Source organism: Pseudochaenichthys georgianus, chromosome 12, assembly GCF_902827115.2.
Source record: "Pseudochaenichthys georgianus chromosome 12, fPseGeo1.2, whole genome shotgun sequence".
Taxonomy (NCBI): domain Eukaryota; kingdom Metazoa; phylum Chordata; class Actinopteri; order Perciformes; family Channichthyidae; genus Pseudochaenichthys; species Pseudochaenichthys georgianus.
In genome coordinates, this window is record NC_047514.1 from 7,673,088 (window position 1) to 7,931,411 (window position 258,324).

The window sequence follows — 258,324 nt, forward strand, 5'->3', positions numbered from 1 at the left end:
ATGATCCTTCACTTCATTAGCCGCACACCATTTATCAAAGAGAATGCCCTTCTCTCGCGCAAACTCAACAAATGTCTGCGTAGCAGACTTTTTATGGTTTCTGAACTTTTGTCTGTAGGCCTCCGGCACAAGCTCATAAGCACGCAATATCGACTCTTTAAGCACTTCGTACTGCAAGCTTTCTTCCAAAGAAAGTGAAGATACCACTTCCTGAGCCTTACCTACTAATTTGCACTGAAGTAGGATTGGCCACATGTCTTTAGGCCAGACCAGTGCGGTAGCAATTCTCTCAAAAGCACAAAAATATGAGTCAACCTCTGACTCTCTAAAAGTTGGCACTAAAGCAATATTTTTACTAACATCAAAACTCTTTGTATGAGAGACTGTATGTGAAGGTCTTGACCTCTCAAATGTCTGCTCTGAAGAGATTCTCAGGGCATCAACTTCAAGCCGCTTTAACGTGATTTCTTTCTCAGCTTCTATCTCTAACTTGCGAATCTGCAGCCTGTGTTCATAGTCCGCTCTACGCTCCTTTTCCTGGCCCTCCATCTGAAGACGGACAAGACGAACTTTTAGTTTGGCATTACTACTTGCACCTAAGCTACCCGGAGAGAAAGCCTCAATCCTAGGAAGCGTTGCAGGAGGAGCTTGAGGACTAAACTTGTCAACTCTAGGTGTAGCTAATACTCTTTCCCTATCATCTTCAATAGACACCTCAGCCCTAGGCTGAGTTGACATGCTTGGGATTACAAGAATCTTTAACTCCTCTAGTTTTTGCAGGATTTTCTCTCTTATCTCTTTATACTTGTCTACTGAAATGTTAAAGTGAGCTGCGATACATAACATGTCATCTTTGCGACAGGAATACAACGTATCAACACTTGGACTTTCAATAAAGTCCTGTAAGTCAAAACCCATTTTTCAGCCAATGTACAACACCTACAATGACTTCTCAATTATTGGTTGTTTTTATTTCAGGAAAATAGATATCCCGGACGAGACCCCATTTGTTACGTCCCCACTAAGGTCTAGGGGACCTGGAGACAATAACGTACAACCAATAATTATGAGAGAGTCAGAGTAAAGGTTGACAAAAGGTTTATTCCTTGTAACCTATCATATAATACAATTAAACAGAAACTCTGTTTGTGAGGAGGAGGAGGAGTCAAAGGATTGTGCCAAACAAAAGAAACAAGCATAACAAAACCAGGCCTATCTCTACAACTATCATTTGAAACCAAACTCAAACAAAAACCCTCACTAACTAACTACAAAGAATTTGACAAAACAATATACAGGGGTGGCAACAATCCGCTTACCTAGTGTGTCTAAACAATAGTTAGCTCGGTGGTGAGAAATGTACAGGGTACCCCAGACTTACCTAACTCCTCCACCTCTCAACACACACACATTAACAAAGTTCAGATTATTCAAATAGCTTTAGTTGCTAAACACAGCCGTGTTCCTTCCTCAGCAACAGGCCCAGAGTGAGAGAGAGAAGACTTCCTGGGTGCCTCCTTTATGGTCGGCCCTGGTTGCTGATAGGCCAGCTGAGGGTGAGAGGATCCAATCAGCCATCAGACTCAGGTGCACAGGCAGATACCGATCAGCTGCTGATTAGCTGTGCAGAAGACAGGGAGAAGAGAGAAACACAGGAGGGAAGGAAAACCACACATGTACAGCCTGCCTGGCACGTAACAAACTTAATATGTTAGTATGTATTTCGCAAAAGCTGCTACAATAAAACAATATATATTAACCAAGTAATACTCACATCCAAAGCAAGGCACGTTTATTGACATTGCAGATTTCAACACAAGGGAATTCAAAGTGCTTTTAAAATAAACATATTTGACACAGTCTATAAAAAGCAATACAAAACAAATAGAAAAAGCTAAAATTGAATAAAATGAGCATAAAATACAGGAATTATTACAGTGCTGTGAAGGTTATAGTTTTTTTACATCAGGCAGAGACAAAAGAAAAATGTTTATCATTCTTTTGTACTCATTAAGAAATAACTAAAAGAATAACTAGAACACAAATATGCTGGACTAGGTATACACAGAATAAATGTTCTAAATGTATGTTCAATAAAAAAATGTCAAAACTGTACTTTAATAACCTCTGCTTTGTATGTGTTGCAAACAGGGGCGGACTGGGACTACAAATCAGCCCGGGACTCTCGACCAGCCCACTTCGGTACCGCCGGCCCACCGCGGTACCGCAAGTAAATACCGCTAGTAAATACCGCTAGTAAATTGTCGGGGGGACTGGGGGGGTAGACAATTTACTAGCGGTAGACATTAAGGGTAAATAATGTGGACTTGTATTATCATTGGCCCCACCATTGTAACCACTGGCCCGGAGCATTCGTCCAAAAAAAAAAAAATCGACTAATAATGAAGAAAATTAACACATTTGTTGCAATAGTAATGTATGCACTAACGACATTACTACTTGTACTACAACATTTTAATCATCAGTTCTTCCTCATTTTCCTCAATTGTTCATATTTGGTTTATTAAAATAATGATATTGTGGTCATTGTTAAAAAATGTCTGCTATTATTATTATTTGTATAATGCACTTTCTGCCTTCCTGTCATTAGGAGTTAGACATGTAATGGCTATGTAATAGATTAGATTAGAACCTTCATTATCCTAAACTGCTGGGACATTTCGCCAATACCTTTTTATATGGTCTACTCTTCACTTACTTGTCAGCATAGGTCGGCATTGATGTACAGAGCCGACAGAAGACCTTGTTTATATGGGCATCATATGGAGAGGTGCAGCAGTGACGCGTCCTGAAACCAGGAAGTAAGCTGCTGGTTCCCTCGACAAGGGTTTTGGAAAATAGCTGGAAATAAGGTCTGTGGAAAACAAACCTGTTTGATAAATGCACGTTTTGTTCAGCCGGATAATCTCCACATGTCTACCCTACTTTTATAATTTTCGAATCATAAATCTAATCGATAGATTATAAAAAGTTTTTAGGACGCGTCACTGCAGCCAACTCCATCGATCAAGCTGGCTGACACTTTCTCTCCCTCTTCTTCTCATGCTCCCTGTCACTCTCCTTTAATTCCTCCGGTGACTTTCTTTTATTTGAAGATTGTTTTTTGCCCGGCGCTTGGCCGGTTACCGCTGGTATTAAAAACATTTGGCGAATGGTTAGGTGGCGCGATAGTCTGTAGTGAAGCAGCGTGCTCCTGCTCCCGCTGCGCTCCGGAGCAAACAGCTGTTTGCTTTTCACCCAACAAAAACGACAACCGACTCACGGAACGCTATGTTGTAGCGTTGATAAACGAAACAATTTAACTAAATTGCTAGTCAAAATACCAATACCACAGGACCATTTTTATATTTTTAGTGGCCCGAGCGGGCAAGTGGAAAGTACGTTATGCTGGCCCGGGGTGTCTAAATAGTGCTTCCGGGCCAGCGGGCCATTTAATGTCGAGCCCTGCCGGTTACCGGCCGGCCCACATCGTCCGACCGGCCCACTTCAGTACCGGCCCATCGGGATTCGTCCCGAACGTCCCGATGGCCAGTCCGCCCCTGGTTGCAAAACACATTCTTCCTGCCTGGCATCAGTCCCTCATGAAATTGATTTACATAAAATGACATGTGTGTGCCAAAATGATAAATATTACTCCACAATGAGAATATACATCTGTGTCAGCATTTTTTTTTAATACAATAAGGCCATACAGGAAATTACGGAATAAATGTGTTTCTCCTTATAACATAATATATAAAAATCCGAGCATAGATGAAATATAAAAATGGTAGAAATGTAAAAATGGTGAATCGGTAGGTATTTGGTTAATGTATGAACAAATGGTTTTCACCATGTCCCACTGTGTTGTTCTAAGGCCTGCTGGTTCAAATGGAACGCCATGCATAATGGATGAAGGCGTAAGTGCACACGGACCTAATGGTCTTGAGGGAAGAGGAATAAATGGTACGGTATGGTATGTCACCTGCCTGCCTGTGACACTTTCCCCTGTAGTCACCTCTGCGTTTTGAAAAACTAATAGGATATGGATTTCCCTTCCATTCCACGTTGCATATATTGTGTTAGGCTACTATAGCTCCTTGAACAATGAGAGTAGCACATCAGAAGAAACTTGAAAGATACTTCAGGAATTTAACTCTTTACATTTTCATTGTTGGGAATGTATACCATTGGGCACTTTGGAATGTACATAAATTAGTCAAAGTGTTAAAAAGGCCCTATTGTGCATTTTGGGTTTTCATTTCCTCTAGTATGGGTTTTGTGTGCATGTAAATGGTCTGCAAAGGCTAAAATCCCAAAGTGCCCTAGTTTCTCTTCCACACACACAATGGGCATTGGACTCCTTTGTTTATTTTCGTAACTTAGTAACATCACTATGTAACACTGACGCTTCTATTGGCTAGCACTCCAACACATTGTACGTGATAGACTAAGGGGCGGAACATTTCCAACACATCTCTAAGCGGTTGACCAATCACAAAAGAGCCGGCCAGCTAACCAATCAGAGCGGACTTGGCTCTGGTTTCAGACATAGAGAAACAAAATAAAGCACTTTTTGAACATTGGAGCATGTAAACATGTCGCAGTAGAGGCACAACATAAATATGAACCTGAAAGAGAGAAAAAAAAGTATGATTCAAACTTTTATTTGTGTATAGATGGGAACTAAAGGAAGACAAGAGACTGAGGAAAAGCAAGCATGTTTTTTAAAGGCTGGGAAAGCAAATAGCAATGACCTCAGTTCCTCTTTCAGAACACTTGCATTGATCTCAGAGGGGCAGTCTGTCTCTATCAGCAGTCCATTCACAGTCCTGTTGCATTCTCACTGGAGTAGCATTCCCATGGATTTGGAGTTGGATTTTTGGAGCGGTGCAATCAAAGCCCTTTCAGCCCTGAATTACTCTCCCTGTGGAATGAGAACAATGAGCCAACTGGCACCTGATTGGTCCGTTTGGTCGAGCAGTAATTGCACCTTTCTCTGTATATTTCTGTCACATGCTCCCTTGGTGAAGGAGTTTTACCGCAAGAGTACCCATTCAAAAAAGGACCCCTCATTCAGAATCATGTTATTAATGTCCCTGCTTATCACATCTCTGTCCAATATAAGAAAGGGTGGAATTAAATGTTGATAGTGCCAATCAGGTTAGGCGGCAAAAAAAAATTAATGCCACTAATTATTTTAACGCGATTAACGCATGTGTATTTTTTTCCTCGGCCGCCCCGTAGTTTCCGGGCGCATCGAGTTTAAAATACCATCTACAAGCTGATGCTGACAGCCCCGCTCCTGCCGTCCGCTTGCGGCAGACCACACTTCCACGCTCACCGGCAGGCACCGACTGGCCATCGGGTGTGTGTATGTTGGCTCGAGAGAGAGACCTTACGTGCATTGTTGTTGTTAGCATCTGGTGCTAGCTAGCTGCGCTAACGGATATAAGGAGCTGTTTAAATGAAAACAGAGGAGCGACATTTCTCCGACAACTGAGCAGAGCACTTGACTTTATGCAGGTAGCAGACAGTGGGACATTGTACGAAGAGTCAGCACACTCAGCACGGATAGTGCGCAACATGATTGCAGTGCCCAGGCAGCTCCCGTTCGAGCATATGCCTTGAGTTGCACATAGCTCCAACGATCCATCCCACACACACACACACACACACACACACACTTTGTATTGTATTATTGAATGAGAGAGGTTCCAGGTTGAATTGAGGCGAATATTTGTAATGTTCAGAGGTTGTTGTGTTTAATATTCATGAGAATATTTGTCATTGTTCAAATGATAATACATTTTGCATAGAGCATATTTGTCCACTCATATGTTGATAAGAGTATTAAAAACTTGAAAAATATTTATATTTAGAACAGATCAAAAATGTGCGATTAATTCGCGATTAATCGCGATTAACTATGGACAATCATGCGATTAAATATTTTAATCGACTGACAGCCCTAATATATACATAACAAACTAATCTCTTCTCATCCTGCACCTGTCCGCCGTAACCTTCGTTCCCTCTCCCCCTCTACCTTTGCCTCATTGGTGCTCTCAGCCCTCCCTTCCTCTGACTCGTTCCAACTCCTGCCTCCAAACTCTGCTGCAGAAACTCTCCTCTCTACTCTCTCATCCTCTCTGGACTCTCTCTGTCCTCTCACATCTCGGCAGGCTCGTCAGTCCCCTCCTGCTCCCTGGCTAAATGACGCACTGCGTGCTAATAGAACCATCCTTCACGCAGCAGAGCGGAAATGGTGGAAATCCAAACACCATGACGACCTCCTAACCTATCAGGCTCTCCTCTCCTCTTTCTCTGCTTCGATCTCGCAGGCAAAAAGCACTTTCTTTCAAGATAAGATCCAATCTTCCTATTCCAATCCCAAAAAACGATTTCCCATCTTTTCCACCCTCTTGGACCCCCCAAAAGCCCCTTCCCCCTTCTGTCAAGCGACTTTAACTACTTTGAAAAAAAGGTTGATGATATTCGCTCTTCTTTTTCTGACTCACCTTACTCACAGCTGGGTCACCAGACCCTCCCTTCACGCACACCTCCTTCTCCCCTCTCTCTCCAAGTGAGGTTCTTACCCTCATTACTTCGGCCCGTCCTACCACCTGTCCTCTGGACCTATCCCTTCAAACCTCCTTCAGACTATCGCTCCTGATATTCTACCGTTTCTCACCCATTTCATCAATACTGCTCTAACTTCTGGCCACTTTCCAAACACTCTCAAGGAGGCAAGAGTAAACCCTCTCCTAAAGAAACCCACTCTCAACCCGTCTCATGTTATAAACTACAGGCCTGTCTCTCTCCTCCTGTTCCTGTCTAAAACACTTGAACGCGCTGTCTTTAAACAACTCTCCTGTTATCTCCATCAGAACAACCTTCTGGATCCGCACCAGTCTGGTTTCAAGGCAGGTCACTCCACAGAAACTGCTCTCCTTGCTGTCTCTGAGGAACTGCACACTGCTAAAGCAGCCTCCCTCTCCTCTGTCATCATCCTTTTGGACCTGTCTGCTGCATTCCACACGGTGAACCATCAGATCCTCCTTCGCACTCTCCAAAAACGTTCAGGCACTGCCAGGGTTCCCACGGTACCTGGAAAACATGGAATTAATTTTTTCATTTTCCAGGTATGGAGAAGTCATGGAAACTGAGCAAAAGTGAACACTTACATGTAAATAGAAACAGTTGTCCTGGAAATTGTTATTGGATGAGGTGTAAAATAGTAATAAAATGAAACTATTGAGCACAGAATTAAGATGAGTTTATAAAAACACTTTACATGTGAACAGCTTTTACTGTAGATAGAAATTGATGATCCCATGTTGTAGAGCATGCTCTTGGCATCCTATATGGTATATTGGATGTTGGAATTTGATGCAGGCAACTTGGTGATATGGACTTTAAAAGTATAGTTTCGGATTGGTGGACTTCAGGAATAATAACGTTACTCGCGATCTCAATAGAAGGGACAAATACATGCATTTCCCAGCCAACACGGGAGCCTTGACATCTACAGTGAAACTTCTTATGCAAGTTTATCCTCAAATGTAAGTAGCTGTGTTTAACTGTGGTAAACTTGGGTTTATCAACGTTAGTTAGTAAGCAGTGCAATCTTGCTAACTAGCTAACAACTTGAGTTTGAGTTTGTTTTGAATTTGGATTTGTTAATGATGGTTAGCAAGCACATGGAGTGCAATCTTGCTAGTGTGGTGACACGTTATTGGACATAATTCACCTCTCTTATTGTGTTGCCACACGGACCCTTTAGTGGGAACACCTGGAGAGTTAGCCCCCATTCCTGCTAGCTCGTTAAGCAGAGCAGACGATGTGTTGACCTCTCTATAATTAATGGATAATAAAGATTGGAACTGCGTTCTGAATACACCGCCTCCGACTCCCTTTTCCTGGCGCTACACTGGTGACCCTGACGTTTCCGAGAAAGTTTCCGGAAAATTAACGAGCATGGCTGAACGCGATGTGTTCGTAAAGCTGCCGGAATTCTGGGAGCACGCCGCGGAGGCATGGTTCGCACATGTGGAGGCGCACTTCGCCTGCCGACAGGTCCGTGACGGGGACCTGAAATACTACCATGTGGTAGCAGCGCTGGGCAGCTCTACGTCGTCCAGGTTGGTGGGATTCATCGCAGCCCCCCCACATCATGGCAAATATGAGGCGATTAAGGCCCTTCTCCTTAAGACATTTAGCTTATCTGCTAAGGAGAGGGCCCGCCAGTTACTTGACATTCAAGGCCTGGGAGACAGCAAGCCATCTCAGCTAATGGAGAAAATGCTAAATCTGCTAGGGGGGGAAGATCCCCGGATTTTATTCACGGAGATTTTCCTGCGTCACTTGCCTCCCCGGGTCCAGACGGCGCTGGCCAACACGCCTGTCACGGAGCCGCGTGCCTTGGCTGAGGAAGCGGATCGTTTTTTCCTGGCTACACAACAGCCCGGTGCAGAGACGTTAGCCGCGACGCGCAGCAGCCCATCTGCAGTCAAGACAGCATGGCGGGGGCCGGACACGGCTGTGGCGAGCCGGCGTGGAGACACCGGAGAGTGCTTTTACCACGCACGTTTCGGGACAATGGCGAAGAAGTGCATTGCTCCGTGCAGCTACAAAACGGAGGGGCCGGTGCTCGGTAGTGGCCCTGAGCGTCGGCGGCACGTGCAGGCTCCTCTTCGTCAGCGACAGCGTTTCGGGGAGCCTGTTTCTGTGTGACACGGGCGCTCAACGGAGCGTAGTTCCCGCGTCGAGTGAAGACGTCACCCGGGGAGGGCACGGACCGCGATTGACGACGGCTAACGGCGGTCCCATTCACACGTACGGCGTGAGGCCTATGTGTTTGTGCATCGGAGGACAGCGTTTCAGCTGGGATTTTGTGACAGCGGACATTTCTTTTCCCCTCCTCGGAGTGGATTTTTTGTGTGCTCATGGACTCTTAGTGGACGTTAAGAATAGGCGTTTGATTGATGCCTTGACGTTTTCTTCCCTCGTGTGCACACTTGGCAGCGCAGCGTACGACGGGCTGTCGGGCTCGCTGTCAGGGGCAGACACGTTTCTCAGACTGTTGGCCGAGTTTCCAGACCTGTCGCTGCCCACCTTCTCTGCGCTTACCACTAAGCATGGCGTGGAGCACCACGTCACTACCGAGGGGCCTCCTGTCTACGCCAGGGCCCGGCGGTTGAACCCTTCTAAGCTGGCTGTGGCGAGGGCGGAGTTTGCAACCATGGAGCGCCTGGGCATTGTCCGCCGCTCTGACAGTCCTTGGGCTTCCCCCCTGCACGTCGTCCCCAAACCGAACGGCGGGTTCCGCCCGTGCGGGGATTACCGCCGACTCAACGACGCCACTACGCCTGACCGCTATCCAGTGCCGCACATTCAGGACTTTTCGGCGCATCTGGCCGGTACAGGGGTGTTTTCCAAGGTGGACCTGGTGCGTGGATACCACCAGGTGCCCATGCACCCCCTGGACATTCCCAAGACGGCAGTGATAACACCTTTTGGACTTTTTGAGTTCCTGCGGATGCCTTTTGGACTCAAGAATGCCGCTCAGACGTTCCAGCGCCTGATGGATTCGGTACTGCGGGACCTGCCGTTTGTGTTTGTCTACATCGACGACATACTCGTCGCCAGCGCTTCAGTACAGGAGCACCTGTCCCACCTCCGAGCCCTTTTCACACGGCTCAACGAACACGGATTAATCATCAATCCAGCAAAGTGCCAGTTCGGGGTGTCTGACATTGATTTCCTGGGGCACCGCGTCACCAAGGGCGGTGCGACACCTCTGCCAGTGAAGGTGGAGGCTGTTGCGGCTTTTCCTCGCCCGCTCACAGCCCGGTCGCTCCGTGAGTTTCTGGGGATGGTGACCTTCTACCACCGTTTCATCGCCCGGGCCGCACACATCATGCGGCCGCTGTATGAAGCGTTGAAAGGCAAGACCGCCGTCCAGGCGATCGACTGGACAGCAGAGGCGGACGTCGCTTTTGCTGAGGTCAAGACCGCGTTGGCTCAGGCGGCTTTGCTGGCACACCCATCATCTACGGCTCCCATTTCCATCACCACGGACGCGTCGGACTACGCGGTCGGCGCAGTGCACGAGCAGTGGGTGGAGGGCGCTTGGCAGCCGCTCGCCTTTTTCAGCCGCCAGCTGACGCCCAGAGAACGCAGGTACAGCGCCTTTGACCGAGAGCTCCTTGGACTTTATTTGGCCGTGCGGCACTTCCGTTTCATGCTGGAAGGCCGTGAATTTACGGCGTTTGTCGACCACAAGCCGCTCACCTTCGCCATGTCAAAAGTGGCGGAGCCTTGGTCGGCACGTCAGCAGCGGCAGCTTTCCTACATATCAGAGTTCACTACGGACATTAAGCACGTGGCTGGCAAGTCGAACCTGGTTGCTGATTGCCTCTCCAGAGTCGTCATCGGTGCCGTCCAGTTGGGCCTGGACTATACTCGCATGGCGGCGGACCAGGTCACAGATCCCGGCGTCCAGGCTCTGAAGGTGGAGGGCGCGGGGCTGCGCTTGGAGGACGTAGTGTTCGGCGACGCGGGCATTACCCTCCTGTGTGACGTTTCCACGGGCCTGGTGCGGCCTGTCGTCCCTGCCAGCTGGAGGCGCTCTGTGTTCGAAGCGGTGCACGGCCTATCACACCCCGGCGTTAAACCTTCGGTGCGCTTGGTGGCCGCGAAGTTCGTCTGGCATGGGCTGAAAAAGGATGTGAGGACTTGGGCCAGGGAGTGCGTGGCTTGTCAACGCGCTAAGGTGCACCGCCACACGAAGGCCCCGTTGGAGCGTTTCCTGGTGCCTGAGAGGAGGTTTGATCATGTCAACATTGACCTGGTTGGTCCGTTGCCTTCCTCTCAGGGGTTTTCCTACCTCCTCACCATGGTGGACAGAACGACCCGTTGGCCGGAGGCAGTTCCGCTCGTTTCGACATCAGCCGCAGACGTTGCCCGGGCCTTCATTGCAACGTGGGTTTGTCGTTTTGGCACCCCGTCAGACATTTCCTCAGACAGGGGCTCTCAGTTCACGTCTGAGCTCTGGAACGCTGTGGCAAGCGGTTTGGGGGTCAAGCTGCACAGGACTACCGCTTACCACCCTCAGGCTAACGGCCTCTGCGAGCGCTTTCATCGCTCCATGAAGGCGTCCCTCAAGGCCGGCCTTACGGACAGTAACTGGGTCGACAAGCTGCCCTGGGTGATGCTGGGAAAAAGGCTCTGGAGCTCAGGGGAAAACAATTTTTTCAAGCCAAGCTGTATTTGAAGCAGAGATTCGCTGGGTCATGAAGATGGTCAGGTCACACTTCACAAGCTTCAGGGGCCTATAGATCATCACTTAATATGTTACCTGGAAAATCAGGAGGTAGCATGGAAACATTTTTCAAGGCAAGCGTGGGAACCCTGACTGCACTTTCCCTCCTCACTTCATACCTCAAAGACCGTACCTACAGGGTAATTTGGAGAGGGTCCGAGTCCGACCCATGTCAATTAACTACAGGGGTCCCTCAGGGCTCTGTTCTTGGTCCCCTCCTCTTCTCCCTGTACACAAACTCGCTTGGATCAGTCATTACCACTGCTACGCTGATGATACCCAACTAATTCTGTCCTTTCCCCGCTCAGAGACCCAGGTCGTCGCACGCATCTCTGCTTGTCTAGCTGACATCTCTCAGTGGATGTCTGCTCATCACCTCAAGCTCAACCTTGACAAGACTGAACTGCTTTTCCTTCCGGGAAAAGATTGCCCCACTCTTGACCTAACAATGAACATTGGCACCTGTGTTGTTTCCCCGACTCAGACTGCAAGGAATGGATCTGGGTGTGATCCTAGGTAACAAACTGTCCTTCACTGCAAACATCGCTGCTACAACCCGCTGCTGCAGATACACACTTTACAACATCAGGAGGATACGTCCCCAGCTGTCCCAGAAAGCAACGCAGGTTCTGGTCCAGGCTCTGGTCCGAGATCATCTCACGCATAGCCGTGGGAAGTAGGGGTGCTGGGGGTGCTGCAGCACCCCCTGTTGGCGAGTGGTGTACATTTGAAAAACTGAGTTACCACCTAAATAAAAATGATTAAACTACATAAAATAGTTATGATTTTACTTAAAATAAAATTAGCTGTATACAGTAGCATATAATAGTCATAGTATATATTTGTATATCAGGTGGCTTGAATTTAAATAAAATCCGAGTCATCTAGGTCGTAGGTCGTGGGAGAGTGACTTAATTGACGCGACACACACACTGCAGAGTGACAACTTTCTAGAATGGCGCAAAAAAGGATTTTGGATTTTTTTTCTCCAACAAACAATCCAATAAAAAGAGTGGACCACCAGCTACTTCTCAGCCCACCACCTCTACAACTAGAGTAATATGACACAGAAGAGACTGACACATCTGACTTTAATGCATGTCCATAGTAACATTTTGGACAATGTGGATGTATCTGCTCTAATGAGGGTCTTCATTAGTGCCACCCCAGGCTACATTTGGAGTTTTGTGAAGCCCCAACACAAGGTAAGACGATATGTTTCCTTTAATGCTGCTGCGGCTATGCAGTGTTTTACCTTGTCAATCAGTTAAAATTGAATTCATAGTTTTATTAATATTGTAAATAATATTTTCTGACTATTTGTAATGTTATGTAGGTTTGTAAGACCCATAGTTAGCATATGGGCATGCATGTGCAGCTGTTGCTAAGTGATGTAGGTCTATAATGGTTTATTAAGCCTAGTTAAGGCGAGACACCCCAGGTGAATAGGGTAATTTCTCCAGTTAATTACCTACAATAAGGCAATTGTTTCTTATATTACAAGTTTTCTGAATATGCAAATTATCCATTATCTCATTACATTTGCGCATATTTTAACACATTTCATGAACCGAAATCTGAACTTTGGATAAAGCCAGGTTCAAAATTCTCATTTCATTTTGTAGTCATATTAGCATCTAAGGCTTTTACAGAAGGGATTTTGGATATCTCTTTTTATCACTCCATAAATCAGAAAATACTGTCAACAGCCCTAAAATATCAATTTTCGCCATGTTTCTAGGTATAGAATCTTATATAATTCAGGCTATGAATGATATATGAACAAACCCTTCTGTAAAAACCTTCATAATATTGATAGGAATATAACTGGAAGGTTTGGTGTATGTACGTGCTACTGAAGTGGAAATGTCAGACTCAGAGTAGGAGAAAAAACTCATTTTGAGAAAATGACCTTTAAAGATTGCAGTGAGGCGCTAGCTAAACCCTCCTGTTCTTTGGATGACAGCTTGCGCCTCGACGCACTCCGTGAAGGTATTTCATGTTCAGGGTCATTTGTTTTTTGTATAACCTTGCTTCGTGCAAGTGACAATTGTTGTTGTCTTCTCTGTGAACGTTTTTTCGCCGTTCTTTTGCCATTTTGGGATTTAAATTTCTAGCGGAAAGCTAACCAGGAAGTGTTTTAGCACACCACGTGACGCATCTGAACGAATCACGTTGTCAGAAATTGACACCAGCCAATGAGATTTCGTTTCTTGGTTTAAGACCCTTTTGTGCTTTCACGATTGGTTGCTGATACAAAGGAAATGACTATATTTGGATCCGATGAGATTGTGCAGGAGAGACGGAGCTTTTCCAACGATGACATTGTGCAAACAGCGGTCGCGGTACTTTATGTTACGTTAGAATGCTAACTTTTGGTGAATTTAGGAGATATATACAGATGCAAATAGACAAACTATAGTCAAATGAACACTTAAATGTGTATTTTGTACATTTTCCTTCCAAAAGCCTGAAAGAAAACATGTTATGGAATCAAAATAGCACAACATCTCAAAATTGACCAGTGCATGAAAAACGATGTTTTTTTGCCTGCCATGTCTCGCCTTTAACAAACAATTTATGCAGCTCGTATCGCTGACAGCCGGGCCCGGCACCGTCTTTCTTTTTTTTTTAAGTGGCTCCCTCCCCACTTTTGGCAGCACCCCCTCAGCAAAATGACTTCCCGCAGCTATGATCTCATGCCTAGACTACTGCAGCTCCCTCCTGGCTGGTCTACCTGCATGTGCCATCCGACCTCTGCAGCTCATCCAGAATGCAGTGGCTCGTCTGGTCTTTAACTTTCCAACATTTTCCCACACCACGGCGCTCCTCCGCTCCCTCCACTGGCTTCCAGTAATTGCTAGAATCCACTTCAAAACAATGGTACTTGCATACCATGCTGCGAATGGATCTGGCCCTTCCTACATCCAGGACATGGTTAAACTGTACACCCCAGCATGTGCACTTCGCTCTGCATCAGCCAAACGACTCGCTGCACCCTCGCTGCGAGGGGGACCCAAGTTCCCAAAAGCAAAAACACGTGGGTTTGCTATCCTGGCTCCAAAATGGTGGAATGAGCTCCCCATTGACATCAGGACAGCAGAAAGCCTGCACATCTTCCGGCGCAGACTGAAAACTCATCTGTTTCGACTCCACTTCGAGCGATAGAATTACTAACAAAGAACTGCTAACAGAGCACTTATATACTAATAAAGGACTGGCTTATCTATAGCCAGTTCAGTAGCACTTGAAATGTTTGGCTCTATGAAACCTGATGTACTTTTATGATTCTGTTTTATTCAAGGTTGTATCTTCCTGGTCGAATGTACTTATTGTAAGTCGCTTTGGATAAAAGCGTCAGCTAAATGCAATGTAAAGTAATGATTTAAACTCCTTCATGGTTGAGGTAATTAGCATCCATCAGCATCAATGTATTGATGTAGACTGGGTTTAACTACATATTGAGGTGATACATGTTGTTTTTATTTTGCCTAAGGAAGCATTTAATGTTTAGCATTCACAAATATTAGGTAGGGTATACATTTCCTTTTTTTCTATGGAGTTTCATCCCATTCAGTGATTATAATGAGGAGGCATTGGTTGAAAATGTATTGCAAAAAAAGAATGTAGAAAAATGTATTTTAACTGCCATTGATCATAATAAAAGAAATGCTACATCATCTGTTGAAGATTTGTAATGAACCAAGTAAACATGTTAAAACCAGCAATTACAAATATATAAAAACAGAATCCAAGTAAGCACCAAAATGCCCAACGCTCAAAGTAACTTTACATAAAACATGTGCCCCTTCCCAACAACTCCACAGTGGCAAAGCCCCGGGGGTGGATGAGATCCGGCCGGAAATACTGAAGGTTCTGGGTGTTGAGGGACTGTCATGGTTGACACGTCTCATCAACGTTGCGTGGAAGTCGGAAACAGTACCGAAGGAGTGGCAGACCGGGGTGGTGGTTCCCCTTTTTAACACAGGATAGAATTTAAAATTCTTCTTCTCGCCTACAAAGCCCTTAATGGGCAGGCGCCATCTTACCTTAAAGAACTCATTATACCCTACTGTCCTACTAGGGCATTGCGTTCCAATAATGCAGGGTTGTTGGTTGTTCCTAGAATCTCTAAAAGTACAATGGGAGCCAGAGCCTTTCTTATCAAGCTCCACATTTGTGGAATCAGCTTCCCAGTTTGTGTTTGGGCGGCAGACACCCTATCCGTTTTTAAGAGTGCGCTTAAGACCTTCCTTTTTGATAAAGCTTATAGTTAGGGCTGATTAGATTCAGCCCCTAGTTTTGCTGATATAGGCTTAGTTTGTCGGGGGACATCTTACTTTCTTCCTTCTCTCTGTCTATACCCGTGTACACTCATGTTCCGATTAACCCAGCTTTCCCCAAATGTCTTTCTTTTGGTGTCTATATACCGCTGGGATCCGGAGTCATGGATGATCCTGCGGTCCTGTGTCCTGGATCGCGAGCGCTGGATCTTGAGTCGTGGCTGTGGTCCTGGATCATAGGTCCTGGATGGATATCCTCGTGGATTCATCTTCCTATTATATTACACACATGCATTTCCAAACATTTGGACTACTATGTTGCAAATGCATTATCTTTTCAATTTACACACGGCATCTATTGCACGTCTGTCCGTCCTGGGAGAGGGATCCCTCCTCTGTTGCTCTCCCTGAGGTTTTCTCCCATTTTTCCCTTTAAACTGGGTTTTCTTTGGAAGTTTTTCCTTGTACGATGTGAGGGTCTAAGGACAGAGGGTGTCGTATTGTCATACTGATATTCTGTACACACTGTGAAGACCACTGAGACAAATGTAACATTTGTGATATTGGGCTATATAAATAAACATTGATTGATTGATTGATTGATTGATTGATTGATTGATTGATTGATTGATTGATTGATTGATTGATTGATTTAAAAAGGGGGATCAGAGGGTTTGTGCCAATTACAGAGGCATCACACTACTCAGCCTCCCCGGGAAAGTTTACTCTAAGGTACTCGAAAGGAGGGTCAGGCCGATTGTCGAACCTCAGATTGAGGAGGAACAATGCGGATTCCGTCCTGGTCGTGGAACGACGGATCAGCTTTTTACTCTCGCAAGGATCCTGGAGGGGGCCTGGGAGTACGCTTATCCGGTCTAAATGTGTTTTGTAGACTTGGAAAAGGCGTATGACCGAGTTCCCAGGGAGTTACTGTGGGAGGTGCTGCGGGAGTATGGGGTGAGGGGGTCTCTACTCAGGGCCATCCAATCTCTGTACTCCCAAAGCGAGAGCTGTGTCCGGGTCCTCGGCAGTAAGTCGGACCCATTTCCGGTGAGGGTTGGCCTCCGCCAGGGCTGCGCTTTGTCACCCAATCCTGTTTTGTAATATACATGGATCGGATTTCGAGGCGTAGTCGTGGGGGAGGGGGTCTGCAGTTCGGTGGACTAAGGATTGCACCACTGCTTTTTGCAGATGATGTGGTTCTGATGGCTTCATCGGTCTGCGACCTTCAGCACTCACTGGATCGGTTCGCAACCGAGTGTGAAGCGGCTGGGATGAGGATCAGCACCTCCAAATCTGAGGCCATGGTTCTCAGCAGGAAACCGATGGACTGTCCACTCCAAGTAGCGAATGAGTCCTTACCCCAAGTGAAGGAGTTCAAGTATCTCGGGGTCTTGTTCTCGAGTGAGGGAACAATGGAGCGTGAGATGGGCCGGAGAATTGGAGCAGCGGGAGCGGTACTGCAGTCGCTTTACCGCACCGTTGTAACGAAAAGGGAGCTGAGCCAGAAGGCAAAGCTCTCTGTCTACCGGGCCATTTTCGTTCCTACCCTCACCTATGGTCATAAAGGATGGGTCATGACCGAAAGAACGAGATCGCGGATACAAGCGGCCGAGATGGGTTTTTCTCCGCAGGGTGGCTGGTGTCTCCCTTAGGGATAAGGTGAGAAGTTCGGTCATCAGGGAGGGACTCGGAGTTGAGCCGCTCCTCCTTCGCGTCGAAAGGAGCCAGTTGAGGTGGTTCGGGCACCTAGTTAGGATGCCACCTGGGCGCCTCCCTAGGGAGGTGTTCCAGCTGGGAAGAGACCAAGGGGTAGACCTAGGACCAGGTGGAGGGATTATATCTCTTCGCTGGCCTGGGAGCGCCTTGGAATCCCTCAGTCAGAGCTGGTTGATGTCGCCAGGGAAAAGAAAGTTTGGGGCTCTCTGCTGGAACTGCTACCCCCGCGACCCGACCACGGATAAGCGGGAGAAGATGGATGGATGGATGCATGTGCCCCTTCCCACTGTTACAACTGCACAGGATTGACTAATTCACTTAAAATCCCAATGGAGTAAGCCAAGGGGGTGATAAGCCCCCTGGAACAAAGCTGTGGTGTGCTTCAACTTTGTCTCATTTTGGATTCAATTTCATCATGCGACACACTTATGACTCCAAGCTACATCTTAACAAATATTTAATATATAAATTCAGATAATAAAAAATACACAATATGTTTTAGTAATATATCTTGAAGGACAACACTACCTACTGTATATTGATATTCCAATCCATCATTTAAAAGGCCGGAAAGTTGAACCAGTCGGGAAAAGTCTCAAACTTGTGGTGAAGTATAAATGCTTGAGTATGAATAGACAATGAATGGATTCACCAATCAGAGCAGACTTATTGACATCAAACATTTGAGTTTTAGCTGTAAACTCTAGTGTTCTGATATTGGAGAAAGTTGTTCATGTTAGGTCTGTATGCAATATCCTCTTTCTTTCCAAACACTAGTGAATTATTTATGAATTAGGGGTTTGTGTACACAGCATGTAGTTCCTATATTGTGGTGCTACTTCTTCGCAGCATAGCCAGTATCTTATTGCTGCATTCAGGAAGCTGCCTTTGTCTTTGATTCTCATGTCAGCATGACACTTGCCCCTGATCCATTCCAATTACATGTCCTACACAATGTGTTGCTTGGTGCTCACATGTCCACAACCTTGTGGTTCCAGGTGAAAGAGCCCGAATATGTTACCGAACACTGAAGGGACAAAGACTGTTTTTGTTGGACACTTGAAGAGAATAATGAAGGCTCTCCATTTTCTTTAATGTGGTGTGGACACATTGTTCTTGATCAGGGGATTGAGTTAACACTGCATGTGTTTGCATATATATCCCTGGATCAATAAGCATATTCAAAGGTTGTAAGGTCTTGCAAGTTAGAGTATGAATGTTACTGACAATTTTAAGACAGCTAGGAGACGCATTTACCATTTTAAACAAACCAAATAGGCAAAAACTGAATAAACTGAATCCATTAGCATTACAAGCCTATACGTTAGCTAAGCACTAACTTAGCATTAGTTTTTGAGACTGTGAAGGCTAGTATTTCTGTGAAGGCTAGTATTTCCCAAGCTGAATTACAAAATAAAACGTTATCCAGGGAAACTTTAATGGTTGAAATGGTCGTTCAATGCTCGAACAAAAGAAGTTGGCAACCAAGGGGACTTTTCTCTTCTCCCCTTTGTTTTAAACATCAGTCATTGTCAGACAGTGATGTGTATTCATGTCACAGTCTTATTTCAAGAAGTTCTTATCTCTTTTGCCAACTTTAAATTGTGGACTTCTTCCTTTATTCTGCCCACGTAACTGAACAAAAAGCAATAAACACAGGAAGACACAGATACAGAGTTCAAACATGCTCATTTGAACAAAGGCAGAAACAGATGTGAATGCAATGTAATTAATGGATGTTTCTTTGCTTTGGGAAATAATAAAGAATACTATCTGAACAATTCTTCAACACTACAGAAAGATTTTGACTGGAGGGAATTAAGGATCAGGCGTGAAGGCTGTGCTCGAAGCTTTGTTTGTTGATCCGGCATGATCAGATTAGCTCGATGATGGAAGGAAGATGGACGGAGTTTCAGAACTTCACTATAAACAGGAAACATAACTCAAAATGTAAAGACTTTTGTTTTATTTTTTGATGTATTGTGACTTTTAATAGCAAACGATATTGAGAAATATTTATTTTCCATTCAAAAATACCTTCTGTTTACATATTGTTTTCTCGTGTAGTCTGCCTAAGCATGTATTTAAAGACTGTAGGCTGGAAAAACCTGTTGATGCCAAAACCAACACAGTTGCCAGGCAACTGATCAACTGATTCATATTCACTACGATTCAGCCACTTTTTTCTAAATGTGTAAATCGTGAATATTCTTTTTCGAAGGTTATCATCAAAATAGAATGGAGTCTGCCTTTACATTTCGTCATAAATATTTAGTTTTATTTGAATAAACCTCCTTGTCCTGTCAAACATGTTGTTAACCCCCCACTTTAAATGTCCTTTTAGTCTTTATTATTTACCTACCTTTATATTGTTTTATTTATTTTATAGGTCTTAATCTTTTTCTTTCTGTTGTACCTATATGTTCACTTTGTTTTATGGGGTTTTATATTGTTACATCGACTCAATTGGCTTGTGTCTTATCTGTCAGAGAGAAACCATTATTTATTTATGTTATTTTGTATAACGTTATACCTCCTTGTGTCTATTAACCTGATAAAATGTTATATTTTGCTGCATGTACCTTTTACATTTCTTGTTTGTTTTTAACTTGTGATGTGTCATTTTGTAAAGCACTTTGAGCTGCATGTGTTGTATGAAAACTGCTATATAAATAAAGCTTTATTATTATTATAAATATAGTTAAGTATCACTCAAGAAACTACACTTTAGTTTCGGACAATTATATCCAGAAATGGTGGCACTTAGAGAGTGCAGGCCTCTGCCAAGGCAAATGGTGCATTTATGGACTTGGTTTTATTGCTGCTATTGAAATGTTTAGAAGTTGTTGTTCAGACTTGATGAATTCACATGATTTTTTTTCTAAACAAAACACATTTTTAAAATGATTCCAACACAACGTCAATGCAGCCCTATCTTGCAATGTTAACGAGAGTGAAACATAACTTTCACTTGTGTTTGCCCTGTGGTTTGGATCCCCTCCAAAATGTAATGGGCTCTCTCTCGGTCCGTGCTAATCCCTTCCACCAAGTTTCATGTAAATCTGGAAAGTAGTTTATCCGTAATCCTGCTCACAAAGACAGAAAATAAAAATAATGACTGCCGATAGTAATGGAAAATGTGGTGCTTGATAAATAGTCTCATTCCAAATATCAGTACTCCAAATATGCTAATTTGTATATCTCAAAGAAGACACATTACCAGCTCCTTATATAAGCAGAAGGTGTATAAATGATATACCTTCTGCTTTTGGCATGACATATTTGCATAGCTCATATCTTCAAGATCAAGGATATAGGTTATTATGATATTACAGATTAAAGGCTTAGTAGCTGTAGGCCTGAACACATTTGCTAATCCTTCCGATACATATGAGTAAAGCGTGAAATTGAATGACAGCTGAAATAAAATAAAAAAATCCTTGTGGCAAGCGTCATTGATTACCAGCTGGGAGCATTACAATACATTTGTAAAATTTAATATTTGGAGAAAGAAGGGGGAGTGACAGCTGAACAAACATCAATTTCTTTTGAGCATATCCTGTTTTTGTGCAGAGGATGTTGTCAAACCTTCCAGCCGGGACTTTTTGAGTCATGCCAGGTCAGTCACTTAATTTTGTACAATATATGGCAATTCTGAATCCGTGCTAGCACTAGTATTTATTCTGCCATCCGATGTGTTAAAAAAGCACACAGCAAAGCCAGTAGGTCTGCCATAAATAGCAGTAACAGTGATGTTGAACTATCTTTTGCAACATGGCTTTATTTACTGACCCATTTAGTGATGTTCTACTTTCTTTCAACCCCTCAGCTCTGCAAAGCATTTTATTGTTTTAAAGTTTTGGTATACCCATAGACTCTATATAAGAACTTGGCCCCACAACGTTTGGTGGACTACGGTATAGTGTAAGGCATGGAACACACTATGAAAGGATTAAAGTTCTAGGTTTGAAAACAGGGACAACACCAAAACTGGAAAACACAAGCAGCCCTGCTGTAAAGCATACGATGCTTAATCATCCATTTTACTGTTAATGACCAAGTTTATAAAATTGACCTCATGCTATATTGAAGAAAATGTCAAAGTAGCGATTGAGACCATAAAGTCATGAGGAAAAGTGTTACTGATGTAATAAATTAAGAAAATAAGTAGTTAATTTTCTCATAAACTTCTATACTGTACAATTAGAAATATTCTAATGGAGTCAACCCCTGCTGACCGTTACCCCCTAATCCCACCAGGAGCGTCTGCGCTGCGGCTGCGGCGTTTTCAGCGATCGCGGCCACTCTAGTCAATGGGTGCTATTCCACCAGACCCACTGCGCCGCGGCTCGAAGCGTCCCAGAAGCTCCTCGCCGCAAGGAATTTCGAAAATATAGGATGAATCCTATTTGATGCGGCGCAGCACAGGCAGGAAGTGGAACGTTCATCCAACAACTGCGAGGCTGCACACACGACGCTCCGCTTCCGCAACGTTTTGAAACGCGCCTGGTGGGTTATGACACAGGAGGAGGTCGCAGCGCAGACGCTTCCGGTGGGATCAGGGGGTCAGAGAGAATGCGTGTTAATATGGGCTCATAATACACACATGCAGGGGTTAAATTGGGCCGGGGCTGTCCGGGGCTAAGCCCCGGCACATAGGTGTTACGATCTCAGGCACTTAGGATGTTGGACCCAATTGCAGACAGGGAGACAGAGGTAAAGTATTGTAAGATACTTTATTTTTCCATGACTGGCAAAAATGAACAAAAAGGTAACCACCAAAACTCTAGTTGAGATGACAAAAAATGAAGGCACTCACGCAGTGAGGAATCAAAAACCTTTCATGAGTACCAGGAGCATAGACCTTACCATGACAATAGACCAGACGAACTGACACTGAACACTGGGAGACAAGGGAATTTAAACAGAGTAACTAGACACAGGTGGGAACAATCAGGGGTGTGCTCATGTGATTGGCTTAGAATGAAGGTGTCACGGATGAGTGAAGGAAGCAGGACCCAAATGCAGATAACTTTTGAGAAACCCTTTATTTCAAGGATAAATGACAAATACAGAACAGAACACTCTCCGGTGAACTCCGTCACCAACAAACAATGACCCAACACTGAACACAGACAGAGACAAGACTAAATACAAGAAGGGGTAATCATGACAACGAGAAACAGCCAGGCAGGGGAGGAGAAACACAAGGACAACAGGTGAACACAATCGGGTAATCAGGGAGGGAAACAGACAGAAAGCAGACAGGCAGGAAATGGGGGTGAACACTTAACACAATAAGACAGGAAACCCAAAGACAAGAAAAACCCCAACACAGACAAAACTACAAACGTGACCTAACATGTGAATTGTGACAGAACCCCCCCTCAAGGGACGGATTCCAGACGTCCCTAAAAAAAAAAAAAAAAAAAAGTCCAAAACCCCAAGCAGGGTGGGCGGAGGGGGTCCGGAGGACGGGTCTTGGGCTGACAGCCCAGGAACACAGCGGAGGGCCAGGAAGGGGTCTCGGGCGGACGGCCGGGGGGCAAGGTACAGTCCAAAAAGGGGAATTTGGGCGGACTGCCCGGGGACAAGGCAGAGAACCAGGAAGGGGTCTCGGGCGGACGGCCCGGGGTCAAAACAGAGTCCAAGGTGGGGACCATGGAGGACCGAAGGCAGAGGCAGGAAGAGTCAGGGACCCGGGTCCGAGGGCGAAGGCAACGGCAGGAAGAGTCAGGGGGTCGGGCCCGAGGGCGAAGACCGCGGCTCTCAGGGGGCCGGGCTCGAGGGCGAAGACCGCGGCTCTCAGGGGGCCGGGCTCGAGGGCGAAGACCGCGGCTCTCAGGGGGCCGGGCTCGAGGGCGAAGACCGCGGCTCTCAGGGGGCCGGGCTCGAGGGCGAAGACCGAGGCTCTCAGGGGGCCGGTCTCGAGCCGGTGTCGACCGGACAGGATCAGGAGGCCGGGCAGGAAAGCGCTGATGGGCCAGTTCCGGAGATCGGGCAGGACCCGGTGTCGGCCGGACAGAAACCGGAGCCGGTCGGACAGGCTTCGGCAGGATCCCCCACGGAAAAGGACCAGGAGTTGGCAGGAACCCCGGCGAGACCGGTGATGGACATGGGGCTGGCAGGGCCCCCGGTAGAACCTCCAACGGCATGGGATATAGGGTTGGCAGGACCCCCGGCAGAAGAGTCTTCTGCGGGACCTCCAACGGGACAGGAGAAAAGGTTGGCAGGACCCCCGGCAGGGGAGTATTCTGCAGGACCTCCAACGACACAGGACACAGGGTTGGCAGGACCCCCGGCAGGGGAGTAGACGGCGGGACCTCCAACGACACAGGACACAGGGCTGGGCAGGACCCCCGGCAGGGGAGTAGACGGCGGGACCGCCAACGGCACAGGACATAGGGTTGGCAGGACCCCCGGCAGGGGAGTAGACGGCGGGACCTCCAACGGCACAGGACACAGGGTTGGCAGGACCCCCGGCAGGGGAGTAGACGGCGGGACCTCCAACGACACAGGACACAGGGTTGGCAGGACCCCCGGCAGAAGAGTATTCTGCGGGACCTCCAACGGCACAGGACACAGGGTTGGCAGGACCCCCGGCAGGGGAGTAGACGGCGGGACCTCCAACGACACTTGCGTAGGGGCTTGAATAGGGAATGGAGAGGGAACTCGAGCGGAGACTTGAGAGGGGACTCGAGAGGAGACTGGAGAGGGGACTCCAGAGGGGACTAGAGAAGGGAACACGAGAGGGGATTTGAGAGGGGAACTAAAGAGGGGACTCGAGGAAGGACTAGAGGGCCTAAAGGAGGGACTAAAGGAGGGAACTCGAGAGGGGACTCGAGGGGGAACTGGAGAGGGAACTTGAGATGGAAACAGAGAGGGGACTCGAACAGAGACTAAAGAGGGGACTAGAGGAGAGACCAGAGGAGGGACTAGAAGAGTAACTAGAGAAGGGAACTCGAGAGGGAACTCGAGAGGGAAACTAGAGAGGGGACTCGAGGAGGACCCAGAGGAGGGAACCCGAGATGGGACCGTGGCAGCCGGGACCAGATCCGGGTCTGGAACCAAGGCAGCTGGGGTCGGGACCATGGCTGCTGGGACCAGAACTGGGGCCAAAACCCTGGCTGCAGGGACCGGAATTGAAGCCAGAAACATGGCTGCTGAAGCCAGAATCCTGTCTATAAGCTCCAGCTTCGACGCCGGAAACACGGCCGTATAGGGCGCTCCCGGAGCCGGGACCATAGCCGCTGGGGCCGGCCCTGGAGCCGGAAACATGGCTGTATGATCCAGCTCTGGAGCCCGGATCATGACTGTGTGGGGCGGACCCGGAGCTGGAAACATGGCTGCGGGAGCCTGCACTGGGGCAGGAACCATGGCTGCTGGGGCCGGGACTGGAACCGTGGCTGCTGGGGCCGAAACCGTGGCTGCTGGGGCCGAAACCGTGGCTGCTGGGGCCAGGACTGAGGCTGGAACCATGGCTGCTGGGGCCCGGGCTCCTTGTCTAGCCTTGCGACGACTCCTCTTAGCAGCCGCCTGAATGCTCCGTGGGCCTCCATAAGCCTGACGAGTTCCAGCATAAGACTCATGAATAGGAGCAGGAACTGGGACAGAAGCATGGGTTGACCCCAGACGGACCACTCCGAGACGTCTGTAGTCAGCAGGCTGGAAATCACACCTCCAGAGGAAGTCCAACATCCAGTCAGGTAAGAATTCCACCAAGTCGGGCTTCTCCATCGCCAACCAGTGCGCCTCTACCAGGGCGGCCTCCTTCAGCCGAACACTGGACGCTTCCTTCCACCAATCGTGGCAACATTCCAAAGGAAAAGAAAAATGTTGCAGCTCCACCTCAAAAGGATCGTCTGCTGGGTCCATTTCTGGTTGGGTCATTCTGTCACGGATGAGTGAAGGAAGCAGGACCCAAATGCAGATAACTTTTGAGAAACCCTTTATTTCAAGGATAAAGGATAAATGACAAATACAGAACAGAACACTCTCCGGTGAACTCCGTCACCAACAAACAATGACCCAACACTGAACACAGACAGAGACAAGACTAAATACAAGAAGGGGTAATCATGACAACGAGAAACAGCCGGGCAGGGGAGGAGAAACACAAGGACAACAGGTGAACACAATCGGGTAATCAGGGAGGGAAACAGACAGAAAGCAGACAGGCAGGAAATGGGGGTGAACACTTAACACAATAAGACAGGAAACCCAAAGACAAGAAAAACCCCAACACAGACAAAACTACAAACGTGACCTAACATGTGAATTGTGACAGAAGGAGACATCTGATTGGCTATAGATAGAAAAAATTAAAGTACGAATCGGGTGAGCATCAGGGGAGTCTCAAAAAACCCACACACAAATGCACAGCGATCCGTGCACAGAAAGCGGTTTGTGTTTGCAGGTGCAGAGGTTTTAAACGGAAAACAAATATGTGAGGATCAAAAATACATATGTAAAACATTTTTCTGTATTTGGATTGTGTTTACATGTATATGAAAGGGAACACATTTGTGTGTGCATTGAAAAATACAAGTGTGGATCCAGAAATACAAGTGTGAATCATTTTGCGGATCATGAAATACAAGTTTGAATCCTTCTGTGTGCATGTGTGTATTATGAGACTGTTCTGAGCCCATATATTAAAGGTATTTCACTTTTTAGATCTGTAGGTTACCGCCTGGTTTTACAGCCTAAAATATTCACTTTTGGCCTCTTAAAAAAGCTTTGATACAGACTGTACAGAACACCTTTTGTTCAAAACTAAACAGATGATAGATACAATTAACAAGCTGCTTAGAAACAGATATTTCCATCAGGAGTTGGTGGATATCAAAACAGCCAGAATGAGAGTAAAGTTAATTATCCTCATCGATATTTACCTTCCTGTTTTGTCTTGTTTTCTGGAGAAAAAATAATTCTGATGAGTCATGCTACAGTCGGGGGTGTAGATAAAAAGTAAATCCAATCAAATGTAATTCCGTGGAGTGACAATCCAAACAACTTTGGTCAATTCCCCCCTCAGGTGCTATTTTTTGTCCATGTCCAATACTCTTAACAAGCTCCAATCATGATGAAAAAAGATAACTACATCGCCTCATTGTTGTCCAAAAGTTGACCAACATAGCAACGGTAACAGCAAATGGACTTTGTCAAGGATAGAGAATGCCATCCAGCTCATTAATGGTCTAGGGACTTGCTACCAAGTGCTGCTTGTTACAATAGAAAAATAAATTGAAGGCTGAAAATGCTTTTATATGTTATATTTTCTTTGTAATTATTTAAATTCCAAAATGATTGAATATTGGAGCTTCAAAACTAGTTTGTGTCCCCCTTTAAGACTACTCTAAATGTCTCCCCACTGGAGTAGCATATCTCACACTCACCAGTGATTCCCACAGCATGTTAATACTTTGGGGGGCCCCCAAAGTATAATGGCTCCCCCCCAAAGTATAATTTGTGTGTTTTTTGTTTTTTTTTACTCAGTGAGTAAAAAAAACTTAAAAAACCATAAATTATACTGGTAAACAGCCTCTATGGGCACGAGTCCAGACCCACTTTTGGAATCAAATGATGATGTCAGTGGGATTATCTCCTTTATCAACTCCTAAGCATCCCCGGGACAACATCACTAGCCCCGCCCCTAAAAAGGTGTGAACTTGAGCCAATCAAGGACTACTACTACTAGGTCGTCCTGAGACGAGTTTGCCAACGGGTTCGCCTATCCTCACGGTCCTCCATACACCCGGCCACGCACCCCCCCCCCCGTGAAAAATGTTGAGATTTTTTGCGCCCCGAGTCGTTCCCCCAAAGTATATTTCATTTCTGCGGGAATCACTGCTCACATTTGATATGATAGAATGAAGTGGTAATTGGATTTCCATCACGGCATTGAAATCTGCTGCCAAATGCTAATCTCTTATCTACCTTTCAATCGCTGCGCAACAGCACGACAAAGCAGAGAAGATCAGCACAGACTTATCTGGCGGTGGTGTTACATCTGGAGCACAGCTGCTCTTTGTCACATCTTGAATCTACATGTGGATTACCTCGTGACGAGGCGCAGTTGGTGTGATTTTATCCAGATGCTACCTGCCAGCTGATGTGGCAGCCCAACGACTCGTCAAACCGGATCACAGGATTTTCCCCAACAGCTTGAGCATTGTTTACCTCTGGGTTCAGCAAATTGCCCCAAACATGGATTTATTTTTACATTCTGTTTCCTCAATCCTTTGGGTAGATAAATGATTTGGAGATGTGATCTTTTCCTCAGACAATTTGACGACTTTCTCCAACAATGTAGATTTATTAGCAATTCTGACAAAGCCCTATTATTCAGCATCACTCCCCAGAGCTGTCAGAGTGGTTCTGGCACCGAGGCATTACGGACCACAAGCATTCATTAGGACCAAATGGAGGGAGGGCCAAACACAATGTCGGACAGCTTGAGCTTTTGAGTTTAATTAAATGTGCCACAGGTTTCATCCTATTTATGGCCCGTAGGCAGTGATAGCGACAGGCTGTAACTCCTGCAAGAACAGCAACTCCATTTATCTCCGGCTGTGACCGGAGAGCTACATATTTTTCTAATTGTGAGCACTTGGAGCCTTAACAAGATGCCAGACTTGTGAGACGAATTGCTACAGAGCAGATAAGGTCGATATAAAAACAGATGGTACAATAGCCTGTCAGTTCCAAATTAAAATATTCAAATACTTAATCTATAGGGATGTATAGTCCTTTAAACTTAAACACCAGAACCAATAGTTAGGAATAGATTTATATTAGATTAGACTGAGCATTTCTTGTTAAATGAACTTCTCTTTCTGGCAGGACAATTACTTCACGATGAAAAAAGTATTTATCATCCAAGCTAATTCAGCTCGAGCTGACCAGCTTCTGTCTCTGATAGAAAAGTATCCGTCCTAAGGCATTCAGGCCAAATAATATATTGAAGGGGCGATAATCAGTCATGTCTCGTTTTTATATTATTCAATGCAATAAGTAAGTTGATTTGAGTGTGAAATATATTGCTCTTGATTGATTGTAATGTTATTCTTTTCATTTCCGGTGTTTTTCCCCGAGGCCTTGGTTGGTATTTATTAATCCTTCTTTCATCTCGCAAATCTAGCTCAGTATGGATATGTTTTGACAACCTAGATTTGAAGGCTGTATATTTGTCAATTTGTTTAAAGTTGTGTGATGACAAAATCTTGTTGATTCAATTTTGTCCCTAATCAGATATAAGAAAGAGGGCAGCTGTGAGAGGAAACAATGGGAAATCTTATTCTCATCACATATTCAGTATTATCTGTACATGAAGATGTATATATTTGTCTGATGTTAAAGGGGCCCTATTAGTCGCGTTCACACCGCAGTACTTTCCGATATAGTTCCGATGCAGTACTTTCCGATATAGTTCCGAAATGTCGCGTTCACACCAAAAAGAGCCGAAACTAAAATCAGTTAATCAGAACCTTTTTTACCCTTTTTCCGTCCCTGGTACTTTCGTGGGAGAAAAAGGTTCCTATTTCTGATTGGCTGGGCGGAATGCAAACCACGCTCTGTAAAACTCCCAAAAAGTTTTGTGATGGGCTAAAGGGCGGAACATCTCTAAGTGATAACCAGCTAACAGACAGAGGTTGAAAAGAGGTGCTGCAGCACAGGCAGTATGAGACAAATAAACACCTATTTGAACATAAAATGTAAGCAAGTAAACATATCATAATAGAGGCACAAAATACAATGAAACCTGAATTGAGCATAAAAGGGCCCCTTTAAGAAATGCGGAGTAACTTTCTTCTATGTTTGCCTGTTAGCAGCAATTGTAAGGTTGTAATGACGTTAACTCCTCAGTGAAGAAGTCTACTTAACCATCCTTTTTAAGTATTTCCTGCTCACATCAACACAAGTAGACATGTAGTGTGATCTGTCACCAGGGCCGGACTGGGACAATAAGTCAGGCCGGGAATTATACACCCAGCCAGGCCACTACCAGTTTTTTGTGCCATTTTGCTGGATTTATTTGTCAATATGTACAGCGCTGCTGCCCGTAGTGATAGCCCTCTAAATCTACTTCCAAAAAATAAACATGGAGATGGGTTACTATTTAAACAAATGTGCAAATCTATTTAGGAACCTATTCATGTGAACATATTTTAAGTGGGAGTGGACCTCAAATCTTATAGGGGGGTCCGGGGGCATTTTCCCCCGGTAAGATTTTTTTTTTTAAATGTTGGACTTAAAGTTCTGGTAGGTCATTTTGGAGAAACCAGCTGGAGTGCACTAGAATTTGAAAATACACAACCGGAACAAATCTGCCACTTCCTCACAGAGCCCCTCCTCCAACACACACGAACGCTCACATGACCAATGAGGGCATGAGATAAGTGTGTGCACAGATGGAAGGCTGACAGGCAGGTAGGCCATCCAGTTCATCCGGCTCAGATGATTGGTCGTGCTTTTTACAGCGCCACGGCTTCCACAGATGATATGTTTTAATGGATTTTTTGTCAAAGCACTTCAGATATTCATTGCTATCGAGATGTTAAGAGCATTCCATGGAATATAACAAAAAGTGTATCTTGAGCCGGTTTCTCAAACTTACCTACCCCACCTTTAAATGCATCAATCTGGTTTACTTTGAGGGGGAAATAAAGAGAGAGACTACACGCACATGAAACAGAACTGTATACATTTAAATAATCATAAAATCATAATAACATGGCCATAACCAATAACATACCATATCCAATATGATAAAACATTGAAACTTGTTTATTTATTTGTTTTTGGTTCATTATAGTTGTGAGTGTGTCTGTGCTCCTGAACCAGCCTCACCTGTCTCCCTCTCCTCCCCCTGCTCCTCTTTGAGGCCAACACACTCTCACTCCCTAAGCGTCCAATAGCGACGTTTGGTCAGTGTCCGTGGCGTCCAATTGTGACGCTCCTAGGCTCCTTCAGCGTCATAAAGGGACGCAAATAGCTTTCAACTGATTGCAATGTATTCCCATCTGCGTCGGGATGTGACGCTCATGGAAGCACGGCATTCGTTATGTCGGCTGCCCTTAAAGGTAATGTGAGCGTCCATTCCCAGGAGTAAAGGATGGCAGAAGACACTACACTACCCAGAATCCCCAGCTATCGTTTGGACTACACCATGTGCTCTGTTTGACAAACCCCGTGATAGTCCTCAAGCTCTGTGATTGGAGAGTGTGCTCCAAGGGTTAAGCCGATTCTCGAACAGCACTTGAAATGGGATGGAACCACGGCAGACTGTCCAAAACTGGATTTGAACGGGTCCACCTCGTCCCCCCCTCCCCCACCCCGTCCCCAGAACTACACATGCTGGCTATTCTGTTTCGCAACATGTTCTCTATGGCACGTCTCTACTGGGAGTTGTAGTTTTAAAAGACGTTTTCGTATTTCCCATAATAAGAAGTTGCCAGTATTAAACTGTGTACATCCCTGGAGGTTTAGGGGACAGGAAACACTCACATTTAAAACATATAATTAATAAATGGGGGAAAATTGCTTGTGCCCATTATGGGCAGTATTAATATATATACCCACATGCCAGCTAAGGTCAGAAGAGCTTTATTTAACAGCTGGTCTTATGTGTGTGACCCCTGTGATAACATTACATTACATTAATTGATAAGCCTGAAACATGCACTTGTCAAGGTTCAGAGGCACATTTTGAAAATATGGCAGTAGCCATCGATCAGCTTAAGATAAGATATACTTTATTGATCCCAAGTTGGAACATTTGCGTTACATCAGCATGTGTAACAGTTAAATATGCAGTTGTGTTTATTTGAAAATCATTTAGTATAATCACACAAATTCTGTATTTTATATTCAACAATTCTGTGTTCTTTATTTATTGATTGTTCAATACCTGACAAGGCCGGAGATGAAATATCTACATACATCATAAGAGTACAATCCATTATGTATAATATCAGTTAAAATAAGTGCTTCAACATAGTTAACATTGCTGGAGGTATGCACAAATATTGATAGATGTCTTGTAATGCACTATTGAGGAACCTGCAACCCAAGTTTTTCATTCAGTGCAGAACTACACCACAGTTGTGTAGGCCTATATGATATGTCAATAAACCTTAGAAAATCATGAAATCTTGAAAGGGATGTGCAAAATAGTCATTACATACAGTCTTTAATTAACTATTAGTAGAGAATAACGAGTAATAAATATACTTTATAGGGATCCTATTCATATCTAATAATAAAAATAATGAAATTCAATAACATGCTTTAACCACCAGGTGTCCCTTTATATCAGCTGTGCACCTTTATGGTGTAAATACAGCCTATCTACCAATTGGATCAAATATAAAAGTGAGCCGAATTAGTGTTGATACTGCAAGGAGACGTATTGTGTGAAAATAAATGTAAGATGTTGTTTAATGGCTGATATATTTATGATCCACGTCACGTTTTCAGTTCCTCATGTTTGTCTTCTCATCAGGGCTCTATAAATACAGAACTACGGCAGATATGTAATATGTAATGCAGCCGAACCATGTATTACAATGCCGTTATGTGATGACTTTCAAAGAGAAAAGCAAGCACACTCGGAATAAAGTATTATTATTATTATTTTTTTTAAATGTTTTCGGTCTGTTTCCGGTATTTGTTAATGACGATGTGCTGTGAGATGTGAGACTGGAATTGCACAGGGGGAAAATAACGTAGGCTATCTTTAGATGCGGATTTTGTTAAACTAATATGTTTAGGCTGTGGACCAACACTATACATTGACGGGGAAGGGGTTAGCAATAAAGATAACACCATTAAACAGTTACACAACATACTGTAACAGAAATAATATCGATAGCAGCGTCCCTAGCAACCACCTTGGTAACAATGAAAACGTCGCGATTTCCTGAAGTAATCTTCGTAATAACTAGCAAACTAAAGATTATGTACATCCACTGCACACATAATCTGAAATAACAACTCATATTTCTCGCATTAAATGACATCAAAACGCATTTTAATGGCCAAACTAACTTTAAAATAGGCATTTTCCACCCAGAATAAAACGAAGTTCGGCCATGTTTTCTTTTTCTGCAGGGAGAAATTTGAAGATCATGTGACATAGACATAGCTGGGGATTCTGGGTAGTGTAGTGTCTTCTGCCATCCTTTACTCAGAAAAAATATTTGTTTCTCCGAATCGAAGGGGAAAAATACAAAAGCATTGCACACAATTTAAACCAATCAATGTTGTGTAATTAACAAGGATAATCTGGTGTTTTTTAGTCGATGAGTAGTGCAGATATCACTGTAAAATCAATCGACAGTAAGAGGAATACTTACTTCCGGGTGTACAATTCTCCGTTATCCAATGGGAATGGACGCTCACATTGCCTTTAAGGGCAGCCTTCATAAACGAATGCCGTGCTTCCATGAGCGTCACATCCCGACGCAGATGGGAATACATTGCAATCAGTTGAAAGCTATTTGCGTCCCTTTATGACGCTGAAGGAGCCGAGGAGCGTCACAATTGGACGCCACGGACACTGACCAAACGTCGCTATTGGACGCTTAGGGAGTGAGAGTGTGTTGTTGAGGCAGCAGCAAAGACTAGTTTTAGCTCTCAACACGTTTTTAAAGTTTATCTTACATTTTTTCACCTAGTTAACGTTTTTTTATTATTATTCATGCATATTTTACTAATCACTCTCCCTTCAAATGGAAATATGTGTTTACATGAATGGTGACCAAACCGTGAGACCCATTGAGAACTAAGTTAACTATCTAAACACTCAGCAGAGTCCTTTACCTCACCTGAGCTGTAGTTATCAGCCTCCCAGTCTGACAGGAGAGGACTCTCCTCCACCCTGTTGTTGAAACAGCTCCTTATATCCGTTAGCGCAGCTAGCTAGCACCAGATGCTAACAACAACAATAGCCTACACGTAACCGATGCGCGCGCTTTCTCTCTCTTGCTCACTTGCGCCACACACACACACACACACCCTCCCGAGCTTGAATGACACACAGAGACCAATCGAGGGCATTAGTGTATGGTCTGTATGAAAGTGGCCATGTGGGCAGGCCACATCATGTATACAGCCAGTCACCGTCTGTGAGGCAGAGTCAGACCCACATTTGCGCAGCGTTGCGTTCACAATACATACATAGCAAAAATCCTCAGGCCAGCAGGCCACTTAGCAGGCCAGGCCATCGGGAAACCTCCCGGTGCTCCCGATGGCCAGTCCGGGCCTGTCTGTCACTACCTAGGTAACATGCTTCTGCTGCGGAGGGCTCTGAAAGGACCAAGCTGGGTTAATTAATTAGACATGAAGCGACAGAAAGGGACACAAGATCTGAGACCACCAGAGAGAACAGGCAGAGTCAGGTTCAACTAAGAATAGAGCGCTTGTGAAGTTTTCTTTCTTGTATTTGTTTAGAGAAACTATCCCAATAACTTCCAATCATGACATCTCCATCTTTGTAATATATGCCGGCTAATTTCTGTGCACTCCAAGGAAGGCAGTAGTGAGGAAAAGCCATTAGTTTGGCATAGAACCACCTCCCTGCCTTGTTTGTGAGCAGACAATGATCCAGAAATTAGAAGTAGATAATGTTGAGAGTACAAATGACAGTCCATATTTCCATGGCAGCAGCCCAGCAGAGCATTTTAGCACAATTTAATATTTGATGGGATCCATTCCTGTAATGGAAACACGTGTTTCAGATGCACCTGATGGGGGAAGATCACAATGGGCCGGATGGGTTCAGTATTGAAAGAGACTTAACCCTAACGGCTTTAGTTCGTATGTGACCTAATGAGATGTCCAATTAAACCCATTTCCGTGAAGCTAGTAAGCGAGGTAACCATAGAAACTAAACGTAACTAGCTGTTTTCAATGCTCGGAGACCTACCTATAGTGGTGAGCAAATAGCAGATTGCGTATTATGTGAATGCAGCTTAACTGGGGCGACAACAAGATATGGGAACTACTTCTGGTGACGCCAAATCCTCGACAATTTCAACAAACGGCAGGAGACGTAAAAAAACGGCTCACATGACATGCCCCCTGTGGCATTGCCTAAAAATCCATTGGCACATCTAATGCATATTAAACTGCCATCATTCCATTCTCGGTAAATTATCATAAATAAATACACAAATAGAAAAAGATAATTGGACTTCTGTATGGACAAAGAAGGAGAGATCTGAAAAACCCATTTGGAAAAACTGATAAAAAACAGACAGCTGCAGGCAAAACACAGCCTTGCAATGATCTAATTACTTTCTTCCGCAGATCCTTCACAATTACAGTGCAGCTGCCTCCCCAAATAACTGGCTATGTTAATAAGTAAAATATCTCATGCTACAACTCTATTAGCCTCGCTGGCTGGCTAATTGGAGATCCGTGTGAAGTATCCTCAGGTGTTTATACAGATTGTCAGGTATTTGGTTTTGAAATAGTTTGTATTCCAAGTGGACTCTTTCAAATGTTGATTAACAAAAACTAATTTAATTTTAAAACACTCAAACATGACCTTTTTTTTTCCAGATCCAAGCTTCACGAATACCATTTAGCGACACTATCTCTGATCTGCAGCTACTCCGGAATTTATTATGAATCTTGGAAGTCCTTGAGCTTCAGGATTAAAGTGTCATGGTGACGGTATTTTTATTCAATCTCTTCTCTTGGCTTAACACGACTGTGATGTCTCAGACGACAGCAGAGCGAAGGCTGTTCCGTGTTGTTTCAGCAGAGAAAGCTCCTGTCAAGAAATGTGGTGTCTGCTCTGAAGAGTCACAAAGCATGTCTTTTGGTAACAATGACGCTGGGGGCTGAAAAGTATCTTAAAGCCAAAGGTTTGAACGAGATAAAGGTTTCGGAAACATTCATATTTAAACGGTTAACGCCAGGAAAAGGTAAGGTTTAGGCACAAACGGATTGTTAAAGGTTATGTGTTTATTTGACCCGTCCTCCAATTATCCCTCCTGCCTGCCCTAAACATATTTCCCACTCAATACAAATCTTCCATAATTAAACCCTAACCCTAGAAACAACCTTCATCAAAACATCTTTTGTATGTGAATGAATGGTTTCGACACCACCTTTTTCCAACTGAACTCCACCCACTTTAAACTAATTGAAGGAGCAAGGACAACAACTCACATGTCTTTTGAGCCATAATGAGCATTGCTCATACAGGATCATCACTCAATTCTAGTTATGGACGAAATTGCAAGTGGTACAAAATTACTGAATAAACCTTCAAGGAAAAAAATAAATAGATTCATTTTTTGACAATTGTAAAGAAAGTTAAAGGTCGGACAAGAGGCATAGCGACGACACCCTGTCATTATACAGCAACACCCTGGCGCCTCACGATGAGCCGTGATGCTCTCATGTACTTGAGTAAGAAAGGCGTGCTTAGCGTGCATGCATAATTGATTGAGTCACTGGGTTAGATGAAAGACGGATATGCAGTTGTGCACAATGAGAGTTTGGCCAGGGCCCTAATGTGAAAGGAAATGGACTGCCACTTAACGCAGATGCACTGTTATGGATGTCTTGTTTCTCGAGGCTGCTCCGACTGTTGCCAACATGGATACACAATGGTCATGAGGGTATGAAGAAGGATATATAAATAGGACTGCATATCAAGTCGTACGAAGAAGAGTTGTGCACTTATTTGATTTAGAAGAGTGCTCGCTGGGTAAGGCGCCCACCATGTTGCTGGGTCTTGGATGTTAAAGTGGTTCATTCTTCATTCTGAATCGCAAAACTGTAGAAATGTCAAATGAAAGCAACACAAAAAAACATTTGTTCTAAATTATACCTGCCAGACTCATACAAAAGCATCCAAATAAAAGTTGACAGTGATGTCCTTGTATTCCTTCCAGAGACATTACTGTCACTTACATCCATAAATGTACATTACTTTTGATGGATGAATGACTCAAAAGAGCCTTTCATAATGGTGTGTTTCATAGACAAATGTGTCCATGGTTGAAATATTCCGCAGGTTTAAGATGCCAGCAGGCACAGACAGGTCTATCCTTCCACCTGTAGCATTTTGATTTTGTGATATCTTGCTCATCTGAGTTCATAAATGCTCCTCCTGAATGTTTCATTTGATGCTTTATTGAAGCTGCTTTATTGCTACTCTGTGTAATCTGTCATCTTCTGTGCCCACCAGCTACGAGCATCGCTGCAAAATGGATTGTGGTGGCAAGTGACATCGACAACTACTTGAATAAAACTCTCAGTACCCGCCAAAGGTTAGACCGATAGACTTCTCTTCCTTTTTATCTAGTTTTTAGTTTTGCTTATATGAACAAGGCTTGAGAGATGTGGATAAGAAAACAAATAAAGCTGCTGTATGTTTTTGTTTTTGGAGTCATCAATTGGAGTACAGATTGAAAATTAGGTTAAGAAAAAAGTCATCAGTTCCCTGAAAAAAGTGACGGCTTGTCTCACGAAATGAAATAAAATTGTTACAACTACAGGCAATGACAATTTTAGTATTTCTTCATTGCTCAGTGCTTCTAACTTTTGACATTCAGGTGGCAAACCCACTGCAAAATAGATGCACTTGCTGCTGACGCCACTTTTTTTTTTAGCACAGAAATGTCTTTAGGTATTTCGTTCGGGGTAGAGCCATAAAATATTAAACCCATAAACTGGAGCAGCTTGTAAAAAAGGTGAAAAATCCAGCGCATAAAAAGTCCACAAAAGTTTGTTGTGCATTAATAATTTTGGTGGAATTTGAGTATGAATGTTCCCTGTGCAAGACAATATATGTAGAACAATTTTAAATTGTCTCAAGATATATGCTAGAAATGAAAATTAAGAGATGCACTCGCTTTGGATTTCATTGAACGTTTGTATTCTAAGCTTGTTTGGTACCATTAGTGAATACCATGACATAGTTAGCTCTCTGATCTCTAACATGCAAGTGAGTGACTACATTGTTTCCGATGTGATTTGCACCATAGCAAGCCTCCAATAAAGCAGTTGAGCAACATTTTCAGTGGGAGTCAAATTTCTTCCCCCCCCCCCCCCCTTCTCAGTGATAGGATTTTCACAACAAAGCCAAAGGCCATCTGTCAGTGGGAATGGGGAATCGATTCTCCGGTGCCACCCACAACTTTTCTTCTACACCCCTATAGCATTGGAGCTTCCTTGTTTAAATAACCAATTGTTTTACTTCAGTAGCATATCCACACTTTTGAGCTAATGCTTTTCTTTTCTTAAGAGCATTAGTTCCCAACAATTGTGTACAAATAAATTGTATTAAAAGGAGCCACAGTGTGCACACCTTGTTTTATATTTCCAATGCTGCTTTTGGATGTGCGCGTGACTATGTTTTGTTCATCGAATAGAACATTACAATTTTAAAGCTGTAGCAACTCTACATGTAATGTTTACATTTAAAAGTATAATGTAGGCTACTTTAATTTTTAAAGAACATAATGCTGAATGCATCAAGACTATCTCTGTGTCAAACCATTAGCCAAAGAGTGTTATGGCTCACTTTGTGGCCCCATTTATGCACCTTGGTTTACTTTATTGTAACCACAAGGCACTTAACCAAAAGGTGTAAATGCACTTTAGACACACTGAGAGTGGAGACTAATTTGACTTCCGGAGATTAGTACATATTCAACCATGCATTTAAAAGCACTGTTGTATTAGCCCAAGGGTCAGGATGATGCTGAATGGAACACATAAGATACATTTAAAACAAATATAAGAGAGGACATGATGTTCATGACAAACTGTTGAGGAAAAGCCATGGTATGGCAAAATATGGCATTACACAATTATTACAATTTGCAAAAAAAGTAGACTTATCTTTTGGTGAGATTGGGGTACTTGACCTGTGACACTAGTAGTATCTTAAATGTTTTTAAATGCAGTAGATACAAAATGTACGCTATAATTATTACTATCAAGAGCTGTTGATTTTTGCTTTAACTTTCATGTTTACTCTTTTGGTAGCAATGAGAACAAGATTAATGGTTGTCAACCAATTCAATATATTTCAATATGTTCACTGTAACAGATTAGCTTGTTGCTAATCCTTAAGCTATATATTTTTGACAAAAAGCTAGCTGTAATTAGCTATAAACTAGTTCAATATTGACGCTAGCAACAGGAGCTAGCAACAGAAGCTAAAAACAGAAGCTAGCAACAGAAGCTAAAAACAGAAGCTAGCAACAGAAGTCCAAATGGTGTTTGTCTGTCTGTATGTTTGTGTTTAGAAACTAAAGTACTTTCTGTTATTTCCCTCTAGTTTCTTATGTTTCCCATACATTTGTGAGGCGCATTTGTAAAACCCCAGAATAAAAATGTTCATAATGGTTGATGTAGAAAAGTATATTGATAAATGCCTACTAATAAAAAGTAATTTCCCAAATCAGGACTTTTGATACATGACTTCAGCTTGTTTTAAAATATCAAAAAAATCAATCTTATTTTGTTAAATCTAGTATTTAATAACTTTTGATCCTGTCTTTCAATACTTTCAGTTTGACTTTGGTAACAGAAAGTTATCTGGGTCCCGAAACATTTCTAGATTATAAGTTATATTAGTAAAAACTACTATGCTGCAAAAATATCAATACCAAAAATACTGTAGGCCTACTGCAGCAGTAGTAATTGTCATCATCAGATGAAATAAAGGAGATAATAGCTTTCTCTGGCTTAGAAGCATTTTCGGCCGAGTAGCTACTGACTGAAAGTAGAAAAAAAAAACACTGTCCTGCTCTCAGTGTAAATGATCTTTCTTCTCCTCGCTGCAGTAAATCTCACTAACTGTATTGATCTTCCTTCTATTTGGAAATAAGTGGCTGAGGTGAAAGAGGCTCCACAATGTTGTTTTGCTCTCACATCCGTCCGTGTTGTCCTGGCTGCTTACAACTGCAGTGATAATACGAATGTGATGGAGCGCTCTCGGACATGTCGGCCCCATTCCCCGATGCCTGGACTTTATTATGATTAGACTCTCCCAAGGGCCTATGACAGTAGCATCTGCACTGCTTGTATGGAAGTAGCCTATATTGACAACAAAAAGTAATTGAAATAAAACAGATTGAGAAGGCTGAAAACAAGCACTACTGAGTCTACACTCTAAAAATGAATTCAGGCGACCTTTCACCTCCATTTAATTAAATGCATGGTTGCAAGATAAAAATGTGAGTTAATTGATTTAGATAAACATTTGAAGTTGCAAACATTAATTTATAAGTTGTGTTGACGTAATAATGTTGGTAATTACATCAACTTAATATTGTGTGTAATTTGAACTCTGATTTCTGCATTAATTTACTTAAAACAAAATTCAAGTTGTAGTAAGTAATGCAATTGGCTTGATAACTTCATTGTTCTACACGTTGAGTTAAGGATTTCAAGTCCACTCCCACTTAACATGCCTGGAAAGTTCCCACAGTTAAGACAAATATAAATACTATACAAAGGACATTTTAAGGTGAGTGTCATCTTTTGTCATTCAAATGCAGTGCCTTGTAGTTGCACTGTATGGGCAAATTGCTGTTTGACCAAAATTAGCATTCTTTGAACTGTGAATAGTTATGTGAGAGGATACAAAGTAGTAGAGGCTACTGTGAGAGTAAAAATACTTTTGTGATATCGCTTTTTATTAAAAATGAATCTCGTGAAGCAGATCAAGGATGCTTCTTGAGGTAGGATCGTTATTTAGAGTTATCATTGAAATGCAAGTTGTTGGCAGTCACCCATTCAGAATATATTCATTTCTCTTTTTTTCCTTTTTCAAAGATAGCACAATACAATTGAAGTACGCAGAGAACTATAGCCATCCGCTGCCTAGTCGTGTACCTCGGAGAAAAGGAAGAGGACTTTTTCAAGGAGTTTAGCGACGTAATTAAAAATCTTGAAATAAAATAAAATCCACGGGCACAGTGTAAAAACACAGGACAAAAGCACTGCTCTCTGTCAGCTACATTTTGAAGCATATTGCACTTTTGGCCACACCCCAATCAATAATATCTTAGCAGCGTTCAGCATGGATAGGTGTTGACAGCAATGGCATGGGAAAAGGATTGTGTAACATTTGAAAAGTGGCTTCTGCTCTTCACTTAACCAGTTCACATATTGTATGGAACCTGCAAAAAAGATGAGAAGGTACACTAAAACTTGCACGGTTGTGATTGACCAAATCTGTCCATATGCATTTAAACACTAGGCAAAGTACTCAAAAGCACCTCTGTGTGTCTTCAGGACCTCATTGCCATGACGACACACACATGCAGACTCAAAACAATACCAGCGTTGCTTTAGCAGCTGGTAATAATGGCTCTGAATTCGCTAAGAGTGACAGTTTAAAAAGTATGCATTTACCTAATTAATTATCTCTTATGCGCTAACCTATTATTTAATGTGCTTCAAAAGGACATGAATATCGCCTTCATCAGTGACCGGTCCACCCCAGGATCTGACCACACGATGGCAACCCTCGTGGTCGAGGGAAACAAACAAATGAATGAGCATTTTGCGTTAAATGTGTTCATACTGTTTGAAATAATGACTGTCGGCAGTGCAAACATCTTTGTTAGATCTTTTGTATAATGTATGTGTGTGATCTGCAGATTGGTGGCCATTGGGAGTTTGTTACTGTAGTTTTACAAAAACTTTACAGATTTGACATATTTGGCACTGGTTTTAAATATGCAAAGGCCTCTAACTTCGTTGTGATGGCAGCATGTATTTACTGTGTCCCCATTTCCCATGGTAATATGGCTAATGTGTTTATTTATTATTTGTGGGGCAATTTAAATTGGTGTTATTTATCTTTTTTTTCAAGATTGAAATGAAGCTCAGCGCAAGTTCTTTCAGGAAGACTGGGTGTATATACATTCACTCCGCAGATGCATATAATCAGCTCATCACAGGCGTTCTCTTTAACCTATTACATTTCACCTCATTCTCCAGCAGCCAATCACCGCGCTGCAGCCAAACTATAAAATGGTTCTCCTCTCTCTTGCAGTCAGCTGTGATTTCAGGTGTTCGTGCACCTTATCATATGGCATGTGTCAATAAATGTTCAAACAAAATGAATTCTCTCCTCATTGAAACATCATGTGTTGAAATAAACAACTGCAGTTCAAAATAAAAAGTGAATTGCCTAATATTTTTGTTGTGGAATCAATTAATTAATTTATTTCTTTAAAAGGCAAAAACATGAAAAAGCTAAGAAAAAAAACTATTGAATACAATATATTTGGAGCAACTTAATTTATAAATGGTTGTCAACTTAAAAATGTGTGTTCACAATGATGGTAATTAAGTACATACAACTTAAAATTCCTTTTAAATCATGCGGTAAAACTAGTCGGAACAACTTAATCTTTTGAGTAATCAACTTCAAAACTTGTGTTTATGCTACCAATTATTAAGTAAGTGGTAATTAAAAACACCACTGATTGTAGAGGAAAAGCTTTCTCCCCTAACTCAAATAACTTTGTTGCTTTAAGACAATTTCATTAGAAGTTGTCTTAACTCAATAAACATCGATGCAAACTGTTGCGTTGATTTTCTTTGTTGAGCCAAGGCATTTGTTTTTAGAGTGTCCAAGTCAACAGAATTAGGTTTGACTGCAATCCAGATCATGTGAACACTTGATTCTGAGTCTGCTCTTTAGATTTCCTCAAGTATTTTTGGGCAAAACATTTGTTTCCAGCAATGTATGACTTGCAACTGCTTGGAAGGCCTATAGTCTGTTTACCACTGTTTAGCCCAGTGGTTTTCAAACTGTGGGCATGACCCCTGGTGGGTCGCGGAGGTACTGCAGGAGGGTCGCTGGAAGATTTTTCTATTTTATTATTTTCTCCTTTTAGCTTTGTGAAGCACCTTGAGATTACGTTGTTTTTAAAGTGCACCTATATAAATCAAATGTATTGTTATTATTCAATTGTAAACAAACACCGCAAACATTGGTCAGAGAGCTGTGGGCATAATGCTGCCTTTTGCAACATTACTTGTGTGAGATAGGCTTTTTCTGCTGTTGCTGCCATCAAAACGAAATACAGATCAAAGCTGAACATTGAGAATGAACTGAGAGGGGCAGTCTCAAAACAACAGCCCCGGTTTGAGAAGATCTGCAAGGGAAAGCAAGCACACACAAGTAATTGATAAGCTAGTGTGGAATAGGAATGGTAAAGTGATGTGATCGTTTGCAACCTGCAGTAGAAATAGTAGTTAATTAATATATTTTCCTTAAAGAAATTTGTATTTAAAAATCTACTACTCAGGGAAGAAGGCCAACCAGTTTTAATTAGGCCAAATTAATTCACAGTATCTATTACAAGCACTTTTGTTCATGTGTAATCCATATTAAAATATAAAATTGTAGTTGGATCTTTGTATCTCCTTATTATTAGCAGATAAAATGTAATGTTTTTACAACAATATACAATTAATCCTACCAATATAGATGGGAACCGGGTTGGGGGTCCCGAAAATATTTCCAATACCCAAGGGGGTCCCGACTGAAAAAGTTTGGGAACCACTGGTTTAGTCTATGATGTCACTTATTATGGGCATTTTGATCCGCACTTAATATTGAAGATCAGCCAAAATCTAGTGATCCAAATGATCCCCTTAATGTAACCTATCCATGTTGGCATGTCAGATTCGAGCCATGACTTCCATTCTTAATTGCCACATCCCAAGATAATATCTGAAAAACGTAAAAAGACGACACAAGAAACCTTTGCATCTAGTTTAAAAATCAATTTTCGACAACTTTTAAGAATAAAAACGACAAAATTAACTTTGAATTTGAACAGGTAATTATTTTAAGTGTTACGTAGTTTTTTACAGACCACAAATACTGCTCTTTGTCTTCATTTGGAGGTTAAAAAACTATACTGTCCTACTTTGTATTTTGAAAGTACCGGTAGAGGATGACTCTTTTCTTCCCGGTAAAATGTACAAACAGTTTGAGTTTGCATTTAGAGGATACAAACCATCAACATTTCTGTGCACGCACCTTTGATCATTGTCAGCTCAAATTCCACGTTCCTCTTGCTACTCAAATCAATGCTACGCTAACTATTCTGTTATCCTACGCATACAAATCTGCCTTTGTGGTCTCGAAGGTTGACATGCAGACTGATGAGTAGCGCTCACATTTGCTTCATGCTCTCTTTAATCATTTGCGGTCAAAATACACAAGTCATGACTTCTCGAGAGCACTTAGGAGGGGTTAAGTGACTGACTAAGTCCCCATTTCTTTCTGTAACTCACTAGCCAGAACAAATATGGCTTAAAGACTTTCCTGTGGTTCTCTGCCCTCATAACCTTTGACTCTTATGTGTAAGGCATTCAGTTGTTCATAGGCATGCATTACTCTAAAAAGCCAAAGCCTGACTGCTAACAACATGCCAGCTGGATGAGGAATGTGCTCTTGGGAATTTGGCAAAAGAGAGCCCTTCATTTTACCAGGTAACAATAGCCCAGTATAATTGTTTTCTCTAATTGTGACTTTGCTAATTAATCACCTCAGACCGTGGGACATGTTTCAAGAAAAGCTGACAGGCATTATCAATCGATTCAGAAACCTGTTTCACAATGCCAGTCTGTACCCGCCGACCAAATGTCTGGGCATTGTTACAGGAAGGGTTATAATTAAACTCAACGCAGAACTCACATTAAGTCACATGCTATTTGCCTTCCGTAAACCCACAATTCACTGTCATGTTAAAAAGCTTTTGAGAGAAACTGCAACAGGAGCACATCCCACCTTGAATGAAGGTGAATCTACCTTCCCTGTGAGTACGTCGATAAAACTAGCCACGTATCAATGGTTCTACTCGTCTCATAAATCCCATGAGGCCTCTGCTGTCACAATCTCAAATAATGTGATGTGTCATGATGCTGTCTTTGTCCTTGTCTGTTCTCTTTGAGTACCTCCAGTTTTTAATCTAATACCCCTTAACATGAAAAACAAAAAATATTTCCTGTTGTCAAATGTATCCATAATCTTTGAACACCCCATCTGCAGGCTCTGAAAGCTTAATGGATGGATCCCTCACAGAGGACAGCAGATGTCCTCTTGGATTCAAAACAGTTGCGATGGGATTTCAACCGGGCCCAAAAGTACAACACAAATAGAAACCCCAATATAAACTTCTAAAGCCATTCGTAATTCCACGTTCCTTGTGGATCCTTAGCCAGACAATCTTGTTTCCACAACAGAGTTCAATGGTCTCATCATAACTTAATATACTATATTAAAGTTATGATACTATACTTAGAGATGTAAAAGCCTAAAGGAAACATAATTAAAAGTACAGATCAATAGCTTTAATGTGTTCCTCTCATGTAATGCTATTACTGTACATCGGATCACAGAGCTAAGCATCAATTTGCCTGGAAAATGCTGCTCTTCAATTAATGAAAACACATAGGCTATAAACATATATTCCAGAATAACTCAACATGTATGACTGATTCATGTTGTACAAACTAAGCACAGAGAGTTGTCCTTTGAAGCAAAATGTCCAGAAAAAGATGGGCTCCTTTGAGAATGGGTTAAAAAAAATCGACCTTCTTGGATTCTTTTTTAGATGCCCTGTAATCCTTTTTTGGAAAACTAGAGGACACGTTAGAGCCACACACTGGCGGATTTATCAAACAACATGATGCCGCAGAACGGTTTTGAGAAGTTTTTTCTGCATGCGTTGCTATGTACTGACACTTAATTTGCGTATGGACGTACTGACTTTTAGGACTGTAATTTACTGTTTTCCCCCTAATGCCTCAGTTTGCATATGCCTTTTAAATGTCAGACATGAAGTATTCCTTCCAAACTGCATGTATCCATACAAAAGCATCCCATACAGTCTCTTAGGGAGGATAGCCATTGTCCAGCTCGCCTTGGATGTATAATACATTAGTGCGCAGAGGTTGTAGATCGTGTTTGGAGGCTGATTGAAGAGCAGTCCATTGGCTTCATCCATTAGCTTAATGTGTTCTTTTCCATTCAATAGCCAATCCCTTCAATGCCCCAATGACTACTTGTTCATGCACGCTTCTCTTTCCACCTCTTTCTTGTGTTGGGGCTGAGGAGACGGACAATAATGCAATATATTGCATCTTATTATTGCAATAATGAGTCGTATCCCTTTATATCATACCTTTCTTAATGCCATGTACTTAGAATAAGAAGATGAAAGATTACATGACTCAATAAGATGCTAAATCTACATAGCACCTGAAAGTATCTAGAAGCCTCTACATTCTTTAGAGGTTTATAACTTTAAAGATGCCCTATTGTGCTATTTGGGGGTTTTTTGCCTTAACTATAGTGACATTATATAGTGTGTGTGTGTGGTCGTGTGTGTGTGTGTGTGTGTCGTGTGGTGGTGTGGTGGTGTGTGTGTGTGTGTGTGTGTGTGTGGTGTGGTTTGTGTGTGTGTGTGTGTGTGTGTGTGTGTGGTGTGTGTGTGTGTGTGGTGTGTGTGTTGTGTGTGTGTGTGTGTGTGTGTGTGTGTGTGTGTGGTGTGTGTGTGTGTTGTGTGTGTGTGTGTGTGTGGTGTGTGTGTGTGTGTGTGTGTGGTCTGCAAAGGCTCAAATCCAGAAGTTCCCCCCAGAGGGAGTTTCTCTCCCACACATTCCCTCCCTGCTTGAAACGCCTCAATTGGACTCCTTCAGTAATGTAATGACACTGTGTAACACTTGTGGTGTTTTGGCTAGTGATTCAACACATTGTACGTGACAGGCTAAGGGACAGGACATACAGTATACAAGTGGTTGACCAATCACAACAGAGCTGGATAGCTAACCAATCAGAGTGGACTGGGCTCTGGTTTCAGACGGAGGGTGAAAAGAGGTGCTGCAGCACAGGCAGGTATGAGAAAAATAAAGACCTTTTGAACATTAAAGCCTGGAAACAAACATCACGAACTGGACAGCATACAGTCAATGATATAGCCAAGCCTTTTTAATTATAACATTTAAGCAAAGTAATCACACAGGTAAAAAAAAAAAAGGTACAGATGTAAGCAGTTTCAAATCATTAATTAAAAAAAACCTCTGAATAGAAAATGTTAGATGCTGGTAGAATCCAAAATGAGACTGCACCCCCAAATCAATCGAAAAGAGAAAATGGAAAAAGATAAACGGACTGCAAAATGTGCAATCATGTCCTCCGATGTGCAAGACAAAAACAGCTAAAAACACTTACAAAAACAGTTGATATTACTGCCCACATGATAGGTATTAGAGGGAAATGTAGGCTACTATCTCTGCGTCCAAAATATACTGAACACAAAGTAATGGCCCTGATTCTGGGTTTGTTTGTACGCCAGTTGAAGTGTCTTTGCCATCTAACAGAATCCAGTGGATGCATTAACAGCATATGTCTCTTCCAGAGCAGCATATGCCTCACAGCTGTCAGTGCTGCTGGAAAGGTCCCGGAGGTCAGCGCTCCAGGTGTCAATATGGTACATACATGTGATGATTAGCCAATCAAAGGAGGAAACTCACACGTTTAATGATGTAAGGAAGGGCATGTTCTAAAAATCTCACTTAAAAATATGCATTTGTAACACACACGTAATGTCAAGCCATATACTGTGCTTTGGAAATAGTTTTAACATATAAAAACAAGGCATGAGAGACAGCTGGAAATAATCTGTCATTTATAGATTTTTTTAAACCTTCCAATAAAACTAATGAGGCGTAATTGTTACATTTTTAAACATCTTACGTTCAAACTTTACAGTAATTGGAAGGATTATTATATGCCAATTGGGATCTGTTATCTAACACCGCAGGGTATTGTACGTTAAAAAATTGAAGTGTTTCTATCCAAAACCTCCTTATGTTCGAGAGGGGTGTGGCTTAAGGAATGTTGGTGTGTTGCAATCCTTTATTTATAATTGGGTACTTGTTGTCATTTGCCTTTTCCCAATTCATTTAAGATGAAATCCCAATCATCCTGAGTTGATTAGAGGTTATTCAGATCACCTGTTTCCTTATCAGAATTGAGAGCAGCTGGTTGCATTCCTCTATCAGCCAATCAGAGTCTGACTTCGTCCTTTCTTCAGGTTTTAAGAGAGGTGGAAAACTGTACACTTGTTGCACTTTGATCCTTCCTCCCCCTGGAGCACACGTCCACAGCTGTTGTTAGCCAGAAACGCTGCTCTTAAGGACCTTTCAAGGCACCTGTTGTCTATCATTTCTGGTAGTGATGGCGAAGATGAAGCCTTATGAAGCTTTGAAGCTTTCCAGCCAATTGGTTCGCAAAAGGGTTCATCTCATGAGGCTTCATCATGGGCTTCATTTGAACACAAACCCCCCTGTTGGTCAAAGTGTGTAAAACAGGCAGATTGGACATCTCAAAAGTGTGCTCTATCTCATACCGAGTTCCCAATGAGTAAAGCCTTAGAATAACTCTAAACAACGAACATAAAATCCTATTTTCATGTTAACAATATTGTATTTATTCCAGTTGAATGATTGTGATTGAAAAGCCTAAGGAGGCGGGTAAACATTGCAAAGAGGGATTTGTATTCCTTAATAATATTCATAAACGTAACCATGTTGTAGCCGGAGAAAGGCTAAACCATATCAAAGAATACATTTATTAACTACATTATCTCATTTAGCTGTAGCCTTTATAAACAACAACAAATACGTATTGGGCAGTCATTGAACTAGGGACCCTGCCGTCGTGAGTCAACTGCTTTCCAGCTGAGCCACAGCACACACATTAAATCTTCCTGAAAACATTGACACATATGTATTCCTGTATTTATTCATTTATTTGTTTGTTTTTATTCCTACATTTATTTATGCTTGCATCCATTTATAGGCTACTTATTGACATGTTCCAACCTATGTAAGTGAGGGTCTCTCTTGATTCCATCGTGTCACCGGGCCCGGGACAGGAAGGATAATGTGATTCTTATTATACATCCATGGGTATTATGAGTGTTGTGGTTCAACGGTTCAACCGATCTGAATCGCTTCCTGAAGCAGTCACGTGGTATCGACAGGCAGCGAGGCTTCGTTTGTCATCGATGACATCACTGGCCCAAAACGATACAAGCCTCGATACAGGCTTCACAAAAAAGCTTCGGGGATTACTCGACACACGCTCCAAAGCCTCGGCGCAATACGTAACATCACTACTTTCAAGGCACCTGTTGTCTATCATATTCTGGGTTAGGGTGACTTTCAACTTTCTGAAACGTAGTTGGATTTAATGTTAAAAAAACAGCTTTCCACTAAGTTGACTGCATCAGGGCGGGGTTAAGGGGAACACCTCACACTTTATTCAGTTTGTCTTTTTCATTGAAACACTTTTTACGTATTTATTTATTGTCTAAGCGGGGTGTGCATTTATTTTGAAGAGACAATTTTTTTATTAAGAAGCAATTATATATGATTATTAAGAAGGCTTTTTTTCCCAAATGAAGGACCTTGGGGGTTTTATTAAATATTGTTGTTTTTTTTATTCTTCTTGTGGTTCGGAACTGGTTCTCAGGCTTATTCCCATCACCTTAAAGTACCGCCTCAAATCAATACGCTTTCTCACAGGAGACACTTTGATCTGTCGGAGGAGGGCAGGTGTTGCTAACAATGGCTCCAATCTAGAAATGGTTCCAGTGACAGTGAGAGGCATGTTACAATACCAGGAAGCTGTCACCAAAGCAACTAAATTGAATTCAATACACTTCTTTACTTGTCTTCCTGAAAAAGCCCCTAGAGGTTGTCAACTCGGCTCTAATAAGCTAAGGTTAGAATGCTGACAAGCTAGGTATATGTTTTATCAACAGCCATGACATTGTCTCTGTTAGCATGCTTAAGTTAGCATTTAGCTGTTTGTCCAGGTTGTCAAAACAAGGGCTCCAAATATTGAGAATATTAAGGATTTAAACCTTTCCTTTTTCTGGTTGTCTGATTGAGACCTTTTCATCAAACAACCTTCGAAGCATTGAGGTGAAAAATGATTTTCTTGGCTGAACATCAAAGACTGTTGTTCAGCTGCAGGCACTTGTGTGGTGTAGTCAGGACAACCCTCCTGTTATGATGGAACATAACACCAGCTAAGAAGCTTTTTGAACATTTGGCCATTAATCACTGTTTTCTTGGTATGTCACATCAAAATCAATTATATTTTTTTGTTCTGGAAAACAAGAGATGTCTTAGGGTTTTGCAGAGACATCTTATGTGCTCCAGTGGAGAAGAATCTGACATATGCTTATGTATGTACGTATGTATGTCTAAGTTTGTGCCGGGGATAGCCACGGAAAAGAAAAACATTCCCCCAGAGAAGAAGGAGGAACAGCTGAGAATTATGTGTTGGATTATTACCTGGCATCGGGGAAAAGTAATATGCCACATTCCACAAGAATGTTGCTATGTTAGTGCCCTCATTTGCAATGTATATATGTTTTGTGTGTTGTATGGTTGTTGGTTGCAAAGACAAGCTTACTTTTCTTTCAGGGCACGTTTCTTTACTTTGCAAGTTTTCTGCCTGCCAGCACGATAGACGGAAAGTCAAATCGAGTGGCAACTTCAACATGCACCTGAATGAGGCAAATGGTTCTTTTTTTCCAGAAGAAGAAAAGCATTATCAGGGTTATCTGTTGCTGTACTAACTTGCAAGGTGAAATTCTCTTCATAGTCAACCAAGGACCGAGATAAAAATACATTTTCAAAGACATGATAACTTTTTTCTTGAGGTATTAAGTAAGGGATAATGTGCTGCGACGCGGTCATTATGGGGAAAAGAACACCGACAGGCTGATCAGGAGCCCGACGCGAAGCGGAGGGATCTAGATCGGCATGAAGGTGTTCTTTTCCCCATAATGACCAAGTCGCTGCACATTATCCCGCTTATTACATGGCCACATTCTCAACAAAGTAACGTTATGACTCCCAATATTAATTGAAATGCTTTTATGGATTTAGAAAATGATTTTATTGATTTAAAAAATAGTTGTATGTATTGATTTAAATTGACATGCATCCGCGAAGAAAAATAGTCCGTTGTTACTGTTTGAACTAACGTAGCAACGGCAGGCTTCGATAGCGTTTTTGAGGAGCTTTTTGATTACAGATTTGAAAACATCGCTCCTTGCTTTAAAAGTAGCACAATTCATGATGTCAACCTTGGAAAGTATCTAGATATCCCTGCCCTAATGACAAAGTAACTGGCAAGTGAATATGTGTCGCCGTTTGATGTCTATGTCTGGAGCCGCTGCGTAAAAAGGAGGGTTTCTGCCCGTTACTTCTCCGCAGTTTTTCTTGTCCCAGTTCCAAAAGCAAACTGCATGCAGTTTGCTTTTCGGCCCAACTGTATACAGTTCAATCGACCGGACTTCTTTCTGAAGATGTGAGCGTCCTTAACAACGGTCAATAAGTCCTTGACAGCGGTCTGTCTGTTCGGTATTAACAACGTGTCACGTGTTCTGAATTGACCAATCAGAATCGAGTATTCAACTAAGCCATGTAATAAGTAAGGGATAATGTGCTGCGACGCGGTCATTATGGGGAAAAGAACACCGACAGGCTGATCAGGAGCCCGACGCGAAGCGGAGGGATCTAGATCGGCATGAAGGTGTTCTTTTCCCCATAATGACCAAGTCGCTGCACATTATCCCGCTTATTACATGGCCACATTCTCAACAAAGTAACGTTATGACTCCCAATATTAATTGAAATGCTTTTATGGATTTAGAAAATGATTTTATTGATTTAAAAAATAGTTGTATGTATTGATTTAAATTGACATGCATCCGCGAAGAAAAATAGTCCGTTGTTACTGTTTGAACTAACGTAGCAACGGCAGGCTTCGATAGCGTTTTGAGGAGCTTTTTGATTACAGATTTGAAAACATCGCTCCTTGCTTTAAAAGTAGCACAATTCATGATGTCAAACCTTGGAAAGTATCTAGATATCCCTGCCCTAATGACAAAGTAACTGGCAAGTGAATATGTGTCGCCGTTTGATGTCTATGTCTGGACCGCTGCGTAAAAAGGAGGGTTTCTGCCCGTACTTACTTCTCCGCAGTTTTTCTTGTCCCAGTTCCAAAAGCAAACTGCATGCAGTTTGCTTTTCGGCCCAACTGTATACAGTTAAATCGACCGGACTTCTTTCTGAAGATGTGAGCGTCCTTACAACGGTCAATAAGTCCTTGACAGCGGTCTGTCTGTTCGGTATTAACAACGTGTCACGTGTTCTGAATTGACCAATCAGAATCGAGTATTCAACTAAGCCATGTAATAAGAGGGAGTTATTGGGCATAATCAAGAGCTTCTTCTATTCTTCTTCTTATACTTCTATTTTATTATTAGATATGAGTGTGCAGATCAGTTTCTTAAACTATTTTGCAGTGAAAATAAAGTAAAAGCGTTAAGCTGTCTATTTATCCCAACATAAATATTTCATAATGCATACAGAAAAAGAATTAACAACAGACCTCCACCAAAGTCTTAGCTTCTGTATAATCAATTCCAAAAATCTTAGGATATGTTTGGTCCAATAAAAGCCTTGAATCCTTGAATCTATGCTATACCAAGTTAAATACAAATCAAGCCAGTAGTTTTTCTGTAATGTTAACCAAAAGTGACCCGACTATAATCAGAATTAGTAAATAATGATAGCTCATCTTAAATATATTTTTATGTAAAGTCACTAAGTGGTTTACAGATAGTTGCAGGATTTGGAGATTATGATAAGCACTTACAAATATTTGAAAAAGTAGCCTCCCTTTTTAAATTGGGAAAGTTTAATCATGATATCAGCAAATCTCAATGTGAAGCTGGTGTCTGGTTGCTCCTTCCTCAGAGAGCTTGTTGTGGTTTGTCTCTTCTCTAACTGCAGGAAATATTGGTTGTTGATTATCTGAGCTGTTCTGGGGTGATTGGATGATGTATTAATAGAACTGTGTGTGCTCAGTGGAGTGCTCTCAGAAATTACTTAAACTGTGCAATTGTCTCTTAATGTGCAATCAAACCGAAGTTAGCAAAACTAAGTAATAAGTGAAAATCAGCTCCAACTTCTTTGATTTATTTAGAAAGCTTGTCGGCATCAACATCCATTGTGAAACAACACGGCCTACTATTTTTATTTTCACTGCTACAATATTGAATATATCTTTATCTTCAGGTGTATCATGAGTTTCAATTTGTATGAGTACACATCAGGTTGCTTTTGCTTTACATTTTAAAGGATTTAACATGGAATCAACCCCTCTGGCACAAGGATTTTTCAAATTCCCATACTCCTAATGGAAAGCCTACATACACAGCAACATAGGGAGACTGTAAAAATACACTTTTCTCAACCCCCACATCAAACAGTAAGGGCAATGAAGCCTTCAGTCTGCTGCACGCCTCCATCTCACGCATGAACATTTCCACAGTGTGAAGTCAGTGTGTCAGTGAGGGATAAATAGTCTGATCATCCCACTCAGTGGTCTGCTAAATAAGGGCACTTACAGTATATAAGCAGGATGAGGACGGCTGTAATAGTCAATCTGACTCCAGCTCTGTAATCTAATCGGAATTCTTTCAAGGTAACCTTGGTATAATTCAATGCTAGCATAGGCTAGTATTACAAATGTCATTTTATCACTGACAGTAAGCCTGTCTATCTCATTTCAAACTATAATGAGATGTTTTTTACGCGTGTAAAATAATACTAAGACAGGTGAGGTGGGATATTCCTAAGGAAAAGATAACATGGGTTTCTGTAATGTTTGTTGACAAAAGAAAATTGGAAATGGTCAAATATAATCTCATACATTTGCAGGATCTAGGATTATTATTACAGGATCGTAAAATCAGAAAATATTCAAGTTTTTTCTACATTTGCATGTTTTTTCTTATGAGTTTGCCACTTTCATTTTATTGAAAAACAAACCAATCTTGAAATTCTAGGTTATTTAATCACAATTATTTTTTTAGCCTACAATGTCACTGCCTACAATATTTTGTTGTACTAGTCTGTCAAAAGCTGTTATATCTCTCACAGGCTCCGCCCTCTATTGTACTCTATGGGTACTACCTTATCATGCAAGCATTCACCTACTGAGATTTCTATGGACGTAGCCGGCCCCGGGGCGGGCCTACCTGAATGCGTGCGCATCTCACTTCCGTATAAAAGGAGGCCTCGCCTCCTGACCATCATCCTTTACTCTTCAGCGAGCGGAGGTGATAGCCTAGCACTGAGTCCGAGACGTACTATTTTGAGGAGAAAGGAAGAAAGCGAGAGTATTTTGAAAATGGAGCCTCTCCTGGAGCATCGTAATTGCCCGTCGTGCCCTGGCCTAATTGCGGGAGTAGATCTGCATCGTCAGTGTTTCCAGTGCCTGGGACAGGATCATGCCGAGCAGGGAATAGGCCAGACACCGGCCTGCGTTGCCTGCCTTTCGATCCCGATGCTGAACCGCCGGCATCGTGCGGAGCACTTCGTGAGAAGTTCAGCCCGCAGGTGCACGTAGAGGAAGAGGAGGACCTCGAGGTGGTGGACATGGACGATCTGGAGGACGTGCCGTTCGAGTTCGTCTTTCCGAGGGACCGAGTGGTCGACTTCGTGGAGGAGGATGACGACATCTCCTTGTCCGACACCCCCGGTTCCGACGTCCAGGAGGGCCCAGCACTCAGGTCTGCGCGTCTGGACTTTCCAGCGGTGATGACCCAGGCAGCGGAGCGTGTAGGATTATCGCTCCCCCCACTGCTGCCACAGAGGCCTATAAACCGCCTTAGGCAGGGGTTTTACGGCCCGGTGGTTCCGGCGCAGCCGGCCTTCGTCTCGTCCCCGTTGCCAGACATCTGGCAGTGTGTGGAGGCGACATGGCGGCGTCCATTAAAGACGAAGGCCTCCATAGCATCTATGTCGGGCATTATCAGGGTGCAGGGCCAAGACACGGTGTGTTCTGGCGTGCCCCCCCTCGATGAGAGCCTGGCGCGATCAGCTGGTTGGGTGGAGGGGAAGAAACCTCTGCCCCCGCTGCCGCGGGACCGGGAGGCTTTGGAATATTTGGATAAAATGTTCAAGCTCGGTTCACAGGTGGCGGCTGCGGCCAATAATCTGGGTGTGTTGGGCATCTCCTTGATTACTCCTCGAACAGACGCCCCCGCTCTCCCGTCTCAGGACAGGGAAGATTATCCGGACCGCTGCATAGGTCAGATGAATAATCTGATCCATGGAGAGGCCACCGCACCCGGAGCGGGTGATGTCCTTAGCCACAGTGGCGTCTCGTCATGTGTGGCTGGGACTCACCGCACTGCCCAAAAAAGATCGAGCGGATCTCCTTGGAGCCCCCGTTTCCACGGAAGGGCTCTTTGGGTCTATTCTTTCACACACACATACGGGTATTGAGCCGAGGGCGACACCGTACTTCCGGTATCCGCCGTTTTACGCGAGGTGCAAGCAGGCCAAGGGTTTAGCCGTACACCGTCTAGGTGTTGCTAAGCTTCCTGTACTGAATATCATAGTCTATTGCCTTAATCAATATCTAGTCAACTCTAAAATACCACATGCAATGGCATTATAATATTATTGTGACAAGTGGGGTATTCACCTGGTGTTTCCAGAAATTAGACGTAGATGCAGCCAAAATCGACGAAGGCCACTTTCGACAACCCACACAGCTCTAGTTTACGCTGGTAACGACCTAGAGCACACCCCTCAAGTCCAGAGATGTAATCTGAAGACATGTAGCGATTTCTTCGGTCGTTAATTCAGAAAAAAAAACTAGTGCCCTCTGCCTGGCTACGTTAGCTAGCTGTTTATATTTGCACTTCCAGAATATTTGCACCTCCATGAAAATGGCGTATTTATATGTATTTATATATATATATATATATATGGCGCGTGTTGCATTGTGGGTAGCTCGTGACGTCACTGTGTGTGAAAGAATAGCCTTGGTCAGAGCCATATAATAGAAGAGTTACGACATCTCCGTTCACTCCAATGGACCACTTTTTTACAGCAATGGCGGATCGTACTACTGTTTTATATAAGTAAGCATACTAAACATGTATTATATCACTGTATTATATAAGTAATCTTGTTAGTAACCTACTGTATGGCAGGTGGAGGGGCAGTGATGTTACAGGTGGAGGAGCAAAACTACAAGACTGCAAACTCACAAGACAGAGAAATCAAAGTTTGTTCTCCAGAGAAGAGGTTGATTTCACTTCAATTTTGTATTTCATATTTTCTAAGATGTGGAAATGGCACAAAAAAAAACTTGTAACCAAGACAACTGTAACAACATGAGTAGAGAGCCACCAAGGTTTTTCAAGTCCTTCTCTTACTCCATTTTACCAGATGTGGGACATCGGGCATGAAATAAAGCTGCTTGTCTGGTGTTGCTGGATGTGGCACCGATGTTTTATTTTGGTCCACCCCACAGGATTTCCACATGGCTCGGTTAGGGCTACCCATGTCGGTGGTGACATCAAGCACATGTAGCCATATGGATGCTGCCCTCTGTATTATATCAATAATGATTGGCCTGTACTCTGCTCCATTGGTAGAATTGCCAGGGTAATGATATGCCACTACTTGCTTCCACCGTGCTGTGTTTCCAGCCAACATAAACACACAAGCATGTGTTGCCACCCCTGTGTGACCTGGTAAAGTCACATCACCGTACAGTTTGCCTGTAATCATGTCTAACTCCACACTTGGTGTGATTGCCATTTCATCCAAGGTCAACACACACTCCCTTTCAAGGTCTGTCAATCAATCTGCCTTCAATTTTAGGAAATCAAAGACCTCTGTCAACACACCAGGCTCAAACTTAGTGTCCTTATTCCTGGAAGGGGAATCTTCAATTCCTGCAGAGTTTTGTAACCCGTTGGTCCGCACCCAAGCGAATTTTTAAAGCCTTCTTAATTGTCTCATTGCTCCATTTCATCCCCTTTGTGGTGAGTCTGCCTAATGCCTTAAGTTGGTCTTTTGAAAACGTTTCCTTATATTTCTTGTCCCTAATTTTCATTGTTGTCTTGAGTGTTCTTATTATACATCCATGGGCCAGAGCCATATAATAGAAGAGTTACGACAACGGAAGTCCAAAAACAGTTATCGTCACGTGGTTCATGTAGACGAGGATCGTTCCCCGGAAGTTCATGGCGGGCAATGTGAATGCATTGATAACAGGAGATAGAACTACGATTTTTGGTATATGTGTTTGTATTTACATCAATATGTTTTAAAAGATCAAATAGAATTTGCTAATATTAAGTGATAATATTAGGATTAGTGTGAACAACTAGTTTACATGTTAGGCTAACAGTGCCTTGGTTAAAGAGCCTGTTGCTGTTTATTTATAGCTTTGAATTCTTTAAAACCAATATTATCTTCTTAAACGTGTATGGTAGTCAGGAGCATCACTTTCTAATGTTTATTGATATATTTAGAGGGAGGGGATCTAAAGTAATGCTTTAAAATTAAGATTAGATTCATTTCTACCATTTTCTTAAATTCATGGTAGTTTCAGTAATCCCATGGTAATTAAGGACACAAGTTATCTAAATGACCAATGTCATCTTTTGAATGTTCTCTCAGGAGTGCATGGCGGTGCGTTCAGGGACCTCAATACATAATCGGCCCTTTCTGTGTCGACCCTCCATGGGCAAATCTTCCCTTCACGGGGGTTTTTGCAGCGGAACGGGTCACCAGAGAGTATCACAGCTTTGTAGCTGCGGCCCCACAGCTGAGGGCTTTCCATTAACTCAATATTATGGGGAATGGAAACTCAGCTGTGAACTATCAGAGTGGATGGACAGGACGCTGAAACGGGGTTATTCACTCCAGTTTTGCAGCATCCCACCTCCATTCAGAGGCATGCGAGAGGTCCTCCCAGGAGGAGATGAGTTTCCTCTCAGCAGAGATTCAGGCCCTGGTGCAGAAACGGGCAGTGTTTCCTCAGCACAGAGAAAGGGGGTTTTATTCCATGTACTTCCTGGTTCCCAAGAAGACAGGGGAATTCAGACCTATTCTCGATTTGCGCAGCCTGAATCTTCACATTTGCCACAGGAAATTTCGCATGTTAACCATAAAACAGTTAATGAGGCTGGTGCAACCGGGCGATTGGTTGACCACCATCAACCTGAAAGATGCATACTTTCATGTGGAGATTGTGCCAGAGCACAGGAAGTATCTGCGTTTTGCCTTTCAAGGGATAGCCTACGAGTACAACAGACTCCCGTTCGGCTACTCCCTATCCCCAAGCACATTCAGCAAATGTGTGGCCACAGCGCTTCAACCGCTGCGCGCCCATGGCATGAGAGTTTTCTTTTACATAGACAACCTCATAGTCATGGCTGGGTCCCGGGAACAGGCAATGTTTTGCACAGCACAGTTGATCACACCTAACCAAATTAGGCTTTGCAATCAACTGGAAAAAGAGCACCCCCATACCTCACCAACAGGCGTTGTATTTGGGTGTGGTGCTCGATGCAGGTGCGCTACGCGCCACCCTGTCAGAGAGCAGACGTGCGTCCCTTCTTCGGGCGGTTCACAGGCTGGGGCGACAGTGACAGCTTTAACTGTCATGCAGACTCTGGGTCTCATGGCGGCTGCTCACGTTGTGGTCCCGTTGGGGTTACTGCATTTGCGCCGCCTGCAGAGGTGGTTCTCCAGCCTGGATCCCAAGAGGCACAAACGGCGGCTGGTGACCATCCCCCCCTCAGTGTAGGGCAACCTCCGGTTCTGGGGTCTCCCGGGCGCCTCCGAAGGGGGTCTCCACTGGGGCGGGTAACCTCCTACATCACAGTGTTCACGGACGCATCCAGAACAGGATGGTGGGCGCTGGTCTCTAACGGAAACACGACACAGCAACCTAGAGCTACGGGCGGTAGTGTTAGTCCTCCAGAATTTCATGCTCCTAATTCAAGGGAGGCATGTATTGGTCAGGAGCGACAACAGCACCACAGTGGCTTATATCAACAGGCAGGGCGGAGTCCGCTCCGCCGCCTTGTTGGCCACAGCGGAGAGGCTGTGGTTATGGGCATCAGATGTGGTGTTATCTCTGAGAGCCCTCCATATCCCGAGACTGGAGAATAGGGGAGCCGACCTCATGTCGAGGGGCAGCCCCCTGCCAGGCGAATGGACGCTTCACCCGGAGGTGGTGAAGCAGATCTGGGCCCAGTTCGGGAGAGCGGAAGTGGATCTGTTCGCCAGCCAGCGCAACAACCACTGTGCCCTGTGGTTCTCTATGGCCCTGGGCGACGACCCGCCCTTGGGGGTGGACGCGTTTGCACACGAGCCATGGGCCGTCCTCTCCAGGCTTGGCTCCTGAGAGGGACAGGCTGAGACAGGGTGGATTGTCTGATAGTGTTATTCAGTCTATCCAGGCAGCTAGAGCGGGATCCACCACAGCCTGTTACAGGCCAAAGTGGCTGGGATTCCAGCGATGGTGTGAGGAGCGGAAAATAGAGCCCCTATTTTGTGAGTTAGGCTCTATTTTGTCCTTCTTACAGTTATTGGTGGACAGAGGACTTGCTCATTCTACTATAAAAGTGTATGCAGCAGCCATCTCGTCCTGTCATGAGGGATTCAACGGCAGGTCAGCCTTTTCTCATCCACTGATGTTGCGGTTTTTACAGGGGGTCAGGAGGCTGCGCCCAGTAGTGCGCGCCTCTACCCCGCAGTGGGACCTGCCGCTGGTGCTCGAGGCTTTGGTCACAGAACCATTTGAGCCTCTGGAGCTCTCCTCCCTGAAAGCACTGTCGTGGAAGACAGCATTGCTACTTGCCTTAACGTCAGCCAAAAGAGTGTCCGAGTTAACCGCTCTGTCGGTGCACCCGAGCTGTTTACTGATTCGGGGTGACCGGAGCGGTGCGACACTCAGACCGAACCCCTCCTTTGTGCCCAAGAACCTAAGGAGTGCGTTCAGGTCGAGGGTTATTCAGTTGGGGGGATTTAGTCTTCCACCCCATGGTGGGGCCAGGGAAGCTAAATTACACCTCCTCTGCCCGGTGCGCGCGTTAGCATGTTATGTAGAGCGCACAGCTACCCTGAGACGCACTGAACAGCTGTTTGTGTGCTTCGGGGGCGGGGTGACTGGAAAAGCTCTGTCCAAGAAACGCCTGACAGGCTGGCTTTGCGAAGGCATTGCACACGCCTACGAGCAGGTAGGGAGAGCCTGTCCCACGGGGGTCCGTGCGCACTCCACACGAGCTGTGGCTGCATCAACAGCCTTATTCAACGGTGCGAGTGTGGAGGATATATGCACGGCGGCGTCTTGGTCAACGCCAGGCCCCTTCATAAAGTATTATCTCTTGGATATGTCTGGCTCTTTCTCAACGTCTGTGCTTGCTGGGGAAACAAAGGACTGGTGAGGAGGGGGGGGGCTGTTGGTCAGTGGGCATCTGACCCTCTCCCCGGGTGTAAAATGCCCTTACGTTTCTCCGGACCCCTGGAGGGTCGCGGGGGACGTGGGGTGCTCTGGGCTCTTTTCAGGGCTGGAGGGCTCCCCTCGCCTGCCTGGGGGCAGGAGGGGGAGAGCCCTCCATACTATAGTCCCTACACACTCTGCACGGGGTCAGTGTTTGAGTGTGGGGACATCGGGGGCACTTGCATTCTCCCCGTGCTCTTTAGGGACTCAGGAGGGAGAGTGCATAGTGAACCCATACAGGGCTGGGGGTTTTTCCCCTGTCTGCCTATAGGTGGATGCAGGGGAGCCCTCAGCACTGTTTTTTTCGAGCACACGTTTTTTCGCGAGGCAAGCGCGTCAGGGTGTGCTCTATCGGCCGCAGCCCAGACTTCTCCACGGTTACAACCGAGGGAGAGGTGAGTGAGGCGCAGTGGCTGCTAAAGCCGGTCAGGGACAGTGAGGTGGAACGGTGTGCTGGACGACAGTGCGTGCATACATCGGGGCTCCGCCCACTGTACCCATAGAGTCCAGTAGAGGGCGGAGCCTGTGAGAGATATAACGTCGGGTTACGTATTGTAACCCTTGTCATATTAGCACAGGCGGAGCCCTCTACCTTGGAGGCACTGTCTGTCCTATACCGCTCGCTGAAGAGTGGTGTAGGATGATGGTCAGGAGGCGAGGCCTCCTTTTATACGGAAGTGAGATGCGCACACATTCAGGTAGGCCCGCCCCGGGGCCGGCTACGTCCATAGAAATCTCAGTAGGTGAATGCTTGCATGATAAGGTAGTACCCATAGAGTCCAGTAGAGGGCTCCGCCTGTACTAATATAACAAGGGTTACAATACGTAACCCGACGTTTTCCCCTCAGAAAACATTTAGCCTTGTCACAGCAGTAAAAAGCAAACCAATAACAATTGTGAAAGCAGGACAAAGCCACGCAGGACAAAGCCACGCACAAAGCTACAACCTTGGAACTGAAGCGGCTAATAAAATACACCCATCAATAGTTGTTTTCCCACTGTGACATTTCAAAATGTCTTAATTGAAAAGGCCCAATTCAAAACCTGCCACAGCCTCTGGGTGTTTCTCAATGTCGAGGAAGGCTCCTCCAGAGCCACTATTTCAAGGATGCTACGTCACTGAATCCCGTCGAAGGACTGTTCCAATGTCCAGGATCCTTGGAATTCTACCGAGGACTGAATCCTTCGTTGCGGGAAATTTCGAGGATGCACCAGTGTATCCTCTGTGGTCTTAAAATCCCCACAATGCTTTGCACACGAACCAATTTCCCAAATCTTTTGCAGAAAATGTAAGGCGGGGCCTCTCATATGACGCACACCTGCACACTTGCTAGCCTGTCCCATTCTTCGTTCTCCGAATGAAAGGAAGGATTCTGCCATAGCCTCTGAAAGACCTGACTCGGAGGGACATGTCCTACCAAGGAAGCGTCCTCGACATTGAGAAACACCCCCTATGTCCTGGAACTATTCATAGCTGTCATACTCACCTGATCCCATCACTCACCGGCAGACCTGCTCCCAATCAGCCAATCAGCTCCCAGTATAAATGCATCTCTCACATTTAGCTCTGTTTTGCCATTCAAGCTGCAGTCCATTGTTCTGTCCTGGTCTCCTGCTGCTCTTGTGTTTTTGACCCTTGCCTGTCATGTTGTCATTTTGTCTAAATGCCCTTTTCTTCTTGCCCTGTGGCTGACCTCTCCCTTGTTTGTATTTAAGTAAATGTCTTCTTATCTTAACTGTGAGTCATCACTCTTTGTTGCTGAGTCATTATCAAGAAGAGTTCAGGAAAGACTGGAACCTAAACTGTGGTGTTGATATGTGAACTAAAAACAGCAGAGCAGAACCATGACACTGACTTACTGTTGGAAATGTAGATTACATTGATTTATTCAATAATAATAATGTTCTCTTAAACAAGACATTAGGTTTGCCTTCAAGGGAATTGCATCATGATTTCAAATGCGTCATTGTGACATCAGATAAGCGGTTTGATTTATTGGACAGAAGTCCTTGTAATCTATCTTCCTAAAACCACAGCTAGCTTTCTAATTTCCTTTTAATCCTAGCTGTAGCCCAACACTACATGTCCACATTTAGAAACTTCAGTCTGCATCAAAGGAAGTAAGACGGCAGCTCAATACTTCCATTTAAGGTGCAAGAAACCAGGGATTACCTCAAAGCATTTGAATCATCCAGGTCAAATACGGGACTCTTTTGAGGTGTTAGCGCTTTGATATCATTCGAGGACTATTGACTGACCAGCATGTCTGTTTGTGGGGTAAATAAGGCCCTTAAAACACATTGCTTACCAACATATTTAAAATGAACCGAGGTAGTAAACAATACCACACTTAGTAGATGACAGGACAGTGGCAGTATTCCAATCCATCATACACTATATACGTCTAATGCCACTGCTGATGAGCTAAATGTAATTGGGGGGGAAATATGGGATGACAATAATGCAAAAAAAAACAGTTTTTCGTTATTGGCTAGATCTGTGCATGATTCTTCTCGGTTGTGTATCATCTTGGTAGTGTGATTCATATTGGATAAAAGTGTCAGCTAAATGAAATGTGATATAAAAGGGAGGATCAATAAAAACGAGGTCACTGGAATGCAAGAATATGAGAAAACAAATAATCTTGTGAATGGAAACCTCCACCAAGGCCATGCCGTTCATAATGTTAATGAAATTGAACATAATAAGCAATGCTTATTAAGCCTAATGCAAAAGTTCCAGTGCGTACATCATGCTAATACTAAGAGACCATGTTATATCTGATCTTTAAGCTTCAGAAACCTGACCTTTATGCTCATGAAGTTCAATAGAAAATCACTCGGTCATTGTATTGCCAGAATATAAATAAAAATAAAAATAAAATATGATCTATATGTTCTTTGTTCTACTTCAGAGAATCAATGGTGAAATAAAATGATCTTCAGCTGTTCTGAAATTCTTTACAGGATCTTCTAAGCTCTGTGACCTTTAAAAAAATAGGGCACAGACATAGGTTTCCCACAAGCATGGTGACCTTTACCAGCTTTCAAAAGCAGCACTGAAGCCCTCTTTCAAAAAAACATTTATAAAAAAAAGTTGGATGAGATTGCTGTCTTATCTCTGCAATCACTTCAATTTCACACTTCGAACGCCTACAAGCAACTTCTGCTCCAAAAACTGAAAAATAGCTGCTCACTCAATTTGAAACCTTTTGTCCATTGTGTGTCTGTTTTGTTTTGCTCTTTTCTACCAGTTTAACACAATGTCTGTTACGAATGGGTGAAGCAGGTAGGACTCAAATGCAGAATAACGAAAAGCGAGCTTTATTAAATAATAAAGCTGTGGCAAAAACAAGGCAGAATCCAAAATATCCAATAAAGCTGCACAAGGAACACAGACCGTGAAATAACATGGAGGGGAAACAGACATAAAGCAGACAGGCAGGAAACGGGGGTGAACACTTTACACAATAAAACCCAAGGACAAGAAAAACACCAACACAGACAAAACTACAAACGTGACAAAACATGAGAATCGTGACAGAACCCCCCCCTCAAGGGACGGATCCCAGACGTCCCAAAAAAAAAAAGGTTCAGCAGGGTGGGTGGAGGGGGACCGGAGGGAGGACACATAACTAGGGCCAAGAAAGGGTGGGTGGAGGGGGTCTGGAGGACGGGTCTCGGGCGGACGGCCCGGGGGAAAGGCAGAGACCAAGGAGGGGGTCTCGGGCGGAAGGCCCGGGAGCAAGGCAGAGACCATGACTCGAGAGGGGAACTAGAGACGGAACTCCAGAGGGGACTAGAGGAGGAACAAGAGGAGGGACTAGAGGAGGAACTAGAGGAGGGAACTCGAGAGGGGACTTGAGAGGGGAACTAGAGAGGGGACTCGAGGAGGGACTAGAGCAGGGACTAAAGGAGGGACTAGAGGAGGGACCTCGAGAGGGAACTCGAGAGGGGACTGGATAAGTGACTAGAAGAGGGACTAGAGATGGGACTAGGGAATTGACTAGAGGCGGGACTTGAGTAGGAACTAGAGATGGAACTCGAGAGGTGACTGGAGAGGGGACTCGAGAGGGAACTGGAGATGGGACTAGAGAAGGGACTAGAGAAGGGACTAGAGAAGGGACTAGATAAGGGACTTGGGAAGGGACTAGAGAAGGGACTTGGGAAGGGACTAGAGAGGTGACTAAAAGGGGGACTGGAGAAGGGACTAGGGAAGTGACTAGAGGTGGGACTGGAGAAGGGACTAGGAAAGTGACCTGAGGAGGGACTAGGGAAGGGACTAGAGAAGGGACTAGAGGAGGGACTATGGCAGCTGGGACCAGAACTGGGGCCGGAACCATGGCTGCTGGGGCCAGAACTGGGGCTGTAACCATGGTTGCCGAGGCCGGAACCAGGGCCGGAACCATGGCCGCTGGGGCCAGAACCATGGCTGCTGGGTCCATTTTTGGTCGGTTCATTCTGTTACGAATGGGTGAAGCAGGTAGGACTCAAATGCAGAATAACGAAAAGCGAGCTTTATTAAATAATAAAGCTGTGGCAAAAACAAGGCAGAATCCAAAATATCCAATAAAGCTGCACAAGGAACACAGACCGTGAAATAACATGGAGGGGAAACAGACATAAAGCAGACAGGCAGGAAACGGGGGTGAACACTTTACACAATAAAACCCAAGGACAAGAAAAACACCAACACAGACAAAACTACAAACGTGACAAAACATGAGAATCGTGACAATGTCATCCTATTGGGAAAATCAATGTATAGTGAGAACCATAGAGAACAATGCATCATCTGGATTAGTGATCCCAAAGAAAGAAACACACTAAAATACATTGAAAGACTGGCTAGAGAGGTAGTGATATGTCAAATTGCACACACAAGATGCTTTATCTCGCAGTGGGAGTGTCCTCTTTATACTTGAATGCCAGGAAGTCACCACTTTGAAGAAGAGCATCTATTTTTTTTTAGCAACAGTCAGGGGCCTTGTGTGAACTTGGGCAAAAGAGTATTATTATATTATTATTTCTGCCCATCTGTTTTTGCCATCTGGACTGTACCATCACATGTACTGCATTAGTGCCGTCCTGTTGTCCCTGCTTTTGCTTTCTATTGTAGCCTTGGGCTTTTACACAGAAACCATTAGCACAACACTTGAAATGGTCAATTATTAATTGTAACATTAGGAACATGATGCTAAAACCAGTATTGTGTATGAAATATCTTAAAGACAGTGTTCATTGAAGGTGTTCATGTAATTGCTGCATATATCCTGGTGCAATTCAATTCAATTCAAACCTTTATTTATCCAGGTAAAATCCCATTGAGATCAATGATCTCTTTTTCAAGGGAGACCTGCAGACCTGCAAATTATTTTACAAACACGCCGAAGCTGCTTTTTGTTTTTATGCTCCCCACAAATTGAATAAACTTCCAGAAAACCTGAGGTCTTCACCAACGCTGAGTTATTTTAAGTCGAGGCTAAAAACACTACTTTTTACAGCTGCTTACCCAGAAGACTTTTAACTTGTTTTAGCACCTACCGTATACACAATGTTGTTTTTAAACTATTCTGTATCTCTTTTATGCATGGTTTTTATGAATCTGCTATTCCATTATGTGTATGTATTGTATTCCTTTCTGTTGTCTTATTATTAAGTGTTAATGGCGATGTAAAGCACTTTGAATTGCCTGAAAATGTGCTATATAAATAAACGTACCGTACCTTAGCTTACAGCAGGGGTCGATCGCGAAGGTAGTGTGGGTAGATCGCATGGCATTTGAATTATTTAGCCTATCATCCATCCTTACCTTGGAATTTGCCACTTGATTGACGTACAGGTAAGCCAGTCTGAGTTGTATTGTGCCATACGGGTTCATGAGGCTATGAGGGGACCTCACCTCCTCATCTGAAGCGCAAATGCGGCACACTATTATGCGCTTATGCGGCGCAATTAGTGGAAGCGCGCCGTTTATCCGCCGTTTAGTCCACTAGCCCCCCCCCCCCCCCCCCCCACGCACTCGCGACACAGATTGGGCAGGGGCGGCTCTGTAGGTAGATCTTTTGGGCTTGGACATTTTAAAAGTAGCTCCCAAGCTGAAAAAGTGTGGGCACCCCTGGCTTACAGGAAGCTATTTTCTTGTGGCCAACAGCGATATTACACTTGAGTGTACCTTTATTTAACCAGGTCCCATTGAGATCATTGATCTCTTTTTCAAGGGAGACCTGCAGCAAGTAGCCTAGGTTACACATGAAACATAAATCAACATAAAACGAAAATGCTGGCCCAACATACTTTTTCCCATTGACTTACATTAACTTACATTCAGAGTTATTGTCTGTTTATCTATTTGACTGAGCCGAGACCGCACAAGATGCTATTGTGACGAAGATGATTGGAGGCGGGGTTTAACCCTTGTGTTATGTTCACATTTCGCACCCTTTGGTAATGTTCGGGTCAAATTGACCCGGGACATATTTCAGGGTTTAAAAAAAATACAGAACTAAATTCAACATGCACGATTCCTTATATATATTGTCTTTAACTCATTCCCCAACAATATAAATGAAATATATGATTAGTTTTTGAAAATACTCTTTGCTAGATCAAATTTAACAATGGAAGTGTCCATCGTTTTTTGTGATAAAAATGTAATTTATGTTAAAAAAAAATACACTGTAATAAAAACTAAGTTTACATTTTGCTCATGCTTTTCTAGGACTAATGTAAATGAAAAAAAATGTCATTAATGTTTATTATTTTTAATCTGTCATATAATAATCAAAGCCCTGAAGGAAATAAAGCAATTTAGCAGCAATTGGAACACAAGAACCACACATCCAAAAGTATTTGGCTGTGAAATATAGAGGGAATGAAACATCCATATAAATGACATAGAACAGATATAAACACAAAGCAAATAAAAACAATTAACAGTCACTATTCATAAAATACAGTATATCCGAAAAATATATTGATGAAGTGACGCTGCAGAACATCATGTGAGTCAATGGGCAAGTCCGTTTAGGAAACACATGATGTACAGAACTTCTTCGTGTGTATAGCACAGATGTACTTGTTGCAGTTGCTGCATGTAGTCTGTGTCTTGGAGTCCTTTGAGGGTCCACAGACCTCACAGCTGGCTGTGGAGGTCTTCCAGAAGCTGGCTGTGGGGGTCTTCCAGAAGCTGACTGTGGGGGTCTTCCAGCAGCTGACTGTGGGGGTCTTCCAGCAGCTGGCTATGAGTCAAGTTAATCTTCCAATTTGCTGTCAAATTCTGAGTTTACCTCCACATTATCCTCATCTTCAGAAATGTCTTCCTGTTCCACTTCACCGTGTTCTTCTAATGCATTCCACTCACTCTCATCCATCATTAGCTCCAAGGCTCTCTGAGCAGAATATCTTTTGGCCATTTTGTTGGTAGATAATTGTAGTTCTGCACTACACTGTTACTACACTGAGGTTATGTCTCTGTTTAGTCCCTCCTCCGGCGTGCAGGTGCGAGGGGGGACAGTGCGAGAAAATGTAAAATGTTTATACATTTCTGGAAGATCTAAAATGTTTATAATGTTCTAGGATAGTTTTGTGTACGCACTACAAGGGAAAACAGGATCAAACAGCTTCTCTATGCATACAATTGTGTGTGTGTGTGTGTGTGTGTGTGTGTGTGTGTGTGTGTGTGTGTGTGTGTGTGTGTGTGTGTGTGTGTGTGTGTGTGTGTGTGTGTGTGTGTGTTGTACATTCCTGCTTTAATTACCTATTCCACCACAATTCTTTCTCAATGTTCTTCCAATGAAACCGTCCCCCTGTCAGGTGTGTGACTTCCACAGAACTGATGAAAACACTCACGCCCATAAACACACTTGATGCGTGGACTCATTTGGCTTTGGGGATTGTGTTGGCATGAATTCAGCATCATTTTCCTTGGAAATATTGCGTGTGTGTGTGTGTGTGTGTGTGTGTGTGTGTGTGTGTGTGTGTGTGTGTGTGTGTGTGTGTGTGTGTGTGTGTGTGTGTGTGTGTGTGTGTGTGTGTGTGTGTGTGTGTGTGTGTGTGTGTGTGTGTGTGTGTGTGTGTCTTTAGTTTCTGTGTTTCTGTGTGTTTTTCTCTGTCTGTCTGTCTGTCTGTCCTGGTATTGTATCCGGGTCAGATTGACCCGAACCTCTTATGAATTACATAAATGCGGGTGGGCATTTTTTCATAAGTGGAAAAAAATAAAAACAATTCCAAATGTCCTTCACAATAAATAAGCCCCGGCCATTGAGTTTCAGGTTGAACGAAAATATCCTTAAATATTTTTTTATTCATTGAAAATGGAAATCGGGTCAATTTGACCCGAACACCACACAAGGAAAATATAATCGCTATCTTACCAATGAATGGGCAAGATCGCCAGAAGATCTAGGGAAGATCCGGGTATCAATAGACGCGTTCACACCAAGTACTTTTCCCACAATAGTTCATGAGAACTCAGTTCATGAGAACTCTTTTAGTTCTGATGAACTAAAGCAGATCGCGTTCACACTGCAATGAGTTCCTGGGGGTGGATTAGGCAAATGAAGCCGCTGACATCACTTCTTCTTATTCTGCTTTGGGTTTACTGGCAGGCCGCAAACCACTTCACGGCGTATACTGCCACCCGGAGTCCCCGGCCGGAAGTCCCCGGAGTTGGGGACTGGCTTCAGTAGAAGCTGCTGGAGTCCCAGCAGCTTCTACTGAAGCCTTCCGAGTAAATCGCCAGAACGCCGAAACCTCCTCATCTCCACCGCTCCCATGTTTTATTTTGTGTTGCCAGAAGTTAGTCTCTCTGCGTTTGTGCACTGGGCTAATGCTAATGCTAATGCGAGGATAATAAAATGGCGGCTTCACAAAACTTTTTGGGAGTTTTACGGGGCGTGGTTTGCAATCCGCCCAGCCAATCAGACATAGGAACCTTTTTCTCCCATGAAAGACTGAAAACGGGGTAAAAATTGTTCTGATGAACTCATTTAGTTCCTGGGGCTTTTTGGTGTGAACGCAAATATATCGTAGTTCTGATGAACTATTGTGGGAAAAGTATTTTATATTTTTCTGTTTGCTATCGCAGTGTTTTTATTGCATGTACAGCACTTTGGCTCGACCAAAAATCGTTTTTAAAATGTGTAAATAAAACTTGATTTGATATCTGCCATTTTGTTTCCATGATTGCACCCTTTTTTTCTTTCGTTTTCGTTGGACATATTCCACCCTGGTTATAAAGAACAATTAGTTATGATTAAAATGCTACTTTTGAGTTGAGGCAGAATTCCCACAAATGTTGTTTTTTTTATGACATAGTTTCCCCTTAGCCATTTTCTAAAGGATATTTAAATGAAAATTTAGGAAACAAATTCCAAAACCAAGATATGAAAATGAGTCGAAAACCTGGAAAATGTGGTTGGTTCCTGTCTACATGGTCCACATAATGGACTCACTTCCCATCAGTCATTGTGTTGCTTCAAAAAAAGAAAAAGAGTAAAGTATACTCCTTTTACAGCCTGTAACCTTTTGCCCTCACTATGCATTAAAGCCTCATTGTATCCTTTTAAAAGCACTCAGGTTTTCATATTGAAAATGTTCCTTTTCTGAGTATGTTTTGCCTTCTGGCATTTCTGCTGACATGGTAAACCTTGGTGGCATCAAATTGAGCTATAACAATATGTATTATCCCTGTACACTGAAAACAGACTTATAGAGAGCTTAACCAATCCACGTGCCTACAATTTAATTAAGTCAACGTCACTGTGACCAATGGCTTATCTAGTATTTATGTAAATGTTGTAATACATGAGCTTGAGCTAGAAAAGCAGATATCCCTTAAGAAAAAGGGACTCTTTAAAGCATGCTCTTCTTATTAAACTGGCTTTGTTCATTGTATTATTATTCAGGCAGAATACAAAATGATTTGGAAAAAATCCCTGGAGGAAGATGAAGGAAGAAAACTTCAAACAGCAATCATCTAATTCTTTTTTAAATAAATGTCCTTATTTAAAATGTTCAAGAACAAGATCACAGAAATAATTGAACTGAGCCTGCAACTGATAAACACTCCCTTCTGCAAAGTTTTAAAGGATATATTTGTATTAATTTGCTATAAATTTAAGAACAAATTGTGATGAGGAATACATGCTAAAAAAAGATGGCCATGTGACAATGCAATGTAATGTTTTTTTTTCTAATCTCCCAATATGAAATCCATGTAGAAAAAGCAGTTTGACCATATTTACACAATTTAAAGTAGTATATGTTATGACAATAAACCTTTATAACAACAGATTTCTGATCATTCTGGAACTTTTGAGATGTCACGTTTTTGGACTTTGAGTTTGCTTTTACAGATGTTGAAACCGAGCCTAATGGATGCTCATGAAGATGTAAGAGATCCTATTCGTTCACATCGGAGGAGCTACAGCGAGTGATGATGGCTATATCAAAACTATTTTGCGTCTTGTCCCCTGTGCAAAGAGCCCTTCTCACTGAACACCAACATCAGAGAGCAGCCGGATGATTTTCTATCCCCATGATACACATTACTCTGACTTTAATATCGGATGAAAGCAGAAATCCGGGGATTGTTGTCCAAAGGGCTCTTCATCCTGTAATCATGAGCAATTAGAGGAGCAGGAGTGCTTTCAGTGAAGGTGTGTCAACCTACTCCACAGATAATGGTGTTTCACATCCAAAATAACAAAAATAAGAACCAAAGTTTTTTTAATGTTATGGTGAAAGTTTTGATGTTGCTTATATGGAAATTGATCATTCTAGAGTGGGTTTCTAAGTGTGAAGAATCCCGCCCAAGAGTATTAGGCCAAGGCATAATGTAAAACATTAATATATAATTAAAAAGGTTAACATTTTTGCAATACGTTCAATTTTTCAGTGAATACGCAAACTCAAATTTAGTCCTAAAATGGTATTTCATTTTTTTTTTTTTACTTTTATTTTACAATTTTTGTACTTAAAATAACAGATTGGATCTCTTATTTACTCTGTAATACATTTTATTTACTTTTATTTGATTAATTTTCTTAAAATTACGACTCATCTCTTTCATTTGCTTTTACAAATAAAACAATATTTACTTTTATTTGATTTAAATTTGTTTCATAATTTAAACCTTTTTTTAATTATTTTTACATTTTTTATTTCTTAATTTTTTCCCGCTATGCTTGGCCCTCTTAGTATTCCATACAAAACAAAACCACAATGGTGTCGAAAAACCTTTTTTGTTTTACATTCTACTTATCTTTCCCATTTAACTTTATATTAGCCTTGTGAATCATAACAGTTCATTTATCAAGTGTTTCAACTTCTGGCTTTGAAAATGCGCTTTTCAATTTTCTCCATTATATGCCATCTCTGTCTTTTACCGTTTATAAAGCTGTGTCAGAGGTCTGCGTCTGCAAATCTCATGAGGTTTCATATTCATAATTTAATAAATTAATTCAACCCTGTCCAGTTTGTATCCCGTTTCCATTATAACAACTACATGTAATTTGCATTTAAAGTGTATGCAAATCACGTATCAAAACCAACTAATTTAAATTCTATGTATTGAGTACTGCGCATCTCAAAGAAGATTATTTCTTTACTGGAAAAAACAATGTTATAGGCAGGAAGAGAACATGAACATAATGTTGCCCTTTTCCCGTTTGTACGAGTGAGACGTTTGACAGCTTCCAGACTTATTGGAAGTGGACAAATGGAGAGCCCCGGTGAATTATGAATGAAGCACCTTGACTGATGGGCAGTAAAAACGTATGGCAGCACCTGTCTCCTCTGTGAGGTCCTTGAATCAATATACTGAACATTAAATACTACTTTCTGCACCGTATAAATTGTTTCAGTGCGACAATAAATTATGCTAATGTAGAAACACGGATGCACAATAAACCACATTGTCCGATCGTTACATCCGAGATCTGCAGAGTTGATGTCCGACCATAACGTTTTTTATTTTGCCAAAGCTTCAGATCATGTCTAATAACTTTGGTGAATGTAAAGAAGAAGATAATTGTTTAAAATACTTCAGGACCATATCTTTGGCATAGACTGTTTGGAAGAAGTTCATTCACTGATTGGTTTGCTGAGTGCTGTTTTAATTAGTTGAGTTGTTGCCGATTATCTTGTTTTATTGGAACAAAAAGTGATTGGAGAGGGTGAAGCGAAGATCACCCCTGAGCAAGACATTTTAGGAAACCAAATTGTTTCGATTAACTTTCATGAACCAAAAAGATATGTAAAAGGTTCAAGAACCAAGACGAAAACATGGAGATCACCCAAACCGACTTTTAGCAATTGAGGCCATAAAATCATTAGGGAAATGTTTACTGAGGCAATGAATTAGGGTAATTTGTTCTATACAATTGAACTACGTTTTGCAACCTAAAGGCAATGTTGCATTGGTTTAACTTTAGACCCGGAGTTTCTTCTGAGCCTACTCGAAAGGGACCATCATTTACACATTGAATATCATGAGGTATTAAAAAAGACCTTTAACCAGCAATTGAAAGCAAAAAATCATTCGGAAAATGTTTACTGAGATAAGGAATCAAGTGAGATGTTCGGTCATTTTCTCATAGACTTCTTTTTGCAAAAAGTGGAGGCACTTTCACATTAGCTTTACTTTTGAGACCCAGAGTTTGTGTGTTCATTTTCAGTCTGCAACAAGATGTATCCCTTTTCTATAATGTACAATTGTGTTTTTCATTTAAAAGATATGTCTCATGACCTTGGTGAATTTCCTTCTTTCTTAACAAAAGTTATAGACAAACATTCCTCGTCGGCCACAAAATGAATCACGTCTGAGGTTTTCATGTAAAAAACTTTTATTACATTTCTCACAGAATGAAAAAAATCATCATAATGAATCAGATATTCATATATTAAACTTTTGAGAACAGAACAGAAAAAGCGCCCCGTCATCACACAACCTAGGCAAACCTTCACTTTGGGCTGATCACTACGGCAGCCGCTCTAAATGACCAGTCACTCCCATACAGCAGCCTGAGAAACGCAGCACTATTTCACTGTAGCTAATTCATTCTGAGTCAACATCCCTTCCATATCATGCATTAGCTAATTAGCTTTAGCTACTGACTACAGCTGCACAACAGTCACAGATCTTACTTCAGATACTGACTTATAAATTAACCAACTGGATTAAATGTCCCGTCAACATAATGACATCATACACAAAAAAAGGCATTGGTCAAATGTAGGCACCTGTTCCAGGGAATAAAAGTTGCAGGCAAAAGTTTAGTTTGAGATTTAAAGAAGGAATTATAAATAGGCATTAGAGATAGAAATCAGAACCCCTAAAAAAATTATTAAGAACCCAAAACCGTGTAAAAATAAATAAAAAAACTAAGTTCACAGTAATACTATGTAAATTGGCAGTAACCACACGTGCTGGTTATTTCACAATCTTGAAAAACATACCAAAAAAAGCCTCCAGCAAACACTTAGGATGTGTAATGCACTTGATATCTGATTATGAAGTAGCTCCACACATTGGATGGCAGACGGCTTTGGTGGTTAAAGCCTCTGCAGTAAAACACATTCACATGCTCTTTTATTTCTTCCGACAATGAATCCTGCACGCACACATGTACGGAAGCCCAATGAGGCAGGGGGGAAAGAATATTCTGGTGATCCATTTTCTGATCAAAATCGTTTTGTCTCTTTTGTTTATGACTCAAGAACAGAACAAAGAAAAGGTTTTTGATGGGATCATTTTGTGGAAATTGGTGAACAAAAGTGTTTTGTCAGGTGTTGTAAATCTAATTTTCTCCATAATAGGCTGAAGTGCAACTCCATCCCATGTATGAAATAGGATTAAAAGCATTTTAATATTTTCTTTCACACGTTCTTCATGCACTCTAAATCCGAGGCACATACATGGGCACTTAAAGAACACGCTGGAATAATGTAACAGCGTACACTGAGCTTTTAAAATGTAGTTTTTCTAATTGTACTCGCAAAACGTGGAATAACATACAGAAAGATAGAGTTCCGTACATTTTTTCCCTTATGGCGATTAAAATGGTCCATGTCATACTCCTAGGTGGTCTTGTCTTGATTAAAAGGTTTTGTTTTTTCATATCATATACAAATTATTATCATTATTATTATATATGCTTGTAAAGCGCTTTGAGCACCAGGAAAAGCGCTATATAAATGTATTATTATATTTTCTAACTGTGCTATAACTAAATGTTCTTCTTCAATGTATTTATGGATCACAATCAAGGTATAATTAATTAAATGATTAAAGTTCATTTCTATCCAAAACAAAGACATGACAGTAACAAACTGTACCAGCTTAATAAATGCAGGACAGACAACTAGTTCCAGCAGATTTAGAAAATGATTTTTTTTTCTCACTTGTGTCTCAGGGCCTCCGTACGTATGCAAGACTCCCTTTCAAATTGGAGGGAAAAAATCTCCAAAAGGCCAAATTTGTTTAAGTATGGTTGCTAGCCATCTGTTAACAGACTGCTGCTGTAAACTGTCTGGCTTGAAAGGTTGTATCCATGCTATGAGTTAGAAAAACAGGAGACATTCCTCCTCTGACCACACACAACTAAAAGTCTCCAACCTCATCAGCTAAGTGAGGCGGTCTACAAGCTTATCGTCTTACAGTACAAAATCTTTAAATGAGACTCAAAAGATGCTCAGTCAGTCCAAGATTCGACGTCCTAAAGTCCCTCTGGCTGAACAGGAAGTGTGCGTTGGCCTGGCCATGACGTATTTGTGGAGATCCTGATGTCAGACACAGATGGCAATGTTTTTTGTGAGAGGTCCGTATAAAAACTATACAGTGTTGTCTGCCATGTCCGTTCCCTCTGTTCTCTGCTACCTGGACGCGTCGGGGATGAGTCTCTTAAACCATCCGCCCACGGCCACGTCCACTCGCAGCACCAGAGCGACCCCGATCAGCAGAGACACGCTGCTCACCAGGAACCCCGAGGCCTCAAACATTAACCTGCGGGGAGAGAACAGAGGACATAGTAGAGTCTATATATACAGTATATCATTCTAAACGGGATTTATTCAGTCCATACTATAAAGATCTATGATTTTATTTATTTTTAAATAGGGAACCTTAACATGATTTCCCCATTTCAGATGTAAAAATACAAAAACATGACAATATTTGAACAAGAAAATTCTTCCAGAAATGTTTTTCCATAGTAAGTCTTAAGGATAAGATCTATAAATCAAGATATCTGATTAAAAATAAAATATCCATTCAAATTATTTAGTACAAGATCTAGATATTTGTTGTAAAATAAGTCCTCCCATCCTTAAACACCTTAACAGGGTTTTACACATAAAGTAAAAAACTATTAACATTGTGTATTCTGTTCAGGCTGTGTGTTAGTTTGTTAGCTTACTAATATTATCTTAGTAAGAGATCCAGGGCACAGTTACAAATCTAAAAACGGCACAATGTCTGATCTGCGCTCAAGATTTCAGGTTTCTTTGCCAGTGTTATTCTTTCTTTGTGTAAAAGACAGTGATTGGGTTCCGAATTCAAAGTACATTTGATTTTTCCTGGAACATAAATCCCTCCTGTCAGTGAAGAGATGCGCCTGCCCTCTAGTGGCAAACTTTGCGTGTAAGAATAGTCAAGGTCGGACACGTCAGGGACATAGATTAAAGAAAAACAAATGTTTGAGGAGAGGGGATCTTGAAAAAATGTGTTTCTCCATTCTGTTGAAGTCTCAATGTGATGCATTCTGATCAATGACAGGAACTTTGCTTTCTGGCTAAGCAGATGTAAATAAGGACACGAACATGGTGTTACTGTCAACCACTGCAATATATATTTAACATTCTTTCCTGTAAGAGAGTTTTTGTGAGCTGGAAAATTCATTCGAGCACTTACTTGGGTGCGAAAACCTTCCACACCATTAGGTGTCTCCTGAGGATAGCAGCAGCACAGACCGAAGAGAAGACCTGTGAAGCGACGTGATGTGGTTAAGGTACACGGAGGAAGCAAGGACTGCATGCAAGACGTCAAATGATTATTAAACATCAATTACAAAATATCCCAAATGTTTTAGATTGGTGACAAAATGTATTGGTACAGTCACAGATGCTGCCGTAATGTGGAAATCTATCAATCATCAGAATCAGAATACTTTTATTTATCCCACTTAAATCATGGGTTTCGTGTCACTTCCTCCACTTTGGAATGGGAATGAAAAAAACGATAAATAACATTTTTTAAATATTACGAAAAAAAAATATTATTTAAAATAAAAATAAGAAATTAAAGAAGCACTTAGCAAGAAAATAGACATTTATATATGGTAGTGACATTTCCAATAAATAGATGAACAAAAATAAATTCCTATTTTTGTATACATTTCTTTAAAGGTGGGGTAGGTAAGTTTGAGAAACCGGCTCGAGATACACTTTGTTATATTCCATGGAATGCTCTTAACATCCCGATAGCAATGAATATCTTAAGTGCTTTGACAAAAAATCCATAAAAAAATGTCGTCTGTGGAAGCCGTAATACTGTAAAAAGCACTTTTGGATTGGATTGCCACCCTGTCTGTCAGCCTTCCATCTCGTGCACGCACAAATGTATCTCGTGCCCTCATTGGGCGTGCCGTCATTGGGCGTGCCGTCATTGGGCGTGCCGTCATTAGGCGTGCCCTCATTGGGCGTGCCCTCATTGGGCGTGCATTGCAGCAGTACTTCAATGACTCGCCAGCAACAGGCGGCCACGTTCACCAGTCTGCTGACGTCATGCTGGCAGGTTCATGTGTGTTGGAGGAGGTGCTCTGTAAGGAAGTCTGAAGGAAGGGGCGGATTCTTGTCGGCTGTGTACTTTCAAATTTTAGTGCACTCGAGCCGGTTTCTGAAACTTACCTACCCCACCTTTAAGTAAAATGTCAAAGAAAGATAAAAAATCGGTATACAAACACTAGAAGTTAAAGTTTTACGTCGATATAACACGTACAATACAAAATATAGAGATAAGATTCAAAAGAAGCAAATGCAGTAGCACTTATAATGGGTTTGGCTTGTAAGCTAAATGTTCTTACAGGATTCTTGCCTTTTTTGTATCGTCATGGTTTAATACACCTATTGTAAGTTGCGTTGGATAAAAGTGTTGCAGTTTAAAAGGGTTCGGCTGCTCATGGTGACGAATATATTTGGTATACTGACCGGACAAAAGCGTGTCACGGTCTGTAGACGTACCTGTGCTCCGAGAATAAAGAGGTAGCGTGTTGCGAGTTGCAGCAGGGCGGAGGTGAACTGCTGGGGGTGTTCTCTCAGTCTCATCTCCATCACAGCGTCCTCTCCCTCGTCCCCGCAGGCTCTGCCCCCCCGACTCCCACGCACCTCACGCACCAGGGGCCAGAAGAGCAGCAGCGGACAGGCCACTGCACAGACACGTGTAATCAGGTTCATCTTAACTTTACAGTTCTATACATTAGCTGCTTTGTTTGATTTCATTTCTTTAAAAAATCATTCCAAGATATCTAATTTCCAGTGTGTTTTAACATTATAATAAGATCACTTAATTGTATTGAAATTCATTAAAATACATTTCTGGTACAGGATATAAATCCTTCACATCTCCAACTAGTAAAACAAATCACAATTTGGCTTCATAATGTTACAAAATGTCCTTTTGTTGACCCACATTTTTTCTGTTTTACTGTTAATAACTACCTGAGAACAAGATGTGAGAGGCGAAGGTGTTGAGGGTGACCAGAGAGGCGGGCAGCAGGGTGCCTGTGTGTCCGTCAGGGAACCCCACGAAGGCTGCGCCCCACTGGATGGAGGGGAAGGTGGGGAGGTGACCTGTGGCGTGGAAGAACTGCGTGGCGGCCAGAGACCAGAGCACCACCGGGGTCCAGGGGACGTTAAAGTCAGCTGTGGGCAACAGAGAGGAGGTGTTCAGTGGAATTAACTTCACAAGTAAAAAGTATATAATGTGTTCTTTCAACACAAACAACAATTGAAATAAAACTTGAGAATTGAGAACAGATTTTGTTCTTCTCTTGCCTCACAGGGCTCTCTTACACGAGACAAATAACGCCCAGAAGAATAGACGTGTGATTGTGTGAATCTCACCAGAGAAGGTTCCCTGCAGGCTTCGGAGGGTGGTGGAGGACGCGTGAATGTGCAACAGCGCTGCCATTTCCAGCAGCAGCAGGAGGAAGGACAGAGCCATGCCCTCCGGGTGCAGCAGCAGCAGTCCAATTCCCAGCATGCCGCAGAACAGCATCAAGGGGGCCGAGTAGACTGTCCCCAGCCCGTAGGCCTTCACCGCGGGGCTGTTGTCCACATCGCCCATGAACTGCTCGTCGTCGTCCAGCGAGCGACGCATGCGCTGGTAGATCTGCGGGATGAGGTGGTGCAGCTCGGCCTGGGTGCTGATGCCGGTGCTCGCTCGGTAGCGGGACGGGGTCTGAGACTGACCCCGGGCTGGGGTTTTATCCTTGGGCTTTATGAACACGGTGAGGGGATCCAGCCAGATCAGGAACATCCCGAGTCCCAGGAGGCAGAAGGCGGCCCTGGGGAGCACCAGCTGGCCCACGCCGATCAGCTCCGACAGGTTCCTGAAGCTGTCCTCGGGGGTGGCGCTGACGGCCCAGTGCAGCGCCAGGCACACGGAGGTCAGAGGGAGGATCCAGTGCGCCGTGAACACCGCCCCGCTCGAGGCGTTGAGGTTGCCGTAGTGGCGGAGGCAGCGTTTCAGCAGGTACGTCCACAAGCCCAGAGAGACGACGGAGAGGACGTAGTGGAGGTTCTTCAGCTGGTTGTCCTGCAGCCGGGAGAGGGGGGACAGGAAGGGGGACGGCTGGCAGGAGCCCTGTTCCTCCCGACACGCGTGGAAGGACAGGGAGAGGTAGAGGCTGCCAACCAGGACACCGAGGCAGGCGAGGAGGGTGCCGCTCTCCTTCCTAACGGTCGACGGGGACAGGGCCGGGGAAGGCAGGAAGCCAGCTGCCTTCAGAGGGTCGTGGATGGAGGGGAGGAGCAGGCCGTCCCAGTTGAGATGGATGGGAATGTAGAGAGCCAGAGAGAACACCAGGAAGGTGACGGCCCGACCTTCTGCGATCACATAGCTGTCGGAGAGCAGCGAGGCGCAGCGGAGGAGCGGGACCAGAAGAGACGGGAGGAGGAGGCGACGCGGGGTCAGCCAGCTGGGACTCTTCGGGGCTTTAGAACCGTTTTTTTCCTCGGGGACAGCTCTGGATCGGCGGGCTCTCCAGAGGAAGACGAGCTCTGAGCTGAGGGCGGCAGCAGCCAGGCACCATGACGCCTCCACGTAGCCCTGCGTGCCAATCTGACCGATCGCCACGCAAACGCCCGCAATAAAAGCTACGCGAACCGGCGGCTTTAAACCAGGACCGCTCTCCCGGATCAAGACGAGGGACAGCTCAGACACGATGAAACACGTCAGGCAGGCGAACGCCAGGATGGCCAGGCCCGCCGCCATCTTCAGCGGGTTGAAGCGGGCCCAGGTGGCGCGGCAGGTGGCTCTGACCGAGGTGAGGTAGGCCTGCAGCGAGGCGGCCAGCCGGGGGGAGGGGGGGCGGCCCTCTCTGACCGTGGCGAGGTACTCAGAGGAGAGGCGGGAGAACTCCGACTTCAGCTGAGAGAGGCTCTCCGCCGGGATGTCTTTGGCCATGCCGGAGTACGTCTCCAGGAAACGGTTGACCTTCAGGAGCAACAAGGTAAGGTGAGGTGAATTCGAGAAACAGACAAAAAACACGATTACTTAACGTGTTCTATATGTTTGAAAAAAAAAAATTTGTTTTAAATACTGTATTTAAAAAGGTACTTTTACTTTATTTGAGTATTTACTTTAAATGGAACTTAATTCCCCTACATCTTAGAGGTAAACATGGTACTTTGTGCTCCTCTACATTAGTATGACAGCTTTATTTACTTTTCAGATCAACATTTTTCATCCCCTTCCTTTCCAATGAAAACCACTTATTTCCAAATGCACTGGTTTTGAATATTTATGATAATCTGAAAAAGTGTCACTTTACAGATAAGAAAGTTCTCCTTCTTAAACTAAATCAACCAAGAAATGCATCTTAACAAACAGCTCATGAGAGAAATGTGAGAGTATCTTATAGAATATGATGCACCTTGATGCAATGCTTCTTCCATCCCTGGTGAAGATATTTAAATGGTGTCCTCTGAAGGTCCTACCTGTTTAGCATTGATCCACAGCGCCTCCAGCTGGCTGAGACCTCCTACTGCACCTCCTGTCTGCCCGTGGGGGGAGAACACGGGCAGCAGGACCTGGCCCACGCTGCTGTACGGGATGGGGACCCCCAGCAGCAGAGCCAGGGTGGGCACCAGGTCTGTCTGCGGCACCACGTCCGGTTCACTCTGCAAAGGTGAGAGAATAACAGCCCAGGGTGTTAAAGTGATTCAGCTTAAACAACTGGTAGAACACCCATTAGTAATGGCTGGGGTCCTGTATTCATTTACATCTACCTTCTGAAATAAGTCATTACTTTGCTAACAATGTAATGTTGTTCAAACTTTAAATAGATTCTGTCTAATGAAGCTTCACTGACCATATGACGTGTTTTTACGCCTGTGCTCATACTTTACATTTCATCAGCTGAATTTTGTACGTGATAGCTAAGGGGCGAGACATCTGTGAGCAGTTGACGAATCCCAACAGAGCTGGGCAGCTAACCAATCAGAGCAGACTGGGCTCTGGTTTCAGACAGAGGGTGAAAAGAGGTGCTGCAGCACATTGAAGCACAAAATACAAATGACAATGAGCATAATATATCCTCTTTAAATCACTACCTATTTAGGCTTTATTTTTTTTTTATTTAGTTTCAAGAAGATAAATCTGCAGGGAAAGTTCATCTTCAACGTTTGCCGAATGCAAACTGCCTATAATTACTTAACTAATTGAAAGCTTGGATTAATTTGATTCATCTACAAATAGATGTTTGAGCACCTAACTCCACAAATCTCCCAAAGGTTGGCGTAGTAAATTATCGGCAAGCAGATTATGAATAATGACTCCATTAAATGAAGAAGTCATTTGCCACCGCGGTGGTATTTATTAGGGAGATTGCTAGATAAGTTGAATCATGAGGAAAATTGAGTCTCCGTGTCGAATAGGAATTCATACAGATGTAGGAAGAAGCTAACATCGTCAGATAGACAGCATTTTTTGTTCTTCTGAAAATATTTCAAATGTTTATTATATTTAACCAGGTAAAAGTCTTATTGAGATTAACATCTCTTTTCCAAGAGCGACCTGGCCAAGAAGGGCAGCATGAACAAAGTTACAACAGATAAAACACAGAAATAATATTATGTATTGGTTATTATCTTCTCTTTGTCCATTTATCCTCCACAATAAACTGAAATAATCTTTCTTAAGATGAATTAATTCAGTGCATGACATTAAGGATGTTGGGAGATGGCCCTGTGGGCCATCTAAGCTCATTTACAGATGGCCCTGAGCCCAATAGATTGCCCTGAAAAATGTGCGCGGACGAAATGACGCACGAAGGGTTTGGGGGGCCTCCCCCTAGAACATTTAGATTTGTGCAGGTCTTAGATGCTGTCTGGTGTATTTAGACTGAATTATAAGATGAACCACCACAATATTATATTGTACAATTGTATTCTTCATTTCACTTGTTTGTTTGCATGAATTCTTGTTTGTGTTTGCTCGCTTGCATGCCCCGCATAACTATAAGAAATACTTAAGTTGTTGGTCAAAACACTTTCCATCTGATGAAGGCAAATGCCTTCCCAGATGTAAAAAAGTAGAAAACATTACATTCAGTTATAACTGCCAAAACAAACATTATTTACACTATTATGGCCCCTGTTAAAAATGTTTGTAATGTTATCTACTGTTAGTCTGGGAGACCTCGAGTGTACACTGGCCGGCTTATTAGAAATGAAGAATTGGCAAGAGGTCGAAACCAGCCTGAAATAACTGCTTTATACAATTATTAATTACAAACAAATTGCACGTTCAGGGTGGTCATGGAGTACTTGAATAATGACCTGCATGTGAAAATATTATTGCATTTCATGACCTGCACATGCACAACAAATTAATGACCTGCATCATGTAATACAAATAAATAGTACTCTGCCATTTATGCCTGAGAATTAATAAATAAATGACTTAGTTTACTGATTCGATTCATTGTCCGGGTAGTATTCATTGTATAGAAATCGTATTGACCGGGCCAGCCCGAACATCGCGGAGTTGGTCGAACGAATGCCTCCTCATCCGGAAGCTGACCGAGCAGACCCGAGCAGCAGTTGAGGAGCAGAGCGCATCCGCGAAGCACACAAAATGGCGACGTCCATGAAGAAAGACGGGTTGACCGACTTTTGGCAACGTTTTCCAACCGATGTGACCGCTGTCAGGCGCTGACACGTCTCCACAATTGCCATAATAGATTGCCCGATCGGGCAACCAGCAGGTGAGGCTTCATTGCCCGAGCTAAATACTAGATTGCCTCGGGCCATCGGGCAGTCGTTAATGTCGAGCCCTGTAATTATCTAGAAATTCATCTTATTGAGCTCTTGATCATAAAATAAAAAAGGGGCCATATTATGCTAATTTTCAGGTTCATATTTGTATGGTGCGTCTCTAACTCTGACATGTTTACATGCTTTAATGTTCAAAAAGGTCTTCTTTTTCCTCATGCTGGATATTAGCCTAGGCAGACCATTACATGCACACAAACCTATAGCACACTACAGGAAAGGGAAAAGCATAATAGGGCCTCTCTAAAACCGGCGGTGCTCTACGGACCTGGGTTGGCGGTCCGGGGAACAGAGGGGAGGGACTGTAGAGGAAGATGGCAGCGTCCGTCTCCTTCTGACTTTCCCCGCCGTGATCCCCCGTGTCCGTCATCCCGTGATCTCCCATCACCACCAGGAGGGTGTCGTTCTGCAGGCGGTCGATCACAGACCTGGAGGGAAAACGGGAATATGGTCAGAGGGATTTCAGGGAGAGACTCATCAAAGATGTCTCGGATGTGGCATTCCTGACCTGATGACCCCGTCCATCTGCGTCAGCTTGTCCGCCATGGCCGGGTGGTCGGGGCCGAACCTGTGACCGCAGTGGTCCACTCCGAGGAAGTGAGCGACCAGGACATCCCAATCCTCGCCCACCACTGAGAAAACCAACAGCAAGTGACAGATGGAGAGGTGTGAAGCGCGAGTGCGATACGAGAAGGCTACGGAAGTGCCGAGGTAAATACATACTAGTGGAGTAGAGGTGCTGGAGGATGCCGTTGTCCACCGTGTGCAGATCCTTCACGTTGAAGGAAGGGAAGGGCAGCGAGCGGTGGAACTTCTTCGGAAACAGATTCTCCCAAGTGTCGTCGCCCATGAAGACCACGCGCTTGCCTGTGAAGGGAGTTCAAATCAGAGCATATGCCATCAGTGACATTGACTTGGAAGATTTTGAGGTGTGATAAAGCAGTGGTTCGCAACTTTTTCAAGTTGTGACATCCCAGAATAACCCTGTCTGTGTTTGCAAATCTCCACCCAACCAAGCAAAGGCTTTGATTGCTCATAAACTGTCTGCTCTACAGTGGTAGATTAACTAATATGTGCTAGCAGGTGGTTTCATGTTTTTTCGTGTCTCACCACTTTTGGCATATGATTTCAGTAGGCACTAAAGCTAAAACTAAATTACATTGATCACAAGTTACAACATTGTAGGCGATGCAATTTAAAAGCAATTGACCATGTTTTGTTTTTTTTACTCCACAACCATATGGCGACCCTCAGGAATAATCTAACGACCCAATGACTGAAACCAATGTCATAAAGTATGAATTAAAACATTAAAGATGGCTCCATTCCATTTAGATGATGCATGGAGTTGTCGTGCCACTCATTCATGACATTGGAAATCTATTGGGAAGAAGCCATCATTAACGATATTATCCACACCTGTGCTTGTCCTGCCCTACCACAAGCATCCATTGGAGCATAGTCAGCAGAGCAGCAGCAGCCCTTTGATGGCGTTAACCTCCCCTTAACAGGTTGTAAAGAACTGTCAAGATAGATTATCTTCTTCAATTCTGCAGAACATCCTAAATGAGAGTCTTGCAGAGGACACACGATAAAGACATCCGTGTATCTACTCACCCACTTGCCCAAACTGGTGGATGAGGTTGTCCTCCAGGATGGCACTGGATGCAAAGTTGTTGCCTACATCCACAAAGGTAGGCAAGGAGCCAGTGGTGAAGCCCTTGATCCTCTGCATGGTGGTCGTCGGTGGGTCAGCTCGGAAAGGATACAGGCGGCTGTGGGAAGGCCTGGATGTGACTGTCTCCTCCAGCACGGGCAGCTTGTTCTCATAAGGTCTCGGAGACGTGTTGTTGGGGTCAAACCAGGCGAAGTCGATCTTGAGGGCGTCGATGATGAGGAGGACTGCCCGGCGGAACCGAGGCTGGACCCGGCAGAAGTCGGCCGGTTCCTCCCCGGGCTGCAGCACATCCCCGGGCTGCAGTACGTCCCCGCAGGTACTGGTCCGGTTCACCTCCAGCCTCACCAGCAGGAACCCGCCGACGAACAGGTAAATGCCCACAAAGTACACCGCACACACCCAGAGGAGCAGGGAGAGCACTGGAAGCTTCTTCATTCTGCACACATACAGGTTCAAGCAGAAATACAGTCAAATAAACCTGTCTATGGGGCTAACAAGATGCTAATGCTAGTAACATTGAAAGAGACCGTTAGTAAGTTGTTAGCTGCGGCTAGCTTGTGTTAGCTCTTGTCACTGACCTTGCAGCAGTCGGGTTTTCTTCCTCTCTCTGCCAGAGGGCGGATGTGAGTGTGTGTGTTTAGTAACAACACAAGGGTACAGGTGTCTCAGGTAAATAGAGAACGGCGCGACACCCCCTTCACCTTCATTGGGACTCCGGTACGATGAGATTAGAGGCTGGTGACAGCAGCTAGGAACTTCAGCGTGCGTGCAACCCGGCGGAAATATGAGGACGGTGGTTTTCTGTGTAACGCAGAAATGTTGTTTGTGTTTTTTTCCCTACACCCGGACTTTCAGACAGACATTTCGCTCCACTGTTCGCTTGCAGGGCCAGGGGTGTAGTAAATAGTAATACGTTAACATTTAGCTTTCTTTGTTTTATATAAAACATTAGTTAGCCTGCTGCTTCTATTACTACATTTTTGAGTTGCCTCTTTAACATGGTTGTAGAGAAAGTTCTTGTTGACGTCGTCATGATGGGCTATACCCTTAAAGATGCCATGTTATAATAAACAGAAGGAAACTTAAATTGGATAGTGCTGAACTGCTTTATTATAATTTAATACGCAAAACAATTTATAATGCAAACCGTAGTAGACTGTAACTACAAGCTTCCTGTAAGGCAAAGAAGAGGGCTGAAACACACTGTATCACAGATGGGAGAGCGAGGACGTGAGTAAAGAGGTTTCCCTCCGTCATTATGTTGAGGAACCAAATTCAGTCCACTGCGAATTGTAATCTTGTGACAATGTACCTAGAACAGATATACTTTCTTTGTTTAGATGATTTTGAATGTAAAGTCATTCAATTTAAAGTATTTCCCATTTACAATACTGAAGCATTTATTTTGTCGTCTTATAGTTTGCCAAATATTCCCGACTACATTTACAATACCATGTATCCCTATAACGAATAATGAACCCTGGCAAGTTCAACATACCTCTACTGATTTAAAACAATAGTCGGACATTTATACATTGATTTATTGACACTCAGACCCAATTAAACACCTTTTTTACATTGTATTGTCATGGTAATTGTACATTGGCATACCAAAAAAGTGACCCATAACATGGAGGGCAACTTTAACGTCTTTTTTCAAATTATAATGTAAGATTTCATTCATTTACAGTCAAGGGTTCCCAAACATAACATCTGAAGAAGTCCAAGTGTTTCTTTAGGATCGTCTATGCAGTATTCTTCCAACGTGTATATTTTCAAACGTAGCCTACTTAGTCTAATTCCACTTCACAAATCTTTGTTTCTTGTACTTCATGAACCTCATGACATAAAAAAAAAGACAATTATTGGACATTTGTTCCTATAGGGCCGGCTGTGTATTTACAATTAACTAATAAGGTATTGTTAAATAATATAAGTAGATACTGGATAAGGGTTGCTTTTAGGGTGATGCTTTTTGTGAATCAACTTAATTTTGTAAAACTTATCAGCATTATGAAGCAAACAGTCAGACATCATGTAACTCAAAGCTGCTGGTCCCAATAAGGCTGAAGACATATTACAAACCTGAAAGCTTATGTAAGACAGCCCTCAATATCGGTATCAAAAGTCAAATACATTTAACAAGATTGTGTGTTTTAATTATATTTTGAAACCTTTAAGTCCACTTGAGGTCATGTAAGTACAAATAATTAACGTATGATGTTAAATCATTACTGCACGACCGTATTTTGCACCCAGAAGCTGGTGAATCCCAAAAACCTGAAATCTATTTCTCCCTCTCGCCAGCCAAAGTCACTGTTGTGAGAATATTTGGCTAAAAATGTGTTAATTTCCCAATCAGACAATAACGAAACGTAAAGAATAGTCAGTGAAGATTAGAAATCCTCAGAGACAGGACATGATTTTCCTTCTGTCCTGTCAGTTGAAGCTGTGTGAAGCTTTTCTCACGACGATGCCCTGGAGTCCCAATAACTGAAAACATAACTGTAGCTGCTTGTGGTTCTGTGTCAGTAGAGTTCATTCTGTGTCCGCTGAGTCCTGCTATTGATGTGGTTTGTTCCCATCATCATCACTCTTCTTCTCCTCCACTACATGTGTGCTCGTCTTTGCCAATGAGCTGTAAATGGTCATAGCCTGAGTGCAGGAGGACAGAATGAGAACAATTATTGCTATGCATTGAAGACAACAAGAGAGAATCATTCTGGTGACTAAAAACACAAGTTTCAGTTTACAACATTGACACTTGTCAAACTCAGACAGCAGTTAGATTTCACTTCATTGTATCTTTAATTAGACATTGTACTTTACTTAATAAATGTTACTTTTTACTTCCCATTCCTATTTTAATGTGTTTAAATAACAATACTGCACATATTTTATTTTTCCAAGTACTTTGCAATAGTATAGTGCACGTCGTTTTTTTTGGTATATCCAGGTTTCATGTAAATAATGTTCTGTCTTATTTTATTTTGTAAAGCACTTTGAATTGCCGTGTGCTGAAAAGTGCTATATAAATAAACTTGCCTATATCTTAACGTAGTTTACATTTTATTTGTTGGTTTTTTTTCTTGCTTTTTATGTACACCAAGACAAATTCCTCGTATGTGTCAACGTATTGGCATAAACCTGTTTCTGATTCATATAAATAGTTTGTTTCTATCTTTTTATTTTATTTAGCTTTTCTTTATTTCATTGTAAAATGAAGAAAATGTCACACAAGCCCTTTTTCCCTGGATAATAAAGTACTCTGAGATAATGACGCTGGTGTACGTACCTGTGTGACCATGCTGCTGATGTCCCCGGTGCTGGAGGGCAGGAGGATGGTGTTGGTCTCTTTGGCGAGTTTGGAGAAAGCTGACACGTACTGCTCAGCCACGCTAAGGGAGGCCGCCGCATTTCCATTCTGTGCATTGTACAACAAAGGTAAATACATCAACTTTGAAAAATAAGACAATGGTCGTATAGAGCTCATTGAAAAAGATAAACTCCTCTTCACCTGCTCGGTCAGAGCGTCTGACAGCATACGGATAGCCTTAGACTTAGCCTCTGCTTTGGCCAACACTGCTTGAGCCTCTCCTGCGGGGAAACACAGTAATACTTTGTCCATTAATAACGTCTCACTTGTGTCCTGATCCAAAGAAATCCTGTAGGTCATAAGGGCAACACTTCTGCAAATGTTGACTTGTTATCTCTAAATAAGTATCAAGTCTTTAGACACAATTTCTCTTTGTTTTGAAAAGCTAATTCACACTTGAGATGCTTTATCATTATTTTGAGAGTTCAGTATTTTTGAGATGCTAAGTCGTACATTGGAAACACTAAAGTGAAGTCAAATGTTAGACGCTTAGTCCACTTTTTGAGTTTGTCATCATAATATTATTAACAGCTTTGGTTATCAGAAGGCGAAGTTTTCATCTCACTTTCTATCTTTTACTGGCAGAAATAGGCTTCCATAGGGATACAAGATGTTAAGCCTTGCATCCTGAACCTAACAACCATAACTAAGCACAGCAGAGATGGCAGAAAACAGAACCAAAAAAAAACTATAGGTACAAAACAACTGAGCTGGGTCTTTGAAGTGCACCCACCAGACGCATTATTGATCTGCTCTGCTTTCTCTCCCTCGGAGGCCAGGATCTGGGCTTGTTTATGACCCTCTGCGATGTTAATGGCCGCCTCCCTCGTCCCTTCAGACTCCAGCACTGTGGCTCTCTTTTTACGCTCAGCCTCCACCTACACAGGGGGAATACATAAGTGTGTTTTCCTGTGATTAATACAGCTCACTAACTTATCCAGCCTCACCGGTATAATGCCACTTTATAGGGTTGTTAGTACAGTCAACAAGACCCGACATGTTTTCCTAGGATTACAGTTTCTGTTTTCATATAAGAAAATGTGTTAAAAATCTGTTGACAACAATCATTTACTTCATTTGAATGGCCGGTAAATACAAATTCTGAAGTTTATCAATTTTCTCGCTTCTTCAATCTCAATGAAATATACTGAAACAAACGTATATGTGACACAAAAAGCATTTGTTGAAGGAAAAATATTTGGCCCCCACCTGCATCTGCATGGACTCTTTTACCCGAGGGGGAACATAAATATCTTTGATTTCATAACGCAGGCAACGGATCCCCCACTCGTCTGAGGCTTGGTTGATGGACTGGACAATGTTGGAATTGAGGGACTCCCTTTCCTTTGAGGGGACAAAGAAACAAACATTACGTGACTGCAGTGCGTATGACAACTTATACCGAAGAAGAATGTGAAATAAAGCAGTCATTTGTTCTCCTTTTCAGTTTTTATTTGAGAAGGGTTTCAAAACTAGCCTATGCTAGAACCACGCAGCACATCTCTGTCAAGTTAAATCGTTTGCATTGTCCGTATTAAAGAAGAGCAAATAAGTCTTCAAAGTACTTCCTATTGAAGGATCGATAACACGGCTTTAAAAATGTGTTGCAGCTACTGATAATAAAACAATATTGCGTTATAAACCGTATGTGTAAAAGCAGGGCTCGACATTGTAAATGGCCCGCTGGCCCGGAAGCACTATTTAGCCAGCATAACGTACTTTCCACCTGCCTGCTCGGACCACTAAAAACATTGCTTTAAAAAAAAAGATTGTCCTGTGGTATTTTGACCATTGTTTCGTTTATTAACGCTACAACATCGCGTTTCGTGAGGCGATTGTTGCCGAGTAGAGCGCAGCGCGAGCAGTCTCCCGTGCGGGAGCGCGCTCCTTCCCTACAGACTTTAGCGCCACCTAACCATTTGCCAACATGTTTTTAAAACCAGCGGTAACCGGCCAAGCGCCGGGCAAAAAACAATCTTCAAATAAAAGAAAGTCACCGGAGGAGTTAAAGGAGAGGGACAGGGAGTATGAGAAGAAGAGCCACGCTGGCTTGATCGATGGAGTTGGCTTCAATACGATGCCAATATAAACAAGGTATTCTGTCGGCTCTGTACATCAATGCCGACCTATGCTGACAAGTAAGTGAAGAGTAGAACATAAAGGTATTCGCTATGGGGAAATGTCCTAGAAGTTTAGGAGAATGACGGTTCTAATCTAGGCTATTACATAGCCATTACATTTCTAACTCCTAATGACAGGAAGGCAGAAAGCGCATTATACAAACAATAATAATCATAATGATAATAGCAGACATTTTTTAACAATGACCACAATATTATTATTTTAATAAACCAAATATGAACAATTGAGGAAAATGAGGAAGAACCAATTATTCAAATGTTGTAGTAATGTAGTTTGTGCATAAATTACTATTGCAACAAATGTGTTCATTTTCTTCATTATTAGTCAATTCTTTGGACGAATGCTCCGGGCCAGTGGTTACAATGGTGGGGCCAGGGACAATACAATTCCACTGTGGAATTTTACCCTTAATGTCTACCCCTGGCAAAAGGTATCTTTGTTTATTACTCTAAAAGTCCTCATTACCCCAACCCACCTCTGTATTTCTTTCTCGCCTATTTATTTCTTATTGAATTCAGTTCATTCAAAACAATAATAAAAGTTATTATCGAATCAGTATTTGCCCTTACCCTGAACACTTTGTCCAGTGTGAGTTTGCCCAGTTCTGACCTCATGGTGGTCTGTGCCAGCTGTGTGACGGCATACTGAGGATCCTCCACACCGTAACTGGCCTGGGAACAAACAAATTAAAAAGGTAAAGCTAGTATTAATGTAATCCGAGGTAAAACAACAATTATTGTATTAATTGAAGCAGTTCTTAACAGCGTACCTTGTAAGGGTCTAGGATCCTTAGGTAAAGCACTCCATCAATCTGTAGCGTTACATTATCTGTAAATACAAGAAGCACTCATTAAAAATAAATAGTGTTTGCTGTCACAGGAGCTGCACAATTTAAATGCTTTAAAGAGGCCTTATTATGCTTTTTGGGGTTTTCTTTTTCCTGTAGTGTTTTTAATAAAGGTTTGAAGCGCAGTAAATTATCTGCAAAGGCTAAAATCCCAAAGTTCCCTCGAGAAGGAGTTTCTGTGCCACAAATATTTAGCCTCCAACAAATATTCTGCCTGCTGCAATTTGAATATTGCACTATTCCATATTGCGATTTCCTATTTTTTTTTTAATTCAAATTGGATAATTGTCACACTTATTTTTGGACACTTGATTTACCCCTCACCTAGAGATACTGCAGACTGCTCCGGGACATCGATGACCATCTCTTTGAGATTTTGCACATAGCCAATTCGGTCCAGTACAGGTATGAGGAAGTTTAAACCCTAAAAGAGGAAAAATAGCAGTGTTTTTGAGAATGTGTTTATTGTTTCCCCGCAGTAATATTTGACAGTATTTGGTAAGGAATCTTCTGACAACAAAGGCTGTATACCGGCTCTAGGATTCGGTGGAAGCGACCCATCCTCTCCACCACCCAGGACTCCTGCTGCGGCACAAACAGGACCACGGTGTTCATGGGAAGGCTGGACGCCCATCGCTGCTGGGCCGGGGTGACCCACAGCCTCGGCGCCGCACGCTGGGTCTGCTACACATGCAAACAGGCAGGAAAAACAAACAAATAAATAAAATATGCTTGTGAAACCAAAGCCCCTGCAGCAAAGAGTGTTATTTAATATATATGATGAATATAGATAAAGCTGCAACTGAACATTTATTTTATTTTTGACGAATCAATGTATTAAGTCTATCGAAAGCCTCCAAACTGTACATAACATTTCTGATTTGCTCGTGGTATTTATTTGAAATACAGTATGCATTTGGTATGTGAAAAGTGTACATGTGTAAATAGCATTTCCCAGGCCATAATGAACGATTAGCATGTCAGTCAGTGGTTAGCTAAATAAAGTGTGCCTCTCGTGTTAACTTGGCACGGTCTCAGGAGTTATTATATCCAAATAAAGAGGGACATTTCGTGGATTAATAACACCCTGGCGCACGCTGAATGACAACCACTTTACCAACGGGTTTTCCCCAAGTTAACATGCCGCCGGAAGTGCTTATAAAGGTTTAATTTACCTGCAGAAGGGCCCCGCCGGTCCGACACAGCGCCCGTAGCATCATTCAAATGAATTTGAGTGATTGTATTTAGTTTCGGCTTCGTAAATGTGACTCTTTACAAACTCTGTTCTCATGTGTATGACCCTTAACGAGGAGGAAATGAAAGTTACATCAGTGGTGCAACGGTAAAAACGTCGCTACGGTGAAGGCTGCAAAAACCGTACGACTATGGTTCCGCTTACACGTTGATACTACAGTTTTTATTTATCACACAGGGAGGTGCTGTTGGCTTGGTATTAGCTCTGCTGCAGGTGTGTGTTATAGATGTAAATGTACCAAATGTTTCTAGAAAAGCGCTATACAAGTATAATGTATTGTTATTATTATTATTATTATTATTATTAAATGTAGCTTCTTTGGGATCTCTTGGTTTATGTCGTATCTGTTCAAAAGGACGACATTGGGTCAATATGGGAATTCGGAAATAGGAAAAGCAGACAGCGGACAGAACATGAGTATATGTTTATATGGCTTTATAATGTGTTCCTAGTATTTTGTGTGTGAACAATAATAGGGGGTACAAGGGTTTGATAAAGCTGACCTGACTTGACCCTTAACAGTTGTTGTGTTGTTGTATTAACAGAGTTTAACTCAACCACCGAACATATTACAGTAATGTCATAGATAAAATACTTAAAGCAAAAAATTGTTATAATGCATTGATCAAATTCATTACAGTATAAAACTATGACATGAGAAATACAAAATAGTCAGAGATTGGGGATCTTGTGTGATTTCAGATTCAATAATAGTTGTATGCACCATACTGTATATACTAAATAAAAAAATCCTGTAAACCTACTTGGTAATAAAACTGATTCTGAATAAAAGTCAAAAACTCTAAAATGTAAGTCACCATTCACATTCAATAAAAGATAAATGTTGTGTGAAAAGGCATATTATTAATGAATACAGGAGACTAACTACTATAAACATTATTAAAATAGCTTTATCATAAAAGAAGAAATGATGGTGCTCAAATTGAAATGTGTATATACACAACCAGTCATCCATTTTAATGACAAAGAAAGTCACATCAAGGGATCTATACATTACAACAATAATACGAAAAAACATCATATTTGTTGACAGACAAACTCAAAAAAACTGCTGACATGCATTTCTTTGTACAAAATAACATTCAATTGTAATTAACAGTGGAAACGTATCATTGTCTTAAGGGTAATATATAACTTTCTATTGCATGTGTTGTTTTGCTTAACATATCATGTAAACCTTTTCAAAGTGTAGCCTAATACAATATTGGCATCCATAAAATGGAAAAAAATAGTCAAAAAAATCACCAAGAATACATACATTTAAATAATTCGACTTTTTTTTCAAAGGTTCCATCATACAATTTAAGCAATACAAAGTGTTATCCTATTAATATATTCAAAGAAATTTACAATAAAAAATATATAAAAAATGATATATCAACAAGTTAACCATGAATATGTCATGTTTATCTTGTTTGAAATAATAATTAGTATTGCACAATATAATCTTTTAGCTTGGTCTTCCTCCAACCCGTTCCTCTCAGCGATTGGTCGGATATCTTTTAATCGGCCCCGCCCTCTAGCGCGGTACTGTACTCTGATTGGTCAGCTCAGACGCCAGTGACAGGTGCATAGACCCCGCCTCTATCGGTGCTCTCAGGTTGTTCGTCAGTCTGGAAAAGCTGTGATGAGAGTTGTAATAATGGCGTGGCCGTGGCGGGGGGCTGCCGCTCTCTGCCCGAGTCCAGCTTCGGAAAACCACCTGTAAACGTCGATTTGGAGCTTATCAGTGATTTGAAAAAGTAATTCACCGTTTACAATGATACTCGACGAAGTAAATCTCCACTGAGAGCTGCTCTACAAACTGTGTCAAACTACTGGACTATCACTGGACAAGCTTTACCATGTCGTTACTGTGTGTCAAAGGTAAATGTCACTCTTATTTGCATTTCTTTACACGGTTATAAAGCACTTAACTCTAAGTTTGATGCTTAAAAAACGAAATTGGTCTAGTTAAATCTGGTTATTTCAATATAATCTAACAGAACAGGTTTTCTGGAGACATCCCCTGGGACTAAACAAAATGGTCCTGTTGTGATTCAACGCTTTATAACCCCACACTTTTGTTTTAAAAAAAAATCATATTGAGGTTGTTTTTCTAAATTGGATACGATATGTTACTCGTTTGTCTGAGCCCTTTATATACCAGCTGTTGTAGCTTAAACCAGAAACACTACTGACCTGTTGTCTATAGAGGTTTTGAAGATATTACAACATACATTTCAGCCATGACTAAAAATGATGTTAAATGTGGGTTAAACTCCAGCCAAATACAAATATTTTTTTTATTATTTGCACTTAAATTATAAATAAATCACTTGTACAGGTTAAGGTTAACATATAAATAAGGTTGTTGCTTTACTGATGGGTATTTTAATTTGACTGACGAATAAATTATGATATAAGCAGTTTAATGTCCTTCAATAAAACGGATACAGGGGCCTTCCTGCCTCCTTCTGAAGGTTGCTAAGGGCCTCACTGTTAATTTAGTGGATGATGAAATTACTGAGCTTGTACAACCCCTACATTTTAATAAAGTCAAAGTTAATTAGACAAACACATGTATCAATCTGGCGTCCATGTTGGAGAAAAAAAAGACCAGCAATAAATAAGATCATTTCAGGGGTCAACATGATAATATGCCCAATGACTTTGTGTGTGTATAGCTCCTTTTTCTTTTAAAGAATGTTCAAGTCTTCCTTACTGGAGCACGTTTCTAGGTGAAAATGACACCAAAGTAAATCAGGCTTGGACAATCCTTGCCAAGCACATTATGTAACATCCTATTCTGTGCTGGCCAATGCCAAGCTATTTGGTTCAGCTGTGAGGATGGGGTAAAAAATAAATAAGAAAGACTGCTTTCATGGTTTTTAACTTATTTTCCTTTAGGATAATATTTAGCTTAAACAAATCTTGCTTTAAAGATTGTATAAGAGAATATTTTACAGAGTGTAAAAATACTTCTTTACCACTCCCCAAGATGACAATCAAATAGAGATATTTGTATTCATTGTTTATCGCAGAATATTTGTTTGTAGGTGCAAGAAGTTAGGCCAACACTCATCTGTCCAGTTGTTCTCAGGGATACATGTCGACAGGATGTACTGAATTGAAAAATTCAAATGCATTGAAATCTTCTCACCATTTTTAGATAAAAACACTGTTTTTCAGGTCATTGACAACATAACTTTTAAAATGAATAACACTATGCCCCATTATCAAATAAATTATAACAGTGTACTTTTCAGTCCCATCATCTGCCTCAGGTCAGGTGTCGTACTTTTTATAGAAATTATGTTTGGGATGTCATTGAGCAATTGGGTAAAAAAGTGAACTTTTATGTAGTTGGTCTGAGGACTTGGAATACGTGTGCTCCAAGCAGAAACGTTTTTTAAATTATCCTAGGGTTTGAGATTTTTTTTTAAATACTCAAATTAGGGAGTATATTCCTCCGTGTAGTTGTTTTGTATCCTGTCACTTGAAATAACATTAGGCTCGAGGCAATCATCCGTACATCCTGCCGACACCTTTTAGAGTTGCAGTCCTCTTGCTTTTACTCAATTATTACTGCAAGTATGAACTGCAGGTGTAACATTGTGTAGGGAATAAATAGCACACTCCCTGAACTTCTCAGTACACTTCTAGAAATCAAATGTTTGTTTTGCAGATGGAGGCTTTGTAGGTAATCCCCTGTCTGATTCTGTTTGTCTCATTATTGTTATTTGGGTGTTGAAAGTTCCAACTCGTGGCTTTAAGCATTTCTTTTTATACATTTTGTACCTGGCATGTGTGAATGGCTGTCAGTATTATTTCCCCAAATGTTCTGAAATGATTGGAAAATTAAGTCAGGACTCATACGCAGCTAATTATTTGCAAATATCCTTCTGATATCTCCGATCATGCATATTTACACAATCTGTCATGATCCTAAGTTTCCTTAATGCTTATGCAAATGTTATGGACGTCACTGCCCAGCAATTATGCTCACAAGTAAACAGCTCTAATTTCAACAACATACAGAGCAGGAATTCCCCATTTGAAGTTGTGTTAAGTTAACAGTGGTGTTTTTCTAACATATCAGGAGTTATTAGCTCATTTCCACTTATTTTGAATCCACCAAAACGGTGGCATCCTGGCAAGTTGCCCGGGAAGATTGCCATGTTCTGCACAAATGGGGAAATTCCAGTCAAATATAATAGATGTTTATTTTAGAGCTTGAAATCAATTGATAGAAAGGCTAGATAAAAGAGGACCTACACTGTATTGTGCTTATTTTCAGGTTCCGTAATTGTATCTCGTGCCTTTTTACTTTGACATGTTTCCATGCTTTAATGTTCAAAAAGGAGAAACTCCCTCTGGAGGGAACTTTGGGATTTTAGCCTTTGCAGACCATTTACATGCACTCAAACTTATAGTATATAACACACTACAGGAAAGGGAAAACCCCCCCCAAAAAGCATAACAAATCCTCTTTAAGAATGCCTTCATCAAGGCCGTTAATAGACTTTTGAAATCAAAAATGTTTTTATGGAAGGCTAGGCTGACACGATAGCACAAATAATTTCCCTCAGCTTTAGGCATAAATATTCATACGTTTTTCAAAGTCTGACAGTTTAATATTTGGCTCTCTTTCCAGGGTTCATTTTGAACCTTATCACTTCATTTTATGCTAAAGGGAGTGCTTTCTTTAGGTGCACGCTTTGTGTGGTGCCTCAACTATAAAAAAAACTGCACGAAACCTAGATATTTATATGAACTTATTTAGAATTCTACCAAGATCGAACTCACATCAGCCCTCTTCATGCGTGGCCTGATTTTCAAAGCTGATGTTAAAACAAGAAAGAAAAAAATATGAATAATAGATGTGAGAGGAGCAAATGTAAAAAAGACAAAATAGTCTTTTACCTGCCAGGTCTTGCGGTTGGAAGTTCTTTTTTAAAATATAAAACCTGGAAACAATGAGCCTCAGGATGAATTCGGACGTCGATACACCAAGCTGGCAAAGAAAAATGTTACTCGCAGAGAAAAGGTCAAAAAGAGGCATCTTTGTGTGTGCACAGAAAGTTCAGCCCCATGGCTCCACCAATGAAGAGTTATCGTACCAAATGGGCCCACCGTCCATTTATCGATTACTGTTATGGTAAGCTGTTTGGAGTTCATGCAGCCCATAGATAACAGAGGAAAGGGTCTTGGGGCAGGTTGCTGTGTGATTAGCTGGCGTTGTGACTCATCCCCCGATAGCACAGCTTGACAATGTTGTTTATTTATTGGGAGTGGAGATGCTTCGTCTCCATGGCGATGTCTTTACACAACAGATAAGTGGTTGTCCTTACAAGTGGACATGTGTGTGGGGGGGGGGGTCTCCTGCTGCGTATTAGGGCAGGGCTGACTGGGCGCATGGCTCCCATGATGCTACAGTATCTGAGATCTACACACTCACACACGTCATTAGGTTTATTGTAAGAATACCTGAGTGGTGCAGTCTTAAATAAATCAGCATTTTAGGGCTTCCCTCGTCCGTAAATCAAAGTTTTTTTGAACGACTTTTTGTTTAGACACTAGAAATGTGGTCATGGGTAATAAAATAAAGAAAGAAAAAAATGCAGTCGAAATTTTAGAATTCTATTTCCACAATTACAATTCTTTAAAAAAAAGAGGATAATGTTTTCAAAAAATTGCAAAATGAATAACGGATCTTTTTTTGAATTAAGGGTCTCAAAATCTCATTAGAAAGTCTGGAATTGTAGGAGGGTAGACCCAAAGTGAACCCTCCCCCCCGATGGCAGGGGTCGCCTGTCTCTGAAAATTGGGAACCCCTATACTACTTATATAGTTGAAATGCTCTGATTGGATGTGCCCTTTACATTACTTTAGTAGCAGTGAGATTAATTCAAATCTGTAGCGAGTGTTCCCATTACTCAACACGTTCCAATCGACTGTAAATCCACATGTTACAGATGATATTTGAAAAAGAATCCCAGAGTAACTTTTTCACCCCCGAATTGTTTCACCGTTTATTTGATGGTAAATGCAGGGGGCTATTGTTAGATCTATCACCATACATTGTTATGGTTGTTATAGGTAGGGTAGGTAATTCACCTCGGAAACACCTTTTGTTATATTCCATGGAATGCTCTTAACATCCCGATAGCAATGGATAAATGAAATGCTTTGACAATAAATATATACAAATATTTCATCTGTGGAAGCCGTGGCGCTGTAAAAAGCAAGTCCAATTCCATCTGTGCACAAACTTATCTTGTGCCCTGATTGGTCATGTGCGCCTTCGTGTGTGTTGGAGGAGGGGCTCTGTAAGGAAATCTGAAGGAAGGGGCAGATTTTTTTCGGTTGTGTACTTTCAAATTCTAGCGCACTCGAGCTGGTTTCTCCATTCTTACCTACCCTACCTTTAAGGAGAAATTAATAATGTTAGCAATTATACACTGAATATTTAGGTCATTAAAATTCAATAGGGCTCAATATGAGTTCAACTGTAGTGTATTATTTGGCTGCTTTTTTTGGCGCAGACCTGCAGTAATACTGTTAATTTTTCCTTTTACGAGGCACTAAAAAGGGCTTGAATGTGTACTACCAAAATAACATAGATATGGAAATTGGCAGAAAGCCTTCTAGACTGACTAAAATAAACATTCACTCAGTGATTTCAGAGTGGGTCTAATTCAATTAGGAGAAGAGTTTGTTTTGTTTGGATGCAATATGTTGCTTTGTAACAAGGTATAAACCATACGGTCCCAACAATCCTACGTTTGGGCAGACATAAAAACACAACTGTAGAAGAAAATGTACTGACATTTTTTGTATTTAAATACTGTGGAGTAAATATAGTTTCCAGTTACATTTCTAAAAAGGCTTACGGACCCCACCCTTCCTCACAAAAGGCTAAACTCTTACACGGTATCGAATGGCAGCTTTTACGGCAACTGTTGTTCTCAAGTCTTTAAGAGAAGTCGTAGAGGACTGTGTTGATTCAAGTTGACCATCATCCAGTCTTTCATGCAACGCCTTAATAAACATCCTGGAGGTGATTATTGGCATTGGAAGAGCTGTGGGGTTGAATCATTTGAAAAAAAACCACCTTATTTTAACATTAACCCAAGTTATTGATAATTTCTGCATAATGGTATCGAACCACAATCTTCTCTTCAAGCCTGTTGGATATGATTTCTAGGCACGGTCATCTTTGCAACAACACAACACCTAACCCAGAACGACCCATGCTTTGCCTTTGAACAATATTGTTCCCCATGCAATTTAGATATTGCACTAGTCCATATTACAATTAGGATAATAATAAGGATAAGGATTGTGGCGCTTGACCAAACTACGGTGGAGGATGTGGGTCAATTAAGCAATTCAATTTTATAAATGGCAGGTCAATCTGGGTTACATCAATATTTGCCAATTCTTGTTTGGTGCTGCTAAACTGGCTTCATGCTTCCTACTGTACATCGTCCTGCGGTTTTACTGCAGGCTGAACAGGATGTGGCGCTTGTTTCGTGCATCATTACACTTTTTGTATGCTGCTGATTCTTCTGTTGACATACAGTGAAATTAGATTTGCTCATCCGTTGAAAACAGTGACGTAGCAGTTGTGTGTCCTGGCACACACTCTAAAGTAATTAAAGAGTTCAAGTCATGGATCATAAGGCTGTGTAGTACTAAACCCGGAAAGGAGTTGGCTTTTTAGCACAAATACAAAATAAATTTGTATCTGTTTTTTTGTTTGATGCCTGAAATAAAAGTGGGGTTAATACAAGCTTACGACATTTTAAAAGTGTTATTCTGGGACTCAAAATACGTCTCTTAAACGTCTGAAGCTTTTACGTGTCTTAAAAAAGACGATAGCTAAGTGTCCGGTAGTTTGTTTACATCTGGCGATTCACGGCATTTACGCATCAATTATTATAATATATGTGGAGTTTATCCTGCTAAACCAAAGTATCATAAATGTTTGTTTGCCACAGATCTTATTTTCTGCAAAATTCCCAAATCCAGTGGAAAAATCCTATTGATTAGAATACAGCAATACGTCATCACTGCACCGCTCTATGCGGAACATACTATCATCACAACTGCGTCAACATTGTTTGCTTTGATTCTGCTTATATGACTTTAGCTCTGCCGCTGACTGAGTAGGTGAGGAGTTATCACAAGAAAATAATGTATTAAAGGATGAGGACTGGATGCTGTGCAGGACTAGGACTGCAGAGTGGTTGCATGCAGCAGAGTCGTGGAATTATGAGAGAAAGAGGCAGAGAGCGCTTAGGGATTGTGGGTAATCCCCTGGCCATCTGTTGCTCCCTCCCTCTCTCTCCCTCTCTTGCCCCACCTGATCACAGCCAACACAAAGAGGCAGTCCACCACTGCCTGTACAGTAGGAGCAGGAAGTGACATGGGGATCAACCAATGTCCTGCTTTTCTACATGGCTTTCCCTTAAGATGATGTCTTAATAAAAATATAATCAAATACATATAGAGATTTGGTTGAATTAACCTTTTATTGCACATTTTGTAACTCACTGCCTAGGATTGTTTGTTACACTGGTGTTTACATTTACTTATACCTAATTTTCTCTGCAGAACAGAATATTTAAATGTGTTTTAAATCGGCATAACATGGTTTGAGCCAGGCTTACATGGTTTGTTTATAAATTCTATTTTATTAGAAATTATTTGTATTAAGATTTTGGGATGCTAAAATGTATGTGTGTATGGACACATTTATGACAGGACTTAAATCTACATGCAGTGATTAAGTCATTCTTTATAGCCTTTGTATCAATGGTTTTTAAACCGAATAATAAATCATATGTGACCGCAATTACATTGTGTCACGGACATTGAAATCTTCCCAGAACAAAAATGCTGACGGAAACATTAGCCTTATTAAATATATTTGAATTAAGTTTAAGGCATGTTGAATAGAAAGTCAGCGTACTGGAAAAAGAAAGCCATGCAGTGCCAGGACAGGAAATGATAAGCATCAGTTTCCACCATAATGGTCACCTGGTTTATTGCCCTTTAACACAGCCCTAAATAACATCATGCAAATGAGGAACAAAAGGCCACTGAGCCAGCTCACTTTCCCCGGTGACAAAGAGTTAGTGGAAATCCAGAAAAAAACCAAAACACTGCTCTCTGAACATTTCCACTGCTCCCTTTCCGCTTCACAGTGAGGTATGCACAAGACAGGAAGCGCTTCAGATTTAGTTTCTTTCCTCCGTTGTGATTACAAAGTTCCTTTTTCCCACCGTTTAAAAAGTGCTCAGACTTCTGAACAAGTACTCCACCCAGAAATGTATTTCATTTTTAACATTATGTTTTCCTTGTTTTTCGTCAGTTTTTATTATATCTTATCTTTTTTAAACGAATGAGACTATTTAAATGGCTATTTCAGGACCATTTTGAATAGTTATGCCTAGGTTAATTTAGTTTGTAGGATATTTGGTGTTTTTCTATTTAGCTTGTTCATGTTTCTGTATAAAACATGAACACTCATTAATTCGACATATCTTCCGTCGCTGACTGAAAACCCACCTGTTTCGCTTGTTTGGCCATTCAATTCAACAAATCTTTTGTTCTTCTAATGATCACTTAAAGAGTTAAGCTTATTTGAAAGAAATGCGCCAACACGCAGTGGTTTGGCTTATTTGAAGCAAGTATATCTGCATCTTTCTTTTTGTGTCTTGGATAAAAGCATCAGCTAAATGTGTGTGTGTGTGTGTGTGTGTATATATATATATATATAGTAAATACTTTCAGTTTAGTGTCTTTTTAGTGTTTTTTTAAAGCTTCAAATGGCTTATCGGGGTGTCCATAATGTGTTCTCATTGTTCTTGTAAAAAATAAATAATAATTAAGGTATTCTTTGGTCCAGACTCCAGAGAGTACCTTTTTTTTATTGGAGATACAGATTAGAAAGGGGGAGATAGAAGGGATGACAGTTTGGTGGGCTCTGGAGTCAAACAACATTATACTGTAGGGACATTTCTTTAGCTGTAAAGTCATTTTTGTAGGAGTGATGTTTTTGGACAGAAAGTAAAACAAACAAATATGTCTCTCCTGCGTAATTGTTTTAATACGTAATGCGGGGAATACAGGCGATGTTACATGGAAATATGAAAGCTTCATTTGTGCCCCCATCATCCCGCCCTGTCCATCTGCCATCTCCGGCTGCAAAGCTTTATGTGCCTGAACACATCTCTCTGCGACAGCAATCACAATTAATCCCCTCCAAATCGCTCCACAATCCCATAAACGTTATTGTATACATACATCAGGGGGTTAAAGATCGGATAAAAATAAACCACTTAATTCCCTTTAATAACTTTTTGAGGTTATTCGGAAAAGTCTGCTTTCAACCCATACTTCATGTGTATTGTTATTTTAATACCCGTAATGTTTAATGCCCTTGCGCTCGTTTGCCACTGTTTTTGTTCTGTTTTTGTTTACCAGCTGTCGTGTTTTATGATATAGCTGTCTGGGCTTATGCTCCTTGATTATATTAAAGGTCCCATGTCATGGCCATTTCTGCTGATCATAATTCCATTGTTGAGGTATACTAAAATAGATTTATATTGTGCAATTTTCCAAAATCACATTGGTTTCTCATACAGCATCTCTGTATAGTATGTGTGTGTGTCTGTCCTACACGGCTTGTTGGAGCTCCTGCCCCCCCTCCTGTGAGGCCACTGTGCTCTGATTGGTCAGCTCGCCCACTCTGTTCTGATGAGTCCACCACCGTTACAGCGGAACATCAGTGACTATGTGGTACAACGGAAAAGCATGACATGGGACCTATAAAGTTGGTATGTTAGGGTCAAATAAAATGTATTTTTTCAGTAGTATGCACAATAAATATCAGTCGATTGTATTTGAAATCGCAATATGGACAAGTGCAATATTTAAATCAAAGGAAGCACCATTTTATCTTAAGAGCTAAATATGTGTTATATACCAATGAAGTTCTTTGGAGCTGCTGATATTTCCATCCCATTGTATTGCACAGACTTGTGTTTGTCAAAGATCCTCTTAATTAATTACACTATAATCATGTCTATATATCTTTCTATAAGAATTTTGATTAAGAAAATGATCAATCAATCCAATATGGTGAATCTCATCGTGATTGCAAGTTGTTTTTTCCAAATCGTGCAGCCCTATTTAATAACTCTGATAAAATGTGACTACCAAATAGTTTTTTATAATGTAATATATTTTACTTAAAGCAAGCATCAGGCATCCTTTTTTAAAGAAAATCAATTTCTCAAACCTATTTTGGGCATGACGCATGAAGAAACTTGACATTTACGCATGAACAAAGATTGGATATTTATCTACAAATGTATCAGGGAAAAGAACTAAGATTTGTTCTTTAATGAATATGAGTTATTATGGAAGAATATTGTAATGGGGAAAGGGAAGTAAGGCAAGTTAAATGATAACATGAGTAATGATCATAAAGGCATGGTGTGTATACATTCAACAAATCTCTCGGATGTTTTTGTTTTTTAATTACATTTTGACGTAACGCTGCCCACCAAAACAAATGGCTCATCCATTTTTGATCAATCTGCAGGTTACGTGTTCCTCATTTTGCGGACGTCAACATCGCCTTCGATGTTTTTGTGACTCACGGTTTCTCTGCATATAAATGAATGTGTCACGCTTCAACAACATGAGATACTGTACACTACTCATCCCCATATATGTATACATTACCGGCTTGTTATTTAATCCACGTTTAACATTGTACCCAGCGTCCTAGTGTTCTTGAACTCTTAAAGTTCTACTAAAGAAATTCAAAATGGTTGAAATCTGTTTTCCAAAGAGCCTAAACCTTGTCTTTGTTTTGTGTTGCAGTGAAAAAAGCCAAGCTCCAAGGACCTCCAGGTGAGTACATCGGAACTTCTTCTACTTTTCAGGACTGTATTTGTCATCTAAATCAGGGGTGTCCAAACTTTTTTCACCGAGGGCCACATACAGAAAAATATACGAAGGGCTGGGCCACTCACTAGAGGTATATTGCCTCATAAGTTCAGTTCTAAGTTAGCAAAACCAATCAAATGTAGGTCAATGATGCTTGTGAGTGTTGGCAGCTCATCCCTTACAACAGAAGCCTCAGATTGATTATAATAAGGAGAAAGAGGAAGGGTGTATTTCAAGCTTGTTATGTAAATAAGTCATTGGGCTTTTTTCTTATCAACTAACATATGTTAGAAAATGTTTCCAACTTTAGCTGACTGAATGTATTTTAAAAATGGGCTTATTAACACATAAATACTACTGTGTAAGATAAGCACACGTTTCATTTGTGGGCCATATTCCATTATACTTTTTGAATTTGCTGAGTGCCGATTCAAAATGGTCCGCAGGCCGCATTTGGCCCCCGGGCCGTAGTTTGGACACCCCTGATCTAAATGTTTCAAATGTTTTACATGAACACTGTCGGAGCTCTTAAGTCCTCTCTTGATTTTGGAGAAAGGAAGCTTTTTTATGTGCAGATCATTTTCTCATTTTTCGGGAGACCAGAGCATATTCTATGGCTATGCAGGATTGTTAGTGTTGCTTTGAGACATACTGTATGTTCAATGACATTGTCTACCAAGGATGTTTATCCAAAGTTTCATCACAATATTATAATCAATCTGGACAAATATAGATATTTGCTGATATTACAAAGTATACCACGATACGATTAGTTTTTTATGCCCATTTGTTAAAGAGAACAACTAACTTTTGATTTGATATTTTTATAGCTGGGCTTTCTTCCAGACATTTAAATGAAAAACAAGATTCATTTAAAATGAACGTATAAAAATAGGCCTCCTGTTCACTATAAAGTGCCTTAATTCTTATAATTTAAGTGCAAATATATTTTTGTTGCACTTAGATGGAAACGCTGACACAGACGTGCCAAGGGAATTAAAACAATAAAAGCGTATTTTAACGATGATCTGTATGGATGTTTTTTACTTTGAATCAATGATTTAGATTATACATTATTGAATCAATACAGACAATGGATCCTATAATCTCCAACTAGTGACACAGGTGTGCCATGGACATTTCAAAATAAAGGCACACATCGTAAAGATAACATGTATCGATGTGTTTCCCTTTAAATCAATACATTTCAATCATAGTTCATTGGATCAATACTGAACAATGGATCCTCCAACCTCCGACTACCTAACCCAGTGATTGAAATGGAGACATAGAGACACCAGGGGAATCTAAAAATAAAGGCGTATCTTAAAGACCTCCAACTCGCTGACCCAGTGTTGAGCTGTTGGGAAATGTACACAGCCAACCCTAACTAATGCACTGTATAAAGCCAGACGCCTACATGGCTCGCCTAACTTAATGATAATTAGCTTTGTCGTTTTTAGAAGCATGCCACTTGCAACCATTTTCGCATGTAGGTCAATCAGTCAAGTTCTAGCGAGGCCCGGGTTGACTTTGCATTATGTTCTCCTTTGTCCTTCTATGTCAAAACCGTGCACAGGTGAGCTTAGATTGTTGGTGGCTAAATCCAAATCCCCTCACTCTCCACCTAAGCAAATCTGTGGTGTGTTTAACACAACGCCTTCCTCTAAGCCGTATGACGTTTCTGGCTAGATACTCACTCTCATTCTAGGTCCCCGCCTGACCCTGTGTTTGCTGAGGATAATTGTTAAAGTTAATTACACAGCAGGCCTCTTCGTTTGTGCGCTGTGTCCCTTTCCAAATAATAAAAAGTCTGAGTCTGAGGTCTCAGAGGCAGCACTGTTTATTGGTTTAGTGAGTTATTGGTTTTAGATTGTCAGCCTTCTCTTTCTGTCCCCTCCCTCCTCAGTAAGGCGAAATGTAAACATCAGTTGTTGTTTTCTTCTTTGCTACAGGGCAATGAAGTTGAGTACAGTCCAGCATTAGATTTAGAAAAACAAGGCTATGTTCACGCTGTAAATGAGTGAGACTGTTTATTTGTTGTCTCCATGCTACAGTAGAGAGAAATATGCATTGAGAAGCCAGTCTGCGGAAATATCGTCAAATACAATAGCAACAACATGTAGGCAATGAAACCCCAACACTACATTATACATAAGGCAAAAAAGAAATAAGGAAGTACAATTATGTGAGATGGAATAAGATAACACAGCATGTACAATTAAATACTGTATGGTTTGTGCCTTTTTGCAGTGCGTAGTATAAATTAGAGGCAATGTTTTGGAAATAATAAAGGACCAGCATGCTTACATTTCTATGTACACGTGTTATCTATGGTTGTTGTTCCAACAGCAGAAATAGCAATCAAATTTGGATATTCAAATACTTGGGGTTGTGAATGTGTCGTGTGTATTGCAGAATGTAGCTTATATTTGTATATGCAAAAATTCCACATCATGATGAATGGACTAGGGCTGCAGCGAACAATAACATATAACTTACTAACCCTTATTTTCCACTAATCTGCAGATTATGTTATAATTTAACTGATTATGTTATTGTGTTTTCATTGTCAATTAATAACAAAACATATTTGTTAAAGTTTTGTCAGTCCAAAAACATTCGGTTTCATATGAACTAAAATGGAGAAAAGCAGAAAAACGTAATATTTGAGAAGCTGAAAACATATTCTCTATTTTTAAATTTCTTTAATTGTCTATCCATTAATATCAAAATAGGCCGTAATTATGTTACCAATTTATTGATAAATCTTCTAACTGTTGCAGCTATATTAACTTTCATATGATATCATGAAGACATTATGGTATTGTACTACTTTCTTGGCACATTTTCCATTTAGATTACACTTATCTGCTTAAACTGCAATACAATATATCTATATATAAATTGCATATATATATATCCAACTGCGTAGATGCACCTAATCTAGCCTCAGTCAGGTAATGGCCTTTCTCTGTTTACTCAGGCTCAAGGAATGAATGACTTAACATGATATGGTTATCATTATTATCCCTTTCTGCTTCTGATAACCGTAACTTGTTCTGCATTGGGAGACGTGTGATGTATTGGAAGTAGTGTTGTCACGATACCAACATTTTGGTTTCGATACCAATACCAAGTCAAGAATTGCGATTCCGATTATTAAAAAAATAAAAGAAGGGAAACAGTCTTAAATGTAATTATTGTGCTTTATTTCACACCAGAACCATAACCATAACACAAACTGTTAAACAATGAGAACAATAAACAAGAATTCGTATTAAATCAAATTAAGCATCATCTCAAACAACTTTTTTGTTTTATAAAATATAATTTTTTTTATATTTTAACATGTAATATTACAGTAATATAAATAATTATTGACAAAATGTATATTGCAGATGTTAGCCACATTGGTAAGTTAGCTAAAAAGATAGCCATATTAGACAGTTATCATTGCCATTAATTGCCTCGTCAAACTACGAAAACGTTCGTTTGTCACAAAATAAAGTACACTTGTTTGACTTAGATTTGAGGGCATGGGCTGAGCATGATGTAATTATGTTATCTATCACATTCGCTAACCTGTCGGTCTTTAAATTCTTTAAACAGCTCTGGATGCCGGTCGGCGGGTGCTTAGCCAAGTTTGATGTGTTGGCTCCCTAGGTTTGCAGGGATCTAAAACATGTCTCACAGACAGGCCTCGTGGTGTCCGTAGGCTTGCCCTCACTGTCAGAGATATCGCTCAAATACTTCCAAATTTCGCTTCTGGCGTCTTTTTTGTCAACAAGCCGAGGCGCAGCGTCAGTTGCACTCCCACTTGCAGCCATGCTTCTCGTTTTCTCACATGCTCTGGCAGCTAGAGCGTGGCCAAGTGCACGAGAGAGGGGAGGCACTTAGAGCGTGCTTGAGAGGGGAGGGACTGCAGGCACGGCTGCAGGGAGTGGAAGCAGAGCGCGGAACACACACGGCTCTTATTAAAACGGCGCTTTCTCACCGGAGTACTTTTCCCCGTCATTCTTAAAGTACCGATACTAATGAAACGGAGGAATCGTACTGTCTTTAACGGCAGGGTATCGCGGTACCTTTCAAGTATCGGTACACCGTGCAACACTAATTGGAAGAGCTCTTAAAGTTTACATAAGGCTGGTCTGGAAGTGTGTTTGCACTTCGCCACACCTTCCGATAGACAGATTTTAAGCTTTTTCTTTGGCACCCTTTAAAAACAAGTTGTTTCTGGACTTATAGTCTGTCACTCTTTTCAATTTCATTACCAAAATAAAAGAAGTTTAAAGCTGGGTGAAGCGACTAATTCTAGGCATTGATGGGCAACAATGTCATAACAACCTCTCGGCATAAAGTTATACAAGGATTATTCTGCATCTACAGTTAGCTCTGGTTTCAGACTTTAGAAAGTCTACATCGTAACGGGAGACTCTGGCCAATCACAGGCCATTTCAGAGAAAAGGAGAGAGTTCCTATGGGCTGTTTTTCAAAAGCAGATGCGCGTGCAAGGCCCTCTGTCAAAACCTGATACTACGGAGGAATATACTGCAAGAAAAGTTGCTATTCCAGCGTAAGCAACAACATGCTGACTCGGTAAAGCAACCTGAAAGAGGAAGATGAACTTATCAAAATGTCGGACAATTCTAGCGAAGCATTGCCCAGATGTAGACAATTCGCAATATTTTATCATCACCTTTTTTATAGTTCTCTCCAATAGTAGTTTATGCTACTTGAATTCCAATATGTTAAAGGTTATTGTTGCCATAAGATGCCAAAAACCACATATTCCCCAAACTTGAACCGTCTCTAGTTCACCTTCATCTTGTACTCTTCGCTTGGTCCATAACTCTATGAACCGAAGGCAGAGAAACTTCTCATCAGGCGGTCGCGACAATAGTAGAATAGTCCTGAAATAAATCTTCTATTACATGCAATATTGATGAGAGGTATGAATTTGAAATGTCAGCCTTCCAACTGCCTGCGTTTCCTTGACTAATTTATTGGGAAAACTCCTCATCAATCAATAATGGATGAAGACGCTTGACTGAGGGCTCGGGGTCCCGCTGCACAGGGAGAGAGAGGACTGTCTCAAAACAGGGACAGGACAGAAAGCCTGCATCGTCACTTCTTTACAACACACTCGCATGTGTGTGTTTGCACAGTTTGAGAGAATGAGTGTGGGCAAACACCGTGTGTGTGCTGTCATGCATTTTGACATGTCAGAATGAGTTCTCCACTCAATGAGGATACTCATACCATGCCAACTTTTAACCTCATGTTGGGTTAGGCATGATTCATTCCTATGTCTGTTGGTGTGGTGGATCCTGGTCAGGGAACTGGTAGGGACAATATTAGGGCTCTACCGGATGTCTTTTTGAATCAGTAGATTAGTCCAAAAACCCAATATTTACTTCAATATAATATACATCTGAGAAAGGCAGGACATCTCCATAATGACATTTCCGTAAAACAGTATGTTCTGCTATTTCTGTCGCATGAAAAGTTGCTTTAAATGATTAATCCACTATTTTTAAAAAATCCCTTTTTTAGAACTCTAAATAAAAAATACATTTGAAAGCAAGAAGAAGTTCATATTGGTTTACAACACATCCAGAATGGGCACGGCTTTACCAGAGACGGTTCAAAAAGAAGACAGTAAATGTTTTGGGGCGGTGATGGCGAAGTCGATAGGGACTTGGCTTGGCAACTAGAAGGTCACCAGTTCAAGTCCCGGCAAGACCAAGTGCTACCGAGGTGCCCCTGAGCAAGGCACCGTTCCCCACACTGCTCCCCGGGTGCCGTTCAAAATGGCAGCACACTGCTCCTAACACTAGGATGGGTCAAATGCAGAGAAACAATTTCCCCACGGGGATAAATAAAGTATGTCAAAATAAAAAATAAATGTCAATCACATTGACTCCAAAATGCCATTTGTGAGAAGTACAAATCAGGAGAAAATAAATTTGCTTGAGATCAATTTGTTTGACTTGTCCGTCTCAATATGTGAGACTAAGTATGGCAGCTGTAGGTAAAAAAAAAAAAAGGGAAGATACACTTAAATAAATCCACTCCACTTCTTGCATTTGTTTGACCATTTATTCTTCCACAACAATGCAATTCAATGCAGCTACCTTAAATGGGATAGTGAGGGTGGTGAAAGTGTGATGGGAATTGCAATAGAAATAGCGGTGAACAGAACAATTCACTCCCCAAGCTCCAGTGAACACACCCACCACCAATAAGTGAAAAAATACTACTTAATAAATAAAAAACAAAGACCTTGCACAAAGTTAGTCAAGCTGTGAAAAGTGTTAAACGTTAGCCCTAGCTAACTAATATTCACAATGCTAAATATTTTTAGCAATTAATATATCTAATGTTAGCAAAATAACATACGATTACAATTGGCCGTGCCCACTTCGGAGACAGGAACCGATACTTTTCCATACAATTGACTTCAGTGTGCCGCCATATATTTGGTGTCTTCCCGGACAGTTATTGCTGCTTTCTCCTTCGGTGCAGATTGTATCAGCTATATTGTGGACAGCACCTGCTGCAAAGGATCCACAGCCGCTAAGTGGCTCTTATCTAATCCATACATCCTCTTCCCTTATCTCATCTCTTCTATTCATGGTAGCCGGCCCAAACGTGACACAAGGCATGCACTATCTAATTAGGGGAGAGGCTTGAGTATCCCCCAGGCTCCCTTTGTAATAATGCCTGTGTTTTGTCCTACTGTCCACCCAAGACAATAATTAGGTCTGTCTTCTTTCACACACGCTGTTTGCCGGATGGACAATGCTTTTAGACGGTATTACGTCTCCAGGGTTTTTTTTTTACAACATGGTTTTTTTTAAGGGCCAAATTTAATCTTTATATATGTGGCAGTAGGAAACCAACTGGGTCAAATGTTTATTGTAACATTGTGTCAAGAGTTGAGTTTGGTTTAGTTATCTGGCTACTGTGTTGAAGGGGCTGTGTAAAGTAAATGTTTCCAAATGTTGCCAGGGTATCAAGGAAAATCTTTGTTTAGAGTGGTCAGGTAATCAGTCGTCAAAGGAACAGCTGATGCCTTGCTTTTATTTCCCACAGACCAAGGGTTGTGTGTGTGTGTGTGTGTGTGTGTGTGTGTGTGTGTGTGTGTGTGTGTGTGTGTGTGTGTGTGTGTGTGTGGTGTGTGTTGTGTGTGTGGTGGTGTGTGTGTGTGTGTGTTGTTGTGTGTGTGTGTGTGTGTGTGTGTGTAATGTGATGTGTGTGTGTGTGTGTGTGTGTGTGTGTGATGTGTGTGTGTGTGGTGTGTGTGTGTGGTGTGTGTCTGTGTGTGTGTGTGGTGTGGTGTGTTGTGTGTCGTGTTGGCTTTCTGTATGTGCACGGGGACAAACTGTCATGCCTTCCAAAAAAGTGTGTGTGAATGCTTCCAATGAGAAAAAAACTCTCCTCCAGTGTTTGAATGATTGTGACTTTTGGCTGTGTTGTAAAGCTATCAGGTATTAACCCTAAAGAGGCCCCTATTATGCTCTTTTTCTGGTTCATATTAGTATGTTGTGCCTCTTCTGTGACAGATTTACATCCTTCAATGTTCAAAAAGCTCTTTATTTTTCTCATACTGCCTGTGCTGCAGCACCTCTTTTCACCCTCTGTCTGAAACCAGAGCCCAGTCTGCTCTGATTGGTTAGCTGGCCAGCTCTGTTGTGATTGATCAACCTTAGAGATGTCCCTGCCCTTATTAAGTGCAATGTGTTGGAGCGCTATCCAATACAAACGCAGGTGTTGCATTGATATCCATATGTCGCAGAAGTGAACAAAGGAGTCCAATGGAGGCGTTTCAGGCAGGGTAGGGGGGAGTGTGAGAGAAACTCTGTCTGTTGGGAACTTTTTGGAGTGGATTTTAGCCTTTGTAGACCATTTATTTCCACACAAACCTATATAACACACTACAGGGATACTATTGGGGCCTTTTTAATGGATAAGGCCAAAACGGATGACCTATCTGGTTATTTCATCAGTTCCATAGTTAGAATTATCAAATCTTAACGTTTACAAAATTGTAATCATTTAGTATGAAGTGTGATACAATATGAACCAAAGCCCAAGATCAGAGTTTCAGGCCCCGTCCACACGGAGGCGAAAATGAAAAAAAACGAGGTCGATATCTAAAAAGTCTTGCGTCCACACGGAATCATCTCAAGAAACGTGTCCGTCCACACGAGACCGCTCGACCCGCTGGAGACCCTGTAGTTCATATGCCGGGCGGGTAAGTGTCGCTGTACTTCCGCCACAAAATACACCAAAAGCAGCCAATAAGACCCCCGAGTATGGTTGCCATGGTTGCCTGGTTGCCCTTCTGTTTATTCTCCGCGGTGGATTTAGCAACATGTAGTTCATGTAGTTCTCCATGTCCACTTGTTGCTGATCGTTGTGGTAGAGGAGCTGTAGATGTTGCACTAACATCTGTATCATGGTCAGTAGCGTCTGGAGCACGAACGCAACCCTGTGATCCGCCATTGTTGTTGTTGTTGTTGGCGAAACGCATCACCAATGACACGGGGGTGAGCAGGAGAGGTGGGGAGAGGCGGGGTTATGATCGTTTAGGGCGTACACGGTGCCGCAAGCGTTACATTACGAGACCTTCCCACTTTGGGATGCGTTATCGTTTGAGGGATCCGTTTCCGCGGCTCCGTTACGGCCTCGTGTGGACGAACCTTCCATACGATAAAGAACTATAGCGGATAACACCCGTTTCGTCTCCGTGTGGACGGGGTCTCAGTGTAAGTCGTTCTTCCAGCTGCTTGAGTGCCCAGGTAGGGGGTCGTATTTATTTATTTATATAGTGTGAGTCTCAGGGAAGACCCCCCCCCCCTGGTGCAGGGCTGGCAACCACCAGAGTGAAACAGGGCACATCAGCCTGCACGTGTTGATGCTCCCTCTCCCTGCAGCGGGAAATGAAAAGTGGGATGGCTGCGTCACGCGCCGTCTAATCCGCCCTCCGCTTCTCCCTCATCCCCCTGCGCTGACAGCTGGTGCAGACGGATGGGTGTTGTGGCTCTGTTGACCGCCATGATGGAGGCTGATGGAGATCACTGGGTGTGAAAATCGTCCACACACTCGCGGACAAGCACTTGACTCCACGTTAAAAAAGCAAACAGTCCCAGCTAGGGCCGCAAACAACACTTTTTTTCATCATTGATTGATTTATCGATATTTTTTAGATTAAAGTTGCTGTGGCCCAGGAGGGTCGTCCAACAGTCGGGTGGTCGGTGGTTCAATCTCCAGCCTCTGCTGTCAGTGTCCTTGGGCAGATGCTTAACCCCAAGTTGCTCCCGATGCTGTGGCCAACAGTGTTTGAATGTGTGTAGATGCTGACCTTTATATGTAAAGGGAAATCCATTTAACAATTATTGTTTATTTATATTCTGATATATAACATTTTGGTCCAAAATCTCCAAATGTTAAGGCTACACCATTTTAATTTTCTGTGATTTTTAACTAATTAATCAATAACTAATTAATAACTACAACACCCTGCAATCCGCCATTCTATTGTACCTTTCTTTGTTAAGACTGCCTTCACCTTTGACTGAACTGATTTTCAATGTTAGTCTTGATGCTATCAGGGCTGACGGAGACCTTTCCGCAGCAGAAACAGGTCATGGGTAACAGCGGACCTTGTTCCTCTATGACACACTCCATATTAAGAGTGCAATGATATGGAGTTGTTTCAAAAGAAGATGGTATTCACTGTGCAGTAAAGACTTTGCATGCTGCATGAGGTTGGCTCTGCATGGAGATTAAGAGTCAGTGTGCTGGCCTGGCCTGGCTTGGCTTGACTTAGTTGGGGGGGGGGGGGGGGGGCTTATCTGCTTTCACTCTCACTGGATCTCCTGATGTCTACCACACAAAGCCCGCCCCGGTGAATATTAATGTAGTATTACTTGAAAGTGCGTAGGTCTCCTTTTGGTTTGTTTCGACTTAAATATATGTCTTTATATTGTATCATCTTATGACTGTTGACGATTTTTTTAATTATGAATTTTGGCCCGGTTTTGTCTGATAAATATTACTGTACCAATCATCTGTAGAGCTTTTTCATCTCATTTTATCTTATAATAATACACAAGTCAGTAAGTGTACCTCACTATATTTTGAAATTGGATTTATTGTGTTTTCAGTGAAATAAAAAGGGAAGGGTAAGAAAGAGAGAGAGATGTCGTAACAAGGGGACAATTATTTATTATTATTTCAATTGTATGAACTCCGTAAATGACCATCAAACTTTATTGCTTATAGTCTAGAAAGGGCTCAACATTGCTTCCGATTGTCTCCTTTTCCAAAGGACATTACATGCCTCGCTATAATTTAAACATAATCTCTCTTTTCCTTTTGTTTTCAGACAAGTTCAACACCTACGTGACGCTGAAGGTGCAGAATGTCAAGAGCACGACGATCACGGTGCGGGGGGACCAGCCCTGCTGGGAACAGGATTTCATGTTGTAAGTTATATCAAACAAAGACACAATTTAATAATTCACCAACTGCAATAAATATGACTTTCATGGTAAAGAAAGCAACTTCTGCACTGACATCAAGCACTTCAATACAAACTACTGGTTTGGCCAGTTGCTCCCTTTTTAAAATGATATAAAATATTATTGAATAAATATATTTAAATACACATATAAACAATAAGTAATGGTGCAATACAAATGTTAAAACAAATAATTAAATGTAAAATAAAAAGTTATAAATAAAATGGAATGGAATATCAGAAATATGTTCATAATATCCCATATTATTATATAATCAGTATCATTCATTGATGTAAATAAAGGCACATTCCAAAAAAAGAATCTTTTTGTATTAATGTGAACGGTCCCCAGCCTAGTTCCTACCTGGTGCTTTGAGCTCCGGGAAAGGTGTCTTTGTTTTCACGCTATGCGAGTATCTTGTTAAACAGCTGCTGTTCATTTCCTCTTTGTAATTCATTGGTTTAATTTCCTCGTTTTACTTTCCCCGTGAAAGGTATCTATGGTGACAAGAGAGCCGGCACGTTGTTGCATGCGTGTCATTGTTTGTCTTTTGTTAAGTCGCTCATTGCTACACTGTTTGTTTTTCCAGACCTTCATCGCTCTGCTGTCCATTAATGATGTGTCAGCTCAGCTATGATGTAAACCAAAAAAAAATACATATATATATATATTCATCTACATTTCCAGCAAATGCCCAGCACCATTCGTTGGGGAAAAAAAAGTATTTATTGTATGTATAATCTGTTAAAAAGATTTTTTTTAAAACTCCTTAGTTTACTTTCCTAACATGGTGACATCACTTTGTAACACTCACACTTCTATTGGCTACACATTGTACATGATAGGCTTAGACCTATAAATACCTTTTTGAACATCGAAGCATGTAAACATGTGTCACTAGAGGCACTAAATATAAAATATGAACCAGAAATGTGCCTTATAGGGCCTCTTTAATGTTTGGGTAAACAATATCAGGATATATAATGATTTCTATTAAGTCAATAATCAAAAATCCGTATGAAAAAAACACATAAGCCTTAGTTAGTAAACTCCTGTGTGAAATAAATACTTAGAAAATGAAATGTAGCATTTTTAAATGTTAAGAACATTTCAACTGAAATTATAGAGAAATAATAAATACATTGAACCATATATTATGGTATATAGCAAATGATATATAATGCCATTTGTATATTGTTCTAACTGTATATATCATTATATGCATGAATGAGCACATGATTTAGAAAGCCTACACTAAATGCCAACATGCACCTGGACACTCAGCCCCCCCCCCCCCCTTAATTTTTCTCAATGAGCTGCTCTCTTTGATTATCTTTTCCTCTCATCTTCCTTTTGTTTGGCCCTTCAATCGCTATAAACTGCCACAGATAGAGAGAATATGCAAATGCCCTTGTAGCGCTGCTCATTTCACAATTGATATGCCATTTTGTTGCTGTCATCAAGCTGTTTTTCAAGCCCTTTGAAAAGCACGTTGAATGACAAAACAAGGCTTGAATGTATTATGATAGCTAACACACAACGAAGAAAGGAAGTAGCCTTTGTCATCGACAGTTATGGGGCCTGGCAGTAACTATGGAGACATTTGTGTGTGAATGTAATGGCGATCAGTATCTTGTTTTCTGATAACAAGGGCTCAAACTACACAACTATTGTTATTATCCGCTGAGTGCGCTGACCTTTCCAACCCTTTGGTTTTAAAAAAGTGATATAAACACGCTTGACAGTACTTCATCATTTTTTTGATTTGAATCTTTCCTCAGTGAGATCAACAAGCTGGACCTCGGCCTCATTGTCGAGGTGTGGAACAAAGGCCTCATCTGGGACACCATGGTGGGGACATCATGGATTCCTCTGAAGGGTATCCAACAATCAGAGGAGGTACTGTTAGTAATTCTTGAACCCTGAGAGCAGGACAGACTGAAAAGAGTCAAGGGAAGCTTATAAAAGTTAACAGCATTTAATTACACAAAAGATGCGGTGATGTACAAATGAAATGTGCGAGTGGAGGCGCTCTCCCCATGCGTCCGGTCAGCCGAGGTCAGGGAAAAGAGGTCGATTCTTGGCTTGCTCTTCCTGTTGTCATCTGAGGTCGTCGGGGGGCGTGTCCAATGCAATTCCTGCCTTTTTCTGTTGCTAAATTACATCATTCTGGTGTCTGTGGTTGTTTAAACATTCCCCGATAAACGTTATTCAGCGTCAATAAATGAGTGCTAATCCCAGTGTGTTTAGTGTACAACATCACGTCATTTCACCTTCAATTCACGGTTTTGAAAACGTAGCATTTCGCCACATGCTAATGCTAACCGGAAATGACGAAATTCACTAGCAGAAAACCGGAAGTCATGTGTGAATCTTTGGTTTTTAGAATAAAACAGATTTGAATTAAATACAGTGTATTTAATTCAAATTACGCCATATCAACATTGATTTTAATTTCTAACAGTACGCATATGCACCCATACACAATATAAATAGCACAAATTCTGTGAGATCAGATCAGGTTCAGGTTCTTTATTTGTACCCGTGTTAAGACAAGGGATCAATCCTGACACACTCTAACAGACACATCTCTAATAAAATAACTAATAAAAGTACACCCTGCTCCATCAAATGTTAAAAAGAAAAACACTAGTACAAACAAAAGATATAAACCTAAGATATAATACTTGAAAACTATGATTACTGATAATGATGGCAGAAGGTTAGTAGAATAATAAACACTAAGAAGATCCAATTGTCCAAATGTCAATATCAATGTGTGTGTCTTCATTGCAGGAGGGCTCGGGGAACTGGCTCTTTCTGGACGCAGAGGTCCTGATGAAGGCAGATGAGATATATGGCACCAAGAACCAAACGCCTCATCGAGTCCTGCTGGACACTCGCTTCGAGCTGCCTTTTGGTGAGATACGAGAGTCTCTGACACAGTTGTCAAGTGCAGGTCTTTATGAAAGACATTTTCCCATCATCTCAAGTACCAGCTCTGACCACAATGGGTGCATGATAATAAAAAGTACATTTGAGTTTCTGGTTGGCGTAGGGCAAATCAAACCGTGATCCAATGAGATACACAAAGGTGCACACGTGTTTCCTGCTGAAATGTCACCAGTCGCTGCTCAGGAAATGCTATCCAGCCTGGGGCACTGCCTTTCAAATGAATCATATCTTCTAACCTGGTGTCCTGTAGTCTTATGCAAGCATCTGTCATTGTAATTAAAATACAAAAATAAAAGACTAAATGAACAACATGTTCAAGAAGAGTACAAGGTCACCTTCTCCCCGTAACAAAATTAAATCATAACCAAAAGCGTTATCTCATTAAATCAGGTCACTTAAGTTGAACAACTAATGGCTAGAAACAGGGCACTCTTAGACGTTCGTCCAACCGCCTAATGTCCCGTCTCTGGTTCCACTGGGGATTAGGAGTTTCTGCTCTGCTTAAATTGAGGGCACTGACTCGTATATGGCAGATCTTCCTTCCTTAGGTTCAGTAAATATAATTTGGTCTTCGCCGGGCTGTTCCATTGTGGCCAACAGGATTAAGGAACTATTAAAGAATAAAGAATATGTTTATATATAGCTAAAATAAAGAAGAGGAGAGTATTACTGGGACATTTCCCTTAGCTTAATCAAACATCCCACAATGCCCCTTCTTTTTATTTTCAACATACTGTTCCTTTCAGACTTCATTTATACTCATTTCATGTTCATTGATCAAAGAAAACGCTAGACCTCAGACACCTCCTTGATTAGCTATTAGCTTGTTAGCTTGACTTAGCATTTAAAAAAATAATTTCAAGTAATTTCATTCAAATATATTTGCGCTAGGGTACCATTCAGTTATATCCAGAGGGTGGACGTCCCCTGTGCTCCTCCTGCTCTCTGTGGGTTTGACCACAGTTATCCTACAGTATCTCTGATACCAGGACTCCATATTAAGCTCAAGCCCTGTGATCATCAAAGTTAGAGCAGGGAGTCTGTCCATCAAGTGTTTTTTTATTTGTATTCAAGAGGAAGACCTTTCAAGGTTGCAGGAGGCCATCGTGACTCTCTGAGCCACCACAGCCGTTCATTAAAGCTGTGGGTCGGTGTGTCTTTGAAGCCCTGGCCTTTGTGTGAGTGGCCTTTAATGTGCATCTGTCGACTGAGCAGCAGCAAATGCCCCTGCAAAGAGGGAATAGTGAGAAGACCTGCTCCAATACTTAAAACAATCTAATAATTTGTATATTTTAATGGATTGTATGAGGGCTATTGTTGATGAGAATATTAATGGATTACAGAGCCGGCGGAGGGGAGTAATATTGCCAGAAACATACACAGATAAACATGATTAAGTTAATGAAAATACAAACTATTTTATATATGATCTGTTCATTAATACAGTTATATCAGAGTAGAATACATTGCGTTTTGTGAAATTCCTTTTTCTTTTGGGCTGCTGATCTCACAGAAAGAGATTTTGTCGAATTAGCCAAAAGTGGCCTAAAGTAAGATGTACCACTCCATGTAGAATTTAGAAAACCAGACACAGGTTCAAGTTGTTTTGGAAACTTTCCACACTGAATGAATGACATCCCTGAATAATAGGACATCGTGATGACTTGTTTATAATTAAGTGAATTAAGTTTGGCGGCCAATATTTATTTTGTCATTGCTCAGGCTCATACAAAATGAAAGCGGCTTCGTGTATTATGATGAGCAGTAAGGTGACGTGTGTGTGTGTTTTATGTAGACATCCCGGATGATGAGGCTGAGTACTGGACAGGCAAGCTGGATCGCATCAATACCATGGGGATCCATGATGAGGTAAAGTGCAATTTGACAAGATTTGACTTGTATTCATATTTGTTTCAAGAAAGCACATCAGTTTATTCATACTGATAATCACTCTGTATGTCTTATAAGGTGTGCTGAATGTTTTCGTCTACTACATCTTCTTCTAATGCCACATGACTGGTTTTCCTTTTTATACATATTGATGGAGTGGTAATGGTGAATTGTTGTAGTAAATAATAGATGTATGCCAACATGCGAAACAAATTGAATGCTGTTTTCTCTCCCTCTCTCCTCTGTAGTATCCTCTTCACGATGACGTTCAGAGTCGCCCTCTGCCATTTGCCGCCTCCCAGTGCTGTGAGTGCACACGCTCCTTTTGACCTCTAGATAGAGCCATTTCTCCGTCTTTCTATTTTCAGACTTTAATATTATTTCCTCTCACTTCCTTACTGTTCTGCCGAACTGAAATCCTCTTTGATCAGAGTTTAAAATGAAGACTTAAAATGGAGTCCTTCTATCTTTTGAACCCTTATGCATGTCAAATGTTTGTCTTCCTCTCGGATGGGGTTTTCCCTCATCCTCTCACTATTACAACACAGGGACACTTTTGTTTTCACAACCCCTGCCTCCTCTGACTGTACCTCTCACTTGTAACGTCTGCACTTTCACCAGGCAACTATTTCGGATGGGCTGAGCCTCTGAGTATGTAAACAAAACTTGATCAAATTCTCCCCCCCGGCCAATCCTCAGTGCCCTCTGCATGTCCTAATGCCCCACATTCCCCGATAACATATAATCTATAAGGTTTTATTGCATTTTGATATCATTATTCCACCCTGACACTTTTTCCTCAATGATTTCCTAATCCTCTTTTTTCAGCTTCCTTTTCCTGCTTTCGCTGTTTTCCTTTTTATGCTCTGTGCTGCGGTCATATAATTCTCATTACCCATGTTACCTTAATACTTACAATATTGCTATATGACACATCCTAGAAAGATACATGTCAGAAAGTCAGTGTTTTCTCTCCTTGAAATGTAGACATTTAGTGAGTAGCAATACATAGATATAATGCTGAACAACAGGAGCCCTTATCAAATCCTAAAGGGTGCACGTTGCAGTTGCATCTTTGAACCTATAGGTTGTAGTCATTGCTAAACTATATTTGTTACTGTATGTCACCTTGACATTTTGTTGTCCTCCCAAGAGATATCAATAGGATCAGTTTATCTTTAACACTCTCCCTTTATCGCTCTGGAAAGATAAACTCAGCTGTCGCCTCCAGTACACACCAAACTCACTCTTGAAAAAGGTTAAGGGTTATTATTAGGTTTGGCAAGGTTACTTTCAAAAATGTTGAGGTGCTTTTCTTATGATCATTACTAGTATATGATACATGTTGTACAATATAAACATCAAAACATTATTTTTTCAGGATAACGTAGATAAAGCTCAATGTTTTTCCATTAAGCAGGAAATCTTGTATGTATAAATAAATACCATATAATCTTTAAAAAAAAAAAATGGATGCCCATTGGCCTTTATTTGAACCTGGCATATGCTGTTTTATTTTAGTTTATTTGATAAACTGCAAATAATTTTGTCCACTTAGACAACATTTGAACTGGTTGGCATCTTCCGCTTTGACATGAGTTAATGAGGATTTCATTTTGAAATGCTTGCTGCCACACAAAGCATACTTGTAGATGTTTCAGGTGAGATTCCTTCACTTAGCTCACCCGGTTTCCTTTTTGCAGCTCTGGATGACCAGGACAGTGCCGTAGACGACCGGGACAGTGACTATCGCAGTGAGACCAGTAACAGCCTGCCTCCGCGTTACCACACAACGGCTCAGCCCAACTCCTCCATGCACCAGTATCCCATGGGGCCTCGGCAGCAGCAGCACCCGGACTCCTGCACAGATTCTGTCCACAGTTTGGATCTGGACTACAGGGACCAGATAGCAACCAGGTAGGGAGAGTATCCATTGAAACACACCTTCTGAATGAAACTCTTAACTTTGTCACAGAGTCCCAATCACATAGGCAGCACTCTCTGAAATCAATTTTGAAACAAGAATGCCACCAACAACACCCTTATTAATCAGAAATTATCTTTATCTCAACAATGAACCTTATAAGACATCAGGTTATCTTACAGTATATAATTTCTCTTTTTTTTTTATATAAAATACATACGTCGGAGGGCCTTCACTTTTAGAGTTATAGCCTAATGGCAAAAGTAGGCGGTTAAACAATTATGCATTTTTTTTTCTTCTGAATATTTTATCTGACCTAGAATCAAACATGGCTGGAGCTTGTATTTCTTTGTCTGTGAGCTGTTTTTACCTTTGTGAAAATGGTTTGTTAAAAGAAGAGGGATCCATACTTAATAGGCTACATGGATCTTGTCACAACACATATCACACTCTGGAAATTTCTTCTTCTTTTTCATTATAAATCCAATACATTACTTTCAATTTAAAGAGGAGCGTGACTTTCACTATAGGAATAATACTGTCGTTGTTTTTATTTTGAAGCCAGTTTTGGTCAATAATAATGGTCCCAGTGCACTGGATGTACTTTTGTTTACTCATGGATTGTTGTAAAATACATGGGTACCAGTGAGACTGCTGCAAATCAGCCTGTGTGGAACGATAGGAAGTTGATCCGGATAATTCTACATCAGAAAAAAGAAAAAAATTGGATTATAGCCAGGGAGAGCTCATCGGTCGTGTTTGTTTTTGGTCACGAGGGTCTGTTTCGTTGGTTGATAGTTAAGCCATTTCACTGAAGAAATCCTGTTTGATACCCATGCACAGTAATATATATTTTATGGTATTTTTAGATTAATGATTGCAATTTTCTTTGCATTATCATTGTAACCAAGCTTTTCTAATTCATTCTTAAAAAACATTGCTAGCTAATCTGAATTTCGTCTTTACATTTGCATGAAACTGTTCTCGTCTTTATTTCTGTTTATTTTTCTGCTTAACTTTTGTTTGCATTTTTTTTTTCTTCTTTGTTTGCTTTTTTTCTGTCCCTATGCTCTTTCCCTCCCTTTGTAACATCAATTTATTTAAACTAAATTAGACCATTAAATCAGAAAGGAAGGGTCAGAATTATACCTGTGGATTCTGGCATGGGCATTGAAGATTGGGAAAACAAATACAAAGGACAGAGCAAGCCTCAGTTGAGTGAATTCTTGGATGATGAAGAAGAAAATGTTATCCTTCGAATGGGAAGACCCTACCCTGAGTCGTCATGCACTTCTACCAGTCAAAATACTCAACGCAGTGGTTTTCTGCCTCCCACCTACCCCCAGGGTTATGACACTATTGATCGACGGCGAAAGAGAAAGATAAGAGACCCAGGAGGGTTGCTAAGTACAGATGCTGACAAAAAAAGAGAAGAGGCTTTCCCCTCTGACATTGCACTGCTCCGTGAGAAGAGAGGGGAACTATTTATGCGGCAGGTAGTTGAGATGCAGGAAGAAGAGGAGCGCATAACATCCTGCCTCAGGCCGTACCAAAATGGCCTTCTCTACAAGACAAGGATGTGGGCGAAAAATGAGCTAGACAACACCTTGGAGAATTATGTGGCATACAAAAAAGAGCAAGAGGGTAGAATGAGGAAACGGTTTGATTTTGATTTAGAGGACTCTGAGGATCTTCGCTACTCCATGGGAGCAGAGGAGGATATTGATGATATCGCCTTTATGGCTCAAGACTATTACTCGGAGAACGCAAGACATTATAAAGACAGGTATTCCCTCGCCTGTCCCTCAGAAAATTCTCATGGTCCTCGAGAGAAAAAGTCTGGCAAAGCTAAACTTGGAGGATGGGCCCCAGAGGCAATGCTCTCTCCTGTAGAGGAACCAATTGATGAATATGTAGACCCTTTTGATGAACTCCAGTGTCTTGTTGAAACTGTTTCTGAATACCTTGCTGAAAAAGAAGAAGAAATGAGCAAGTATGGTTCCCTTCCTAAATCAAACAAATCTAGGCTATCATCTATTGGAAGCTATCGAACCGATTCTCTCGGCGATGACCAACATAGTTCATCAAAAGATCCTAAAGAAGAAACCCAATCACAATCTCCTGATCAGGGCATTTCAGGAGTAAAAAATGCCATGAGCTCATTATTTAGTTCTCTGACTGACAAAGTTGGAGGAGGCCCCAAACAGCCGGTCCCATCTCAACAGGCGCCATCTGCAGAACCCTCCAACCAATCTGGCCTAACAAAACTATTTTCCTTCATTCCCAAATCAAATAGCTCAGCTCCTGTAGCTGTTGTATCTCCGGTAGACAATTCTCATGAAAAACCATTCAGTTCTCCACCGTCTCATCCATCACAATATGACAAGACACAAGGTGATTATCAAGAAACAAAGTCTCCCACAAGGAGTCAGACTAGTAAAAAAGAACATGTACCAGAGTTTGTAACCAAACCTCAAAATGCTCCAGGTAACTCAGTCTTGGGAAGATTGAATCCTTTAAAACTTTTTTCTGCAGTAGATAATGGGAACGCCGCTGAACAGGCACCAACATCCACACATCCTCCAGGCCATACACAAGGGGACGAACAATATGTTCATCAAGGTAAACAGTCAATGACAGCAGAAGGAAAATCCGAAACATTCAGTTCATTGCAAGAGAAACATTCGGAACAAAAACGAGATGGAAATATGTATGGCATAGAAAATCCAATGATTTGCAAACAAGAACATGTGCCTAATTTGGGTCCAGCAAGGTCCACTAGCCAAACAGAATCAGTAAATTCTAGTTTCTTTAGTCCTTTCAAGAAGTCATTGAGTTCATTGCTCACACCTGCTGGCCTCATTCCCCCCCAGGGAGCTCCACCTCTGGCAGTTTATCCAGTGTTTAGATCTACAGAGGCTCCCCGACTACAACAACCAGTAGAGAACCCATCATTGAGCAGCAGACCGCCTTTCCTCTCCTCTGAAAATGTCTCAACTCAACGCCCCAAAGCAGAGGGAGGCATGCTCTCTGGTTTTTTAAAGTTTGCATCTAGTGAAGATGTGAGTGTCTCCATGAACACACAGAATCCTGTGCGATCATATCATAATTCAACTTCAACAACCTCGACCACAATTACACAAAATCCTGCTGTGCCCCAGGAAAACACTGAAAAAGGATGGTTTTCCAGTGTATTTAACCCTACCTCTGCTCCGTCTGCTTCACACCAGAATGTGACTAGTAATTTGCAAAGTCAAAACAGCAATGTGCCATCTAGCTCACAACAACAACAACAACAACAACAACAACAACAACAACAACAAGCACAACAACTTTCGAATCAGAAACCAATTGCCCCCCATGGAATGCAGCATCAAGCCCCAAATCAGACAGAATCACAAAGTTTTTTGACGGGTCTTTTTAAAGGGAGCTCAACCGAGGACAACTCTCCTATGGGCTCAAATCAACCAAAACAAGGACTGCTATCTGGACTTCTTAAATGTGGCTCTTCCAGTGAGATTTCTGCCAATATACCACATCAGGCTTCCCAAAACAATCAACCACACAGGAGCAGTGATCTCCCACAGATTCCCAATCAACCTCCACCACAACAAAGTTCTTCAGGACCACGGATGGGGGGCCTTGTCTCAGGGCTATTGAAGTTTTCATCAACAGAAAGTATACCACAAAATGTTCAGCCTTCTGAAGCTGAAAAGCAGAGGAACATCCCTGGAAATCTAACTGGTCAGCAGCAGATTTCTAATGAAACTCAGCAAACGCAATCTCAGCAAAAGGGGCTTTTGTCTGGCTTGTTTAAATTTGCCTCATCTGAGAATGTTTCAGGCAGCCAAACAGTTCAGCAACAACAAAGCAATGTTCAACACAATCAACAACAGGGTTTCAATCAACAGCATAGTCAACAAGATCCAAACCAAGGGCATCATCTCAGAAATAAAGCATCAAATCAGCAGCCAGGCTTTACTCGACAACAAACGGTTCCACTCCAGCGGCAACCATCGCAACAAAGTGGTATTTTATCTGGTCTCTTTAAATTTGCTTCAGCAGACAACATTAATAAACAAGAGCCCCCATCAGCTCAGCAGCATGGAATTATGCCAAGTAAATCTAGCTATGAGCAACCAAGTGCAAAAGATTTCCCAATGTCCAATCAAAATCAACCACAAAATAGCTCATCACAAAGAACCACTCAATCTAGTGGTTTGCTTTCTGGACTATTCAAATCCTCCTCAGAAAGTATGGGTCAACAGCAGCAGTCTGAAATGATCCATGAGACACAACTAGAAAGACCACTTCAAAGCAACCAAACCATTGAAACACCGGTGGACACTGCAAGTCAATCTGGCATGCTCTCAGGGTTGTTTAACAAATTCACAAAATCATCTGAAAACATCAACCCAACCTGCCAGACATCGGCAGTACAATCACTGCATGAGAGAGTCAGTAATAATTCAGTCACGATGAAGACCCCACTTCACACTAGTGTAGCACAACAATCCTCACAAGAACATACAGAGAAAGAGAAGAGGATTCTTAGACCTGCCCAACACGGGTTTTCATCTGGACTCTTTGGCAAAAATGTAACTGAGGAAGCTTGTACTCCCAAACAAATAGACAAATCTGGTCAAATTACAGAACCACAGACACCCTCAAATAAGTACACAGCGTTACATTCAGGCATATTAAAAAGTGCTTCCACAGACTTTGGAAGGGACCAGGATTCTCTCTATCCTGGACAGAGCAGACATGCTTTTATTAGGGTACCTGTGTCAATTGATGGTGAGAGTTTGGATTTAAGAACCTCTGCTACTTTTGCAAGATCTCTTCCGAATCAAGCACCATATTCCTCAATTAGCACCGGCAATATATCTCAGATATATTATTCTGGCACACCTCAGTCAGTTCCCCCAATGGCTTATAGTGCAGGAAATATGAATTCACTTTTACAAAGCCATACTCTTCCGTCAATAATGTCCATGCAGTCATTTATTGGCAGAAGCACTTCCTCTTTGTATGAAGCAACAGAACAAAATCTTAACCAGGGTCAGTTGTCTCCTTATAGAACAAGTCCCTCTTATGATGAAGACCAGTGGATCCGTGAAAGTGCTCTTTGGCAGATGTTTCAGAATGAGTCACTAAATTATGAAATCCAGGATCAACTGTATAGACAGAGCTGTGAGACATCTGCTCTTCCTCACAGCCCCTCAAATACATTTCAGCCAATTAACTCAACCGGACCAATGCAAGGTGTTGTTTGCCAGGAACAAATTCAACCATATCAGTTTGAGCAACACAATGATGATCCATATCCCAAGAGGAAATTATGGAACAGCCACGAAGACTTGGGAAACAAAGAGCATTCTCTTCATGAGGAGGGTGCGTTGAACTTAACTAATAAACCGAGTAATGCAAATGTTACGAGACGTCACTCGTTTAATAATGGCAGCACATACTGCTTGAATGGGGTTTCATATCATGAAGGTTATTACGAGGAGACTGCACCAAGCTTATCCTATTCAGCTAACTGGCAATATGGAATGGATAATACAGCCCAACACAACTTTCATACTAATGGTATGTTCCATCAGAGTCAGTTTAATTTGAATAGACAAATAGATTCAATTTATCCCCCAAGTGCCCCAACTGAGATGGAAGACTCCCAGTACCTCGAAGACACAGAGTGGTATCAGCAGTGGCTTGCACTTTTGGAGCAAGGCATGTGGTGGCCAGCAGAAGATAGTGACTGTGGCTACTTTGTTTACACAGATCACGAGTACATTTATGCCTTGCTTACAGATGCAGAAGGCGAATATGTGTATGCTTGTGCCCCTGAAGGCGAGTCTTTGGAAAATGCACAGCATTTAGACGGTTTTCCCAGTGCTTGGTTACACAGTGAAATGGTTTCAGTGTGTGGCTTTAAAATCCCACTCTACAATGAGGATGAGCTTTTATGGCTACCCGGTCAAGATAACAGTGATTCTATACTCGTTAATGCCCCCCTGGATTTGTCTGCTGCCTATAGAAAAGGAAATCAGATCATGAATTTAAATCTTCAACAGTTCTCTGAAATGTTTGAGAATTCATTTCTGCCACAAGAGCAACAAGGTGTAGATTTCACATCTTACAGATTAAACAAAGTCAGGGTGGATCCTAGACAGAATGGTTATATCAATGGTGACCAATGCAAAGATGTTATTGACCTTTCCTGTCGTAATAAAGACCACAATGGTCCTTATTGGAACAACCAGGAAACTAAGACATTTCTTGCTCAAAAGCTGGCTGTTTCTTTGAACTCTAATCCATCTGAACATTCCAATCAGCAGCTCCTTCACAACTGTTACAGGCCTTGTCAACGGCGGCGTTCATCAACAGGAGTTACAGTGAAGCATGTAGAAGATGTATCACAGAAGGAATGGAGGGAACGAGTGTCCCCGGGAGAAGAACAACCTAATCGTCATGTCAAACAGGTTTCTTCCCTTATATCCTCTTTTGTTGGAAAAACATCACAGGCGGAGTTAAACAAAACTAGCATTAACAACTGTGAGAAAGCTTCTGACAACAAATCTAAGAACATTCTTGCATCAGGTTTCCAAAGTCTGAAGTCAAAGATTATCAAAGAGGAATCTACTGCTGATGTGACTCAACAATTGCAGATGTCCACTAGCACACATAAAAGAATTTTGCCTACAGTCAAAACAACGAGTCAAGTAACCCAACCCTCAATGCAATCACATACAGCTTCACAGAAACCTATACTTACACGTCAGACTACCATGGCACAACAAGCAACCCCACAAACACAGCCCAATGTGCCAGTGCCTTTAGAAACAAAAGAAGCTCTTATTCAACACGGACCATGTACAGCTGGTAAGCCAGTGGATATACCAGTGGAGAAACAACCTGAACAGGCAGGCTTCATGAACTTTCTCAAATCCGCAGTTGGAATAGAAGAACCCATGCCAGATGCCCAGAAATGTTCTCAGATATCTTCCAATGAGCAGAGCAAAACTTGCAGCACTGCATCCCTACCAGGCAGTGTTCCCACAAATAAAGAAGCTCCAGGAGTGTCAAATTTATTTGGATCAATAAGCAGCCTATTTAGCGCTGAGCCCCCTCCGCCTCAGAAACAGCAAATGAAACCGAGTGTTACAGAAGGTTCATTGACATCAGCATCTAAACCTAAGGGTTTACAGAGACAACGAACCATGGACCAAAGCGGTAGCCCTGTGCCGAGCCAACCCCCAAACAAAAGTATATCCCAACCATTTCCTCCCAGTTCTTTGCCAGGCCCTTTTACAAGCCGATCAGAAACTATGCCAACTACAGAACAGAAACAAAATGAAACTAAACCATCTGGCGGACTTTTTGGATTTTCAATCGGAGAAATGCTGTCAGGATCCGCAACTGCCCAATCAGGACCCACACTTCAATCAGCTGCATCAACTACAGCTCCACAAGAAGAATCACTGGGTAAAAGTATATTATCGATATTTAGTGGGCCCAATCCCCCACAAGCTGCAACTAAAACTGAGCCATTGCCTCAAGCACGACCACCAGGTGCAGCTCCACAACCTCCTCAACAGGAATCACTTGGCAAAAGTTTATTATCAATGTTTGGAGGATCAAGTCCTCCTCAGCCTCCCCCTCAAACCAAGCCTACTGCTGACGTACCACAACAGGGAACTGTTCCTCCTAAAGACCCCCCAAATACAGGATTCCTTTCAATGTTTGGTGGTCCCAGCAACCAACAGCAAGCTCAAACAGGATCTTTACTAGGGGGGATTTTGCCTGGGTCAACAACTTCAACTGAAAGCCCAATGAAGGGACTGTTTTCAATGTTTAGTGAACCCAGTCCTCCGCAACCTCAGCCAACAACACCCTTATCTCAACAAAGAGTAGCCAAATCACAAACTCAACTACAAGGGGAACCCAACACACAATCTAAACCACAAGGACAGCCACAAGGACAAGGGCAGCCAGCTGCCTCTGTACTTGGGGGAATATTAGGTGGCTTTTCTACCTCTAGTGACACTCCAAAAAGCACTTTGTTTTCCATATTTAGTGGACCCAGTACTCCTCATTCAGCAGGATCTGCACCACCAAAAGAACAGGCAAAGAGTATATTCTCTGTTTTTAATGATGTATTGACACCTCCACAACCTCCACAACAAACTTCCAATTCATCATCAACTTTCGACACTAAAGTGCCACCAACAGCACAAGGTTCTTCCCAAATATCATCTGTTACCAGTAGCCATGGCCAAGCAGCACCCAGTGAAATATCAAGTGATGTGAATGTAAGGTCATCCAAAGAAGCTACTGTAGATACTTCACAGGATGCTACAAATAAAGGCACTGATATTGCATCTATGGATCCAGATTCAGAAATGGTCCCTGTTCAAAAGGAAACAAGCACACCCCAAGATCCTACCACCAGTAACCAATCCCCAGCTTCCGGCTTTCTGTCTATGATTAGTGGATCAGATCCCAAAGACCCACCAGGTAAAGGTCTGATGTCCTTGCTTGGAGGTTCTGCTCCTCAGCCTTCTTCTCAGCCTGAAAGTTCTCTATTAGGGGCAATGTTTGGAGGCTCTTCAAAACCAGCTTCTCAAACAGGGGGGTCTTTACTAGGTGGTTTATTTGGAGGGTCTGCTCCTCAGGCTTCTCCTCAGAGTGGAGCTCCTCCGACACCAGGCCCTCAGACAGGGGGATCCTTATTCGGAGGCTTCTTTGGTGGATCTGCTCCTCAGGTTTCTACTCAAGTTGGTCCCAATAAGAGTGGAGCTTCTCCCATACAAGGCCCTCAGTCAGGGGCGTCCTTACTTGGAGGCTTCTTTGGTGGATCTGCTCCTCAGGTTTCTACTCAAGTTGGTCCCAATAAGAGTGGAGCTTCTCCCACACCAGGCCCTCAGGCAGGGGTGTCATTACTTGGAGGCTTATTTGGCGGATCTGCTCCCCAGGCTGCAGGATCTCCGACTGCAGGGTCTATCTTGGGTGGTATTTTTGGGGGATCAGCAGCTTCAACAACAGCGCCTCAGACAAGTGGGTCCTTTGGTGGATTGTTTGGTGGGACTGCTGCCCAGACTTCAACCACCCCAAATACTAGCTCTATATTGGGAGGTATATTGGGAGGGTCATCTTCTCAAACCGCTCCTGCACAGACAGTCACATCTGCTCCCAATCATATTTTACCTGAAGCTTCAACTCCTAATGAGATGCCTGGTAAAAGTTTGCCTTCTATACTTAGAGGATCTGTTCCTCCCACTTTAACTACAGCTCTTACAGATACTACTTCAGATGTAACAATTCTACCAAAACCCGATGATGACAGTAAAACTGCTCTAGCTCTAGCAGGTCCTGAAATATATGCAAGTGGTCCAGTTACAAAAAGCAATGAAAAGGCAGAAACATTACAGCAACCTGGCGATACAGTCCAGTGTGTTAAGGCAAGCTTACCAAAAACTGATGGCGAAGTCACAAAAGAAGCTCATCACCAAGATGCTGACAAGCCAACTACCAAAGCTAATGATATTCAGTCCAAAGAATCTGAATCATCTACACCAGAGCTTTTAAGTGGTCAGTCAGGTCAAAATGCAACACTCTCTAAAGTAGAAGAAGCAACACCAGCCACTCAGTCAGCAAGCACTGTAGTCGAGGAACAACAAAAGCCTATAGAGTTAGATAAATCTATTGGTGACACAGCAGCAGATGCAGTCACAGGCTTTATGTCCTCCCTTTTCAAACCAACAGTTGCTTCCTCTGAAGTTCCTCACCAACAGCAGAAGAACTCACTTTTTGGACATGGAGCAACGGCACCACAAGCTGCTACTGGGCAGAGTGGAGGATCACTGTTAGGAGGTATTTTTGGGGGCTCCAATACCGAGACTACAGCTCCCCAGATAGGGGGATCATTACTGGGAGGGTTATTTAAGGGGTCAGCACCTCAGTCTGGTCCTCAAACCCCTGCCCCCACCCCTGGAGGGTCAATATTAGGTGGTATGTTTGGAGGAGGATCCACTGCCAAGTCTGTAGGTCCCCAGACTGGTGGATCGTTACTGGGTGGGATGTTTGGAGGATCTGCGGCAACAGCACAGCCTGGAGGTTCTTTACTTGGAGGAATGTTTGGAGGAGCCACTGCTCAGACTGCAGGGTCACAGGCTGGAGCATCAATACTTGGAGGCATAGGTGGATCTTTATTTGGGGGTGTAGGCCAACCACCCAAGCCAACTGAACCAAAGCCATCTGAGTCAAAGCCAATGCCTGCCATTACACCACAGTCACAGATTAAGAATGAAAGTGTGCCACCTACAGTGTCTCCATCTGGCACTGAGACTACCACAAATAAAAAGGTGGACCCAACCCTACCAGTTCACGATCAAGTCAAATCTGGCAACTTAACAAGTAGTAGTGAGGTGGGATCTGAGGCGGCTTGTCCGGAAACCTCTGTGACATATGACACCACCCATCCAGGTGAAAACTCTGAAAAAGAAACACCAGCAGTTGAGGGAGACATAATACATGAGAAGCCCATGGTTATTAAGGGAGACTCTGAGAGTAAAGAAAGTGACAAATCAGTCCCACCAGATAATAAGGAAGCACATGCTAATTTAGCTCCTCCGGTTAATCAGTTGCACAAAAATGCAGAGCCATCTGAAGCCAAGTCCCTGTTTGGTTTTATGTCCACACAAAGTGATGTCGGAAAATCTTTTGGATCTCTATTTTCACAAACACTGTCCTCAGGTACTCCGTCAATGCCTCAAACTGAAGGAGTAAGTGGTCTGTTTTCAGGATTTAAAACAATTTCTGGTGGTCTATTTCAAGATGAAAAACCTGTTGCTGGAAAACAAGAGCCACCCACCACGTCATTATTTGGCACAAAAATCAGTTTTCCTTGGCAGGCAGAGCCACCGAAATCACAAGCTCCAGTTGTAACATCCCAACCCATAACTGACAACAAAGCAACACTTGGTCAAACTCAAACTGTACAAAAGGTTGCAACAGCCGATGCACAAAAATCTGAATCGGTAGGTTCATCAGATGATGTAGCAAACCCCCAGATTTGCATCTCCACTCCTGAAGTAGATCCTTCAGCATCCCTGACCCCAAAGGAGAAGGAAGGGCTTGTAGAAACATACCCCTCTGCAGGTCCTACCTCTGGAGTGCAGCTGGACATCCAGTCCAAGAAGGATCTATTGAATGCAAAAAGGCTAGTAAAAGCATAATAAATGGCATCCTCCCACACCATTTATGATGCATTGATGTTTTGGAAAAACTGTATTCCCTGTTCAGCTCTGCAATCCATCCTCAATAGTTACATTTCATATTTAGCTTGAGTTTATGTATGTGTGTGCATGAGTGTGTGTGTGTGTGTGTGTGTGTGTGTGTGTGTGTGTGTGTGTGTGTGTGTGTGTGTGTGTGTGTGTGTGTGTGTGTGTGTGTGTGTGTGTGTGTGTGTGTGTGTGTGTGTGTGTGTGTGTGTGTGTGTGTGTGTGTGTGTGTGTGTGTGTGTGTGTGTGTGTGTGTGTGTGTGTGTGTGTGTGTGTGTGTGTGTGTGTGTGTGTGTGTGTGTGTGTGTGTGTGTGTGTGTGTTTTGAAATGATTCTTAGTTTTATGTGTAGCACCTTCATAATTGTACATGTCATTTTAAAACAGAATTCCAAAACTAAATTTACATCGTAATATATTCATGGTGAATGTACTAATAATGATGTATATTGCATGTACGAAATACAAGTCTTTTGAGATATTTATAGTTAAATATAAGCATACAACATAATAAACGATATACATTTAGTTTGAGCATGGAATTCTGATCTGTGTTGTGTTTTTGCTTTAGGGTGGAAATAATTGTTGTTGTTTATATATAAACAGAAATCAACTTTTGTATATCTTTTAAAATTGTATTCTGAAAGAAATGTAGCTAATCTGCATCATGCCCCGTGGATATAAATGTGGTTATGAAAATGGGTAAAAATGTAAACACAGGTCATGTTATAATCCCCACATGTCTAACCTTGGCCACAGGAAGAAAAACTGTAACATCTAGAAATGGTCTTTTACCTTGTGCGGATTTAACAAAAAAAGTAATGTGACAATATTTTCCTCACTCCTCTCTCCCAATTGTAGTCCAGTGGAAAGTAGTCGCTTTGGGTCATCAGGAAACCTGAGCCAGACCAGCTCCCAGCTTAGTGAGACTGGCCAGAGCACTGGAGGGTCAGAACTGGAGGAGTCCTTCCACTCCTACCACAGTACTAGCTTTCACCCCTCCACCAATGGGCAGCCACGCACCAATGGACAACCTCCTACAAATGGACACTATACCGTCGGTGAGCAGGAGATACGTAGGCTGACCTCTGAAGAAGGACAGGGCCTGAAAAACGACACTCCAACAGAAAGGGGGACCACTAAACTCCTAAGGTATGCTCTAAATTAAATTTGGTAATATATGTGCTATGATGAATATCCATAAGAACTGAGTCTTCAAGTCTTTCTTTCCATCCATGTAACCCAGGTTCCAAGATGATGGACCGCCATTACCCTTTACCCCATCCAGAATTTGTTGGTTGAAGGCCATCAATAAAGTCAGGGTTCAGCTCCGGGAGGTAGGCAGTGGTTTAATAGAGTTGCTCTACCAATATCTGACTTCTAATGACCTCTGAAGTCTGACTACCCTTTATACTTTACCATAAACACACAAAAATTAAGCTGCACTCACATGATCCGCGATTTTGTCTTTGCTCACTGCGAGTTTGCGCGCAGAGCCTTGGAAGGAAGTTTTGTTTCTATTGTTGGCTCCCTTTCTGGCTTGCGCCACTTCCTACTGCTGTCAACTGATTGGTTGCCCCTCAAAAGGTCAGCGGTGAATGAGGTCAATGTTTAAATAATATATACTTTAAACGCAGCGCTTTGCAAGAATTTCCGTTCTCTCCGTAGGAGCATAACGGCAAGCATTGGTCAGCAATGATGCAGTTTTTCGACATATCGTGTGAATGCAGCTTAAGACGCATTTAGATGGATAACACATCTGTGAATATTTGTATGTTGTTGAGTTTTACCTCTTTGGTAGTTTAAAATTATGCACCAAAATGTCACAAAATAGTTTTTTTGAGACAACACGCTCCTCTGCAGGTTGCACATGTATTTTTAGAAACGGAAGTCAATTACACACTTTTGATAGCGTCTGGGCAGCAATAGTGGAACTACTTGCGATTCAGCAACTCATTAAAAGCCACAACATAAATGTTTTTCAAGTTATGGATGAGTGTATTTGATTTAGTGTCACCCACCTCTATATTTCTTGCATATCAGATCTGCTTTTATGCGATAGCCATCCAGCAAAAATGCTGCTTTAATAGAGGTTCCAAGAAACATCTAATATTTAATCAATCAGATGAAACTCCAGTTATGATGAAGTTCTCCCTATGTTTACATGGGTCACTCACTAATTTCTAGTATTATCAGAATCTGTAAAAGAATATAAAACAATATATTTTGCACTAATACCCAATGAACCAATATCTGTAGTCCAGGGACAAGATACAAATAAGGTTTGTACTGATGAGTTGTATCTTCTGCTCATTTGAATCACCCAGCATCTCATCCCTAAGGGTGGACAAAAATAATTGAGTGTTTCCAAGAATTTGAACAATCTAATGAGCTTAGAAGATGTGATGTGGGAATTGCATCATGATAGCCATTCATCAATCAATCATGTGTATAGTTTATAATTTTTCAAATCAAGGAATTAACTTGAGTAATAATTGTTAATTTTTACCATTTGGAGCACTTCTTTTTTCTGAAAAAGAAAAATAGATAATACAAATTGAGGCATTCATATGACATTGTTTTTGTCTCTATCATATTTGACTTTTGGTGTCGGGATAAGATGGCATGTAGCCTCACATTGAACTACAGTACATTGTACAATACCATATAGGATAATTTGTATCCAGCGCATGTACAGTGGGGCAAAAAAGTATTTAGTCAGCCACCAATTGTGCAAGTTCTCCCACTTAAAAAGATGAGAGAGGCCTGTAATTTTCATCCTAGGTACACTTCAACTATGAGAGACAGAATGGGGGGAAAGAATCCAGGAAATCACATTGTAGGATTTTTAATGAATTAATTGGTAAATTCCTCGGTAAAATAAGCATTTGGTCACCTACAAACAAACAAGATTTCTGGCTCTCACAAACCTGTAACTTCTTCTTTAAGAGCCTCCTCTGTCCTCCACTTGTTAACTGTATTAATGGCACCTGTTTGATCTCGTTATCAGTATAAAAGACACCTGTACACAACCTCAAACAGTCACACTCCAAACTCCACTATGGCCAAGACCAAAGAGCTGTCAAAGGACACCAGAAACAAAATTGTAGACCTGCACCAGGCTGGGAAGACTGAATCTGCAATAGGTAAGCAGCTTGGTGTGAAGAAATCAACTGTGGGAGCAATTATTAGAAAATGGAAGACATACAAGACCACTGATAATCTCCCTCGATCTGGGGCTCCACGCAAGATCTCACCCCGTGGGGTCAAAATGATCACAAGAACGGTCAGAAAAAATCCCAGAACCACACGGGGGGACCTAGTCAATGACCTGCAGAGAGCTGGGACCAAAGTAACAAAGGCTACCATCAGTAACACACTACGCCGCCAGAGACTCAAATCCTGCAGTGCCAGACGTGTCCCCCTGCTTAAGCCAGTACATGTCCAGGCCCGTCTGAAGTTTGCTAGAGAGCATTTAGATGATCCAGAAGAGGATTGGGAGAATCTCATATGGTCAGATGAAACCAAAATAGAACTTGGAGGAGAAAGAATGCCGAGTTGCATCCAAAGAACACCATACCTACTGTGAAACATGGGGGTGGAAACATCATGCTTTGGGGCTGTTTTTCTGCAAAGGGACCAGGACGACTGATCCGTGTAAAGGAAAGAATGAATGGGGCCATGTATCGTGAGATTTTGAGTGACAACCTCCTTCCATCAGCAAGGGCATTGAAGATGAAACGTGGCTGGGTCTTTCAGCATGACAATGATCCCAAACACACCGCCCGGGCAACGAAGGAGTGGCTTCGTAAGATGCATTTCAAGGTCCTGGAGTGGCCTAGCCAGTCTCCAGATCTCAACCCCATAGAAAATATTTGGAGGGAGTTGAAAGTCCGTGTTGCCCAGCGACAGCCCCAAAACATCACTGCTCTAGAGGAGATCTGCATGGAGGAATGGGCCAAAATACCAGCAACAGTGTGTGAAAACCTTGTGAAGACTTACAGAAAACATTTGACCTCTGTCATTGCCAACAAAGGGTATATAACAAGGTATTGAGATGAACTGTTGTTATTGACCAAATACTTATTTTCCACCATAATGTGCAAATAAATTCTTAAAAAATCAGACAATGGGATGGTCTGGATTTTTTTTTTTCTCATTTTGTCTTTCATAGTTGAAAGACAAATGAAAATGACAGGCCTCTCATCTTTTTAAGTGGGAGAACTTGCACAATCGGTGGCTGACTAAATACTTTTTTGCCCCACTGTATGTCGGTTCTAATCCTGCGGGTACAATCGTAAATCTTTAGTGGATGCTCGTAATGAAATCATCAGAATCTCTCAGCCCTAACTGTGGTTCATCGCCTTGATTAAGCTTTTTATGGCACGGCAGTAAAAGAGTACCTAATGTAGGACCTCGATTGGCTCCATTATCATGATTGGTTTGCATGGGATGGTTGAGATTAACATGTACTGTAAATGACGGCTGATTGAAGAGTATAACTGTAAAGCAAGTTGAAAGCTGTCTAATGCTGCGTTCACACCGGACGCGATGCGATGTATGGGGGCGGCGCGATTACATGTAAAGTCAATGCAGAGACACGGACAGAAGTGAATTCGCTCCGACGCAAGCATGAAGCAGTGGACGCAAATTCCGCGGCGCGATTGAAGGGGGCCGTGACAAACGCTCAAGTTAAATTTTTTCAACTCGAGCGTCATCGCGTCACACGATCTCGCGGTAGCCAATCAGCGGTGAGGATCTCAGCCTGACGTTCAACCAGAAAACATCAGCGGTTAGCTGTTAGCAGTTAGCACACAGAGCTCACAGCTCCTCATATCTGTTCAGAAACTGGACAAAAGTTAAACAAGTACAAACCACAGACTGTCTGTGTCATGGCAAATACAGTCGCTGGTTTATTTATGTCTGTATAGGCTGTTGTTGTGAGTGTGGACGGAGCATATACAACGTTAGCTTAGCCTGATCGACCCGATCTCCATTCAGAAAACAAGCATTTTAAAAGGTTTTTCGCCTGTCGTCTGTCTTCAGACTTGTCGAGCATTAATTCGTGGTTTTTACTAAAGGCCCTGTCACACTGTCCCGAAATTGACACCCGATGGACACACGAATATGGAATTGTGAATTTCGCACGAAGATGGCCCCGAACCACACACGAAGGCAACATTTACATTACATTTAAGACATACAACTGCAATGAAAGTACCAAAAACAATTATGTTACAGTACTGATATCTTCAGACTTTGTTCTTTACTTTACCCGTCTTTATATGTAGAAAATATTACGTTTTCTCCGTAATGTTGTTTCCATAACAATAACAATTTCCTGTCAACTGTCCTTCAAAATAATATATGATATCCTTTTTAGTTTCACAGAACACAAATTGGGTTATTTACATAATATATTTACATGATTTTGTTGTGCAATAAAACAACCCGATGGACACACGATAAAGGAAATGTTCAAATTCGGCTGTGATCGTAGCAACATCGGGCCGTTCGTGAGGGCATCTTAAGCCATCGTATGACCGCTGGCGGAGTTTCTCAGGCTCCGGCAGCAACTTCGTGAGCGGAGGCAAAATCTTTGGCATGCCAAAAAATTGCCGAAGAACCTTGCGAAGGTTCATTTTCGTGTTGAATTCGTGTGTCAATTTTGCCCTTCGTAAGGCCATCGTGAGGGCATCTTGTTATCCTCGGTGCCATCGGGCATTCGCCCCGATCAGAGTGAATGTGAATGCACCGATGATAACACGAAGATGACACGATTTGACAAGATGCCCTCACGAGTGCCTTACGAAGTTGCCGCTCACGAAGTTGCTGCCGGAGCCTGAGAAACTCCACCGGCGGTCATACGATGGCTTAGATGCCCTCACGAATGGCCCGATGTTGCTATCACAGCCGAATTTGAACATTTCCTTTATCGTGTGTCCATCGGGTGTCAATTTCGGGACAGTGTGACAGGGCCTTAACCGGTATCAGTATGTTGTTTCTTCGGCATTATTTAGAAACGTGTATTACAATTTAATCACGGTAAAATATGTTCATTTTGTTGTATTTGTAGCTCCCGAGCCAGCGCATCTTGTTTGAATGACACGAGTAAACACAGCTGGCAGCCGCGGTGAAACTCGAGCATTTAGAGCGATGCGTCCGGTGTGAACGCAGCATAAGGGCAATTTAATACAGGATGAAGGCAAACACTTAGGACACAAGTCTAAATGCTGAAAAGACTGTAATTAATTAGAATGGGTTGTTAATCAGTTCATCATCAACACTGACCAGGATAATAATACATTGTAAAACATCCTCATATGCTTGTTTGCATTCGTGGAATAGGATAAAATGAGATATGTGGTGTGTTTACAGTTTCCTAGAAAATGTTTGGAAGCAGTGACAAGGGGCATTTAGAGCAGGAAATGGAGCTGGCTGTCAGTATCAGTTTCAAAACCCACTGGAATACAAATTATTTCTCAAAATGTTGCATTGACAAGTTAAAAGCAGTCAAGTATAGTTAAAGAAAAGCAGCAATACTGATATGTTTATCAGGGGTGTTTTCACTTTTTTATGAATAGAAAGAGAAACATCCTGAATATCAGCTGCTGGCAGATGTGGAAACAGAAATTGAGTGAATGAGACTGAGCTGGCACTCTCACAGCTTCAGATTAGCTTTGTGCTGGAATACATTGCCAGAGGAGGGAAAGAGAGGGAGAGAGCAAAGAAAGCATGCAAGAGGGTGGGAGGGGGTTCGGGATGGCTACTTAACCGAGGGTGAACTGCTGTGTGATCGCGCTCTACTACTGTCGCACTTGCCAGTAGAAGAGTCAGCACTTCTGCATCTCGGTCAGTTAAAGGAGATATGCTGGTGATTGATGGATTGATTGATTGAGAAACATTTCAACATTCACCCGAGCATATATATTTTTTTTTTAGTAAACAGGGAATTTTTCTTTACTGACCTACTCTGCAACCCTACATGCGGACTTAACAGATATTGCCAGATGATGTCTACAGGTTGTTCCGGATCATAATTTCCCTGATAAGGTAAGCATGACATTTTATTATAATTATATTAAGCATTACATCTCAAGTTTGTGTTGACTTTAATAATGTAATACATATAAACTCATGTGTGTTAATGTACATATAAATGGTCGTCCAATGGAAACATCAGAATTTCCGCCATTTAAGTAGTCAGTTTATCAAAGTTTTTAAAGCAAATGTTATTATTTGATAAGATGTAAACTTAACAACCTCAAAATAAAATGCATTTTTGTATTCAGGCCACAGACCATTTAGCAAAGACAGAAAGAAGATTGCTGCAGGCTATTACAATGACTGTCCTGGAAATTGGGCCTGACCCCAACAGCCCTTCAACCTTTCTTTTTCCTGGACAGCTGACTTTTAAATCACTGACTATTAGAGGGCACCCATTGCAGATCATGGCTTCTTTCAAAAGAGCCAGTAGCCCTCCAGAAGTGATATTAATTTGGGGGATTTATTTAATATTTGGTTGCTAATGCGTCATACGACAAATTACTTTAACATAGATGTTCACATTTCTTATTCAGACAAACATAATCATTTACCCATTGTATTTCAATCACAAGAGATAATACTCCCAGTTTATTTCAGATTCCATTTAGCTGATACGCTCATGAGCTTAATTTCCAATTCAGTAGCGACTGGACACATTCTGTTCTGATATACTTGATTCGATTTTTTCTGCTCTACTAAACCCTTATCAGGCTAACACACACCTTCAGCGCTCAAGTGCTTATTGGAAAAATCAGTGCAGGGGTGTGTTAATGTAATTTGCAACCATCTGGAGTAATTTACTTTAATGGAATACAAAATCCAAATATTCTATATTGAGGTTTCTTCTAAAATTAATATAGAAAAATAATCAGTCAGCTCCAAGTCAAACAGTGGAGGAACATTCCTAGACTCAAGCATGCATCCTTTAAAATATAGTATGCGAGACAGTTAACATGATTTTGTGTGTTTTTTGTTTGAGGCTGAAATTACACTAAAGCTTTTATTTCAGAACCTTTTATAGGACTTTTTTTATTTTATTATTATTACAGAAATAAAGGATCCGAATAAGAAAGAGACACGCAAGTTCCTGTATACAGTATATGTCATGTTCCTGCTGTTTAAATAGTCAAGTTACAAGTGTCAAGAAACCCCAAAAATGGCTTACTTACAAATCACTGCTGATCTTTATGGGTGATCAGCAGGAAATGTCAACAGCAGCAATACATTCATAGGACTTTCTATATTCCTGGTCATAATATCTAAATGGCTATGCCAAGTGGACATAGATGATAACACTGAGCTGTGTCTAACAAATACTATGACTGAATGGAAGGAACATATGGGATTGCTCAACTTGTGACCTTTCTTTTTTGTAAACAAGTCTATGCTTCCCTAAAACAGGCATGATTCTCTGATACACATTTGGACAACATACATTCCTTGATAATGTAATGCCATTAGATAGATTATCGTTACACTGTTGGCTATGTAGAGCTAAAGTATCAAGCTGTGCAGCTGGTATGGGTGTGACATGGCCTTAGAGGAAAGAATTGACCTGTCATCTAATTACAGAGCTGCCTTTCTCTCTCTGCATCTTAATTCAGAGCATCTTAATTACATAGATGTAAGCAGCTGCATGTAGTTTATTCTACAAGTTGCTACTTAGACTGAGAATAGGTCCCTTACAGACACTGTCTGTACTCATGTTATACTGTACAGTATAGTCTCTGTGGCAACATGTAATATCGTAATAACAATTATATTTAAAGACAATTAAAGCAGACATTTTTTTCTCTCTGTTTGGTCTGTTGGTCATGAAAATGTCATTCCAGTAAATGCAAAATACAAAAAATTAATAATAGTCTTTATTGATGATTTCATTCCACTAAAAAAATGCTATTGTCTTTTAAGTAGCATATAAAATATGTTATTGAATTGATGGTTTATAATCAGCTTGGTTGCTTTTTAACATCAGAGATATAGCAGAGGCAGAACTGCCAACCAACTAAGCTAAAAATATGATTCATATAATTATTGTATTGATACACAACAAATGCAGGTCAGCTCTTAAGTTTTGATTTATTTGTCAACAAAATAACTTGTCTTTTTTTCCGACAGGTACTCAATCAATTGAAGTTGAAGGAATCACTGAGAGATCTTTCCATGTGTGGTAAAAGCTGATCAAAAGCTCAATTTCTCAGGGATGTTCCCCAGAGGACACAGTGGACAGGATGAACCCTATAAGCCAGAGCTAGTTCCTCTCTCACCCAAGAGGCAAGATCTGGAGGAGAAGAGATCAAAGAGCCCCAATGTCGGGAGAAGAATGCGAAGAAAGTTGCAGAAGTGCCTGCAGGGGATCGAGGATAACTCCCTTTCTGACCTGTCGTCAGTGGACACTGCCTGCACCAAAGCAGACCTCATCCTGTGTGGGGAAAAGCCTAGTTCGGATTGCCTGGTGGGCGTTGGGGTCTTGGAGGATACTTTACCCAAACTGATAGAAAGGATAAAAAATAAAGAAGAGAAAAAGGAGATGGAAGATGAGGATGCTGAGCAAGGGTCGGGTAATATAGTGGAACATATCCTAAAAGAGCTAAAGGGCATCAACAAGATCCAGGAGGAAATTTCAGACCTGAGGCAGTATCTAACATCTGTGCGAGGCTCGGTAGATGAGGTATCTTGTTGTGTTGATGCAGTTCTCAGTGAAATAGGCGAGCTATACTCTGGGGCTTCAGCGGCACCTGAACCTAGTCCTGTTTCTCAAACCCCCCGCATCAGGAGAGGAAGTTTAGGTAGACAGAACGCCATCACTTCATTTCATGGGCGATACACCAGTCCACTGTTGGATTGCAAAGATTGTGGAACAGATTGTGGATGCATGCCATCTCAAAGATCACCCGAACAATGGCATGTCGATCGAGTCACTTTCCAATCAGAGCAACAAACGGACAAAGAAAACTCAAAGCAGAGTTCAAATACACACATGCTAGGCCATACAAAACCTGACCCCTGCTACCTGGATATTCAGCGAGGCCATGACTACCAAAGCACTAGCTCTTTGTCCTCGTGTCACAGCTCCAATTGTCAAGAAGCAAGCTTTATCTCTGGTGACACACAATATCAAAGGTGGCCTTCTGGAGATATGCACCACAGTATAAGCAGAGAAACAGGTTGGAGCGAGGAGGACATATACTCTTGTGCCAATAGTAGAGAAGGGTTAGAGAATTGTCTTGGTGTTTGGGACAGGTGTGCCACAGAGGAGACAAGCAACAGCACACCTGGTCATTCTTCTCATGACAGCTCTGAACATCTGTCATTACTGTTTGGCCAACATTCTATCTCTCCAACTAGTTCTTCTAGTATGGTTGACTGGAGGCCACCTAGACTACAAAAGGAGGAAGACCACTTGGAGTGTGACTGTTCCGCAAACTGCCCGTACTCGCGTAGCTCTGGTTACCACACCATGGGTGCATGTGCAAATGAAATGGGTAGCGATCCCTCCAGGAGCCTGAGTTGCTCCACCGTGCTGTTGACGGACTGTGATGATGGTTACCTGGAGACAAATTCACTGTGTGAGGACTGTCCATCTTCTGGTGATACTCTTGATCTGGGGTCTGCTGACAGTTTGGACAGGGAATGGACAGATCACATTAATTTCAAGGATGAAGCAGCAGAGTCTTTGTCACCAGAGTCTTCTGAAATAGATGCTGATAGCCCATCCAAGACCCCCAATGTAGGTTTTGATGTGACAACTTTAAGTAAGGCTGTACTCACTTTCAGGTCAGCTTTGAAAGGGGCTTTGAAAAAATTGGAAGTGCCTAACCCTGAAGGTGTTAAAGATGATAGTGGGACGGAGGCAACTGCATCACCTGTCGGTAAACGTAGTGAACCCAAGGAGGAAAGGAGCAGCACAGACTACACAGAGGGAGAGGTTAGTGTGACAGAGAATCACACTCAATGCGGCACTCCAAAGGAGGAAAGCGAGGCTTCAGTCTATGTGGATTATAGTGAGACACGTGAAAACATATCAAGTTTCCTTCAAGCATCCCCCTGTGACGCAAGCCCCTCTCCCTGCACCCCAACTGAGTATCACTCTGTAGAGATCTCAGAGGACAAAGGAGAATGTCCAACAGATGGTGAACTGTCCAACTCTGACTTAACACCAGACCATTGTCCAATAAAGAAGGACGACAGTCCACTGGGTACAGTACTCAGTACGAATGAGGTGCGGTTAAGTCCAATTAAGGAAAACCATGTTCCTGATGAGGTTATGCAAGAAAAGCACATGGATGCTAGTCACAAAGAGCGTGTAGCTAATTTCCAGCGCATTCTGAGGGAAAAGAGGCAAACGCGTCATCGACTGTCCAAATCTGCTCATGGGTCACAGGGCTCCCATGGCTCTCAAGGCTCCCATGGCTCTCAAGGCTCTCAAGGCTCCCATGGCTCTCAAGGCTCCCATGGCTCCCATGGCTCTCAAGGCTCCCAGGGATCTCAATCCCAATCTCAAGATGAATTTTACCCAGGTATATTTTAATGATACTTTCTTTGACTTCTACTGCTAAATAAGGCCAGAAACAACTGCCAACAAACACATTGTGTCATTATTAGATATAATGTGTGTATGTTGCATTGAGACTCGACTCAATGCATATAGAGTTATACTGCTATCATTTAGAAACACTTGTTAATTTAAGTCATTAGTTGATTGCTTGTGACTCTTTTAACCAGTTTCAAACATGCTTGAAATTATTTGGTCAACTTCAGCTACTCCATATGGTTACTAATTGTTCTTCGTTTTTTCTACTTATTTTGCAGAGTGTGGTGGAGAAGATAATCAGGTTACTCATATAACACTTTCTCTATAGTTATGCTCTTTTCCTGTTGATAATGTTGGGTTAACAGTTTTTCTTGTTCTCCATTATTAGTCTTTGTCAAAGGGAATGTCTGTGTGCACTGCAAAGAAAATAACAAATGATATACCCAAGTTATTCTATATGATGAATAGTTTATAATTTGTTTTATTCATGTCATGTTAGAGAAAGATTCACCAGTTCTGTTCCTAGTGCTAGTGTTTGTGCAGCTGCTTTATTTTACCCTAATGTTTTTTAAACAATATAAGAAACTTACATTAACTAAGAGAAAGTAAAAATAACTTCTTTACGTGTTTCATACCCAGTCATGTAATTGGTGGTTTGTGAAAGCCTTGCAAATGTTTTATCTAGGCCTTCTGAATTACCTGGTTTTCTTTTCAAAGCAGATTGTAGGTAAACAGACTTTTATTATCTTAATTTCTGTGGTTTTGCATACAAGTTCCTACATAATGTTGGTCCACCATTGCATTTCACAAAACAATTAAAGAGCCGAGCAACATTAATGTGTTTCTGTGTTTTTTAAAAGCATCATCACTTCATTTTTATTTGACTTTGCATGTTCTGAAACATCAGAGAGGTGAAACTCAACCAAATGTAACTTTTTCCATTATTACAACGTTCCCTCTTCCCATAATATATACTGTTATTTTTTAGCCTTAACATTGTCAAGCTAAATTCTCTTATTTCAAACCTTGTAGGTCCGAGATGAAGAACCCAATGCAAGACAAGCCTGGGACAAACCAGGGTAAGCCATATATAGTTACCCCAACATTTGTTTGGCTTAACACAATTCTCAGAATCATGTTTTGAAATGTTTATTACAAATAATTAAAACAATTAACATTCAATGTAATACTGTTGTTTCATTTGATTATTAGGATAACCGTGAAAATGTAATACATTGCCATGCTTTATTTGCGAGGACTTTTCATTCACTTTCATTTAATTCTTCTTGATGCAAAGGGGCGGACCTGGTCTGTATGGAATTGACAGCATGCCAGACTTGCGTAAAAAGAAACCTCTCGCCTTGGTCAGCGACGTGGTCAGTACTAACTTGTCATTCACTATTATCTAAACTGTATGTCATACATCATCCTGTCTGTTTGGTTCATTCTATGTAAATGCATATATCTGTACTTGTTGGACCACCCCAGGAGTCACAGCTCTCTGTACCTTTTAGCTGAATTTAGGATGAGATTGTTATCAAAAAATGGAGAAAAATATTAAATCAGCCTTCTAATTTCTCTCTCCCTCCTCTCTTAAACCCAAAACTATTCCCCACAACTCTCTTGAATGCACTCACTCTCCTTGGTCAGGCTATGGTAAGTTAATAGAACCCAGTTGCCCCTTCCCTTTTCTACCTAAGTACCAAAATATCAAGTAGGACAAATAAAAAAAGTAGTTTCCTCGAACATGTATGTCGATCACTTTGATCGCAAACCTCTGAAAAAACCTCTGAAAAAATTAAAACACTTGCATGCACCTTCTTGGTCATTGGTAGTTTGTATTCCTACTTGATATTAGCAGTAAAATATACTGTAACGAATCCTTCCTCCACCTTTTTGGTTTGTATTCTTTTTCACCCGCAAGCCACAAATAATAAAGGTACAAGGACAGAATACTCTACTAACACTCCATCAGAATGTCTGGCTGATGGTTTTGGTATCTTTTTATGGTGTTGTTACTGTACTGGTATAACGGTATCATTTGTAGCTGCTTAGAAATATTAATACTAACCCGGGTTTTGTGATCTTCTGGTAAGGATTCATCATTGGGAAAATAATAACCCTACTCACCACCCTTCCAACTACCCCAGCATCCTTTTTAACCACACTGACCCTTTATTTATTCATGGTAATATTTTGAGGTGTGCTTTGGTTGTGGGTTGTAGATTTGTTTCATAAATGCTAACATTTCGTCCGTCCGTCACCTGTTGTTCAGTCTCTCGTTCAAGCCAGGAAGGCGGGAATCGCTTCGGCCATGGCTGTACGGTCCTCGGTCAAGGACGGGGAGCTGGTGAGTACAACACCTTCAACTTCTTCTGGCTTCATTTTTGCAATCCACCAAAAATATAACTATTTTGAGGCTGTAGTTGTTTTATGTTACCCTTTCTTCTTTCAACATAACTGAATCAGGAATTCCGTCTTTAACAAAAAATTCTTCCTTCTGTAGAAAAACCATGTGTACAAGAAGACCTTACAGGCTCTCATCTACCCCATATCCTGCACTACACCACATAACTTTGAGGTGTGGACCGCCACTACCCCTACATACTGCTATGAGTGCGAGGGGCTGTTGTGGGGAATTGCCCGCCAAGGCATGCGTTGTTCTGAGTGTGGGGTCAAGTGCCATGAAAAGTGCCAAGAGCTTCTGAATGCTGACTGTCTACAGCGTGAGTACCGTACCGAAAACAATTACTAACATTACAGGCTCTACTTCGAACTTGGATTTTATTCCTAAATACATCTCTTGTTGAATGTTCAGGTGCTGCGGAGAAGAGTTGTAAGCACGGGGCTGAAGACCGTACTCAGAATATTATCATGGCCATGAAGGACAGGATGAAGATCCGGGAAAGGAACAAACCAGAGATCTTTGAGCTGATCAGGGAAGTGTTCATCATAAGCAAAGCCATCCATGCGCAGCAGATGAAGACCATCAAGCAGAGCGTACTGGACGGCACCTCGAAGTGGTCAGCCAAGATCACCATCACAGGTGAAACTGACAGAAAATTGTTGAACTCAACCACATCATTAACCTTCAGCATCATCCTCATCTGTTTCTTCTGATTATTTGTAATGGTTATTCCAAATGTTTTTGGTTTTCCCTCTTCGCGATAGTCTTTTGTGCCCAAGGTCTTCAGGCAAAGGACAAGACAGGATCCAGCGATCCATATGTTACTGTTCAGGTGGGAAAGACCAAGAAGAGAACCAAGACTATCTATGGAAACCTCAATCCTGTCTGGGAAGAGAAGTACCACTTGTAAGTCACCAATTTTCCTTGAATATTAAATGTTTGTATAAATGTAAAAACACTTAGCAAAGTTCTTTCTAATAGTCCCAAGCATACAACAAACTAAGAGTAGCACTACCTTTTTCTTCAGAAACTCAGTACCATCACTCTTATTCATGCTATTGAATCTTGTATACTTTTCTTTGGGTTATATACATTTTTTTTTCCTGTTATCTCGCTAGCGAATGCCACAATTCCTCAGATCGAATTAAAGTGCGCGTTTGGGACGAGGATGATGACATCAAGTCGAGGGTGAAGCAGCGTCTAAAGAGGGAATCTGATGACTTCCTGGGCCAGAGTATAATTGAAGTTCGAACTCTGAGTGGAGAAATGGACGTTTGGTACAACCTGGGTCAGTACGCTGTCTTTGTTATGAACATTCAATCAGAAGCATACGGTTTGTACATCAAACATTAAATAGAACCAAGTCAAGCCAAAACGTAAAAACTCATTCATGCTCTTTTTTTAAAGGATGAACATTTAGACATAAGGATAGCACCACTGTAAAAACGCTAAGTAAAAGCAATAGCAATAGCAGCAGTTTCTCTTCACCTTTTCATCAACATAAAATGCAAACTTGGTTGGTCAGAGCAGTTTGGAACAAAATAAAAACAATTCTTAACCCAAAATAAGTTCCCAAATGTAATTTAAACAACCCTGGTATGTCTTGTAGGTACGTCTCGTGTGACATTTTCATAAAAAAAACTGTGTGCAATGTTAACAGTAAATAGTTGGTAATTTCTTGTTTTGTAAACACAAATAACTTTAAAACTGAAGAGAAGCTACAGGTTACTGATGCAATCCACCATCTTGCTACTGTGTGTAGTCTGCATTTTCCTCTGTTAATTGCAGGTCCTTGATCACAATGTTTCTACATAAACTGCTCCAAGTTTCCAAGAATCCCAAATGGAACTGGTTTAAAAAACTTGAGCTAGTTCAGTAGAAAGTTGTGCGCTAGTACGAAACACAAACTCCTTTTAAATATTGAAATACCTTAAATACCCACGGCCAATGGATCTTGACATACTGCATGTTGTTCCTCATTTACGATGTCTGTATCACTACGTTCTAACTTCGGCTTTGTTCCCACGTTCCCTCTTACATAGTACATTACTTTCTAATGAAGTAGAATATATCTACTACCAATGAGGCGCACAGTCGTAACACATCTGTGTTGTTCTGTTGAGAGAGTAAAAGTTCTGCTTGAAGAAAGTTCAGTCAGTGTGTAGTTTGAAGCTCATTAGCCACGTTTATTCTGCCTCCAGCTACTTTTTTTGTATCTTTCATAATAGTCTGTATTAAGATAACTGACTTTCTCTGGCAAGCTTTTTCCGTCAATTCCCTCTGCGATTGCTGAAAAAAACATTTGGTTTCATTATATTCCCCAGTACTTCTCCATACGGTCAATTACAGCTGATTTATTAGTCTATTTCCTATAAGCACTGGTACTACAGTATAAGTAGCTCTGATTGGTTAGCTCTCTGGCTTTGACGTGATTGGTCAACAGGTTGCGATATATACAGATCTCTATATGCCTCCCCCCCCAGTTCACTCATATATTGACCAACCTTAGGCATTGTCTCATGTTGGTTTGATCACTGTCCTTTTTAAAAGCACTACTCATTTTCACAGCCATGGTGCTTTTAAGACTGAGGCGTTCAGTCCTTGAGCATCTCTCGTTTCTACTTGATTGAAGTGCTTTAAATGACTTAACCGTGGCTTTAATACATCTCCCATTGAAACAGCATGACACTGAATATGAATGTGCCAATAAATCAGCTGTGTCTCACAATCTGGGATCCATGAAGTGCTCAATCTAATATCTCCCTGATAATCACATCAACAAGGACAAATATAAATCTGGTTCGGGTCATTAGAAATAAGACTTTGAAGCAACATTTTCTCTATCTCTATCTTCTTGCACTTTCCCTGTTTCTCCTCCTGTGATTATCAAGAAGCGGCACTAGTCGGAAATCGACCGCTCGACATGTACTAATTACCCCTAATGATATGCCTGTCGGGGCAAATAGCAGGGGCGAGCTGCCAAGTACTACACCCTCCAGGAAAGCTCTGGTTCAAGTGTCTTCAGCCTACTGCCATTGTCTCCCTCACCCTCAAGCGTTGCCATTAACTGCAGAAACAGAACCCCCCCCCCTTCTACATAGCTCTGCCATGGTAATAGCCTGTAATTAGTGTTAAACAGACCTTGATCCATGTGCGCCTCCATGTCATCGGAGTTATGAATCGAGAACGCATGTCCATGTATCTGAATGTAATTTATGTTTAATTACAGAGAAGAGAACGGACAAATCTGCCGTGTCGGGTGCCATTCGCCTTCAGATCAACGTGGAGATCAAGGGAGAGGAGAAAGTGGCTCCATATCATGTGCAGTACACCTCCCTGCATGAGGTATTTGATGTTTCTCTAGCCATGGGTTGTGCTAAACACACATGGTATCAATGAGCATTGCATGAAATTAGGAATGATGTTGTTGATAATCATGATAATCTCATTACTTGCCATGGTTGAATTGTTTGAAAATATTTCTTCTTTATTCAAAAGTACGGAGGCCAACAAGTGAAAACACGCTACAACGGCCCAAAACAGATCCATTAGGAGAAACGCGCTGCAGCGTCTGAGATGACGTATATAATAAAAACAACAACAAATGTGCCAAAACAGATACAAATGAAGAAACATCTTAACCAATTTGACCAAACATGCACATTGTTAACCAAAAGCGCTGCATAAACAAAACACTGCAAGAAGCACACAACTGAGTGCGGAGCGCTTGCTTTTTGATGTTCGGGGATTACAAAGTTGACCATAATATCAGAAGGAATCATGCGATTACATTGTCAAAAAAAACTGTTGGCCAACTTTATAATCTGTATTGTCAACAAGCGCTCAGGTCCCAGCTGTGTGCATCACCTCTAGTGCCCTCGTTTTGGTTGTGTTTTGAGTTTCTTGCATCGTTTCGTTTATGCAGCGCTTTTAGTAAACACTGCGCCTTCGTTTCATCAAGTTGATTAATGTTTTCTAAATGCTGCGCGAGGGTTGTCAAGTTGGTGAAGATGTTTCAGCATTTGGATGTTTTTTGTCACATTTGTGTTTTTATACGTACATCATTACTCAAGCTGCAGTGTGTTTCTCCTAATGGAAGAGTGTTGGCTTGTTGTAGCATGTTTGCACCTGTCGGCCACCGTACAATCGTACTTCAATCTCAAAACATAAGGCAAAAAGGCTGGAAGAGACCTACTGTATGAAAGCCATTCAGATGACATTAACACATTGTATCCGTGCACTACAGAACCTGTTCCACCACTACACCGATGTTCTCGGCCAAGGCGGGGTAAAAATCCCAGAAGCTCGCGGAGACGACTCCTGGAAGGTCTACTATGACGACGTAGCTCAGGAAATCGTGGACGAGTTTGCCATGCGCTATGGGATTGAGTCAATCTACCAGGCCATGACGTAAGTATCAGATATGAACTTTCTCCTCAGCCTTGTCCATGTGTTTGTCCCATCCACCTTTTGCTCCCACATCAAAGTGCCTCTCAGTGGCTTAGTAGTTCCATGTTGGCCTCCGAATGAAGGAAAATCAATTATAAATGGGCGGAGGATGGATTTGTCTCCGTGGGATGTCATGCAACAATATAAATGCCTTATAGCTGGGCCCATCACTCACCCAAAGCACACCCCAATGGGACCATCCTTCTCCCTAAATGTGCCAATGAGCTGACGGGCAGATGAAACGACGGCAGGGCAGATGTTTCTAAAAGGGATCATTAGCTGAAAACAAGTTGATTACGCAGGCTGGCCAAATAAAGACATGGCCCTGTACTCCCACGTTGCTTTGAAAAAAAAGCTTTCCTCTGTGACAAACAAATGTCCCAGGTCTTCATCAAGCATTCCCTGTGCTTTTCTTTCAAGGCACTTTGCCTGTCTGTCATCTAAGTACATGTGTCCCGGGGTTCCCGCGGTGATGAGCACCCTGCTGGCCAACATCAACGCCTTCTACGCCCACACAACCGCCTCCACCAATGTGTCCGCCTCCGACCGCTTTTCTGCTTCCAATTTTGGGGTTGGTATTAATTTAGCACACACAGACAATACATATGCATTTAATGTATTTCTCCCTTTCGTTCTCTAATATTAGAACATAAACACATACAACAATTTGTGTGTTTGTCCTTATATATAAATACTGATCCTGATTTCATGATGTATTAGACATATATATTATATAATTATAAATATGTTTGTGTACATATGAAATCTCATTGTTTTTGTCTTTTATTCACCGTACAGAAAGAACGCTTTGTGAAGCTTTTAGACCAGCTACACAACTCCCTGCGCATTGACCTCTCAACCTACAGGGTAAATTATCTGATTGTAACTCATATATATTCCTGCCATTAATGCCTGATATTGTTTGGAAAAAGTAAATAGTTTCCCTGATATCTTTAAATATTTATTTTGCTATGTTGGTCAGGTTTCTTTTATTATCACTCTATATGCAAAGTTGAATTCAAGTACCTCTCCCCTCACTTGTTTTCATTAATATGACACAGGCAATTGCAGAAAAACTGTTTAATTTACAATGAATATTAGTATTTGGGTCTCTTTGTGTAAAGTTAAGCAAATGACACCCTCTAAAGAAGGAACAGGGGAAAATCTTGCAATTATAATGTTTGAATCTGCATTTTGTGACACGTATACAACCATTTTCCCTGTGTAGAACCACTTTCCTGCCAGCAACAAGGATCGCCTGCAGGATTTGAAATCCACGGTGGACCTTCTAACCAGCATCACCTTCTTCAGGATGAAGGTAGCAAACAGTGTTTCATGTTTTTGTTTGAAGACCTATGCATTCTTACGAAACCGCTATCAATTATTTTTTAAATATGACATTTTGTCACAACTTGTCCATGAAATCCCAACCTGATGGTGTAGATGTACAGTATTTTATGTATTTACTCCCCTTATAGCAGATAACCCTTTCCTTTAACTTAATGTAAAAACAAATTGGGTAACAATGATTGTTTGCCGTCATTCACTGCCAGTGTTGCTATCTCCCTCTGGTGTTTAGGTCCAGGAGTTACAGTCTCCACCCAGAGCCAGTCAGGTGGTGAAGGACTGTGTCAAGGCCTGCCTCAACTCCACATACGACTACATCTTCAATAACTGCCATGAGCTGTACAGCAGACAGTACCAACCTGTAGACACAGTAAGTCATGTGCCAATCACCCAGCTGCTTCTGCATGACATTGTATTTGGTTTCAGTTTTGAAATTCAACATCAGGATACTGTCTGAGCTACACTCTGAGGGTGTGCTGCTGTCATTTAGATGTCAGATGGCTGTCAAAATTAATTTAACTCACTAGAAATATTTATTGTTTATTATTCAGGGTATTTTCTCGTGCCAAAGCAATTGCATTTTTAAGGGCCTACTGCATTACGCCCCCTACAAAATGTTCCCAAAGAACCCCTTGCTATACTCTTTACTTAGTTGTTTAAGTAAATAATGCCAGACATGTGTTTCAGATGTAAACTGATTGTTTGGAAGTCTCTTTTCATGACTGACTGTGTTGTTTTTCTAATCTAGAACAAAGATGAGCTCTCTTTGGAGGAGCAAGGTCCGAGCATCAAGAACTTGGATTTCTGGCCCAAACTCATCATGCTCATCGTCTCCATCATTGAAGAGGACAGGAACTCCTACACGCCTGTGCTCAACCAGTTAGTGACATGCAGACACTCCCTTTATCTTTAACTCTTTTTTAATTGCAGGAAACATAACGACCTATAAAATCTTAAGCGGTTTCCCTGCATCCTGTCTCATGCATTTTTTGTGGATGTCTATTCATTGTGTTTAAGTATAGTATATGCACATAGGATTAGGCTACACATATATTTTTAGCATTATATTATATATTCTATTTTTCCATTTTCCAGTGGTAACTGCGTAAGATTGTTTATTTATGCTTAAGAATAGAAAATATATGTCAAATTGTCCCCTATCTCTCTTAGATTCCCTCAAGAAATGAACGTGGGGAAGGTGTCAGCCGAGGTCATGTGGACATTGTTCGCTCAAGACATGAAGTATGCCATGGAAGGTAAGTCACACCCAGTGTCGGATATCCATCATCACATAGTATAGGATAAAACTTAGGTATATCTATTCGTAATATCCTGTAGTAGAACCATTGTGTAAGAACATGGAGCAGAAATATTAATATTAAAAACATCGAAAACATGAAGATCGAGTGCATAATAAAGTGTACTGTAGAGCACTACCAGTCCCCAGAAGCAGTCAGATTTGTATCACAGCCCCTGTCCTCGAGATGAATCCCCTACAGCAGCGTTTCTCAAAGTGTGGGGCGCGCCCCACTGGTGGGGCGCAGAGATGTGATAGGTGGGTCGCGAAAAAAACAAAAAAAAAACATTTATTTATTATTTATACACTGGTGGAATATCAAAACAACGGACCGCCCGGGGTGCAAAACGTATCAATGAAAAGCGACCCTCTACCACACAAAACAACACCTGTAAATAACCCAATTTGTGTTCTTTGAAATTGAAAAGGATATTGCATTGTGTTTGTTACTTTCGTTGCAGTTGTATGTCTTAAGTGTAATTTGGCATGCTTTTATTTTGAAGGCAAGTTTACGCTGTTGACAGTTGTTGTTGCTATGGAAACAAGAAACGTTTCACAGCGGGCGGAACTTGTCATAAAGTCCGCGATAATAAAGCCCACCCATTTAGAGGGAAGATATGATTGGTCAATTGTACTGTCATTTGACATTAGTCTCTCGTTCAGTTACTATAGCTGACCCTCTGTGAATTCATAGCTGGACGTCCAATCAGCTCCTGTCTTCACCTCGTAGAGACGAGCTTCTTTCGTTTAACCCTTCACATTCAAACAGAAACTGAATAGGCAGATTCAAAGGATTTATTTCTTTGGAAATGTTATTTTAAATACAATTTAATCAAGTTATTTTTGGTAAAACTAATGACAAATATTACTAAAAACATATTTAAAAAAAAATATATAAAGAAAAATATAATTTGTTTTAATGTTTTTAAATATTATTTTGTAGAATATCTTAGGCCCTCAGAGACAGGCTCGCCACTGGTAAAAATCTCTCATACACACGTGTGAAATGCTCTCACAGACACACACAACAGCGTTGCAGTCGGGAAGAAAAGCAATGTGGAGCGAGAGAGCAAGAGAGAGAGCACACCTTTATCTATTTAATAAAGTTGTACAAAATAAAGTAAGAAATCATTCCAATGTGTACTATAGGACAGTAAAAAGTTTAAAAGGGGAGTGATTAGTCAAATATGCATAAATAAAAAGAAAGAATGCTAACTAGGTAACATAAGATAAGAATAAACAAGTTTAAATGATTTGTTGTGATCATATTCTAAAGATGTTTGGATTATTGAAAAGTATACAGCTCCCTTTCATCTGAGTGTTGAGAGCTGTATCCATAAATTCATGTTGGGCTCAAAGTAGGGCTGCTCGATTATGGCAAAAATCATAATCTCGATTATTTGGGTCAATAATTGATATCACGATAATTAAAAACGATTAACCATTTACTTTGAAAAACATCAATTTATTGAAGAAAATAATTTGAAAAGTATGTTTTTAACAGTTGATTAACATAAACTTTAAGTATAATTCAACTGAAAAACCTATTTAAAAAATAAATAAAATCGTTTTATTTCGATTATGTTGTTTTCATAATCGTTGCAAGCCAAAATCGTAATTGCGATTAAAATACGATTTAATTGAGCAGCCCTAGCTCAAAGTGCACCAGATTGATGCATTCAACTTCAACATTTAAAAAAAATCATCCTGGGGGTGCATGCCCCCGGACCCTCGAGGATGTGACGTCCACAACCAAATAAAGCAGGTTAAAATAATTAAATTGCATACATTTTATTTTAGTAAACACTGAAAACGGGTCCCACAGACCAAAACAGCACTCAAAGGTTAAAGGTAGCATATAATAATGTTAAAATGTGCTAAATATATACACTGCAAAAAAACAAAAAAGAGGAGTAAAAGTAGCTCACTTGTTTTATTTTTTTAAAGTAACCCTCATCCTAAAAAAAGTTGGAGACCCCTGTTATAGAACGATACATTTGACAATTTTAAGCTTGGCCTACCATTTTATTGGAGCGATGAGGAACAGGTAGGGCTTGAAAAGGCCCACCTGTTCAAAGTGGGGAATGACAGAAAAAGAACCACTGCCCTACAGTAACGACAGTCTGTCAGATCAATATTGGCGAGTAAGCCTCACAAGACGGTTATGAAATTAGTATTTGTAGAAACGTGTTTAAAAAAGAATGTTCAAAATGGCGAGTTTTAGGTCCCAGTCTAAACAAACTTGGTTCTTCCTTTTCCCAAAATGCTATAGCATACATCTCTGTATGTGTTTGTATTTGCAGAGCACGAGAAGCACAGGCTGTGTAAGAGCACCGACTACATGAACCTGCACTTCAAGGTCAAGTGGCTCAACAACGAATACGTCAAAGACCTGCCGAGCTTTAAGGACGTTGTCCCCGACTACCCATCGTAAGTGCTTTTCACTCGAAGGCACGGGGAAACATTACATCTTTTTTTTTTAAAGAAACTTTTGATTCCCAATTTATTGATCCATAAACCAGGTATTGGGAAATATATATATATATAATAATATATTATTCTAATTAATAAATAATTCCAATTGTTTTTACTTGCAGATGGTTCCTACAATTCGTGCTTCAGTGGTTGGAGGAAAATGAGGGCGTGTCCATGGAGTTCATGCATGGAGCACTAGAGCGAGACAAAAAAGACGGAGTAAGAAAGTTGAAATTGACTTTAGCTGCTACTAATGGTTATTTTATTAAATAATTCTGCCCATTATTTTCTAGTGTTTGTTCAAAAAATTTCAGAAAACTGAAAAATACTGGTTTTGTAAAGTCGTAGTTTTGTCATTCCAAAACCTAAATATATTCACTTTAATAGGATAAATAAAAAAGAGAGGTACTTGAAAATTGACTTTTGTTGTTGTGTTACTTCAGCTGTATGATGATCTTTCATAAAAATCGTTTAACCTTAATTTCTGATTTGAACGTTTTTGTTTTACAGCATGTTGATATTTTTAAAACTCTAATAACTGTATTTTTTTGTGTCTCAGTTCCAACAGACGTCGGAGCACGCTCTGTTCTCCTGCTCCGTGGTGGACATATTCACGCAGCTCAACCAGAGCTTTGAGATCATCAAGAAACTGGAGTGTCCCGACCCCGCTGTCATGGCTCAGTATAGCCGCCGCTTCTCCAAGGTAACATCGACCTTAAAATCTGATATCAAGTACATCACATTGCAAAATAATTCAACAGGGGGAAAATAAAAAACACTGCATTATTGTAACGTTGAGTTGCTTGAGCTACATGAAACATGGATTTAGTTCTTAAATGTGCATAATTGATAATAAGAGGATCATGAAGCAGAAAATGACTAAATATTTTATTATGCTAGAAAAAAATATGTAAGGAAGATGTAAGATATAGGGAAAATAACAAAATGGCTACAGCATTGTCTGGAGGGACATTCACAAGGGAATGTTATATGTTCTCATTAAAAATAAATGTTGTATTGGTGGTAGTACTGCCCTCCCTCCAATTCTTTGTTTGGGGATTTTCTTTCCTGCATGCCATAAAATACATTACAAGACAATTGGGAATGTTTTAAATACCAAAAGTTGGGAGTGATCCTTCCGTGTAATATAGTCCCCGTGGGATAAGGTCTTATGAGAGAAAAGTAATCGGATTTCAAACTTTTTGTTTCAGGCGACATTTTGTTCCATACACTTTTAAAATATTTTATAGAGACATGTTTTGTTGGCAATTATTGTACATTTGGGTATGCGTACCATGAGTGGGACAAACACAAATGAAATGAAATACATTTATTTTCTCTCTCTCTCTCTTTCAGACTATTGCCAAAGTTCTTCTGCAGTACAGTGCCATTCTGACCAAGAGTTTTCCTACTTATATTGACAAGGAGAAGATTGTAAGTTGTCAACACCTTATAACATGTCTTCTTCAAACTTCTTTTACATAGGTTTTGAATATTCAATATAATAGTTATTACAATTCCCTGTAGAGTTACTGCTACATGTGTGTAATGTGTTTCCATTGTCCTCTGGCAGCCATGTGTCCTTCTGAATAACGTGCAGCAGTTAAGAATCCAGCTGGAGAAGATGTTTGAGTCGATGGGTGCAAAACAGGTAAGCATAAAGACAAAGGTGAGCATGATGTGCTGTGGCTTCAAACGGGATGGATGACTACAGTATACCACTACGATAATGTTAATAGCAATGCAGTATTAGGGCCATTGTGGATTTTAAGTTACTACCCTGGCTACTTATTTATTTGTTTATTTATTTAATATATTTGAACTCTAATATGATGTTGTCTTAAAACAAAGAAAATAATCTTGAGTAAGAAATTCAGATATTCTAGTGGTGGTTGCTTGTTCATCAGTTATTTTGTGACTCTTGTGTATTAGAGTGCAACAGAAGAAGCGCTGGTAGGTTCAGTAGTCTTAGTTGTGACCATGTGAAGTAGAATCCTCGTACTAGGACATCATCTTTGTTCCTAATAAAGCCGGAGTGGAAGTTGTTCAACAGGTCAATACGCCGTCCCGATGTCTGATGTGATTCTTTCAATGACGCATAAGCATAGATCAATACTGACAGAGATTAGCCTCATACCTAATGAAATCATGTCCTCTATTAATGTCTTAGTGTAGCTACAGTGAGAACAATCAATAGCCTCTGTGTCAGATCTGACCTCCCACTGCTTTAAATCACTCGCCAGGCTTGTGTTTTAGCCCATTTAGTGTAGATGTAGCTTTTGTGTGGTCGATTGTAGGACTACAGTTGTCAGACACTGTAGCTAGAGTTTCAACCAGTGTGTTCACTTTACATCTAAAGCTAAATGGAGAGATGGAAGAGCAAAATGAGGAGGAAATGAAGAAGGAGGAGGAACAGGCAGGGGAAGAGGAGGTAGGTTTCTTTCATGGTCTTTCTGAGTAGCCGAAACGGGCAGATGTTAAAGTACATATTTTGGTTGTTTAATCAGTTAAATGGTGTGTGGTACACTCCTGTATTGATTATCTTCATCTGCCTCTGACTTGGAAATAGGTCATGACTGAGGATAAGGAAGCAGAGGCTCTGGTGGGTACTGTGGGTGGTAGCATATTAGAATCATTGGTAGTAGTTTCAACTGTAGTGTAGAGACCCGTAGATCCACTATCTTACTTAGCCACCCCTTCTTTAATTTTGTACCTGATGATGACACTTGATTGGTAGTCAGGACGTAGGACATAAATGTCTGTCGCAAATTTCCCTGCTATGTATGCCTATTTGTTTTTTTATGAAGTACAAATGTGAACTTCATGGTTTTGCTTGGGGAAAAGTCAACCAAATTCACTGCAACCATGGCTTTAAAAAAAAGAAAAACTGAAAGTCGCCATATCTGCAGAAAAAACTGGTTATTTAGAACCTCTTATTTCTAAGGTTGGTTGTTGAGATAAGTCACATTGTCTTGCAAGTATTTTACTGATGTTGATGTTACACATAAGCTCTTTGAAAGGTTAAGTGAGTGGCTTAAACATATCAGGAAATCATAAGATACTGGAGTTCGGCGAAGGATATTCTTTACAGAAGTGGAACATGTATCAACCACCAAAATGTTTTCAGCTTTCTGGTCAAATGTAGCTTTTTGTTTCAGAGTGAACTTTATTTCCTTATGCACAAGCTATAGCATATAGGAAATTAAAATATCTTGATACAGATTGATTTCCATTTTGATAGATTTAAGTATGTGATTTAAAGATAGCTACATCGAAATATATGAAATTCATCAGTCAAAAGCCAAGCTGCTAGCTTGTGAGGTATGCTAAGCTAATTACCGCTAGCAGGAGATGTGTTTTTTAAAATAATTTTCTAGGGTTCAACTACTACTAATTTCATAATCTGGATTTGGAACTATATTACTGATTTCATTAAATTAAATCAAAATGGGTACTTTTCTTTAATCCTCTGGTATAAATCAATCTGTAATTTAAAAGCTTAGCTTTAGCTAAGGCTAAGTTAAGCTAAATGATCAGTTGGCATGCACTGGATGTGCTTCTCTTGTTGTCTACTCTGGGTGAAAATGCAATGGTCGGTCTCAAGTCATTACTACATAAGTAGTGAATCCGTTTTGCCTTTGCAGGGCATAATTTACTCCAATAATTTTTTTGGGTCTCAATTATGTTTTTCCCTCTTTTTCTAGCCCAACAATAGAATGCTAGCATGGCAGGCAAGTTCTCTGTATATGCAAACATGTTTGGTGCATGTTTGCATTTACTCAAATATTACATCACTTGTTATAATTTTGTGCAAAATAGAAGCTCTTAAATGATCTTGAACAAAAAAACTTTGTTGATTACGATTGTGGTATTTTGAGGCAGTGAGATTTAACTACATTGTGTTGTCTTTTCACTGCCACTCCCAGTTTGAGGAGAGTGATGATGAGGAGGAGGAGGAGGAGGAGGAGGAGGAAGAAGAAGAAGTAGGGGAGAAAAATGAGGTTGAGGTTTGTTGCAGTGTGAAGTGCTTTAACCTCATCATTCTTGTGGGCCATGTTCTTCCTACTCACAGCAACATCTTAGTGATACTCAGTCCTACTGACACAAGCGTGGTTATCATGGTGGAGTTTATTGTGTTCATTTTTTATCACGTCATCTGTGGTGAATTCCACCTCAAAATCTTTACCCTCTTCCACTTTTGTTAGCCTTTCCTTCAAAAGTCATTCCCCCCCAGAAAAAAGGTTATTTCTCACATTTTGTTGTTTCCTTTCTTTAATTTTGTGTTTTCTTCGTAACTTTGTGTTGCAATAGCCTGACTCGGAGAAGGTGGGTGAAATACGGCATTATCTTTCCAATGGGAAAAACTTAAATATTTGTATTCTTTAGATTTTACTGTACAGGGATGCAGTAACAGAACAGGAGTCGTTTAACAGTTTTTCATTTTCATTGTTTTACCATTACAACCACACAAAGATTGATGAACCAGTAGACAAGGTATGCATACCAGTATCTGCTGCCACGGCACTTTGTGTAATGGTAATCGATTCTCCGTAGTCATTTTAAAATAAATGAATTTCCAAATGGGAGATGAAATGTTAATCGAGGTTGTCCTCTGTTACCCTCTACATCTCTATGCTGTCGTAGCCATGTGAAGACAAGAAGGTGAGTGCAGGAGTAAAGAACCATAAATATTAATATCCCCCAAAAATACTCTCAGCCAAAACAAAACCTGTAGAGCACATTACAAATGAACACAATCCATCCCTAGCTGCCTTTCCTCCCCTGAAGCCTTCCCTTTGTGCTGCGTCTCAGTTTCTCCTCACTAATGGTCCTACACCACCCTGACAGGCCATGAATCAAAAGGCCATTGGATCATTGACTTAATGATCCGTGCCACGGTTTAGCTTCCCTGCAGGCAGTGCTTATTTAGATGTCCCACAGTATACCTGCGTTAGGTATACTGAAAGGTAATTTGCTTTCCTACTTGTTCCCTCGCCCTGTGCCTGTGTGAGTTGTATGACACGCACTTCTCCTGCAATATTAAACTTTTTTGTTTTTTTTATTTTATGCGCTACCTTCGAAAGATTGACATTGCTGGTAAAAAGGTGGGTTTTACTCGGATGTGTGCCTTGAATTTTAATAATGTATTCTACTCTTTGCAAACCACAATTGTGACTTTTGTGATGGAGTGTATATTATAAACATTATTACAGTTGTGGTGCTTTTGCATGCCATTGGATAGTCACAGTTACAATGTTAGGAAGTTCCGCCTTGGGTGTCCATGAGCTGTGAAACAAAAATGCTAGCTAGAAAATAAGAAGTATTTCCCAGGCTTGTTGTTGCAACAGCAATTTTCATAAAACTACCAAAACTCGGATATATCTGACTTTGCCATTTAGAGGTCACCAGTGTTTCCCCAACCATTGTCTTGACAGAGCCCCGCGCCCCCCCTGAAATTCAAGGTGTGTTTTTTTAATAATAATAATAATACGTATTTATAGCACCAAATTGCAACTAATCTATCTACTGTCACATTTCACATTGAACATGTGTTCTTTTATTAAATAAACTAAACACTTTCATTTTAAGTTATGAGTTTAGTGTTTTTGACCCTAAGAAACACAGATGCATTAATCAATAATTCAGACAGCACCCCCCCCCCCCCAAAAGCAGTAAACCTAGGGGAAACACTGGGTCACTCTACACAGCAACTAGTAGTTACTACCTCATTCTATATAGTTTCATACTGTATGGATTAATATTAAACCTTTTTACTATCACTTTTGTTCGCCATTTTTCTGCGTAACACAAGGTGAACTTCCGCAAGTCTTGTTCCAAAAATGTCTCAGACTTCCTGATTTGCTTGAACATTTTTATTGCGACACAACATGAATGCAGCATAAAACCTGCCTCTTTCCTCTTTTTGGGACCCCCTTTGTATGAAGCTTGACTGGTGGCATCGGTGTACATTTTTAATGAAGATATTTATTTAAAATCTTATACCCTTGCTTCTACTTGTAACTTCTAGAATTTGCGCAGCAAGTTTATTGGATGGATTTTGAATCTAATATCTGCAATTATGAAGCCTTCTCTAAATGGCTGTTAAATAATTACATTAGCTCCTAAACTAGCACATACTTTGGAGTTTAAATATTTAGGATTTTTTTTTTATATATGCAAAAAAAACCTGTTAAATCCTAATAAACACCCTTCTTGGATCCTCTCTGCAGATGGACTCCGAGGCTAGTGACTTGCTGAACGACCTGCAGGTGAAGCTGAACAACGTGCTGGATGAGCTCAGCAGAACATTCGGGAACAGGTACCCTAATCCTAAAAACACATTGTTTTACATTTAAATCCGTGACCACACATGTATTTGTGCCGATTGATCATTTTCTTTTTCCTCTGTAGTTTCCAGAGCTGCATCAACGATTGCATGCGACAGATGGCGTCCCTGCTGTACCAGATCAAAGGGCCGCTCAATGACAACAACAAAAACCAGGTGGACGCCGACTCTGACAACATGCTGCGGCCACTCATGGACTTCCTGGATGGAAAGTGAGTGGATGAATAATACAATAAATTGCCAATATTGCCACATTTACAGACAATTTCAAAGGTGCAATGACCCCTAGAGCAGTGGTTCCCAAACGGTGTGCCGCGGCACACTGGTGTGCCGTGAGGCAAGTCCGGGTGTGCCGTGGGATTTTGTGACAACCATACGTTATTATTGCAATATACAACTACATAAAAATAATTATTTTTTTATTTACTATATCAGTACTTTGTAGGTTTATATGTACGTAATCTGCACGACTACATCTCCACCTGCAGTGCTGCATAAACATGGCTGAGTCAGCGATAACTCTCGAGGGGTGGAGGACGTATGCCCATTATTTTGAGTTCGTCCGAAGAATAGACAGGAATGTGACGGTGAGGTGCGAACTGTGTCCGGGCCAGAAGCTGTTATATACTGCTGTAAACACCACGTCAAACCTCAACAAGCACCTGCAAAGAACACATGCTAAGGTGGAGCTACCGCACACGCTATGTGTTTGTTTATATCACAGTCTGTTCTTCTTCTCTGTCTTCCGGTTGTTGCCTGTTTTGAATGACGAATACACACTACCGCCGCCTGCTGGTAAGGAGAGTTATTGCCACTCACGCATGCGCAGTTCGTACGTGCTCGGCTGAAGTCTTTGCGGTGTCTGGTTCCAGTGCAACACATGGCCAACACGCAGGAGAACACGCCGACGCAACAGAGTGAGCAGAGATAGACTGCGCAATATACAGATAGCAGGAGACAGAGGACAGCCACGGTCAGATAGGAAAACATTCAGGATGGAAACTGAACTAAAGAGAACATTTGAAACGTTAGCAGTCTGCGTGATCTGCCTGCAGGGAGGGGCGGGCCGGCCCTGCGAGTAAAGTAACGAGTTACTTTATGTAGAGAGTAACGAAGTAGTGTCATACTTAAGTAATATGTAATATGTAATATATTACTTTTTTTTAGTAACGACTCTGCTGAAATGTTACATTTATAATTTGTAGTTCAGGACCATGGACAATGCAGCTTCCTTGCATTGACAGTTATCTGTGCTGAATTTCCTTTGTCTCATTTTTAATGTTGTGACCTGTCTGGTTTAAATGAGTGTGTTGCTGCTTTGATGAAGCCTAATTTGATAACGTTTCAAATTCATTTCTGAAATATTTCGTTACTAAATATTTCATGAGTAATATAGTTGTCTTTGTTACATTTTATTTGGCATTTGGTAAATAATTATGCACATTTACAGATATTTTACATATGAGTGATAACACGTGTTATCAGGGCTATTTTGCACAATAGGTGTGCCTTGAGATTTTGACTTGTCCTTTGGTGTGCCTTGGGCACAAAAAGTTTGGGAACCACTGCCCTAGAGAACCTTGTCCGTTGTAGATTAAACTACCCAACAATATATAACAACAAGGCAACATTTTACTTTCACACTTTGCTGAATGTATTGTGTTTGCAGGCTCACACTGTTTGCCACTGCTTGTGAGAAGACCGTTTTGAAACGTGTGCTGAAGGAGCTGTGGAGGATCGTAATGAGCAGCCTGGAGAAGACTATAGTCCTGCCACAGGGCAACGACACCTTTGTAAGCTCAACAGCATTCCACATTTACAGTGAAACGGCATATTATAACCTCAGCAACAAAATGAATTCCCCTTCTTTCTTTCTTTTTCAGGGAGCACAGATTCTCTCAGCTGCCAAAGAACTGGGTCAGCTCTCCAAACTCAAGGTACTATAATTTATTCATGTTTATTATTGTGAGTTTATTTAACAGGGTCAGTGCAAACTAAAAGACATTTCTGTTAAAGCGGCAGAGTGAGTCTGTTTTTCATCCCGGGGCAAAAAACCTGAAACAAACTAATTATAATACTTTGAAATACTCTTAGTATTAATAGTTAATAGTTAAGTTAATAAAACAATAAAAGTGTGCGATATACTGTAGGCGCTCATTCTACAGGAAATGCTAATAAAAACAAAAAAATGACACAAGAAATGTTATTGTGCTTGCTGGGATAGAGCTCCATTTTAGTACAGCTTTAACAGAATACGCAGATTGATTAAAAGTACTTTTTGTAAATGGAATATTCTAATATTTTAAAGCATGTTCGATTAAATGACCTTAATAGATGTGTTGTGGATTTAATTTGTGTCTTTGTTCTCCATGTGGATGTGCAGGATCACATGGCGGGGGAGGCTAAAAGCCTGTCTCCCAGGCAGTGTGCTGTCATGGATGTGGCACTGGACACGATCAAGGTCAGTTTATACTGCAGGTTTTGGTTTCATTCATCAACTATTCATCCATTAATCAAGTATTCCAAAAGGTTATGTAAGCAGCTTGAAAGCTAGAACATTTTGTTAAGAAAATGTTAAAATGATTATGTTTTTGTTAAACCTCACCTCACAGTTTTTCCTCTTTAGTTTCAAAATACAGTGATTTTTTCTTTTTCTTGATATTGAAATATAATTAAGAAGCCATTGGGGTTTTTGGATTAGAGGATGTACAACTTGGCTTTTATATCTTTGGAATATTGCCTTTAGATGTAGAGTACAGACTAGAGTCAGTGTAGTCAAATTAAATGTGTATTCATCTTGCTAAGGAGTTATTTATTTGATCTAGAGTTCCTATTACTATTTGACCAAAATACAGTAAACCACCAGTTGTTCTTCCAGACTTTTATATGCCGACTCTTCTCGGTTTTCCTTTGCAGCAATACTTCCACGCAGGAGGCAACGGGCTGAAGAAGGCGTTCCTGGAGAAAAGTCCCGAGCTATCGTCGCTACGCCACGCGCTGTCCCTCTACACTCAGTCAACAGACACACTCATAAAGACCTTTGTGACCACCCAGCAAGCACAAGGTACTTCTGACCCCCCCATAATAACACATCTGAAAAATGTCCCATGTTAGACCAGGAGAGGGCACGATGTACATGGAGTTGGATTGGCTTATTGTGTAAACTGATTGAAAATCGGTGTGTAAATGTGTAATCTGCAAATGTAACACCTTCCACGAATGCACAAAAATAATAGTAAACTCAAGAAAAGATTTTGAAAAGATAACAGATCTGTAAATAATCCTACCTCATGCTCTTATTTTAAAATGTGGAAACCACGTCATAAGCACATAGTTTGTGTTGCTGTCTGTTAGGGCTGCTCGATTATGGCAAAATTCATAATCTCGATTATTTGAGTCAATAATTGATATCACGATTATTAAAAACGATTATCCATTTACCTTGAAAACATCAATTTATTGAAAAGAAAAATATGTAACTGTATGTTTTTAACAGTTGATTACCCTGAACTTTAAGTATAATTCAACTGAAAAACCAATACAAAAAATAATTAAAATAAATATATAATCGTTTTATTTCGATTGTTATTTTCATAATCGTTGCAAGCCAAAATCGTAATTGCGATTAAAATATGATTAATTGAGCAGCCCTACTGTCTGTGTGTCAAGAGTAAAAGTAAAATCATTTCTCCATTCATAAATATAATAACAAAAACTCATGAATGCCTGTTAGAAAGTTGTCACTGTTAGACATATATTTACAAATGCTTTTCATTTAATTGTAAATTAATTGAATGTTTTCACAGATGTATTTTATTTGTTGAATTTGTTAGTAACAGATCTGTTCTATAATTTCTAAATATTTCTTCGCCATTTTGGAAGTTTTTTACATTAACAGATTACACACGGATTGTCTATTTGGTCACTCAAATAATATTTACACAAATCTACCTCCATATAGTGTGTTTGATAATACCCCCTCCTTGCACCTGTTGTTTTGTGTGTTTTTGGTTTGCACCGGTGTATTTGAAGTGTTTTTGATGCTGAAATGTGTTGACATGTTGTTGCTGTCTTCTCTTTTATCTCCTCTGCTGCCTCTGTGCCAGTGCACAATGGGAAGGGTATGAGGTTGACTCCCAATGAGAAAGCAGGGGGTAGGTCTCATAAAATCATCTGCTAGCCCCTTTCTCGCTCCCTCTTTGTACATTTTGTCACTTTGTGCCTCACTTTCAACCCTAACCTAACCTCTCCACCTGCACCCCCTCTTCATACCTACTCTGCATTGTGTATTACACATTTCTGTTCCTTTATTTGGCCAAATATAAGCTAATTTCTTTGTCTGTGCGTTTATCCAGCTCCAGGTGTGGACAAGCCAATCGGTGAGGTGACAGTGCAGACTGAGCTGCACACGAATCCTGGTAACAAGGAGCGGAAAGTTTCCGTCAAAGGTCTGTTTGAGTTTTCATAACGTGGTGCTAAATATGTGGCCATTTTAAACCGAGTATGATTTTAATGCCATTTTGCGTATTTAGTCATAGGAGCCAACGATATAAAATGGCAGACGTCGGGCATGTTCCGACCCTTCGTGGAGGTCACCATGATCGGGCCTAACCTCAGCGACAAGAAACGCAAATTCCAGACCAAATCCAAGAACAACAGCTGGTCTCCAAAGTTCAACGAGACTTTCCAATTGTAAGTACCCGTTTTCTTCATTCTTCATGAAAAATGGAAAAGGGACCACTGAAATCTCCTTTTTATTGATGTTGAACATTGGATACTTGACATAAGTGATGTTATTGTTTTCCCCTTATCTTGTTTATTTAGAGTATACATGAGATATTTACATTTACAGTGATGTGCGTTATAAAGTATTTCACCTTAGGCAGTGATGTTTATGTTTGCCAAACAGGCTAATCTATGATATTTGGCTGCTTTAGATGCCAGGTTCAGTACTAAAAACTACAGCGGCAATGATTAGTTGAGTAATTGATCAATAGTTTAATTTTTCAATTAGATAGAGAGAAATCTCTATCCAAAAACCAGAATGGAAAAAAAAGACCAAAGACAATAGCACTTCAAGCTTCTCTAGTAGTTGACAGTGGGCTCTGAAAAATGGTGTATTACACTTTTTATACGGTCTATAACCAAACAATTCTAAATAATCGTTGGTTGCAGCCTTACTTAAACAGGGTGCTCCTCTGTACATTCTTAACCCAAGTTGACCAACCTGCTGCTGTGTTGATAAATGACTGTTTTCTCCCTGCAGTGTTCTGGGTAACCAGGAGGGCTTTGAGTGTTACGAGCTGCAACTCTGCGTCAAAGACTACTGCTTCGGCCGCGCAGACAGAGTGGTCGGCATGGCTGTCATTCAGCTCAAAGACATCACGGGAAAGGGCAGCTGCGTGTGCTGGTGTCATCTGGGCCAACGCATCCAGATGGACGACACGGGCCTCACCGCCATGCGCATCCTCTCCCAGCGCTCCAGTGACGACGTGGCCAAGGAGTTTGTGAAGCTGAAATCAGAAACTCGATCGGCCGAGGAGGGCAGATGAGAGGAGCAGGAGAGACAAAGACGGAATTCGAAGGTCTTCTGATTTCACAAAGGTCTAAAAAAACACGTAGTCATTTATTTTTTTGACAACAACTTTTACTTGACGTGTCTTAGCTGCTGTTGACTGTTTGATGGCGCCTAATCAAAGTCACCGACACACTGTCACGTTCACACTCTGGGTGTTTTGGACTTCTTCAATCACTCCTGTTATTATTTACCGAGCTACTGTACGGCACACAAGTCACTCAACCTTCACACTAACCAGCTGTTCCTAGGCACTAGACCAGATCTAGATCTGTAATTGAACCTCCTTTAACCTCTCTCCTCATCAGCCGGAGTGTCAAAGTGCACACGCCACAGCCTCAAGGGATCATCGGGTGCCAGGCCCGGCTGGAGGGCCAACATGTTCCCACAATTCCCCCAATGTTGTTGTGCAATAACCCCCCCCCCCCCACCACCACCACCACCACCTAAACCCCTTCAAACCTAGGCCATGTGTTCGATGCCTTACACTCTGCCAACTGCGAATGTGTGAAGTCAACAAAAAAGTCTCTTTGTGTAGCTCCACTGTGATGGTTTGAGTAAATGTGAATTCAGGCTTCTTTTTTTGGAACAAATTAATGGCTTGTAGCTAGGATACGGTTGTATATCTTAATAGGTCAATTATTGAATAGAGCGGAAGTGATGAAATATGTACTGGTTTCATATCTTGGACAGCTAATGTCAAGAGAAGGTACTTAAAAGTGATATTGTATTCCCTGAATTTAAAGGATTTACCAGATAAAAGTGTGCCTTGCCATTTTCAACTCTCATTCCTGTGTCCCCCCGGGAAAAGAATAATGATATAATACGTATATAATCAACAACAATATGATTTCAATAAGTAACAATGCGAAAAAGTGAACCCTGCTATGGCCAGATGTGTTCCTCACAAAAATCTCCATTTACAACTCTAGAGGGTGCAGCCATTTTATTTATTTTTTATACATATTTATTTTTTGTCTGTGCTTTTCCAAAGCCCTAGATTGAAATTGTTGTTTACCGGTTTTTTAATTTTTAATTTGCACAGAGTGGTAAGTCTGAACGAGTTGCATAGATCTGCAGCTCAACAAGATGAGTTACACGCCCTCAGAATAAAGTGTTTTAGTAATAACGAAATGTTGGGGAATCACGTCTTTGACTGACAATAGCGATAATGAAGTATTTTGTTCATTTATAATTGAGGAAAAAAACATGTCAAACTTTCAGGTAAAGTTTTCTTCCACCATATCTGAACATTTGAACACGAGCGTAGATTTATTTGTGGTTTACAACTCTCTTCCTGCTCTGTCTGAGTGGCCTTACTTTGGTGAAATGTGTATCTTTTTAACCTTTTTTTTAATCCTTGTATTTCATTTAGCCAAGTCTTTGCCCATTAGGATGTGTATTACATTTCCCAAGTGATGTACCTTATCTTTTTTTATCTTTGATATTTCTAACTCTATCTCTTAGTTTTATTTTGTGTTAAGTTTCCTTTTTAAAGATGTCAATCACATTCTGTTTTATGGAGTAATATGAAGTGAGATCCAGTGAATGTGTATAACAGATGAAAAGATATTATAATGTTACTTTTAATGAATATATAATATGAGAACCTCAATGTGTGTATATTTTTAAACCGACTTGTCTTTGTTACAGTACGTTATCCTTTGTGAATACGAAATGGTTCATAGCCTCTTTTAATATACATGTTCCTCGTGCCAAGTTACAAGTGTTCACTTTTGATCTTTTAAAAGGTGTTGACCCTTGCACTAAATCACTGCAATAGTTAACAAGTGTATCAGTCACAGTAACTGCCATTGTGTGGTGTTTTCTTTGTATTGTCAACATTCCGATAATGAATTTTGTATAAAGTATTTGAGACGTATCTATACCTTTGTGAACCTGGTTTTTTTCCCAACTGATATGAACCACAGGTTTTGATTGGATTTTTCATCGTATCAATATTAATTCAATAATTTATCATACATTTGTCAAAACCAAGACAAATAATAGCAAACATCTCCTTTCTTTACTGTAATGTAGCCAAACTGAGCCTTAATAATCCAATCAACTGATGATATGAAATGCATGTATGATTTTTCTCCTATTGGGTATTCTTGTTAAAACAGGCAGAGCAATTTCATAACACTAATGAAATGCTAAATGTTCTTCAATTTCAATTTGATGGTGCCTGAAAAGTGACATAATTTAGTGTCTTCTGTGGAGTTGAATCATCTTAAAAAAAAAGGAATCACTGCTGCGTTCCAAATCTTGTCCTTTTTGCATAATAATAATAATGGGTTTCATTTATAAAGCACTTCATATCTGACTTCAAATCCCGAAGTGCTACAAGCAGTGAGCATGGAACAGTATAAAAACAGTACACAACACAGTAGAATGAATAAAAAGCAATAAAAAACAAACAATAAAATAAAAGGGGGGTAATAAATAAAAGGTCTAGCATCTGGTGTCTCGTGCATTATGCATCCATTTGTGTCCACATAGTGCCTTGAGCTTTGACCCCAATGCTTAAACAGTATACCCCCTGCAAAGGATTGTGGGTCGGAATAGCCATAAAATAAAAGCACGCTTGCTTGCATACAGTATAATGCAGGTACTTTTGCATATTGAATTGGACAAACAATATATCGGGACTTTTTTTTGTTTGTAGTATGGGTATTTGTGCATACATGCAGATACTGTAGGCATCTTTGTGCATGTGCACGCACAACACAATAACTAATTTAGCAAGCATGTTGAAGTCCCCTGGATGACACTGGGTTCCTTTGTGTTTGAGCACACATATTAAATTCCATTTTGGAAGAGCATATCCGTCAGGAAGTCACAATATCTGGAGCTGCCATTTGAAGTAATTTATCAAAAATGTGACCGATGATTGGCATTTCCTGCACGTAAGTATATGTAAACTGTTTTAGGCACTGATATTGTAGAGGTAAGTCCCCAGTGTGAGCATGCGCAGCCTCACAGGGTGTGTTACATACCTGACCGCCCCTATTACAACCCTAAAGTTGGCCCTGATTGGCTGTAGCCGTTCACCTGTACTGTGGTGTTACAGCCCCCGTCCTGCCCCGTTTTACCATCCAGGTCCAAAGATCGCTGCAGTGTTTACTCAAGGCCCTGAGCTGTTGGCCGCGGGGGGATCCCAGCTCTTCCTGCACGAACCTGAAACCTCTGCTGCAGGCGCCTCTGTCACCACTCCACCTGTCGTCCATCCTGCGTGTCGTCCATCCTGCGTGTCTTTCATCCCGGCTGGAGGCCCCCGTCTGTCCTCTCTGCTGGAGCCTGGACGTCCAAACAGACCTCTAAGGCCTGGATTTACTTCCTTTAAAGCGGAGGCAAAGGGAGGATTGAAATTTGTTTTTGTCCTCTATTTTTTTTTTAGGGCCCTGTGTTCCTGAGTCTGTCTGCGGAAAACTCATTTTTGTTTCAGGTATGTGGCTGTTTTACATTTGGTTGCACACCTTGGGGAATCGGTGGATGTACAGGCGCTTTTGAGGAAATGGGCTCACGTTTTAAACCCTTAGAAAGGTCATGTATTTCAAATGTTTCTCTCATTTCAAAGTCCAAGCCTAGTGACACACTTCCGATTCACAATAACTCTTTCAAAGTGTTGTGAGAACAATAACAGAGTGAGTTTGGTACTGGCTTTAGTTTTGGATCTATATAACAACACAAATCGGGGGTCAAGCTATTAGCAGTAGTGTAGTTGTGAGAAAAGTGTTTTTCTCTAAGGTGTAGGATATGTTTGACTTATATCGAAAAGGAATACAGTATAGAATAGTAGCTGGTTACTTTCTTTGCTATATATTCAAGCAAGCACCATCCTTTGGCTTACTTTAATTGTTATGAATTTCACCCTGAACATTTCCCACTCTTCCTTTTCCACTTTTGAAAGGATCTGTTGTTCCAAGATCAAACAAAATCACAACTATGAAGCAAAATCAAGATGTTCTGTTTTGTATTCGAAGTCTTCTTCTGCTCACCTGATTCAGAACAAGTCGGAGGTTCACGGTCATATCGCTATCGTAATCTTTGCGATCATGTATTATGTGCCAAAGACTTCACTGTGGTACAAAGGGTTGAGAAGGGAGCGGTTCGATGTGTCTTTACAGCCCTGCAGCACAGATAACGTCTCGAGGATGTTGCCTGATATTGTCTCAATGAAAGAGCTGTGTGTTTTCTCACTTAACGGGTCCTATTATGCTCATTTTCTGGTTTCATATTCTAATGTTGGGCCTCTACCGTGACATGTTTACATGATGTAATGTCCAAAATGCTTCATTTTTCTCATACCGGTTGTGATTGGTCCACTTAGAGATTTTTCCCGCTCATTAGCCTATCACGAACAATGTGTTAGAGCAAGTGTTACATAGTGAAAAATGTATTGGTTTTTTTACATTTTTTATTTATTTAGTCAGGAATTTAAAGAATTTTCCAATTAGGAGTGAATAAAGTTTATTTAATATAATTTAATCAATTGTATGTCTTGTTCCAGGGAGTCCTTGACCATTTTCATGTGTAGTCCTTAGTTCCATGACGAACAGCTACTTTACTAAGATTGCGACTATTTTTAAAAGCTTGCAATTAACGTCAAAAGACGATCTCCAGCCTTGCCTAACTAATTACATTTACTAATAACACCACATGTGTACATTGGGTATAATTGAACACACCTTGCTGTTCAAGGCTAAAAAACATGTTTTTTCGTTGTTTTTTTATCCCCCGTTTCTTCCTTACAATTGTTTTTGCTTAAATTAAATCACTTGTTTCTTCTGCTAGCACTTGGTCATCTATATATCTTTTCACACTGAACCAAAGCTAAACACAAACATGACCTTCCATAAATAAACTGCTTCCCCCTCACTCATGCCAGTTTCCCTTTTGAGTTGATATGTCTGTATGGTCTAACTCAAACGAAATGTATCTTCACTTCACTAAGTTCTATTTATTCTGTGATATGTAAACACAAGCTCTTCCTCCAGGTGTGAGATATGGAGAGCTAAACATGGGATCCGTAACGTCATTCTTTGGCGGGTTGTGCAGGAAAGAGGTGAAGATAGGTGAGTCGGGAAGCTCACACATGTTATTGTGTGTCTGTATATGTCCTAAACTAAAAGTGTGTAACATACAGTACATGGACTCATGGTACTGATGCTTACATAATTCATTATTCTTTTCTAACAGAGGAGGAGAGACTTTTTCGAGCTAACGACAGACCGTACAACCTCTCCTACCAATATGCTGTAAGTATAGACACAAAGCTCTGTGCTAAAGCAGAAGTAATTTGGCATCAAATGAGGCAACATAGTGCTGTAGCTACAGTATCACTTGCTTATGTCCCTTCATGTGTAACTATTCTGTCCTTCAGAACAACGCCATCCGGACCTCCAAATACAATGTGTTCACCTTCCTGCCACTCAACCTCTTCGAGCAGTTCCGGAGGCTTGCCAACGCCTACTTCATGTTCCTCATGGTCCTGCAGGTAGACATTTCTCTTTAAAGTTATTATTATAATATTGTTATTATTATAGTGAGAATCGTGGCAGAAACGGATGTCTTCACCAATGTTATCTGCAAATTCTTTGGCAGTAATTTGACCTTATTTAGCCTCACGAATATTGAATCTGTGTGCCTCATGAACAGATGCATAATATTAAAGCATTGGTGTGTGTTTGTGTCAACAGCTGATCCCACAAATCTCCTCTCTCTCGTGGTTCACGACCGCCGTCCCTCTGGTTTTAGTGCTGTCTATAACAGCAGTCAAAGACGCCAGCGATGACATAGTAAGTTCTAATTATCACAATTGAACAGAACTAAACTGAAACACAATAACTAAAGAGGAACCACACTTAATACTGGGGCAGAATATGACTTACTGAATTCAAAAATATAATCTAATTTATTTTCATTTTGTTCCATGACACCTGAGTAGAACAGACACACAAGCGACAAGCAGGTGAACAACCGCATGGTAAACGTCCTCATCGATGGAGAGTAAGATATTCAACACTGTATACTTTTAACATTTTACAGAGCAGTTTTAGGCTTTGAAAGCTCATATTCTGTTTGCTGTTCTGTGAATTCATGTCATCTTCTTTTTTATCTTGTCAGACTAAAAAAAGAAAAATGGATGAACGTGCAGGTTGGAGACATCATCAAACTGGAGAGTAATCAGTTTGTCACAGTAAGTATGGACATGATTGTTAACTGTGTGTTCATTATGGCGTTTTATAGCGTAAAGCTGATCTATATACGTTGATGCTTTCAGTGAAAACAGCTAGAATAAGTCAAAGTTCCCACAAGTGATTTTTATCTAATCTTCTATCCGTTAACCATGCTGTTTTCATTTCAGGCGGATCTCATGTTGCTGTCCAGCAGCGAGCCTCTCAACCTGGTTTACGTAGAAACAGCTGAGTTAGATGGGTGTGTGTGTGTGTGTGTGTGTGTGTGTGTGTGTGTGGTGTGTGTGTGTGTGTGTGTGTGTGTGTGTGTGTGTGTGTGTGTGTGTGTGTGTGTGTGTGTGTGTGTGTGTTACGGCTAATGTCTCACACTGTCTTCCCTCCTTCTCATGTCCTCTTGGTGTCCCCCAGTGAGACCAATCTGAAGGTGAAGCAGGCGCTGACTGTAACCGGGGATTTGGGGGACAGCACTGACCTCCTGGCTCACTTCAATGGTAAAAATCTGAAATAATAAATGAATCCAAGATGTTGTCAGAATCCCAATCTGGTTTATTGCCCAGTAGGTTTACACATACAAGGAATGTGCTTTGACGCCTAGTGCATGGGTGAAAACAATGGAAGGAATGAAGTTGTACAAAAACATGTAAAAGCTATTTTAAAAACTACAAAAAAAAGAAATGTTTACAAGAATTATATACAAAGGAATATGACAATTTATGATATATGAAAATTGAAATTATTATAGGGAAAAAATATTGAGGGGAAAAGGTTTTAAGTGGATTTGCATTCAAATGTAAGTTTGCTGAATGTGATTTGTAATATTTTTGTATTAGAACTGAAGGTAAGAATCTATTAATATTTGTTCTTATGTAAACCTCTAAGAATCGAGCCAAATAACATATCTACCTCGTGAATGGCTGTGGCTCCAATATGATATATCATAAACATGTTTTGATAACAGTTTCCTTTTATGTAACACTTAGGGCTGCATGTTGTATGAGAGGTGCCATATAAATCAATGCCGTTCTTCATATATTTCTATCTATGAACACAGGCGTTTCAGTGTATAACTCCCTGTAGTTCCACACGATACTTTGACAGTTTACTTGGATATGTTGCTGACACTAGCCTCGGTCTCTCTCAGGTGAAGTCCGATGTGAGCCTCCCAACAACCGGCTGGATAAATTCAAAGGAACCCTGTCTCTGGACGGACAGACCTACTCTCTGGACAACGACAAGGTGCTGCTCAGAGGATGCACGCTGAGGAACACCGAGTGGTGCTTCGGTCTGGTCATCTTTGGAGGTAAGTAGTTCCTCAAGTCTGCTAACGCTTAATGCTGATGTAGTCCAAAAAACGCACGAGGACTGGTACATTTCATTTGGGTTGCACCGCTCATGTCGGGCCAACAGAGGGTGCTAATGCTACACACAACAGACTAGGTCAAGTTGAGTAAATTATGTATTTAAAACACAACGAAATACGGAATAATAACGGTAAATACAGCAATGAATATGTAATAAATGAAATTTAAAAAGATAAAGCCACGTTAAGGTATGTATAATTATTTAATGACACTGCTTTAGCTTCAAGCTATTAATATCTTTGGCAAAACATAAGCTAACTGTTACCACTTTACTACATTCAGTTCGCATTTTATAAGCTTGAAAATAGCTTGCATTTGTCATTACAGGCCTACATTCATTTGTAAAGTATACACTTGATGAGAAAACAATGGTGGGGTAGGTAATTTTGGAGAAAACAGCTCGAGTGCGATAGAATTTGAAAATACACAACCAACACACGCGAACGCGCACATGACCAATGAGGGCACGAGATCTATGCACGAGATAAGTTTGTGCACAGATGGAAGGCTGACAGGCAGGTAGGCCATCCAGTTATTTTAGCCGAGAATATAACAAAAAGTGTATCTCGAGCCGGTTTCTCAAACTTACCTACCCCACCTTTAACATTAAATGTGAATGGCTTATTAGGAGTGTCTGAGGTGGATTTTGTACCTTTGCTTACATGATTTTCAATGCATCTAAAAAGAAGTTGAATGTTTCCAGGTCCAGACACCAAGCTGATGCAGAACAGTGGAAAGACCACATTCAAACGCACCAGCATCGACCACCTGATGAATGTCCTGGTGTTGTGGGTGAGTGTCTTGTCCATGCTCACTGCCACACAAACACACGCACACAGTCAGCAGAAAAGGTTTTCTTATGTTATCTAAGTGTTCATATTACAGTATGTTATACATTTGCTTTGCTCCTTTGTTGTAGCAACAAATGGAATTGGGTATTTAATTTTTATGACTGTAGTTTTCTCATTAAATAAACTATTTAACAATTAAACCAAATTACGATTAATCTGGCTGAAATTTCACATTGCAATGCTAAAGAAATAGGGGGAAAAAGCATAATATAATTTCAGGATTGTGCACTGCTTGATTTTGCAAATAACTAATCGACTCCTTTAACAAACACTGGGGAAAACCTTGTTTGTGTCTTTCCTCTTCCTGTTTTTTTGTTGTTAATGTACAAGTCAATTGATGTCAATGTGTGCTATCCTGAATCCATCAGATCTTTGGCTTCCTGGCATCCATGTGCGCCATTCTGGCCATCGGCAGTGCAATCTGGGAGGTAAGGGAGGGCTCTGTGTTTACGGTCTTCCTCCCTCGTGATCCGGGGGTCGGTGCTGGCCTCACATCCTTCCTCTCCTTTTGGTCCTACGTCATCATCCTCAACACGGTGGTGCCCATTTCGCTTTATGTCAGGTAGGTACAGAAATCTACATCATTTATCGTGACGCCTTCAGAGTTAGAGTTGTCTTGCGTCTTACACTGATCCCTTTTTGTTTGAACATCAGTGTGGAGATCATCCGCCTGGGGAACAGCTTCTACATAGACTGGGACAGGAAAATGTATTACCCAAAGAATGACACCCCTGCCCATGCGAGGACCACCACCCTGAACGAGGAGCTGGGCCAGATCAAATACATCTTCAGTGACAAGACTGGAACTCTGACGCAGAACATCATGGCTTTCAACAAGTGCTCTATCAACGGGAAAGCCTACGGTGAGCTGCTCTGATAACGATAAACTCCTTAATGTGGGAATGAGTTAGGATGATAAGATGTCTGAAATAAGGTCTCTGTTATTCAGGGGAGCTGTTTGACTTTTCTGGACAAAGAGTGGAAATAACTGAGGTGAGAGGGGAAAACTGATACACAGTTTTTTATATATTTGTGAATCTTGTCTCCAGCTCTTTAGTTTCTCTGTCTGCTTCTGTTCTGTCTGCAGAAGACAGAGAGATTGGACTTCTCCTGGAACCAGCTGGCGGATCCCAAGTTCATCTTTCACGACCACAGTCTGCTGGAGACGGTGAAGGAGGGGAACCCAGAGGCTCAGGACTTCTTCCGCCTGCTGGCTCTGTGCCACACAGTGATGCCCGAGGAGAAGAAGGAGGGTGAGCGACCTCTAGTGGCAAGGCTTTGTTGCATAACAGAAGAATCACATTGCCCATGTTCTGTCTTTGGTGATTATTTGTGTGCAGATAAAAGGCAAAAGTTAACTAAATCTTAGTGAATACAAAAAACATTGTAAAATAAAAAGTAGCAATACTAAAAAAAAAATATATTAATAAACTAAAATATAAGTTATTGAAGGAGCCAGGAAAGAATTCCAAACAAATCGTAAAAAGAAACTGTATATTACATTACATTACATTACATTTAGCTGACGCTTTTATCCAAAGCGACTTACAATAAGTACATTCGACCAGGAAGACACAACCTTGAAGAAAACAGAATAGTATAAGTACATCAGGTTTCATAGAGCCAAGCATTTCAAGTGCTACTCAACTGGCTATAGATAAGCCAGTCCTTTATTAGTATATAAGTGCTCTGTTAGCAGTTCTTTGTTAGTAATTCTATCGCTCGAGGTGGAGTCGAAAGAGATGAGTTTTCAGTCTGCGCCGGAAGGTGTGTAAGCTTTCTGCTGTCCTGATGTCAATGGGGAGCTCATTCCACCATTTTGGAGCCAGGATAGCAAACCCACGTGTTTTTGCTGAATATTGCACATTAAGACAACATAGTAAATATACACACATAGAGATACTTCTGAAATATACAGATCGCTTCTCTTTTTTACTCTAATATATTTTCCTTTTTTATATGAACCATTTACCAGGTATCATTTGAGATAGGTATTAAAGCCAACATGCTCTCTAGTGACCCAGTGGAAGAAAGCAATGCCTCCTCCTACTACAGAAATCCTCACATTTTAATCTTTCTTTTAGGGGAGCTGTACTATCAGGCTCAGTCTCCTGACGAGGGCGCTCTGGTGACCGCAGCGAGGAACTTCGGCTTTGTGTTCCGCTCACGCACACCGGAGAGCATCACGGCCATGGAGATGGGAAAACAAGTCACATATGAACTCCTTGCGGTTCTTGACTTCAACAACTTGCGAAAGAGGATGTCAGTCATAGGTGAGAGAAATATGTGGTACATTTATTTATTTTGTTTTAGTTTTTTCCAAAACTTGTTGTTTGAAGATAGTAATTAAAAATGTTCTTAAGATATTTAATCAATAACAATGCCCTCACTAAGCAACTTTCACCATGATTTGCAGTGCGTAGCCCCGAAGGCAAGTTGACTCTATACTGCAAAGGAGCAGACACCATCATCTATGAGAGACTACACCCGTCCTGCAACAAACTGAAGGAGGTCACCACGGGACACCTGAACGTGAGCCATGCAGTTCGATTGATGTGATATAACACTCAGCAATCATCAGGATTTTTTTTATTTGACCTGTTCTGAACTGAAACAGGAGTATGCAGGCGACGGTCTCCGGACTCTGGTCCTGGCCTACAAAGATCTGGATGAGGATTACATGGATAAGTGGAGAAAGCGCCACCATGAGGCCAGCACCGCCATGGACGGCCGAGAGGAGATGCTCGATGAACTTTACGAAGAGATAGAGAAAGACCTGCAGGTGAGTCTGGACTGGGTTGTATAAAGAAAATCATAAATCACATTATTTTTGACCAAATACCTCAATAAAGATACTAGGCGCATTCACACTGCGGTACTTTTCCCACAAAGGTTCATGCGAACTTAGTTCATGATCGCGTTCACACCAAAAAGAGCCGGTACTAAAATGAGTTTATGCGAACCTTTTTACCCCCTCGAAAGTCCCTGCTAGAGAGCAGGGACTTTCGAGCGGCTCTTTTGTGAGAAAAGAGCTATATTTCTGATTGGCTGGGCGGATTGCAAACCACGCCCCGTAAAACTCCCAAAAAGTTTTGTGAAGCCGCCATTTTATTATCCTCGCATTAGCATTATTAGCATTAGCCCAGCGCAGAAACGCAGAGAGACTAACTTATGGCAACACAAAATAAAACATGGGAGCGGTGGAGATGAGGAGGTGTCGGTGTTCTGGCGATTTACTCGGAAGCTAGTCCCCAACTCCGGGGACTTCCGGTGTAGGTACCAGATGTGTTCGGGGTACCATATGTGTTCGGGTGTATTTCCGTCGCATCCGTCATATCCGTCATATTTTACGGCAACTCAAGAGGGCCATGATGGTCAAATTCCGAACATTTAAACATAGCCGACACTTCATTCTTTACTTTGTCCGTTATTATATGTAGAAGATTATACTTTTTCTCCGTCATGTTGTTTCCATAGCAACAACTTAAAACAGGCATAGCCTACACTTCATTCTTTACTTTGTTCGTTATTATATGTAGAAGATATTCATGTTGTTTCCATAGCAACAACTTCAAACAACAACTAACCGCTAGCCGCAAAGCTAGCATCACAGCCACTGCTCCGTTTTCAGAGACTTTGCGCACGTTTTTCACAAACATTTTCACACGCTAGGAGTACTTCCATTCGCTTCGTCTTGATCTGTAGATGTGATTTGATGTGTCGTGTGTCCCCCAACTCCTCTCCAAAGTTCAGATATTTAATAAAATACTCAGGGGAGTTTCCTGAATTTTCATGCCCAAAGCCAAGCACTAGGCCCTGGGTAAATTAAGAGGCTGATCTCGGGCACTTTTGTCCACTTTCCCTGGTGGTAGAAACTCAAGCCAGACATCCCTGGAATCGTCTCAGAGAGTAGATGATCAGTGGGGCCTTGTTTTTACTGAATGATTTGTTTTTTTATGGGGAATTCAAATATGAGCTTATTTTTAGGATTTTCGGAGACTTTGCACACGTTTTCACAAACATTTTCACGCTAGGAGTATGGGAGTACTTCCATTCGCTTTTTCTTGATCTGTAGATGTGATTTGATGTGTCGTGTGTCTCCAAACTCCTCTCCAAAGTTCAGATACTATATAAAAATACTAAAAGGTAAATAAAACATGAAACATAATGACAAAATAACAACCTGAAAGATATGTATTATATCTACACATTTCGTAATTATCTAATCTAGTGGCCTTATAAAAGTGTTGGCTAAAGTAACGCAGAATATATATTTTTTTTAATTGTAAATAATTAGAAACATTATTTATGTGCACAAGTACATGGGACCCCACCATAGCACCCCACACATAACAAGCTGTCCCGAGTTCCTCCGGCTGCAGTTCCGCAGACGGCCGGTGTGTGGCAGCAGAGCGCTGGGAGCAGAGGGAGGTGAGTAGACGGATATGACGGATGCGACGGAAATACACCCGAACATATCTGGTAGCCCGAACACATCGAAGAGGCTTCTCAATACTCAAATTTCCCCTCCTCGACTCCCCTCCTCGATACTTAGACCCGCCCACAGGAGATGCGAGCGGAGGACCGAGGAGAGAGGAGGGGAAGCAGCAGACGTTTAAAGAAATGAGAACTCCTCTCCTCTGAGCGGTCATATTAAAGCGACGTCCGTTCATGATTACGTGGCAACAGCTGCATCAGCTGTCAGTGTTTTGTCATATTTTATAATCTCTGTTAGATCAGCTGAACATTGTTCCCCCACATATTTACTTTGAATTCATTGAGAGTGCGGTATAATGAGACAATAACAGGCTACAGATGCGGACACACAGACACAAATATATTTATATAAATATATGCAATTTAAAGTATGAGAGCACTCTCATAATAACGTAACACAATCAGAGACTGGATATATCCCCCCCCCCCCCTCCCTCTCTCTAGTCGCTGAAATGGGGAATTGAAATTACGGGCCAAAAGTTGTATTTGCAATTTAAAAGTAAGCAGAGGACACCAAACCAACTAAGACCTGTCTGTCCGCCGCATCTGCGCACACACTGTACCACACACACACCTACACACTGTACAGGACACACCTACACACTGTACCCCCCACACACACACACACACACACACACACACACACACACACACACACACACACACACACACACACACACACACACACACACACACACACACACACACACACACACACACACACACACACACACACACACACACACACCTACAGCTCCTAAAGCATAATCAGGCTACAGCCGTTGTGTATTTTATTATGTGAAGCACTAAATGTAGACTCTTTGTTTGTATATATCTACTAAACTAAAGCAAATAAAGAGAGTAGGCCTGTTATACTGAGTGATATTTATTTTACACACTGCTCTGCTTTCTGCAGGACCTCACAGCTGTTCTCACTGTAAACATCGCGTTGCGATGAGAGCAGTTTCTAAAATAATATCCAGGGGATGCATGCAGAGCTGTCATTGGCTGAGATAAGTCCGGCCGTGTGTCACGCCTCCACCGTTCCCGGAAATGCATCCGCGGAGGAGCCGTGGAGGAACCATCAGTGTATCCTCGGTTATAGCTCCTCCAGAGAGCCTCCTCGACGCTCGATCCTCGGTGTGCATTTAGAGAAATGAGACGTCCTTCAAAATGGCGCGCTGAAATTCATTTCCGGGTCACTACCGGAGGACCGAGGAGTCGAGGAGTCGAGGAGGGGAAATTTGAGTATTGAGAAGCCTCTCGAGAAGGGTCTAGCTGCGGCCGCGGCCAGTACACGGCGGTACACGATGGTACACGACACGCCCACCTGACACGACACTACGGTGGCTGAGAAGGGTCTAGCTGCGGCCGCGGACAGTGGAGGTTGAACCAAGCCCCCAGGAGTGCGCTGGAGTCTTGTGGCCAAACGGCGGTACTACACTTCCTTTGTGGTCTCTAACTCGTTGGATAATTTTTTTTAAACTAAATAAACTACCCAGTATGAACGTTCCCGGGTAGCAGTTATCTTCCCTCCCTTCAATCTAACCCTTCCCTTCCCCCCATCCTAACTCTAACCACTCCCTACCTTTTTACCTAATCCTAATCTTCCTTCCTCCCTCCTAAACCCCAAAACCTCTCCTACTGTAAGAAATGAAAATCAATGTTACATGGGTTGTATGATGTAAATCTCGTCAATTCGCTTTTAACGGTGGTGCCTCTCAGCCACCGTAGTGTTGTGTCAGGTGGGCGTGTCGTGTACCATCGTGTACCGCCGTGTACTGGCCGCGGCCGCAGCTAGACCATATTGAACACATCTGGTACTGACACCGGCCGGGGACTTTGGGCGGCAGTATACGCCGTGAAGTGGTTTGCGGCCTGCCAGTAAACCCAAAGCAGAAGAAGAGGAAGTGACGTCAGCGGCTTCATTTGCCTAATCCACCCCCAGGGACTTTTTTCGGTCTGAACGCGATCTGTATTTAGTTCATGCGAACTACTGAGTTCGCATGAACTAAATTCGCATGAACCTTTGTGGGAAAAGTACCGCAGTGTGAATGCGCCTACTGTGATGATATTGTAAGGTTTACCATTGATGCTTGTGTTACAATTGTTGTTTTAAACATACAATATTGGGGGGAAAAGTGAAATTATTGTTGCTTTTTACACACAGAATGATACAAAATAATAGTTTCTTCTATCAACACCCCATACTCTGTGGTTTTTAGCTGTTGGGAGCCACAGCTGTGGAGGACAAGCTGCAGGACGGCGTGCCGCAGACCATAGAGCAACTGGCTAAAGCTGACATCAAAATCTGGGTGTTGACTGGGGATAAACAGGGTGAGTGTCACAAATGATATTTACCAATATAGATAATACAGTATTATAATGTGAAATAAATATGTTTGTGTTTATATGATCATCCTGTGTCATCGGTTACTGAACGAGTCATGGACTAGACATGTTTAGCAGATTATTTGAATCAGTCATACAAACATGTATGTTTTGAAACAGAGACGGCGGAGAACATCGGGTATTCCTGCAACATGCTGAGAGAGGAGATGAAGGAGATTTTCGTCATGGCGGCCAATACGCCTGAAGGAGTCAAAGAGGAGCTGGTGTAAATTACTCACACACAAATAACTACACACAGGAGGGGTCTGCTCATCAGAGGCTGAGGAAACATCATCTTACTTCAATTAATACATTGAATTAAACACACTGAGGCTTTTAGATGTTTTACTTTTTGGTATACTCAAATCATTATACAGGGTTCGTACGGTCATTGAAAACCTGGAAAAGTCATGGAAATTCAAAATGCAAATTCCAGGCCCTGGAAAAGTTATGGAAAACGATGTTTTTCCCAAAGTTTTGGAAAAGTCATGGAAATGTAACTAAAGTTGCGTCAAATATAATTTACATTTTATCTAATCGCCACAATAATCTGCGGTCGCGAGCTGTTATGTGCCATCATGACGCGCATGGTGTTATTTTTTAATATATGAAGCGCGAGCTGTGTGCTCGAGTCTTCCTGCCTGTCGGTTGAACTCTGCTGCTCCGGTGTGAGGGTCAACTAGATTAGCTACGGTGCGTTCGTTAACTGTGCGGAGTCACTGTGGCACAGACTGTACCGCTGGTGAACAGCTGTTAGAACGGGCCGTTCAGGTGTTCAGAGCGGCAGAGCGTGATGTGAACTGAAATGTTTTTCTGTCACAATATCATTAAGGAATTGTTGAGCTAGCTAGCTAGCTAGCATACATTGTCACTATCTGCTAACGTTAAAAAAAGCCTTCGTTTTCTAATAGTTTTTTTCATAGGCTATAAACGGAGGTGGTATAAGTATAGATATTGTGCTAGAGTAAAAGTAGAAGTACTCAGATGTTGTTCTTAAAAGTAGAAGTACTCAGGTCTTGTACTTGAGTAAAAGTAGAAGTACTCAGATCTTGTCCTTGAGTTAAAGTAGAAGTACTCAGATAAGTAAAAGTAGAAGTACTCAGATCTTGTACTTTAGTAGAAGTGGAAGTACTCAGATCTTGTACTTTAGTAGAAGTGGAAGTACTCAGATCTTGTACTTAATAAAAGTATAGTACTCAGATGTTGTACTTGAGTAAAAGTAGAAGTACTCAGATCTTGTACTTGAGTATAAGTACTCAGGTCTTGTACTTGAGTAAAAGTAGAAGTACTCAGATCTTGTACTTGAGTAAAAGTAGAAGTACTCTGATCTTGTAGTAAACGTAGAAGTACTCAGATCTTGTACTTGAGTAAAAGTAGAAGTATCAGAGTGTAGGAATACTCTGTTACAGTAAAAGTCCTGCATTCAAAATGTTACTCAAGTAAAAGTGCAAAAGTATTATCATCAAAATATAGTGAAAGTAGCGACAGTAAAAGTAGTCGTTGTGCAGATTTGTCCATTTCAGAATAATATATATGATATGTTTTATAATGATTGATCATGAAAGTGTTCTCAAAGCTGGTAAAGGTGCAGCTAGTTTGAATGACTTTGTATACTGCAGGGTAGCTTGTGACTTTACTCCAGGTGGAACTAAAGTCTGATTCAACACTTGATTATATTTCACATCATTCATCCACATCTGTAGAGTAACTAAAGGTATTAAATACATGTAGTGGAGGAAAAGTACACCATGTTCCTCTGAACTGTAGTGGAGTAGAAGTACACCATGTACCTCTGAACTGTAGTGGAGTAGAAGTACACCATGTACCTCTGAACTGTAGAGGAGTAGAAGTACACCATGTACCTCTGAACTGTAGAGGAGTAGAAGTACACCATGTACCTCTGAACTGTAGGGGAGTAGAAGTACAAAGTAGCAAAACATTGAAATACTTAAATAAAGTACAAGTATCTCAAAATTGTACCCACCTATAGTACTTGTTGAGTTTATGAACTTAGTTACTTTACACCAGTGGCTATACAGATAGAAAGACAAAGCCTTGCACAGAGGCATGACAATACATTTTCAAAATGCTCAACAGTGCTGCCAGAATTATAAACTGACTGCTACACAATTAAAATATATGCTTTTATATATTTCTATTAGATGTGACTCTTTGGCGTTTCTGTTATTATTGACACTGCTGCTTTCAGGGGGTCAGGGGTCGGGTCCTTGCCACCTTTTTCATACCTGATGACTTTGCCTCCCTGACTACAGTTGCTTTAGCGTGTAGAAGCTAGTAAGCCTACTATTTGATTTGTTTTAGATAGGCACAACATGTGCAGATCTTATTTCCCTGTTCCATGTTCAAATAAACCATTTTCAGTGGGAATTTTTTTTCGGTCATGGAAAATGAGGTAAAGGTCATTGAGAAGTCATAGAAAAGTCATTGAAAATCATTGGTGAAAAAGTGTATGAACCCTGATTATACTTCTTCATCCCGGAGGTAATGGGGTTTAGTGACAAATGTCCAATAAAAAAATACAAATAAAATATAATGAAAATATGTATATACACACATAGATGAAATGAAAAAAGATATGTACATTTATAAATGTATATTACAAAATATAGAGTGATGTTTTAGTATTTAGTTTTACTGATATGCACTTAGCACTTGTTATCTCCAAATGACAGTGGTTTAATTAGTATGTGTATACTGTATGAGTTAAATTATTGTTTGTATCCCAATTACATTACTGTGGAAAACATAAAAATTCATAAAAATGTCAACGTTTTTTTTTTTTCGTCTCCGTTTCCTCCTTTTTTCAGGAATGCAAGAAGGAAAATGTGTCCAGAATCGGCGGACGAGCCGTCTGTGATCTCGTCTCGCGCCGGTCTGTTCTGGCTCCAGAAGATAGAGAGGGTGGAGGATGAGAAGGTGGAGGGAGAATACGGCCTGGTTATCAACGGACACAGTCTGGTAAGAAAGCACATTTCTAAATGTTTCCCTTTTTGCTAAATATATCAGCTATCCAAAGAAAGTCTTTCTAAAAATCCTTTTTATTTTATTTTTTAACAATTCAAATATACATATTTATATTATACAGACCTTTTCAGATGATTCTAGTACCTTTTTGTTTTGTTTGTTCTTCATAAAGACATTTTTCTTTGTATTTTAAATGCTTAATCTTTGTTTGATTTGATCAATATGTGTATTTTAGACACTCTTGCAGAAAGCTAGAATATTGAAAATCAAGTTTAATAAGGAAACATATTAGAAAGTGGAAGTATTCACTTATTCCTGGTAGAATATTATTACATGTTTACATGCTTCTGGAAAATAATTAAATGAAGGATTAAGTATTTATTCACTAGAATGTACTGTATTTCTCTACAGTGGGGAGAGGACTTATGTTAGGTGTTTTGAGGGGGTTAGGGTTGTGTTTGAGGGTTAGACCTGACTCGTTACCTAACCAGTTCTTCCCTTTGCTCCTCAGGCCTTTGCTCTGGAGAAGGACCTGCACCTGGAGCTGCTGAGGACGGCCTGTATGTGTCAGACGGTGATCTGCTGCAGGGTCACCCCCTTGCAGAAGGCCCAGGTGGTTCAGCTGGTGAAGAAATACAAGCAGGCCATCACTCTGGCCATCGGGGACGGGGCCAACGATGTCAGCATGATCAAGGGTGAGCTCTCTCAACTCAGACACTGTAGAGTGGTGCAGGAATGAATCCTTAATCCTGGGAATGTGTTAGCATTTGACCACTTCTGGTTCCCTTGTCTCAAAGGTTTTTGGAGCCTAAAACCGATTGCTAGCAAGGGACTAAATGAGATTACTAAATGTCATCACGCGAAAGTCGCGAATATTAGCCGCCTTTAGCGTAGCGTTGGTTAAGTTGTGTGACCATGATGTTGTTAGTTTAGAGCATTACGTTATAATATTTGGTAGTTATCTTGCTGCACTAAACTTGTAAGTATCAAAAACGTGCCAAATATGTCATTTTTGTATGTTCATTTTTCCAAACTCCAATGGAAGAATCCCATTGCGAGGGAGCCCTTGCAATGCTAACTGCCTGGTCTGTCTAGAAAAATACGTCATCACTGCACCACTCTATTGAGCTTTTGTAAAACTAAATAGCCAGAAAATACGTACTGTTTTTTTATTAATAAAATGTTCGTTTCTGTCTTTCCTGTCTGTCCTACAGCCGCTCACATCGGCGTGGGTATCAGCGGTCAGGAGGGCATGCAGGCGGTCCTCTCCAGCGACTACTCCTTCGCTCAGTTCCGTTACCTGCAGCGCCTCCTGCTGGTGCACGGCCGCTGGTCCTACCTGCGCATGTGCAAGTTCTTACAGTACTTCTTTTACAAGAACTTCACATTCACCTTCGTTCATTTCTGGTACGCCTTCTTCTGTGGCTTCTCTGCACAGGTGAGGGACACAGAATGTTCTTTCATAATTAAAAGGGTTACATGTAGAGAGAAGAAATAAGGGATCACATGAGACACACAAGTAAGAACGACGGGTATATACAGTATGTAAAAATAATAATAAATCGAACCAATCCACAGATAAATAAATGATTCTAATTTATGTTTTACAGATGTATACATGTATTGCAATTCAGGGGATGTTCAATATTCACATGGATATTATACAATATAACAACAAATACAGACTGAAATGCCATAAGGTTGAAACAAAACCTCATACAGTAATTCCACCTAAATATGAATATTATTTTCTTTACAAAACTAAATATGGCTGACTTATTGAAGTGTACTGAAACAATCCCACAGATAGGCTCAAGCTAAAATGTAAAGGACACGTTTGGAAATGTTTCTATCCAAAAATGTATTTGGAAAAAACTATTTCCAAATTGTCGTGACATTTTCTTTACCAAATGTTGCTCTGGAGGCGTTAACATGAGTACATATAATGTTATTAACACTGTATTTACATGTTGTTGGTGGTCACAGACAGTGTATGACGAGTGGTTCATCACCCTGTATAACCTGGTGTACACGGCGCTTCCTGTCCTCGGCATGAGCCTCTTTGACCAGGTATGCACTAAGGGGGGAATTATTAATAAATCAGTTTGGAATAACTCAAATCAAACATTTTCTTTTGTTGAAAATGATATGAGTCATCAGTATTTATCCTCTCTCACTGATGCTGTGTTTGTGCAGGATGTGAACGACCGCTGGAGCTCCCAGTACCCTCAGCTCTACACTCCGGGCCAGCTCAACCTGTACTTCAGTAAGAAGATGTTTGTGCGCTGCATGCTGCACAGCTGCTACAGCTCCCTCATCCTCTTCTTCATCCCGTGGGCCGCCATGTACGACACAGTGCGAGACGACGGCAAAGACATCGCCGACTATCAGTCCTTCGCTCTGTTGGCGCAGACCTGCCTGCTGATCGTGATGAGCGTGCAGGTGAGGAGAACACTTCCTGTCTCCAGGAGCAACACACCATGTAGCAAGGGTGCAGGGGCTTTGAATTAATATAATAAAGTGCTTTTTTAAGATATTTGAATACATTGCTATGATGGCATATCAGGGCCATTGTAGGTTAAAATAATGAAAAATGTGTTGAATATTTTCATGAAAATATATTTCTCTGATATTATAAAAATATATATTTGCCAGAAAAATCTTTGAAATATTCAAATTAAAGTCGCACATTTTTGAGAAAAATTAACTTAAAAAATATATAATTTTTCTCTGAAATGTAAAACTAATCATGGAAATTCATTTAAAAAAAATAAAAAGTATTCACTCCCTCTGTGGGACAATAACATATTTCTGATTCTGAAATTATTGAAATACAATTTTCTCTATAAATCAAATCAAAATGCCATAAATACCAAAAACACAACATTTAAGAGGAAATATACATTTTATTCATAATAAAATATAAATAATGTTTTTTTTTGTTGCATTTTTCAGCTTTGTCTCGACACATTTTACTGGACGGCAGTGAACCAGTTTTTTGTTTGGGGCAGCCTGGCCTCCTACTTCGCCATCACACTCACCATGTACAGCAACGGCATGTTCCTCATCTTCACCTCCTCCTTCCCCTTCATCGGTGAGTTCACTCAGCTCATTCAGGGAGGCAGATTGTTGCATGTTTTTTCAAATATGAGTCTTCTGAAACGGGCAACGCAATAATGTACAAGGTAATGTCTTATAAAAGGCCAATCTCGATATACCAATGTCAATTATTTGTCATGTCATCCTCTTTTTTGTGAGTATTTTAATTATGTGCACAATCACTTACGACCAATATACAATATAATTGTTTTGTTGAATAGCAAAACCGTTTACTCAGTGATTCTGACTGATTTTGATCAACTCCAGGCACGGCGAGAAACTCTCTGACCCAGCCCAACGTGTGGCTCACCATCTTCCTGACGTCCCTCCTCTGTATTCTGCCTGTGGTGGCTTACCGCTTCATCGTCCTTCAGCTCCGGCCCACCATCAACGACAAGGTGAGAACATGTCACAGTAGAAGCACAACATGTATAAACCTGAACATCAGCATCATAGGTCCACAAAGTTTGGAATTTGTATTGGTTAAGCAGCAAGTAAAAAGCCTTTGCACATGAATACAAAAAAACAGTAAATATCTTGACAATAGGAATATACCCAATACACAATATGAAGATATATGGACTGAGTTATAATTCACTATGATAGACTAACCTACTTCTCCTAAAGAATCTATCAACATTGGATAAATACATTACAAAATGAACCCACATCTTCATTTAATTCTCGTCCCTCTCTCCCTGTAGGTGAGATACAAGCTTCGTAAGGAGGCTCTGCCGGCCCCCGCACCCCGCCGCCCCCCCACCAGGCGTATCAGCACCCGACGCTCCGGCTACGCCTTCTCCCACGCTCAGGGCTACGGAGACCTGGTGACGTCCCGCCGCTTCCTGCTGAGGCTGCCCCTGAAGAGCCGCCCCCTATTCTCTCAGACCGACTCTCCTCTGGCTCAGAACCAGCCGCAGCACTACCGCACCATCGCAGAGGGTCAGGAGGATGCTCAGAGCCCGTAGGCTGGAGGTAGAGCGCTTTGATTTTGAAATACAGGGTAAAGCACACCATCTGGATAGTTTCCGCGGAACTTTCACACTTGACTTTGAGTTTTTTTGTGAGGTATGAATGTTGTTATCACTGTGAACCTGTGGCTCAAAAGAAGGAGAGGACCACAATGCTGCTTCTGCAGGTTTTAGCTAACTAAGTATAACACTGTTAATACAGAAACACTTCAGTCTACATTATTCATGAGCATTTTTCAAAGCATACCACTGTGTTTGACACTTATTTTCTTCCTTACAGATAGATTCATTTCATTACAACGACAATCAAGAAAATCCAGACGTCGTATGTTAAAATGTTTTCAGCAGGGATGCTTTCGGAGAAAAAACTGAACATTCTTCAGATGCTTCAAAGCACATTTTAGTAAAGCGAGAGAGAGATTAAATCTGCATTATCTTACATTTCAGGTTTTTACTCTTTTAATACACCGTCAACATGCCTACTCAGGATTCGTGAATGCTAAGGAATTTATGGGGGAAAATGTTGTGCTTGATTAAAAAATATTTTGTGTAACAATTGAAATGTAGGCATACTAGATAGATATTTTTTTAATACCAACGTTAGCAAATGGTCTATGTTCCAGTGTTTGCTTACTGGCCTTCTTAGCACTTTTTTAGCAAATTGGCCTAGAATAAATCCTTGAATTTGATGTATTTGATGCTTTGGAACAGCTGACTCAAATTTCAGAAGTCAACACAACATTTACTGCACTAACAAGGAGAGTTTTTAATTTAAATTGAACCGTGCCTCCTCACAGCCCAGCTGCCTTCGAAGACTGTTCAATAACTGTATATTTGACAGGGAAAAAAAGTTTGCATTGCCTATCTCAAGCATGACTTCACAAATGATAAGACATACTGTGCATAGCTACTTAATGGGCTACAACTTGCACAATGAGAATGAGATTAACTTTGTGTCCTGATCTGTAGATGTTTTTGTGTAAAGGTTGCCACTACCTGATCTGGTGAAACTGGACTCCCACAGTGCCTGCAACATGAAGATGCCTTTTATAACTTTGTATTTGTTTTCCTTGAAAAGTGAATTGTCATGACTCAGGGTGTCATTCTGAGAAAAGAGTCATTTCTGTTAAGATCTAGGAACCTCTGTTGTTTACATTCTGATTTACATTTTTGTTAAACCTTGTTATATTTCCCTGCTCTGTGTTAATAACCTGTCTGCTCATGTAATATGTCTGTCGCCTATGAAGAGATTAGGTACCGCAGTATTCTCAAAGTACAGCCAGGGGTCAGTGTGGACCCTTTATCAGAAAAATGAAGGTGTACAGTGATGGTTTAAGTGTCAAAAAAGAACAGTGAAAGCATATATTTCCTTATAAAATCATTTTTTTAAGTCCAGCAACATATCCTGTTTTCATTTTAACATTTGTATCATTTAAGTCTACTAGAGTCAAATCAAGGAGATTTTAAAATATTTCATCGTCAAATAAGATCATAAAATTGACAATGTACTGGATGATGTTTTTTATTTAAAGCTCTTAACAGCATTTTTGCCTTCAAACAGGATCATTATGGGATTTGTATAATGCTTCTTTGAATTAAAACTAGGCATGTATATTATAGATTGATTGATAGAAACATGCATACAAGTGCAAGCCTTTACACAGACAGCTATAACTGTATAAAGTTCAACAATGTTTGATTATTGTAAATATTGTATCACCTTCCCACATCTCTCTCTGCCTGTCATACATCGTACATACATCCTTGACTGTAACATCTGCACACACACACACACACACACACAGATTACTGCATTCAGTCAGTTTTCTCTGGGACTGCCAGCGATGACATCACTGGTGGAGGGCTGTCCCATGGCTCGGTACCAAAAAAGCTTTTCCGGTCCACAAGGTGTGAATGAATAACAGTTTTTTTTTAAAAAAGAAAACAGTAACTGAAGAGGATAACATTTCTAAAAACATCCTTAGAATTGGAGAAATGTGCTCAAAATCTAAAGGTTAACAAGAAGGTTAAAGAAAAAACATTTTAGAAATCAAAACTCTTCGCATTCATTTTGATAGATTTCCCCGTTAACTTGACATGATGCCCCTGAATGCCACATTTATTCAGCGTAAAGGTTAAAAAATGAAACTCAAACAGCCCCCCCCCCCTTATGGCGGTGCAGCAGTCAGCAGTCTCCAGTGAAGGTCAGTGAAGGTCGCTGCATAATCCCACAGTATGGAACAGGAATGATTTATAAATATCCTGCCAGTGTGACACACCCAAACCACAACCACAGACTATTTTTCACTACGTAACAACCTGAGATAGTGTTTCTGATTAACCAGATAAACATTGTTAAACTTGAATCTAACATGTTCTATTCATTACAACTTACCTTCTTCTCCATATCGTTGAAATAAGAAGCGAGCAGAGACCCACAAATAAGTCAGTTAAATTCTTTAAGCTAAAAATAAGCTCTGACAGTTATTGTTACAAAAAGACAGTCAGATTTGACACAGAAATAGATACATTAAGGGCAGATTTGAAGCAAATGTAAGATGTATAGTTATAGTTAGATGTTGGGGTAAAGACACACTATGGCACTGTGACATTATCGTAAAACTCTCCTGGGTCAAAGGTCAAGTGGAAAGCTCCTGTAAGAGGAGACGGCAGAGTCCAATTTAAAAATAATTTCACACGAGGCTTTCCAACTCCAGCTAGAGGATCATCACTGTGTGTGTCAGTGTACCAGGCAACAAACCACTGCGCTGTATTTAGAGAACCAGGATGACTTCCTGCCATATTTCCATCTCGATTGGTTGGACATTGATAGTCCCCAGAGGATATCTTCCTTTTTTTATACTTATATATACAAGACAAATGAAAAAATAAATGAAGAATGCGTGAAAAGTGCCAACATCTTAAATTAATTGTAAAAAAAACTGTATTTCTTAATTCTTTTGGCTGTAGTGTTGCTTATATAAGGGCCCCATGAATCCATCCTGCGACTATTTGCTGTGTGTCATCCCCTCTCTCCCCCCCTCTCCACACTTGTCACTTCCCTCTATAGGCAGAGGTTTGCAGATTAAGGTGATAATAAGAAAGGATTAAGGAAGAAATATTGTATGGCTTATCCATCATACTTTTATGTGTAACATTGCAGCCTCTCTGGGACATTCAGGCATCTTGGATGATAAAGCGTTATCTTTTGGATGGACAATGGATGATTAGCTTTCACAGTGAGACACAGTAGGAGCTGAATAACCATTATAGTGTGATGATTTGAAGGCGTTGTCAACTTAAGGACAACCTTACTCAGTATTTGAAGACAGAGCAATGGCCAGTGTTAAGACTTTAGCCTTAACAGAAATCAAACATTGGTTCAACAGTGGCTTAACTGTTCAGATGTTGGACAAACCCTGTGTGTGTACTTGTCCAAAAGTCTATGTGAGATAGTGGCAGACAAAGAGAGAGTTATCTATAAGTAGAGAGTGCTGTCACTTGTAAACCTTGTGTCTAAATTAAGGATTACCTTCAACCAGAAAGTGGACACGCTCCCTGCTGCCGCGTTAGCACCAGTGAGGGGGGTGTGTTGCATTTACACGCCACATGACCCAGGAGAATATATTAACATCACTTATGCTGGCTCTTTAGAACGGGGTTTTATCACAGATCGTATCCACGTTTTGTCTGGCCAGCTTCACACAAATTGAACATATTGACATCAGAGGCTTTCAGTGTAAACAGAACCTCGAAATAAAATCATGTTTTGTTAAATTTGGATCTCTGCAATCAACATGTCCTCACTCCCAGGTCGGCCTATGTTGACGTTATGTCAAGGGGGGGGCCCTTAGCGTCCATTTTCAGCTTTCCGGGATGTCCATATGCTTCTATGGACGCTCATGGAAGCACGTCATTCGTTTGTGTCGGCTGCCCTTAAAGGCAATTTGAGCGTCCATTCTCATTGGATAACGGAGAATTGTACACCCGGAAGTAAGTATTCCCCTTACTGTCGATTTATTTTACAGTGATATCTGCACTACTCATCGACTAAAAAACACCAGATTATCGTTGTTAATTACACAACATTGATTGGTTTAAATTGTGTGCAATGCTTTTGTATTTTTTCCTATCGATTCGGAGAAACAAATATTTTTTCGGATGGCAGAAGACACTACACTACCCAGAATCCCCAGCTATCGTTTGGACTACACCATGTGCTCTGTTTGACGTCATGTGATCTTCAAATTTCTCCCTGCAGAAAAAAAAAACATGGCCGAACTTCGTTTTATTCTCGGCGGAAAATGCCTATTTTAAAGTTAGTTTGGCCATTAAAATGCGTTTCAATGTCATTTGATGCGAGAAATATGAGTTGTTATTTCAGATTATGTGTGCAGTGGATGTACATGATCTTTAGTTTGCTAGTTATTACGAAGATTACTTCAGGAAATTGCGTCCATAACGTTTTCATTGTTACCAAGGTGGTTGCTAGGGACGCTGCTATCAATATTATTTCTGTTATGTTGTGTAACTGTTTAATGGTGTTATCTTTATTGCTACCCCCTTCCCCGTCAATGTATAGTGTTGATCCACAGCGCAAACATATTAGTTTAACCAAATCCGCATCTAAAGATAGCCTATGTTATTTTCCCCCTGTGCAATTCCAGTCTCACATCTCAGAGCACATCGTCATTAACAAATACCGGAAACAGACCGAAAACATTTAAAAAAAATAAAATAATACTTTATTCCGAGTGTGCTTGCTTTTCTCTTTGAAAATCATTACATATATGCCGTAGTTCTGTATGTGTAGAGCCCTGATGAGAAGACTTCTAGACAAACATGAGGAATTGAAAACGTGACGTGGATCATAAATATATCAGCCATTAAACAACATCTTACATTTCTTTTCACACAATACGTCTCCTTGCAGTATCAACACTAATTCGGCTGACTTTTATATTTGATCCAATTGGTAGATAGGCTGTATTTACACCATAAAGGTGCACAGCTGATATAAAGGGACACCTAGTGGTTAAAGCATGTTATTGAATTTCATTATTTTTATTATTAGATATTAATAGGATCCCAATAAAGTATATTCATTACTCGTCATTCTCTACTAATAGTTAATTAAAGACTGTATATAATGACTATTTTGCACATCCCTTTCAAGATTTCAAGATTTTCTAAGGTTTATTGACATATCATATAGGCCTACACAACTATGGTGTATGCATTGAATGAAAAACTTGCGTCGCAGGTTCCTCAATAGTGCATTACAAGACATCTATCAATATTTGTGCATACCTCCAGCAATGTTAACTATGTTGAAGCACTTATTTTAACTGATATTATACATCATGTATTATACTCTTATAAGATGTATGTAGATATTTCATCTCCGGCCTTGTCAGGTATTGAACAATAAATAAATAAAGAACACAGAATTGTTGAATATAAAACACAGAATTTGTGTGATTATACTAAATGATTTACAAATAAACACCACTGCATATTTAACTGTTACACATGCTGATGTAATGCAAATGTTCCAACTTGGGATCAATAAAGTATATCTTATCTTAAGCTGATCGATGGCTACTGCCATATTCAGTGCTCGGCCCCCTTCTATTCAACATCTCCATGCTCCCCCTCGGTGAAATCATCCGCCGACATGGTCTCAACTTTCACTCCTATGCCGACGACACCCAACTCTACATCAGTACCAATCCATCATCCCAGCTACCCCCACTGTCACTTGTCAACTGCCTCAGCGACATCCAAGCCTGGATGTCAAAAAATCGACTTAAACTCAACAATAACAAAACAGAGGTCATGGTTGTGGCCCCAAAAATACTGCTCCGGAAGGTTGGAAATCTGCTCCTCACCATCGATGGCGGCTCCATCCACCCTTCCCCTGAGGTTCGCAGCCTGGGCGTCACTCTGGACTCTAGCCTCACCTTCAACTCCCACATCAGGTCTACTGTCAAAACTGCTTTCTTTCACCTACGAAACATCTCCAGACTCCGGCCCTCTCTCCCCGACCCCGTTGCAGAAACATTAATTCATACCTTCATCTCCTCTCGTCTGGACTACTGCAATGGAGTTCTGTTCGGGGTCACCAGCAAAGCCCTGGACAGGCTCCAGTACGTCCAGAACTCTGCAGCCAGGCTCCTCACCCACACTAAGCCCTGGCAACACATCACCCCTACCCCCCCCCCCCCCCCCCCCTTGCGTTGAATAAAGCCGACACAGGGGACTTGACATAACGTCAACATAGGCTGACCTGGGAGTGAGGATGTGTTGCTGCAATAGGGCAAACGGGCAAAAGTTCCCTGAACTCCTGTTTTCAAATAGAATTGATCCAAGAAATCACGTGATGTTCACCTGGTCAGTTGACACTGTTTGAAGTGAGGCAGATTAGTCCAAGAGGCCTTTTTTGGTTCAAAGGTGCAACGTGTTTATTATGCAAAGCTTGAGGGTCAATAGGCTCCCAAAATAATGTATCTTTTTGGATAGTTAGGCTTTTTTAAATGCTTACAACTGCTGCTAAGACATTTCACAGGCTGTTACATGTATATGAAGAAGACGCACAGTGGCAGGTCTAAATGTTGCTGTTGTCATAATAACCTTCATACAGTACGCACATATTATACAGCAAATGTTAAGTGGGAAAAGGCGTTGTACATTTTCCTCTGAATGAGTTTCATGAATGAAGATAATGGATGTATAATCAGAACATGTAAATGATGATTTGAAAATGGAGACTGTGTTCCAAACCAAGATGGCAAACATTATTACTCCATTTGAACCGTGACAAAAGCAAAGATACCAAATCCACTCATTCTGTGTAACTGTTAACCACAGGAAACTCGAAGTCTATATTATAGCTGACAGTATTTTACGCTAAACAATGTTGTATCTATATCTAAAGTGCTTGAAGCCTTCTTGTTCATTGTTGATTTTGTTATCTGTAAATTATTATTCTTTTCATTTCGAAGTCTGCATGGCTTACTCTAAATTCTTCTATTTGCCAGATTGCCAATGAACTATAACTCATTCTTCCCATAATGCATCTCCCCTCCCTCTCCCAGCGCTGCTTTCTTTTGGTTCCATCCCCTGAAATAACCTCCCGCTTCCCTGCAGCGCAGATTAATCATTTACGGGACTGGCTAAACATGCATTTGTTCATGCGTACGTTCGTTCCTTGGCTGGAAGATGAAGAGCACCCTCTTTTCAGACGCAGTGAAGTCACCTTCAGCACGGCGCTCAGTGGAGCTGACAAATTGGCAGGGAAACACGCCTGCTAATGACGCTTTCTCTGCGTGAGCCACCTCTGAGCCAGCTGGACTCAGAACAAGGTCACCAGCTACGCTTTTGGTCTGAATCACAGAAATGTAAGAAGGTATCAGTTAAAATATTGAATCTGTCTCAGGCTGTTTGTTTGTCGCAACAACAGTAAATGATTCACATGGATTGATAGAGCAAAAGCACAGCATTTGTACATGTCGATGCTTGGTTGAGAAATAGTTTAAAAACAATCATTTGGAATGGAGATCTGCAAATCTGTCTTCACAAATGGATCGCATTCCAAATTATTGTTTTTAAACTGCTTACAGCAGGTCCACTCATTTATTTCTCAACCAAGCATCGACATGTACAAATGCTGTGCTTTTGCTCTATCAATCCATGTGAATCATTTACTCTTGTTGCGTATACTGTTGTGTATATATATATATATATATAGTATATAATATATATATATAGTATATAATATATATATAGTGTAAAGATTCACAGAATATAAAAAAGACACTAAAATAAATACATATAGAATTGATCAACTTCAATGCAGATTTTTTATATTATTTCCTCATGTGCTTAGCTAATAATACATTTCAATAAAATCTGGAAAATGTGGACTCTCAATGAATGAACTGGTAAAATAAACACAGATTTGACAGACTTGTTTATTTGGTAACAAACTCTACCTTAATGGCATTCAAAAGAAGCATTATCTCCACAGTATTGCATAACAAGATATTTGCATTAAACTTACATGATTTTTGATAGAAGTTTACTTCGATTAAAAGCATACACATCACCAAGAAAGTGACTGTATTAAGAAAATAGACAATACACCTTAAGAAATTCACTCAACTTAAAACGAAGAAAATTACGGCTTTAAAAGAAAAACACTGTTTTGATGTATTATAACACTTTATTCGAAAAGGCACATTGATAGAACAACAATGGGACAGTGGTACATGCACACAGTCCGGCAAGATAAAGGAAGCATCAACTATATCAAAGTTAAGAGGCAAACACAGAATACCTGATATAACACCAGTATACAATATACATGTATTGCTTTCTTTATTGCTGTAGTAAAAGTGAACTATGTGCATTTATTCTCAGACATTGTTGGGGAGTACTTAAGCAGCATAAGGTTAGTATAATAAAGTCTCCATTCACATTAATCAAACACTTGCATTAAGTAGAGCTTTTTAAAGAGGTGCCATTTGCATAATCACAGATACTGCCACGGAAGAAAGGAAGACGTCTCATGTAATGCTTCTGTATTTTGAAGGCAATCTTCAAAGTTCCCTCAAAGATCCATTTAATCACCGTCTAGTTTAGAGAAATCCTCTAAGACAAATCCCATTTGATAACTAATGTATGCCATTGTGTGGATAACCCTAACCATTCAGGTCAAAACACGCGTGGCCAAATACTGTTCAAATTCAAATCAAGTTGTAAAACCATAACGATGGATATACGTTACCATACGATATAAACTCTCTGAATCTGTATCCACCACCAATACTGAACATGCCCATATCAATCTTTTTCGAACCTCGCCTTTTAGAAGAGTCCCCAACGTTGGTGCACCAGCAGATCGTCTCCGTAACCCGCATCAAGATGGCGGTTGCCACCTTCCTCCCAGCGACACACCTCTCCCTTGTCCACCACCACAAACTTCCACTCCACGTGACTCTCCGCGGGCAGGCTGACCACCATGGCCCAGTGCCCGTCCTTGGCTCTCTCAAGTGGGATGAATTCCTTCCAGTTCCCAAGCTCCTGCTGGTTGCCCGTGACAGCCACCGTCTGGTTTGGCGATTGGGTGATATAATGGACGCGGAAGGTCACGTCAACGTTCTGGGGCATGGGCTTGACCGCCACAACCTTCTTGTTATTTTCCGTGTTATTGTCGACGAGAGAGAGAGTGCTGGTTTGTTGGACATCAGTAGAAGGTGGGATTTCTGTTGGATCCACACAAGTAGTGTCCGTTGAAGCCAAGCTGTTTTGGCTCTCTTCAGTGGGAAGCTCGTTGGTTTTTGTAAGGTCTTGAGGAATAGATAAAGCTGAAAGATTCATCCAGGGAAGGGTTTGGTAGTTTCCATCCATGATCCATTCATTATGGTCCATAGTTGCCTCCATGATACTGATTTCAGTCTTTTCATAGTCCTCTTCTTTCTTTGCTTTTGTGTCCTCTTTCTTTTCAACACTTACTCCTGCCTTCTGTTCTTTAACCTCTACAACCTCTACAACTTTCACATCTGACTGTTTGTCCAGCTCCTCGACAAAGCTAGTAACACTATTTGCAATCTCCGCCGCAAACTGATCTATCGCTCTGTGGTAACTCTCCGTGATCTCATGGCCAAACATGTCCTTGTTTGCTGCTAATGATTCATAATCAGTCCAACTTGTTTGCTCGCTGTGGGGTTGCTGGGAGTGATGGGATGGGAAAGGTTGGAACACCATACCTGCCGTATCGTCTTCAATGCTGGATATGGCTGCATCATCAACAAAGAGGATGTTTTGAGCCTCCATCTGTCCGTCAGACTTTAGATAACAATCCATCATCGGAAGCACTGTATGTTCAAAGATCACGTCAAAGTCCTTCCCAGCATCAGGGCTGACAGCCATGCTTGAAATCCCACTCTCTACACCAGCACTACCAACCAATGATGGGTCATTATCCCTCATTTCGAATTGCTCGAAAGATGGCAAGCGAATTTGACATATAGGAGGCTTATTGTCCTCGGTCATGACGGAAGCAGCACCAGTGGTATCTTCAGGAATTATTTGTTGGTCACTTTGTTGGTCTTGGGAGGAAGATAACATGTCAGGATGGGATGGTTCCATAGGCATTATTAGTGAAGTGGTTGTAGAATGGTCACAGGCAGGGGCATCAATGTCAGATTGAACCGTTATTTTGTCCAAAGTTACGTTATTCTCCATGTGGTCACTTTGTTGGACATGGGAGGAAGACAACATTACAGGACAAGAGATATCTTCTGACATTAGTAGTGCGGTGCAGCTAGCATTTTTGCTAGCATCAGGGTCGTCGACTCTTGTCTCGTCGACATTTTCATTTGATTCTACATGGTCACTTTGTTGTTCTTGGCAAATGGGGCGCAGTTGAGGACACAATATTTCTTCAATAATTACAGAATCAGTGTCATTTTGAATTGTGTCCGTATCAGCAGCCTTTTGAATATCTTCTGGGGTGGCAATTTTTTCACCAACACTGGCAACTACGTCAGGTTCATCAGAAACACTTGCCTCGTCCAAAGCTTCATTCCTTATCATTTGGACATTTTCTATGTCTTCATAGCAAGATTGAACATGAGGTTCATACACTTGGTCATCGCGTTCTTCAGCCAACGTCACAGCTGTACCGTTCTGGATGTTTTCATGCTGATTTCCTGTCTCTTGTGACGATATGTGAGGGCAAATAATGGTAATATCAGTGTCTTCATCAAGAGATGAAGCTGTTTTATATTCTCTCTGTGGACAATCTGATGACAAGTCGATGAAATATTCAATGCCTGAGATTTGAGCGTTTGGTTGATCAGTTGTCATACCTGACAGACTGTCATCATGACCTTCATCCTTTAAACACTCCTCCTCTGCCTCCTCACATCCATGTTCCTCATCCGGAGAGAAGTTATTATCAGCGGAATAACTATTGCAATCAATACTTTCTGGTTCCTCTTCTTCAAACTCTTCATTGTCATAACAAACACAAGGAACAGGTACATCTTCTATATGAATGATAGGCTCTTCAGAGTCCTCCACGTCGTTTGTCGTTTTATTATCTTTGTCTTCATCACTGTTGTCACTCATATGACGGGTTTGTTCGAAGCAAACAGGATTAATGAAAGCACACAGAAAGTTGTCCGTCTCTTCTCTGGTTTGCTTGTCAGAAACATCCTCATCTGTGCTCAGACCCTCATCCTCCTGGCCTTCTGATTTCAACACCTAGACACATGAAGAGAAAGTTAATATCTTCAGGTCTAACTTTGCCTGTCAGTAGATACAAATACATACAAGACAGAGAAACTGCCTGTGGCTGATCTCCTACTCTGTGCAAGTCGGTTACTAAACAGAGAATGAAGTATAAGGAAAATTGATCTGTTGATGAGAGAGAAATATTCCAACTGGGTTAGTGTTCTAAATCCTAAAACAAAGTAGATCTGACAAATGGGGAAATATACTTATTTGCTTTCTTGCCAAGCGTTGGATTAAAAAATAGATACTAGTTTAAAACTTGTTAGCAAAGCTCATCAAAACACACCAAGTGGAATTGGGGGTCGAAACTACATTTCTCTGTCCAAAGGTAACCAAAATATCAGCTACCAGAACCTCAATAATTGTTTCAAAGGGATAGTTTGGATGTGTTGATTTGGGGTTGCCTGAGGTCATTCAGTCCACTATGAGTTGGGAGAAGCAGATAGAGGTTACGCCACTGAAGCCAAACCTACAGTGCTGTGGACAGAGGCGTCAGCTCAACGTATTCCAACTATATGAATGATATTTTCAGAATTGTTTTCCCACATTACCTTGCTGTTAGGCAGATATACAGACAATGTTTCTGAAAGGGAACTAAATTCAAACTGAATCTAAGAATTCTAAATATAACACACTTATTCTGATATTGTTCCTTTTTTTTTTTATTGGCCTTTCTTTCCGGTGGCTAAAAATATGGGATTGTGTTATACACTGATGGAGAAGTACCATATACAACCCCACTTTAAAACGTCCAAACTATCCCTTTAGATTTAAATGTGTCTGAAGCTTGCATATAACCTCACTCTGAGACAAATGGCTGCTTACCTTCTTTTCCTCCTCATTGTTCTCATCCTTAATAGTCTCAGTCTTGTTCAGGCAGCTCTCATTATAATGGAGTTCTTCCAACACATCCTGGCGGTCAACAGCATCCTCCAGCACCAATTCAGCCTCCGTGTAAGTACCACTTTGCTGGCTCTTAGAAGCCTCTTCTGCATACGCCTCTGATACTTGGTAAGAGTCCCACACAACTGCCACTTCCTCCGTGTCATCTGAAGTGGTGTGCTTGTTGTCTGGTACTTGGGTCTCACTCTTGAGATGAGGGTAAGGTGAAGATGTGTTTTCAGCAGCTGCAGAACGACGGTGCCTGACTTTGAGTTCACTCTGAATCAGACAAACATCCTCCTTCATGTCTGATAAAACTTCATCACTCGCGTCTAAATGGGATATAAGAGGAAAGATTTTGAATGTATTTCTGGGTTCTACATTTTAACATTTTTGTCTGACTTTATCAAAAAACTTGAAAGTTGTAAGTGCAAGATAAATGTATTCAGTTGTAACATTTGATAAGTATCTCGACTGGTTTACAAAAAGGTTTGTTGTTTTTCTCCACCTTTGTACCCTCTTATGAAATGACAATACAGCAAATTATCTAATCACAGGGTAAGTAATCAATGCAATCAGCAACAACAACTTATTGGACCTGCCCCAAATCTCCTTTGTGTACCCCTATTACTCAATTGTATATTTGATCAAGTAATGATCAAAGGTCATTTGATCAATTAAAATGTGTACTATAGGGTTAGTTTAATACATAACAATGCATTAAATATTCTGAGTTTATGAAATGTTTTGTTTTACATTTTTTATTTGATGAGCATAGTTGCTCCAACAGACAGATAGCTTACTACAGTATGTAGTAATAATATAAAGTACATTATTTCCCTTGTGGATTTTAGTATAGAGTAGAAGAATAAATAACCAGTTAATTCCACTTTCATAATGTAATAAAAGGTCAAAGTAGTAACTGCAACCTTAGTAGAACTTCAATTGAGTAGAAATAAGTATAATACCTTACAAAGTAGTCAATGTTTTCATCACTGCCAACATTTACTAACATTATTTGTCTTAGCTACTATTACATATATACGTTTATAATGGATAAACCTATGAAGCTTTTACAGGGTTAATAATAGAGTTTTATAGTTATGTTATGGTGACCTACAGTATCATTCGTGTAACCTAACTCACAATATATTAATAGTAACACGTGATGTAGCCTACCCTTTCAAATGCATGGTGCCATTATGATATTTCAATATTCTAGATTCAAAGGCATTATTGTCCTATGCACAAAATACACTGACCTAGTGTTGACAATGCAAAGGCTATTTTATATTATTTTATCTTAGTGAAAGCAAAGGTCTTGAACACTCCTCATTATATACATGTTATTATTCCAACCTGATCTCACCAGAATGCGTGACTCCACCACGACTTCTTAACACCACAATGCGTGGTGGAGTCACGAACTTTGTTACATTTACGTGTCGGCACCACCCAAACAACCCCTATGCACCACGCAAACAACCCCTATGCAAAGAGCTTTTATTATATAAAACGTTTTTTAAATCTACTTTATAGCTTGTAGTAACTGACGGGAGGCTTCTTTTATTTTAATTCATAATTCTTTTTATTTTTCGTCAGAATGTAAAAATTACATTAGTTACAAATTTGTGTTCTCAAAAAACAGTGCATTGCGTGTAATGCAACTGTGATTTTTATTAAATTAGTTAGTTTTTAAGGAAGGCCAGAGCTTTAGCTGTGTCAAATAGAGATTGTTCCCTTTAGTTAACGTTATTTAAAAGATATTACGAGCGTCCATTCCCATTGGATAACGGGGAATTTTACACCCGGAAGTAAGTTTTCTCCTTACTGTCGATTGATTTTACAGTGATATCTGAACTACTCATCGACTAAAAAACACCAGATTATCCTCGTTAATTACACAACATTGATTGGTTTGAATTGTGAACAATGCTTTTGTATTTTCCCCCTTCGATTCGGAGAAACAAATATTTTTTCGGAGTTTTTGGATGGCAGAAGACACTACACTACCCAGAATCCTCAGCTATCGTTTGGGACTACACCATGTGCTTAGCTTGACAAACCCCATGATCAGTCCTCAAGCTCTTTGATTGGTTGACCTCCAACTGCATTCCATATGAAAAAAAAAAGGTTTCGTAAAAGAGAAAATCATACTTTATTCAGCAGTGCTTGCTTTACTCTTTGAAAGTCATCACATGAATGCATTGTAATAAATGGTTTGGCTGCATTAAATATTACACATCTGTCGTAGTTCTTTATTTATCTCCAGAGATCGGGCTCAGAATAGACCGGAAACTATTCTTTTACAGTTCTGTTTTAATTTCACAATAAAGTTAGTAGTAATATTTTGTTTTGATATTATTGTTTTTTATTAACTACTAGACCGCTGGGTCATGTTAAGACAGGGGTGGGGAACCTTTTTCCTCTCAAGGGCCATTTACATTTTTTCAACATCCTCCGAGGGCCGTACAAATTATTGACCTCTGCTTAAAAAATAATAAAATCACAGCCCATTTATTTCTTCTTTCTTTCATGCTGTGCAAAGAAAAAGCAACCTCTTAATCCAGATATTTTACCATGACTCACGTATGCATGCACGTGCACGGTTGTGGCATGACCACCAAAACAGAAAGATGTGCAAATGTATTTAGTTTCCTATCCATGTGGACATGATTTAAGTGGGGGGGGGGGGGGGGCGACGATTTTTTTTTAAATGTTGAAGTTAAAAGCATCAATCTGATGCACTTTGAGAGCAACGTTAAGAGATCTATGGATAATCTCTCAACACCCATATGAAACAGAACTGTAAGCATATTTACTTTTTCTTTATGGATATTTTACAAATCACTCTCCTTTCAAACTGTATTCTTGTTTATTAATAACAACTTTTTTTTACTGTCATATAGTATTTTATACCCGTTTACTTTATTCTCTTATTTTTTTATAACTATAATGATCATATAAAGATGTGCCTTTCCCTCACTGGTTGTAGAAAAAGCTTCTTATATTCGTTAGCATAGCTAGCTAACCAGATGCTAATAACAACAAAGTTATTGACTGTATGATAAGTATGACAGATGAACAGATCGCCACTGGGCTTTCAACTAAAGACACAGCCACGCAAAAACTGCGGCATGTGTACGGCTCCTTATCTGAAGTGCCGAGCCACGTTCTGGTGCTCTCCGTCAGAACTACACCCCTGTCAGACGAGACATATACGACGTGATGACACGTTAGGCTCGTGTTGTGCCAGGAAAAACAGGCACTCGCTTGTTTAATTTTTTTGCGGTCTAGATTTCTTTTCTTTTTTGCGTGTGTTTATAAATTACCTTGAGGGCCGTACCAAATTGTCTCACGGGCCGTATACGGCCCGGGGGCCGGAGGTTCCCCACCCCTGTGTTAAGACCATCTTTTCTGTGTTGCTATGGGTTTTTTCCATCGCTTTTGTGTTACAAATATCAAAACAATAACAAAATAATATTCGTCGTAAACTAAACCGGAAACAGCAGTATATTTTATTTTGTTAACACTGTAATCTTGACAGCCTTTTAACCTATGCTTTTAACCCAAACCACCTACTGGTTAAAGCACGTTATTACACGTTTAGAGTAATTGCAATGCAGGAAGATTGTGTTGCTTTTTAATGACTGTTTAAAATGCCTTTTCTTAATGTCTTTCATTTTTGTAAAGCACTTTTGAATATGTTATATTTTATGAAAACATTTAAATATTAAGAGTACATACAAAATAGTGGGAAAGTAGAAGGTCAATGATATAACTATAGAATAGAAAATATCAAGAAGATACTCAAATGATATCTAGAATAAAACAGTGTAGTGCCTGATAGGAGGATGTGCTAACTAATAAGGCTTTATTTAAACATTAAAGAATACTTTAGGTTAAGGTCTTCTTTTAAATAGGAAAAAAGCTTTGGGGGTATCTATCTACAGATAAATATTAAGCCTGACAAAGTCTAAATTGCATGGTTTGTTTTGGAACTTGACAATCAACTTTACTGCAATGTTAACTATGTTGAAGCACTTATTTTAACTGATATTATACACATTAATTATAATTGTATGTATGTAGATAGTATAAGAAACGTGCAGAATATGACAGTGTAATGGTGGAGGTACACACATATTGATAGATGTCTTGTAATGCACTGTTGAGGAACCTGTGACCCAAGTTTTTCATTCATTGCATAACTACACTGTTGTGTATATGATATGTCAATAAACCTTAGAAAATCTTGAAATCTTGAAAGGGATGTACAAAATAGCAATTATATACAGTCTTTAATTAACTATTAGAGAATAACGAGTAATGAATATGCTTTAAATGGATCTGCAGATAAATATTTAGTCTTCTCAAGCACCAACTATCAAATATCTCGCCTGATTGTTGGCACTTGACAATCACCTTCACTGAATTTCCCTCAGGTGTCTGATTTAAGGGTTGTTTATATTTCACATCATTAATCCAAATCTGTAAAGTAACTAAAAATAAATGTAGTGGAGTAAAAATACCAGGTTAACCTTAAAGAAAGCCCTCATAAAATACCCCCATCACCCCAGCCACAAAATGTTCTGTCTGCTGCCGTCTGGCAGGCCGTACCGCAGCATCCGGACTAAAACCACCAGACACAGAGACAGCTTCATCCCACAGGCTATACGATTATTAAACACCTGAACATAGAAACAACATCCATAACATTCATCTGGCTGCTACTTAGAAATTATGTATCTAATATATCATATTCCAATCACTTATAGACTCTTATTGCACTATTTTTTCTGTGTAGCCTATCTGTTTTATTGCGTAGCACTGTTGAAGGAGCCTGTGACCTAAGGGGGGGGGGGGGGGGGGGGGGGGTAGGACACGTTCGATTCCTGTTTTGAATAGTGTGCCTCGATGGGTTTCATTCCATTTCAAAGTCCTTTTTGACGCTCTGTGTAAACTTCGCGCACAACATCCAATCACAGAGGTTGAGGACTGATCACGGGGTTTGTCAAACTAAGCACATGGTGTAGTCCCAAACGATAGCTGAGGATTCTGGGTAGTGTAGTGTCTTCGGCCATCCTAAAACTCATAAAAAACATTTGTTTCTCCGAATCGAAGGGGGAAAATACAAAAGCATTGTACACAATTCAAACCAATCAATGTTGTGTAATTAACAAGGATAATCTGGTGTTTTTTAGTCGATGAGTAGTGCAGATATCACTGTAAAATCAATCGGCAGTAAGGAGAATACTTACTTCCGGGTGTACAATTCTCCATTATCCAATGGACGCTCGTAATACAATAGAGGGGACATGATCATTATCTTTTAAATAACGTTAACTAAAGGGAACAATCTATTTGACACAGCTGAAGCTCTGGCCTTCCTTAAAAACTAACTAATTTAATAAAAATCAGAGTTGTATTACACACAATGCAGTTTTTTGAGAACAAAAATTCGTAACTAATGTAATTTTTACATTCTGACGAAAAATAAAAATAATTATGAATAAAAATAAAATAAAAGAAGCCTCCCGTGAGTTACTACAAGCTATAAAGTAGATTTAAAAAACGTTTTATAGAATAAAAGCTCACTGCGGAACGTTGTAGAAATGCGTGTGTGCACCACGACAAAGGAGCCTCATTCACTTTACATTGGGGTTGTTTGCGTGGTGCCGACACGTAAATGTAACAAAGTTCGTGACTCCACCACGCATTGTGGTGTTAAGAAGTCGTGGTGGAGTCACGCATTCTGGTGAGATCAGGTTGCATTATTCAGTTATGTGTACCTGTTGACTGCACACAGCTGCGGGCTTCCTCCGGGCTCTGCTCCTGGACCCCCGCTGCGTCTCTCTCCTCTCCGGGGCTTTTTCCATCACCGTCTGCGGCCTTCCTCTTCTTCCCCCTCACGGTCCGGTAGATGACGAACCCCGCCAGCACCGACACGATCGCGATCACAGCCAGAGCCACGGCGGGACCGTGCCGCCCGATCATGCAGAAGAGAGACGCCAGGTCCATGCGTCTCTCCACGCCCACGGTGTTGCCGTTTTTCAGCGGCATTATGGCGGTCTGTGGTGGGAGTAACCAGCCCGAAGTGTGTGTCTGTATGTGCGTATGCAGGCCTGACTGATCGGCTGCGGGCTGTCGCTCTAGATCCTGCACGTTGTTCCAGTGTAGTGACCTCTTGTTGCTGCAGAGCTGCACACGGTGCAGGTGCGAGCTGCTCATTGGCTGGCTGGATCACGGGGACTCGGCATTCATTCATAAAAAGGGAAAGGAGCTGTTTATGCAGCCTGTTCCACACATCCAACTGAGAGGAGCAAACCGTGATCCACTGAGAGACAGTCTGATCACATCCTGTTTAAAATAATGAATAGGATTTGACCCTTCAAAGGGAAGGTTATTTGTACACCTCCGCTAAGGGTGTTTGTGCACAGTTTCTTAATCAAAATATATGTTTAATGCCGAAGTAAAAAATATATGTTTTTACTTTTTATCTATTGACCTTGTTTGATCATTGACCTAAATCTACTTTGCTCAAAAAACAAACCATATCTCTGTATAGGCAGTATACGTGAACCACAAATAAATAATAAATACAAATAACATTGATCATGATAACCATAATAATAAAAAAGGGTGTATATAGCATAAATACATTATAATAAAAACAAAACGAATATTTAGAAAATAAATACAATTAATATACATAATCATAAAACATTTGAAAATTACAGTATTTTTTGTCAAAAAAGAGAAACAAAGTACTATAATATAAAGAACAGATATCGAATAGAGGAAATAAAATACAAAACATATTGTAACAAATATATAACTGATATGTACATTTTAACCTTTATTTAGAATAAGAGGGTTGTGCAGGTTTGTGCAATATGTTGTTCATGAGTACTACTGCCTTAGGAGTAAAATGGTTTGCCTTTTGATAAACGATTTGGCTCTACTGTACATATTCTAGTGTCAGTGATTTTCTTAGATCGATTAACAAATAATTCATAATGACAATATATAGATATATTCAAAATAAAATAAATACTTTTCTTTAGCCTCAAAATCCAAGTAGAGACGTATCATAAAAATAGCTTCATGAACACACAGGAAAGCTCCAGACATCAGCGGAGTCACAGCTCCTCCCAGTGGAGAGATGGAGTAATAGCAAGAAAGTTCCTGAACACTCTGGAGCTCCTCCTGCTGGATATAAAAACCGGGACAGTCCCACAGCAGCAACAGAAAGAAATACAGAGGAGAAGACACATTACAAGACTAAACACACAACATTACATTTTTGTGACAGGCCTGAGTATCTTTGGCAAGGTGCTCTGATAGAAGAAGTCTATATTAAAAGAAGAATGTGCACAGATCACATACATACAAATGTACACTGAAACGTTTTTTGTTTCTTTTGGGACATTGCAAACTCTGTGAAGGTTTTCCCCACCTCAGAAAATTGCACAGGTATGTGAGGCTTAATAAAAGTCAAATGAGAAACAATATCAGCTGATCAAAGTATATGAGTTACATTAAACCTTTGTAACGAGTTGTGATTTATTCTGTGTTTCTGTTTAACTGACATGTGATTGACAGTCCTCCTGATTGGCAGCATATGCAGCTCGTTAACTGAGATTGCTCTCAGCTGTGTTAGAGCCACTTTTAAACTGTCATATTCTGCACACTTACATTAGGGTGGTCCTTAAAATTGAAAGTCGGAAAGTCTAAGCTCCAACCCCCAGAATTCATTCTATTAGTCAAGAAAACTCTCCTGGTGAATTTTTTCCTCAATCTGACAACATTTACCCCTCCCTCGTCAACCTTGAAGTTTAGCCTCAATTGCAGCACCGTGGCTGCTGGTGTGGCAGCAGGTCGATGAGGGAGGGGCAGGGGCGCCGCCAGGGATTTTGGGCCCCATGGAAAGATATCACATTGGTTACTTAAACATTTTTTTCTTTATGTTCTAAAATAGTTTGGGCCCCTGTCAGTCACGGGCCCTTAGAATCGTCCTAACTTTTAGTAACATCTTGATTATAATGATGATATATAATCTCTACTTCCTAACTTCTGCCTTAAAACACATTCACCTGTACACAGCTGCCTTGTGGGGAGAATATACATTCACTATCATGAGGCGTGTTTTCACTGCATGGTACTGAACTTGACTCACCCACACTGACTCATACAATTAGTTTATCTGCGAACATTTTTGAAATGTAAATCTTTGGTTTGATTCCATAACATGGCAAAAAGTCTATCACAGTCCGCTGGCAATATTCCATTCCAACTTGCTTTTAGCAACACTGTATATGCAATGAAATGACTGAGCAGAAATGATTTGCACATGGTCGACAAATAGTTACACTGTATTTGAAACACTGTTAGACTAATTTCCGCCACAAGATGTCAGAAGTTATCAGGTTTAACAATGTCCCAACCGCACTCAGCTTAACAGTCTGAAGTCTTTCATTTCCAGCTGTTTGGTGTAAATGTCATCTGGATACTGAGCCATGTAGAAGAATCAAAGGCTCAACTAGCAGCTGATGTTATAACCTGCATTTATTTCCTTTCTTCCAACCACATTCCCACTTCTTCAAACCTGTTCATGGCCATGTTCTACCTTTCCTCCAAACTCTTGACTCCGCCTCCATTCCCTTCCCCCCTTTCCTCCCCACCTGCTTCAAATTGTCCCCAATCAGTCATTGTTTTCAATGTCCACTCTGTCTGGCCATTACCTGCCTGTGAACTGATTTATCCTATAAATCATTCCACACAATCACTTGTTGTATCTTCTGTGCTTCAGAAAATAGAGGATACCTTTGTCCCTCCATTGTAAAATGTTGGAGAACATCTTGAAACTGCTAACAAAGTGGAACGTCACAGTTCAACGCCAATAATAAGTAAAAATAAGAATAGGTTATACATAATGATGTTTTATGTCACATCGCTAGGGAAGTAAGTGTGCTACAATGTTAACATTTCAAAGTTTGCATGAACATTTGTCAAAGTCTTCGGGCTACAAATGGCTCAAATTAAACAGTCTGATCAGCAAAAGTGGCTCATTGGTTGAATCTATATAAATCTAAATCAACCCTCTTGGTATCCCAATCATTCTCCATCACCAATTAGAAAAAACCTTCATAAACAATATTAGCTAACACTGTACAATGAAACATTATTAATGACCTCTCCCACTCCCCCCCCCCCCCCCTTATGTTGTTTACAAGTGAATGTCAACTATTACCACGGGTGCTTGGGCTCTCCCTGGCTCCCGTCTGGCTGTCAGGGCTTTTCTTTCCCACGAATAGACGGATTGTCCCGTAAACGTGGCAGCACAGGGGCGGAGGAGGGAGAAAAACGACTTTAGGGAACTACTCCGCTTTTGTTTTATTTTCTATGTAAAGTGCTGACTGAATGCGTATTCCCTAGATCTTTAAACATCAGCTGTTGCCCTCCTGTCCTCGTTTCATCCCTCCATATCTTGCAGTTTGCCTATAAATACTTTGATCTCCCATCATCTGCTTTAATATGGCCTCCTCTTTCTTCACCTCCCTCATCCCATCATATTCTCCTTTCTCCTCCTCACTGTGTATGTGTAAGGTTGGGTGTTACCGTGACGTCGTCTTTACTCACTATCCCTTTGCTTTCATCTCCTCACTTCCCCTGCAAGATGCGGAGCTCCAGCAACACATGGGAACATTTACCGACTGTTTTATTTCCTCTTTCCTCCAGGCCCATTTTCCTTTGCATCCCATCCCCCTATCAACCATCTCCTTCTATATTCAAATCTTTCTCTTCACCTCCCTTCCTCTCTTTCCCTTCCACTCGTTTCCCCGTCGTCTCAGACACTTTAAATGACTTTTAATCAACAGGGTGTGTTTGAAGCTGAAGGCTTTTACTGCCTCAACAAAAGCCCATGAGTCAGTCTTGTGTGTATGCGTGGCTGTCTGTTTATGTTCAAAGTGATGTTGGACAAATGCAATATGGGGCCTTATCGAGAGTTAAGCATTGTTCCAACAAGTGATATAAGCATTGCCCACTTTAAAGTGTTGTCTTGTCAAACACTTATTATTTACTGAGGTATTCAAATACAAATGTATTTCTCAGTAAAGTTTTGTTTAGTGATGCATTTACACATGTTGGATTGTGCCAGTATACTTGGGTATGTCCAATTTTGATGTTATGTTGAGAGCGCACATTATTTCAAAAACCCTAATAGTCCGAAGAATGTCCCAATGGACTTGGAGCCCATTTGTTCAACAGCCCGTTGTTGCCTTCTTTGGTTAGTTAGGTTAAGACATGGGGAATGAGGTAAACCAATCAGAGTCGGAGTAGCGCGTAATGTCTGTCTGTCTGCCATAGTTATAACAAAAGAAAACATTATGGTGCAATGGCTTTTCTAATAAATGGGCTAACATCAGCCCATTGGGATAGCGAACTAATGGGCCATTGGAACAAGTTCATTTTGGTCCAAAGCTGAACATAATTGATAATGCAGTCCTTACCAGACTTATATTTACGTTTTGATGACGTAAAACGTTTTTTCAAGATAATGACAAAGTACAACGTGTCTGAATTTACACAAGAGACACATTCATAATCATTTACTTTTGCAGAGAGTGCTGACGCAAGTGCTTCATTACATATTACATTGCATTTAGCTGACACTTTTATCCAAAGCGACTTACAATGAGTGTGATAAACCATGCTTCAGTGTGGTAAACTGGAGCAACATAGATCTACATTTTTTCTTTATGAGCCAGGTCAGAATCACCCGGTTCTCTATGACCAGTCCCTCTTTACATACAGGGATACAAACCGGAGGAGCCAGGCATGGGGGGAGGTGGCAGAGACAGTGGGTGAAACTGGTAGGTTTTCGCTTGTTTGTGGAGTTTATATCCAGTGTACTTCGTTTGAATGGACAGCTAGCAAGCATAGACAGTATATTTAGCCAGCATGGATGTAGCATGAATGCTTTGCTTTGTATGTCCGGGGCGGGACATTCATGTGATTGGTTGTTGGTCGTGTTGCTCGCGTTGACTCCCCAAGCTCAAGACACGCCCACCGCCAAGCGGCAACGCACGCTGCCGTGTGTAGGGGCCGTTATTGAACTTGCGCTAAAGCTTTCATATAGTGTCGCTTCAAATCGTATTCACCTCCATGTGTTATTAGAAGAAACAAATGTCGCAAAAAAAAACTCACCGTCAGACAAAAGATAACACATTTCTAGAATGTTTGGATTGATTGACATCTGACTGATCTAATGGTGATAGTCTCTTTCTTTGGCAACTGTCAATGAAATGTGGGACATTGTCTCCATTTTTCGGACGTGAGTCAATTTATAAAAATGCTGTTCAGTCCCGCACAGAGCGAGACATCTGGTGCCCCCATGTATCAGGAATATAATATAATATAATATATATATATTCTGGGCTCCCTCAGTAAAAACATCCTCCCCTCTGTCATGAACCTTGGAGTGACCTTCAATAGCGCTTTTAAATTTGATAAGCAGGTCAGCACCGTAGTCAAGACCTGCTTTTTTAAAATACGACTATTGGCTAAGACCAAGTCGTTTTTATCTTTTAAAGACCTAGAAAGGGTTATTAACGCCTTTGTTACCTCGAGACTGGTTTACTGCAACGCTCTGTATGTGGGTATGGACCAGGCCTCAATTAGACGCCTGCAGCTAGTTCAGAACGCAGCTGCACGTCTACTAACTGGCCATAAAAAGCGTGACCACATCACCCCAATTCTGGCTTCATTTAAGCTTCCAGTTCGGTTCAGAATTGATTTTAAAATCCTTTTATTTGTTTTCAAAGCCCTAAATGGGCTGGCTCTGGCCTATGTAGCCAAACTCCTCCATCGCTACACCCCAGGCAGAGCCTTAAGGTCGGCTGATCAGCTGCTGTTGATAGTGCCTAAGACCAGGCTTAAAACCCAAGGGCATCGAGCTTTCGCAGCGGCTGGCCCCAGGCTCTGGAACATTTTGCCCCTCCATGTGCGGTCGGCCCAGACCCTGGGGGTTTTTAAATCAACACTTAAAACTCACTTTTTCTCTCTGGCCTTTTAGGCTTCTCTTATCAAGAATAACTTTTACCCAAGACCTTTTCCCTCTTTAACCTTTTGAGTTTTATTAGAGGGAAACGGTTTGCAGAGTGGCTTAGACAGGCCGGGGAGTGTTACGATTCGTAGACACAGCGTACCTCCCTGTCTCTCATCAATTTCCAACTAAGGCTCCAGTGGGGACCTTGTTCCTTGAGTGTCCCTCTCCACCTATGTTTCTTACTCTCTTACTTGCTACCCTTTGCCCTCAACCTATTCTACGGGAGTGCTTGTTCTTCCGTCTGTCTGTCTGTGTCTGTGTATTCTCTTGTTCCGATTAACCCAGCCAAATGTTTTCTTGTTTTGTGTCTATATCTAAGCCGGGATCCGGAGTCGAGGCTGATCTTCTTGCTGTGGTCCTGGATCCTCTATACTGAGTTCTGGATTAAGTCGTGGACTTCGGGTCGTGGCTGAACCTGTCTCTGCAGTCCTGCCTGGGTTTCGTCATGCTGCCTCCCTGAAGGCTCCCTCAGGATTGTAGTTGGCATGTTCGTAGTTTCATCTTCTTATTCCAGACACATGCATTTCCTAACATTCGGTCTATATGCTGTAAAATGTATTATCTCTTCGATTTACACACGGCATCTATTGCACGTCTGTCCGTCCTGGGAGAGGGATCCCTCCTCTGTTGCTCTCCCTGAGGTTTCTCCCATTTTTTCCCCTTAAACTGTGGGTTTTCTCTGGAAGATTTTCCTTGTACGATGTGAGGGTCTAAGGATAGAGGGTGCCGTTTTTCTCATACTGATATTCTGAACAATCTGTGCTGTTGTATTTGCTGTAAAGTGTCTCTACTGTAGGCTATTTTTATTATATGTACAGCACTTTGGCTCGACCAAAAATCGTTTATAAATGTGCTATATAAATAAAACTTGATTTGATTTGATTTGATAAACCCCCATTGTATCTGACTCTCAGAAACAACTAACAGTGCACATAAGAACAACTTTGGAGCTGGATAATGGTGTATTTATTCAGTGTCTGCTCATTTGGATTAACATTACGGAATTTAAATGAAACATTTTCCTCTTACTTATTGTGGAAACGTGTTATATTCAGCAAAAGGTTAAATCTTTTTATAAATTGCACACACAAAGAGCGGCTTCTGTAGTACAAGCGCACACGACACACGTGCACGCACCAACACATATGTCCTGTGTGACTTTGAGGGTCTCTGGTATTTGAACAGATGTGGTCAGACTGAGCGTGCCTAGATCCCCCCCTGACCCAAACGTGCACTTCCTGCTCCGAAAGCTAACACCCAGAGAGAACAATCGTAGTCTGTACCCTCCGAACACATGCACACACAAACACTGTGCGTAAAGGGTCACCATGTAAAGCCGTAAACACACATGAAAACACACGCTCACAGATACTTCTAGGAATGAACTTTCACACACTCTTACAAAGCAGAAGGTGTGTGTTGTTTGCAAATGAGGTGGAAGTGAGACTGAACCACTGTTTTCAAGACATCTCCACCTCATATGTGTTAGTGTAAACACATTTAAGTGGATTGTACAGCCTCTGGAATACCACAATTCTATTTGGCATAGGTATTAAAAGGTTGATAGTGTGCTCAATATTTTAGTGTTTTTCATTAACTAAATGTGGAAATACAATCCAGTTCACAGGTGGGATTCGCAGAGTGCTCGCTCTGTATGAATGTGGGACATTAAGAAAATAAAAGCTGAGGTTGAAGTGTGAGGGAGAGACAGAATGAAAACGGGAGAACATATAAAAACAATAGAAAAGAAATCACAGAATTAGAAAATAGAATCGGAGGAAGGTAGTGATAATCGTGTATCATGAATTAAAGAGGACATATGGTTATTTGCAGGCTCATATTTGTATTTTGTCCCTCTTCTGTGACCATGTTCAAAAAGTCATTTTTTTGTATCATCATCACCTCTTTTCACCCTCTGTCTGAAACCAGAGCCAAGTCTGCTCTGATTGGTTGGTTTTGGAGCACTAGCCAAAAGAAGCTAGAGTGTTAGATAGTGATGTCAATACGTAATGGAAGTAAACAATGGAGTCCAATGGAGGTGTTTCAGACAGGGGGGGAAGTGTGTAGGAGAGAAACTCGCTCTGGCAGACCACTTACACGCACATAAACCTATAAAACACACTACAGGAAAGGGAAAAAACCCCAAAAGCATAATAGAGCCTCTAAAAACATTCTAAGAGAGAAGAAGCAAGGGAAAGGAATTTGAATTAAATAAAGACAAATTAAACCAAAGCAAACTACAAGCTCAGACCTCTGCTGAGGCCATTTCCATAAGTGAAAAATGATGTGTGCAGTCGGACATTTTCCAAAATGCAATAGGTTCTTCCTCTACTCATGCTACACTCAATACAGCAAGTTCATGAAAATATGGCAGTATATGAATTAACAAAATGAACCGCAGTGTGACACGAGTAAGAGGATAGAAACAGACAAAAACAGTGAACAGGAGAAACAGACAAAGAGGTCATGAACTGTAAGCGGATTTCTGTGCCGGTAAAGCAGAGTGGAAAACTGGAGCCAGTTTGGTAACTACTGCAGATTAACAACACACACAGACAGACCAACAAATACAAATAAATGTTTTGGTTTGTGCTTAAATGTGATCTGAATTACTACTCATCAGCCATAGATAAATAACTTCGGATTTAAAAGTAGTACAAAATATTTCCAAGGTGGTTTCATTGGTTGGCAATTTAGCAAAGGAACATTACACAACACACACATACAGAATTACACTAAAGTTCAAGGAAATTCAAACTAATAAATCAGCTTGAATTTGAAATGGATCAGATTGTGGCTTGAAACTGAATATGAATTAAGTGTGGCCACAAACTGCCATCCAGGGGCCGTTTCTATGAAAACAGTTTCCCTAACCTAGTAGCAGATGGATTAACTTCACGTCTGAAAGCTCTAACAAGGTCATAAAAAGATTTACATTAACTGTTCTCCAGGCAAATGTCTCGCCCAAGAAAAACCCTTCACACACAGAAAGTCAAAGTATTTCCAGCAGTAGCAAATGTGGTTTCTTTAAAGTAGAAGAATAGACAGACGGCCATAGAAATGTTTAGCCGTGATTGCGCCTTGTACAAAAATACATATTTAAACTATTGGAAGGATTGAAATCAAATGTGTTAAAGACAGAGGTCCCCAATGGATGAATGGTAACGTCATCATCACGTCAACACCTTTTACTCAATCTAACATTTAGTTTATGAACTCATTACATATGCAGTGGGTAATGCTCTTGAATGCAGATCAAGGCCTGACTCCTCCCCAGCCACTCCCCTCATTAGAGCTGTGTATAAAATGCACCTGTTGGCCTTTTGTCCTTACTTTGGCTCTGTCATGGTTGGTGGTGCAGTATAGGTAGGCTGCCTATCTTAAAATATAGATACATTGGTCTCACTTGCTGCTTGCAAACCGTTTTTCCGGCCTCCCATTGTCCTGCACATCAGTAGTGTACCAAAACCTTATTCCTATGCTGAGTAGGGCCAGAACATGAAATGTTTGTATGCCGCATGGTTGGCCATTTTGAACCTACATGTTACCTTTGTTGTTGTTATTGGCTAGTTAACACTGGTTAGTTGCTGGCATTATAAGCTCACAATACACACTGACACATTTGGTTAAAAACGACTTTAGTAAAGTCAGAGAAACTATTATAGCAGAGTTGACACAGACCTCTATTTTAATGGCATTAACATAGTGCAAGAGAAAAGCTGATTTTCACAGACAAACAGTGTGTGTATGTGAAAGACAGACCATCATGACATCACTGTTTCCACAGGAAATCATGTATCCAAAACCCTGGTTTTCCACTCTAGCCTACCTCATACACAACTCACTTCTCCGTCTCTTTGTCTCTGTCCCACACACGATACTGAGTGTTGGCAGCCGTGAACCTAATCAGTTTAATTATGTCTTCTTGTTTTTGTTCCCACCGGCAGAAAGGGTGAAGTCATATCGTTTTTGCATACATGAATGATGATTCAACCGAAAAGGTTTTCCAAGTTGGCTATTATTTTTCTCATATACTATGAGTCCTTGTTTGAAAAAAAAACCTGGTACCTGCTGCTTGGATTTTGATTTGTCTATTCGTGTTATGGTACTGGTAATTGGAGCAGCCAAAAAACATATAGGACTATCAAAGTTAAAGTGACCATAACACAGAAAGCCTTTAGCTGTGTATTGCGAATAAATATGGGCATTCATGCCATTAAATCATATTTTTGCTTATGACCAAATTGTTATAGCTAATATTAAGAAAAATTGCCACCCATTTATTTTGTGCTTTGTGCAGTTTAATCTCTCATTCTTTGGGTTAATTTTCTACCCTCTCTTGTGTACATATACGTAGCTATTTTACCTTAAGGCAAGTGGTGGTTTTGCTCACATAAATATGTTGATCCAATCCAACTTAATTTATATAGCATATTTAAAAACAAAAGAGTTGATAGCTAATTAGCTGCTGGCTAACGAATAAACTCGTACATTGAAGTTTTAATGTTAGTCATGGACTGATGGTTCGCAATGGCTAAACGGTATATGAATGTGCAGTGAGGATCAGTGTCAATGCAATGGAGTTGTTATCGAGTCAAAACTTTAGAGGGGAAACCGCCACATCTTACTCTGTCCTCCCCCTCCTAGATCTACTGTTTGCTTTGGCATAAATGCATGTTTTTAATAGGATATCTTAGCATGACTCAGCTTTTTTCTTGAGTAGAAGTCAAGAATATGTATCCCATTTGTCTGCTCATTGCTTTTATTTGTATAACTCGTGCTACCTTTGTATCTCTTTTCTCTTAGGCCCTCAACCCAGGAATAATTGTATAACCCCCTGAACACATTTCAATGGTAATGCACACAATGTCAATAGTATGCCATAACTTGCAGTATATTTTCACAAGACATACTGTACATTCCATAGTTTGGACCACTGTTATTTTTTTACATTATGTGCACACATTTAAATGTGGAATTGTCGAGCAGTAATTTAATTTCAAAAATATGGTTCTAAAGGAAAACTCAATTCTGAAAGAGCTTGAATTAATTCCTCTTGATATATATAGATAGATAGATAGATAGATAGATAGATAGATAGATAGATAGATAGATAGATAGATAGATAGATCTATCTATCTATATATATATATATATTCTCATCGCACAGCAGCAAACATACAGACGGACATAAAGACTGACACAAACAATCATAATTTAAGCAAACAATCATTTAAAGTAGCAGTGATAAAACCTCTTCTTAAAAAGCACAACCTCGATCCAGAGGTTTTGGCCAATTATAGACCTATTTCTAATCTTCCGTTCCTCTCAAAGATTCTTGACAAAGCAGTCGCAAAACAGTTGTGTGATTTACTTAAAGGTCCCATGTCATGCTTTTCCGGTTATTACCCGTCCCCTTGTGTGTTATGAAGGTTTTTATGCGTGTAAATGGTCTGCAGAGTCAAACACCCTCAAAGTAGACCCTGTAGCGAGTAAAACTCTAACACAGAAAATACCCAAATGGACCAATCCGCGGAGCACCTCACACACCAGGATCCCTTGGCTTGTAAACGCTGCTATTAGATGAGTTGGGATCGCGGAGAAATGATCTCCGCAGACCCATTCTCACAGCGTTATAAAGCTTTTTCTTACTCAATATCAAGCCACACTTGTTGTTTTTACTTCGGCTGTGAGTGTTTGTGTGTGCTCAGGATGAGTTTCGCTTGTTCTCGCTGTATCGCCGACCCGGAAACCTGTCCAATCCTCGCAGCGGTGAGCAGCAACGAGCCTCGCAACGTCCCGACCAATCGGAGCACACTGGGCTCACAGGGAGGGGGGGCAGGAGCACCAACAAGCTGTTCAGGACAGAGAGTGAATACCTGATGAATACACATACTATACAGAGATGCTGTATGAGAAACTATTGTGATTTTGGAAAATTGCACAATTTAAATCTATACAACAATGGAAATATGATCAGTAGAAATGGCCATGACATGGGACCTTTAAAAAAAAAAAACAATGATTTATTTGAAGATGTTCAGTCTGGCTTTAGAACACATCATAGCACAGAGACAGCTCAGGTTAAAGTCACAAATGACCTTCTCACAGCCTCAGACAAAGGACTTGTCTCTATTCTTGTCTTGCTCGATCTCAGTGCTGCATTTGATACTATGGACCATGATATCCTATTGCAAAGACTAGAGCACTTAGTTGGCATAAAGGGAACTACTTTAGGCTGGTTTAGGTTCTATGTATCTGAACGCTCTCAGTTTGTGTGTGTCAACGATGAATCTTCCACGCAAACCAAAGTGAGCCATGAGTGCCACAGGGCTCAGTGCTTGGACCTATTTTGTTCACATTATGTGATTCCGTTAGGCAATATTATAAGGAATCATTGTGAACATTTCCATTGTTATGCGGATTATACTCAACTATATTTATTCATCAAGCCTGATGAATCCAATCATCTAGATACAATTCAAGACTGCCTCAAGGACTTAAAAACGTGGATGACCTTACATTTTTTTATGTTAAACACGGCCAAAACTGAAGTTATTGTACTCTGCCCGAAGAATCTACGAAACAAATTATCTAAAGATATATTAACTACGGATGGCATTAATTTGGCCTCCAGTGAGACTGTGAGGAATCTTGGTGTTATATTTGATCAGGATTGATCTTTTAACGCCCACATAAAATCAATCTCAAGGACCGCCTTCTTTCATCTACGTAACATTGCAAAAATCAGGCATATCTTTCCTCAAAACGATGCAGAGAAACTAGTCCATGCATTTGTTACTTCAAGGCTGGATTATTGTAACTCTTTATCAGGGTGTACCAAAAAGTCAGTTAAATCGCTTCAGCTTATTCAAAATGCTGCAGCACGTGTACTACATTACTCCAGTTTTGGCTGCCTTACACTGGCTCCCTATTGGCTAGTTGCACAAGATGGCGTCTATCAACTTTCGGCGGCTGGGTGTGCGGTTGTAAACTTCCGGTCTACGGTGTGGAGTGGTTGAGCGGATAGATAGATAAATAGATAGATAGCAAGATAGATAGCATACAGATAGCGATATAGTTAGCGATAGATAGCATTGATGATGAGAGGTAAAGAACAGCGATTGGCCTTCCAGTGGGTAAGAAAGTCGACACTACATTGCTTTGTGCCCCTTTGTACAAATTCGTCCCATTATAATCGGGAGATAAGTTTCCATTCATTTCCTATTGATGCTGAGGTAAAGGCTCAGTGGCTGATCAAGGTCCGTAGGGACAATTTCAGCCCCACAAAAAATACCTGTGTGTAGTAGGCATTTTCGACCAGGAGACTTATTGGTCACAGCTGGAGGACTGAACAGAGTACAGAAAGGAGCTACACCTGTTCTCTTTGCATGGAATAACTACGAGCTACCTATAACCAGACGTAATGTTTGGGAGCGTCGGCCGAGGGCAGAGAGTCCCACCCCGGACTTGACAGCTGAGTACGAGGTGGCACCGCCGGATCATGACTACTCTTTAAATGCAGCGACGACAGTGATGGTAAATCAGGTGGCCGACGAGAACGAAGCCTTGAAAATTCAGGTTAGGGAGCTCCAACACCAGCTGGAAGTGTTACAACTGAGATCTCGTTTTGGGATACAACGCCTGGCAGGGTCGGACGAGGACATTCGTTTCTCCACCAGGTTTGTTTATAAGGCTATCAGGGTGTTGTTATGGCCACTAGTTTGAAAAACACCTTTCATTTGGGGAAGCTAATTTAAGAAACAAAACTATGTCTAACATGAACAATATTACATTCTTAGATTTGCCACATACAAGCATTTCTACAGCTACAACTACAGCTTTGTTTGTCACTTACCTTCATAATTGTCGATGTAACTGGATATGTACATCTTGAACCCCTTTTCTCTTTTGCTCCTCGGGGCTGAGCTTGACGCTTTTACCAGCCGATGTACATCACTGATGTTAACCTTCGGTAGGTCTTGGAGACATCGAGTGTAAAATAGTGCCATCACGTTAACGTTAGCCTTCTCACTTTGCTCTACCGCTATCTGTATGCTATCTGTATGCTATATATCTATCTCTCTATTTATCTCTCTATGCTAACTATATCGCTATATGTATGCTATCTATCTATCTCTCTCTCTCTATCTCTCTATCTGTATCTATCGCTATCTAGATTAGATTAGACTAGATTTAATTTATTGTCATTACACAGTACAGGTACCATGTAACGAAACGGTTTCTCTGCATTTGACCCATCCTGTTAGGAGCAGTGGGCTGCCATTATGTACGGCGCCCGGGGAGCAGTGTAGGGAACGGTGCCTTGCTCAGGGACACCTCGGTAGCACTTGGTCTTTCCAGGACTTGAACTGTTGACCTTCCAGTTGCCAAGCCAAGTCCCTATGGACTTCGCCACCACCGCCCTCCTCTACCCGCTCAACCACTCCACACCGTAGACCGGAAGTTTACAACCGCACACCCAGCCGCCGGAAGTTGATAGACGCCATCTTGTGCACAGAGCCAATAGAACGAGAAGGGTCTAGCTGCGGCCGCGGCCAGTACACGGCGGTACACGATGGTACACGACACGCCCACCTGACACGACACTACGGTGGCTGAGAAGGGTCTAGCTGCGGCCGCGGACAGTGGAGGTTGAACCAAGCCCCCAGGAGTGCGCCGGAGTCTTGTGGCAAAACGGCGGTACTACACTTCCTTTGTGGTCTCTAACTCGTTGGATAATTTTTTTTAAACTAAATAAACTACCCAGTATGAACGTTCCCGGGTAGCAGTTATCTTCCCTCCCTTCAATCTAACCCTTCCCTTCCCCCCATCCTAACCCTAACCACTCCCTACCTTTTTACCTAATCCTAATCTTCCTTCCTCACTCCTAAACCTAAAGCGCTTTTAACGGTGGTGCCTCTCAGCCACCGTAGTGTCGTGTCAGGTGGGCGTGTCGTGTACCATCGTGTACCGCCGTGTACTGGCCGCGGCCGCAGCTAGACCATATTGAATAGAACACAGGATAGAATTTAAAATTATTCTTCTCGCCTACAAAGGCGCAATCTCACCTTAAATAACTCATTATACCCTACTGTCCAACTAGGGCATTGCGTTCCAAGAATGCACGGTTGTTGGTTGTTCCTAGAGTCTCTAAAAGTACAATGGGAGCCAGAGCCTTTTCTTATCACGCTTAAGACCTTCCTTTTTGATAAAGCTTATAGTTGATAAAATATAATAAGAGTGCATTGACGTAGACACGTTGTGCCTCTTCACCTATACATCTTAGTTCTTACTCTTTTTCCTTACTAATGGTATATCATTTGGTTGTGTGTGTAGACGGTGGAAGCAGGGAGAGGCATATACGTGCCTTGATCCCTGCCGAGTCGACGCACAACTGTTGATTGGTGTCAGTGCCAAAACAAACTTTTTAGGAGCAATGTTCTCATGGTATAGATGGGGCGCATACATCTTTGTTCCTACTCTTTTCCCTCACCATATCCTAAGGGAGTACATTAACGTGGACACGTTGTGCCTCTCCACCTCTGTTCCTTACTTCTTACTTGCTACCCCTTTCCCTCAACCTATCCTAAGGGAGTGCATGTGTCACAAAGTGAATAAAGTCAGTATTAGACAGTGGGACGGATGGTTAAACCTTTTATATAATTGTTGCATGTTACATATATATAGTGTTGTGATTTTAATGTTGTGCGCTATTTAGCGATGAACTCTTTTTATGTGCATGCTTGTTTAACCTCAACGAACTGTCACAACAAAGACACAGACACTGCTGATTAACACACCGGCACCCAGTGAAAATCAGCGATCTCATTCGCCAGTTGCCAAATCCACTCCCCCATAAATACGCCGACTACCTGCTAGACGGCAGTTATTCTTCTCTTGACAGTTGCTGCCTCACCTCGCCGCAGATCGGACCGGATCGGATCCCTCCTCCTCCTGCTCCTCCTCACCTCTCCGCAGATCGGACCGGACCGGATCCTTCCTGCTCCTCGCAAAGAACGGACCCCTGCAGTTCCTCTTCCTGTCGGCTGGACCAGACCCTCCTCTAACCATCGGATTGAACGCTCATACTAACTCCAGATAAAGGGAAGTGGCTATTTCTCCTGCTTTTGGGCGTCTAGTTTTACGTCACGAAAGTGACATTGTTGTCCCCTCCCCTGAGTCTCCTTTTGTTGTTTACCGAGGGCTCCGCGACCAGAGGCTGACGGACAGAGTGCGGCGGGCCGGCAATGTGGAAATCCTGGCACTGGATTTCCTGGAAGGGACTTGAACCTTGCACTTCTGCCTGGCAAAAAACCGGAGTGGAGTTCAGTTCCAAGCGGACAGGACTTTCAGGATTTTATAAACCCCTGCTTGAACTGTAATTCTTAAGTAACTGGTTTTATATTTATTGAACATTATTTTAACCTTACGTTATTTTAAGTATTTATCAAAGGAGTGTTTTTAAAGTAACTTTGTATAAATAAACCATTTTACACCTATTGTGCTGTCCTTCTCACTGTATTGGTGTGGCTGGGAATCCGAATCTTTTAATATAAATTTGATGTTAACAGGCCTCACTAGGCTGTTACACATGTACCTAGACACGTTTTGCCTCTCCACCTCTGTTCCTTACTTCTTACTTGCTACCCCTTTCCCTCACCCTATTCTAAGGGAGTCCATGTACGTATACACGTTAGTTTCGCTAGGCTTAGACTGCCTGGGGACACCTTACTTCTTCCTTCTGTCTGTCTGTCTGTACCTGTGTACACTCATGTTCCAAATAACCCAGCTTCCCCCAAATTTCCTTTTGTGTCCATCTACCCCGGGATCCTGAGTCGTGGCTGATCCTGTTGCTATGGTCCTGAGTCCTGGATCATGTGTCCTGGATCCTGAGTCCTGGATCCTTGATCCTTAGTCCTGAGTCCTGGATCCTGTATCCTGAGTCCTGGATCGAAGTCCTGGACTTCGAGTCGTGGCTGAACCTATCACTGTGGTCCTGCCTTACTCTCATCATACTACTTCCCTGATGGCTCCCACAGGATTCTTGACATCCTGGTGGATTCATCTTCTTATTATAGACGCATGCATTTCCGAATATTTGGTCTTTCCAAACATTTGGTCTACCTACGCTGTAAAATGTATTATATCTTCGATTTACACATGGCATCTATTGCACGTCTGTCCGTCCTGGAAGAGGGATCCCTCCTCTGTTGCTCTCCCTGAGGTTTCTCCCATGTTCCCCTTTAAACTGTGGGTTTTCTCTGGAAGTGTTTCCTTGTACGATGTGAGGGTCTAAGGACAGATGGTGTTGTATTGTCATACTGATATTCTGTACAAACTGTGAAGTCGGTGGTGGCGAAGTCGATAGGGACTTGGCTTGACGACTGGAAGGTCACCAGTTCAAGTCCCGGCAAGTGCTACCGAGGTGTCCCTGAGCAAGGCACCGTTCCCCACACTGCTCCCCGGGCGCCGTTCAAAATGGCAGCACACTGCTCCTAACACTAGGATGGGTCAAATGCAGAGAAACAATTTCCCCACGAGGGATTAATAAAAGTCCATCTTAATCTTAAATCCACTGAGACAAATGTGATATTGGGTTATATAAATAAACATTGATTGATTGACATATGCCAAATCTAAAATAGGGCAGTAAACAGGGCTTTTCCTCTGTAAATAATCTATTGTTACCCAACTGTTTGGGTCAAACAGACATCCAGCCCAACTCTGTCAAAAACACTTTCATTTGAATTAAACAAACTTATATCATAGTTTGAAAAGAGATGTTTAAGCACATCTATTCATTGTGGGATTGTACGGTGCTCTTATGTAAAATGTTGCAGCTGGAGCTTTTTATTTATTTCTCAAAACTGGTTTTATTTCAGTTTTTCTGTCTTCTTACATTTTTATTTCAGTTACATGTTTTAGTTTATTCAATACATTATCAGTCAAGTTATATAAAACACAAGCTTGTTTCATTTTTTTTTAAACTTTCATTTCATGTTTATTTTGGGATTTAACTTACCCTATGTGTGATGTAGATCAGCTGCTTAATCAGAATAGTGGGAACAGGTGTGAATCGTTTGTTAGCAGTGAGGCTGAACACTGTTAGACGCTGGTTAGTTCTGCAGTACATTTACTCTAATAACATTTTGTGTGCTTATTGGAAAGTGTAGGTGCATAAATAAATTAAGGTTTTGTTCGTTATCTTTGATGCTTGCTCTCAGTTTGGTTCACCCCTTACCTACCGGAGCAGGTAGTATGTTCCAGTTAGGTGAAGCTCATGGTAAGGGAGTGGCAGTTTGCTGATTGTCTGACTGATGTGATTGGTTGTTCATCAGTACTTCTAATTTCCTTATGATCCTTCTGCTCTTACTCATAGTGTTCGTAAAGCTTAAATAATATTAAACTAAGGAAATTAATAGGAAAGAAGCTAACAAATCTTAATTTGTTTTCAAATGTAAAACAACCTCGCCATGCCAAATTGTCCCGAGTCTAATGCAATAGCAGTCGAAGAGGCCACTGTTTATAACATGGCATTTATCCTTTGCAGAACCAACAGCCTTTCTGTGTTTTCCATCCATCATCTGTGGGTGTTTGCACCTGCTATATCTGACTATTGTATGGATTTCATATATCGTATATGGACTACTTTTTTACGATGTTGTATTTTAGTGTTGCCTCTGTGTTTAGTGTCAGAATCAGAATACATTTATTAGCCCCACAGAGGGGAAATGTGCATTGTTACAGCAGGACAGACAGCTTGATGTTACATATGTTAAAAAAAGTACTAAGTTATGATATAATAAAAAATATAATAAAAAAAGAAAAGAAAAATACAAATCCTGTAACAGTTCTTAGGATTTAGCAGCCAGGTATATATTACACAGTTATTAATGGCATATGTATATAATAATGTATATTATGTCCTGTCTGTAACTTTGTGAAAAATCAAGTCTCTTAACTTCCTTGTTATATAATCCAAAATCTGTACAGGAGCCCTAACAAAAGATGTTTCAAGAATCTACTGCAGGTTTAATGCACTGATTTAAAATGTTATGTCCAACAACATACAGCAACGTATTGACAGCCTCATACAACACCCCTGCAAGCAATCTAAAAGAAAGTAATAAACTGTTTTCGATGAACCTCAAATGAAACATGACATCACACGAGAGGAACTTGCCAACTCAGGATAAAACATTTCCAATGAACAATCTGTTATCGTTGCATAATGTCTGTGATGCATTCCATTGTAGTGACATTGTATGTGAAGTACTTTCACTTGTATATTGAGAATACATTGTGCAGCCTCAAACAACTGCAATTTGGCAAGGCTTGTCTTGAAACGGTACATTTTATTTCTGTAAATCCTCTATAGAACAAAGTATCCAGTCCACTGGTATAGCAGCATCTCATATGATCAGTATTTCGCAGAAAATGGTTTACAACCCCAACCCTAATACTCAATGTTTTTTTTCCATTGTGGAAAACACGCTGCCATGGTGTGAGTGTTTTTCCACAGCAAGATGAAGTTGTTTACCTTGATGACGTGTTGGAGGTCTTCTAGTAATAAAACCACAGCAAGAGCTTGTCACCATGGCTGCTTCTGTGTGTGCGATTCTTCTCTAGGACTTATAAAACTGATCAAATAGTGCAGAATTTGTGTTCAGTTTTTCAAAGACCATTAACCTCTCAATGGGACTGTCTGTACTTCCACTTTGTCAGCAGGTAATGGTGTTGACTTTGCCTCAAAGAGTGTCGAAGAACTCACTGACAGAATCAGGCTCACATGACCTTATGACACACGAACACAGAGACATGTTCTCTCTTTGATTCTTTGTCCGTCACTCAAACTTTCCCTTTCCTTCTCACACACGAATGAATGAAGTTCTCATCGCAGCTTTGACGGTGGGTGATCTGCTGTGGCTGACCTCTTATTGAAGTTGGGTGCTAAATGTCACCACTTTGATGTAAAGAAAGCACAACTGCCTCCTGTGTGTGCGTGCTATCACACATTCTTAACATGCCCCAAAGATTGTCACACAGTTGCAGACATGCCCCCTCCCATGTCAACCATATGTTAGGGCGACCCTCAAAAGCCCAATACGCTCGCTTACTGGAGATCTTTTTTTGTAAAATTATTTTTCTTACAGAATATAAATGAGCCCTTTTTAACAGATCACCGATAAATAGTCAAAGCATGTTTTAACCTTTTTAGATTTTTGGCGACATGACTGAAAAATTGATGCATCATATTTTGTCTGTTAATGTCAATTTCTATCCGATTTTTACCGTACATCATCTGAATTGACATAATATAACATTCAAATAGCTTATCTCTTACCTCATCCCTATCCTATATTTCTCATATACGCCATCCCATGTCTTATTTAATCCATTTCATTTAATTTGTATCTCTCATACTAATCCCATATGATTTTATATTTCTTGCATTTCATCTACCAACTAAACTTTATCTCATATCATCCCTTATCTCAGCTCATGTATCTTATCCCATATTTTGTGTACATCTTGCATCTTATATACTGTGTATTATAACTCCTCTCATACCTATCTCATAATAGATTACGTTGTATTATTCATCATCTCATATTTCTTTACATCAAATTTTGTATTGTATATCTTATCTCTGATCACCTGTTTCTTAAAACACATCTCATCTTGTATTTCACTTACATCATGTCATATTTATTTTTAATTTGTCATTTTAAAAAGCTTCACTTGAATTAGTGGAGTCTAACTAGTAGCTTTAGGCACAAATATATATTAAAGAACTCAGAGAAGCCTTTAAAGAAATGGAATGTCTGGATATCTGTTATAAGTGACAAGCGGGACTGAACTAAAGAGAGCTGAAATGTGACTTTGTTGAAACAGACAAGGGCTTCTTTTACCTCTATGGGCAGGGACCATTTCCTCTCCCCCCTTTCCCTCCCTTCCTCCCTCCATTTATCTTTTTAGGGTCTTTATATATTTCCTCTCCTTCCTCCCTTTTGCCATCTGTCTCTTGCGTGCTCTCCTTCTCCGTGTGACACATTTCCCACTTGCTGACTCCCTTTTTTTGGGGATTCTGGCAAAAGAACTGACAATGTGTGTTTAATCCACAGGTCCTTTATGTGTGTGTGTTTGTGAGCTTGTGTGTGTTAGCCAGAGGTCCTGTGGTCGCCGTGACTTCAAAGCTGAAACCAGAGTCTCTCAGCAGTCTGCCTATAAATCACACTAACCATACACGTATACACCGCCACAGCAAAGAGAGATACGAAAATGAGAGGGAAGGCAATCAAAAAAGAAATAAGTAATACAAATATTGACACGTACAGAGGGAAGATTTGGAAAGAAAGGAAGAAAAGAGAGGATCAAAGTGGAGAGAAATTAAATAAAGACATGATATAGAAAAACATTTTTTGCGTAAAAGCAGAAATGAGACAGTCTTTCATTGCCATAGAATAAACAGGGTGTTGGCAGCCAAGCCCTTAGTGAATTCATTCTTTCTCCTGTTATGCATGTAACTATGCAGTTGAATTATTTCCCTTGTGTAAATTAACCAAATACTATATTTACATACATACTGGGTTTTGTTTTACCATTTGTTGGAGTTAGTTTTTTTTTGTCTATGAAAGGTGATTCAACTGCATGTTTTTCACAGTGACGCCCTACAGCACTATGAATGGTTATCAGATCTTGAGCCGCCGTGATATGCTTTCTATGAACATATCATCCTGCTCATTAAAACAGCCAGCATGACATCTGTACAGATAAGAAAAAGAAGCAAACCCTAACAAGATAGTGGATGGAATGGAGTCAGGATTCTCTGTCGGTATTACATTCTTGCACGGGAGAAAAGTCTTCCTATTGAATTCATGTACCAATTCCTGTCAGAATCTGGCAGGTTTTAGGGTCAAACGTCTCAAGTTGTTAAGCCCTACGAGATAACCTTGGTGACCTTTGCCCTCAGGGCCCTGACCGACAGTCTTGTGGAAGTGTAGAAACAATTGTTGAACTAGACATTAGCTGCTGTGACATACTGTAGTTGTCACTAACAACCATTTAATAGGTTTTCCTCATAATATATAGGGCCATCTGCCCTGCGATCCCCCCTGAGGGCACATGGCTACAGCTAGCATCTGGTTTGGCTTCCCTTTTTATCCGATAGATCAAGTTCAAACTTGTTCTTGTAGAGTTGTAGATAAGACACCGGTCTGTTTTTTTGTTAGGTGTATATAGAGACATGGACACAGAAGTAAATCAGGGGTTGACTTATGATATGTACTTCATAAAATACATTCGGGAAGAGTCAATGCCACGGCACTTGCCTCTAAAGAAGCCAGTAGCATATTCTCACAGTTCTGTAAGATTTTATGAACGCTAACCCCTTGTCAAATAACCACAAATGGGATTTTGATAGAAACATGGGTAGATACTCTAATTAAAAAGGAGGATCTTCTCCAAGGCTGTTTCCAAAAGTGACACATAAAACATGTTTCCATGTTGTAATCGGAATCCGCTCCAACATGTAATGGGTTATAATGGACCCATGCTAAACCCTTGGACAAATGTTCATGAAAATAGGGCCGGTAGTTTTTCCATAATCGTTCTGACAACGACCAAATGTAGGATTTTGTTTGGACAACCTTGTGTTCGACTTGTGCAAACTGACAGATCTCCAGCTGCTGCTGTGGCCCAAACATGCAGTTTTTTGAGTTGATTGTCTCTAACATGGGGTTTTAAGGGTTGATTTTCTTCACACAATGCCTGATAACTGCAGCAGTCAGCACATCGCCACAATGGGTGGTAGATTCACATCCTCCCTTCAGCCATTAAAACAAATAGCTCTTTATCCAAGAATGTGTGTGTGAGCCTACGGGGGAGACTCTGAGTCTGCATGACAGCAGACATGATTTGGGTTTACCTGTTTCTTGCCTATTGATGTGACTGCTTACATGTGTATACTCTCCGACAGTTGGTCTTGAAACCAGAATTTGTTGGGATCTTTCACCTGAGTTGATCGGTTGTTCCGTTGCAGAGATACAACGCATTGGGAGCAGTGCAATGTCGACGTAGTCTTTGTTTGATTACTACTAGCTGACTTGTACATCCACTAGTTACATACCATTGTACACTTACTTAAACTATAAAATAAAAACAAGGTGACTTGCATTGTCACCTCCACCACTTCGTTTTGGCTTGTTGCTTCGTTCGTCTGTTTGCATGATTACAGAGAAAATACTGTTCCTATTTCTATTGAACGTCCGGATCATAAGTCATGGCTGCGCCTGTTGACGTGAACCTGCCGTATGACCACGTTATTATTTCTTGCAACACCTAGAAGATTCTTTTTGACATCCTCCTGAATCTGTCTTTGTATACGTGTCCATATTATCAATTGTGGCATTTGGATTGTTTATGTTATTTTATTTGTCTTTTTTATTCTATTCACACATCTATTGCACAGTGTCCATCCTTGGAGAGGGATTCCTCTTCTGTTTTCCTCCCTGAGGTTTCTTCCATTTCTCCCCATTAATTATGGGGTTTATTTGGGAGTTTTTCCTAACTTGTATATTTACAGCAATGGGTGTATCACATGCAGATTCATATAAACAACATTGTGGTAGAATACTGTGTATTCAAATATTCATACAGATGCAGGCACACAATATATTTGTTGCAGATAAATCGGGTTCTACTTAGAAAGTAGATGTCAGGGGTTGAAGAGCAGGAAAAATAAAGTAGCATTGACTAGAAATAACAAAAACAGAAAGAGCAGAGAAAGCGAACACCAGAGGGTGAACATTGTGTGAGGGTTACCACAGCCATGCCACTGAGTAGTGTGTTTACATGGTACCACACCACCAGGCTTTAAACCACAGACATGGAGCTGCTCAGTGTGTGTGTGTGCGCAGCTGTGTGCATGTGTATTCTCAGTAACTGAAACACCGACCGCATGCTTGCCTGTGGTGAGAGATTCAATATGTAACCTGTGATTTTACGATGCTAACTTAGCTTCAATGAAACCTTCGACTAATTTTGTTGCACAGACAGGTGAAATCCGATCCTATATCCCTTGTACAGCTGTGTCGATTCACATTGGATTATGAATTCCTTTACTATTTCAACGAAAGCTTGGTTTTTCAGGTTGTAATTTCCACCTCAGCAAACCCTAAGCTAACATTGTTTTACTGCACACAGCAGGATAGATGTGATTATGTTTTACAATGGCAAAAGTCGAATGTCAGACCTCACAATCGTATACTTGAATTTGCCACTCTGCCATTCTAGAAGGCTTTACAAAGGACTACAAGATACAACATAAATAGTTTTAGCCCTAAACAGAGGGGAAGATTCAGTATCGATATTAATATAGTACAGTAATGCAAGATTATTGCTGGGTAAGCTTCAGCCATTATTACGGCAGAACATTTGCATTTGCTGCTTTTATAAAGCAAAAGCAGTATCAACTGTTTATAATGTTAATCACAAAGTTAAAAAGAGGGGAATACCAGAAAATTATAATTAAACTTTATAACCAACAAAACCCAGTTCTGCTCAACCAGGCTTGTTCCATCAGTGTGTTTATGTGTTTTCACTAAATATCAGCCGTGTTTTTTCTAAAAGTAAGTATCAGAAAGTCTATCAATTACTCGCCAATTTGATCCAAGTAAATATTCTTCCAATTTTGTCAGAGAAGAAAGAGTTCAGTTCAATACAGACTGATTATTTTTCCGAAATCCTCTGTTTGTTGGCAAGTTAGTTTCACAAACATATCGGAAATCGCATATGAAGACCAAAGATGTCTGACTTTGAGAAAGTTATTTGAGCCTCTTAAGAACTAATCCATTCACTTGAGTGGTTTCTGTATGACATTGTTCAAGAAAGGTGTTGTTAAGTCTTTATATTAATCTGTAACTCTGTATATCTATCGTGAGGAAAGTCGTATTGCGGTATGAAAGCCTAGTGTCCAAGGACAGAGGGTGTCGTATTGTCATACTGATATCTGTACAAACTGTGAAGTCGACTGAGACAACATTTAACATTTGTGATATTGGGCTATATAAATAAACATTGATTTAATCATAGTACTGTAATGTAAATTATGCAACTCAAACTCAGTTTGGAGTGTGTTCCTAAATGTTTTAATTTTCAATGGAAAATGTCTGTTATTTGAGATGATTTTTAACAAAGAAAATCCTGGTCCTTCCATCTTTCTTTGCTAGATTTTTATATTTTTGTAGTGCAAGTGTAAGACGGGAGCCAAAGAAAAGGGAGACAGGCAAGACCTGGTGAGAAGCAGAGGGACAAAGAGTTGTAAGGAAGGGAGGGATGATAAGAGGAGGGATTGGAAAGAGAAACACAAGTGGTGTGCAGAAAGAGCCGGGCACGGGTGCAAGGAAAGGTTATGAGAGGAATGAGGTAGTGAGAAAATTAGAAAAAAAATTAGTGGGAAAATATAAAAAGTAAGGTTAGTTGGCAGGAAAGGGTGGGGGAGAAAAGAGTGAAACCAGATAGAGAGGGAGGCAGGAAGGAAAAGGAGGGTACGCTAAAAAGTGAAATGCCAGCAAAAGAGAAGGAGAAAGAGAGGGAAGAATAAGGGGGGAAAATGGAGGGATAAAGATGTAGGTACTGACTGGGGGGAGGGAGAAGTGGGGGATGGACAAAGAAGAAGGTAGAGGTGGGGGGTTCTTCAGTTTTTTTCTGAGGAAAGCAGTTGAAAGTAATTGGTTCCTTATGTGAAGCTGAGCTTAGTTCTCCAAATAAAAGGCCTTTCTGTCAGCTGTAATGGCTTGTCCATGCTGCACTAGCTCCGGTGGGGGCTACATTAGCATCCTAGCATAGCGCTCAACCTGTTTTGAATTAAAAGGTAGGCAAATAAATACAATTGTACAAACTGTGATGGCCTTATTAGCATCAAAGGACAGCTCTTAAAGTGAATTTCTTGGCGACAATCCAATTTCATCTATTGGGGGCCAGATACAAATCTAAGTTTAAAACTGCAGCTGTTAGGCTAGTACAGTGGAAATATTAAACAAACACATTAACATTTTATCTGTATATAACTAATGAACAGGCAATGCCCTGACAAATGCCAGATAATGGGATAATGTTGTCACCATACTTCACACTTAATCACCATTTTGGAAAAGACAATGTAAGAAAAGCATTTATAGGATTTGTTTTGCAAATACAAAGATTGTTATTAGTCTCTTATATTTGTAGGTAAAACATGAAGCCTAAGACAGTTATAAAGCTTGCAAGCTTAAACAAATGTATAACTAGTCCTTTATAAAAAGAAAACAATATGTTCAACCATGCAAACTACTGGTTTTGTACTGATGCAGTTCCAAGGGAAGAGTAAACATATCAAATGCATCTGCAATACTGGGGATATGTTTCATAGTCAAGCATTCACACACGCACGCACGCGCGCGCGCACGCACGCACGCACGCACGCACACAGCACACACACACACACACACACACACACACACACACACACACACACACACACACACACACACACACACTCACACTCCACTGACCCGAGTGCCACAGTGAGAGTCTGAGCCACTACAAATGCCAGACCTCATTGACCTCACAGACTCAATCACATACTGTGTCCTAATGTGCACAATGTAGTGACTGCTTTTTCGTCTTTTGTTTTCTTAGTTATGTTCTCTGTATTTTATATGTTTGTGTTATGTGTAACGTTGCTGCTTTCTTGGCCAGGTCAGCATTGAAAATGAGATTTTATCTCAATGCTTTTATCTGGTTATAAATAAAGGTTAAATAAAAATGAAATAAAAAATAGCTGTCACATAAGAGCCCTCTTTGTGTGTGCGCGCACATTTCATATGCTTACTTGCCTGTTTGTGTCTTTCCCTGTGAGTGACTTTGTTTGCTTACCTGATTGAGACAGTATTCTGTTTTACATTTTGGGGTGAATTGTAAAGTAATGTGGGCTAGCTACATCGTCTCCATTGACTTGTTGCGTTAGTTTACATAGTTGTTCCATTCAATAGCACTGTATGTATGACTAACGGGGGAGAATAACGTTTTCTTCCATTTTTAGCAGGAACATCACATGAATTGTTCGAAGAGAAGGGGGAGAGGAAATAGTCAAACTAAAACATAGCCCGTTACCTGGTAGCTAGTAATTTGAACGTAGCGTTAGCTGGTGGTCTGTTGCTAATTATGCAGGCTAGCTGTATACATGTGTGTCATTTAAACTTGATGTATTATTCTAATCTAAAGTTTGTGGGCATTGCTTAGAGGAAAGGCTGTAAACCGAGTGCATTACAAGAAGAACACTATATCAATGATGAAGACATTGACAGGGGAGTCTGATTACCATGTATCATCACCTGAGTAAAGGAAGTCGCCATGACTAATCTGTCGTCTCTATCTCATAACTCTCTCCTCTTTGGCAATTAGAGAGAGATGAGAGACTAGATGCTGACCGGAAAACACGCACGCACGCACGCACGCACGCACGCACGCACGCACGCACGCACGCACGCACGCACACACACACGCACACACACACACACACACACACACACACACACACACACACACACACACACACACACACACACAGTCTGAGTTACTATCATTGTGTGCATCTGCTCTGTGTTATACTGTCTGCAGCTATCGTGACAATAACATCTCCGAGTCATAGTAGCAAAGTACATTTAATACATTTGGCCAAAGGGATTTTGTTTACTTCTCGCATCTGTTTGTGCGACCAAGTAAAGACGGTTGTTCAGTCATGCTTTTTTACATATTTAGTGTACTTTATTCATCATTTAAGTGGCAAAAAAGCTTGTGAAAACCTTTTATCAATGATCCAAGTACGGAGAAAACAATAAAGTACTGCAGAAAATTCACATTGCTTAATTATCTTTGATATTGGCTAATTTGTTATTCATTTCTATTTTCATGCTAACCAAACGTGTTTTTACTGTCGCCAATTGGTGATCCAATCCCCAGCTATCTATTTTTCTTTCCATCCATTTGTTTTGTCTGGTACTTTTATAAAAGACTGCCTCATTATTGTTGTGTTATAGTCATATGGATGCGCTCTATATCCAAACTGATTGTATCTGCATCAAAGATAGCTCATAATTGGCTCCTTTCATGCAACCACCTCAGAGTTTTGTTTACTTTGTGATGTAATTCATCCCTCCAACCCCGGGCTGTTTATGTAGCCTTTTCTCCCCCCCCCACCTTCTACTTCTTTCTTCCATTTCCTCTATTTCACCCTGCCTAAACCCCTTGGTCTCTTTTACTTTCTGGCTTCACTACTGAAATGTAGCTCTCCTTTGAAACCCCTGTGCCTCCCTCTCCCTCTCGCTGCTGACAATGTGACTATTTCAGTCTAATTTAATTCTCTGATCTTATAATTCTTTCTCAATACCAACGAGGTGGGGTTTATTGTCAGGGGGATACTTTCCTGCCTCTAAATGCTTTGAAATCTAAGTATAATTTTGTAATGGGACATAAGGATGCAGTTCAGGCTTAAGAAGAGGATCTTTGTCTGCCTGAATTCAAAGTGTCAGCCCTCCTTTATCTACATTACTATTATATATATATATATATATATATACATATATATATATATAATGTCACATGGAGCCAGACCTGGCCACAAGCCTTTTTAAAGGCAAGTGTGACGTTATACAACGTTTTTATCACACAGAGTTTGCATCAGGCAAATAAAACAAAGCTCTCTAACTCCTAACCCAACCCTAACCCTAATGTGGTCCATTCTGTTAATGTAATGATGTTAAGTTGGCATAATGTTTACCATATCCACCATATTAGCGTTTCATGTTCACATGCTGTCATTTACTTAGTAGAACAAAACACAACAGTTTATCTGAGCCTGATGGCAGGTTTTGGTTAAAAAACTAAATATATTTTGCCAATATGTAATTTTGAACTGATGATGGTGCTCGATCAAAAGCATGTTGCTAGCATGAATACTATTATATTTTTGCTTTTTTGTATACAAATACTAAGATCCTTGGGTTGTGGAGAAAGCGGATGACAATGTCCAGGCCTCCAGCCTCGTGCCATGAAGAATACGATATATAAACAGTTTTGCAATCACTGCTCTTCACTTACATACCTATAATTACATTGGTTTGTTTACTACTAACACTTCAGTAAATGCTACCAGAAGGATAACAGCCCTGTGGGTGTGAGACAATGTGGGTGCTTGCTAAACATAGTGATGAACAGTCAATTGAGGTTGAATTGCTCCTGATTTGGTCCTGGCTCTGCCTCTGCTCAGGTGTTTCTGAACTGCCATCATCTCTGATACTTAATTAAGGAAGTCTGGAGGAGACCAATTGGTTTCTTCTGTTTTGCTGCCAGACACCACGGTACTCAGTCTTAAGGCCCAGACACACCAAGCTGACACCAAAGAACACGTCCCGATGGAACACGACTGTTGTGTCGCCTCACGTCGCCTGCGTCTTGGCCAACAGTCACACTGGAACACACCGCAAAGACTTCAGCCGAAATGCCGCTCCTCTGTTTTCATAACTGTCTAAGCATGAGACTGAAGTTCCCACTGTGGGTCAAAATAATGCGCTGTGACTCCGAGGTAACTGTCATTACTAAGTGAAGTCCAATAGTCTCCGGTGAGCGCAACTGTGGAAGTCTTTCTTAAATCCTCCTCTACTTTCACTTTTTGGACTTCATACAAGTTGTGTATTTTCGACACAGTGGTGGCTCTGGAAGACAATTCATAAGTGCAGTCGTTGGATGCGACCCGAATTATATCACTCAGCCCCTCGTCCTCCACAATGTTAATTGGCCTGCAAGATGTAGCCACCTATTTAGCGATCTTTGTTGAAAGTTTGCTGCTCGTAGACGTGTCCAGGCGTCACCCCCGCACACTTTCAAGTGTGGTCTGCCGCAAGCGGGCGGCAGGAGTGGGGCTGTCGGCATCAGCAGTGTGCTTGGATTGTATAGATGGTATTTTAAACTCGATGCGCTCTGAAACTACGGGGCGGTTGAGGACAAAAAATGCACATCGCGTTCAAATAATTAGTGGCGTTAAATAATGTTTGCATTATTAACGTGTTAACTTGACAGCCCTAACAAAATCACGATTTTCCTGCACAGTGAAGGATAAAGTATATAAATATAGTTTTTTATATAGGAGGGCTGCAGGAAACTCTCTTAAGGAGTGACACATGAAAAGTGGGGTGCACCTTCAAGGCAAGAGGCAACTTAAGCCTAACCACACTAGGATTGATGACCCGTTCTATCTCATAAGGTCCAATGTACCTGGGAGTGAGTTTCCGAGAATCAGTTTGAAGAGGGAGGTCACGGGAGGAAAGCCAAACCTTCTGGCCCGGTTGGTAATCCGGAGCTGGTCGTCGATGACGATCCGCCATCCTCTGGTTCCGGGCGGAGGTGCGGGTAAGAGCTTCCCGGGCTTCACGCCAGACTCTGCGGGCTCGCCGAAGATGCCCCTGTACCGAGGGAGCCGCCACCTCTCAATCTTGAACCGGGAAAAGGGGGGGTTGGAAGCCGTTGGAAGCCATAAAGGGTGACATACCTGTGGCAGAGCACACCAGGGAGTTGTGGGCGTACTCAACCCATGGCAGATGAAGAGACCATGAGGCTGGGTTTCGAGAGGCAACACAACGAAGAGCCGTTCCCAGGTCCTGATTTGCCCGCTCCGTCTGGCCATTGGTCTGGGGATGGTACGCAGTGGACAAACTGGCCGACGCCCCCAATGCCCGGCAAAAGGCCCTCCAAACTTGGGAGGAAAACTGCGGACCCCTGTCTGAAACAATATCCTGTGGGATACCATGCAGCCTAAAAACATGCTGGGTGAGAAGAGTGGCAGTCTCGAGGGCAGAAGGTAGTTTAGGCAGAGGGACAAAGTGCACAGCCTTAGAGAAATGGGCAACGATGGTCAGAATAGTGTCGTTCCCGTCTGATGGTGGGAGACCAGTCACAAAATCCACCGCAATGTGGGACCAGGGCCGGTGGGGAATGGGAAGGGGGCGAAGAAAGCCAGCGGGGGCCTGATGTGAGGCCTTGCTGCGGGCACAGGCGGAACAAGCTGATACATACTCCTTTGTGTCTGCGGACATAGTGGGCCACCAGAAGCGTTGTCGAATTAGGGCCAGGGTCCGATGAAAACCTGCATGGCAGGCAACTTTGGACGCGTGTCCCCACTGGAGCACTGGAGATCTAGCATCGGGGGAAACGAACAGCCGGTCTGGTGGACAATCCTGAGCCGCTGGATTGTCCTCCTGGGCCTCCTGGACCACCCTTTCAATCTCCCATCTAGCTGCTCCCATGACACAGGAAGATGGCAGAATGGTTGCATCTCTTGAATCCTCCACTGGGGAAGCGAACTGCCGGGACAAGGCGTCGGCCTTCACATTCCTGGAGCCAGGCCGGTCAAGGTGAAGTTGAACCGTCCCAGGAAGAGAGCCCACCGAGCCTGGCGCGAGTTGAGCCTGCGTGCAGAGCGAAGGTAAGACAAATTCTTATGGTCCGTCCATACTATAAAAGGATGGTTGGCTCCCTCGCACTTCTCAGCCTTAACGTACAGTCTGTTCTCAAGAAGTCTCTGCAGTACCAGCCTTAAATGCTGGACATGCTCCTGAAGAGTGTGAGAGAAGATTAGGATGTCCTGTTTAACATGTCACGCAAGACATCATTAATCATAGCTTGAAAAAACCCAGGTGCGTTCGTTAACCCAAAAGGCATTACTAAATACTCAAAATGTCCCCGGGGAGTATTGAATGCAGTCTTCCACTCATCCCCCTCCCTTATTCTCACCAAGTGGTACGCATTGCGAAGATCCATCTTTGTTCCCCTTCATGAAGGGGAACAAAGGCTGAGTCTATGAGTGGAAGGGGGTACTTGTTCTGACTGTGATCTCATTAAGACCTCTGTAGTCTATGCAAGGGCGTATGGGTCTTGTCCTTCTTGTCCACAAAAAAGAAACCTGCGCCCATAGGAGATGAAGAGGGCCGAATAAGCCCAGCAGCGAGTGAGTCAGAGATGTAACTCTCCATGGCCTCCTTCTCTGGCCTGGAGATATTGTACAGTTTACTAGACGGAAAGGGGGTGCCAGGGAGCAAATCTATGGCACAATCGTAGGGCCGGTGAGGCGGCAAGGATAGGGCGTGGTCCTTGCTGAAGACCTCCTTGATGCTGTGATATTCAGGGGGTACGGAGGTGAGATCAATGGGTTTGAGGGGGTCTGGTGCACTAGTAACTGTGGGGGGTACAGCAGAGTGTAAGCAATGAGAGTGACAGAATAAACTCCAGTTAACGATAGATGAGTTGGCCCAATCTATGTGGGGGTTATGGAGCTTCAACCACGGAAAACCTAAAACGAGTGGTGACATGGGTGAGGGGATAAGGTACAGGGAGATTATCTCGTGATGGTTACCAGAGAGCTTGAAGGAAACTGGAGCAGTACGGTGGGTGACTTGGGATGGGAGTCTCCCATCTAAGGCAAACAGATCCTTAGGTTCTGGAAGATGCTCGAAAGGGAGTTTAGACTGCATAACAAAGTCAGAGTCAATGAAATTGTCATCCGCACCAGAATCTATCAAGACTTGAAGCGGAACAGAGTTCTGAGACCAAGAAATAGTTCCTTTAACTGGGATGCGGTTGGAGGAGGCTAAGTGGATAGAGGTACGGCTCATCAGTGCTCCCCCTGTCGCTGATGAGCCAGGTCTTTTGGCCGAGAAGGACAACCGGCGCTGAAGTGACCAGCCTGGCCACAGTAGAGGCAGAGTTGCTGATGAAGACGGCGTTGACGTTCAGATTGGGTAAGTGTCATCCCTCCCAGCTGCATGGGCTCCTCCATGAGGAAGGGAGAAACATTGGTAGCTGGAGAAGCACTGGAAGGCCAGGAGTCAGGAGGATGAAGAGAAGGTCCAGGGAATGCAGGCCGTCTAGGAAACTTGGACTGCGGGGGAAGGGAGGTGGGGCTATGCTCTCCTGATCTCTCCCTACACCTCTCGCGGAGGCGGTTATCTAATCGTGTCGCGAAAGAAATCAACTCTTCTAAGGAGGAGGTGTCATCCCTGGCAGCTAGTTCATCTTTTAAATCCTCATTTAGCCCCTTACAAAAAATTCCCAGCAAGGCCATGTCATCCCAACCGCTCTCTGCTGCAAGAATGCGGAAATCAACAGCAAAATTAGCAACAGAGCCTGAACCCTGGTGGAGTGAAAGGAGTCTTTTACCAGCCTCCTTCCCCCTCACTGGATGATCAAAACATAACATAGTCATTATTAATTTGTTTTAAAGCAGGAGGCGCAAATGCTTGCCTCGGGGAGGGAGAAAAAGAGCCACAGCGGAGAATAAACAGAAGGGCAACCATGGCAACCGTGCGCAGGAAGTCTTCTTTGCTGCTTTTGTGGCAGACTACAGCGCCACTTACAGGCCTGGAATATGTACTACAGCGTCTCCAGCGTATTCGAGCGGCAATGGCCGGCCGTGGCCCAACCTCTCATTCCCCTGATAGGTGGAGAGTTGACCACTAAGCGGAGCAGCGCTTTTGTGACGTAGAAAATAATTCAAATCTGAATCAGTCTGTATCAGATCCGTTACAGCCCGGTTTTTTTTTTTTAGAGATTTGGGTATAGAGGAAAAGAGAGAGGGTTGTATTTTCTGACACTTGGTGAGTTCCCTGACACACCGGGCACACATATTCATGTATAAAAGATGTACACGAGTGCATTTTGCATGATAGGTCCCCTTTAAAGGGCAAAGAAGAAACCACAAGCATGTATTGGAATAAGTCTCTATGAAAAACACTGTAGGTGGTAGTGAAACCAAACCAAACCACATTTCAGGGTTGTTAGTTGTTACAGAGTTCTGAGGGAAGGATATTAGATGTAATGAGACATTTGTCATGGTCATGATCATTGTGACTTCCTTCTGTTACTTGACCTAAAGACATGAGAGACTACGCATTGAACACCGACCAGTCATAGTTAACAGTCTTTAGAGACTGTCCGTAACATAACAACACTGGTTGTTTTTAAATGCCTATAACAACCTGCTTATGTTCACATTTACCTAACAGAAACCTTAGTGCCCATGAAAATTATGGCTTTATTCTTGCAGTAGTTTAAGATGAATTAAACCTCTATAGGACCACAAAGAACGTGACCATTGTTTGAATCTCATTTCGATGTAGTTTCCGTAACCTTTACCAGGTAGTTTTTGTGTCTAAGGCTAACCAAACCTTATTTTGCCGTGGCTGATCAACAGGGTCATTTTTGTAAAAGTACACTTAAGTTACAACTACGTTTTGCAAGGCCATGACACAATGGTAGCCTGCAGACATAAATATAATATATATTCCAGCCACGATTCCTATTCCATGCGCATCCATACATCATGGTCAGAGATGCGAGAATGCAGTTGGATTTAAGGGATGGTGTCTACGGCCGGATTTACACTTAACAGTTTAAAACCACTGCAATGGCCTGTTCACATTTAGTTTATAAAACGTCCTAAATGTCACAATTTCAAAAAGATGACGTCTTCAAATACCTGTTTTGTTCACAGGTTCATGCCTTACGATAATCAGTTTCATACCGCAAAAGACATAGAAAAGCAACAGAATCTCTTCATTTAAAGCTATGAATGTTAGTGTTACTTTTATTTTCAATTGACTAATCTCTATAAAAATATATAAATTGTTGGACTATGCTCTTTTTTTGGCTAATATTGTATAGTCTCATCACAGATTATAAAGTAGTGACTGCTTCTAGTCCTAACGTTGTTTTATGGATTACTTTGAGGGCACGGGGGCAACATTTGTGTGCATTGCTTGGAAATTGGTCCTAAATTACATTAATTGTCATTGACATGCAATTCCAGGACAAATGAGAAAATGTTTTATTCCTCCATGTATCGTAACTTTAACACTTCATTTTATTCCACAGTCGCTGCGGTTGGTTAACTACAAACACCTCAGTAAGTGTTCACAGATGGTGTAGAGTTGGCAGACAGAACTGTCCTCACCAAATACTTTCTCATAACTTCATAGGTTCAAACTTTACTTGGATACCAGCACCGGCAGACAGGAGGAAATATTTCCAGTATATTATGTGGAGGGGTTAATTGGTAAGGAATAAAATATGTCTTTGAGTCCCACAGTGTCAGTCTCACACTCTCTTTTTCTCTCTGCTTCCCTTCACCCCTCTCCCCCTTCCTGTCTCTCTCTTAACAAGTTACTGAAAAAAATGTGTTTCCAATTAGGCACTGAGGGGAAAAGAAGAACTCTAAAACTGCAAACACTACGAGAAATGTCTTGGATAAAAGGGCATTTAAACATCATAAAATATACCTTTCAAACAAGATTAGTACGGCCAAATGTGAATTGATTAATACATGCTGCTTTAGACATTAGGGCGTACCTGTCTTCTGTGTGAAGATGCACACATAATTTACACATTTCGATTTGCAGTGAAATGCTAATACATTTGCTGTCCCTACAAAAACAATGTCAATGCAGATTCTGATTGAAATCATTTTTTTGCAGTGTGTGCAAGCATGTGTGTTTGTGACGTCATGTGCAGGCAAAGGTCCTCTCCTGCTGAGTGTGTGTGGCAGTCGCTCGGTCAGAGAAAGAGAGAGCTTGGCGGAGACGCCGCGCCAGCGCAGAGAGGCACGGAGACGCAGCTGAGAGCATCAAGGCGACTTCATCTGCAAACAAATCAATAAAACTACTTTTATTTTTAAACAGGCACACACCTGCGGGGGGAAAAAACCATCAAAGGAGTTATTGCTTTGCTGCACGGACATAACATGAAAGGGTTACCTGGCTTTATTTTGGATTTGGAGTCTTTTATCATTACACCGCTGCGACTTTGACACGAGTTGCCCAGTCTTTAGGAGTTGTCTGTTTGAAGAATTTGAAGGCACCCCGAATAAAACTTCCAGGATCTGCTCAGGGACTAAACTCAGATACCAACGTACTGCTCTCATTGGAAAGGAAAACACAGTAAGTATTCCATCTCATGTATTGCATAATGAATGAACCCTAATACATTTGCTCCATATGGGAAAATAACGTTGTTTTTTTCTTTGGCTGATTTAAGCGCGTTTTTAATGCACGCACGGATGGGGCATTTTTAGATAATCAAAGTGTAGGCTACCTGCCACGTAGACGTTGCTAGAAATCATTCGGTTGAGATAAAGGTTTGATGGCATTAACAGATGCGTAAAAACTGCTGTGCGCACCCTTACTTCGCTCGGTTGCGCGCACATAAGGGTCGAGAACGGGGTTCGCTGCTGGAATTATATGACTTGTTGTGCCAGAGCTGGAGTCTTTCTCCAACTCTGGGATAAGAACAACATTCATGGAAGGGAGTGAGAGGGAAAAAAGAAGCGGGCGTTGAGTCTGGGAGTAAAAAAGTTTGACATCTGTCTTGATTTTCCACGCTGATCTTGCAGTCAGAGAATGTGTTCGGAATTGTTCTTCTTTTCTTCTGTCCCAAATGTAAACCCCCTTTTTTATATACAAAAAAAAGTTATTCATGTAGCCGTTGTCCATTCAACAGCAAATACTTATGTTGTCAGTGTCAGCACTAAAATGTGTGATATGGAGGCCAGCAGCACATTGATGGTCCTTAAACATTTCTTGTGGTTTTGGCATCTTCCCAAAGTATACACCTTGGTGCTGTCTACTACCGGCAGGAGTCAATGCACCGTACTGTGTCCTGGACTCAGGCCTTGAAATAAAACAACAATTTCATGAACCAGCTTCACTCGTTTCTGAACTCCAAAGCTACGAGACACTTGCAGAACCAATGATGTGGTTTGGCCCTGCCACCAAAGCAAGATCAGAAATTGTAGATGCATGATTTTCAGGCAAATGTCACCCTATCCTATTTTACCTGTAACAAGGATGGAGATAAAGAGTTTATTTGGCTGTCTTGTCTTGCTGTACAGAAATAGAAAGACATACAGAGAATACAAAAGCAAACGCAGAATATTCCAACGTATCACATTAATGATCATTGCTGCATATTGCTATAGTTCTGGCCAGGTGCTGCCTGTTTTCGTTGAATTAGTAGAGACACGAAACCCTAATGCTGAGAGGACAGTTTTTTTCATTCACCTGAGAGGTGATTGTGAAAAGCCTTATGACTAAAGCTTAGCATTTACAGAACATAGCCACATGCATTGCTCCCAAGTGTGTGGTGTACATGAATTAAGGCTGTACATGTTTGATAAGAAAGAGTCCCAATAATGACTTTAACTGAAGGACACATTTAACACTTAAGCTGTCCAACATTTTGACCCAAAGTAGAACATCTTAACTGACTGCTGGCCAGGCTGCTGTAAAACTTCGCTTTTCTGTCCCCAGAGAAGAATTTCGAGAAACTTGACATGTCACATTAAACAGGTTGTTTCAGAAATGTTCTGTTATAACAAAATGAGTGGCTTGATTGCTCTGACTGACATTAGTTTGTATTTGTCACCTTCAGAGGATCTGATACTTTTGTCACTTCTTGACCTTTCACTCTAGATCCAGGCTAAGATTGTGTTGAATGTTGTGCCCCTTGGGTTTTCTTAATCCTAACCCTCAAGCCAAAATGTCCATTTGTACCCAAACTCAAATTTTTATAGGAGAGATAAGAACTTACTGAGTGCTTAAATGCTCCCCTGAAGATATCAAATGCGGCACACAGATGGTTCACAAGTGTAAAGGTTGGTTAGAGTTCCCTTTAGTCTTTCTACACCATGGCTTTTTGTGTTAGAAGTGTCAAATACATCTGTATAAAGGAAAAAATACAGACTTTTTTAAAACCAAAAATAGCAAGAATAAAATCAAAAAGTATTTCTGGCAATATTTGCCTTACATGAGCTTTAATGTACTGCGGGTTTTAAGCCTTTAAGTCTATGTTTACCTAAAACAAATGGCAGGATTACCATGAAATGTACTCTGAATGGTCATTATCTTTAATGGCATTTCCTTTTCATCTACATTTCCACTTGCACCCAACACACAGATTTGCTTGTTCATCAGTTCTATATAAACAGATTGTGAAGGTCTAGTGTAAAAGAAAGTAAAAGGCCATTTGCTCCCTGCGTGTTTGCCCTTTTGATTTGACCTAATTAATACTGACAGGCTCAAATGGTACTTGTTTGTGTGTGTCTGTGAGTGTCATTATTTGTGTATTCAATGGAGTTGGCGAGAACACTGTTTACCTCCCACCCACTGCCACAAGCCTCAGGGGGTCTTTGATGGTATAGTGGTGTGTGAGAAGCATGTACACTTCTGTAGATGGATTAGGTTGGTCTCCTTCAAGCTGTTTTAATGATAGAATCCACATTCTCAGAATAAAAACAGACTGATGATACTTTGCAACACTTTCCTGGTTGAAATACGGATAAACTTCACCCTATTTCATCCCACTGTATGACCCTCTGTGGAATTTCCTGTATATTGACTTGGCAACTAGAGCATAGGATCTTCACAATGTTAAGTGTTGGGCTGAAAATAAGACATTTAACCTTTCCACTTTAGAGTGGACAGGAATAATTAGTATTACTTGTAATTGTGAAATTCCTCAGAAATAGGGCTGCAGCCCACTTGGTGTCCTGACCTATGGTTTATTGAACCAAGGCCAGATTTGTTGCGTACAGATCTCAGTCTTTAGTTTAGTCATTCTAACTCATGTGTTGAAATCACTGAAGCAAATGTGTATCTACACATTTTAAAAACGAAAATCATTTTGATTGAATACATAATAACACATGTATGGGATTTGACTCCGATGTCAAATGAGCTCCTTTCTTAGCCAAAAAGTACAACACATAACATACTGGTATCCTAATAGTATCCTTTATAATAATATAAAGGTTTAAATGTGTGTTTATTAGATTGATGTCCTTCCAGTGAGTTGATCTCCTTGCCACGGGGAGAGCGAATTGAAGGTGCTGGTCCTTTTCTCCAGTCCACTTTAGATATAATCGAAGAAAGAAACGGTACAACCCCCAGTTAGTGGCACAAACAAACAGAACATAAATTAAAGGCCAAAGTAAAAGATATTAAACAATTGTCATAATTGCTGTCTATTGATAAAAGTATCACTATTGTTTTATTGACCTGGCTTACTTCAAATATAGCATGAGTCTACATTCTTAAAATCTAAACACTTTTAATGTATCCGCCCTCCTTTTTGAGGGATCTTGCAGACTTTACAGTTTATAAACTGTCACCGTGGATCTGACACGCCAGCACTCAAATATGGGGACAGGATAATTCTCAAGAGCACACTAGTTTCCTCAGCAACCATGGTAGCAGCACACACTATTAGTCATTAAAGCTCTGGTTGATATATTTGGCAGGTTGATAGATTTGACAGGATTGCAAAAACACACTCTTCCCAAAGTTATTCTACAACTTATGAGATGCTGCAAAAACTGCGAAGGGATAAGCTGATTCTTCTGACTTCTGACCTTCTTGCTCAAACTAAACAAAACCCCACCGCAAAGACTTATGGTCTCCCCTGAAGATGACTGTTTTATGTTTCCCTGCATGAGCTCTGAGATCCGTCAAAAGAAAGTGTCCTTGAAACATCTGTGTTGTGATTACTGAAGGCACAATCCTCCTCCCCCTCGTCTAAGGTCCTGCATTCCACCCATTCTTACTCCCAACGTCCAGATTGTTTCCACATTCATGCAGGTAACAGAGTTGCATTTTGTAAGCCATTGTGGCAGAAATGAAAAAGGACTTGTGAGCAGGGAAATTATTCAAACAAGACTTCCAAACAGCTTCGATAAATTAAATATACAACAAATAGTAATACGATTTGAAGAGCTGCTTAACATTAATACTTTTCAGAACAAGCATTGCGTTCTTAACTTCCATTAAAATGCAAATCATTTCCTTTCTGTGTAAAACCTGGGGTCAGACTTCTTCTTTAACTGCAGATCATGCTCAAGTTGGAGATCATACGTTATAAGCGTGATGAGCCACGAACCATTTGTTCACGCTGCTTTGGTTTGTACTGACACCTAAAAGCATACCTAAAAAGGTGCCCATTTGATGCTTTAATTTGTGATAAAAACCAATATCAGAACCAGAAACAGGTTTATTGCCAGGTAGGTTCACACATACGAGGAATTTGACTTAATGTCATGGTGCATACATAAAATATAAAACCCAAAAATATAAAATACAAAAAATCTTTAAGGACACTATAATAAAATATAGTTGGATAGCAATAAAATAAAGCAGTAATTTACAGCGAAATAGAATGCAGTGAATTATAGAATATAAAATATAAAATAAGAAATATGTGCCATAAGCAGTATTTGAACATTGTGTGCATTAATGTAATGCATATAGTCTACGTTGTGGCTGAGGTAAAGTGTCAGTGGGGGGGCCGGGCCTTGTTTAAGAGACCGGTGGCGGAGGGGAAGAAACTGTTCAGGTGGCGAGAGGTTTTGGTCCTGATGGAGTGCAGCCTCCTGCCAGAGGGGAGGGGGGTGAACAGTTTGAGTCCAGGGTGGGAGGGGTCGGCCACAATATGTTTTGTGAAGAAACACCTCTGTATGTTCAAAGGTACTTAATGTGAGGCTGTCCTCATATTTGTTTTAATAAATCGGTTTAGACGGTCATAACTTGTCCTCTTTAAGTTGGACAACGGTTTAAATAAGAGATACCGAGAGTGCATACAAGGTACTTCAATGCTTCCAATGAATTGGCATCATTTTGGTTTGGTTTGTGACTTGGTGGAAGGGAGTAACATTCAATTTGGAGCGAATGCATTTGTTCTTTTTTTACTTATGGAAATAGTTTGGATGAAAGTATGTGCTCTACTAGTTCCCTTCTATTTGTGTGTAGTGCTTAGGCAACCAGACTATTTAAATGGGCTTTTTCCGAGTGAAGATAGTGATAAAAGAGAATCAGAAAAATAAGTGAGTGTAAACCTAAAGTGGTCATTGTAGCCACCTAGTCTGTAATTGCTCTAAAAATCATCACTTGTTTGAAGACAGTTTGAAACAAGTTGTCATGTTATATGAGTGCTAACCATGGTATCATGATAAACTGGGGACTGTTATTGTTGTCAGACACTTGCTGCTTGTGGTTATTGGAATATGTGTTAGCAGGGCCATTTTCATCTTATTTTAGCTCATGTAAAAATAAAGCTGTGGTTTTGACAGGAAGCTGTCCTTGTCAGTTTACTGACACTGCTGCCATTGTATGTGAGTGTCAAGGCAGTTTAGAATAGTTGCCATTGTCGAAGGGTTAGACAGAAACCATTATAAGATAACATGTTTGGTGGCATAATGCTATTTTTGATCATGTGTTCAAGTGGTTCCCTAGCCTTTTATCTACCCTGTCACATGCAAACTGGTGTTGAAAACTCCCATCAGAAATAATGTCTTTTCATGGGTAATCCTAAGAGAGTGTCCAGAAAAGTTGTTCTACAAGCCAGAAAACCAGCTAGCAGCAAGCTAGCCACCTTCGGCTGCCACATGCTACCTTTTACCTCCCCTATCACATGCTACAGCTGGTATTGAAAACTACCATCAAAAATAATGTACCTCATTGTGAATCCTTAGAGAATGTGTTTTTGTAAAAGCCAGAAAGCCACCTGGCAGCTAGTTGGCAAGCTAGTTAGTATGGTAACATGACAGCATACTGTCCAAGGTTAGACTTGTTGACTCATGTGGAATATTTTTTGCACTGAAGTTGGTACAATTAGTGTGACCACATTGACACATATTTTGTTGTGTTGGCAGTTTCAATGCAAAGTGAAACAATTGTTGGATTACATTGCTGATTGTGTACTTGTATTTTACTGTGTTTCATATCAAGTTAACATAGTTGTAAGCCTATCTACTTAAAATAGTTTCAGTGAAGTGAGCACTTCCGTAGTTTATCTAATGAGATAACGACATTGTTTTGCGCATGCCAAAAAGCAGAATGCAAAAGAGTATTATCAGTATTATTAAAAAGAAGATACTTTTGAAACAGAACATGTGAATTGTTCCTACAATTGGAAAGCTACATGTGAGTACATATTAGTTAAGTAGCCATATGCTGTCAGATCCATAAAAAGAACACCAAACATTAACATTATTATTTATTTATTTATTTATGTAATCGTTTATTTGGCAGGGACAATGCACAGTAATGAACACTTAAAACATTCAAATGTATCAAGCGTAACAGTGCCAGATTTAGCTTTGAGCTAATTTCCATCCGCAGGTCTTCATTATTCTCTCTTATTAAAATCTCTACATTTCTCATTTACAAAAGTATTCAATACAATTTTGTACCTCTTGTGAGGCAAAATGAAGCCTCAGACGTCTTTAAAAGTAAAGCTTCACAGACTTCAGACCGTGACAATGTTCATCTTTCAGAACTTGAACAACCTGAAGGCATCCAGCCAAGTAAAACACAGCAGTGTCCTGAAAGTCTCTGAATGTGACTGAATGGAGAATGAACTCTTTTGGAGACCTGAATATGGCAGTTCAGTCTGACTGAGCATAAAAGGATTTGCCAAACTGCTCCAATGCTTCTATAGACTTACCCAAGAAGACTTAAAGCTTTATTGACTGCCACATTTGTTTTCTTTGTCATGAGGGTTTATTGTGTGTGTGTATATATATATTGTCAACTCATCCAACTCCTCTACCAAATACCTTTTTATTCCCATTTGTTTCCTTCTTTGCTTTTGTGAAACACTTGGTAGCTACTATTTAAAAGTGCAAAATAAAGAAAAGCCTTCACTCTGGTCTCCATGTACAGTTATACTTAGGTCAAGTGATTCCTTTGGTGGTTCAAGAACATTCCACTACTTGTTCATAGAAACTCATTAGTTGTCTTGTTTATGCTTTTTAAAATCCTGTCCTGCATCGTTGGGCATGTAGAAAATATCTATGAAAGACCTCAAGTAATCTTAAAGCCTACCGTTAGCAGATTTACCTTGTTAACCTAAAAAAAAGAAAAAGAAACCTTAATATAATTTGCCAGGTAGATAATGTTGATTTGTTGTGTCTGTCAGCAGAATTTGTAAAAATCTACGGGGCCAATTAGCATGAAACTTGGTTGAAGGATGTATCATGGGCCAAGGCAGAGAATATAAAAAATAAGGACAAATTCAAATGACGTGGCTAATATACACAAATACTATTTCATTGACAATGAAAGAGGCATTTGGCCTTGATGGACATCTGCGCTCTCCAAGTGCCCTTCTAGATCTAATGTCCTAACATACTTACAGATTGCACTGTATTTCACAATCTTATTGTTTCATTTTTGTATTCCTTTGCATGGAAGATGTTTGTCGCATACTTTATACAAACCTTTCACATTTACCCTCAAAGCATTCATAACCCCAACCCTAACCCTATTGCAAGTATTAATGATTCTTACAAGCGTCACTCCAGAGCAATTAATGGATGCATTTTAAAAATGCTTTTGAGTCAAACCCTGAAATCTCTGAAGACTGCAGTGACGCAATGCCATATTGCATCTGAACTACAGTGATGTAATCTGAGGAATCTGTCTCCAATAGTGTGATTTCATTAGAGGATCACTGAACACACCCAACGATAAACTGCAGAGAAACCCAACACATATGGCAGGGGCTGTTTATCTGGAAGCAGTCATTGTTAAATATTTGCACAACTTTCTTTATCCTAACGAAACCAACACATCTATGACGCAGGAAGAAAGAGTGTTTAACTTTAATGCCTTTGGAGTGATGTTAAGTTTTTCCTTGTGTTGGAACCAAGTATAACTAAAGTGTGTCAAAGTGGAGCACACAGCATGTGTTTGGGTCATACAGCTTATGTTGATCTTAACTGCATTTCTCAGGACTTCCCAAGGATTATTCTCATACCTTTATATTTCCCCCAGTACTGCCATTAACCTGCTTTAGGAACATATGGAACAGATCATAGCTGAAAGACTGTAAGTAAAGAAGCTTATTAAATGGCTGTTTACTAAATGAATGGGTGTGTTATATGCTGCGCAGATAAAAACTCATGAGTTGGATTTAAGTTGTCACCAGTCTTTCCCAAGCTGAATTTATTGCCAAATTAGAAAAGCCTTTTAAATGTTATTTAGCTGTTATTTAGAAATAAAACATTAATAAGGGTGGATCTGGACAAACCAGAAGCCACTTTGAAAGCCACTCAGCCTGTCTCTACGGAGCTGTGTGCAATTTAGCATGTTTACTCCTACTCCCTGCGGAATAAAACATAATTTTGTGAGAGTACATCGCAGAGTAAATGCTTCAGAAGGGGCTTCTGTTGGTGTTGTGATAAAAATACTGCTTCTTAAATCAGCTGTTGTGTGGTCTAGTGACTATAATTCAAAGTGTACCACTTTTTTAATACTAGCTATCATGTTCCAATATGTTATTGCGCTTTTTCTTACAACACAAGTCTTTGTTGGTCCGATCACAAGTGGACAGTTGACCTCAGTTGACACCTAGCATTAAAATGCAACTCAACATGCTCAATGCTCTTCTTGCAAAAGCTCCAAATGCCGAATGCATTTTCAGTTGTATTCCAGGACTCAGAAATACACTCTCCCTTCCTAGTCTGGGGACTTAAATAGAAATAAATAAATAGGAACAATCAATTTTGTGTGTTCCAGTCAAACTAAAAATAATGTTTGATGCACTCGTAAATAATATATCTTTCTGGACTATTCAAAGCCAGCTTACGCAATTTGAGAAGCAACTATAAGAAAAGGGAAGAACAAAGTTGCAGATTTGATGACTTATTTATCTTTTGCTTCCTTGTTGGGGATGCATCAGGTCACAACTCAAATACATCCTGTACTAGCTTGGCAAGTGGTTTGAGTGATTGCTTAACTATGCATCTTGTTAGTCTTATACATTCACAGTTAAATGACCTGCATTAAAATAGCACTTGTCATCTTTTTGATTACATAACATTGCATTTAGCTGACGCTTTTATCCAAAGCGACTTACAATAAGTGCATTCGACCAAGAAGACACAACCTTGAAGAAAACAGAATCATATAAGTACATCAGGTTTCTTAGAGCCAAAACATTTCAAGTGCTACTCAACTGGCTTTAGGTAAGCCAGTCCTTTATTAGTATAAGTGCTTTGTTAATAGTTCTATTGCTCGAAGTGGAGTCGAAAGAGATGAGTTTTCAGTCTGCGCCGGAAGATGTCCAAGCTATCTGCTGTCCTGATGTCAATGGGGAGCTCATTCCACCATTTTGGAGCCAGGATAGCAAACCCACGTGTTTTTGCTGATGGGAACTTGGGTCCCCCTCGCAGTGCGGGTGCAGCGAGCCGTTTGGCTGTCAAAGCACTTTACATTATAGAATTTAGAACACAACTATACACACAGAGGCTGCCCTCCAAGGTGCCATTCACTCAGGGGAAATAACATTCACACACCGTTGACCATGTCATTGGGAGCAACTTGAGGTTGCCCAAGGAATCATGGAGATGTTGACTGGGATCGAACTCCCGACTTTCCGATTGGTAGAAGACCACACTACTTCACAGCCACAGTGTTTAGCTTTGTATTAAAGGTCCCCTATTATGCAAAATCCACTTTTTCATGTCTTTTATACATAAACATGCGTCCCGAAAAAAGATTCGCTCACTTTCTGTCCTTATCCATTTATTTAAAAACCTGTCTGAAAATGAGCTGATCAGATTTTGGCCACTTTATGATGTCATAACGATTTTTTGGCTCGTGTAACCATTAGCCAATCACCAACCAAGGTAACACCCCCCCCCTTATCACCTGAATCTCCTCCTAGAGCGCCATTTTGTTCATTTTAACCAAATCTCTCTCAGAAGGGCGTGGGGAGGGGCTCCTTATTTTCATCTAAAGTAACAGACAGAGAATCAGCACTTTTGAAACAGGGCAGAAACAGAGGGGTTTATGGGATGCTTACAATGCATGATCTGTTTGGTATTTCAGCCAAACACTTCAGAGAGATGTTTTGTATATATCTGAGACCTATAATATATTGATGAAAAAGAGTATAATAGGAGACCTTTAAGATTGGAATGCCCAAGCATTTCAAAGGAATTGTACACAGGGTCAAATACATGTCAAATGTGGCCTATCTTATAAGACTATAGTATAGCAATACGTATAATGTGAGTAATCGCATTAAATGACTGAGCATGTGTCAGTTTGGGGTTTGGTGTGCTGATATGGAAGTGCTTAAGTGGTTGAAGGGGTATCATCCACTGACGAGCTGTGAATCAGCCCGTCACGGCTGCATTCACACATGACTCAACACCAACTCTCAATCCGGGCCTTGTACTGAGCTCTGCCACTCCGCGGCAACTGTTTGAGACTATGTGCGAGTGTCAGGGTGTGTGGTTAGTGTGCACTCGGCCACGATGTCGAAGAGAAAGTTACAGAATGAAAGCCCGTGTGTGTGCGAGGGGTTCTGTGTGTATTCTGGGTTGCAGAAGTCCTGTTACTCTGCTTTCAGGGGCGGGAGTACAGAAACAATGGGCACATTGTGAGGAGGGTTGGCAGAGAGGAGAGGGGGAAGGTTCGGGAGGAGGAGGAGGAGGGGTGAGGTGGAGAGGAGGAGACGGGAGAGGAAAGCTGAGGAAAAGAAGATAAATTGAAGGGAGGGAAGATAAGTTAGGGGTTCAAGGAAAACTGAAAGAAAAGGGGAGAAGAAGAGATAAAAGAAGAAGTGTGGAAAAGACATAATGGTTCGTTGGAAATTTCAGCCACTGAAGTCGGAATTCCGATTCGGAAAGTTGGGAGAACCTTTACTGACCCCAACTTTAAAATCTGAGAGGTCAGAGCCGAGCATAAAAAAAGCTGTATTAACCCTGTAAGGCCCACTGTTTTAATTTTACAACATTACTTTAAGCTATCCTAAAAAAGTCATTAAATGTTTTGTTTTTTTAAAGACCACATTTACATAGTCATGTTCAGTCTCACAATGCTATTGGGTAGTAAATGTGTTTATAGGGCCTGACCTCTGGCCATACACTCACACAACTTCCGAATCTTCAAACGAGCTCTTTGTTTTTATTGGACTGGATTTGAAGTAAAATGCCTCAAATATTTATTTTTTGGATTATTACAATGTCTAGAACATGTACATATTCCATTATTGTGGAATACCTTCATCAAATTTGATTTTGAGCAGCTTATGTCTTTGTTGTAATAATATTACAACACTGGGTCAGTGTGGTAGTCAAAATAGCATGAGCACCTGTCATTCTTATATGTTCACATAATATGGAAATAAAACACTTATAGAAATATAATGTCTTTGATAATAATAAGTTCTAAATGTGTCCTCTGTTAAGATTTTGAATTAAGACCAGAATTGAATAAATTAATACATTATTTCTGATAAAAGTATGTGAAATTATATCTGTAGCAATATTTTAAACTCGACTTGTATCTTATCAGGTAATTATTTACAAAAATAAATGTAACTCTTCTCTGGTTCAGGCAGAAACAGTTCTTTCTGAGAGGCGTGTGGTGCAGTGGGTTGTGTGTTGGTGTTCGGATCAGGGGGTCACAGGCTCAAACCCCACTGCAGTCGGCATGTCGTTGTGTCCCTGGGCAAAACACATCACCCCAAATTGCTCCTGTGGGGATTGCCCACAGTATTGAGTATGTAACACTCACAAGTGACATGTAATGTAATGTAATGTAAAAGTGTTGGGACACTTGGATGTATCCCTTTTAGTATGATAATTAGATACATAGTTATCATTAGCCAGACAGCATTGTGTGACTTGTTGAACTGGTTTACCTGCATGTGTGGGTGTAGGTTTAGGGAAGGGTATCGTTAAGGGTTTAACGGTACTACTACTTTTATTGAAACTGATTATCGATCCGGTCTTTTAACGGTACTCTTATCGGTTCTTTTGGAGAAAAAATAAACAAATTGTGAACACAATTAACTTTGTTTTTATATAAATGTGTGCAATTTTCCAAACTCACATTGGTTTCTCATACAGCAGCAGCCGTTTACGACCTAGGTAACCTAGGTAACAATGTAGACGTCATTACACATCATTATCAATTGAATGTTGCACTTCTGCCTCAAAATAAACATAGTGCTGATGGTTAATAATGTGTCCAGTCAACTATGTTATTTGCGTCAAATGTTTGACTTTCATTGTCAACTATGTTGCACCTAATTTTTTCAAATTTCAAATATCTAAAATATTGCTTCTGATATCCTTTATAGTATAATGTACATTTACACAGGTTGGAGTTTTACATGACATCTCTTAAAACTCAAAATGACCTGTATGGTAGTTTTATAATAAAATATATCCCTATCCTTAATGACAGTGCTGAACATATCACATGAAAAAAATGTAAAACTTTTAAAAATCATTGTATATATGGTAGAATAGACTCAAGAGCCTTTCAAATTGGATTTGACTTGAAGTGCAGGACTTAATCAAATGATTGTAATGACATTAAGTTTGTCCGTGACAAACTGAGTAGTGAAAACATCCTAACCCTTAAAAAAAGGGGAAAAAATAGTTTAAGCTTTGCAAATAGTGGATATGTTACACTGAAGGAATATACTAACTTGAACCACCTATTGTTCTATTGAGAAAGAACACTGTTTTTGTACTGTTTTGTTGATGTGAAATGTACCCCAAATTGTAGAATGAGTCCTTTAATAAGCCCCGGGGCCCGTTTAATACCGGGGCTCGGTACCCATCCCTAGGTATTCCTTTTAATTACGATAATAGGTAGGATTGTGCGACTTGTTGAACTGGTTTACCTGCATGTATGGGTGTAAGTCAGTGGTTCTCAAACTTGTTCTGTCATTCCCCATTTTGAGCAGGTGGGCCTTTTCAAGCCCCACCTGTTCCTCGTTGCTCCAATAAAATGGTAGGCCAAGCTTAAAATTGTCAAATGTATCGTTCTATAACAGGGGTCTCCAACCTTTTTTAGGATGAGAGCTACTTTAAAAAAATAAAACAAGCTGTGAGCTACTTTTACGGCGTGCCCCCCCGGGAAGATTTTTTATGGATAATATAATTAATTTATGGATACAGCTCTCAACACTCACAAGAAAGGGAGCTGTATACTTTTCAATAATCCAAACATTTTTAGAATATGATCACAACCAATAACAAATCATTTAAACTTGTATATTCTTATCTTATGTTACCTAGTATTTATGCATATTTTACTAATCACTCCACTTTTAAACACTTTTTTGTACTGTCCTAAAGTACACATTGGAATGATTTCTTACTTTATTTTGTACAACTAGGCCATATTAAATAGATAAAGGTGTGCTCTCTCTCTCTCTCTCTCTCTCTCTCTCTCTCTCTCTCTCTCTCTCTCTCTCTCTCTCTCTCTCTCGCTCGCTCACAGAGGCTGTGTGCTCCTCCGTGGCGATGATGGCTTGCGGTAAAAAATAATAATAAACATAGGCCTATTTGTAAAGTGAGGGGACACAAACGGGATTTCGAAAAGTGTCACGGTTAAACTCCTTATTTTTCATTTAATCGTTTATTTGAATAGGGACAGTACACATTGATGAACACTTTAAAATAAAGATAATGCTTACAAGTGTAAATGAGCCGGATTTTAGCTTTGAGCTCATTTCCATCCGTAGTCCAGTCACATACAACATATAAGAACATGACATTTATATACACAGCACAAATAAATACATGACATGCAGGAAGAGCATGAGCAGCAAACAAGCATTTACCACATGGCAGTACAATATAGCAGCTACAGTATGATATATAAAAGGCAAGAGAAGATACAAGAGCTACATAAAGTGCAAGAGGAGATTCCCCTGTATTAAAGTGCATTTAGCGGTGATTACACGTCTGTTTGTTGCCCAACCATTCTTTAAGTTGTCCTTTAAAGCTATTGAGAGTGGGACAATCCCGTATCTGAGTTGGGAGGCTATTCCAGAGTGAGCTGCCTTTAATGGAAAGGACATTTTGACCAAAAGTGGTCCGTCTACGATGAACTTCACAGTCTCCTCTGGTTTCTGACCTAGTGCAGCGT

At 41.1% G+C, this 258,324-nt stretch overlaps 6 protein-coding genes and 1 long non-coding RNA gene across 9 annotated transcripts in view; 3 read left to right on the forward strand and 4 right to left on the reverse strand.

The window, feature by feature from the left end:
* Positions 1–72,603: 72,603 nt before the first annotated feature.
* On the reverse strand, positions 72,604–84,760 carry pigo (phosphatidylinositol glycan anchor biosynthesis, class O). The gene is made up of 11 exons (XM_034096171.1): positions 84,566–84,760; positions 83,927–84,423; positions 83,033–83,176; positions 82,818–82,941; positions 82,578–82,737; positions 79,973–80,155; positions 77,876–79,469; positions 77,471–77,674; positions 76,994–77,178; positions 75,666–75,736; positions 72,604–74,759 (listed from the first exon to the last, which is right to left on the reverse strand). Exons 2-11 carry the CDS (start codon positions 84,420–84,422, stop codon positions 74,630–74,632), a joined length of 3,291 nt encoding a protein of 1,096 aa, XP_033952062.1. The 5' UTR covers position 84,423; positions 84,566–84,760; the 3' UTR covers positions 72,604–74,629.
* Positions 84,761–85,510: 750 nt separating this feature from the next.
* stoml2 (stomatin (EPB72)-like 2) lies at positions 85,511–91,720 on the reverse strand. The gene is made up of 10 exons (XM_034096262.1): positions 91,528–91,720; positions 90,884–91,036; positions 90,677–90,776; positions 90,275–90,333; positions 90,075–90,176; positions 88,573–88,707; positions 88,097–88,241; positions 87,505–87,584; positions 87,283–87,411; positions 85,511–86,642 (listed from the first exon to the last, which is right to left on the reverse strand). Exons 1-10 carry the CDS (start codon positions 91,570–91,572, stop codon positions 86,550–86,552), a joined length of 1,041 nt encoding a protein of 346 aa, XP_033952153.1. The 5' UTR covers positions 91,573–91,720; the 3' UTR covers positions 85,511–86,549.
* A 1,542-nt stretch (positions 91,721–93,262) lies between these two features.
* On the forward strand, positions 93,263–169,524 carry LOC117455825 (protein unc-13 homolog B-like). Of its 3 annotated transcripts, XM_071204968.1 has the most exons (41): positions 93,263–93,494; positions 103,512–103,541; positions 113,974–114,073; positions 115,891–116,008; positions 116,906–117,029; positions 118,860–118,933; positions 119,203–119,260; positions 119,576–119,605; positions 120,658–120,871; positions 133,023–133,313; positions 133,408–133,498; positions 144,775–144,821; positions 145,040–145,118; positions 146,018–146,092; positions 146,249–146,468; positions 146,561–146,788; positions 146,914–147,055; positions 147,268–147,437; positions 149,379–149,494; positions 150,396–150,559; positions 151,019–151,169; positions 151,397–151,465; positions 151,827–151,916; positions 152,178–152,315; positions 152,694–152,824; positions 153,116–153,201; positions 155,546–155,672; positions 155,840–155,936; positions 156,277–156,420; positions 157,074–157,151; positions 157,291–157,368; positions 161,948–162,036; positions 162,129–162,275; positions 163,733–163,856; positions 163,947–164,000; positions 164,447–164,524; positions 164,980–165,127; positions 166,170–166,217; positions 166,419–166,511; positions 166,596–166,755; positions 167,330–169,524. In XM_071204968.1, exons 1-41 carry the CDS (start codon positions 93,473–93,475, stop codon positions 167,613–167,615), a joined length of 4,809 nt encoding a protein of 1,602 aa, XP_071061069.1. In that variant the 5' UTR covers positions 93,263–93,472; the 3' UTR covers positions 167,616–169,524. The 3 variants fall into 3 exon arrangements, with proteins under 3 accessions (XP_071061069.1, XP_033951303.1, XP_033951302.1); XM_034095412.1 differs by lacking the exon at positions 119,576–119,605; XM_034095411.1 differs by lacking the exons at positions 119,576–119,605; positions 166,170–166,217.
* Positions 169,525–170,786: 1,262 nt separating this feature from the next.
* atp8b5b (ATPase phospholipid transporting 8B5b) lies at positions 170,787–191,388 on the forward strand. Its single transcript, XM_034095413.1, has 29 exons — positions 170,787–171,086; positions 172,639–172,716; positions 172,841–172,899; positions 173,025–173,138; positions 173,341–173,439; positions 173,589–173,650; positions 173,768–173,840; positions 174,009–174,079; positions 174,247–174,329; positions 174,980–175,138; positions 175,903–175,991; positions 176,419–176,612; positions 176,705–176,913; positions 177,000–177,043; positions 177,138–177,303; positions 178,135–178,323; positions 178,467–178,582; positions 178,668–178,832; positions 182,773–182,884; positions 183,059–183,164; positions 185,767–185,917; positions 186,435–186,618; positions 187,138–187,361; positions 187,910–187,993; positions 188,120–188,365; positions 188,879–189,017; positions 189,290–189,420; positions 189,727–189,997; positions 190,274–191,388. The coding sequence occupies exons 2-28, from the start codon at positions 172,662–172,664 to the stop codon at positions 189,988–189,990; spliced, it is 3,588 nt and encodes a 1,195-aa protein (XP_033951304.1). The 5' UTR covers positions 170,787–171,086; positions 172,639–172,661; the 3' UTR covers positions 189,991–189,997; positions 190,274–191,388.
* A 6,562-nt stretch (positions 191,389–197,950) lies between these two features.
* On the reverse strand, positions 197,951–208,880 carry stbd1 (starch binding domain 1). The gene is made up of 3 exons (XM_034096040.2): positions 207,969–208,880; positions 202,120–202,508; positions 197,951–201,264 (listed from the first exon to the last, which is right to left on the reverse strand). Exons 1-3 carry the CDS (start codon positions 208,405–208,407, stop codon positions 198,862–198,864), a joined length of 3,231 nt encoding a protein of 1,076 aa, XP_033951931.1. The 5' UTR covers positions 208,408–208,880; the 3' UTR covers positions 197,951–198,861.
* A 9,029-nt stretch (positions 208,881–217,909) lies between these two features.
* Positions 217,910–224,777, reverse strand: LOC139434910 (uncharacterized). Its single transcript, XR_011644202.1, has 2 exons — positions 224,208–224,777; positions 217,910–220,143 (listed from the first exon to the last, which is right to left on the reverse strand). It is a non-coding gene; the product is annotated as an uncharacterized lncRNA (long non-coding RNA).
* Positions 224,778–243,936: 19,159 nt separating this feature from the next.
* Positions 243,937–258,324, forward strand: part of lpar1 (lysophosphatidic acid receptor 1) — a 36,544-nt gene continuing 22,156 nt past the window's right edge. Inside the window, exon 1 of the mRNA XM_034095678.1 lies at positions 243,937–244,314. The gene's annotated coding sequence lies outside the window, so the exon portion shown is untranslated. The remainder of the gene's footprint in view (positions 244,315–258,324) is intronic.

Excerpts from the sequence above, each read along its gene's own strand:
- pigo (XM_034096171.1), bottom strand. The coding sequence starts at position 84,422 with ATGAAGAAGCTTCCAGTGCTCTCCCTGCTCCTCTGGGTGTGTGCGGTG. Across the intron at positions 82,738-82,817 it reads CAGATGGACGGGGTCATCAG|GTCTGTGATCGACCGCCTGC; the intron begins GTCAGGAATGCC and ends TTTTCCCTCCAG. Across the intron at positions 77,179-77,470 it reads CTCTCACATCTTGTTCTCAG|TGGCCTGTCCGCTGCTGCTC; the intron begins GTAGTTATTAAC and ends GTGTCTGTGCAG.
- stoml2 (XM_034096262.1), bottom strand. The coding sequence starts at position 91,572 with ATGATGCTACGGGCGCTGTGTCGGACCGGCGGGGCCCTTCTGCAG. Across the intron at positions 87,412-87,504 it reads CAGACGCTCTGACCGAGCAG|AATGGAAATGCGGCGGCCTC; the intron begins GTGAAGAGGAGT and ends TACAATGCACAG. Across the intron at positions 86,643-87,282 it reads TCAGCAGCATGGTCACACAG|GCTATGACCATTTACAGCTC; the intron begins GTACGTACACCA and ends TCCTGCACTCAG.
- LOC117455825 (XM_071204968.1), top strand. The coding sequence starts at position 93,473 with ATGTCGTTACTGTGTGTCAAAG. Across the intron at positions 163,857-163,946 it reads CACAGGGCAACGACACCTTT|GGAGCACAGATTCTCTCAGC; the intron begins GTAAGCTCAACA and ends TTTCTTTTTCAG. Across the intron at positions 166,756-167,329 it reads TTCAACGAGACTTTCCAATT|TGTTCTGGGTAACCAGGAGG; the intron begins GTAAGTACCCGT and ends TTCTCCCTGCAG.
- atp8b5b (XM_034095413.1), top strand. The coding sequence starts at position 172,662 with ATGGGATCCGTAACGTCATTCTTTGGCGGGTTGTGCAGGAAAGAGGTG. Across the intron at positions 173,841-174,008 it reads AGAGTAATCAGTTTGTCACA|GCGGATCTCATGTTGCTGTC; the intron begins GTAAGTATGGAC and ends TTTTCATTTCAG. Across the intron at positions 177,304-178,134 it reads GCCCGAGGAGAAGAAGGAGG|GGGAGCTGTACTATCAGGCT; the intron begins GTGAGCGACCTC and ends TCTTTCTTTTAG.
- stbd1 (XM_034096040.2), bottom strand. The coding sequence starts at position 208,407 with ATGAGCAGCTCGCACCTGCACCGTGTGCAGCTCTGCAGCAACAAGAGG. Across the intron at positions 202,509-207,968 it reads CAGCTGTGTGCAGTCAACAG|ACGCGAGTGATGAAGTTTTA; the intron begins GTACACATAACT and ends TATCCCATTTAG. Across the intron at positions 201,265-202,119 it reads ACAATGAGGAGGAAAAGAAG|GTGTTGAAATCAGAAGGCCA; the intron begins GTAAGCAGCCAT and ends TCATGTGTCTAG.